Raw genomic sequence first — 288,358 nt, 5'->3', positions numbered from 1 at the left:
ATACACAACACTCTTCTTTCCCTTCCAAAACCCAGCTCTGGATCTATAAAAGTCAAAGAATTTAGTGTGTAGGTAAATGGCACAGGTTAGTCAGTTTTTCCAACTGAGAAACACTTCACTGAGATGGCAGCAAAATGCAACTTAAAGCCTGAAGCATGTTAGGTAGTACACAATATGCTCTTTTAGACTCTGTGAGCAAATCTAGTCCTAGGGTACAATATATAAATGTGCCTCACACACAAGCACTATTCTTTCTAATGAAAAAACAGTGATAATAAAAAAACCTTTCCTCTAATAAAATTACTAGTAAAAATTATCATTAATGGCAGGCTTTATAACAAATTCTGTTGCCCTCCTGCTGTCCTCTGCACCTGCTGACTGTCTGGCATAGCCTGCCTCCTACCTTGTCCAGCTTTTTTAAATGATACTTCACTTGGCAATGCTTTTTAATGACAAGAGTTCTGGGAGGCTGATTCTCCATGAAGTATGCTCAGTGTGAAACTGCCTGTCTTTGTCCTTATGACACATAAAGGAAGCCTGACTCACCTGTTCTCCTCCTGTTGGCCCAAACTTCTAGTTTATTGGTAGCTCTCTGCAGCACCACATCAACCCAAATTGGTAGTAAACACAGTGGAGTCCATCACAGAAGAATCCTGCCAAAATAACTTTGGATCAAATTATTCCAGCACTTCCCACCCCGTCCTCAGTACCACAATGAATGTAATTGAAGAAAGAAAAACATAACTTGGTTTCTCAGGCTTTGTTGCTCCCCAGGTATCACAAAAATTAATTGGCCAGGCAGTGTTCACAGCCCAAGTTTTGCCAAGTGAACAGGAAACCTCCTCACAGTGGATTTAACACAGAGCATGTACCAACAAAGAGGGTGAAGGGAATAGTGAGATTCACCTTGTTGAAGACAGCAAGTCTATTTAAAAGTAGCATAAGAGCAGACTCAGAACTCAGCAGATGAGTCAGAAAAATGGTTTCCATAAATGTTAAAGTTACCCATTGAATGCAGTCACTGGACATTTGTGCCATTTCCATGCTGACTGCAGACAGCAGATAGCATGCTCTCAATTCAACAGGGAGACGATCTGCCTTCTGCACAGCACTGCTTTTATTTGAACCAAAGCCAGTGAGCCACTGGGCTCCCTGCCACCTAACAACGAGAAACACAAATTACAGCAGCAAATGGTCTTTTTAGCATAAACAATGTTTCCAACCTTCTCTGATTCTGCTCTTCCCTAATCCATATTTACCAGTTTGGGAGACTAATTCCTCCCGTTTTCCTGCCACTATTTGCATGATTGCAGCTACCTTCACTGATATGCGATGAATTACATGAAAATAAAGAATGAGTGTATGAAAAGGATATGAAAACTACAACTGAACAAGACCCACATTACAGCTGTGTCTTCCCCATTCCTGAGTACCAGACACAGACTGGCTTTGTTTCCCACACTCAGCTGATATGGTACAATCCCAAACTCATTTTAGGCAACAGGAAACCTTCTATTAGCTTCAACACGTTTCAGAGCAGAGGTAAGGAAGGAAAAGTTGTCACAGTTACCTTTTTACTATTCAACAAGGAATCACTCAAAAACCAGTTTTAGCCAACTTTTAGCAGAACTCTAAAGGAGGAGCAAGCTGTGCTGTACAGCCCTATCCTCCTGAGGCCAATTATTTATTTTCTAAGCTCCTAATCTTCATTATCTTTGTTGCTGACCACTCGAGAAAAGAACCTTTTGATCTTAGAACTTGTTTAGCCTAGGAAGAGGCAGGAAATATAACAGAACAGCATGTTCCTATATTAAAATGTTAGTTTGGGCTCCTTGCTCCACTAAGTTTCAAAGCTTTCCTTCTGAAGTTTCTACTAAATTTCCCTCTTAAAAAGGCTGCTACTGACAATCAAGGGAAGCAAGCAATTACACACTGTTATAATACTCAAAAGATGTGAAGCTAACCAAACATCTTCGGACTAGTTTCATGAAAGATCATCTGACTTTACATATGCATATGCAGGTTCTGCAATCCGAGTGCCCTAGGAAGTTATACCATACTTCTTAGGGCTTCAATAAAGATTCAGCTGCAGAACAGCCTGAATTTCTCTGTGTTACAATAGAGTGGTCCGATATTGTTTTGGAAGTTTAAAGTCCCTGATGCACTTTTTGATCAGATGTCAGCCAATTTTATGGCAATGGCCAGCTAATACTAAAGATAGCTGATTAATGACCCATGGACCAGAAGTCACCTGGAAGTCCATTTCCCAAGACATCCTTGGGATCATTTTCCATATCCACATACCAATAAGGAATTTTCACACTACCGTGACCAAAGCCTGTTCCCTTTTGCCTTCTTTACCAACAGTCCAAACACCTTTCTTCTTCATATGCCAAAATATGCATGCACTAAGTGACTAAGACAAAGGTGTAAATCCAATTAGGTCACAGCGCTACATTCACCTTAGGCATGTGTCAGTTGTACATCCATGCACATGACATGTATGTTAGATCATAAGGTAAGTACACTAACATACAAATGACCTATCTAGTAATATAGTGGAGGAGTATCACAATAAACAGCTCTTGAACACTTCTGCCTTTTCTTCCTTTTCTGTAACTTCTGCCTTTTTTCCCAGTGTTATTTGGTTTGCAGAAAGGAGTTTCTCCTTTATTTGAAGCACAGAACCAAGCCACAGATTCATAGCCAGATTCCTATTTTTAAAGTTCCAGTGGTCAGGAATGTTTGGATTTGGGATTTTGGGTTGACTTGTCACACAGCCAGAGTTACCCGACCACAGCTTACTGAAGCTCAGGTTTTTTTACAGTGCCCCAACTTTCAGAACTTCAGCATATGTTGGTTTCATTTGTCTCTGATTTTGAAGAGTTATAGCTGACATGACAGCACACAATCCTGTTCCATATTATTTCCTTTAAAAGTTGGGAACATCTTTAATCAGAAATAATGAATAAAAAAAAAACCAACATGGCAAATTATACATTGATGGTGTTGCATTTCCCAGTGCTACTTCAGTTCTTACATGTTGTAGTATTTCTTTTTTGTGAAACTAATGTGTATCTGTTACTTCTAGCAGTTAGTAGGTGTAATTTCAACATAATTTAAATATGCATATCAAAATATTACTTGTGGGAAGAATGATCAGTTTCTTTATAGGGTTTTATTCCTCCCAGAAATGTGGCTATAAAAAAATTAATATTGTCTTGAATGTATCCCTTTTATAAACACAGCAGGACTGGGAAAGCATTCCAGGACATGTATCTGTCACTGTAGCTAGTATCACCCTATAACTCTGCTTAGCTAAAATCATTCTCTAATCAGAAAGAGTAATGGATTTGTTCTGATGGCACTGGAAGTGATCGTGCAAGTGACAGATGTCAAAAACAACATTCTTACTGAACTCTCTCTTCACAGCTGAGATTAAATAGAATAGCATAATTGCACCTTGTGTTCATTTAGTGTCTTTGGAAGTAAGAAGGTATGATTTTAACATCTATTCTACATTCTTGTAGTCTTAAGTTTGAGCTTTGATAGCCAGAGAGAGACAAAATGCAGCTTCATTTTCTATCTTCTAGGCAGATTAAAAAAATCCCATTAATTTAACTATCAGACTCTGCACATGGGGAAAAAAAGATGGCTTGAATAAAGATCAGGCAGAAACATGACCAAACATTAAGGCTCTCCAAGCTCAGAAGCCACCTGAAGCATACACTCTAAGGCTGTATATGAGGGCTCACACTGAACAGAGGCAAGAACAAAAGGTTGGCTCTGCACATCACCCTGCATTAGGGAGAGGCTCCCAGGCAGCTGCCTTTCTCCTGTTTGTACACAGCAGGCTAAGGCCTGTGAGGGAAAGAAAATGAAGGTCTATAAAGTTAGTTCCAAGGCAGTCACAGCAGACAAAAGATCAGTTTAGTGTCTTTGTTCTTAGCTGCAGTTCTGCGTGGTATCTGGGAAATTCCTATTGACATCCCAGTCACACAGAAAGGCACTTCAGGTACATATGGCACAAGTGCAATGTTCCCTTTTTATGGGTAACATTTACCTGCAGGGTTTGGCTATCCTATAAAGTGGCATTTAAGAATATTCTCAAGGGCTATCTCATCATCAAAGAGAAAAAATATACTTGTAGCTTGCTTGGCTTCTACTTTCTATATTAAAGAAAACAACCTGCTCCAGTCACACAACAGATAAATAGATATTTCACCATCATCTCACTGTTAGCTGGCACTGAGTTTTTAAAATTCAACAGCATGACCATAGTGAAAGGAAAACAAAAGAAAAGACAAGAAGAACCCATGTTGTCTGAACCAACAAGTCTTGAATTGCTACAGAAGAATGGAAGAAAAGGATTTGAATTAAGTCTTTCACCCAGAATCTGTAATATTCAGGCTTTGAGATAACAAAAGAAAAAACATTTCTGCAGATGTGTTGGGGTAAGGGGAGGAGAAAATGTGAGAAGTCTGCACAAGAAAACAAATACCCCGTACTCAGTCATCAAACTTATATTAGGTTTGTAGCTAAATAGCTTTATTTTATTTTTCAATTAACCGACAAGCTCATTTATGAAATAGCATGAGCCTTGCTTTCCTACAGTTTTTAGCATAATAGAAAACTAACTAGAGAAAACTGGCAGATGCAGTTTTATCAATAAAGCTGTGCTTAGAGGAGTTGAAAATCTTTTCCTTTCATGCTTTCAAGTTCTTATTGTATACAATTGTTTTCCTCAGGGGATTATACCTGATCCCATGAAGCTTTCCCTGCCAAGACAGTCCAGCCTCATTGTGGAATAAGAGCAGACATTGATAGGCAGGGACCACAAGGGAGACTGTGGCGGCTCTGGGCCCCTCTCTCCCAGCAGGGTTTTGCTGCTCAGCCTGTAAGGGTCACCTGAGCATGGCTTAAAGGGTCTGGAAAGGAGAGGATATCTGAAGGCCAAATATTTTAAAAATGCAAGCCCTTTGCCATTTCTTTATGAACCTCTCCCATCAAATAAAATAGATTCAACATTGTTTGGTTCCCAATGTGCTGGAAATGAAAATAACTGCAGTTATTGAAGCTGTGGGAGGTACAAGGGATATTTCAGCTGCAACGGGATGAGAATGCCCGTTCAAAGGTTCCCTTCAAGCTCTTTATAGCAGACAAATCCTCAAAAGAAAACATACTTTGTTAACTGTCATTTGAATACATCCTGCTCCAGCCACACAGCCCACTTAAAATGACACAGAAGTAGTAAATTGTTCTACTGATTGGTTAGCTGGAGTTTAACAGCTTGAGCTTATCAGGAAAACGATAGGAACAAAAGTGTCGGGCATATCATCATTCAGACAAGACCTCCTTCCACTCTCCCTGAACCTCTGAGGTGAAGGCCTTTAATTCCTCTTTGCAGTAAAAGATGTGTCATGAAAACACTGCGAGATGGACAAAGGCCACCCAGAAGGGATCTTATTCAACAAGCCTTGCATACAGCATCCCACAAGAAACCTTCTTAATGAGAAGTATTTCAATAGCTGTATTTGTGTATGCATCCATGTTTTTCCAAGAAAGTGATTGCTTCAGAAAGTCTCTTATGAGGTAGAAACAACAGGAGATCTTGTCCTCAAGATACTTGTGATATCTAGCAACTGAAAGATGATGAGAAGCACAGACTTCCTGTTATTTTGTTCTAAAAAATGGCACCCCAAGGCACTAAAATACCCATGAAAATATGGAGGGCTATATTTTCACAGGCAGTCACAGCACACACTGTTGAATGGAGATTCAAAATGCTCAGTTCCCATTTTCTGGCCAATCCATTTAGGCTGCCGACTTCTGGCTCTGAATCCCCTCCAGAGCTCAATGGCTTGTGCCCAATAACATGCACATGCCACTAAGCCCAGCATTGTCAAACAGCTACAAGCTGATCAGAAGCATTTGTAGGTTTGGTTATTTCTATTTGATGTTAAAGTCAACCTTTGAATAATTGCCTCTGAAGAAATAGGAGTAAATAACACATTCAGTCTGGCCAAAAGCATTTTATCAATGCCAAAATCTCCTCAATGTACAAGACTGTACAACAGACAAGGACAACCCCTCAAAGGCAACTATGATTGCTGCATGAAAGAGTAACAAAGCTCAATTAACCAATTAAATTGTCTGCCAAGAGACTAAGGAATTCACTGTTCAAACATATACAAAATTAGGTTAAATAGAAAGCGTAGAGGTCTAGTAAGAGCGAATGGCCTTACAAGAAGGCAAATACGATAGGTATCAGTTGGTAAGGCAGTCCCAAAACTCAAGGGGCAAAGGAGACCATAGGTCATGAAAGGGGTGGAGAGGCAGACATTTAGTACATCTCAGTGGTGATATTCATTTAACACCCTGAAATAAAACACAACATGGAAATCTACCAGTCAGGTATGAGCTCTCAGTTGTGTTGGGTATGAAGTCAAAGATACTCGTATATTAGATGCTCTTAGGATGTTGTTGTAGGAGGTTCTGTGTGTGACACCACTAATTTGAGCTTCAGATAGAGCATCCATATGCCAGAATTTAAAATTAGGTATAAGCTTCCTGATTTAACCCCATGTCCTATGTTTCTCTGGTTTGTTTTGCAGCAATATTCAAAATTTAACTATAGCCCCTAGTGAAATCAGATGGATTTATGAAAGGGAAATCATGCCTGACCAACCTGACAGCATTCTATGATGACATGAGAGGATGAAGGGAGGGCAGTAGATGTTGGCTCTCTTGACTTCAGCAAAGCTTTTGACACTGTCTCCCATAATATCCTTACAGACAAACAATGAAGTATGGGCTAGATAAATGGACAGTGAGATTGACTGAAAATGAGCCACACTGCCTGGGTCAGAGTGTGATCAGTGGCACAAAGTCAAGCTGGAGGCCAGTGACTAGTGGTGCATGCCATGGCTGGGGTCAGTGCTGAGGCCCACACTGTTTAACATCTTCATAAATGACCTGTATGGGGGGACAGAGCACAGCCTCTGCAAATCTGCGGATGATACACAACTAGAAAGAGTGGCTAATGCACCAGCTGGTTGTGCTGCCATAAAGAGGCACTGGGACTGGCTGGAGAAATGGGCCAACAGGAATCTCATGAAGTTCAACAAAGGGAAGGTGCAAAGTCCTGCCCCTGGGGAGCAATAACCCCCTGAACCAGAACAGGCTCAGTACTGACTGGCTGGAAAGCAGATTTGCAGAAAAAGACCTGGGGCTCCTAGTGGACACCAAGCTGACCAGAAGCCAGCAGTGCATCTTTATGGCAAAGAAGGCAACAGCCTCCTAGGCTGCATTAGGATAAGCAGCTGCCAGCACAAATCTGGAACACTGTACCCAATGCTGAGCTCCCCGGGACAGGACAGGGACACACAAGAGCAGGTCCAGCAAAGGGCCACAAAGATGATTATAAGGGCTTGCAGCATCTGACAGATGAGAAGCTGAGAGGTTTGGGGTTGTTCAGTCTGGAGAAGACAAGGCTTGGGGGGATCTTATCAATGTGCATAAATACTTGATGGGAGAGATTAAGAAGATAGAGCCAAGCTCTTCTCGGTAATATTCAGTGACAGGTGACAGGACAGGAGGCAATGGGCACAAACTGAAATACAGGAAATCCCATTCAAACATAGGAGAACACTTTTTCTGTGAGGGTGGCCAAACAGTGGAACAGGCTGTCCAGAGAGGTTGTGGAGCCTCAATCCTTGGAGATAATCAAAACCCTGACTGGGTATGGGCAACCTGCTGTAGCTGACCCTGCTTCGAGCAGGGGCGTTGGACTAGACAATCTCTGGACATCCCTTCCAACCTCAACTGTTCTGTGAAAACATGCCAATCACAGTTAGTATCTATGAAAAATAAAGGCATCTGTAAAGTGTCAAGTTTCTGTGTACATTTACTAAGAATGTATTTACTACAGGTTTCACATTTAGGTTGAGGCTCTCTTCAACTCGCCAAAGTAAATGTAACTTATGTGCATATATAAAAAGAGAAGCAAATCTCATGACTGATGACTGTAACATTAAACTAACTTTAACATCCATGATGCAGGAGGTGGTGGTGTTAGGCAGAAAAGTTTCAATGCAGCTTTTCACTCCAATGTACTTCTAGTGTCTCAAGCTTCACCAAATGTATGTAATGTATGTTTGTATATATTCGCATACAGATCTTTTTGTACTTTAAAGAGACTATCCTCCTCTGTTTTTAGATCATTTGCTTGATATTTTTGGCAGAATCTAGGAGGTATTTGATACTTTTCATTTCTACCAATGTTCTCACAGCTCACCTCTCCTTGTATAATACCTCTTCTTTGTTTCTGATTTTTCTCTTTCACCTTTTATTCTTCCCAGTGTGTGATTCCCAGTCAGGTGACATCTCATGATAGCCATAACACATCTGAAAACAATCCAAAAGTCACAGGCCTATCAGTTCAGTGCCAAAGACAGCCACTCTGTGTACAGTTTGGCAGAGGCTAATCTAACTTTTTCCATCTGTTTTCTTTTTTTTTTTTTTTTTTTTGAGGGAGGGCAGGGGGATAGGGGATTTGGAATGGGTAAGGATGAATTGAAACTTTGGGAAAAAGAAACCAGAGCCTCTTAAACTTATTTATTGAGGTCCAGAAATGCAGAATTGCCTGTTGCTGCTCTTCTAATTCCAGACTTAGTCAACAGTGCTGCAAATCAAACCATAGTACCTCAAAGAGATACAGATAGACTCCAAAGAGCCATTAAACCCCCAAAGCCAGCTGCAGGTCTGTAGGTCTGTAAACACTGTTCCTCTTAGAGGGAAACTTATCCCTAATCTCCAAAGTATCATTTAGAATTAAACTGATAGGAAGAATATGAGTTTAGAGGAAAAATCTACTGGAGTCTGACCATTCTAGTACATGCAATGTTTGTAATAATCCTCCAGTAGTTTGTACTCTTCATTGCAGATGTCCATAAGCTATTTGCTTATTTTCCCAAACTATTCAAGCATTCACACTTTTCTTTTTTTTTTTTTCTTTTTTTTTCCCCTTCCGGAAATGCTGATATGAATCGTATGGACAAAGTAAACAGAGTACTCTGTTAGAGTTTCCCTTTTTACAAATGAGCCATAAAATTGTCCATTAATCAGCCTTGCTTCCCCAGGGGCTGGGCTGCATTGTTGAGGTTTCCTTTTCCATTTCTGATCCCTGTTTTGTTGAGGAGATTACAAAAAAAAAAAAAGTCACAATGCAGTAAACCAAAAAGAATAGGCTTTTGAAAACTCCCTCCTCTCCACAGCCCTTGGGTGGAGCTGGAGTTTTGATCAGTGGTGGAGAATTCTAAATTTAAACACTCCCTATTGTACATCCTTTACCTTCTAGTAAAATAGTAACCCTATCATGGCTCCTTCACCTCCCATCCAGAGGACATGGTGTTCCTATCTGTTTAAATTACTCCAGCAAGTTCCTTAGAGCAATAAAAAGACCCCTTAAGGTCTCCTGGGGTAAGAATCTACAACCAGAGAAATAATGAAAAGCTGAGAGAATTTACTGTGACTCTGGCATTTCAGAGCTTTGCCTCCTGTTAATTCCTGAGAAAGGTGTCAGTTCTGACAGTGTTTGAATTTATCTGGAGGGCATATCCTTTTAAAACAGGGCAGGAAGAAATATAATTCTATTGTACTTGTCACTCCACAACGCGTGCCGTCTGTGGGCACAGGGTCGTCCAGCAACTCTACTGCACATCGGATCTTTGAAGATCCAACTCTTTACCCAGGACAGCCAAGTCTGCACCTGTGTTTGAAGGTGCACAGCGGGAGTGGGGTGAAGAAGTCAACCTCAGTTGCAGTAGGTTTTCTAGCTGACTTTGTTGTGGTTTTTAGAATAAGTAGAAAGGTCATGAGGCTTGCACAGGAGCACTGGAAGCTGGTGTAAAATAGCACAGAATGAACAAAGTCCACCGACCAGTGCATGATTATGCTACCTGTAGATCTGGCCTTTAGCTGTCATAGATTTGCTATCATCTAAAAGCTAATGCTTTTGTCTTCTAGGTGTTAGATAATTTAATATGAACTTTCCAATTCATCCTGTCCCTAATTAAAACTTGGGTTCTATATTGCCTCTTCTGCCTTCCCTGTCTTTCACTATCTGTCACATATTTGGGGGGAGATGACATAAGCTTCTTGCAGGGGTATAATTTTAGCAGAGCAGCTTATTTAACATGCAAGCCAAATACATAATCAAAGTGGGTTTTTTTAAAGGGAAAGTCATCTCAAGGTTGACTTAAAAGCCAAACAGCTTTATCTCACCAAAGTCTCAGTTAAGTGCTGCAGTGTGGAGCCCTATGTGGAAGACAAGACTGCTCTTTCCAGTGAGGCTCTGTTGATCTATGATCTAATCTAGGCTCTTTAAATAAGCTTTTAAGTGTGTAACTAAGAACCCCTTTATCTGTTATTAATGTCTCATTCTGTTATCACTGCAAGCAATTTAAATACACTAGTCATATTTGATGAATTCCTCTACAGATTTCCTTCCCTCCCCAAAATATGTGAAGCTTGGTAAGGAATTATTTTTTTTCTCCTCTCTGTATTCTTTATGAGCTCAGTGGCACTCTAACAACGTTAGCCTCATGCACATAAACCACTGAAATGTCTGGACATGCATGCAATGTGACTCACTCACACCTAGTGAACAAGTTCTCTCATTCAAAGACTGCAGAAGTGTGAGTTTCTTGAATCACTGATTTTATTAGTACAAACATGTTGAACTTTACTAACATACCTTTTGACTTTATTGGCGTACTTTATTTTATGTCTTAAAGACCTTGGCAGTTTTTCCACAGTTAATTTAATCGAGGTAGCATTCAGGGGAGAAAAAAGAATACCTAACTAAATCATAAAAGGAATTTCTCCTAATCTCTCTCATATTAGTGGTGGCTGACCTAAGAAGGTACCTGCCACATAACCTGGCTTTTTCTCATGGGGGTCCTTTTATTCTTATCTAAAGCCAAATCTTACCACAGCTGTGATTGCAGTTCAATCTGAGCTGTGGGAAACATCTTGAATTTCCACATACTGTTAGGGAAGCCCTGTGTCCTGCATGAAACCTAAAGCAATACTCATTATGCATATTTGCATTGACTTCTCTGTCACCCAGGAAAACTGTTCTTAAAAAAGAGGAAATAAAAGAAAAGCTGCTGAGAAAAAATTAGCTGCCTTGGGAACAGTACCTGGCAAGTCAGCTCTTAACTTGTGCATCCAGTTGCCAGAGAATTTGATCAGCTCCATAGCACATTGCATCTGACTTATCCTGTTGCATCCCAGAACTGCTGACCCTTTTTCTGTGGACAGAAAGAAAGATATTGCAAAGGTCACATCTACCCTTTCTAAATCTTCCAGACCTAGGAAAGAAATGTGTTCCTTTTCTTACTGCTGCAATGACAGATGTATAGCTCAGTGGTGAGGTAAATGAATGAATATGCGAAAGTTAAAATCAGGATCACAGTTCTGTTCTTGCTTAAATAAAAATACCTGATGAAATATTTTATTCTGACCTTCAGCTGTCTTATCCATAATTGACTTAGACTTACAATCCTTCAGAAGATTTTGCATTGATGAGAAATTTCTGTGCTAGCTAGGAAGCCTTAAGCAAGTTTTGACTTCTCTGTTAACAAGGAAGTGCCTCTAGACAATTTCAGTCCAAGCCCCCATTCCTCCCTCCAGCAAACTATTGCAAAACTGGCCGAGTAGTATGATCCTGATGCCTTATCCCACGTCAGTGACCAAGAGCAGCTCTAAAGCCAGTTAAACTAAAAGAAGAGGTGTACAGCATGCAGAATGAACCAGAGAATCTCATCCTACTATGTTTTTATATGGAGATAGAAATCCAGTAAGAAATTGTCTAAATGCTGTAATTCAGCGATATCTGGTTTTCTTTTGCTTACAGATTAAGGAAGAGAACAGCCACTGCTTTTCATCTTGTTCACCCTGACAAACATATGTATACACACATCCTTATATGTGCATGCACGCACACAGATAACAGAGAAAACAAGAAAACATGGATTCAAAAAGAACCTAAGTATGACATCAACAAAGCAGAAAGTGCAGAGCTTTGAAATGTTAAACTCCATGCTAACAGAGTGTTTGTACCCATCCCTTTGTGAATACAGATCCGCAGATAATGTACAACATATTTAAGACACATTCTTAGCTCCTACATCATAACCCTGAGTGTTAAAATTGTAGCATGAAGGTCCCTATCACATTTTAATGTACCACCAAATTGTGATACGTCAAAATCCAGACAAGAAACCATTGAAACCATAAATTCCTTCAATGAATGTTACCAAGTCTGATGTTTCAGAAAGACAGTTCAGCTAATTCCGTCTCAATACATAAACTCTAACTAGTAAAGAATATAATGTGGGTTACAGCATGCACTCCTGAAGCAAGCCTTAGTAAAAGACCCAAGGATATAGCTAATTCCTTATGATAGTCACCAGGAAAGAGTGAATTCTGTACCAACATGTCTTCCCTCCTCTTTCTAAACCCATTTTATAACTGTAAGAGGTGTCCTTCATTGTCCTCTTGCTTCCAGTAATGACTTGATTTTTTTGTTTTTTTTTCTTTTTTATTCCTTGCTCTGTTAACAACCTTTGCAATGCAGAGGGTCTTGCTGGAAAAAATATGCCTGGAGCTTTCATATCATTTGCATATCATTTTAAATACATTTACATGGCATTTTAATCAAGGAAAATGCAAACACACAGTTATAACTTTTTATTTATAGAGTTCTTATAAGGCACTCAGCAAAACATACAGACAAAATATGACCTCAGGGCTGAAGAGGAAAAAGTATCAGTGAGAAGACTGCTAGCATGTCTTAAAAATCCATCTGATTAATGTCCTGCTTTACATATAGCTATTATTGTTTGAGGCTATTTAGGAACTTGTAATGTTTTGATTTAATCAGTTTTGTGATAGAAAAAAAAATCTGTCTAGAAGTACCCACAAAGTAGCTCACACATAGAGCACACATGATTCTCTTATTCAGTTCTGGATGTCATATGGCAGGTGTCTGCTGGGACGGAGATGCTCTAACCCATGGATGCTTGCAATGGACAGATTCTTGACAGATCTCACACAATCCTCACCCTCAGATTTCAAAGTTCTGCTGAAAAATAACACGGAAGATAACCTGACATCTATTGCATCTCCTCAAATTGCCATGATCTGCTCAGCCTATCTACATCTCACAGTTCCTTGAAATATGCTGCTGAAGTTGACCAGGAAACTCTGCTCTGCCTCACACCAGCTAGCTTGTCACCCACTCACAAGTCTTCCCACCCAACCCTTCCCAACAGCAGCAGCAGACAGAAGCTCCATTCCCCCCACTGAAAATACAATTATGCCAGTGTCTGACTCACCTTTGCCTCCCAACTTAAGAAGTGGTGCATCTTCTGAGAGAGAAGTTATATGGGAGCTCTGCAAGGAACAGCAAGCTCTGGAGAAGTGGAAGTGGTGTATGAATTCCAGAAACCAAGGATTTCCTCAAACATAATCAACCTCTCTCTATAATTACAGATAAAGCAACAATACTGGAGGAATTTTGTAAGATTGTGCTTTAAAAAGTCAAACAATACCAGAATTAAGGCTATCAGAAGAATCTTAACCCCTTTAGACACGTACATTTTGATGATTCTCACAATCATCATACCAAAAGCCTCCATAAGGACCTGCAACAGAAGACCTAACTGGACACCAGTTTTAACTCCATGAAAACTGTTCATAAGCCTCATCCAAAAAGTTAAAGCTGGAAATTTCTGTACAATTAAAATCCTGAGACAACTTTCTTCAAGATATTTTCCAAAATGTGACATTCCCCAAATGAAATACCTTCATCTGATTTCCTCCTGGGCCTCTGGAAGCCAGAGAAGCAGCTGACTGAAATTGAGAAGATTCTTCTCAGCTTAAAAATTACTCACAAATAAAACTGAGGAAAGTCTCATCTTCAATAGGTTTGTCCATCTTGAACAATGAATGAAGTATCTGCCCTGCTTGGAAGGAAACAACCATGTATAAAATAATGTAATTATTGATGGCATGCTAGGTACAAAATTGATGCTTTTAATATGCAAGCTCCATATATATCTGCCTGAATCTGACAAGAAATACTATGAGATTTAATGGGTATTTGTAAAATGTTTAGTGATTCCTAGGTTAAACGTCCTTTTGAAGTACTATTGTTGTAGAAAATAGAAAAGGCCACAGTCTTACTAAAGTGATGGAATAGAAACTACAGGAAATATGTAAGAAAAAGAATGAAAACCACTGTGATACTTCAAAAAATAGTGTTTCTGAAGCCATCACTTACTGTTTCATAGATGTTCTACATTTTTTTCCAATCTTCACAAAACATCAGCATTTCAGACACGTCTTATTCATATGACAGAGATACTGTATAATCAAAATCTCCTTCAGGGAAATAAAGTAAACAAAACTGCTAGTGCACTATATAAATTTTGCTTAAGGGCTTTAAGCACAGCAATGACATAGGGTAAAAATCCGTTCAGGCCTACACTGATCTGCCAAGAAGGGAATCAAGACCTTCCTTCCATCTTCTGGGAAATACAGGGCTTCTCAGGTGAACTAAGGCAGCCCTGGTGTCACTGAGGCACATGATTATCAACCGAGGGAGTCTGTGGACTGCACTTTTTGTCTGCCTGCCCTTCAAAGCCCATTAGTGTGGGGGGACAGAGAACTTGTGAGGGAGGGAGGTGCAAGGTAGAGCCAGAGCACAGTTTTTAGGTAATAGTGAAAGTTAAAACTGGCTCCTCTGTGGGTTTGGGTTTTTTGTTTTGCTTTGTTGTTGTTGGTTTGGTTTATGGTTAGGGATTTGGGGTTGTTTTATTATTTTAAAGTATAAAAAACCCCATAACAAATACTTGCCACCACTGGAAAAGTAGAGCTCTTAAAAATGAAATGTTATGAATGATAGTTCATAACTCATCCCCTGTGTCAATACCACATTATCCACCTTTCCTGCTGGTTTTTTTTTCCCCCTCAAGGACCAATTCAGCAATAAATATGTTCAGAGTTCAGCTATACTTGATGATCTCTAGAATGTCACTGTGCTTAAACATCTTATTAGCAGCTAATAGGATGTTATTCTTTTCACAGCTGCATTATTCATTCCCAGGTAAGGTACATGAGTGACCTCCACACAGATATGTGAAGAGTTCTTCTGTCTGCTGAGGGGATGCCTTCATCCAGTTATCATACAACAGCAACTGATGGTAGGGATGGTGAAAAGACCCATGACAAGGAAAATACGTCAATATTTGCTTGAATTACCCCCTACTTTCTACAAGTTACAAACCACTTCCAGGTTATAAAAACCTGGAATATGCCACGTACTTCATTTTTTTAAAAAATCATGTCATTATCTGGGAATTTTGCAGAAAATCATACCACTGACTCAGTGAAATAGTTTGCAAAAAAGGACATATCTGGCATTCCATTTTTTTTGAGTGGAATAAAAATTCATGAGATGTGATTCAGTTCATCTCCAAGTCAGTGTTTCAAACCCAGTTAAGGCCCATAATTATCACTGAGCTTTGTAATCTCATATGGAACAACTAAATAGTCTCTGTCCCTTTCAAAATGGCTATTTGTATCAAGTGTCTAAGCACTACTGCCATACAAAACTTCCATATTATTATCAGCTAGCATATTAAAAAAATACATGGACTGGTCAGACAGTATAACATTGTCAACATCTAAAATTTTAACAAAATATTCACTGCATTGGGTGTTTTTCTTCAAAAGCCCAGCTGCAAGGGTCAGGTGACTGTATCTGAAGGTGAGATTTCAAAATAATTTCTTACCTCTTCTTTTAAGTGAAGCTTGATAGCATAAGGCAGCTGAACCCTATCAAGAGCACAGAAGCCACCACATAAGATGCTATAAAAACATATTGGTTTAAAACCTCTCTTGAAGGGAAATACAATCTCATTATTAATAACACTATATCAGTGTAGATCAAACTTAAGGACAAAACTGCATTTTAAGCTGTGAAAGGTCATCACACTGGTCTTGGTACCTGTACTTGCCCGAGTTATTTATATTCAATGCCAGCCTTACTGTAACTTATAAAGAGCATCTACATTTTTCCCAAATAAAAACATGAATGTAACTTTAAGATTTCTATAGAACAGAAAAAAAAAACCTAGAAAGAATGTGTAAATCTTTGTGATTTGTAAGAATTTGTTTATATTTTAAAATTACTTCCATAAGATGTAGTCAAAAAAAAGCTACACTGAAATCCAGGATAAAATGAACTTTATATCAATATTTTTGTGTGATTAGTCCAAAAATAAGAAACAACAGAGCTAGAGCTTGCTATATTATTAGTGTTTGATAAACAATGGGTGGTATGGGGTTTGTTATGAAAGGCTAGTGTCTGAGCAAAAAGGTTAGCTTCTCAAGGCTTATAATAAAAATGTGAAAGATCATGAAATGGGCGGAGAAAGGATTTGCAACACCACAAGATTAACCCTCATTCTGTAAAGGTAGAAGTAAGCAAATAGAAGAAACATGTCTGCAATCAATAGTACCATGATGACATGAGGAAGGTCTTGTTTGCCAGAATTTTCTTCCCCTAGGGAACATGAAACATATCAAGTACATGATCATGTACCTGGAGGAGCAGTAATACTGCTTGTGATCAATCATCCTTTCTGCCTCCTGAGGGCAAAGCTAAACTTTCAGGATTAAACAAAATAAAAAATTAATTAATGCATGTACAGCTCAAGAACTGGGACCGTTATCACTATAAGTGAAGTGTGAGGAACTATACAAAAGCCATTGAACAGTCGCCTGTCCCAAAACATGGCAATAACTCTGAATGTCTCACCAAACAATGTTTTCAATAACAACCAAGTAGAACACAAACACTTGATCTTTTTCTTGTCTTTTACCCATTCAACTGTTAAGTTACAATTTGTGAAGTGATGTTTCTGAACAAATATTGGTTTTATTCTGCAGTTTTTCTGTATTTCTGTTAATAATCATTAGGGGATTTTTCCTGAAATTTCCCTTGTTTCAAGGGCTGGGGTTTTTTGACAAGTATTCTGATATAGATGTGCACTCCTCATCCCTTAAGGTTGCTCTGATCTAAGAATTACCCCAGAGAAATGTTACAAAAATTCATTTTCTTTTGTTTCTGTAACATGGTCCAGTTCTTTTCAAGATCTCCAAACCTCAACGATGGGCTATGCCACAGGTTAGAATACAGCTCAAGTCAAGCATTGTGAAGTAAGAGGAATAAAAGTGAAGTATGTCAACTAAAAAGCCTAAAATACTTTTCTCTATCTTGTTATCTATATTTGGTTGAAATATACAATTTTCTTAATATTTCAGTGTGATCAAATTGGCATGTTTTCCTTCACTTGCTTAAAGAATAATATTAGACTATTCACCATAGAGACTGTTAAACTGAAGAAGTTTATGCTGTCAAATATAATGAAAAAAACATATATACACATATCTATAAAGCTCCGATTTCAATTCCACTTTAAGAAAAAGCCAAGCACATCTAAAGCCCATTTTAATTATTTTTGACCTTCATATTTGCTTCCTGAGTTATGTTGAGAAAGAGAAAATGTGTCACCAACAATATTTTAAAGCCATCACTTAAAGTTCTATCATACATCACCACACATTTCAGTTTCCAGACCTTTCAGCAGTTATACAGCTGTTATTTATGGCACTAGCTACTAGTTTTATAGGCTGATTATCAGAAAGGGAATAGGAGTTGGGCTTTTTTTTCTGGCTTCTGTCTCTTCAAAAATGAAAGCAAAACAAAACCTGCACAAATAAGAAGAAAAGCGTTCCTCTGCCTTTACTTATTTTGGGTCATTTTCCTTTCAGGTTCTCTTCTATGGACTCCCACTGAAAACACGTCTCTAAGGAGCATTTGTTAAGGCTAATCTGACAGGTTACTGGTGGCTTTTGTCTTCCTGTTCTCAACTATTTTAATTCTTCCATTATGTCAACCACCAAAATATTCTTTCCATATTTATATACTGGCGTCAGGTCTCATAAAGCTATACAACACTGAAGTAGCATTCAATTATCTCTTGCTTAACAGCTCTCCAGTATCAAGCACCTAAGTCAGGACAGCTCCAAAGACAACATAGTACAACATTAAGTGAATTTTAATAGTAGATAAAATATGGCAAGTCTTCTCCCCCTCCATCTGTCAAACAAAAATACATCATATCTATTACATAAAACACTAACAGAAAAGTATAATTATTCCAATTTAAAAAAACATTACAAGTGACCCTACATTTCAACATCAGCAGGCAATCACTGGCATGTAGGTCAAGTTATCATAGGAGAAAGGAAAACAGATAAGTTGTTTAAAAGAAATGGTCTGTTACTAGAAACACAAGCTCATATGTGCCAACAAACTATATCACAAGGAACGTCAAATTGCTGTGCTCGCAAGCACAGGTTATAGAAGCAAAATGCAAGAGATATGCTCTTACTAATAATTAAGAACTGAAACAATCATATTATAAATATTCATTATAGAAAGATAGCTTCACTCCTTAGAAATATTTCCAGGTTGCAAATGTGTAATTGACTTTTTTTTCTTCCTTGTTATGAAGGATGAAAGACCATAGCATCTGTTGTACTACACAATTGGTCTGTTCATGACACTGTTGGGCTTTTATAGGTAAAAGTATGCAAGAGACTTTTCTCTCATTACTTATTTCTGCAGGTTTGTAAAACTGAAAGGATTAAAACTTTAGATCTATACAAGCCTAGGGAAAAGACTGGAATGGTGCAGTTAATACCCAGCTTCTTTTTAAAGGGAAAGTCACAATGACTTATTCTGCCTACAGAAATAAGAAATAAGAGGATCTGGCTGGAAGAAGATCTCCAAGACGTGGAGGGCAAATCTTAACACAATCAACTTTTTGGAGGATTTCTATTCCCATGGTGAGAAAACAGCAGAGGTGTTAATTGTAAACTACAGTTCAATATAAAGGCCCCACAGAGCACTTAGTACTCAATTTTTTGTTTCTCATGAAAGGCCCTTTTTTTTTTTTTCAGCTAAAAATTCAATCTCCAACCCCTCTGTTCCACTCAGAATTCATAGTTATGCCTAATCTGCTGCTTTTCTGGCTCACTTACAGGCCCTGTTGGCAGGTAGTGAATGCAAAATCGTTTTAATGGGGGAACCCCTGGGAACGGGAGCAAAAGTTTTGAGCATTTACAATTTTACAATGACGTACGGCCAGCTGTTAGAGGAAATAGGCTTCTATCACTGGAGCTCACTGGAATGAAACCATTTGTGTGGATATTTTCAACTCAGCAGCCTGCTAAAGAAGGAAACTAGATCATCCAAACAACAAAATAACAGGATTGGTCTGGACAGGGAAACATCATTAGGACATATGGTACTTATTAAACTCATTGCACAATGAGAACTCCATCCCTAATTTGAAGGCTGCAAACTGTTGAGGCCACAAGCAAAGGGAGGGCCAATAGAGCTTGAAGGCCCAGATGGGAAGGTAAAGCAAATAAAACGGTTCAGAATGGTAGCAAGCAAAGAGAAGAAACTGCTGGGCAAGGACAATTTGATATGTTGGACAGTTGATACAAACATGAATTTAATTTGGATCTAGCCCAGAGCACATTTGGGCAACACGATCAGACACTAATTCCCACCTTTTCTATGACTTACCATCTCCTGAACAATAGCTCTAAGTGACGAAAACTGGTGCCAAGTTTAAAGAAAATGGACTTAATTAATTTCCCGCTGAAATCAATAGGAATTTCTCCTTGTCTTCAGAGGAAGCTAGATTAAGCCATTTATTAGCAAGAGTATCTGCTCATAAAAATCCTATTCTAGAACGATCAGAAAAATTATGAGAAACTGGAGAAAAAACTGAACAATAAGCACTGGGGTTAAGAAATAATAAGAGAACTATTTTTAAATATGCATCATTCTCCCTTTGATACAAAAGTCAGCCATGATGTCCTATTTCACATTCATTTCTTCCCACTCCTTCAACTGATCAATAGTTCCCAAGATACCTCTTTGTCTTGTTTTCCTCTACTTTGATCTTCTCCATGGAATTGCTCTCTCAACTGTTTCATGTAACACAAGCATTATTTTCAATCCAGTGTCTCCTAAAACATCCACAAGAAAGACATTAAAAGTAAAACTTCTGTCTTAAAAATCTTGTATTCATTTGGGTGTGGGGTTTTCTAAAGGCAGGCAGTGGTTTATAGAGCTGAACTCTCCTGAATTCCTTTGAAAAATCCCACCTCTAAGTCAAGGATGGTGTCTCTGTGGGGACATTAGCTGTGTCACTAGCAGTCAATGCACAGAGGTGTCTGCTCAGTTTCATGGTACAAGGTACCTGTATGGCTATTCTGAGCAAGGACTGAAGCCTCTTTCACACTCAGGAGTTAGAAAGGGAAATCAAGGAGACAGGGGGTTCAGTTGTACCAGGCCACGGAAGAGGATGAACATTCACCAGGTGGGCATCAGCTGGGAGAAGGAGGCACTCTCAGGCCAGTGGTAAAAGCAGCTAGTTGCGTGTCTTCATCCTTGGGGGTTTTCAAGACCCAAATGGATAAAGCGCTGAGTAACCACGCCTGATCTCATAGCTAACCCTGCTTTGAACAGGGTTGGTCAAGAGACCTCGAGTTCCCTTCCCACCTGAATTATCTTGTGATCCTATGCTTCTTGCTGCTCCCACTTCTTAATCTCTGTCTCCCAGCTGAGAGAAAAAATAAAATTAAAAAATCACACACAGTTACCTAAGTTAAAAAAAAAAAAAACTGTCTCTCTAGTGGACTTGAGAAATCCTTTAGTCCATACCCTTTCCACAGGGGAGAACCATGATAGCTATACCATTCCTGACAGATCTATAGTTTGCATTCCTTAAGATTTCCTCTATGGAGTAATGGACACTCAACAGCCTCTGCTAGTAATTTATCCTGGTACATCACTATCCTTCTCAGGAAGGTTTATCCTGACTCAGTATCTAAATCTGTCTTGCTGCAGTGTAATTCCATAATTTCTTGTCTCAGCTGTTAGACATGGAGGACAGATTATTCCCTCCCTCTTTGCAGCAACTTGTTCTGCATTTTTAAATGAATCTCAATCTTTTATCTAGCCTGAGTGACCCCAGTTTATTTAAACTTTCCCTGTGTTTCAAGTCACTGACCATTCTCCTTGCCCTCTGCTGTGCTGTCTCCAATTGGCCAACATCCTTCAGTGCCCAGAACTGGACAGCCTACTCCAGCTGAGACTGCTGCGGGGAACAGAGTAGAAAATTGACTCCACATATCTTGCAGGCTATGCTCCACACACAGTCTTGTTTATCTTATTCACAGCATCATGAGGCTCTTGGCTTGAACCCAGCTCATAATCAGCTATAACTCTAAGCTAGATGTTTTCCTTCAGAATTGGTATTAGCCTGTATTCCTACACCCAATACTGCAGCAGTTGATTAGTTCTGCCTAAGTGTTGAACCTCCACTTCCCCTTTCTGGACAATATCCTGACTTTTCCAAGTCACATCTTCAACTCTCCAGATAATTTTGACTTCTAATTAAAATCTAACAAACTTGCAAGTCCTTCATAAGTCTAGAAATCTTTCTAATCCACCACTTGAGTCATTAATGAAAATATTTACCAGAACTACAGAGTTGTGTAAGTAGGAGGAAGCTGTTATTTCCTGAACCTCTCTCCTAACCTCCTTCCTCCTCATTTCAAATCCATTTCCTTCCTCCCTCCCTAGGGCATTTGCAGAGAGCAGGCAAAGAACAAGAGGAGAAGGCAGGCTTCAGCCAGCCCAGCAATCACACATGTAATTTAGTAGTGGTAAAGGCCAAAAGCAGCAAGAAAAAGATATTAGGATAGAGAACTGTGATTCAAAAGTTGGACTCTGTATAAGGCAGCTGATATCACACCTCATTTGCCCTTTTCCTGGAGTTTCAAAAGTGTGACATTTACATGTCTAAATGGTCCAGCACACAAAGCAAGCTACACCTGTGATCATGACATATTATACTGTCTCTTGCAGGTCACAATAAGACAGTAGAAATAGCAGTATCTGATATTCCTTTGTCCCCTGCAAAAGCCTTCTGGCTGAGCTCAGCCTATTCTGATGGCACCTATCAGGCAGTCTACCGTGTCTTAGCACTATACAATCCTTCTAACTCTTTTCAAATGTTCTCCATGTATGCTCAAACCCGGGAACTTTCAGCTTAATGGCTTAATTACGCACTCAGATAATGTAAATACAATACTTTGGCTGCTGTAAAAAAAATCCAATTTTGTCTGCTGGCAGAGTGTCTAAGTGTGAACCAATTTGCAGTGAGGAAAATTCTTCCTTATTCTGAATGGAGCTGGAAATCTTGATAATGTTGAGTTGTATTTGAATGCTTTCAATTTTGTGGTATTGTCAAACACAGATGCCCCCTTTCTAACTGTGTAATGTCCCTTTTAAGACAATGCCAGAATCAAGGCCAAAGCCAGTAGTCTTTATGGAAGGGTTTAAAATATATATATATATATCTATGGGAATTACTATGACTATCAAAAATGAAAACACTGGTCTATTGCTAATATAAATCAAAATGGGAACTCTGCACTTTGGAATAGAGATTGAGTACACAACTGGAAATCACTCACAGCTCAAACTGTAGATAGATGCATTTGACTTTGGCTCTGGTCAGCAGCACACAGTAAAAAAGAATCTCAAAAAAAACAAAAAAAAACCCAAACAAACCAAACCAAGAAACACAGAGTGCTCCTTCTCCATTAGGTATTCCAATTTTATGTTAATGTAGTTGCATTAATCAGCAGTTCAACTACCCTAGCCTAACACTGGAGAAGAAGATTATCATACAGGTATAGGCCTCCAGAAACCTTTAAATATAGTTTTAACTACATTTCCTGTCAATATCTATCAAGGATAGCAAAACATCTTTGCTATTTTCCACCCTATTCAGCACTGAAAAGGACATAGGATTCTTTTTTCCCTCACCAGAAACTGAGTTTGTTCTTGCCACCCCAGTCAGGATTGACCTACTTAGACAGTCCATGAAATACATTATTGCCAGGTGCATTGTTTTCCTCTACAACAAAGAATCTCTTCATGTTCCCTGAATGTATGATATGCTAAGAGGCATCTGCAAAATCTCAGAGAAGGTAAACACAGAAATCCAGAGGAAAAAAACATTTAGGGTATAATTACAAAAGTGTTCAACATTAGGCAAAAATTAATTGTATTGTTTTGTTTTGTTTTGTTTTTAAATAATTTCAAAACCAGGAAGGAGGAAGATTTCTGAGATTTCCAGACCAGGGGAGTATTTTCCACTTAGTTTAAAGAATTGCAGGCTTGTCCTGGCAGCTAGTAGTAGCAATTCAGCCAAAACATCTCAAGGCATCTCTTCCCTTTTCACAAGAACTTTTTCACAGTAGCGCTAGGGTAAAATAATGACAATCACATCCCTGCTGCCAGTTCTTACCCATTGTACCAGAGCATTATAAGCATTTGGCAGTCATCCAACAAGCCAGAAATGAAAATTATTTAGCTGAAAAATAAAGTAGGGGTGTTTGCCAGTTTCTTTTTAAGCCAAATCAATTCTGCAATCAGGTTCGCCACTTTCTTGTGCAAGAGCTTGTGCTAGAATAGCAGTTGGTAACACAAGGTTGAAGACTACATGGGTTGTTTTATTAGCCAACCTCTAGCTGCAGTCTCAGAATCCCAAAAGACACATTGGCATGTTCAGAGCAGTAGGTTGGCAGGCAGGAGGATTCTGTCATTGAATTCAAACCTGCGCTCCCTCACACTAGCTGCACACCAATATGCTGCTCTCAATTTTCATCCCTGTAAGGGAAAAATCAAGACGAATGAGTTAATGAAATGTCAGGTGAAGAATCAGATAAACATGTCAAAATGCCACAAAAAATATTGCTCCCAGAAGAGAAAGAATCAAGAGTTCACCAGAAATGGCATATTGCTGGTGATCATTATTAACAACCAAAAAAGAAAAAAAAAAGAAAAAAAAAGGAAAAAAAAAAGATAAAAAGAAAGGTGTTCACCTACCCCACAATTCAATCAGATCCTTTCCTGGCTACCACTCTAAAATGATAAATTATATACATTACAAAAGATTCCAAAATGCATATGGCAGTCCCTCTAGTTCAGGTTTATTTACAGCATTTTCAAAGATGCAGACTACTGAGGAACCTCCCATATAGTTGAACCTCAGTATTATTGAATCATAAAAAGTAACAGCAACCGACTCTTAACCACAAAGATCAAATCCAAATCCCACCTCTTCTTAAATGTCATTCTGCTATCATCCTTCTCTTCATTAACTTTTCTTTCCATGTCATGTTTTTCATTATCAACTCAATTCAGTGAGCATAGTTCTGCAATTAATTTTGCAGTAGTTTTGTTCATTTTCTTCCCTCAGCCCATAATCAAATACAGTGTGTCTTTCTGTAAGAAACAAGCTTAACAGGGTTAACAGATGCCAGTGTTATACGGCACAGATCATGGAATCCAAATACCTAACAGACTGTTATATGATTACAAAAAAAAAAAAAAAGACGACTAGCTTTCTCTCTGTATAAACTTATTACAAGATAGAATAGCTATAGAATGAAGCAAGATTAATTTTAATCTGCAGTAGACATGCTTTCTTGATTATAGTCCTTGTATTAAGAAACCAAAATAGATTCCAAGTGAATAATCAAACTCTGAAGTTTTGTCTTCTTCCTATAAAAGGTCAGTTCCCTATTGATGTAAATCAGTTGAATTGTATTTCATACCATAACATTTATCTGCATCAGTGAAGGGTCTGTAAACACAGGGAGAATAATCTTGCGGTTAAGACTCTAGTCTAGGAATGAGGAGCTCAGAGTTTAGTTTCTAGCTGTGCCACCACTTTTCTGCAGGAACTTTAAATGCAAATCCCCTCATTCTGAACATCTCTTCCTGCTCTTCAAAATCAAAACAAAACTTTTCAGGATAGTGTATTTAAATTGTAAGGCACTTGAGGCAAGATAAACAGTCATTGTTATCAAAATAGTAGAAACATAGTACTCGTCTATTTTTGCTCTAACTACTGATCTGGTCTCTGTGGGCTATTACAAAAAGATTCTATGATTCACACTGGGATTCTGTCCACACAAAAAGAGATCCCTAGTAAAACTGTCCAAAAAACTTTCCCCAAGTTATTTTCCAACCTATGAACCTCTGAACCACAAAAAAACTTCAGAATCACAGCATGGAAATGGTGACATTTGTGTTTTCCCCAGTGTTTCCTTGTCAGGTAGCACCTTGAGCAGTTACTAACACGACCGTAGAACATGTTGAACATCCATTCAATAAATACAACCCACTGCCTTTTGATGCCTGCTAAATCTCCTTCACCACTGTCCTAAGCCATTCCACCTAACATCTAAGCTCCTTCCAAGACGCTTGACAACTTAGTTACTTCTTTCCTCTGTTCATACTCTTCAGCTTACTTATTCGACTAATTGTTTTCTTCTTAGCTCCAAGATTTCAACTAACAGAAGATATAGCCCTCAGGCATAATTTAAACTTCAGATTCTCTCAAAATTCCTTAGCCAAATTAATACTGTTACTCACTCTGAACCTCATGATTTTATTGCCATTATCTCCCTTTAGTGCTAGTAATTTTTAACTTTCATAAGAACTGTCCTCACAAAAAAAGGAGAGTGCAAATATTCTCATAAGAATTGAAGAAGGAACTACTATGCCAAATACAAGCACTACAGCACAGCCTACAAGTAGGAAGGTCAGTGAATTCATTTCAGCTTGTTCATAGGCCCAAGAAAGCAGTTTTATTCAGTCAGAGATGGGAAAAAGACACTTAAAAATATGTAGTTATTCTCAAGAAGGCACCATTCAAAAAGGCATTTATATGAAATAGCTTGTGCTGCTGATCTGGGACTACAGAGATTAACAAAATTATACCCATGTGCAAAGCTTAGGCACCCAGGGGAATTAAATAAACCAGGCAAAGATCTTCCAAATAGGATCACATGAATGAATGCACATGCAATCAGATGGCATAAATATGATAGCAGAGAGGAGGATCTCAAGTTTCCTGAAAGCTAGTAAGCCTAAATTATATCTTCCTCCATGGGTCAGAAAAGGATCAAGGAATTTTGAACACTAGGTCCCTATGTCCAAGGCTTTTTCTTATGACAGGGCCAGGGAGAAATCTTTATGTCAAACTTCCAAGATGAACTCATCTTCTACCTTATATTTCTGTCATTCTTTCTCCCTTAGCCTGAGAGAACAAAGCCCCTGTACTAAAGCATTTACAGCACTGCATTAGAATTAGAAAAGAGCAGATTGCCAGACGGTCTTGGTAAAAAAAACAATATGAAAGTGATCTACATGGAGCAGATTGTTAAAAATCAGCTGGCCTGTACTTGTTCACACAGAAATAACTACATAATATGAAAAAGTAGGCAAGCAAATTGCAGAAAAATATGTTTAAAATATTTGCACAGAGAAAGGGGTGAAAATCTATTAAATTATCTGCTGTGAATTGCTCCCCAATTTCAGCACTGCAGTACGTTCTACTATTTGAGCAGGAAAAATAATGAGGCTTCCAAAGTAATTCATACATACCTCAGTAACCTTGTACTAATCTGCAAGGTCTGGAAATCAAGCTGAGATCTCACAACAGGACTAGTATAAATAAGGAAAATATTTAGTGACTATAATGATAAGCTATGCCGTTAGGGATAAATGGACAGTGAAAATTCATGAATTTGCTTCCAGTTGTGCAACAACTTATATAATACACCAAATACCTATAGGACAATAGAACAAACATGCGTTTCTCTCATTCTTTTTAACAGAGTTAAACTGAAATCAATTTCCCAAAAATCTTGGCTTAGGTTATCCACAAAGCATTATTCACAACTCTGTTTTTGAAAAATGATTCAAGATTCCAAGGAGGTGAAGAAGTATCAGCCCAGCTGCAGTGAAGTGTCAGAGCTGGCTCATCACTCCTGATGTGCCCAGAAGCAACAGTGACTTATAATTTGCAGAATAACCTGGCCCAATGAGGTGACATAAGCCAAAAATTTTATTGCGTTTTTTTAAGAAATAATAACAGAAACAACTCACTGCACCTTGACATATACTCCTAAGGATAATGCAACTAGGTGAAGCTGTAAGGAAATCCAGTGTTTTCATAGAGGAAAATATGTATGAATAAAGCTTAGGAGCAAACCTATGTAAACAATTTTTTTAAGCAAAGAAACTGAAAATTGCATTCAGTTAACAAAATTAATGTCATTTTTTGGTGAGCCAAAAAGCTGGTTCTTTTTCTCCTCTGCTTGATAGAGTTTAAACACTTCTCTCCAGCTTTCTAATGCTTATTCTTACTACTTCATTAGGGATATTTCAAAGCCAGCCTATTCAGACCTAAAGTCTTTTTGGTAAATGAAAGCAGCAAAGGACTAAACCAAAAAAATCTGTTGTTGTACTTTCCCGTAATAGTACAAGAGTGGAAGAGCAAGATTCATTTGTGCTACCTGCCTAAGAGGCCAGGAACCCTGATGGCAGCCCTGCAGGCGTGCCCTTCTCCCGCCCTGCAGCATACTGCACACTAGGTTCCACAGCCCTCCTTCCCTCCTGCTTACATGAAGAGGAGGGAGAGGCCTTACCTCTTCCATGGTGGGCAAGCTGAAAAATAATTCTAAATAAAACAGTGAAAATGTTCGTTTCAGCAGTTAGGAATAAAGACGATCTTTTTTATCAACTTTTAGATAACTCTTGCATAAATTCTAGTCAAACTCACAAATCATTTCTGAATGATTGAAATTACACTGCTTGGGGAGTTATTTGCTGGGGAAAAAATAAAATAAAAAATTAACAATTCTCTTCTGGAAAGAACAGCTCTGTATTCTTTTCCTGGCTATGCCACAAGCTTGTTTGTCTGTTTAGTTGTTATTAAAATTCTCTTTGCCTGACTTCTCTTATTGTTCAGACACTGATCACGATGCTCCCTGTCTCTAAGGGTGCTGCAAAGTTGCATCTCTAACATCAAAGGTCTTTGAGATTCTTGTATGGAAGACATCACAGAAATGCAAAAAACAAGATTTTGCACTAAGCAGCAAAAATGTCTTTTACTCCTTTGAATGTGAGACAGAGGGAAGACTCAAATACACAGAGCCATCTAACTCCAGAAAATAGAAATTGAGAAAATCTGCAGTCTAGAGAGTGTAATATTGTAAGGAGTATTGCTGGATTTAATAAACATTCATTAATTCAATGATTAAATTTTGCTGCTGTCCAAAACCATCATACCATCAAATATTTAACTCCTTGCTGTAGAAATTTAAAATATATATTTTATGATATCTTAACATTTGGTTGCAAAAAGATGCAATCTCATTTTAAATTGTTTCAAATGAAAATTTAATTAAATTTAATTAGAAATATGCATGACAAGTGATTTCTGTAAGTGTATTGACAGAGGCCCCATCCAGCAGCTCTACTGTCAGAGCATGCAAAAACCTACAGTACAAGGGGAACCATGATGTTGTGCAGAGCTCTCTGAATAGCCTGTAAGAAGTGATTCAGACTACAAACATTGATGCTTCTTTTTTTAAAATTAATCACCAACAGATCACATTTTTTCCCCAAAGGTTAACCCACCCATTCTGCTGGGGTGAATGGTGCCCTTGATTAACCACGTTTCTCATGGAAGGTCATGAGTAACAGCCTGACTTCAATCTCTAAAGGCACTACACCCCCTCCATAAATGATAATCTGGGAAGGCAGCAGGAATGGAGGAGGGCTCCCACATTAGCAGCATGGTTGAGCTGATGCAGGTGGTCATAACTTATTGCAGATGGAGGTATAAATTTCTAGCATCTCTCACAGGACCATAGCATTAAAGTATGTATGTACAATACCATATGTAAGAGTTTGAAGCCACAATGACTTCCTCAGAAGAAGCATCATTTAGGAAACTGAATGGCAAATTTTTTTCTTTCATATGGAGGAAAAGGTCCCAAAGGAAAACAGTGACGAGATGTTTGTTTATCATTTTTAAATGAGCTGCTAGAAAAGAAACATTGAAACATTTTCATCCTGGAAAGAGGAGGGACATTGTGGTCTTCTATTTTTATCACTTAACATGCCAATGGCATGAAAACAGTAAGGCATCTTCAGCATACACCAAGACAATGTATGTGTTGCAGGAGAAGGAAATGGCTCTCTAGCTCACAGTTTAAAAGAGGGAGAGAGTTGGTGGGTCCTCCAAGGCTCTAAGTTAAAAGGCCGCCTATTCAAATTGCAACTGTGCACTTCTAGTTTGAAATGTAACAAACTTCATAAGCTTCATACCTTAAACTCAGAAAAAGAAACCACCCATGCCTTCAATCTATGATTTCAGGGAAGAAATAGGGGTAGATTGTGAACATATGTACATCCTAGTGTGGCTGTGGGAATCTCTACAGATGCCTTTAACCCTCCAAATGCTAAACAGTGAAGGAGATGCTCCGCTAGGCTGCAAGCAGAGAGATTTCACCCAGTTGTTTCTGATTTAGGGATGTAGCGGTCCTACAAGAAAGATTACCAAATTGTCCATTCAGATTCTCCTTGTACCCTCTGACTGTAACCTGCTTCCCAAATAATGCTGAGTTCACCAAACATTGTCCCAAATGCACAAATGTTAAATCTGTTTTTCTAGGCTAGGGAGCCTCTGTAGCATCACAGGGGTGAGGCTTGGATTTGATGCAATAGCAATGCAAGTTGTTCTACACTTAATAAATATATTGGTATTTAATCTACCAAACATCGTAAACGCTCGTGCAAACATTTTAATAAGCTACTGTGTAGTCATTAAATATTGAAATCTGCTTTTAATTAAGTGCTTTGTTTGACATTAAAAAAAATCCTCATTCTCAATGCAAGATTTAGCCCTGTTCCAACACAAGGGCAGCAGCATGACATGATGTGTTAGACCATCTGTGTTTACAGTCACTGGCTTTCCTAATGTATGTATGAAAGTGAGGTCAAGCCTGAAACAGGTTGCTTTATTTAGTTAGAAGATAACTCAGGCTGTTACTAGACATCAAAATCCATGACTTGTCATAGGTCTGCCCAATTACAGAAATGAACGGCTCCACTGAAATAGCACTTCTGAAAGTTTTTTACATTTCTTTGAAAAAAGATGCAGTGCTGTAGAATTACATACATTTATCCAATTTTTTTGCTGCTACAAGTACCTGTGACAATGTATATACTGAAAATTAGAGGAAAACACAACAGTCATGTTTTTCAAGATTTTATAAAATCTAAACCAAGTCCCCCATTGACTTTTTTTTCCTTTGCTCTGTGGAGCTTGTACCTTCATACAGAATTTAGGTGATGTACAAATTCACTTTAAAATTACATCTTCGAGGCCAACATTTAAATATCCTTTTACTATTATTGTTTCTAAACACAAGGATAATTACTGGCAGATTAATGGAAGATGACATTCAGCTATGCAGTCATTACCAAAAAGAATTATAGCATCAAAAGTCTTGCTTACATTGCATTAGTAAGGATATCGCTGTTGAAAGAGGCCAAACCTGTGGACGAGGGAGAGGCTTGGCATGGGAAGAGAAGGAAGACAAAGACATCACAGCACCATGGAGAAATTCATACTAATACCTACAACATAACAAAGCCACTCCTTATGAGAACTGCAGCCGCAGCTACCAGCAGGCTGTGGAAATTCATATAGAAGGCAGGAGCTCTCTCAGTTTCCCTTAAAGTTAACGTACCCTGGCAAAAATTGTATAATATGGGAGATCATTTCCTGCAAATATACATATGTTGCCTACCTCTACAACTCCATACCTAAGGGCAATACACTTTTCCCAAGAATAGCGAATGAAATTCAGAGGGTAGTTTTAAGTGCTTACAAGATACAAATCCCCGCACTGCCCAGGAGTTACATTTCATCCTGGGCAGAGCCACGAAGCACTAGGCTTCTGAAACTCAACATATGAATATATGGAAGTGGTCTACTATTTCCTCACAATGTTTGATGGTTTTCTAAAGTCATCAGTGCCTGTAGTTGTGTGATAATTTGGCATTCTTTTAGAAAAACAGTGATTCTTCTAGTTTTCAAAGTTTCAAAAGAAAATTAAAAAAAAAAAGTAAGCTATACTAGCTCATATAGCCAGATGGCAAATAAAATCTAAAGAAAGCAACTGAAATTTAGAATTATATCACTAGGGCTGGCAAAACAGTAACTTCTATAAATGTATGAAAGGTTGGGATACCCAGGATGGTGAAGAATTATCTACAGTGACTACTAGAATTCTAATGAGCAAAAGCTGCATTAAATAAAGGTAAGAATATTTAGAAAAATAATGCTAAATGTGGAAGATTGCAGACATCATTCTTGGTCACCATTTTTCCTTTCTTCTTCCTACGCTTTTGATCTAGAGAGAGGCAATAAAAGTAATATAAGCTACGAAAGGAAAATCACATAAAAGGGAGGCATTGGAGTCCCATTAAACACAATCAGTTACAGTTACAGGGAATGAAGGACAATACATGAGCAAAGAAAAAAAAAGTTCAATTTTAGATTTTTAATTATGAGGTGTAGTTTTGTTTTTTTTTTTAATAATTTCAGGCTAGTTTCTTTAGAACAGCTGTGCTTCTCTGGAACCTTTTTGACCATTTATAGACCTTGCTATACATTCTTTCTCTAATATGCTTTAATACTGCACAAAGACTTCTACCAAGCAGTTTCTAGCCCATCAACTACTTGTTCTAAGCTAGTCATTACAAAAATTCTTTTTGCATTGCTTTGTGTTTAACTCCTGATAGCGAAAGATAAATAAGTACTTGACTGCAGATACTCAAAGTATTGTTTGAGAGTGATCAGGCAGGCATGAATTTGCTTAACTGACAGCACAAATGATCAAAATAATAATTTATAGGAAAGAAGCACTACAGATGGCAACCAGCACCTTATCTCCCCCAAACTCCTTCTCTACTGTACTCCCACTCTGGTCTGGAGGAAGTACTATGAGAGATGAGACAAACAAAGCAAAGTATAGGCTTTTGGATGAAAGAGCTAGAAAATATGCAAAGTTCACCTCCCCTCAGAAGGGACAAATGCCATTTCTGTCACTGTCAAGCTGAGGTAGCAACAGGCCAAAAAGGAAGATTTAAAACCACCCAGGAATATTGTGTTTGCTCACATCATAAGAAATTCTTGTTTCAAACACTTTTTCTGTTTCAAAAAAGGAAAGTCCTGTTTTACAATTTACAGCAAAGTTTCAAAATATTGAAGCCACCTGTTTCAACATCTTCCTCTGCATTTTGACTTGCTCTGGTTTTTTCACTTTGTATGTTTTCTAAAGTTTGAAGTAAAAAGGCAGTTTAAAACAAAATTTTAAGAACGATTCCAAGCAAGTTTACATTGTTTTGATTGCATCTTCGTACATTTTTATACAATTTTCCTATCAGGACAGAATTTTGGCAAGCATCAGTATCTTTTTGACAAGTGGGTGTCTTTAAAAAAAAAGAAACAACAGAAAATATCCCACTGGAAAAAAAGCAAGTATGTTCCAGTAAAAAATAGAAGAAAATATAGTTTACTGAGAAGGATTTTTATCCAGCAACCTTAGCTACACTCACTAGACAAGGCACCTTACAGTATTTAGAGCAACGAAAGCAATCATTTATATGCAATACTCCTAGCTTTATGGAATTACATAACCTGCAAAAATAGACAGATCTTCCTAATACCAGTATGTATTCAAGGGGCAAATTAAACTGGTTGGAAAAAAACCCTGTCTTTAGCTATGCTTTCACATCACCATCATTCCTTCCTATCAAGGCTAAGTAATGTCATATGTATTATTGAATTTGGTTTCTGAAATCCCAGCACCTATGTTGTAAGAAGAGGTCTGAAAGAGCCATCTGTGTCCACATCTACGACATCTGCATGCGAGTGTGAGAAATCAAGCATGGTTACAAGAGAATTTTGAAACTTACATACCTGAGAGGAATTAAGGGAGGAGGAAAACAGGTATGGAGAATCTGATGTGGAACTGACCATGTAGATCTGAAACAAGCAAAAAAAGGTCGGTGAGATTCATCTTTCTCATCTATAAATGTTTTATCCATTTAAAAAAAAAATGCAGGCATGCAGACTGGTAATAAACTGACCACCATAAACACTTATCTGTAGGACAGGATGTAAACATACCTTCCTAAGAATTTCACAGCTTCTCCTTAAAGAAAAAAAATATGGAACATGGAGCCACCACTACAATATTAATTTTCTTAAACAGCAAAAGCACTAAACTTTTACGCATTCATTTGTTCATTTTCATATGCTACTTTTAATTACAATGGAACTTGGACTACTAATTGGTTTCTGTTGGATATGACTAGTCTGGGAATTCCCAAGAATTGCCTGAATAAAAATATTCAATTTAATATTCAAGTTATGTTCAGCAGAGTGTAAAGCACATCTGCACATAGCTTTTATTTCTTTCTGAACTATCATAACCACAACAGAAGGATCAGTGGGAACACATCATTCATACACTAATAAATAGAAATCAAAGTGGGAACTGCTGAAATGAAATCAGGAGTTAAAAGCCACTTGTTGTTATTCCCTGCACTCTACAGCGTGACACAATTATATAATAGACACAGTTAATTTCAGACATCCCAGGTACAAGGTGGCTATCAAATTGTGTTCACACCAAGTACTAAATTATACTATGAGATGCCTCAATACTTTCAATAGCACCATTAGCTGAATAAATGCTGCATAATACAAGCATTAGTATTCAAATCTGCCCATAATTTCTAAAATGAAATGTGATCACTTTGGGTACTTACTTGAAGCAAAAGGTATTATGGTTAGCTGTTAGTATTACTAACACAATCACTGAATGTATACATACCATACAACCTCATAAAAAAAAAAAAGTGTATGTACAGTATGAATCTTTCATTTATTTGTTCTAAACTCTCTTTAAAATTCTCATTCAAAAGCCAACTTCCAAATACTCAGGGAAAGACACTTGGAGCTACCTTTGTGATAAATAGTTTGAAAAGTGGAGATCCGCATCTAGAGTCTGAACTTTTATTTAGTGACGCTAATGAGAGTGTTTTCACAAATTTTAATGGCAGAAGAATCTACTTCTTATAATGCATTGTCACACAAGCATTCTTAAGGAAGGATTGTGTTCTTAGGGACTGAACCTTCAGCTGCAGCAGCATGCTGCTCATGTCTGAGCTCTGAGATTGCTTTGTTATTCCTCCCCTGAGAGTTCAATGGATTTGGTTCAAGCACCATTGAATGTGATGCTGTATTAATTGCCCTGGAGGGTAGCAAGGCCTTTGAACTGTGGTTGTGAGTGATATTTTGCTATAAGACATGTGTCAGCACTTGGCTGGTTAACTCTAGGGCTGGGTTGTACAGCATGCTGGGACCAAGTATCTGGAAAACTACTTTGCATCCTAATCTTACATCTGTTTTCTATCATGCTGTGAGATTGACTGGCCATTCTATCAGAGAAGCATCATTCTGGAATAGACAGTCTAAGTAAAAATATTGTACTGTCAAGGAATATTAAGGATATGCCATCATCTCTCATAGTTCATAAAACCAGCTGGCAGACAAAGACACCAAAGTAATATAGTGGCTGATGCATGATCCTTTCCCCTGTAGAGGAACAGTCTGTGCCCAGCTTGGTACAGTAGAAACTAAAGTTAAAACAGTTCCACAGTCCCACTTGTTTCTGTGTTTGTGGGTATAAATTTTCTCTAGATATAACTGCAGGCAAAGTCCCTATCACCCAATCGTCTATCACATAATCCACTATCATCAGTATTAGAATAGCACCAAGAGCTTTAGGAGTTATAGCACTCACATGAACTTTACAGACTCCAGTTCAGTTCTGTCCTTCCAAAAGAGCTCGAATCTCTATCTCCTTTTCCTTTGAAGGGGAGTAAGCCAGAACACCATACTGTATCCTGTCTCTACACTCCTTTCTAAAGTCACACCGCTTTGCATTATAAAGCACAAAGAGCATTGCTTCTGCAGCTGAGACCATAATGGCATTCACCTAGTATTGAAAAACCTGGGTTCTGATTCTTAGTCTGAAAACAGTTTCTGGTTTATGTATAAGTACCTATATATGTTACATGTATTTTAGGTGAAATACCTAAAAGTTACATCTAACTCATGATCTGGCAATATCTTTGTATGGAAAGGATCATTGTCACCATCTTTTGTGTGGTCCCCAGCCCTGCACTATTTGTTACATATTGCAAACACAACAAGCTCCTTAGGGGACGCAGGTAGATAAATGCTTAGAACAAAGTTCCTATTCTGCCTTAAGTACAGGAGGTTTCCAACATGCTAATTGCTGGCAAGAGCAAGGCAGTCATGGTCATACATAAAAGCAGGAGTTGTAGGATCCTGTGGGATTTCAGTGAAGCAGAATCATTTTCGTGGCTAGAGACATATATAAAATCATAGAATCATAGAATCATTTAGGTTGGAAAAGACCTTCAAGGTCATTGAGTCCAACCATCAACCATGCCCACTAAACCATGTCCTGAAGTGCCTTGTCTACGCCTTTTTGAACACTGCCAGGGATGGTGACTCCACCACTTCCCTGGGCAGCCTGTTCCAATGTCTGACAACCCTCTCAGTAAAGAAATTTTTCCTAATATCGAATCTAAACCTCCCCCAGCACAACTTGAGGCCGTCTCCTCTCATCCTATCACTAGTTTCTTGGTAGAAGAGACCAGCACCCACTTCACCACAACCCCCCTTCAGGTAGTTGTAGAGAGCGATAAGGTCTCTCCTCAGCCTCCTCTTCTCCAGACTAAACAGCCCCAGCTCCCTCAGCTGCTCCTCACAAGACTTGTGCTCCAAGCCCCTCACCAGCTTTGTTGCCCTTCTCTGGACATGCTCCAGCACCTCCATGTCTTTCCTGTAGTGAGGGGCCCAAAACTGAACACAGTACTCGAGGTGCGGCCTACGGAAGATAGGGGGACTTTAACTTGTGGACTTAGTCCAGATTAAGACATCAAGATCCACTTTCAGTGCCTAGTTAATTTTTCATATTTTCTCTCCTTTTTTCCTTCCTTTTTGCTTGCTTTCTGCTTTTCCTTTTCTTTCCTTTCCCTTCACTTCCTTATCTGATTTAGTCTATCAGGAATTCTCTGACAAAGCAGGGAACCGAACTTGCCACTGTTATCAAATAAAACCTACCTCTCTTCCAAAAGAACATGATCTACACCTTCTCCTTTCATCCCTGCTAATAATAATGTTTGGTAGTAACAATTAATCTCTTTACTTTAGAATGTGTATGTGTGTTCAAGTGGATGCATGAAAAAAGCAACCAGCCATAAATTCACAAGATATGTTAACAATGGTGCCATGTATGCATCTACATATTGACATGTAAAGCAGAAATTTATTATATAAGCTCCTGCACAAAATAATAAGCCTTCCCTAGTCATTTATTTGATATTCTAAAATATCAGTCAAAAATTAAAAAAAAAAAAAGACTAAGAATCCATACTAAACATGAAACGATTGGCTCTCTGGCTCTTCTTTTTTTTTTTTTTTACCTCTTTAACCCATCACAGCAGAAATAGTTAGGAGAAAGAGGTGTTGATAGTTAAAGTTGAATATTTAACAAGAATGTCACCTTAAGATTAAAAAGAGAATAATTTTGTAAATGCAAGATGCAGTATTTCAGATTTTACTGTCTGACAGAGCCACACTGTATGACATAAAAGAAATACAAAGTATAGTCATAGTCTTTTGCTAGTAATATGAACTAAATAATAGAAAAACATTACTAATGCACCTACAGCTTCAAACAATGGAGGCACATATCTAACTCCTCTTGGGATCTTATTTCGTATGACAACAGCAATTTTGCTTCTATGCAACAGCACAAGAATTTGGATAGAATCTTCTCTGCAAAGAGAAAATACCCCATAGACATTATATTTGATGATTAAAAAGTTAAATAATAGTCTCTTGCTAAGTAAAATGTCTTAAAAACCACACTCGTCTACTTTGCTAGGGCCCAATGCAATTATTGAAGCTGATGGAAAAAACTCCCATTAAAGCCAATGCATGCAACAAAAGAGATAATACTCTCCTTAACAGTGTTGCAGGGTTCATACCACAGGATACTCAATGCCATTGCACTTCGTCCCTTGGCCCAGACCCCTGACTGGTGCACTATTATCATATATTGCAATACAGCTGTTGACTGCCAGAGTCCACCTGTAAGTGTAAGGAGTACTTTTTCATGTCCTAAGATGTTACCTTGCATTTAGTTTCAAAGGAAAAAGAGCTATCTAGAAGTCTCTAAATCTGAACTGTCAAACAGGAAAGTTTTTGCACTAAGTAGCAGTGTAGTTTGTAGGCATTTATCAAGATAGCCCATCAGGTTGACACTTGACATGTAAATTGTATAGTAAATCTGACAGCTCAAATATTAATGCATCCACCTAGTTCTATCTTACACAGTTACTACAGCAATAGACTTTTTGAAAACATCCCTGATATCCATTTCAAATCTGGTTGATTTTTCAAGCTGATATCATACCAACCCAGTTTATTTAGAACTAGCTATTTGAAGACAGCTCAGTCTGTGTTTGTTAAATTAATTACTGATACAAGTCACAAGTAATGTTTTGTATTCATATTCCCTGTTAGTTTTTAATTAGCTAAAAAAATCCTTTTTATTTGATCATTTCAATTGAAAGCATTGCCATGCCTGTAGCCCAAGGGAGTACACTGAACTATCCTGTAGGGTCTAGCGTTTGGAAGATCTCGCGATGTCACGGAAAGTTAGAGGGTTAGTCGCAGCCTTGTGATGTACCTGTAATCCCGCCTCCCCTTGTTAGTATAAAAGCAATTAACTGCGCAATAAAAGGCGGAAGTTGGCGCTCACACTGTGTGTGTTATCTGTCTCTTTCCCTGGTCCGGGCCGACCAGTGATCTAAGCGTGGCACCTTGATATGTAGCGAACGCTACACTATCCCTCTCTTGTAGTTGCTTGCTCTGCAGAATATGTTTTCTCCCCATAATAACCTGATATCCAAACAGGCAATAAGTTAAGACTTCCAGGGCCAAGTCAAATACTCGTAGCCATCCAAAAGAAATAACTCTGCTGTACTGCAAACAATGGAATGGGCAATTTCAAAGCACTGGCACTATTTACAGCTTCGTGTGCTGTAAGCTGGGGACTGCAACAACAGAGATCTCAGCATCATTCTGGGTGCTGAGCAACTTCACTTCCTAATGACATCTGCAAGAGCTTCTTGCAGGACCATCTCTGCATTTTGCAACACTGGTCTGCAGAGTAGATAGAAGCTGTTTTGTAGGATGGGACTTCTGGGCTGCACAGGGTCTAGAAAAAGTTAGTGTCTCTGAATTCCTTTTATACTAGCAAGAGTCCTTTGTAGCAGGCATATTTAATGTTCCCTAGGAAGAATGGAAACAACACTACTCTTAAATATGCCTTGTAAATAGCAAATTGTAGGTTGAGGGAAGATACAAAATTGAAAACATTGCTGTTCTGCTGAATAGGAATGACTCCAGCATTCTTTAAGACTAGTATTTGTATTTATCATCAGACTGGACAAAAAAAAAACCTACCACCTTCTTTCCCCACAATAGATCTTAAGTGCTGTTTTTAAAAACATTTTAACACCTACTTTGGATTCATTCTTTCATTTTTTAATAACAGTTTATAAGAATCATTATTCAGTAGTCATTTGAGAGATGCAATGATAAATAAAAATAACTCCCAATTTTTTTATCTCACTAATTGAATGTGACCTTTATTTTCAAGTTTCCTTTTTATTAATTTCAGGTATCTGACTCATTTTATATCCAGGCCAGCCTTTATTATATAACAAAATAAAAAAATAAAAATAAAATTGCCTTTGGTTTTAGAAATAATCTCCTTTCTCAATCCTCCATGTTATTTACCAAATGACGCCATCTGTTCCTTAAAAGAACCTATCCAAAACAGAAAAAATTTAGAAGTAGAAACAAGAAAAACAATTTCTTGCCAATCCCATTTTATTTTATCTTAAAAATAACTGGAAAACAGATAAAGAGAGAATGTACATGTAGAAGACTATATTTTATGGAATCATTATATGTTGGAGGACATGTTCTAATGCCAGGACACTGAAAAACAGCAGACATAGACTTTAGGAATGCTGAACTGCAAACGGGCAACTGAAAACATGCAACCATGGACCAAGGTCTGGCAGATTAGCATGATCTGGCTCAGGACAAGCACGTGTCTTGATAAACAGTACTAGTGAGACATTAAATTTACTAAATTATATGGGCCCAAAAAATTGAAGTCAATGGTATTATAATTATAGCCATGAGATCATTTGTTTCATATATAAGAACCTCACTGGTTCAAATAAAAAAGATATATTGGAACTATCAGATACAGCTTTTATCAGGGATAGGGATATAATTTTTTTTTTTCCATTTTAAAACCTATTCTGGAACTAAATATTTGTTGTTCTAACAAATACAATAAATATATTCACAAAACAAACGTAATTCTGATTTTGATCTGCAGTAAGTATAACAAGCTCCCAGTTACACTAAATTTGTTAGCTCCTGACTTTTAGAACAAAAGCTTCTGATATGCCTAGGCTAAGATTTCAGTGTAGGTAGACTCCAAATATTATTTCATGTCTGCTGCTTACCTTCTTTTACACCTTAACCCTGTTTCCATCCAGTCTGCTTACTGGCCTATTTTTGCAGAAGTTTTTTTTTTGCTACTTGAGTAAATACAGGTATTTATCTGGCAGGACCAAACTGGCTGTGAATTTTCATTCTAGTTGATTCAGACAGTTTAATCTCTCTTAAAGGAAGAGAGGTTGGTGTCAAAGTTTCTCTTTTCCCCTAGTACCACTAAGGAAAACAGGGAAAAGAAATCTTTCTGCCTCTTCACAGTTATGGATAATTGACTTCCCCCTTCCCACTGTGGGCATAGGGAAAGGCACTGCCTTCCTGTGTCTCCAGACCATATGGCTGAAAGGAGGGGAGGTAACTACTAACTGCAGAGAAACAGCAGGCTGTGCCTAGAAGACAGAGAAAGGAGGAGGTAACAGCAGCAAAGCCAAATATCAGCCAAGAAAACAAAATACTGCCATACTTGTATTGATAAAAAATGGCAACCAGGATAAAGGCCCCAGGGATCTTTATTTAGAAGAATACAATTCCTAAGGTAGGTAAAAATATAAAATAATTAGCATGTAATAAAAACTGTTGGCAAGAATGGTATAATACACCTTAAATTATTTGGCTGGATTAGCAGATATCAGTAGAATTGCTCCTAATAATAAATATTGCACTGTTTTTCTGCTGACATGGTAAAATCTGATGACAATGGCCTAATCCTTGAGAAATTACTCCTTTAGTTTCAACATCAGTATTTGGAAAAGGTGATCTGTGTGTTACTACCTCATACCAGATGGTCAAGCAATGACCAGGGAAACATTTTAACTCTACTGCAAAGGTCAGATTATTCCTTTTTTTAAAGGGGTAAAATACATCCCAAATTTCAGGTTTTATGCTATTTTGTGCATGTACTTTCAGCTTATTGAGAAGTAGCACCAGATTTTGGACTAAAGGTTCCCAACTGCCTTCAGAAAGTGTCCTGATGAGAATATTTGAAGCCCATCCTGCCCTACACCTTGCCATCTCTGAGTGTCGCAGATAATTGATCCCATACTCATTTCTCTGCATTTTGAAAATAAACACATTAGGTAATTGGAACACTGAAGCAAATATAACTCTTCAGACATTTCTCATGCTTTATCCTGATTTTGCAGGGCCTATGACTTATTAGTAATAAAAAACTGTTTTTCCTATCCAATCAAGCACCATATCTTTTCCTGCCTGAGATGGTACACGAGTATTTTGAAACATTTCACAGGCAGTTACTACCATTTTCATCTCAACCCCTACGTATTCTGGTAGAAAGACAAGTACTTATTCTTTCCACAGTACTTTCTGCTTTTGCTTTTTAACAGTCCATTTAAAACAAGCTACTTACTTAGTGATTTTGGGAAGAACCTGCAACTTTCAGATCACCCTAAGCTAGCTCAGCAAAATGCTCAAGCATGTAACTTAGAAGTCAGTCACAAGAGCTTCTGTATTTCTCTTTGGGTACCAGAGCACAGCAGAAAGCAATGATGGATCTCATATGCCACAGTGGCAAACCATGTATTGGCCCTACAGGACTTGAGAAGTGACCAAAGGAAACACTCACCCACTTCACGAATGGATGATCTCTTAAAGGTGCAGAGATGCTGTAGATGATTTTGAAATTCGCAGGGGTTTTTAGTAACTACATAAACACGAGAATTTATAAAGTCTAGCTCCTTTGTTGCTTGTTATTCTAATTTTCAAAGGCTCAGTATACGCATGCATTCACCTTATACAGCACACCTAAAAAATTAACACAATAAAATGAACAATATCCTTTTATATTTGAAAATAATACAACTCTATCTTTCTGTTCTTGTTAGTTTCAGCCTGAAGCAAATATGAGAAAAGGGACCATTTTTCCCAAATAGAAGCAGAAACCTCACAGGGGACTTAATTTCACAGTGCTTGTAGACTGTGTCTGAGTGCTATTCAAAATCTCAAGATTTATGCGTATAAATTGTTTTAAAAGCCGATCAAGTCATTGTCATTGAAGAAAGAATGTTAGCTAATGGATTGGTCTTACCAGAAGATACCTGTACATTTTATTTATAATTTACAAAATCATGTAGATACTCTTTGTGTTCAAGGTATATTAATAAATGAGCTCATTATAAATACCCATGGATGCAGCATATATAAACTGGCCCCTAGTTAGAGGGCAGGGGGTCATGTTTTGTGACAAAATACTACCTTTTCAGTAGAAATCTCTATGAAATAAGAAATTACACAGAATTCATGTGCAGTGATGCACATTAATTAAAGTAGGTCTACAACCTACACTGTGGGCAAATGCAAGCTTGCCTCACCTATCCTGCAAGCCAACCAAAAGCCAGAAGTCATAAATTAGCCGCTGATTAGGTACAATTAGTAGAGCCCAACTGTTTTGCGTGATATATTAACTTACATCTCATCTATGCCGGTATACAAGTACTTGGTCTGGAGCTGACTCATGTCCCATAGGTTATAAGTAGGGACATAAAAAGCGATAAGCTGTATATTTCACATAGATAACACCCTTACAAGGAAAATTGTCTAGCAAGCTGGAGGGAGTACCAGGTTAGGAAACTTGTTCACTCATTTATCTATCAACATGTATTGATATCAGACATGAAAGTTTTAACTAGTGATGATGAGACACTCAAAGACAAGTATTCCTTCAAAAGAATTAAATTGCAGTTCACCAAGATAATGAATTAGTAAAAGTTTTGCAGTCAGCTCAACAGCTTAGATACAACATTCTTTACAGCAATGTCCTGAAAAAAACCTAAACTTCTCTTGTGCTGTATATTCCTGAGCTAACAGATACAGAGTCATATGTCTGGATCTATGAAAGAGATTGAGGCAAGTAAAAAATTCCTTTTATGAGGATCTAAGAGTAGGAGTGGTACTTGAAATGGGAAGAGAAAATATTTTAAAAATACCATCTTTTTGAGTTTGGAACACTGCATATGAAAGTTGTGTTGTCCTTCACTTTGACTTTCTCTCTTACCAAAAGTACATTACTTATGATCAAATGTCAGATTGACATGACTGAGTTGCGCTGATCTGCCAATATTAACAGCTTTTCTGATCTGATAAGATGTTCATTTCAAAAATACTTTACTTTATCAAAGAAAGATGAAGGTCTCAACGTCCTTCTAACTATGTTATTTAACACTGAACATGCCCATGAATTGTTCAACATTGTTTCACTCTAATGACTGCATTGCTCACAAGATACAAAGCAGATACCACATTTTAAAAATAGACATGTTACTTATTTGGTGATTTTTATTTATTTTTATTCATTTCATTTTGGTTTCAAAATGAGAATGAAAATTTACAACCTTCACACTAGTTCACTTTGTTGTTCCTTAAAATAATTTCACATCATTAGTTGGCTTGCAAATATATATGCTAATACTGATGAAGGAATTTGATATTTCAAATTATCAGCCTACCTGCTAATACACTAGAATGAAATTTCAACTAGGTTCAAGTCACTGGTAAAAGGGGAACTCTGCTTCCTTAGCCAAGGGGAGAACTAGAGTGACCCTCACTCATCTTTCCATCCAGTTTTAGTGTACAGAAGTGCATACTTGTCCCCAGTGGGGGATGTGATAAAGCAGCACGTCATGGAGAAAAGAGCCTAAAAGTTTTAGAAAAAAATTATACATCCTTGAAAAACATGAAATAAAACCACTGGGAAATCTAGGTGCCTACACAGTGTATGGTTTTGTTGTTCATAACTCAGAAATAAAAGCCAGAGACAACAGGAAGATAAGTAATCTTAATAAAGACAGCTTTAGAAAGCTACCAGCTTTCTCAGCCACATTTCCAGCTGGTGCACATCAGCAGAGCTCCACTGAAGTCAAAGGCAACAAGTGTGCCAGCAGAAACCTACTACTAAGCTCAAGAGAGATGAGCTAAATGTGGATGAACTTGAGATGTGTAACACTGAGCTGGGTTTGTTTTAAATGACCCCACCTATCTTTCCTACCAGCTCTCTGTTCATCAAAAATGTTTGTGTAAAACTAAATTGCAGATCTCTACCCAAGAAACTAAACCAGGTTTGATTAAAACCAAACAGGAAGTCTAGAGTTATTTCAGGGGTTTGTTTACTTAACTTTGCTTCAGTCCATGCTTTGTTACAAGCAATCATGCAGCCTTCCTAGTGAATTCAAAATGTGAGCTATTCATGGCAAGCACAGGGTGAAACCTGATGACAACTTACTTGTATACCATTGCATTTTGAATGCAAAGTTGAATTTATAAGAGGTACATGTACAAGACAGACAAGAGCTGTAAATCAACTGTTCTCTGCAAGCAATTTCCACATCTCTAAGGTATGAACAGCATCACAGTTCCTCTCTTAGCAGGAAGCAATCAACAGCTGGAGAGAAAAGCCATGAAACATTTTAATCAATAGCATCAGGGCTAATAATTACTGTTTACTGCTATTTCTAAGTTTGTAAAGACAGGTGATATAATTTTCTGTGTCTTATAAAAAGCTGAATGTGCAGGTGTTTAGCAAATATGAATACATTTTGTAAATGTATTAAAAATATTTTAAAATTTTAAATACGTAAATGCAGTCCAACAACATTACACTTCCATGATATAATTTATATAATAAAATACAACAAATATTTACAGTGAAAACTGCTTCAATTAAAATATACATTTTTAGCATCATCTGTATTTTCTGTAAGAGCATATTGATCCTGAATTAACTTCCTTCCAACCATACAAAGTATTTTCAGCTTTCCTTTCAACATGGCTTTCCAATGACTATTTCAGCTGATCCAAGAAAATTTTTTAGGTATGTATTTTGGGGAAATATTTTCATGTCTGGATTTTCATTAAGAATGAAGACAAATTCCCAAATATCAGGATTTTCAAAAAAACACAAATTCCATCTTTTGCTGGCTCCACTACTAAGAATTATTTATTACTGTAACATATAAAGCAGCACCTTAAAAAAAAAAAGTAAAGCTTTTCTTCATATCATAGACAAAAGCAGATTACTCCTTACTATGAAATTACGCTTCCTTTTTTCAAATTTGACTGTTGCATTAAAAAAATTTAAAAGTGCTAAACTCTGCTAGCAGAAATCTGATTATATTCTTCTCACATATAAGGACTCATAACAAAAAGAGTGCCGCTTCGCATAAAGCAACACACTTTCAAGGACTTAATTCTAATATTAATCTGCCAGTGTATCAGAAATTAATTACTATGTAATTAGAATTACATAAAATGCAAATGGAATTTCTTAATGCTATGAACAGCTGTTTGTAATGACATTTATCTGAAAACACTGGAAAAACAGAAATGCTCCTTTAAAAAGTGTGTGGCACTGAATTTGCCAGCTACCTAGCAAAGTTTAGTGAAATCTCTGTTTCTTACATAAGGTGCCCTATATAACAGATAAGATCATGAATATGCAGCATGACTAATACAGCTTTTCCCCCCAACTCCTGCTAGGTAAGCAAGAACATGTAAGAGAAGCATGTCTGAGAGAATGCCAGGACTCATGGCCCCCTCAGTGTGAAAGAAATTATCAGAAATATCTACCACAGGGAACTACCCAACCAATGAAAACAAAAATTATCTGAACCTCAAGGATAATGATAGCTCCATGTCTAATTATCCAAGATGAATTTTTGATGACACCTCCTCCAGCCAATTAGTTTGCTAGTCACCAAAGATTGCTTTTGGTAAGGAGGGTTAAGGAGAAGGCTAGAAAAATAACAAGAGAAAATAGGACTGAAAATGCCGGAGCCAGAAGGGTCCCAATTCTTCAGCCGCTTCTGTTGGCAGCAGAAGTAGGCTCTGTGGAAGCCAAGAGAGTTAAGATAGGGTTAAACCAGAGTGAGAGAGAAGAGAATCAGCAGACTTGGGAAGACTCCCACAGCATCCAGGGTGAGCACTACCAACCCAACGAAACCCAGTCTAAGCTGAGTCCTGCAACCTCTCCCCATGGCCCACAACATTGGTATCACACACAGCTGCTCAGCCTGCTCATCACCCTGATAGACACGCTCTCTGAGCAAGAGCTGCCCAGAGAGCCCACCACTCTTTTTGTATACCTTTACTAGAAATTGCACATGGCCCTGCCATGGCCTTCAGGGCTTTGTTCATCGTGTGGTAGCGTGCACGTTCCTCTCCCACAACCTGTGGCACTGGTCTCAGCCTTTGGCCAGAAAAAGATGAAAGGAAATCACTTCGGTTGCCGGTCAGCAATAAAATAAAAAGTAGCTATAAAACAGTAGAAACTAGGCATATGAAAGGCCCTGTACTCCACATATATAAATCAGCATAGCTCCATTAAACTCCTCTTTAACAATCCCAAATGCCAGCACTAACATTAGTCAGAATGTCAGTTACACTTATCTTCCACAGGCTACTTGGGCATTCAGGACATCATGTGGCAATAGCATAAGTTCACTCTCAGTAGGCTTCTCCAGCTATTTCTCCAGTAAAAGGAGAAAAGTGACATGGCAACTGCTGGAAAAGACTGATGAAAATTTCACTTACTCAGATTTAGAAACTTCATTGGTGTAAAACAGTTGTTCTGCTCTAAAGAACAGATCTCTGCAAACCATTATGTTTGCGTGGGAAGCTGGAAGAGTGGGGGAAGACAGGCAAACAGAATAAACAGACATAATTTTTTCTTGATTTTTCTTCTTTGTCTTTGAATTTTACAAATTTGCAACCAGCAAAGCTGAGGTTTTTGATCTAGAGCCAGATAGACAATCTTTTTAACCAGAGCCAGCATTTACCATAGTGAAAAAATATCCAGCAGAACCTTGTATGTTGTAGTTTTCAATAATCCTACTATATCCCACCAGGATTATTTTTTCCTAGGCCATAAATTTGTTCTCACCTAGTAATCTACCACCCGCTGATCCCCATTATTTCTGAAGCTTGTTACAGATAGATTTAGTTACAATTCTTTTTTTTTCTGTTCCATGAAGCAGAAGTACTATGTCATACCTGCATAATGCATTGCTCATTCTCTCTGAGAAGCTACTGACACAGCTCGTATCTTACTGAGAAGTTTATTTTAGACTTTTCTCTAGCAGATAAGAGCAGTGCAGCCAAGGAGGCACATACAGGAGATAAAGCAAAGATCTCACTAAAACATGTCTAGAGCAGGTCTGAGGTATAACATGGTCCTCAGTGCTGGAGAATATGAACAAATCAGTTGTGTTAGATTTACACTTGCTTGAGACTTAAAATTAATTTCTGCAATACCATCAGGCATTAATATTGACATTTCATGGTATTTGAGATGCTATTTACACTCTGTACACTAGACATACATCAGACAGTTTACCTTCCAATACAAGCAACTGGTTACTCATTTGGGAAGCCAAAGTGGGATGGTGTGGCCACTATCACCTTACGACCTTGAAGATTACTGAACAAGGACTGCAATGCCAAAATAGCTCCAGAGACTGCTTCCTCTATTTGGAATTGACTGCAGTCACCACCAGTACAGAGAAGAAATCAGTGCTGCTCTGTATTATGTCTTTTCATCAACCATACTAAGTGACCCTGGTAGGCTGGCCATGTACATTAGCCCTGTAATACAGAATAATAAAACAATTTAAGTTGGAAGGGCCCCTGAAGTCCAACATCTTCCTCAAAGCAGAACTACAAAGTTAGATTGCTCAGGCCCTTGTCCAGGTGAGTTCTGAATGGCTTCAAGGATGGTGATTCAACAGCCTCTTAGGGCCCTATTCCACTGTTTGACCACCGTTATTGTGAAAAAAAAACCCCAAACATTTCTTATGGCCATTCTTAAGAAATATCCTAGTGACAACAAGACCTAAGAGAGAGAGAGAAACAAACCATGTTAAAAAGTTTGAATAATTTCATGATGTACGCTAAAGACTCTGCTTGTAAGTGGTGGCAGTAGTATGACTTCAGGGTTACTTTATATTTGCCCTGCTGTAACCGAACACAAACGTGGTAGTTGTGGCAATCCCACACTGAAACATACATTGCTACAGCACCAATGTGGTGTCACCATTCTCCCATTCTCAGCCAGACCATCCCACACCTCTCTTCAATGTAGATGCAACTCAAAATATTGTTGCTATAGTTTCACCATCAAGCTTTTACAGTTCAGTTTTAGAAATTATTTTCCCTCTTCAAGACACAGGCATATGCTAACTTCCCTTAGACAAAAACATGATATCATTGATGTGTTTATAATCTAACCTTCCACCAACAAGAAAAAGCAAATTAACGATTTGGAAAAACAGTTATTTGATACAACTTAATTCAGTTATGTTTATTTCCAAAGAACGCCTTGAGTAGGGTTGATCTAAACCAGTGACAAGCACTGCTTTCTGCTGTACACCTAAACTAAGACTAAATTAACAAACTCTTTCAGTTTGTAATCAGGTTATAAAAATAAAGTGCAGCAAACAGAAACTAACCTGTTTGTTTTGTAAGTAATGTATGTGCTGTATCCAGACCTTAATTAGACCACATAGTAAGAGACTTTTATAGACGGATTTTTATAGACACTTTTCCAGACATGCTGTGCTCCTGATATTCTTCCCCCAAGCCCCAATCCACACCTTGCTAAATAACTTTTATAGGCCTAATTAAACAGGCTGGTGATTCAGTAGTAATCCTATTAAAACAACAGTACTTGAGAACTGGCATTCTTACTATAACATCCTCCTTTCTTTCCAGTAGGATTCCATAAAGAGAGCTACTGGTAAGATCTCAGGACATTTCTGTATTGCACAATCTAATCTCATCCTAGAAATGCCTCACCTAGTTCTGTGTGAGCTGGATTGTCTACACAGTTCAACTCAGCACCAAAAAAAGACATACTAACTCTACTGCCAGAAGCAGTATGGCAGCAGTAGTGTGGCACTGCACCCAAGCTAATTACATGCTTTTCTGCTATATTCCTCCTTCTTAGGGAACTGGGAGAATGCAAGCATTATTCATCAGAGACAACCCTGCGATCTTTTATCTAATATTATTGAAAGACAAGATAAACCTCCATCATTGAAATGTTGCCTAGAATTTGATAGGGATTTACAAAAATTACCCTCCAAAATAGAAGAATTCAATTGAGAATGATTTCTTTCATTTTATTCTAATAGTATTAAATTTAAGGAACTATTCTACAGAAGACATGCAGGCCCACTAAAGTTGATAACAAAGCTCCTGTTATTGGAATTGAAGCCACAATTCCTTAAGATGACTCAGAAATCTGAGAGACTGGTTATGATACTCTATTCAATTCCACAAGCATTTTCTGTGAAGAATAAAATGTTGGAAAGCCCTCAGAAATTATTACAAAAAGCTGTTCATGCTCCAGGATTACCACTTTCCTAAGAACTCCCTTCAGTCGCAAATATGCCTCTCTCACATAAGAATTTGTGTCTGTTGAATACTCCACCAGTATTATCCAGGTAATACTGGGACTCATGAAAGAATAGAGGCAGTTGCTGTCAGTCAATCCTGTTCTAGCCATCCAGCATCAACATGACATGTTTTGTGAATGCATAAGTTTGATTGTATTTAGGCAAGCTGTTGCTGCACTTTCCACAAGTAAAAAGATTTTTCTGAACTCTGTAAGAAATAGAAAGTCATGTGCCAAATTTTATTCTCAGTTATATAAGTAGTTTTAATGCTCATATGAGGTATTTTTTTACTTCTCTGAAGGAACAATTTCTATACTATTAGAGGCTGAAAAAGGCTTCCTATCATGCTTCCAGTGACATCTTTAAGCATGTTGAAGTTATCCTCATACTTCAGACTCCTTATCACAGTAAGAAGTCTTTTCCTGCATCAGCTTTATCAGTCATTTTTATGGCAGAAGGTGAAACAGTTTGAATAAAATAAGATACTGTCACCCAACCTAATTCCATATTTTTAAAGGAAATTTTGCAATTCTAACATTTTAAAAAATACTTGGTTTACTATGGCTGAAACAACAATGCATTTCTTCACTACCTTTCTGGCTATGGCTAATAGATGCTGCAGTCTAGAAATGCTTTTGTACTAAGAAAACAAAGTTGAATAGATAGTTTGTGGCCTTAGTCACCCCAAAATGCACTATTCTCTAATCTTGAGCCAAGAAACTAAAAAATGTATAGAAATATACACATTTCCTGCAAAATCCAATCCTAACCCAAACTTTTAGTTAGCAACTAACATTACAGGGTGGTCTGCAACTACCCCTAAAATCATGAAACACAAGTTCTACCTTACGTAGTTTTCTGAGAAAGCTCCAGCCAATGAAGAGTTGAGCACTGTGGCAGCAAAACACTTCCTATCTGGGCAATCCATGCCACTAAAATAACAATTCCTCTTATTCCACCTTGCTCATAGGGAACCAGCAGACCTTTTACTCATTATTATTTATTTCTTTGATCTTCTCTCCCCTTGAACCTTACTGCACTTCCTTTTACAAGTTTTCCAGTTCTTTGGCAAAGGTGTACATATCAACACCATCTGGCTGCACGCAAAGAAATGTTACTACATGCTTCCCTGAAGACAAGCCTGCTGTGCTAGCCATAAGCCACTGACATGATTTCCAGCTCAGCACTTCAGAAGAGTTCTACTCAAACAGCACTGCTTGCATTTCCTCACAAAAGAGGAGAGGGAGAAAACCTAAACCCTCCACTGGATCTATAATGGTAGGCAATGTGTGTCTCATGTTTTATGAAAACAAAAATTCCAGGCTCAATTATGTGTTACTACTATGTGCTCTGCCTGCCAAGCCACTGCTCTGTTTCTGATAAGTATGCAGCAATATAATGAAAGGACAAACTACAGATCTTATAAGCTGCTTTTAAGTACTGCTTTTTTGCACATTAAAACCATCATGGGAGAGGCTTTGCGTTTCAGGAAGCATGTTGGCAAACCTTGTCAATCGTTACTATGTTTTACCAAAATATTTAACCAACTGAGTAATAATAACCCCTATGTATCATACTCACAAGTGGTGAGCAATTCCTGCTTTCCAGCTATGGATTTATGACAAAGTAACATTAGAAGCAGCATTCTTAAACCAAAGCCTGTCATTTGTTAGTTAATTTCCACAAGCACATATTTGTATGTCTAAATATCGTAGGCAGGACTCCCATGACAAATTAAAGTTAATGGAAATTGTATGCATCTCTTAATTCTTGGAATTGAGATAACATTAGCACTGCATGCAACACTAAATGAAAGCTCGCTATGAGCCTTTTAAGCACAGCACTTTCTTCAGCTCGCTACCTTTGGCTAGGTAGTTCCAGTTTATATTCAGAAACTACCCATAGTTAAGCTGCTTTGACTAATTAACCAAACTGAGTATTACATTGGTTGAAGTATCATAATCTGTTCACGTCAAGCTTAGCTCCATCTAGTGATATCAAAACTGCAAATACAGACAGAGGCAAATATTACAATTTGCTACTTTGGACCCCCAGAATGTCCAAAGCTGAAGCCTAGACAACATATTGTCGGCAGAGGCCCTCTTTCTGCAGCGTGCTTCATCTTGACCACATGCCAAAGCCAGGTTTGTTGCCATTCTAGCTATTGCACAGAGCACATTAAGGTATTCAGGCCTTAGCTTGAAGACTACTGATGACAATCTTTGGTTCAAAGCTCTGAATTAAATACATTTACATATGGAGAAGTGATTTGTTAAGAAAACAAACAAATAATATATTATGGAGGCAATCTGCAATTAATGGCTGGATGTGTATTTTGAGGCCTGCATCTTTTAAAGTAAAACAATAAATTTGGAGTTTTACTCCTCTATACCAAATTGTCTATAACACAGGAGCATGCTGTACTTGAGCACTATCTTGGCATATTTCCAGTCAATAAATTTTGCAGAGCAAAGGTCAGCACAGGACTCAAAAATAATCTCCTGCTTCACTCATTCAAATATATCCATATATACTCCTCTGCCTGTGCACATGTAATAGTAAGCCAAGAAGGATGGAAATTTTCAAACCACTGCAAAACCTAGCTATATAAGTTGGGCTCCTGAAATCTGATAACTACTAGAAATGCAAATAAACTCCTACAACCTTAGAATTTTCAAATAAACTGTTTTTAAGTTTGTCATTTGTATTCTTCTAAAATTACAAACATGATACCATAGATGCTTTATAATCATCCTGAAGAAAATGTAGATCTGTTCTTTCTCTTAGGATGCAGAGAATGTGCAATTCAAATACACCTTAAATTTAAAAAAAAAAAAAAAAAAGGGACATAAAAAAGGCTACACATTAACAACCTTAAAGACAGATATTACCTTATTACATTGGACATTATCAAGCACAACAGACTCCTATAAAAATGAGAATAATATATCATACAATTTTTATTGCAAGACTATATCATTGACAGTGAATTTGGAAGCCAGCTATGCATAGGTCATATCAATAATCTTTAATGTCTTGTTTTATGCTAGATATCTGTGAAGTTTCAGGTTTCTTATTCACTAATTCTTTAAGCATAAAAACACCAGCAGGCACCAAATGAAATTATCAGGCAGCAGGTTTAAAATAAACAAAAGGAAGTACTTTTTCACACAATGCATAATTTAATTGTTGAATTCCTTGCCACAGGATGTTTTGTGTGCCAAAGTCACAGGCCAGTTAAAGAAAAAAAAGCGTAGTTTAGAGAACAGAGTTTCACCAAGGCCTATTATATAAATAGGACAAATGTAATCTGCAGCTCTGGAATTCCCAAAACCACAGAATACTGGAATTTGGCAGAGTAAATAGGGAGAAGTGTCATTCCACTCTCGACTTACCCCCACCCCACCCCCAAAAAAATAAATTCTCCTAGAGGGTACCATTGGAGGAAGACATTATTGGCCTAGCTGACCTTCAGCTAAGCCTGTCTGGCAAAGTTCTTTTTCCTATTCACTAACTCTAGCAAAAATGCAAAAAAGTCCACCTGTAAATTCTTTATGTAAGCCTTTTGACAATGTATAGCAAAAGTTTTTAAGTTGTTTTTCTAGCTGCTTTTTTGTGTCATTATCAAGGCAAATGCATCCCAACTTGCAACTGTATAGTCTCTTCTTTTCAGGTCAGACGTTTGGATAATCATAGGTTATTGAAAATATCTGTTTAACATTTCTATCTCAATTTAACTGTAAACAGGCTATGTATGTACTCTGACCTCAAGAAAAAAAATGCTTGTCCCCTGCAGTTAGTTATTACTTTGATATTGAGTTATGAGATACATGCTGATATAATGTCAGGGGTGGATCTCTACTGCTTCTAACTCTTGCATATGAATGAGCACCATTATGTGACGCAGGCAAGACAATAACCATTACCACTAACGATGAGATTCACTCCTATTCAGAGGAATGATCCTTTAATATAAGAAAAAAATGTTGATCAAGGATAGCATATGAATAATGTGTACCAACACAATATACCAGTTTTCCATATGTTACCATGTAGATTATTTTCCTCCTCCAAACCAGCTATCTATATGCCTACACATTGGTGCCATATTTACTATCCAAAATGATAGCTCAGGCGATGCTTGGCTCTCTGCTCACTCTTCTAATTTTTGCAGTAGCAGTTGTTGTCATAATTCTTTTTCATAGCATCACCTTTTCGGTTTTATCTGCAAAGAGGGCTGTCAAATTTATCTTCTGTTCAGATCATCAGCAACAAAAATCAGATGCTTTTTGAAAAAAAGCCAACTTTTTGAGCTAGATGAAGCATGAATGTTGTTCAACCTTGCTTGTTCTATTTTTCTAGCAGACAACTGAAGGTACGCACATGTGCTTTGTTAAATCCTGAAGTACTCCAAATTCTTTGGATTTTGTCATGTTTCCATTTTTGAAAGAATTTTCAAAATTAGTTAGGTTAAACTACTATGTAGAAGCTCTCCTTTAGAACTGATATAAACTAAACCAAATCTATTTTAATTTACTTCCATGACTAAGTAAAAATTAAGTCATTTTAATTTTGAATGAGGGTTGGGAGAAGGAACTGATGTCATTTAAGCAATCCACATTAAATTCCAATGGCTTAAGTTTCAGTTGAACTTTTCTAATACACACATATCAAGAGGTCATAGATGCTTTTGAAAAAGTAACATATGTTTCAGATAGATACTCCTTAAATAGGTACATTGGGTAACATAGTAGATTTCTCTCCACATTATTTCTGAAAAACCAATCTATGTTACACAAAATGCATTTAATTTGCTACTGAAACAGAAGACCTGAATATTAGTTTATAGCCTTCTTGTCATAGACAGGTACTTCAAAATCATGTAACAGCTTATCAAAATGCATCATTTAATTTTTAACTAACAAAATGTTGCTGGAAAATATGTGGGAATAAGCTAATCAGAACCAGAAAGGTTTGAATGCAAGAAACTGTTCATAAAAGCGTTGAATAAAAGCCAGAGAAGTTTTTGAAAAAACTCCTGCTAACTCTACTGCCTTTATCAGCACTATGTATAGTATGATTCACAGTCATGAAGAACTTGCAGTTGGGGAAAAAAGTTGAACAAGTTATTTGTTCTGAACTAGTTTCCAGATCATGTTACAGTAGGAAAATATATTTATTCTATAAGGCCAAGTAAAGTGTTTTCATTTGTTTTAACATTTAACCAAGGCTTCTAATAATGTTCTGAAACGCCCTAAAATATTGATAGTTACAAGGCTGATATTGTTACTAGGTGTTCCTGTTTGCAGATGAGAATGAATTCCACTTGTAAGAGAATCCCTACACGCTTGTGATACACTATAGAAAGGGGATTAAAAAAAAAAAAAAAATCATTAATAAATATATAATATTTCACATGTCTGAAAGCTAACTTGAGACAAACCTAGCTTAGTGAAAGCATGTTATCTGGAAAAATGAACTGCAATATTTTGATCAACAGGCCAATGAGATTGTTTTAGATGGCCTATCTCCACTCTGCTACTTCTTTCAGACCTTTAGCATATGGGATTGCAAACTGAAATGACCAAGTTAGCTATAATTCAGTTCTGATTAACTTGCCCAAGCCATGACAACTTTCCAGTGGAAAATTTTGTCTACAGTTAAAATACTGGTATGTGATTGACTCAAATACTTCACTGATTTTTCTTGTGTGAAGTGCTTAAGGTCAAATGCAGCTTGCTGACTGATACAATGGGAATTTAGATAGTTTTCAGTCCAACCAAGAAAGCAATATGAATACAGCTTTAACTACAACATGTTTCTGTCCACAGTGAATAAATGGATTCTTCATTCTTTTGCTTCTCCACACAGCTAAACAGAGAATGAGGATATTAGTGGCAAATTTAAGAAACATGCACCCCAAAGAGTGATGGTGTCTACATTCTCAGAGGAAAATCATTATCTAGTCCACATGTTGCAAACCATATGGACATTTCTGAGGCCACCTGGACTTCCTGTGATTTAAAAAAGAGGTCATCTCTCAAGGAGGGGCTATAACTCATTCAAAGGCACACTCATGGTATGATTTGAACATTTCTAAAACTGTATGTAGGAAAATTAATGGAGAGCTTAAGTAAAAAACAAAGCCCAAACTTGAAAGAAGTGCACTGTATCAAAACATTCAAAGAAACACATTAGCAGGTTGATGAGATTCTGATTAGTAGTCAGAGATGAGCCAGCAACACACAAATCTAATGGAAGTTCCCAGACTGGCAATAATATCATCAATACATGACCTCAGAAAGAAACTGTCCAACCTATCAGCTGCTACAGAGCTATATCTATAGAACCTAAACAACAACCTCAGGTTGTCTCTCCTGGAGTTGTCTATGTCAGTGGTGAAACACCTGGAAGACCAGAGATCAGTCATTTGACTGCTGGTGGCATACAGTAGAGATATTATAACTCATCGGGGTCAGTAGGAAAACCCAATATTAAATAGTGAATCCTGAAAGAAGTTTGGTTAAAAAAAAAAGTACGAAAAAGAAAACTTTCCTATTCTTCTTAATTTGTTCAATTTTTTGCCTTCCCCAATGGTATTACTACCTCATTTCTGCCAGTCTGCTGATCTAGCTAAAGTCTATATTATCAACACTATACTATTTAAGCAGTAGCAACAGCAAGAGTAACAACCTGAATCCCTTTCCTTTAATTGCTTCTTGGAGTAACACTTGTGTAACAAATGAGTTTGTGTTTCTGTATGTGTGCACGTGACCAAGCACCTAAGGATAGACAAAGGTTTTTTTACTTGGTTTTCTTTCTTAATAAGAGCAAAAGCTGAAGAGACGAGTTTTTCCACTTACCTGAAATCTGCAGGGTCTGTAATCGCTTGTCAGCTCTTGCAGATGTGACCTCCTTAGTGAGGTTTTGGCTCGCCAAAATCATAGAACCATAGAATGGTCTGGGTTGGAAAGGACCTTAAAGATCATCTAGTTCCAAGCCCCCTGCCATAGGCAGGGACACCTTCCACTAGACCAGGTTGCTCAAAGCGCCATCCAACCTGGCCTTGGACACTTCCAGGAATGGGACATCCACAGCCTCCCTGGGCAACCTGTTCCAGTGTCTCACCACCCTCACAGTGAAGAATTTCTTCCCAATATCTAATGTAAACATACCCTCTTTCAGTTTAAAACGGTTATCCCTTGTCTTATTACTACACTCCCTGTTAAAGATTCCCTCCCCATCTTTCCTGTAGCCCTCCTTTAAGTACTGAAGGCCACTATAAGGTCTCCCTGAAGCCTTCTCTTCTCCAGGCTGAACAACCTCAACCCTCTTAGACTATCCTCACAGGGAAGGTGTTCCAGCATCTCCAGAGTGTCCTGATAATAGCAGTGGCAGACATACGAGCTGATTTTTACAGGTCCTATGGACGTCAGCCTCTCAGGGGAAGACCTGAGAGGAAGAAAAATCTCTCACATACTTATAGGCCAATCCTACATAAAGTCCTCCATATTAGGGTAAAATACTTAAACCATATTCTATATTTTAGTGGACAGCTACAGCACAGCTTGTTCACATTGTTAAATGTAGAGTCTGCAACATTTTACAGTGTACACATCTTTTAGTAATGCTTTATATGAACATAATTATTATAGTTTTAACACTACATAAATGTATGTGAATTTGGTGGTCATGAAAATGAACAGACTATTAAAAAGGCTAGAAGCCACTAGTCTTTGGGAAAGGGTGTCTTTATGACACTTCTCTGCAAATGGCCAACTATTGCATTGTGGAGGCTTTCTTGAATTCCTGCCAACGACGCTGGATCCTGTAATGGTTTTGTAATGAGGCTAAAATCAACACCTCTAAACTAAATGGGAAGAAGACAAAGAAAAGGGAACTGGAACATGCTGAGAGGAATTACAGTGAGGGCAAAGTAATTTCGAAGGTCAGAAGAGAAAAAAGGAAAGAGAAATAGAAGGAAAAATGAGAGAACTGTATGGTATAAACAGAGTAAAGTAGATGGGGGAGTTTTTTCCTCCTTTCCCTCCCTGGCATTCAGTGCCATGTCAAGTGCACACTTGTCACTTTTGTGACAACTCACAATCAGCAGCTAGAAGAGAAATGGTCTGATGGCACTGTCCTGCTCTGCAGCTTGCACAAATCAACAGTAGCATGAAACATTCTTTTTGGTTTAAAAAAAAGCACTTAGCTTCAGTGTGTCCAAATGTCTAAACTGGGGAAGAATACAAACACCTGAACAGTTCTATTCTATTGCACACTATTAGAAGCTGAAGTTTCAGTCACTGAATGCTATGTTCTCAGCACACTGCACAACCTCATTTATCTATCATCACATAGCCAAAATATTTTGTGAGAGACCATGTTGTCACAGTGAATAGCAAAAAAACCTATGTTAAACTACTGAGAAGGGCCTTGGGAAGGAGCAGAATTACAGCATCAGGAGTCCAGAGTAAACATAAAGTCTGCCCTCCCATTCAGAGCTTACTTACCAAAAACATAATTCTCAGAACAGGTTAAGTAAAGAAAAATGTTTTACATCATCATTATTATTATTATTATTATTATTATTATTATTATTATGGTTCACTTATTTCATTATCACACTCTTTAAATAAGAAAAGAGAACTTCTAAGAAGAATGTCTTTTTCAGGAAATCTAAGCTCAAGGATTGTTGTCAAACATACTCTTCAGATGTCGTTTTGTTGCTATAAGGCAAGTTTTCAGTTTATATCGTATCAGTCTTTTTCACAATTTGCACAAAACCAAGTCTTTCTTTGTTAGGGATCATCTTCTCCAGCTGCTTTTTATTGCACCTGAGGTTATGATCTTCTGTTCACATATTATGCTCAGGAGACTGTATAGAGGAGAGGGTAAAGTTTTCATGCAGCAAGAGAGTTCCAATCTCTTCTCACAGAAAATACCTATTTTTTTTCCAAGAGCTATAAACTAGAACTAGATTAAAAAGTAGGATTAAGACATTTATCACAGACATGAACAATGGTGGTTAAAGCCACTGGAGACAAAGCCATGAAGAAATAGTAACAGAAAAAAATATAATGTACTGACAAAATCACCGTACTGAAATGTAGGGAGGAGGGGGACAGAAATAAAGAGAGAATTTGCCTTTGAACAAAGTTTTAAAGTGTTGTTTCCACTTGTGCCACTGATTTCCTGGGTAGTTGTGTGCAAGTTCTTTCACCCCTTTCCATTTCTCTACTCCTTGGTTTGTGCACAGGGGAGACAATACTAAATGCCCTTGCGAATTGCATTTAGATCTGTGAAGAGCAAAGTATGATTAATAGATAACTAGCAATATCACATTTAAGCACATCCTTCTAATTCCAGCTCTTCTCATGCCATCACTCTCTACAAAAAGTCACCTCAAACAGCTTTTTTGCAAAAAAAGCAATAGTTTCAAGTGATTACATTTATAATTTTAATAATGTAGGAGTTTTACAGTAAGATACCATGCAACCAAGAATTCATTACTTTTCCTTTCAGATTTTAATAAAAGTACACTATGAATTATTTAAATTAAATGAAACTTGTCAAGATAAATTAACTTAGTACATGTTGTGATGCAGTATATTCTGGCTTTAATTGTGTTTGCTGCTTACTGAGTATAGCAATTCGCAAAGTCCAGTAATCCATTTTCCCAGCCATAGAAACAAGAACCATGGGAGTGTTGTATCATTTTCATTACTCAGAGATTTTTTACTTATTTTTTGATAAAAAGTTGAAGTTATGTTATTACACTAAAAAAACCAAACAAACAAGTAGTGAAAATACTGAAAGGTTCAGGGGATTTCTCATATACCTCCTCTAATTCAACTCTAGTCAGCAGTACCTAGGAATAATCCCAGGATAATAAGTTTTCAGAACTTGTGCAAAAATGGTGAAGTTTAATTTGGTACTATTTAATTCTCATTATAAAGTAAAAACAGGGTCCCAGGAAAGTCAGTAAAAAATTTGCCTCTGACATGAGTGAAATAGAAGACTCAATCCACTGCCTAAACATAGCTGTTTACGCCATGTGAGATGCCCTGGGGAGCTCCACCTGGCTCCAGCTGACAGTCTAGCAGCGCTTGAGTTTCCTGTAGGTCCTGTTACTGTACCTGCCAGCTTTATGGGGAATCCTTGGATGACGAGGACACCTCAAATAGCACTAAGCACTACTTTTAGATCACTGAACTGAGCCCAAGATGTCTCCCATTGGACATCCCAGAAGGATGGTGCCTTACACAGACAATGTTGTACATGTCTGCTGACAGCCCCAGCCTAACAGATCTGATGGCATTCCTAACAGAAAAAATGCATTAAGATATTGATATACAACTTATATAACTTTATATACAAATATTTTTAATAAAGATGCACATTTAAAAGGAATTATCTTTTCCATTCAGCTATGCTGTCAAGTCTTACAAAGACTATGTACCAAAGGTCACATCCCATACTGTACAGGTAAAAATTGTACAAATGTCTCTTCCAAAGCATTTTGCAGGGTAAATTTCTTGAAGGATCAGGCTGCAGAAAGCAGGATTCTCTGTTGGAAGTTCTGTACCTTCCCAAGAATAACATTTGCTTCCAAATGAAGTACAGAGCAGAAATTCTTATAAAGTCTTATGTCATTGTTAGCTTGTGAAAGAGATGTGGCTGTTCACTTTTACCAGAATGGGATACTTCTCCAGATTTCTCACATTTTAATGGCAGCTGTGAGTTCTCTGCATGTTTAGAAACCAGACTGAATATATTTTTTTCGTTTGTGCTAGAAATGGTGGCTGTATTGAGTTTTCGGGGGAAATTCATCAAGAAAATAATCTCGCTATCAGGGAGGAAGCTCAGTTTAGAAAGAATGATGCAACAGTCTTCCAGAGTCAATTAATGCTCACTATCCAGGACGATGACATTTGAAACTGCAAAAGTGTTAAAAAAGCTGTAATCATACAAAAATAAAGCAAGCTCAAGTTTGTTTGAATGAAATCAAAATCAGATTTTTTCCAAGAGTAATTCTTATAGCACATATAATCTTAATTTAAAAATTAAATTTAAAAACTACTTTTTGTAACAAGTCTATAAAGAGAATAGTCATACAGTACTTTCTGAACAGTTCATAACGCATTAACTTGTGTTTACTTAGATGTCATTCAGTTCAGGAAGACTGATTTAGATCTCGGTACAAATAGAAACTTCACCACTTTGGCAGAAAAAAACAGCATTTAAGTTTCTGAAAGCAGGACACAAGTCTTCTTGAGATTAGGTGTATTTAAAGATACTGAACCAGGTTCTCTGTTCACTACAGTTGTCTTTATGCTGCACCATCTTTCCTCCTCTTATCCGCAAACTGAAGAGGCCACTCCATCATTATTGGACATAAGAGAGTGCACCATCTTGTCCCTATATTTCTCACCAAATTCAACCGCAGACATCCTCACCCAAAGCAAATGTCATGTGCACACACAGTGTGCCTAAATGTCAGAGCTGAGTTACATGGTGGGTCAAACCTATGGAGAGCAACCTGACAGTTATTCTAGGTTGCCCTCTGCAATGTAGGCATTCCCACAGAGAGTTATTGACACTATTGTAGAGCTGTTTGCTCCTATTCTCAACTTTCCATTTTCTTTCTCTTTCCAATTTCATGTTTTCCTTGAAAGATTTCTCCTGCTCTCTCCCCCCTCACAGCACTTGCTGATGGCTGATAGAAAAGTGACTGTCCTGATACAAACAGAGAAAACTTGCCATGCATCTCAAGACATGAGATAGACCCTAAAATTATACACACTAATCTCCAGCTTTAAAAGAGAGGTCCAGGGATTTTCATCAATAATGAATATCTGTACAACAAGAAAGGAGGGAGGAATATCACCACACACAAATGGGGTATTTTATGCTGAATTAAAGGATGGTCATAAAAGTTCGTAAGTCTAGCTGCCACGAAAGGGAAGGAGGAAAAAACAAAAGAGTGTGATTCAGAACAAAGCAACCTTCTCCAGTATATTGAGAATATATGGGATGAGCTCTGAAGTGATTATATTTCCTCACATACATGTGAGGAAAAGGTATGTTGTGAAGGGCTGAACTGACCTCATTCTTCTCTGAAAAAAAATTTAACTTGCATTATAATAACAATAACAACTTTTAACATTTATATAACGGGTTTTCTTATGGAGAATCCCCAAGTTCTGCTCCTGACCTGGGAAGCAGTAGCCTCAGTACATGTTGGTTTATGAGAGGAAATAGAGAAGACAATACCATATCCAATTGATACTTCAGGGAGATTTGAAGGAGAATAAATGCCTATTTGGAATTAGGCCAGGACACTGAAGCTACTATGCCCTATGCTACAAAAAGAGCCATTGGACTGTTAATAACCATAAGCAATCAGGCCCTTGGTTGTACATCTCATCAGCAAGGCTACACTACATATTCATTTAACTCACATTTGCTTTTAAGTTCTCTCATTGCTGGTGGGTTTAATTCTTTGTCTTATCAATAAAGTGCATTCCTCTACTTTTTATTAATTGGAAATCTGTAGCTGACTCATCTAGCACTGCAGTGACCAAATCATAAAAGAAGAAATCCCGCATCAACAGAAAAAACAGATTGAGAAGCTCAATGTGTTCTTAAGATTTCTAATGTCTATGTACCATTCCTCATGCCACAGGCTTGAGGGGGTTTTTCACATAAGATCACTCTGAAATCATGAGATTCTTTAAAAAATTTTTTTTTAAATGGTGGTAGACAGTAAAACTTGCTGATGAAGAAAAGAAAATGCATAGACACTAAAAAAAAAAAAGAAAGTTATTTACTTCAGTGACTTTATAAGCTGTGACAAACTTTTCCAGTTTTTGAGGTGTTGCTAATCTTCTGTCTCTATTATTAAATCACTAATAGAAATGGTATTAAACTAAACAGTATTAAACTAACCCTGAGGGGGTGGGGGAAAACCACCATTTAATTAAGTGCTTCAGGAGAGAATGTTCTTCTAATCTAACAAGTTAAAAACAAAGTGTAAGTATTTTTAACAGAAAATATAAGTTAGGAAGTAGCCTGGAGAAAGAAGCCCAGTTGTGGGTGCCTTAAGCTTCAAAATTTTTTATTTGTTCTATATTCCATATTTTACAGAACAGAGCTGCATTGTAAATGCAGATCTTCAGAAGTGCCTGAAGATTAATTCTGTGGAGCTCAGAAACCTTCCTGTTTTGACCTTTCTTCAGAAACACATACATTACATTGTCCAACTCCTACAAAGCAATATTTTCCAAGAGGACACCAATAAGCTGTCTTGCCACGTATGCTTCAACAATTCTGGGAAAGAAACCTGCATTTTCCAGTATTCAGCTTGAATCACAACCTTCAGAGATCATTCTACAAACCATCTGAAAAGCTGCATCTTTCAAGACATCTCTAGTTAGGTACTCTAAAATTTCTTGTGCTTTTTTGCAAAGAGCATGCACATAGTTATTGCAGTGTAGCTGGCAGACAGAAACACATGAAGCCACACAATTTGATCAAAGCACCAGCAAATCATAAGCTTGTTTTAAAAGTCTCGGCATCAACCAAGTAAGACCTAGGCTCCTTAATCACATAACATTAAACACACAAAAAAATCAGTCAAATGAACACTCACTTTGAAATAAGCTTCCTCAGTGTCCTGGTTTCAGCTGGGATAGAGTTAACTGTCTTCCTAGTAGCTGATACGGTGCTATGTTCTGGATTTAGTATGAGAAGAATGTTGATAACACACTGATGTTTTCAGTTGTTGCTAAGTAGTGTTTAGTCTCAAGTCAAGGATTTCTCAGCTTCTCATGCCCAGCCAGCGAGAAAGCTGGAGGGGCACAAGAAGTTGGCACAGGACACAGCCAGGGCACCTGACCCAAACTGGCCAACGGTGTATTCCATACCATGGGACGTCACATCTAGTATAGGAACTGGGGAGTGGGGGTGGGGGGGACTAACTGGGTGTCGGTTGGCGGGTGGTGAGCAATTGCACTGCACATCATTTGTACATTCCAATCCTTTCATTATTGCTGTTGTCATTTTATTAGTGTTATCATTATCATTATTAGTTTCTTCTTTTCTGTTCTATTAAACCGTTCTTATCTCAACCCATGGGTTTTGCTTCTTTTCCCGATTTTCTCCCCCATCCCACTGGGTGGTGGGGAGTGAGTGAGTGGCTGTGTGGTGCTTAGTTGCTGGCTGGGGTTAAACCACGACACTCAGTTAAGAAAAAGAATGACGTTTACAGTCCTGCACATTCCTTAACTGGTGCATGTGTGTTCATCCTACTTGGATGATACAGTGAGTTTCCAGACCGTGCTATACTTTTCAAAGTTTTGGTCTGTCTCCTTCCTCATTAGCTCTATAGTAGGAATGAAGCATGTGGTAACCAGTAAGACTAGATTGCTGAACAGTGCTATTTTAAAAGCTGTATCTATAAAGCTAATATCAGAAGGTAGAATTTGGTTTTCTCAATTAAAAAAAAAATAATCAAGGTGTATCAAATTTCTAATTATATATTTATTTACATGCAGTTGAGTAATATTAGTAGCCACACATCCATACTGCCCATAAGGCTTGTAATCAAATCAGTAGGTTTATAATAAGGTTAGAGTGATATTACTATACTGTTTTTACAGCTGAAGAACCCATCAGTTAGACCCTTCTGCAGGAGACACGGATTGAATTCACACAACCACCGTTTCCTGTGCTGTTATGGGGTTTGTCTATATGTGAGTCTCCAAGAAACCCATAATCCTGTAAAGCAAGGTGTATGAGCAGCAGCAGGACAGATCAAGAACAACTGTCTCTTTTCTACTCATATGAAAATTAAGTGGGAAAGTCCATTTCAGGCAACACATTACATCAGTTCAGCAAATGACACAATTAAAAGGAGTCTCAAAAGGAAAGTCGAAGCTCAGGAAACACCCTGTCAGTGTAGCACCACTGAAAGTACAAAGCCTTGGGGAAAATAACAGTAGGAGGATATTCTTATACATTTCTTTTCACATAGTTACCTTCCTCTTAGTATAAATTGTACTATGTTGAACAGATCAAGATTTTACATGATCTTGAAAGTTAAACAATCCTAGGTGGATGCAGTACAGGATACAAACCACCCGGAAGTGGTAGGTATTGCAAGTACAAACCAAGCTGCCACAGTTGAGCACTAGACTACTGAAACTGAATACACTGAAAGAGTCCCTTTGGTCTTACCTATACTAATTAACAGGAGAGTAAGAGGAGATACTTTCTGCTTATGGTCTCTAGATTCAGAAGAAGCTTTTATTTACATCAGCATGATTTCCAGGACCATCTACAGAGGACAGTTATCTGCGCAAGGAACTGATGCATTAAAGAAACCGAGCTCACACTGCAGGACATTCCTTATCTACACAAACATGCACTCTCTAGATTTCTATAGACACAGGTACTTCTAGCACACCCCAAGCAAAAGAAAAGTAGCGGGTATCCAAAGCAGCTTCACAACTGATATATAATGTACTGTAACAAAAACTTTCTGATTGCATCTATGTAAGTGGGCAAGCATTGCAAATTATCTGAAGCAACAACTTCACTCTTGTTATCAACATTCTAAGCTATTTATACTTACACTGATTGTTATCCTCTACTCTTTGCCAAGAAGCATTTTGAGAGCCCTTTAGCCACCATTCCTCAGCTCTTCAAGAGCTAGGTCAGATTATGAATATATATAAACAGCCCTTTTGTGCTTGAACTTGAAAGAGAAATCAGTCATCTGTGTATGATCTGTGTTACAACAAAATGTAATTTTTTCCTCTGACAATGTGTTTATGGTTGTTAGGTTATCTTGATTGCCAAGAGAAATTTGTTTTCTGCATGGGCTTCTATAGCTTAAAATGTCACCTGTTTTACCCATTCCCCTCCTTCTTTCTTCCTTTTTCAACTGATTCATAAATTAAGTTGACCCTCTGCTAGGTTGAGAAAAAAAAAAAAAAAGACTCCTGAAAATTAAAAGTCTGGCACAATCCTATGTTAAGGGTCCATTTATCTTGTCTTTTCTATAAAGATAGTTTGCAGATTCTAACAAAGATCCCATTTCCAGTAATAAAAGCCCCCAAGGACTTCTGGTACCTAAGACCTCCTCTTCCTGGATCCTGACCACATTACTGTGATTAAACTGCCTATTACAGAAAATATTGTTATTATTCGTGTTTATTATTGTAAGAGGAAAAGAACACAAAAACATTTGTATATTAAATGCTGGATAATATTGTCACTGACATGTCTAAAGTGACTCTACAAGTTGTAGTTTAAGTTCAAAGGCATTTATCGTCTCTACATGTTGCTTTGTTGCCCTGATCTTAGAGGGGTACTCATATACTATATGCAGTACAGGCTTTGACTGCCCAGCATATAAGGCAAACTATACAGAGCACAGAAATGAGTCAGATTCTATAATCATCCATAAGTAGGTGCTGTCGGATACAATCCTTGCTCTGTGCAAACTACCTGAAACTCAGCATCGTTTGTTACACGTAAGTGTAAAGTCTATAACCTTACCTTGCTTAATCTACCCCTCACAGTGAATAAATTCTTACTTACATTCTCCACATCCAGTTCCCAACCAGTACTATTGTACGTGTGCACTTCTCCCTGCCTCTGGCAGAATGAGGCTTTCCTGGTGATCTCAAGCTTTTGCATTCCAAACATGAAGACTGCTGACTTTCCTGTGGCTTCAACTCACTCTAGTAAAATCTTTATACCAAACTGCCTCATATTTACAGTGTTGGAGCATAAAGTGTGTGTGAAAAATTGCAAGTTTAGGACCATTTCTGAGCACTGAGCAGTTTTGCAGATGGGGCTAGCAGGCTGTTCAAAGTCCTTGTGACATTTCCCTTTCTTTTAACCACACCTCTACTCACTAAACAATATAATCTTCCTTTTACCATGGGGTATGCTAATATAAAGGCAACTTTGTCAGTATGCTGGTGACACCACAACTGAAGTATATATCAGTTCAATCATTCATAAATCAATGTGTATATTCTTCCTAAGCTCTAATGTCATTTCATCAATGCACTCTTTATTTTGCAGTTATTGATACTAAATTCCAACATGATTACAAAATCACATTTTTCACTTCATTACATTTTGAATATTGAAGGGGTTTTCCCTTTATTAAATTACACTATATTAGAAGAGTCTGAAAATCCTCTGGTGCATGACCAAGGACATAGGTCCATCTGTTTTGTTTTTCTCATTCATGACATAGATGATTTTGTTTTAACCAGTACATGTATTTCACTTTAATTCCACTTTATGTCTGTCAGGTTACATCATTTCTGATGTGTGTATACTCTGCTACAGAGCTTTGCAAAACGATTTAAGTTTAAAGTAAAACCAGCTTTTTGCATAGCTCAGGTGTTCAGAAATGAGATACGGGTACTTAAGTTACCAGTCTAAATTGAACACATGGCACAAAGCCATATCAAAACCTGGCAAGACCAGTCTGGCTAAAAATAATTCCTATTTGAAGGTTGCTTGGTAGCCTATATAAAATGAATGAATTTCCTAACAGTTACTTAGAAATGCAGGTGTTTACACAACCAGAGCTGCTAGTACAACTGATAGATTGTCAGCAGCCTTAGCCCAAATTCCAGGTGTTTGATTTTGAACTCAAATACTGTACAGTAGACCAGGAAAAACTCTGCTCTATGTCTTAGAGCTACACCATACAAGTTTATTGATTGTATTACAGAAGAACTCATAAGACTGTGATAATGAGAGCAAGACTCCATAACATTAGGTGCTATACAAACACATAGGTGCCTAAAACAAGGGATGAATCCAAAACTAACTGAAACTTAATTTAGGAGTCTAATCATCTTCAGCACTTTCAGGAGACATCTATGGAAGAGGAATCAGATTGCAGTAGGCTGAATCACCTGCTAGAAGTGCCCATCTCTCTCTATGAAGCACACAGTAAGTTAGCATACATATGGGTCACAATAAAGGGACAGGCCCTGAGCCTACCTATTTAACAAACAAGTCTTTAACAAAGACAAGTCTTGTCTTTAAAACAATTTAAAATTTCAAAGCTGTGGAGATTCGTTGACCCAGACTGCTATACTGTCTCTGGTGAGACACCTCATTGGTGTGACAATACTTTGATTCAAAAGTTGCCACATAGCAAAAGAAGAATAAAAATGCAGAAATCCAGGAGGACTTACTACAAATATCGTGTGAATATATATATTTTAAAAGATGTTCACTTATTTCCTTGTGGACATTCCACTGTATTAATGACTGTCCATTGGGTGCTGAAAATAAAAAATAATCATGCCTATGTTGATCAGGGTATTCTACCATTTCCTGTACTACCTGCACCTCCAGAAGCATGCTAGATGGGGAGCTAAACAACCATTACTATCTGAGGACACTGGGGAGAAGAGCTTTCATTAGTCACTGACCCTACCTCACCACAGAACAGCAGGTAATCCAAGGGCTTTTTTTAATGGCTTATCATTTACAACATGCAAGCTCAACATACAGGCTAAGAATTATTATACTTCGGGGGTTTTTTTCAGAAAAACAAGCAAATAAACAAACAAACAAAAAAACCCTGCCAGGTCTTAGTTTTAATGTTTAAAAGTACATCATTGTAACAAAGAGACAGGCTCGTTTCTTGCCTGCAACAAGGGGTGTTTGGGTAGGAAAGCAGACAGGAATAAATCGCCTCCATGCAAAAAAAATAACTTCAGTTATTTGCAGGATCTAAGCTGAAGCAGTGGCATTCTCATTTCTTCTCCTTTCTTGCCCAGGTGAATGTTTATACCCCCTTGGCACTTTGAGGAATTCCCTTTCAACAGCAGATATCTTCCATTTGTAATGCTGCAGCTACACATATGCATGTGCTTATGAGTGTACATGCAAATTTTTTTTTTTTTCAATAATGCCAGAAATAGAAATTGATAGACTCATTCTCCTTTCCCCCTAGAGCAGTGATATTAGCAGGCAACATACATTTACACCTTTCCAGAGGTGGCGATTTTGCAGTTGAATGGCAATAAGGATATCCCACAACAACAGAGGAAAGCCTGGGCAATGGCAGAGGCTGAATTCACGTGCTCCTCTATTTCAGAGAAAAAATTATAAGTCCATAAGTATCTGAGCTCTTAAGTTTAGAGCTCATTACCCTTTCTCCCAGTTTAAACTACATTTAGATTAAAGCAATTTAGCTCAAGATAGGATTTCTCACTAAGACAGGAACAAAAATTAAATATATCTATGGCCCTTATTCCCTCACTGCTTCTTTCAACACTTTTGTGCTCCTGAATAGAAGAGAAATTGCTATCTCTATAGCACAGCAATTCTTCACATTCTCGGTTCAGTTGGGCACAGCCATGTAAGAATCGAGTATTAAAAAGAAATATTTATGAGAATACAGGCTATATATAGCAATATCCAAGGGTCTTAATGCTTTTTAACTTTTTAATACATGCTACCCACGCCCAAAGAATAACAACATTGTTTAAAGCCCTGCACAAAGATAGGCATTGCACTGAGATCTGTTTGGGCTTGTTGTTGTTTTTATTTTTTCACTACCAGCATAACAGAGGGTAGAATTTGTTCCATTAGCCCTGATATTTAAGGTAATTTTTACAAGTATTTGCTCAGAGATTGTGCTTCCCAGCTGTCCTTACTGCGATTTGCTTTGCTAATGTTATCAGAGGTTGTTGAAACTTGAATATGGGGTGAAAAAACAGCAAAAAAAACAATTTACTTTAAAGGTAGTTCTCTGACAGAAGCATAATTTTTTGTTTGGGGGTTTCAGTATTCTATGCAACTCTGTTTAATATTTCTGAACTCACACATGTATGAGCAACATAAAATCAGCATTAGGGTTATTACCTAGGAGACACAGGTGGGTTGCTTTCATAAAGCAAGTACCATTTACCAATCCACTAGTCCTTCCTGTAACTCCATAAATAATTAAGAGAATATGCCTGTTTCAGGGGAACGACTCTTATCAAGTGCCAGCTAGAAAGGCTTCCACAGCTTACTGCACACCAGAGTGTGTGCTACAAACCATATTGCTTTGATTTTCTATGTGTGTGTGTGGAAATGTTTGGCTCAAACATAAAAACATAAAGTGGCATGCACTAAAACTGTAAGTCTTCAGTACCTCCACTTGTAAACTGGTTTTACAGCTGTAAATTAAAGGGATTTAAAGGCTTTGTGCAGATGTTAATAAATTCCATTCACAAAATCATTTTTCCTCTCACTTACAGAACTTTCCCATGTGCTTTCACACGATACACCTGTTCTCATTATGTGGGCATATACCTTTGCCCTGTGATAAAGCATTCCTTCATCATAGAATAATTAAATGTCACATTTCTTTCATTCCTCTTCATTACTCAGTAAATCCCTTGTAGCAACAAAACAAATTCCAGCAAATGGATTGCACACAGTAAGACACACTTCAATATTCTGGACAATATCTGACCACAACAAATCAAGAAATTTCCATTCAGTATGAATACACATATGCATAAGTAAGAAACATTATATCTGTAGCAAAAATAAGTTTACACATTTCCTAATTTTGTGTAACATGTATGGTATATGATGTGCAATAAAATAGTTAAAAACACATACATTTGGAGCACTGAATGTGCTTGTGGGTTTGTGACTGACGTACAGCCTTAGAAACAGCAAATCATGAAAACTTCATCAGTTAAGATGTTGGCTTTTGTTCCATTGCATACGGCTAATATAGCAGGATGTATTCCTGTATAAGTAAATGGCAAATGCTTGAAGGTTATTGACAGAATGAAGTAAACACTTTGTCTTCTAAAACAATAGCCCCTCATTCTCTATTGTTATATTTTCCTATGCATAGCTCAAGGCAGCAGCAGGCTCTCTTCCTCCCTTTTAGAAAAAGATTATTCAGGTTTTAGGATGATCTCTTAATCCACCAATGCTGTGGGTTTAACTGGGAAAATGGTGACTGCAGTCTGGTCCATGGCTGTGAGGCGAGGAGGGTACCACCACAGCACAGAGCTGTCTCCAGGAGTTCTGTGCTGTGAATACCTCTGCATACATCCTTGGAGGGATTTCATTAGACTATTTTAACACACAGGCTAAGGTTTGCAGTCTGTCATTGGTAGTTGTAAGAAGGATTACCAGAGGTTTGTCTGAGTGGACCCATGTGAGTCTATAGAAGCAGAAGACATGTCCCAAAGAATAGGCAGATAGATACAGAGTGGATCATATTGATTAGCTTCAGGTATTTATATTACCTACACTAGATCTGAATCACATTCCCATTCACTGTGAGGAGTGTAGGAAGATCAGTCAACCCCTAAACTAGGCACTAACAAGGTTAGGTATTGCAAATATACTGTTCTTCTCCCATGTTCACCTGGACTCCATTCTTCTTCTCTGTGTCTGGTTAGGATGCTGTGCTGAACATATGCAACATCATAGTGCTGTATAAAAAAATAAATATCAAAGCTATGGAGAGGAAATTAACCTTTAAGCAGCCTGCCCAGTTAATAGGGCTCTTAGGTCATTGTATGCACCAGAAATTTCTGCCAGTGCATCCCAATTGGTACAGAAGACATCTCTGCAGCCAGCTGAGTTCCCTAGGCCACACAATTATGCTCCATATCAGGATCTGGGAGCATGGGGATTTTTGCCTTGCTGCTGGCCCTAACTTAGCCAAGCCAGCCGCCCATGTTCCCTGCTGTAATCAGCGATTGCTAAGGGCACACGCAATATTTGCACAAAGGAAAAGCAGGCTGTCTTTGAAGACGCAACCCCATTAACAACAGGAGACAAAAGGACAAGTGATAAATCTGGATATTATTTTTTGAAATAGAGTAATGCATTCACACTTGAGCAAGCACATGAAAGACATCATCAGTGAACAGACATTGTACAGGTCCTCTGCACAGAAGTGAGTTTACCCAGAAAAGAGCAATGTGTTTCCATAAGCAGTTTTAATTTGTGGTGTTTTAATTGTTGGATGCACTATTTTAGAGGTATAGATATTGTTTCAGTTTCAGAAGTTCTAAGCACATAACACCCCCACACCCTCCACACCCCTTGTAATCATTAGTGGGGTTACAGTGGCGTAGGAGAGATCAAAAATATGGACAGAACATGATTTTTTCAGTCTCATTAAGTGAGGAAAAATTCTGAAGGCAGGAGAGAACAGTCTTTTGCAAAAATGCAAGAGAAAAGGAAGAAATTGATGCAGTTTAAATCACGCTTTTATAAATGCTAACATCCTCACGTTATCTTTATATCCAACTAAATGACATGTGTTACACAGTAATAAGACCTATATTTTCTGGAACAGGAAGTCAGTAAAACATCTGCTAGTGCCTCAGGACACTCAGGCTGACTAATACCAGTAAGGTTGATGCATGACAATCATAGGCAAATTACATTTTTTCTGGTTGGTTTATTTTGTTTAAATTGTGTTAAGTGTGTAAATAAATAGCTTAAATGTATTCTACCCAAACAAAAAGAGAAGTTCTCCTACAAAACCAAAAAGACTGACAGTCATGGAGTCCTCTAAGTGGTGGGTGTACCTCCATGGAAGCTTGCAAGTTAAGCCATTTTGATTGTCACTGAGCAGTACAATTATGTCACTTGGCTCCATATATTTATATATCTACCTCTGAAAACTACTGAGAAATTTGAGCAAACCTCCTTTAACTGAATAATCTGAAAACCCCAAGAAGAAATATAATTGCTTTGGGAAATTATTCCTAACCCTTAAAATTGTAGCCATTCTCATTAATTAAGTGTGGTTTGGGAGAGTAAATGGCTCAAGAGATTGGTAATCAGCCATTGGTTTACCTCTAGTCCAGGTCAAGGACTCAACAAGTGGGATGCTGAGTTATTGCCTCTCACTAAAATGTGATTCCCTAATCCAATTTCTGGCCTAAGTGCTTGGATTCTGAAGAATCTTAGTGATACCAGTCTTATAGCAAGCCCGAGCAAGAAATCAGACAACTGCTCAGCTCCCAGACCACCTTTAAGCTCAAATTAAGTTCATGTCATCCACTGTACTGTGGGAAGCAGAGACCACAGATATCTTCACTCCAGCCTACAATCACTCTGGATCCACTGCCTTGTCTTTTGGACGAACAAGATTTCAGCCCCCATGAAATAAGTACAAAAAAGACAGATAGATTTAGATTAGAGACAGATCTGCTGTTAGGTGGAAGCTTGACTTAGTTTCATTTATCTTTTATCCATGTCATTAAATCAGCAAGCCACCAGGTACAGTTTATCCAAGTACTTAAAATATTTTCACTTTACAAGCAACCAACAAGGTCCTGTGCATTTCATAAATACTAACGTCATAATCCCTTCTTAATCTGGCAAGGGGTGGAAGTTTTCATCCTTTGGCATACTGAAAGGCAATTTGTTGGAGAGTTATTCGCCCATTCCCTGGTGATTGAGTCTGCAGCATTCAGAATTTAACTATGGAAGTGGAATTCTTGCCTTTCAGGGTTTATTTACAGATTTTGCCAGATGAATGTATAACCTGTGAACTATAATTAGGGATTTCCAGCTGTTACCAGAAAGCCTGGAATGCACAGCTTGCAAGCTTTGAACATATTTAAAAATCACTACTAGTAATCCTAAAATATTACTAAACTACCGGGGATGGAATAGCATATGTTTAAAGGTGTCGTAACCCTTTACTACAATTATAGTATAATATAGAATATATATGCAGACCTCTGAGTGTCTGTGATGCATTTAAGCACAGTCTACTTCAAGTGCCACTAGCTCAGTATTGTATTTTCCTGGTTTGACCACTGGGCAAAACTGGAAATCCCTGATTTTTGACTGATTGAAAATAATTTTGTGGAGCCTGGAGAGACAGCCTTGGTCCTTTATTTAGGTACGTAGCTAGAAGAACTATTGCATAGAAGAGGAAAGAATAATCTCCATCCATTCCTCCATGTACTGCATTTATTATCTACTTTCTAGAAAACTTTAATTCAGAATGTTTATCCTGTTTCCTACAGTACCTATTATAAGAGTTATTCCTCAATAGGTTTTGTTTTAAAAACAATTTAGACAGTTCAACATTCTCCAAAATCAAATCTTTGTTGAGTACCCTGACATTTAGCTTGTTTGAAGACAAATTTCCTCTGAAAAACAAACAAAAAAAAAACAACAAAAGAAATGTTTAGGTCTACTGGAAAAGCCAATTCTGAATTATGAAACTTTTTAAGAAAAGACAAATTTTAGCATATGGAACATTGTTCTAATATTTTTGTTCATAACCAGCTCAAGCACTGGTTCACATAAAACTCATCAGTTACACCTTTACCACTCCACACAAAGAACTAGTGAAGGACCTATTTTTTACCATGTACAAAATTCTAAGTTCAGAGAGATTTGAGTTCTACACCTCAGTATTAGTTAATGGGGGTTTGTGTCTACAATTTCACAGAGAGATCACATAGCTTTTCAAAACTCTGTCCTAAGTGAACTTTTCAGTTAGGGAGAAGTATATCTTCAGAATAAATAAGAGAAAAATGTAAACAGCTTCATAATAAATGAGAGAAAAACCTAAACATCATTCTTATTAAGAGGCAGGTCTGAATGGTTTCCAACACGTGCAACCATGATTGATAGCTTCATTCCAAAATCCAGCCACAGTCCTGGTTAACATATATTCTGGGACCATACACATATGTTCCCAGTGTTGGCCACTTGAGTTTGAATCATCTAGTTTATTATTATTTCTCAGCTGATTTCTAGTCAATATTTCAAAAAAGACATAAAACAAAAGCAATCAAGACCTCTTTTTAAAAAATACAGACATGTGTAAGCTTCTATAATTTTTTTTTTTTTCCTCAAGTTACTAAGTACAGTAATTCAAGCTTTGGCTGTCTGCCTAAAAATACAGTGTCCTTAAGTTTTAATTCAAACTTTCATCTATAAAATTGATTGTGCCATTAAAATAAAAGTGACATAGTTACCAACTATTCTCTATAATTAGATACTGTTAGGTGCTTCCTGTTACTTGAAAAACATTCTTCTTTTAATATACAGAGAGAGGTAGTGTTGACTAATAAGCTGCTCCATTACTAACTTTTACCAGTTAGTAGTAATAGTTTTATCAGAGCTGCAAACACTTTTAAATAGCCAGATCTTTGTTTTGAGAGCTGAGCTGAAATGTTCCAAATACAGTAAAGCTCTGGAGCCCGCGCGCAATATGGATTCTTTGTTCACCTCCTATACAGGCTAAAAGAGACAACCTAGACGTAAATGGCTATTTGTTCTCATTACTGATCCCAAGGAATATTGTGAAAGAATACAGAAATTAATCTAAGTATCCTGGCTATGTTCCAGCTTGGGTAACTACATCCTCTCTACACTAAACACCCTCTATTTCTCTCCACTCTTTAATTTCATTTTAATAAATTACTCATTTCTCCAGTTATAAAACATTGCCTGGTGCTGATGATAAAGAATGACTACCATGTTCCTCTCTGAGGATGGCTCCAGAACAAGCCTTACCTCCCCAGGGTCAGGCTGGCTGGGGAGACAGCATCCCGCTCACTTGAGTTGCTCCTCGATTAAAAGTGCTGAGTAAACATAAGAGATGAGCCAAAGCTGGGAAGAGCAAATTTGAAACACTACATTGCACCTCTCTAAGTAGGAGAATGTTCCAACCTGGGAGGGGAAAGAGTTCACTGCCATGTCAAAATATAGATTGTGTTTGCAGTTATAGAGCCATATTCTCATCAGACTTTAAATATCTTTAACTTGGGGCTGTGGCTACAAGTTCTTTCTCAAATCCAGCTGCATCAGCAGAAGTCCCATCTGCCTATGTCCCCATCACAACTTCCCTCCACTCTCTGGCTACTGGTCTCTCAGATCTCCCAGCTAAGCTACTTCTCTGAGTGCTTGTTTCAGCCAAAGTAAATCTGATTAGCATAAACAGCTTAATAACAGGTCTTTGCTAACACTAATCCAGTCCATGTTGACTGGAACAGGGTTAAGGAAAATGTCACAAGCAGCTCAGCTGCTAGATACCAGAGGACAGTGTATTTTTTCAGGTTGACAAAGACAGCCACCTGGAGACTGGTGTCTTCTTCCAGCTTATCTGCAGCCAGAGAATGTAGCTATGTACTGTAGCTATGTCTACAGTAATGCTTGTCTTTAGCCAAAAACATATAAAGCAGGATGATCTGGCATTAAACTGGAAAGTTCCAATCTCTTGTCATAAAGCAGAGTTCATATGATGGAATTTACACAGAGATAACCTAGCCACACATAAGAGCACAGAAATACTGAAACATAAGTCTATAAATTCAAAGTACTGTTTGAAGAGATCTGACTGTTATATCAAACAGAGGCCTTTCAAAAACCTTCTATACCCCTACTGTATTTTGTTGGTTGAACTGGTTTTCCACTGTTGCCATATCCTATTAATAATAGAAAAAAAAATTAGTAAGGAGGAAAGCGATTGTCAAAGGTGAGAAGCAGCAAGAAAAAAAAACAACCGAACAAACAAAAAAAAACCCCCAAACTCCACCAAGATCCAAACATACAAAGTCCAGTATATGGTAGGGATGCAGTGCAAGTAGCTACCCTGTTTTCTAACATCTAGTCCACATTTTCAAAAGGTGACGTATGCACCCAACTCCTAATCGGTTTTCTGGACTATACAAACTGAATAATGCTGGCTACAGGATCTTAGAAGAGACTGTGCTCCTGAGTGGGATTGAGAGGTACAAGTATTAATGGGGTGTGACAAACCAGAGAGGAAAAGAGTTGTCACTTCACTGCTTTTCCTCGCAGTAGGGTTGATCTTTCCCTGCCTCTCTAGAATTTAGCATCCAACACCAGGCTTCATAGAAATTTAGAGTTACACTTTCAGCTTATCAAGTGGTCAGTGTCAGATCCACTCAAGTTTTCCAAAAGGTCATAATACCCGCAATGTTATTACTCCAAACAAGATGGCACCCTAGGTTTTTCAGCACTAAACATTCATTTAAAAATCAGTTCAAGGCTGGAAATATTAGAAGCTTATCCTAGCAAAAGCAGGTTGAATACTGAAGATTGATTGCAAAATTAGAAACAAGACTATAAAATAAAACGCCAAGCAGACAATTTAAGAGGACTCACTCCTGAGTCCCTTCCCATTGTCGTGGTTTAACCCCAGCCAGCAACTAAGCACCACACAGCCCCTCACTCACTCCCCCCCACCCAGTGGGAAGTGGGAGAAAATTGGGAAAAAGAAGTAAAACTCAGGGGTTGAGATAAGAACGGTTTAATAGAACAGAAAAAAAAGAAACTAATAATGATAATGATAACACTAATAAAATGACAAGAGCAATAATAAAAGGATTGGATTGTACAAATGATGCCCAGTGCAATTGCTCACCACCCGCCAACTGACACCCAGCTAGCCCCTGAGTGGCGATTCCCTGCCCCAACTTCCCCAGTTCCTATACTAGATGGGACATCTCATGGTATGGAATACCCCTTTGGCCAGTTTCTGTCAGGTGCCCTGGCTGTGTCCTGTGCCAACTTCTTGTGCCCCTCCAGCTTTCTCGCCGGCTGGGCATGAGAAGCTGAAAAATCCTTGACTTTAGACTATACACTACTTAGCAACAACTGAAAACATCAGTGTTATCAACATTCTTCACATACTGAACTCAAAACATAGCACCCTATCAGCTACTAGGAAGACAGTTAACTCTATCCCAGCTGAAACCAGGACACCAATTAAGCCTAGATTTTCCCCTTCTTTCTTCAAAACAAACTCCCAAACTATTCACATATCTTTAGCCAGCAATAGCTCTGATAATTCACATTTGCCTCTACCTTTTCCTCATGAGCCTGGCTTTTCTCTTTCTTCTTTCAGTACAAGTAAAACATTCAGTGACTGGTGCTGGAACCAATTCAAGGCAAATCAAACATTTGGGGTATCTCTGGAAGGGAAGACAGATAAAGGGGAGAGGGGAGTTAACTTTCAAGACTATTAAAAAAACTTTATGAATCCAGCATCATAGGAAATGTTCACTGGATGCACATCCTGTCTCTGGCTCAGTTTAAGCTCTCCACAGGGACCAAACACAGAACATTAATAATATAGATGACAGAACTGGCATGTATAGTCTTTGTCTGAACTATATTCCCTACTCTCTTTTTGTCAGCTTGGAGGCTTGCAACAAGTGTGTTGCTTCATCCATCACTCTCTTTTATATATCTACAAGGCTAGATCCAGCAAACAAAGAACTACTTCTGATATTTCTCTTAAGCATGACAGTAGTATCACAGTTTAAATAAAGATGTTTCTAGTTTTCTTCTCTTTCTGATTTATATACTTTATCTTTGCACCAAGTTTCTATTGTTTTAGTCAGAAAGACATGACATTGATTTTTTCCTTATTTCTCTGTATAGCTTTATCCAGGGCACCCAGTCTTTGATTTGCAGTGTCAGTGATCATGACTAAATGGATAGTTAATCCAGTCTGTAAACTATGATGGCAGTCCAGTTTCTTTACCCTCTGTTACAGAAGCCACTATCCAAGCATATCATAGAAAGAAAATTCTCCTATGAAACCATAAAAGCATGAAAAGTGCTTCCTAACTTTCATGCCTCACTTTCCCTAAGAGCAGCTGAGAGGTTCTACCTATTTGAGCTATTAATTATCTCTTTCTATCAGAACAGCTGAGCACCCAGCAACCCTTAATTGCAGTTACCCTCACCACAGTCCTGAGGTAAAACAGTGGCATAATCTAGAGATTAGATATCCTGTACAGATATCCTGTACTAACAGGAGACACAAAGAGTCTGTATAACTTTCTCAAAGCATTCATGAGGTCTGTGCTGGAGGCAAGATTTCAGTGCTCCCTTTGCAAGCCGGGGCCCTTACCTCTTCCAAAACCAGGCAGCACAGAAGCAGGGGAACTTATTTGCTCCCTCCCCATCATCCTCCTGCTTTTCCAGTTTTGATATATAGGAGGGTCACATATTGGGCACTTGTCTAGAAACACCTTATTTTGTGGGCAGGGGGAATAAATGGTTCTGTGTCACTGAAGCAGATGTTACTACCAGTTCAGCAGGTCTGCGAATATAATAACTTCCTGTAACATGCATCCCTCAACCCAGTTAAAGATTCCCCCAGTCACAGAAAGCCTGGGAACAGAGATGAATACCACTTCAGCCTCTCTGGCCATCTGTCTTCTTTGCCATCAGTTTATCATTTCACAAAGAACTAGATCAAACATGTGAGAACCTGGGTTTGTATAAAATTTGCCAGTCTCAATACAGACTTATAAGGAAACTTATGGGTTTCTAGGCATTCTGTAGTTATGGCAACTTAGCTTTAAAAAGTAAGTGTCCTGTCACAACTGAGACCATTCACCACTGTACTGAAAAGTGTTCTGTTGTACACTTGCATTTGTAGCAGACTAAGTACATCCATCAATAGCCCCATAAGCAGTTTTCACACTTGTACTATCCAATTTAGGAGGAAATGTTGGTTTCATCTCAATTATATACTGTAATCCTCTATTTAATCCCTCCTTTCAGGTTTTACTGCAATGTATTCTATTCAAACTGTGCCCTTGCTATTGAAGATGTTACTATCCAGTATGGACATTTGCAGTGCATGACTTTGTTTTTAGATCGCACCAGATCCTTTCTAGGTTATAATAATTCCTTAGGTATTTTTTCCACATTTTTTTAACAAAGGAAAGCAAAAAAGCTAAGCAAATTGTCCTGTGGGTACTACAACTAAGCAAAGCAAGTTTCCTACCCATTTGTGTCCTCCATCCTTTAATAGCTCCTCCTCTCCTCCACACCATTTCTGTATCACTCCTGCCTTCTCTCTTAGTTCCCAGAGAACTTTTTAAATCAGAGTGATTAGTGGTTGCTGCTGTCAAACTTAAGTTACATGTGTGATAACTGTCCAGCTGGCTGCTGCTTTCTGGAATGGCCAGGATGCCAAGTTATAATTGTTCCACTTCACTGGGGGTCATGCACTCTAGCTTCTTCTGAGCCACCAATACGCACTGCATAACACCTTTGAAACTAAATATCCCTCTATCAAATTTGGCTGAAGATGTCCAGTGAGTTCCAAAGCTACTGAGAACTGAAAGATGGACAGATTGATGCATGCATGGTTGCATGTATTTGTCTTGAAAGCATATTGCATCCCCACATAAGAATTCAGCCATTAGCTGTCTCTAGATTCAAGACAATGAGACCGGTTTAATGACATTCCAATACAGTCAAAAGACATGAATTTTAAAAGCATATGGTCAATCAACAATGATTATCCAGACTACAGTAAAAATCAGTAGATCTCGTAACTACTCTGCCTGGGGGGTACCCTTCACTTCTGTTAGAAGCACAAAGAACCAGTGTCATATGGAAGCTCCACATTTAGCTTGTTTTGAAGTTTATAAAGTTGTCTCATCTCCCACCATATATATGAGATTGCAGTGTTTTCCCACAAGCACACAAGCCATATCTTTACCTTTGCCATCCCCCACTAACTATACTGACAAATACATTCCAGTTGACATTATAATCCTAATGGGGGCAGGGGGGGTGTGGATTTTTAAAGTAAATCCCTCTTTAAGCTTTACTTAAAAGGTTCAAAATTAGTTCTGAGTTAGCATTTCACATGCCTTTTAATTTCTTTCATCTTCTGAAAGAATTGCTTGTAATTAACAGAGAGAAGCAAGCACTCTAAAGAAGGTAACTCTAGCTGTCTTCAGAACTAGCTACTAGAAGCATTCCTAAAGCCGCAGTTATTTATTATGTAAATAATAATGAATAAAAGTCAACCTTATCAAATCAAGGTCATTGTGGTAATGATGCATCCACTCCATCTAGATATTGACAGCCTCTACAGTGAAGTCTAGGCTGTTAAAGTAGGATATGATCTGATTGTAATCAAAAGTAGGTAACCTTCTAACCTTTGTACACATTAACTTTGTCTTCTTTAGCAATATATCTTCCAATCACATGTATCTCAATAAGGTTTTCCAGGAATTATGGGATAGGTATGCAGGAAGCAGTGCAATCATAGATTCAATATATATTTTGATTCAGTTCCCAGTGCTTCATTACTGCATGGTAAGCAGAGCCATGAGGGACAACACAGTACTCAACTGCTTTTTTGTAAAAGACCTTAGAACTTCAATAATTTTCTTAGAAGCATGGGAGTTTACAGTATCCAGGTGATAGCCGAAGGACAACTTATACTTATTTTTACTTTTTATTGAGTTTTGAAAATAAAGTTTTGAAAACCAATCTAAAGGGTCTTTAAAAATAAAATAAAGTAAAAAAGTAGCAGCAGTAGTAAATAGGGCTACTTATGCTGATAATAACATATTTTTCCATAAGGGTATGTGTTAGCACAGATATTGGCATGTACCAGTTTCTGACTGTGGCAATACAAAGCTTAACCTCTTCCTGTGTATCTTAAACAAAGTGAATTTACATTTTTTGCAATTTATCACAGCACCATCAAAAACTTGGAGTATTGAACTTATGGGTAGAGGTCAGCTCTAAGGCAGAAATCGCAGTATGGTAGCAAACTGCAGAGCAGTTTTCATGAAAAGCAGCAGTGTTGCCAGGACTGAGAGGCATCTTCTTGGAGAAAAGGCAAACAAGACAGTACAGCAGTGGGAAGAGGACAAAAATGAGCCTTTCACTCCTAAAAAAAGAAGAAAGAAAAAAAAAAGTCTAGAACTGAAGAAACAAGAACTCTATGATTTTTTTCTTCCCCCAGAAAGAAAAGAGGAAGATGGAAGGGGAAAGAGGTTGGGACACTAATAGGTCTGGTGAAGTTTTCTGAGATTTCCTTCTCTCATCATTTCTGAACAGTGCCTGGAAAAATTTTGCATTTAAAACTTTTCCTTTGTAAAACTACAACAGAGAGTGAGGCATTCCCCTAGACCAATGGGGATGTAAACTTCTCTGAGGTATCCAAGATTTTGTTGAGGCTTTCAATGCTGCCAAATATGGAAGACTTAAGAAAGTGTAAGCTGTCTCTTTGTGTAATTCCCCTGTTAAGCAGAACCTTAACACTGTTGCCATGCACAACCAGAGACAGGTACCTCTGTGCTTAATCCATTGGTTTTATTCTCCCAAAAAGAATTCTCTGCTCCTTGATAGAACACTAATCTTCTGTAATCTTACAAGATCAGGTTACCTGTTTATGCCCAGAAACTGTCTCTATCCTTATCCTAGCTTTCTTTCATGTCTTCTCCCTTTCTAAACAAATGCATTGTCTTGTGTCTGAGCGGGGGCTTACAATGTATTTTCTCTTTTGAGTGGTATTGACCCAAAGGCATGTAGTACACCCTTCACTCAAAGTCTGAGCAACATTTAGCATCACTTAAAAAAGGATGGCAATAAAATGTCACCCACAGGAAAAGAAAAGGGGGGGGGGGGGCAAAAAATAAGATAAACTCCAAATAAAACAAAGTTATGAAGAGGCAAGGATCAGTACATCTCCTTATATTTACCTGGAGGGGAATGTAAAACTACAGCAAGTTTGGGAATGAGTGAAAGGAACAGAACAGAAAATGCAAAGAAAAGTTCCTTGTAGTGTTAATTTCCCTGACTGCTTTGCACATGCTTTGAGGAAGATGCAGGGCAAAATCATTTCAAGATCACAGCATTTTGAGGCAATAATGTAGCTCATTTTGTCACCACTACAGATGGCAGGCTGTAATGAGCCCACGTTAATGACTACTATAGATATTCTATACACAGATATGTAATGGTGCGCTGCGAGATGTCGGCAATGAAAACAAATGCTGAGAGCCTTGGCCTCATTTCAGGTTTTGTTACAAGCATGAAGCTTAGACCTCGTTTGCTCAAAGGTGGACTTAAGATTAGTGCATTCAAGAGAATTTTGTTCAATTATTACATAAACCAAAGGTTGATTAATGGTTTTGTACTGAATCATTTTCTCCCAGATAAAACCAGGTGAAACTCACAGGTTTTTCCTGAACTGTCACATTCATTTTTGGAAATGATCTGACTGAAAGTAAAAGGCAAAACTGGACACCACAAAAACTGAAACTCAGAAACACACCTCAGATTGCCTTTCCAGCTGACAGAGATGTCCTTTTAGCATATAAATTCCTACAGAAACTCGCATGATCATGCATTTTAACTACCTACAGTCAGGTCCCAGAGTGCACTAATAGATCCTACCTGCCCCACCCAGCCTTGCCCAGGACCTGCACCCACACCTTCTGCCCATACATCCAGGAATAGAATTTAAACTCAGGCCTAAGCCAGCAGTCCTGGCCTGAGCTATGCTGCAGGTGTACCTGTTCCCATTCCTGCACCTGAGTTGCTGCTGTTTAGATTTCCCACAATGACCACAGACCAGACCGGACCTGTTGCATTACTTTCACCTAATGATGGCTGGACTGCTGCTGTCACCACTCTGCTCTTCCAGCTCAGACCAGGACTGAAGGCCCAGGTTTGAGCTTAAATAAGGCTCCTGGATGCACAAGTGAGGAGTGGAGGTCTCAAGTGAGGCTGGACAGGACAATTAAGGCTTATTGGTGCACTCAAGGCCCTGACCTATACAAAACCTGTGAAAGTTTGAAAAAAAAAACCAAACCAACAGATATTGCTTATAGTCTTTCCAAAGAATTTATTTCAAATTGCAACCTCTAGCCCGAGGAAGATGGAAAACAGCAGACAGACACTGTATGGGGACCAGGAATTTACTTTTCTCTTTGAAAGAAGGTGGTCATTTCTAACAACAGTTAGACGAGATGTGCTATAGAAATGCCTCTGACTCAAAAACAGGCAGGCAACCCGATACATACAAAGGATGTGCAATTATGCATTTCCATGCAAAGCTGAAGTTATCATATTTTCAGCCCATAGGTCACTTCAGAGCAAACACTACTTCTGCTTCTTCCTGAAGTAGGAGGTGAGTGAAGACCGTACCACATTAGCTGGATACAGCATCTCCAAGAGATCTATCACATGGAATAATTGAATGAAGTTTAGGTTGACAGCTATCCTTTGTGGGATGGAAGTCATTCTGAAGGACAAGAATTTGTCATATCAAGAACTGGCATTTGGGATTAGTAAATTAAGAGAGATCATTTGAATAAACTACCAGATGGAAAACACACTTGTCATGAAGGTCCCCTTAATTGGCTCCAGCTTGAGGCTAATCTGAAAAAATGGGTTTGGACCCAGCAACAAACTAACCAATAAGAATCAATAGCAGTGACTCAGATAACAGCCCAGGAAACAGCTAAATGAATGTGATGCAAGGATTATAAAGGTGTCTGATGTCATAAAGTTATAATGGGGAAATTATTGACCTTGTATAATTTCTGCCTGAAGTGGTGATAAACTTCTAATCATTCATCACAGCCACAGGAGCAAAATTAAAACAATGTCTGAGAAGCTTGGTACAGCTATGAAAATGCATTGCCTTGATATTAAAGATATTTTCCACCAGTCACGGTAAATAGTTTCACAGAATCATGTTAACCTTTATTGAGATACCAGCTGGGAGTGATTCTTATCTCCTTTCCAGTATCCTTACACTGATGTCAACCTTTTAATGTCAGTGGAAATAGTTCTAATTTACTGCTTAACCAGAAGAAAAACAGATGCATTAACCTTCCAGGAATGATATCTAAACATTTCTAACAGGGACAAACAGATGAGGGTTTTTTCCATCATTTTGTGAACAACTTAACAAATCTATATTCTTCAAGCTGCCACAACTTATTCCCGAAGGATATAAGACTAAGGGACAAACTTCTTATACACTACCTGAAATCCTCTTGGGGTAACTTCTTTTTCAATCCCAGCATCACATCACTGTGTTTCAGTAAGTACATTGTTCATAAAGCACTCTTTGCTGCTGCAAAAAAGCTCAAGACCCTTAAGCCCTGGCTTCTACCTGAAATATCCCCCAAATATTTGTAGTCCCTCCTGTATAATAGGTTTTCTATATGAGACCCATGTTATACACAAAAACCCTACACTAATTGGGTTTTATTATCTTAAAAATCTTAACATTTCCTCATCTAATAATGGTTAATTTAATGTGGTCCTGTAATGCACTCCTAAATTACTAGTTTATTAAAAAAAACCCCACCACCAGTGCTGATTTCAGGTTTCCACACATTGCATTAATTATCTGAAAATGTCTCTGAGACTTCCTAGAGCAGATTTTCACAATCTCCTTATTATCCCTGTACAGACATTTTAAACATACTGTAGCTACTCCAAGTTCATCATACTTATAATTTACACAAACCTTGTAATTGATATTTGTAAGCACAGAAAATCTGGAAGTGAAAAGAAACATTAGATGGCCTCCTGCTTTTAGCTCACAGATCTTCCACTTGAACAGATGTACTGAGAACTAGTGCTAGAAAGAGATGCAGACCCCCTCTCCACTGAATCCAGGCAAAGTGAGTGAGGGTGCACACAGACTAGTCCTATTCTTCCTTGCACGCAGATTACTTTCAGGTGCTTATTTGCTATTTAGGGATTTTACTTGTGAGCCCAGCAATAAACAGAAATGAAGGGGGGGGGGGGGGGGGGTGTGTCAGGAAAATAATGCCAAAACTTACCTTCCTAAGAGAACATGCAAATACACAGTAAGCCACAAACTGAAAGGTATAACTATATAATTCAAGTATTAAAATGAGTTCTTTCCTTTCTCTCGCACCATCAGTGTGAGAGCCAGAAGCCTAAATCCTGAATTTGCTAAATAAAACCACACACACACAAAATCACACAGCTCAATGTAATCTGCACACAGGTAACACCTGTTAGCAAGTATAATACAACAGGCAGGATAGTTATTGTATGCCACAGTGTAGCGTAGAGTCTGAGGGTCTCTTCCACATCCCATTTCTCTGATGGTACCAGAGTCCAATGTTCTCTGACCAGGTTCTTTTAGATATTCCATACTTGGAGAGTGTAAGGTTTAATATCAAATTTACTTATTTAAAGATAGCTGATATTAGAGAGGATTTCTGATTTAGCAGAGCGCTGAAAAATACATTGAATAACACAATGCAAAAATAAGTTACACTTAGAAAAATATAAAGCAATTGCAATACACAGTTCAATCACAATCCTAGTGTGATTCTGTCCTGTCACAACCCAGCCTGGACAGACCAGGGAGTCATGTTTAATTCAAAATTCCCTCTGGCTAAATTAAGGTGAAATGACACCAAATGATCAGTTAAAGATTTTATTCATGACAGAAGCAAACTGAACTGGGGAGGCGTGGTAGTAGGTGGCAGGGTTTCTCACAACAAGAATTGGCATAAGACTACTTCTGTAAACCAGGTAACCCAGGGTAACCGTATACATCAATTCAAGGAATAAGGAGATCCCTCTTGTTGAGTCGCAAGGTTCAGAGCAGACCCCCTTGCTTTCTAGACTCCTCCTCAGAGAAGGGCCTAGGGGTGGCTGGATCCACTCTTAGTCTCAGACTTGGTCGATGGTTTATGTCTTGAAATGGATGAGGTGTAGGGATTGTGGAAAAGAAAAAGGAAAGAGAGAGGAATACAGAGATAAAAAAAGGAAGAGAGAAAGATTTCACCGGTCCTGGGTCCAGCATTGGTTCAGTGAGCTGAGAGGTCTGGTGGGATTGCGCACCCGGGGTTTCAGTTTGTGTCCTTTTTTCATCCTTGCCCCTCCTTTGGGCGGGCACCTGAACTCATCAGGTTAATGAGCAGTTTGTGAGCCTTTGGGCTTGGGGGTCCTTTGTGGAGTAACTTCTCCTTCCCTGCAGATATGGCCATTGTTTGATCTTTGCATCAGAGCAGCTTATCAGAACAGGGAGCTGCACACACTCCAGCATGCCCTCCCTCTCCTGTTGCTGATGTCTGAGCTGATGGGCTTTTCACCTTGGTTCCTTGCTGTGCAGGGTTTGTCTTTAAGCAGAACTTGCCCCACCACAATGTTTGAGACATTAACTCTTTCAGCCTCTCACAGATTCCCATTACCAGTCTCCAGAATATGCTCACTATCACAATGCTGGGCATCCCCAATTGCCAATAGTGAATACATGGGTTGAAGCCAGCTCAAACATGTTGCTTTCTTCAGTTTTTATACTATATGTTGAGCTGAGCAACATATTCACTCCCCCCATTCTGGTCTGGCTAAGTCAAGGAGACATTCACACTCTTAATGAACTCAGGGAGTTTATCTAAAACAAAGGCCACCCTCCAGACCCCTTTGTGCTGAGATAAAGTCAGCTCGTTGCAGCAGCTGTGGTCAGTCATATCCTGCATTACTCCCTGAGCTTCACAGGCACATCTCCCTGGCCCATCTCCTCTGAGCTTCCTTCCATTTTAGGGTTGTACTGGTCAGTCACATGGCTCACAATTGCTGCTTCTCAAGGTACACAGTACCAGTGTTCTGGGAAAGTTGAAACAGGGGAGGGAGACTGGGCTTCCTCTCTCAAGGAAGGAATGACATTATCTTGAGTGAAAGACCACTTGTATCTGCTTCACCAAAGAAAGAGGACGCAGCAGATCCACAATTTACAACGCTTTAGAGAGTTTATCACCTGTTGCAGTGAATGGTTCATGCAACCAAAACTTGGTTTGTGCCAGCTGCAGACCCAGAAAGATGTTGCTGGACACCAGGTACCCTTCAGTCACATTGTGACTTGGGTCAGAAATATTTTTTCACAACCATGAAGAATCATTCTTGGTAAAATAAGGTTGGTAGAGCCATGACTTTCAGACTTTTTAGGGCTATGCCTAATACATTTGAGTCTTAATCTAGCTGCATTAGGTACAAAGAGCATGGATTTGAGGACAGCAGTAAAAGCAATTGCTGAATGACCAAGTTACACACCAACAGAAAATATGACCATGTAGTGGCAAAAGCTTTTGTACACTACTCACTGTCACTAGCAAACACACATTCCAGCATAAAACACTTTTGTGCAATAGCAGAAGAAAACTATAGGCTCTTTCACCCCAACTTTTCCAGTGTTTTTCCTCTGTTTGCCTCCAGCTGCCTCCAAAGGTTGCTGACAGCCTCTCACTCTGTCTCGAAGTGAAAGCACGTCGATGAAGGCAAACAAGACAACCAGATACCTCTGGCATTCTCACCGGCAAATGTAATTCACAGAGCATGACCATGAGAGTATGAATGCAGGTGCTTTTGTGATTAGTTGCACTGCAGACAAGGTGTCTACTCAAAAGAGTTACTTAGTTGCAAAATTTGACAAATATCTATTTACACTTGGAAGTCAGTAACAGAACACTTAGGAGAAAGGTCTGCAATCAATTCATTTTGTATCATTCCAGAACTCAAGCTAAAGCACTCAGCAGTTTGGGTTTACCAGTGTCAGAAGCAGGGTCTGCCCTTTAGCGGCTCCAGGTCAGGTGGGAATGCTGTAATTGTCCTCACTCAGGCCCTGAGCAGCGCCAGGCATGGCTAAGGAAGGCTCCTCTTTGTCAGCAGCAGTCCCTTGGACTTTACCCCCAGAAAAATCCTGACAAAGCTTGAATTGTACCATTTACAAGGTATAATGCAAGATGCAGCTCCTTGTTTCTCCTCATTTTATTAGCTAGGACAATGGCATATTCTCTTGGTCGATGACCTCTCAGTACTAGCCTGCTTTAGGAAATTGTACTGGTCTGTGTGAAGGAAGAGAGATTATATGTGTTCTTCCTGGAATCCACACATGGATCACAGCGGGGGGGGGGAAAGGGGGGGGGGGGAGAAGAAAAAAATTCTTAAGGCAAGCAAGATTAATTTAGAGCAGAACAAATGATGTGTATACACATTAACAAACATGGCCTGAACAGAAACATTCTTGATCAGCAGCATATAAACACTTGGGCAGAAGGATGCTATGTTGATAAAAATAAATAATGAAATATAGTTCTTGGCTCATTTCTACATATAGTATATTCTAATTCCCTTTGATCAGCTATACTGTTCAAGGTGCAGTTGTGATGGTTTGAGGCTTTTCCCCCCCCCCAAACCCAAGAAAAAGTGAACAAGTTACTGAATCACAGGAGCCTAGGAAACTAGCAACTCCATACTTGTAAGTTTGTGCCAGCAAAGCACGTAAATCATAACAATTGCTCTTTCCCCAACCACTGGATGTTTTCCACATTCCAGGTTTCCTTCTCATTTCCACCCTCCTTTGTATTTCTTTATGCTATTGCTACTATTCCCTTAACTATTGAGGACTTTGTCCAACTTCTTTGAAAAAGTGACCTTCTGTATCTCCTCCCTTTGTTTTGATCTTATTTTAATTGTCAACTCTTCCAACCTTTGTCACTTTCACATACATGAATTTTTTCCTCCTCTTTTTCAGAAAACTGTTGTTTCTGCAATCACCCTTTTGTTGGAAAAGCTTCCTAGAGTTTATCAGCCATGACATTGTACCAAACCAGTTATTTGTTAGACCACAGAATTGAATAGGAGAAACTGAGCTCTGCTTTTTATATGGTTGGATTGTTTGGGTATGGTCCTGTTGCTTTGTTGGGGTTTTTTAATTGTAGACTCACAAGGACATAGTAGCCTATTAAATGCTACAGAATTACCTGGAAAGCCTATTAAAACATTCACAATGTCTACTATATCATATAAAGTAGTTTGTATCACCTTCCTTCCTACAATACCTGAGCATCTTATAATCAGTATTACAGCTGTACTTGTAGCATGCAACATGGCATATAGCAAGCACATAGCCCTGTTTTACAGCTAAGAGAGATATAGCTCTATATGCATAGAAGAGGATGCAGCAGCTGTTAGGAATGCAGGGCAGGCTATTTGTCACTCTGGGTTTTGCAGCAGTGGGTCAGTGACCCTATCTGCCAGGCCTATATCCCCACTGGCAGACAGCCTCTATTCTGACAGGGCTCCTAAGACACCTGCATCTCCCCATAGACTTTGATGGACCACTGGAGAGCAGTGTATAGGGAATGCTAACCAGTGAATTTGAGTCAATGACCACCCTTTATCTGGTCTGCTCTGGGAGAAAGGGCTACAGGAACATGCTGTGTCTGCTCTGTTCCCTACTGTAGCTTTTATAACAGTTACCTCATTTCAACTGAATTTGTCATAGCAGAAAGATATCTCAAAAGAGCATTTCCTGCAGATTTCAGTCAAGTTGAGAAAAGAAGGGTGTCATGAGACCTGATTCTGAGAAGGGTTACATCATGGGATCTCCTTATTAGACACCAGGGAATGCACAGAAACTTTATAAATGCCCAGCCATAGGAAAGATTCATGCTTCTCAGACACCAAAAGAAGAGCAAAATAAGATACTTGTGCGGGAAACTGTAGGTTCATACTCCGCAAGGAATGAGGCTTTACTATTGTCAGTACTCAAATAATTGCATGATTGCAATTGGTGTCTGAACAAGTAAAATTTTAAAACAAATTTAATTCAGAATGACTAAAAATTAAAATTGTAGCTTATAAGGTTCTCACCAAAAAAATAAAAAATTCAGTTTAATATCAAAGTATTTTGTGTCAAGCTGAAAATAAAATTTTGATTTTAAGACATTTAGGAGAACACACCTTCTTATTCACATCTAAATTCACAACAAAAGTGGCATTTTGAAATTGTACTTTCTTTTGTCTGAAACCATTTGCCTATTTTGACTCCAACTCAGTAACTATTTTTGTTCTCCTTGACCTCCCTTCTTCAGCAAAATCCCACTGGTCTTGATTTTTTTATACGGCTCTATTTCACAGCATTTGAAAAAACTCAGTTCTGAAAAGAACTGAAAATGTTCTCAGTACATTCACTAGTGCCTCACTGGCCATTTTGTCTTACAGGTTGAGACAAAAAATATGCACAGAACAACTTCTGTGGGTGAAAAAAATTGCCAAGTTCAACCTTTGCAACTAGCAGACAGGAAAATAGAATGAGATTGTAGGATGAGCTTTTCAGTGTGCATTCTTCATCCAGTGCTACCAGTTTTGCTTTAGATCACACAGAGGCAAACATTAAAGCTAGTAAAATCTCTCATCTTTATCTCCTGCCTTGTTTTTCTTTCCTCTGTTCACAGCAGTATCCTCCCCAGTGTGGGATAATTCCCTATAAAGATCTGTCTTGCTATCTGTGTCCTGTGTTGTTTTTTCCTCTCTTTTCACACCATAAGCATCCCTTGAGTCGAATCATGCCCTGTAAAAGCTTAATAGTACATGTGCTACATGTTGTCTATTTGTGTTTTAAATGCTTTCCCTAGTGTGGTATAATACCTAGTAAAAATCTGTCCTATCTTTATGTTCTGCATTGTTGTTTTCTGATACCAGTGAATTCTGCATCTGAGCAGTGTCAGATCCTTGTAAATCACAATGTTGTATAAAAAGGTACTAACACCATGAAAACAAATGATATTCTGAAATGTTTCCCCTTAATATCTAGAACAAACTGTGCCAATAAGAATAGGCAGTATTCTGCATAAACCACCACTAGTGGTATGTACTTGAACTGTAGAAGGCTGAGAGATAGGTGTAGTAAGAATTTGGGGACAGACATTCAAATAGTGTAGGTATACAAAGCTGACACCTACTCTTATCCCAGTTTCTGCAAGTAATAAGAAGCAAATATTAAACACGCAGTTGTGCTTACTCCACCCAGAGTGCAGGGGAGAAAAGAAGTGGGTTTGATCTGGAATGGCTATTTCTCTCTGCTATCTTCTCCAGGGAACAGAAAAATTAAGTGGTAGGGCTGTACACAGACAGCACTCCATAATCCAGAATAGCAAGAAGCCTGGATACAGTAGATAATGTAAAAGCACGAACAATATAGGTGCTATGTTCTGAAGAACATGGTGCTGAGACCCCAGACAAGCTCAGGCCCACCAAAGCTGCTTACTCCTGCTCATAGTTCTCATATCGTGTTCATTCCACTTTGCTTTTTCCCATTCTCTCTATCAGCACTATGTATGCTCATTTTCTTTTTTAGCTAAAAACTCTTCATCACCCACAAGTGTAAAAAAGTCCCAGAAATGCTGGAGTTTGATGATCATTTTCAGTTACACGTTACTGCTTTATATATTTTCTGTGGCAAATCAGCATTTATTCAGAAGTAATTTTCTGGTCTAAACTAATGAGCAATGAGTGTGACAAATACTGCTGTTAGTGATTGTGCATTTTAAGGCAATTTTAGAGTGCATGATCTCTGTGGGAATAGCCAAGCACATTTTGCTTCTCATATATATAACTTCAACTCTCAGTGATAAAGTCCCATTAAAGATATCCTACCCTCTTGACTGGGGTTTTTATCTTTGCTAATGTAATGCTAGTGGCTCTGATGCAATGTAGATGTCCTTGGACTGATTTAATTGGGCAGAAACCTTTGAAATATGCTGCAGGCTAATTCACTTTGAGGGTTAAAACAATGAATCCCTGTAGAAAATAATATATTAGTGGGTAAAAAGATGAATTAATGGCAGTACTTGAATACCATCTCTACAGCAACCAGAACAGCTGAATTAATAACATACCAGGGTTTTATTATGGCTTGAGAATTACAGCTATGATGACACTATGAGTAGCTCAGCCTTCCCCTTTATTGGACCTTTGTAGACATGGTAATCCTTTCACCCCTGGAGAATTTGTTCTCATGATGATCAAGCAAGGTTACTCCATTTACATGATCATCTCCTCCCTTAACTATCTCTCTCATGTGCATTTCTCCCCCTCCTCCCTTTCTCTCCTTCAAGTTCACACACAGGTCACATACCAAATTATCGATGTTATACCTGGACTTATGCAAATCAGTAGCTTGGAATTTGATTGCCCTAAATTCAAACCATAGTTTTCAAGGGAATAAATGAGCTCCCATAAAAGTTTCTTGCAATAAATATAGAGGCATAAAAAAAAAAAATCCTTTCTAAGTAATACTGAGAGATCAGGGGGCAAACTCTCCTGTCATGTGCCTTGGTAAAAAGCTGGAATGGTTCTCTGTACAACCAGGTGAAGGATACCAGATTTACACTGGAGTAACAGTGGGCAGACTGCACTGTGTTTTTCTATTTTTTTAATCAAATGACTTTGTTCGACAAAGAGGCCTCCTTGTGTACATCTGACACTAGAATATTTATCTTAATGTACTTTTTTCTGCAGCAAGAATTTCAGGGGGAAAGTCCTTCAGTTATAGCATTATCTTCAGTTGGCTAAGTGCTTCCCTGATTGACAAAAGTGCCATCTTGTATCACAGAACCAGGGAGACATTTTTACCAATGTGTCTAGTTCTTGAAAGTACAAGATGAGGCTGTTGAATACTACAAACATCTGCTAATGTTATCTGTTGCTATGGCCAAGAACTCTAGATAGTTTGCTCTATAAAAATTGGTTCAAATGCCCCAAAACCGAAACAAACCTCAAGAATCTTAAAAAGATTTTACTAACTTGAGGGACCAAAGGGGTCAAAGGTCACTTACCATACTTTTTAAATCTCTTTCTTTAAGTCTGTTGGAGAAGACAAGGGCTTTGGGTGGGACTTAGGGGACCTAAGATTCTTGGCTAGTTTGGTTTTGGGGGTATTTTTCTAATTAGAAGAGGAAATGCTTAGTGTATTTAGGATACAGAATTGCAATCTGAGCTGGACAGAGCTGCAGGCAGAATCACCATTCAGCTTCCAAGTTCCTGGAAGAACCTGACCAGAAAAGGAGGAAAAAGACCTGTAAAAAGCAGCAGAGGCAATGGTGGAAGGAAATGAAAAGGAGAGGCAAGGAATAGTGTGGTAACTATACCTTTAAAGCTAAAATCACTTTCCACCACATTTGAACCCTTTTTACCACTCACACTATAATCACTTGGCCACATCTCTGGATATTTCTATTCTATTTCATTTCATACACACATCCTGAAAATGAGGATTAGGCCATTTCAGTCATGATCCGCTCACATAACAATTACTCAGGCAAAAGAGCTATTAAAGTCAATAGGAAAGTTTGGCCCATTTAGAGAATGCGGAATAAAATCTATTACTGCTGGCATTTTCCTAAACCTATGTTGTTGTGGGTACTGAAAGGAGTCTTTTACTGTGCAGGGTTTCACAGAGGATAATCTCATCTGTAAAAGACTGCTATGTTATGAACAGATCAAAATGACTTTGGCAAAAGCAATGCCTAGAGCTCTCAGGGAGGGCATGGAGCTTGGTTTGGCTCCAGGCTTTTTCAGATATACCTGTGCTGTCACTAATATCTCTGCACCTGGGTCACCACCTGCCTTATACTGGGTTTACTTACTGAGTTTGGTACTTCTTCAGAGAGGAAAAAGTGTTTGTCTACACTACAAACAGGTATGAGCTTGAAGCATGCATGGACATACCTGAGCTAGCACCTACAGGAAGAAAGATCTAGTAGTAATAACAGTAGGAAAAAAAGCCACAGAGAAATGCAACAGCTAGAAATTAGTAATTCAGTTAATTCAGACTAGAACTAAAATGCATATTTTTAAATAGAGAAGCTAATTAAGTCATTAGAAGACATTACCAGAGGAAGGGTTTATTTCTCAGTCACTTAAGTCTTTGAACTCTTTACATTTGAATATGTTTCCAGTACATTTCCCCCTGTACAAATTTTTTCAGATGCAGCATCACTCAAACTGAAGTGGTAATCTTGATGCCAAAATTGCTAGTTCAGGTGTTCTGACCTACATCAGCATGATGCTAGGCACACCTTAAAGAAGGTCTCCTCTTACTTCAGAAATTAGGAATTTCCTAATTTATTCCTGGCTGAAGTTCCAGAGACCAAGTAGGAAAACATGCTATCAAAAAATCTTGGTCAGCTTTGTAGATTGACAGTGCCTCACATTTTGTATAACTATCTGAATTCAGTGTGTTTATGCTGAACACCACCTTAGTAAAACTCATCCTCAGTTACCTACATCCATACAAGGAAATATCTCATTTAACTTTGCAAATAGATATATGCGAGACTGAAAATCACATTAGCATTGTTAACAATGGGCCCGAGAGAGAGAGAGAGAGAATACGAGAATTTTCACTCATTTAAGATAGGGCAAAAACGTCATCCTTTGCTATTATAAATACTGCCTGTGTCAAAGCAATGAAATTATATACCTTGAGCAGAAATGCGAGTTGTTATGAATCTGCCCCAGGCCAGTACGCTATGAACAGCACATTGTCAGTGTTGTGAGTGTAGTAGGAGCCAGTAATCTTCACAGATTACAGGTGAGGGGGCAGGCCTGCCATTTTAAAGTAACAAAATGGGTGTTGTCTTTAGTTTAGACTTCTTCACAAACACTACCCTACATTCATTTTCAAGTCATCATAAATTGAACCCTCAAAAACAGGTTTTCTCTGAGGTCTAAAAGTTGAGTTATTGGCACTCCTCAGGGGAACAGGCTACTAAACTTTTGCATCAGACTAATCTGGAGTGTTTTGCATGCTGTTTTCAGATCAGCTAGTTTGTCTAATGAATGAGATGTGAAATGAGTTTCTAGGGCTCAGGAGAAAGCTGAAGGAGGATTTCTCAGTCTCTCTGAAACTCATAGCATTAACCCTGCATATGCTATTGCATGTCAGTGTGTTACAAACACCTAGACGAACCAATCCATCACCAAACCTTCTGCAAAGCATTAGGAGCCAAAAGCAAAGGAAAGGGCAGGATGACTGTTTTTTGAATTCCAAGAATTTTTAAAGAAAATAAAGGCTGACACATGAAACTTTTGTCAGCATAACAGTGTCTGCTGGGGTTCTAAGTTTCTGTGCTTAGAAAAGCCCCATATAAACACAATGTAAGATATCCCTAGGGCTATAGGTTGTTTCAATCCCAGAATCATATACAAGATAAACTGGCAAATGCACTTTTTTGATGGTATAAAGAAAGTCCAGACTATGTCTGTCTGCCTGTGCTGGCATGTCAGTATTGCTAAAAAACATCGAAGGCACTTGAAACTGTTTTCAAATACCACAGTCTGAACCTTTGCCACAGCTAGATCACTGCAGGAACTGAACAAGGACTCAGATTAAAGAAAAGGAATGTTTCTCAGTTGCAAACTGCAAATGCTTTGTCACTTATTTACATACATAAGTGTAGAGCAGAGCATGTGGGTGCCACCCTAATATAAATGTTTCTTATAAGCTATAATAACATCGTGATTTCCATATATAATGTCCCATATATAAGCACTGAAGAGTTTCTCCACAAATTCCCAGGCCTGCCCCTACCAGCCAAGCTGGGCTCTTTCTTACTTATGCAAATACTGTACAAAAAGGGTGTGAGCAGAGCAGGGAGCTGCAGTAGAAAGATCCCCCAGGCCAAACTGGAACTTCACTAACATCTGTGACAACCCCTGGCTTTATGCCTGTAAAGCCACCCTCCTTGCTATTTAGCTGAAGACACACGCCGTGTAAGACAACGCAGGACCTGCTCTTGGTTCTCTCTCTAGAGCTAATACAATTGACAAGGATGAAGAGTTCAGAGAATTCACGGACAACTCGAAGGAAGTCATCAACTGTGGGAAAAGGCTTATTTTTGTAGTAGTACAGGAAGAAAGCAAGCTGTCAAAAATCAGAATGATGTAAGCTTTTGGAGAAAAGGGAGGGAACCAAAGCTGGCATTACTGCTGCCTCAGGCATTACGTGTCTCTCCCGTTATCGGAGAAATTTTTATCATCAAATGCCATCAGTCATATTTATGCATTGATATTTCTAGATGAGTGAGATGCCCCCCTTTCTGGACAGTACAAAAATCAGATTGTATCTTCATGATAATATCAATGTCTAAGAAGATGTTTCCCAAACAGCAGATGGATGGCTAAAACCTAACAAAATCCGTTATTAAAACGGATTATTAAAAAAGCTTCACCAAAAGCATAGCATTTAGAGCCAACAGTGATCAGCACTTTAAAAAAGCATAAGCGACAATAACTACATCTGCTCAGTAGGTTCGCAGTAGCTCAGATTTACTCAAGGTTCATATTAGAGATTCTCCTGTGGCTAACACAGTTTTAGGATTTGGTGAGCTGCATTCTGATACAGAGCTCAAGAAGAAACAAATCACACCGCTTTGTGAGCAACTCTGAAACCAAATCCTTTGAGTACTGCCCATCGTTTAAACTCTCTCACCACATAGTTCTTCAGCAAATAGCCTTTGTTACTAAAGTCACAGTTAGATAGCGTTCCTATTTGTCATTTACACTTCATAGATATAAAGGAGTATAGATAAAAATCTGTTAGTACTGTATGGCACCCAACTACCATTCACTGGCAGTAATTAAATCCTGCTGTAAAAGTGCTACAAATATTTCTCAAAAGCAGGAACAGATGTTTTTCTGGACCGAGCAATGACAAAAAATCTGACAAGCTCCATAAACCAAAGACATGGGCACTTCAGAGAAAACTTCCTCTATGATTTTGCTACTGTGCTGTCAAAATTTGCCAGCAATATTACAGAGATAAAACATGACCATTTTCTGGTATTATTATTCTTGTCTTTAGTAACACAATAAGTGCCAGGGGAACTGTGGAGTAAAAAAATAGTAATCGTAATAATGAGGCACAAGGCTTACAAATTTACATTTCTATTTCCAAACCATAATAAATTAGCACAATCACTCAGACTTCATTATGATTCAAAAATCATATCCTCATGTGGCTTTTATAAACTATGGTTGTCTAATTAATATTGGTACTTATAAAAATCTCCTGGTTATTCAGTACTAATTTTTTTTTTTTTTTTTTTGGTAGGTACTCAGCTTCAATTACAGAACATGAGTTGTTCTAAACAGTGCCCAAGCTGTGAGATAGTTAAATGTATTCAAGGGGGGGGGGGGCATGTACATTTTGCATTTTCCTGGCTTAGGCCTGCTGCAAAGAGAACCTTAGTCTTTCCTTCAAAATGTGTCACTAAGCCACTCTGAAGAATTGCTTTACAATAAAGCAAACCTCCCCTCCAGTTCCAGAGTATGTATGTTCACCATGGAGTTGTCATGATAGCTTGTCAGTAAGGTGAGATGAAGAGAGCCGTTTGATCTGCAGGGACGTAAATTGATAGCAGAGATACCATGTTCAATTAAGAACACAGTAGCGACTGGAAAGAAAAATTCTCAATCAAGCTGGCTTTAATCCAGTGAAATAAAGTTTAAACAAGAAGGAGAAGACAGAGACCAGATTTCCAAGAATGCTCAGCACCCCCAACTAGGGTAATATTTTTAAAGAAATGGCTCAGATCCAAGATAGGCACCTGTAAAAACAAAGGGTTCTGCTCGGTGTCAAGAATTTATGAAAACTGGGCCACTTGGACTAAATGTCTTAACAGCAGCTGAGCTGCCTAGAAAACGTGATACATAAATTACCCAGAAAATATAGTGCCTGCATAGGTTCCTTACTGAAAAGCATGATGACACCAGCTACCACTTATTTAAACCAGTGCATTTCATTATATCAGGGCAATTGCTACCCTGGTACCTATCTTATTAGCGCTTATTTATTATCAATGTTAAGGAGGTTAACTGCACTGTTATTTCCTCTGCTACTGGGCTTTATTGCATGTCTGAGGCACAGAGTTCTGACTAAGCTCAAGCAGCAAAGGAAATAACAGAGGCCGGGGCTTAACAATAAATATCCTCTAAAGGAATATAGCAATTGGGTAGGGAAAAACAAAGCAAATTTCTTCTGAGGAATATCAAAAGCACTCACTCTGATGAGAGCTAGATGAATAACCCACAAAGGTCATTTTTCTGAGAAACTGAATATTTTTTTCTGTTGCAAAGTATCTGTAGAGAGTGTGATCTTCACTTGCTTGGCAAATTCCCAGTATTCCTTGATTTAACATTATGGGTTGATTCCTATCAGTTGCTGTGGAAAGTCATTTCTCACTGTACAAGTAACATTAATTAGTTGCTGCCTGGTCAGAAAAGTTACCTTGTACTACTGCTGATCTATCATTGCATGACCTCAAAAGCACTTCCACTACTGACACTCATAGTCAATTGGAGCATTCACACATTTAAAAGCTTTCCAATCACACCTTCGAACACTTGCCAATGTGATTACAAGGGAAAGTGATATCAATAGGATTTGATCTCTCAGAAGAAAATTGTGCAGGAAAAAAAAAAAGTGTTGTATTAGTAGAAGGATTTTTGTATTATTCGTCCACTTAACAGGAGCTCTGGTATAAGTATACCACTTAAGTTACCTGCTCACAAGTAAAGATACATTAAATAGACCACAAAAAAAAATTGAAAAAATTAAGAATAGCTACAATGTTAATCAAGCAGTAAACCAACAGCTACAATTTTATGTGCATTTCCAAACAGCTAATGGTGAGTACTACAGTTTAAATTCCTTTAGATATTGTTAAAATTAGATTAAATCACATAGACTTTTGAAAAAAACACAGTCTTGAACAGGTGGGAAAGCACAGACTCATCATTTCACCAAATAAACCACTTGTTTATTATACAAAATGATGTTTATCCTCTTGCAGTCTCAAGCAATTTACATGAGCAGGCTCAACTGCATGCACGAACAGACAGCAATCCTTTCCCCAGTCACTGGAGTTCCTGCAATATACAAGCCAGGAGTTGGACCTGGTGTTTCTTAAGGGAGAGAAAAATCCCAGTTCTAAACAGGAAAACTATTTACTGCATGTTATGAGACAGTCATCTTGCAGCTTTCTGTGTTTTCTGAGACAGAAGTGAACATGCGACCACAGGCAGGGAATCAAAGCAGCCACCTTAGTTGCTGCATGCAGTTTCTGGCTAAATGGACATTTTCCTTTACCATGATATTGAGAACACTGAAGCCCAAAGTGCATATCAACCAGCAGTTGATACAATGTCTACTTTAGCTGTTGCTTTTTACCTAACATAATATTTGGGAATATGTTTGTTGAATTTACTGTTACACACTCAGAAAACACATTTATCTTCACTCCTCTCAGCTTGACTCCCTCAAATACATGCACATGTATATCCATGGATAACATTTTTGTATACATGTCTGTAAAATAGCTCTTCACTTTCAACACTGCTCTCAACAAATCCTAGGAAGAATATAAACAGGAGCAAGTCCCCTTAACCTGAGGAGAGGCACCCACTGCTGGGAAAGACCCAGCACAGGCAGACAGGCAGCCCCAGAGGGCTATGGGGGTCGAGTGCTCCTCCACACCAGCCCACGCACCCACTCAGCAAAAATAGCTGAAATAGGAAAAGGAAAGCATCCCCTTCACTTTCAGTTAGTACCCAAGCACTTTGCTGAAAGCCATTCGCTCCCAAGCACTGTGGTTTCTTTTGCTATGGGGCTGCTGTGAGATTTCCATGAGTTGGGTCAGTTTTGTGGCACTAATACATCCTCCCAAATAGCCGTTGTTGTTTAAAAAAAAAAAAAAAAAGTTACTAGGCTTGGGGGGGAAAAGGATGCTTTGTGCAAATGAAATCACCACTTACCTTTCCTTTGTGTTTCTCACCCTGTCAGCATCGTGGACAGACCCTTCTGACAGGGCAGGCAGTAGCATTTGGAGGGAAGCACCCTCCTGCTCCCAACAGCTTTTTGACAAAAGCACTCACTGAGCTTGTTAACCCCAAACCAAAGAAATTCACCCACTGACAGTTAAAATACAGCTCACAAAAGAACACAGCACTGCAGGAGCCACTGCGTCCCCTCACCGCTGGCCTGGGCCCACAGCGGGCTGCTGCACCTCAGGCGTGGGCCAGCAGCCGTGGCCGGCCTGGGCAGCCCTGCCTGGGGCACCCACCATCGCCTTTCTGACTGAAAAGTTTCCACCTTCAGCTTTGTCTATTGGGGGTAGAAAAAATTTCTCTCCATTCCACCAAACCCTCCTGCTTTTTCCTGTCAGATCGGTCTTTCTGTCGCTGCCTGCCGCGGCCCAGGCAGCGCTGCCCCGGCAGGGTGAGGCTGCTGTGGGCCACCGGGCTTGCAGGGCAGCAGCTGCCAGGCTTGGGTGAGCACCTGGCTCCTGCGGCGGGGCCCCGGCCTGGCTCCCGGGACAGCACACCCTGGGCAGCCTGGCCCCATGGCCCCAGCCCTCTGGAAACCTCCCTGGCAATGCATTCCCTGGGAGCAAGCTCGTCAGCAGCAGCACGGCTAAGAGTAAAAAAAGGTCCCCTAGATCGGATTCACTGCTGCTCGAAGGGATGGATGGGTTAAGCCAGGGAGCGGACAGGAGCAGCAGCCGTGGGGCGTGTGAGGAGGGAGGGTCTGTCACCAGAGCTCGGTGCCCTACGCCCGATCCCCAGGGGCTTCCAGGCAGTGTCGGTGGGGACAGCTACGGGTGCACACATTTTACTCCTAGGCAGGTTTCCATCACTCTTCCTCTCATTACTCCTTCCCTTGTAAAAGCCTCTGCTCCACTTCACTCTCTTTCCTTGATGCACCTCTCAGAAGAGCAATCTGTTTGTACCTTCCACTCTTCTTCCCTCCAGATGCCTGTTTTCTTTGCCCTTTTCCATTTGGCACCTGCAGGGCTGGCTGACTCAGTGTTTCACTGAAGGCCAGGTTACCACCTGCGTTGGAGACGTTGCTACTGCTTTTGCTCTTTGGTCTGCATAAGCCATAGATGGTAGCATCAAAAAATATTGCACAGATCATCTGGGCAGTCCCTCCAGGAGAGATAAGATTGCTGTCTATTGCAGATTTATTGGTTCTTTAATTAATACCTATAGGATCAATTTTCAAGAATCTCCTACAACCTCACTTGGGCTGTTATTTGAAAGGCTAAAGGCAATCCAAATAATTTCCCTAATATTCAAATTAGGTTTTTGCTTTTTGTGTTCATTCTACTGCCCCTAATTATATCATAGTTTCTATGGTGTAACTGAATCGTTGTTTTTCTTCTATATACATCAATTACATTATTTTGCATTATTTTGCTCCTTAGCTGGTATCCTGCTAAGCATGTAATATTTACTGGAACACCTTACGTTTACCTCTACACAGCAGCCCTTCCAGTCCACTTTATTTCTCTGTTATCAACATTTTTCAGGTCACTGATATCTTTACAAGATATCCCAAACACAAGTACATGAGGATGCATGTGGAGATATCAAGGCCCCAGGACACCACTATGAAAGACTGAGGGCAGATAATCTGGGGGGGAAATAGATGGCATTAAAACCCCAAGGAGTTAAAGCAAGACCAAATTTATGGTTTATTTGCTCCAGAACACGTTCCAATGTATGCAGCCCCAAAATGTGCTAGCCTTTCTTCCTGTTATATCACATAGCAGATCAAAGCTAATTTTATTAAAACAATCAATCCCAAGTCTTTTTACTACATCATTTCTTGCTATATCCCTCCCACTTTGGAGCATGCTGTAGATAGGTTTTGTTCTCGTATATATTAGTTTCCATTTTTCCACAGTATATTTCATTTTATTTTCAGCTAAGGAGTCAAATCTACCTGTGGAATTAATAGGTTTCACTAGATAAATCAGATTTTGTCCATAGGCAAAAGTGGAATGGGGTGGATAATGCAAAAACACTCAAGAAATGAAGAAATCTCATAAGAATATTCATTCAAATTTAAACACAAAGATGCTCCAGTTATATTAGCATCCATGATACCTTTGCTTTCTACAAATACCATTGAAATTGAGTTTTATAAGATTTTCTCTGAACAATTGGGAAAGCTAATCTTAACTTTCTATACATGATCATTCACACAGGAATCTGATTAGGAGGGTTATGTCCATCTAGTTAAGAAGTAAAAATAACACCATACACTTTGTGACAATCTGTGCCATAGACCCATACAGAGCAGTATGGAAGTCAATTCCTTTGACTGCAGGACTGAGTACAAAGTGAACAAACAGCCTGATAGGACTGCTAAGTAAGGAAATAGTTAACTAAAGTGCAGGCAAAATTCATAAAATATTTAATCAAATAATTTTAAAATATAAATGAGCTTTAAAAATAATCAGAGACTGTAACCAAACACTGTGAAAAGAAAAAAAAAAAGGCATTGGAAAGGTACTATTCCTAGAGATTTACATACTTTCTTCTGTGGGAGGTTGAGCTGGGCTACACAGTGTAAGACAGCAATCAGATGAGAAGACTTTTAAGGTATGAAAGGATAAGACAGGGGAATAATAATGTGATCTACTTGATTTGGATGAGAAGCATGAGGAGAAATAGGTGAAAGGAAAATCTACTGGATGCCTGGACAAGCAGTGCCACAGGGAGCTTTCTAACCATAGCAGATGCCCAGCCAAGTGCCATCATGCCAAGGAGTACAGAGATGCCCAGCAGCCAGTTTGACCTCGCTGGCATTGCAGGGATCGTGCAGCTCCCTCCCTTTGACCTTGCTTCCTGCCTGGGACGTAGGAGCAGGGGTCAACCCTGCTCTGGATGAAGGCAGCTCAAACTTATTTCTAGGTGCAGGGCCCAGATCTCCAGATTTCTTCTCTTCAGGAAGCCTGTGCTCTGCTTACCTCAACAAGCTGGTGGACTTCATAGCTTGCTTGCTGCAGACAGCTGCTATGCAGCAGTTGAAATCCTGGTTTAAAGCAATGATTTTTTCTGGAATAATGCAATAGAAAAACAAATTTGGAAGCAAATTGTTCTGTCGGATTCAAGGGTTTTCTTTCAACAGAAGCAGCCCAGCTGTATCCTGAGTCTCAGCGTATGGATAGCGTGCTCACGTTACCATTGTTCTTCTTCCCTGTTTAAAATGGACACTGGATACAGAGAATCTCTCAAGCCATTATGGATACTATATGCTGTAACAGAATACTATTCCTGTAACATCTGAAAGGGGACATGAGATATCACTTCCTTGCCATTCTTAGATGACCATTGTTAAATAATGTATGGGCAAATGTGTGGATTGCCATACAAGAGAGAAAACATATCTTTTTCTGTTACTTCCAGGGTTACCTCAGTGAAACACTCAAAGACCTTATTTTTTTAAATGCTTTTAGAAAGTGCCTGACACCCCACCCCACCCCAGCTGAAAAAGAATGAACCAGCATCCTCTGGAAAAGCAGCTCCTGAACTTGGGTAATATTGGCTTTAATGGAGTTGTGCCTAAGCTCAAGATGTGTCCCGCAATTTTCTGCCCTGCCAGCCTAGCGGGACTGCTTTGCATTGCCATACAGGTGATTCCAGGTTTGATTTTCATTTCCACTTCCCCATGTCAGACGAAGGAGCCAAATCTGCTTCAAGATAGTAATCAAAACCACATTCTCAGTCCCAACCACATTCTCAGCTCATTCAGCCTTCAAAGACCAGTGTACCCCACTATGAGGTCAAATTGGCAGGGGCTCTAGGAAAAGGCCTGGCAGGATGAGAAACACCCTGCTCATAATAATCCAGAATCTGCCAGTTACTGTAGCAAAAAGAAAAGCCCAGGGAAACTGAAGCAGCCCTCAACTTGTTTTGGGACCTGCCTTGCCCTGTGCGATACAGAGCTGAGGAAATCCTTCCTTGGAAGCCCAGCTGATAGCACATAGATTAATCACATGGGTGTGCAAAAAAATAAGTAGGTGCATGAATTCTTTAGCTATGCTATGCATTTCCCAATGCAGACTTCCTTCACTTTGATGCTAACAAGCTGTTGAGTTTTTTATTTTTAATTATGAACTGAAATCCCTTTTGCTATCAGTTATAAATATAACAGACAGTCTGCCATTTAACTTCAAATTCCTTATCACTCATGCAAGTTGTAAGTTTAGTCAGCTTAGTATCTCTGAAATAAAATATTTGCCAGCAGGAAAATGAAAGGTTATCTCATATTAAATAAATACGTAGTGATATGACTAGCTAGTGAAAATTCCAGCCAGATGACTAGTGTTAATCTTGTAATACTATTAAACAAATCCACACTCGTAAAAGGTTTCTCAGCCCATTTCAAACAGTAAAAATGCAGGAGTAAAGATATCCTTGTGATTAAGGAACAGGTTTGTGATCCTAAAGATCTGACTTTGTCACATACTGTCTGGGTGACCTTTAATAAAATAACTACTCCTCAGTGTGCCTCAATTCCTACTTTGTAAGCTGGGGATAATGAAACATTCCAATTTTTATAAATAGATGAGAGTAACTTTGGTAGAGGAACTGTAAGTGGCATGTTTAGATAACAGAAGGGGAGCCTCAAAGAAAGACTGAGATCTTCTGACATCTTAATAGAACTAACTTATAAAAATAGTAAGAAAATTATCACTGTTTTCATCTGGGGCGGAGGGGTTGCTGACTGTGGAAGTTAGTAAGCTGCTAACTTTTTTTATTTGCTACATTCCCAAGTGTCAGTGTCTCAGGCAGACTGATCCATTCTGCAGCTGAGGTGTTCTCTTCTGCCCTGCTCTGAGAACTAGCCTTCCTCCTCCTCCTCCTCCTTTCCCTGCCCTCCCCTCAGGTCCTTTACCTCTGTCTCCTTCACTTTATTTTCAAGACTGTCAAGGCTACAAGAGGTTCACATTTGAGAACCTCTAACACACTCAGAAGTCATAAAAAGAGGATGTCTGCCTTCTGCAGAGCAGCAGATAATCTTTCATTTTTCTTAGGACAGCAGTTTTGTAAGAGCTTGCTTTAACACACCTTGTCAGCTACTGGGATCAACAAATCTGTGAGAGGGAAACACTGTTACCAAAAATATCTTTGAAAATCTGACTGGCCTCTTTTTTATTTTTATTTAAGGAGGAGGAACAGAAAACCTAGCCAAACCCTTTGCTTACTTGACAGACATACTGTAGGAAAGAAAAAATGTCTCCAAAAATGAAGCTCTGTTGAAAGGCAGTGCAACACCTCACAGCTACAGCAAGTGGCAATAGGCAGCATGCAGGAAAACAAGCTTGTCTTGAATTCATGAATCGACAAACTGGTTTCTTATAATAATTATGAATCATCATAAACTTCAAACTTCTAACTCATTATATATTATTAACTGCTCATTCAGCGCTTTTCTTTCTTGTCTTTGTCTCTTGGGAGAACTGGGAAGGCATTTCGGAGCTTCCTTGGAACCTATGCCTTATGGTTGATTACTTCAGTGCTATCCCCAGAAGCGTCTAGTTACTATCTCAAACAGGGTTATTACTCCAGTTTAGAATGGTATTAACAATTCTGTTAATCCATCTATGCTGAAAAAAAAAAAATGTGTCCAGATAGCAACTGCACACACTGATAAGGAAGTTTTTATAGCAGAAATATGCTTTCATATCTAAAATTCTACTCTGAGCTTTTGAGGGTGGGGTAAAAGTGTGGCTTTGTTACAGCCTTGAAATAGGAAATAAAATATTTACTAAGTAAAGGTAAGCCTTCCTGGGAATACACATTATTAATCATCGAACCTCACCCTTACTCCAGAGAATCAATGTCACAGAGCAGTTGAAGTTCTGTTTCAGTGAAAGCAAGGCACTATCACATTCATGAGGCCTCTTATAGCCTCAGCAATGTCTACAATCTATAGCATCATCTAAGTAAAATGTCCAAACACAAGTAAACAAAAGCTGCTATTTTTACTACAAGTGAATGTATTTTCTTTAGAGAATAACTACATATACGCTGAAGGTAGAGTCTGTAATTCTGCATTTTAAAAAACTTGTCACAACAGGTATGCTCACAAAAGACCATTTCCTGCCAGTGAAGTCAAGCAAGTAAAGAATATTTTCCAGTAATTTCAGAGAAGGGGAAGCAAGACCTAAGACCCAGATCTTACAGGAATTTAAGCATCTAACCCCAAAAAGACTGAAATTCAAGTGAGGTTCCTAAAAAACATAAAGGCACCCAACCTGAAGTGTTCTTAGATCTAAAAAGACATGATGTTTCTGATGAGGGAAACCATCTAGGTTCTTTCACCACCCATATTGCTCTGTAATGCTTTGATAGCATTAATTGTTCTTGGTGCAGACCTGATTGGAGATCCCTTGAAGGACCTGGAAGGAATCTCAGGGACTTGATTTTTCTGGATCTTGAGTGAAGGAATACAACTCTTGCAAACAGCCTATTTAGAAAAAGTTATTAAACTTAATTACAAGCGCTTATCCTGTCCTTTTAAAAAGAGTAGCGGCATAAAGTACTCAACCCTCCAACCAAAAAGCAAAAATCAAAAAACCCACAAAACCTCTTCAGTTCCAAAAGGTAATTTTGCAAAGTAACACACGAAAATACAAAGAATTATTTGGAGTAGGGAATACAAACTTTTAAATTACAACTAGGGCGATGTTGTTTGGGCCAATGGCATGCGCATGGCCATCTATCTACAGATCAAGGAATGGAAAGCTGTTTTACAGGCTACTGGACAGATAATTTCTGTTACATCAAGGCAAAGATCAACATTTATTCTTCATATGGTATTTATTAGTCTGTTCATATAGTCCATAATACAGTCCAAACAGCAAAAAGATTAGCTGCAAGAAAGCATTACGTTTGAAAGTGTTAACACAATTAGTCAAACTTCTTCATTTCAAACCCTGTATGTATTTATCTGAATCTAAATATATCCCTGAGACAAAGTAGCTCTAATGGTATGCAACAAAATGCTATGCTTCTATTAAAGCTAGGTGAAAACAGAGCGGAAATGAAGCTAGTTAATCTCATTATCAGTCTGTGCTTCAGCTCTATCAGGTCACAGCCTTGCCCACCTGTACCAACACTTCTGTAATTGATTCCTACAAGTCCTCATATGCTATGGCTTCCCGTTCCATTTAAATGCAGATGTGGACTAATGGAAGGGCTGCGCATTTCTGAACAGAAACTCGGGGAACATATTACTTGCCTATTCACTGATCTGAATGCTTTTATTCTTTTCCTTAACAGCCTTTATTTTGTTGTGTGTATTTTCTTTTTTAATTTAAACAACATGGGGGTTTTTTTCCACGCTCTGTTAAAAGAGGAAGGGGGAAAAGAGCTAATTATATCTGAACTGAAGTGTAACCATGGCCCTATTAAATAGGTAGCAGTTATGGGCTATTGATCGCAGTTCACAGGAAAAGCTTGTCATGTAGTGTCAAGAGGTTAATGTAATTACAAGAGCGGGCAGCAGGATCAGCTGTGTCCTCGAATAGGCGAATAACTAAAAGCTGCTTTAGAGACACATAATGTTGTCAAAGCATAAATAATTCATCCCAGCATTTGAGAAGAAATTACTGCTCCGTTCCAGCGTATTATTCAGCCATTAAAATCCTGCCCTTGTAAAGTCTTTTGATGTAGTCATATTTTCAGTTCTAAGAGCAGTTTTGGAGCATTCAGCTTTTATTAAGCCTTATATTGTGCAGTTTTCAAAGTATTAAAAAGGATATGAAATAGACTTACAATTTGTTTAATAACTGCATTGCAATTCAGATAAGAGGGAGAGAGCTGTGTGGATTTATGGAGTGCCTGTGCAGCACGAAGAGGAAGCCATGGTGGGATGTGATGGAATTTTTAAGTCCCCTAAGCTGGTCAGAATTAAATGGGCTTCAGCTATTTGCTAGTGTGGATAGCTGCAGCAGTCTTCACAGCATTTGGTGGCCCATTTCTCGAGAGCCAGTGAAGTAGGAGAGCCATGAGAAGTGCCAGTGTGCCCAGCTATTCTCCTGTTACAACCTCTTGAGTCCAGCTCTTCGCCTGTCCTTATTAAAGTCTGTGGCAATCTGATATCGAATGTCTTCCACTCTTTGCATTTGTAGCCTGAACTGTGTCTTGCTGTTGGTTGCAATGTCTACTACAGTTGCCCGTGTTTACTGTCAGGGTGTATGGTGCTAATTTATGTTAAATTACAAGAAAAAGACCCTAAGTAATTGCTTCTCTACCAGAATGCATCTAGCCCCACGCAGATGGGTAGATTGGTGGAACGATGTAAAAGAGCGAGGAAGGAGAAGGTGTTACAAGGAACTGCTCACTCCTCAACCCTCCTGTCCCCGTACCAAGTTAATCTGATGCTCAGACACTTCTGTTACACAGCCGAAGCCTCCAAACTGCCCTTCTCTAATAACTCCTAAATGAAATTCCCAGTTAAAATTTGCAAATAAGAGACCTTTGGGGTCTCAGCCCATCTATTCACAAACTTAGGGTTGCTGTGACTTTGACCACACATGTAAAGGAAAAAAATGTGGAGTCTGAATATATAATTTTGATGTCTCTGTTTTTTATGTTAATTTTCAAACAGAAAAACAATCGTTTGTTTGAGAACAGACTAAGCAGTTAAGAGCTTTAAGGAGAAGGGGTGTGGCTTGACAGAGAAAACAGACTTTCATTTCAAGCTGACTAAAAGGAAAGTCACCCTCCACACACATCCCCACCATTATTATTCATCTTGATCTCCTGCTAGAGCCTAGTCTCTGTCCTTCCTCTGCCCACAAACGTGGCTAGACCTGGAAAGCTACAGCTGGGGATGTGAGCCTTACCCCCCCCCCCCCCCCCCGCCGCTAACAGCACTTCTCATAACGATGACTATGGAGCACTGTTCATTTCTCATAAAATAAAACAGCAGCCTGTATTTGATATACAATTACAGAAAACAATCATAGAATGAAATATTACAGCTCCCAGATACTACAGTGATTGGCAGCAATGTGAGGAAGAAAGTAACAAAAATTTAGTTGTAAAGTCAGTACAGGAAAAAAAGGCAAAAAACCAGAAACTAAAAGTGAAGCTGAGAAGACCACAATGGCATGAAGTAGAAGCTTAGAAACAATTTGAGGGGAACAGTTCACCAGCAGAGGAAAAAATGCAGAGAAAACATGAAGCAAGCAAAAAAACAAACAAACAAACCCACCCCCCCCCAGATTCTCCATTATCCTTTGCCTTATGAAAACCCTTAAAACACCACTACTCCGGCATACCAGTTACTCTTCTGGCTTATTTTCAATAAGCATAAGTGAAGTTCTGCCAAAACCTGCTATTCTAATTTTAAATCAACTTTTTGAAGAGGACATCTCCAACAGTCAGAAATTTTGACAACAGCACCTAATGAGACCACATTTCTGTGACAAAAAAAGAGCTAGTTTTTATTCAGTCATTTCTTTTCAACAACAAAAACCAAAAAAATTTTCAGGAAAAAAGACTCAGAGCAAGCAAGTTGGTCCTCACATGAATATCCTCATCTTTGAGCTGTGTATATACTGCTTTTCTGTGTCTACTTCCTGTGCACTAGTGTACAGATGTTTGCTGTGCTGTGAGGGGAGTTTGTCTTGGCTTCGTATATATCTGCATGGTGTTGACAGTGGGATTTTGATGTTTCTTACACTATTTCACTCAGAGCCTGAGAAACAGAGTCCAGTTTATTCTAAGGGAAGTTGAATTGAGTATCTTAAATAAGATAATTAGGAACGTGTCGATATTCTGTATACACAACTTGCATCTTCACATATTTAAATAAAAGAGCAGGCAATGTTTGAAACTGCAATAACAAGCCTGAATAGCAACCTAAACACAGCTTTCTGATGGTTCAAAAGTTACAAACCATAAGCATAAAAGTTGCAAAACCAGGAGCTTTATGTTGTTTTCCTGTCCCTTAGAGTTTGTGTGGTCTGCGGTAACTCTGAAATCACATCAGTGTGCACAGGGACAGCTAAAGGCCAATCCCACATTGACTCCATCAGGTGGAGATTTTGTCTAGCTGAGGATTGTACTTTTTGTCATTCCTATCATTAAATCTCATCACCCCTGATCAGGTGGCCTGGTTCACACCTCACAGTAATGTTTGGCTTCCTTGAACTTACCCTGTGATAAGCAAGGATCAACATTTGTTTCCTATGCATGCCACATAGTAAAAATGAGATCTGTGCATGTGCTCCTGTGTTTCGTTAACAGTAGCTCAGTTGTCTGCCATGACTACATGAAAACACATAATTCGTTGCCATAGGTTGGACCCAAACCCAAAGTCTTCTTAGGAAACAAGTCAAAACCTGAAGTTTTCACCTGGTTTGGATTTGAAAATTTGGCAATTCAGCAGTTTTTAATAATATCTGTGAAAAAAAAACCCAAAACCTACTACAATTAGACAAAGCCTTGTTCAGAAGGTTTTTGACATTTTTTTCTAGAAAGCTGGTTCCACATTTCCAGTTCATAAAGCAGTCTGAACCCCATCCCTCCTGCAGGGGAGGGCTGGCTGAGCAGAGGTCTTTTGCTGTTAAGAGATTCACTAGGTGACTGACACACAGGTTAAAATCTTTCTTCTTTTGAAGACAATGATAAAACTCCCAGTGGGGCTGGGATTTAACTTGAGGATTACAGCTGCTGTGAATCAATCCTCTACCAAGTTTAGAGGAGTTAGGCCAATTAACACCAACCAAGGGCACAGCCCTTTTATTCTACCCAGAAGGCAATAATATCCATTATTGTTTTTCCTAGTCAGCATTCTGCCATTCTTCTTCACCACAATTTCCCCACTACCTCCCACTTGTTCTCATTTCCCAGTTCTGACACTTGACTTGCAGAGCCCTCTGAACCCTTAAAAATATTTGCTTTCTAAAAAGCAATAGAAAGAAAAATGTTTGGATTTTTTGCTTTGTCAGGAATCTGCTTTACTCATGGCCAATTAAAAAAGACAAAAAGTAATCGCCTCACCTTCAGCAAGGAAGGAGCTGGGGCTTTTAAAATATACAAACCTAGTGAAATAACAGCACAGACTGTCAGCCCCAAATCAGATGTGCATGGAGGGATGTATGCAATGCATTACAAACATCCACTCCACATCTCAGCCCACATCCAGGGACGACTCGGGTCCATTGTCCATGTTCTGAGCTCTTTAACACACAACAGATTTTGCATTCTTAGATTATCTGTTGTTTCCATAATTAGTAAATATAGTTATGAGTTTTTAATTCATCAGAACACAGTGAACATTGCTAATTTGTGACTTCACTTTTCGTTCTGACTTTGTAACGTGCTCTTTTCCACATTTTTGTGTTATAAGTTGTTCCTCTGCTCCTTTTCCCCTCCTCCTTCTTGCTTCTCAGCCTGGCTGCAGTTCTGCCCCAGCTGCCTCCTCCTACTTTCAGACAAACTTTTCACAGCCCGGAGCCCAGACGGAAGCAAAGACAACCTCCTAACTCATCAGGGCTGCACAGATTTATACCTGCTTACAATACTTGGTCTGAACTAAAGTGCTGTAAGACAAACTGCACTAGCTCTGTGCTATTTCATGCCAGGAAAACCACAGCTGACTTCTTAAGCCATCTTTAAGGCTGCTTCACACTTCTAGAAATCTGGGCCTTAGAGTATGAACAGGGTTTTTCAGGTTTTTATGTTTTTCTTTTAAATTACAGTTTCTCGCTGAGAAAGTTTGATTGACTCAGGCAACATGAAAAAATCCCATGCAACTCAGTTGCCCAGTCACACACACTGAATTTCAACTAGCGATGAATCAAAGAGGACAGTTCATGAGCTGAATGCTTGGCTGTGCTCTTCAGCAAATCCTTTAAGACAATCCGGTCTGGTTTACAAAATGATATATAAGCAAAAAGAGCAACACCATATATATCAAATATCACCTACAAATGAGCACACAGCTGAAATGCAGCTGCCTGAAGTGGGTTTCACTTGAACCAAAGCCCCAGAATGCAACACTGAGGCTGAAGAAAAAAGAACAAGCTGCAAGATGAAACAAATGAAGCAACGCAGCTCCAATCCCACCAGTCCAATACTGCTCTAGGTAAATACCCCGCTGCAAGTCACCTCATCTACAGGGATAAATGCTAGTTCATGCAGTTACATATGGAAGAGGCATGCTTTTTTTCACAGACTCAGACTTTACAAGGAACACAATTTGTTCACAAATAAGGCCTCCAGTTGCTCAATTTAAGATTTCATATGTTGTTCCTGTTAATAATGAGATATTCAAGATTACAAGATAAACCAACATGTCATTCTGATTCAAAAAGGTAAGCTTGTAAATCCATAGAAATCCCTTTTTAATACAAGCAGAAAGGGCTTAGCATCAGTGTAAGTCTGTTCAACAGTCAATAAAAATTAGAACCAGCAAGGAAAAGGGTGGATGAACAAAAGATTTATATTCCAACAACGAAATAAGACTTAGTGTTACAAAAATCATCTGACGACTTGTCCTGTGCTAGGAAGCTCTTTGGGTGACATGAACACTTGGAATTGCCTGAGCAGTCCTGTGTCTGTTGACAATACCACATATAGCTTCTCAGTCACACACGAGGGGCAAATTCACCCTCAGAACACGAAGCACATATATAGGAACGTGCGTGATGTTTAACAACTGTGCTCTTTGTGAGCAAAAGGAGGACGCGTTCCAGTACCCAACAGCACATTGCCTTTATTTCCTCAATAATTTAAGTAGAGCTGCTTTTCATTTATTCCTGAAATATGTTTGTATCTGCATTAGATACTGTAGTGATCCTCTCTGGATGCGTGTCATTATGACAAGCATGAGCCTCTCCAGTCCTGTAATGAGAGCAGGGCTGCCGGGAAATCACAGTGCATTCAGGACTTGGGAAAAAGGGAAGTCCTCACCAGTGGCAATTTAAGAGTGAGAGATGAGGAACATTTAATGATGGAAAAGAAAAAATCTGACATAAATGAGAGCTGAAGAGTAGGAAATATGAATAACTTGGGGTTAGCATAGGAAGGAAGCAATCAAGAAAACAATAAACCAGGACTTTATCAGACAAACTTTGACTTGAGGTTATCTGCATCAAGAATGAGTGTGCTGAGGGACGGAAGACCCAAGCACAGGTGAAGAAAACCAGTACCGGCACTGCTGATAACAGTGTGTGGAGTAATTACCAGTTAATATAATTTTTGAAATGAAAACATGCAGGTTTCTTGAGAGACAAGGAGAACTGCAGATAAAACCTACCAAGTATGCCTACTGATTCTGCTGACAGTCCAGACTAGGCTCTTGCTTTATTTATTGCTCTGTCTGGTTTCTGTGACCAACACAATACAAATCTGAGCTCAAGCCCAGAACTGGCTGTATGTGCTTCTGGAACACAAACCGAATCTGTTCGGCTTTTCATCCTCCACTGTGAATAACAAAAGCTTATTTCAGTTGGCTGAGTGTTCGATAACAATTAACTTTGGGAGAAGGGAATGGAGACCACATCATTTTTCAACAAACTGCAAAATTATAACCTAAAAAAAAACCCCAAACCACCCTGTTTTCAGTTAAAATACACACACACACAAACTTAGCATGATTTTGCAGGTGTTTCTGATTTAAGCCACACTTGTCTGTTGTTTGCTGCTTTCCCCCACCCTTTTAGTAAGCAAATGACAAGCTAAAGGCTTGCTATGATACAAAACATACCCACCACAAAAGCACCAGGCAAGGCATCAGATCTGTTGCTCCCCAGCTTCTGAGCCCAGAAACACCTCATGGGATACCTGAAGATGCACAGGGCTCAGGTGCATCCCTGGCTGAACCTGGAAGCATACTTTGGTCCAGAAGAGCTTGCACTGCTTCCACAGTTAATTCACATAGAGACAGCATTTGCATCTCCTGATACTGTAACAACTCCCAGACCTGCTACCCAGCCCAAAGACGAAAAAATGACGTGTATCCTCAGGGAACTGGCTCCTTGTGAGTTCCTTCTCCCCTTCCAAGCAGCTGCTGGCTAGCTAGGGAGCCAAGAGCATGGGAGTACTGTAATTGTGGCTTGCAATTAAAAGAGATGCCCAGCAGCTGGGATACACCTTGGATAATTTCCACAGCTGGCAAAGGCTAGATACACATTGACCACTTGTGGTTTTATACACCTTGCAAAGGTCATGCTGAAGACAACCAGTTGCATTTACCTCAGATAAAAACAAAAACAATGTAGCTGAGTCAGGGTAGCAAAAAGATGCAATGTCAGCAGTGTATTTGTCTTTTCTCCTTAACCAAACTATCCCTATGCACAGGTAAAAAGTGGCCCCAGAGAAAGAATTTTACCAATCAAGTCTCTATCATTTGAATCATTAGTCCCACCCAAACTCTTCAACTCAAGCTCAGGGACAGATTGGTGTGCATTACTTATGTTCTTTTATAAGAATGAAGAGTTGGGTTTGGTTTTTTTTTTTCATTAAAATGTTCCTAAGATATTGTTACTAGAGAAAAGAGGCTGAACCATGAAGAAGTCTGCACTTTATGGGAAAGGTGATTGCTCCCAGGGATTTTGACTGCTTGTGGCAAAAATTCCCATGGGTTCAGAAGCATTTTTTAAAACATTCTCCATCAATCCCATGAAAGCCATGGTCCCAGCCCATCACCAGACACATCTGAAAGCTAAGAGTGATGAGTGAGTCCTGCTGAATGAGGGCTTGTACCCTTGTTTGGATCTGACTCACCTTCTGACAGGTGTAACATGCACATTCACTGCCAGCTGGAGTTGTCTTATTGTGTTGAAAATAAACAATAATGACATTAATGATTTGACCTAGAACACACACTGGCAGCAGCACTGCTGTGGAAATTGTACTTCAGCACTTGACAGGTTCATTTTCAGTTGTGCAAGTAAAAGTAGTTGCCAGTAAAGTAAAAATGCCAGTAAAAACCTGACACTGGTGTTACAAAGCCTATCTGAATTGTCTCCTACACGTGGTCCTGGGACAGGTAAGCCTAGGCACACAGTGAGTTTATGGTCATATCCTCCAGAGCAAGCTCTTGCACACCGGCACACTTGGCATGTCAGTGCAATGTCAAACATCACTCCAGCAGCTGTCTTCAGCAGTAGTTCTGCCAGAGAGACACAGGTGGATCAGAGGTGAGAGTAGAGGTGTGGTCTCAGCACTGCACCATGACAGTCAGCCAGAACAAAGCTCTTTTGATGCACGTGTGTGTAGACAAGGCAATTTCACATACACATAGGTAGATACAGATAGATTTTGTACTACCATGTTGGAATGAAAGGAGCCCCTTTTGGAAAACTCCATTGCCGGATGCTACCAGGCAGTATTACAGGAACTTTTTACTGGGAGCAACTCCTCAAACTCTTTTCAAAGGATCCATAAACTTATGCCTCCCACCATTTAACTTGTTACTAAGCAAGCAAAAAAACCCACCCACTCTAATCCAGCACAGCTCTTGCACACCCATCTGTGTATTTTGCTTATAATACTCAGTACTGTTGAATTCAAACACAGGTTTAACACAACTTACAAGTTATTCCCAGAATTGAAACAGTTGTGTGGACTTCCTTGGGCTTCATAATAGCTCCTTCATAGAAATGCCACAGTCAAGCAATTAAGAAAGCTAAAAGTAATCAGTCACCTAGGATTGATTTGATTTAGCAGTTGGTGAATGCTTTTTGTTCTTGGATCAACTACACCCACTTTCAAAGCTGATTAAAAATTTTTGATGATCTCTTCCACCCATTCAGGGTGATAAACTGGCTCCAAAACTAATCACCTCCAAACCCCTGGGTAAGTCAAAAGTAGTTCTTAGCAGGCTGCAGCCTCGTGTGAAAACAAAAGCAGGTGAAAAGTGGAGCAACACCTGTGTACGAAAAGTTTCTAGACATCGGTTTTTGAAGCCAGTAACACTTAGGAAAGCAGTAGCCTTGGGAAGAGCGGAGACACTGCCTGCAAATACTCAGTAACTGCCACTGGCTTGGGCTCTCCTTACCTCACCCAGTACAGTAGGAAGCCACCACACAAGTGCACACGGCATGGAACAGCATCATCGTGGGTGAATCTTCAAAACTTGAAACAACAGAACCTGCACTGCTGGTACTTCTGGAAAAATAACAGCCAGCTTATTAGGTTGCCTCCCCTCTGTAAGGGATCAGCAAAGTCAGCAAAAGACCCTGAATCCTGGCTCTGCCATTCCCATCGCTCCTGCAGGCAAAGCTGAGCCACTGCTGCCCGTTTGGACTGTTGGATGATTGGGAGGATGTCATGTCCGTGCGCGCCTGCCCAAGCCTGAAACTCATTTAATGTTATGAGGGGGCTGTTCGGTTTTCCATTTCTTTCCTCCATCTGTGGATACTAGAGACCAAAAGTTGGTGAATGATACATAAATGTCCTGCCTCTTCAACAACCATAGTGGAGCACTCAGAGAGACTGCAAAAATAACAAAAAAGGTCTCTGAGGACACCGTGTTGCAATCCTAACCATTTGGCCAAACAAAACCCATCTGCCATCATAAAATGAACCTGAAAACAAAGCTGACAGAGACAGGAGTTGTAGGACTACACAGAAACCTTCCTGTTTGTTACTAGATACCATTATTTTGTATTGTTAAACATGTACTTCAAATATCTGCATGAGTAGTGGCCACATAAAAAAATACAATAGTCAAGAAGACCAACCTGAATGTGCTATCACTACTTGAGTCATTACCAAAATACACTTTAAAATACATTTTCGGGTAAAAAATATAAATGAAAATTACCTAAAGTTTCATGTAGCTAAGGACGAGATCTTTAAGCTGATGCAAGTCACAACTGTCCCAGTGAAATCAGTTCATACCACCTGTGGGACCAGATCAACTCATTTACCCTTACTTTCTTATTATTGTCAGTGTTACCCTTCCTAGGCCTTTCACATCATGCTGCTTCAATCAACCCAGCAGCCTTTAAGTGCAGAAGAACATCATCATTTGATTTTACTTCACATTTTTTTCCAGAAGCATTTTTTTCCAAGGAAGTTTTAACCAATTTTTCAAAAAGGTAGAAGTAAATGCTCTGTAATACTTGTCACATATGCAAATCTGCTGGCTGGGAAGTCCCAGATAAGCTCTCAGAAACAGATTAATAGGGTAAGCAGATGAACCGGGCACCCCCTTGCTTCCCTGGGGATTCTCGTGCTGAATTTTTGAGTTTCCAGGTGATCCCATTGGCACGTGGCAATGAGATGGCACCGAGCTCCATAGCACTTCTGAAAATTTGAGGCCAGAGGTTTTAAGGGACTTCTGGATTTACACCTACTTAAAACTCTCTCTCTGATGCCCGCTCACCTCCCAGATGTTTGCATTTTCAAAGCATGCATGGCTTGGCCAGCCGCAGTTGCTGAACAGCCTAAATGCTGATGCTGCCCCAGAGCTAATGACCTTCCCCCAGCCTTCAAATGAGCAGGAGCTCAGAAAGCATCTCCCAGGACAAGGGACACTCACCCATCCCCTCACTCACTGAAAGACCCTCCTGCACCTTTGGCCCTGCTCAGGCCAGGTGAGACAGGAGACCCAGGTCAGACCGACATTGCTGGAGAGGAGAAGGCAAGACAACACCTTTTGTGAAAGCCACCATCCCAGTGACTTTTGTATTGTGAGAGAAGGACTGATTGTGAAGGCCACGAGAGGCAGGAAGGAAGAAGGGCCTGCAAGGGCAGGACCTGCTTTGGGCAGCTGTCACTGAGACTGGCTCAGGGCAGGGTTTGCAGCAGGCTCCAAGGCATGAGAGGCACCGGAGCAGCACAGCAGGGCCCTCCATAGCTTTCCAGCCTCTCTGAGCTTACGTGGCTTCTTGCTGTGATGGTCAGCTTCTGAAAAATCCCTCCCCCAGGTGATGACGATGGAGACATTTTGGGAGCTTCATCAGCAAGACACTTAATGCAAGGCTGAAAATCCAACTGGGAAACCAGAGCTCATTACGTGAGCTGCTGCACCCCTCAGCTAAGCAGCTCCAAAGCATCATTAAAAAGTTGGCAGTAGGCACCTGCCTGCACCCGTAATTGCCTAACAGCCCCAGACTGCCCAGCCCTGAGATTTTAGTTATTGACCTCAGGGGAGGCAGGCTACCTTGGTAAAAATGGGAGAAGAGCAAGGTTCCTGATGGTGGTTTTGTTCTGCTGACCAGAGCTTTTTTTTATTTTAAAAACAGTCTTTGAAAAATGAATGCCAAAATGCCTCAGTCCGTTTAATTCGCTACAAGTTTTTATAGAACAGAATCATGAGTAAGTTCAAGAGAAAACAAGGATTTCATTATCTTTTGTTGGTCTGGTTACAGGCTAGTAATCCACAGCAGATTACTGTGGAATTGTCCTATATGTATATGTATAAAAGTAAGTTAGTGTAGCATATTCCTGTGGGTACTCTCTCCATCCACTCATGCAGAACACATTTTACTAAGCTGATTGGAATGGAATGCTTTAGGTTTTAATTTTATTTTTTAAAGAAAATGTCTACATATTCATGTAACTTTCTTAGAGGCTCCTGTAAACAAAGGATTATGTTCAGGGCCACTGCCAGAAATAAGATATGTCAGAGGTCTGTAACCCATTCAATAGAGAATCAGTCAATGGCCCAAGGGTACTTCCTGGCAAGGCAAAGGGTAAAATAACTGAGGTCAAAGCCTCAAACGCAGATCTAGTTTTAATCATGTTGTTGATTTAGAGCATAAGGTGCTTTTTTTTTTTCCCCTTCTCAATTGTCAAAAACCACTGTGTTTTTCTTGACATGTCTAGAACGGCCCCAAAGTCTCTAGATAAAGCATGTCTGTTCTTCACACTACTCCATACTCAGCCCATGGGCAGCTATGTACATTGCCACTGAGATGCAAATATATAGGCTTTATATGTAAATAGACTCGCTTTCCTCATGCTAGTGTATAAGTATGTGGAAAGAGTGAGGGGCAGAGACAGAACAAATGTCTTTTTGGTAAGGAAATATTTCAGTAAAATCCATACACTTGGAAGAAAGTTAAACCATTGGGGTAAAAAGTTTTGATAGGATGATTTATTAGATTTGAGAGCTAAAAGGGAAAAAGAGCAGAGAATCAGAAACAGAAGGGAGAGTACCCGAGTGTTCACTCCTCACTGGACATTTTGAAACAGTTGTTTCTTAAAAAGATGTAAAGGGTTTGCTTTCATTTCACAATAAAACTAAATAATTTGTAAAACTTCGTGCGTGTGAAATGGAATCTGTTTTTCCAGCCATAACACATTCTCTCTTAATACACCAACAGGCTGAATAAAGGCACCAGAGAAACACCCAGCTGGCTGGCTTGCTCTGTCAAGTACAAAAAGACACAATGAACTTGCTTTTGAAATACAATAACCCAGTGCCATCGGCAGCACTTTCTTGGGACCAATGCTGTACAATTCTGCTAGCGTCACTGGAATCTTTTCCCAAGATGAATTTGGCTCAAAATACTTTTCAAACAGACAAGTCAAAAGCTTAAGAAAATTCCTACAAGAGCCACCATCCTTTCTGCAGTACCTGTGAACTGTGTACACATATAATTCAGATAGTTAAAGTGCCAGAAAGCCTGTATATCCTGAACTAAGCAGCAGCACTGTCAAGAAGCAACATTACACCCCTGGCACTCCGACTATGCGGCACGTGCCCGTACATGTGTTACCATTACACAGCAATATCCTTTACACAATATCCACTCTCTCGGTCTCTGGCTTGGAGCCCTCATCACAGAAACCGTCCCTCTCCATTTTCTGCTGCTCCCGACACTCTCGCGCCTCTGGTTTGCATTTTGTCCCTCAGCTTCTCCCTCCCCTCCCTCCTGCTCCTTTCACCTTCTGCCTCTCTGGCCACGAGTCTCCAACACGAGCCCACCAACCCACGCAAACAGAGCCCACAAGCAGAGCAGCAAGTGCAGTAACTCAGCAGCAAGGTCACAGTTTCCACATTAGAGGCGAAACCCTAGCCCAAAGGAAGCTGCGAAAACTGTAGGATTTCTGCCAAGGTGACGTCTGGCCCCAGGCAAGGTCCAGACAGCGGGAGACAGGGGAGGGAGACTACTCCCAGCCGATCCCAGGCGTGCAAATGAAACAACATTATGAGCCGGCAGGTTTTTCTCAGGCATGACACCCATGGATACTACCTGGTCTCCGAGGAAAAATCATTGAGATCGTTAACAAGGTCAGCCTGATGGCAGCATCCTTCCCACGTTACAAATATTCAGCACACCACGCAATCCAGGATGGTAACAAGAAAAAGTAACGTGCTTTAAGGTACACATGGGAGTTATGCAGTTTAAATGAACTTCAGGACTGCGTTCCTGTGAAATCTACTGAAAGGACTGTCCCTTTGGGGCAAACGCCAGGATTATTACTCTGAGTTCTGTATTTGTACCTGTTGTGGATAAATACTAAATTAAAAAAAAACCATGCAATAATTAGAAATAGTCCATTTCATGTTTGTACAGCAACTACTTTATTGTTTTCAAATGCAAATGTTTGCATTGTTTGCTATTTTACAATTTTACAAACTAGGTATAAAAGACCATAAATAAATGACATAAGTTATGTGTACCTAAAATTCATGGAGGGGGGGGAAAATTACAAATTAAAACAAAATAGAAAAATCTATATATCTAACCCAGAGATCGTTCAAATGCACGAACCAAGAAATGCTGTTAGATTTTTTCAGTATGAACTAAATTATAATATGCCTTATACATTCTAATTTTAACCACAGTCCTTGCATATTCCAACATACTTGCAGTGATACAAAAAAATAAATGCACTCTCTTTTTATTTGTCTGATTAGTATTTCAGATTTTTTTTCTTCTGGTTATGAAAATGTCACGTAAAAGAAAAATACTGCTTTTTAAGTCCTGTTTACTGGTTACTTACCAGCCTTTTGTATTTTATACATATATATTTTTAATACATAAGATCCATCACAAAATTAGTACAGCAAGAAACCCGGACAAACATCAACCAGTGGTGTGTGAGCAGGACAATTTCTTAACAGAGGCTGATCATGCGAGACAGTCCTGGTGATGACCTCTTTGAAACGAGCGGCAGTGCCACAGCACTTGCTTTTCTTTCGCCCCCAGCACCATCTGGAGCAGCCACCTCAGTTGGCACCTCCCAGCGCCCTGACCATGCCCGGCCTCTGCCGACGGCGCGGATGCCCTCGCTTCCCTTCCACAGACCTGCCGCTCCTCCTCCGCCAGAGCCAGAGCAGGCAGAATTACGGATAGACTCAAAGGGTGAGTGAGGAAGGAAAAGAGGAGGAAGCAGGAGCAACTTTGGGACACCACTTTACGGCTCTGGTCAAGGCTGTGCTCTCTTTTAACGCAGCGCATCCAGCCTCCCCCACGACTGCTGGAGTGATGCCCTGTCCTGTGGCAGTTTGCTGTGCTTCAGTGGGTACCGCGGCAGACGCCAGCCCCTCGCGGCCAGGAAGCAAGCGGGGAGCGTGACCTGCCCCGCTCCAAATACCCAGCAGCCGTACGTTCCCTGGGCTCTAGCACACAGCTCCACTCAGACTAGCTTATACTACGTTAACAGTGAATTCTCCAAACACAAAAAGCTTCTCTAGGTAGTACCAGTAAGTTGCAGCACTGTTCCTCGGGCCACGGAAGAAAGAGTGCCTTCTACTGCACTTCACCAGCTCCTCATTGCCTGCACAAGGAACAGGACACATTTCACAACTCTCTTGTTAGCTACTGTAACCTTACAGGTCTTGTTGCATTTTTGTTCCTTAGCTGTGCTGGGAGCAAATGAAGTGTTTTGATTATTATGTTACAAATTTTCACAGCTTGCACACAGAGCAAGGTGCTTCTGTGAATGAAGAATTGCATATATTTGTTCGCATTCAACAAGTCTTTAAAATCCTACTTTTGCAGATAAAAAAGGCTACTTAAGAATTCAGTTCAGGGTTACCAGTGGATGGATATGCAGCTGTTGCCTTCCATCACCTTGCTGTTGAGAAACTGGTCGGTCTTGATCATGAACGGGGCATTAGTACAAATAAATGACATTTATGAAAATCTTTAGCACCCTTATGGATCCCGCAATCCACAACTCCAAAACTAACTCAAAATTGCCCATTTCAGGCTGCAGAACAACTCATTAAGGTTAGTGTGGCAGCTAAAAAATACACTTATAGATACAGAAATTTAAACATTTTTTAATGTGTGTGTTCTTCCTACCATTGCAGACACAAGCTATTGGCCTGCTCTCATACGACAGGGGACTCCTGCACTTCCAGAGATGTTTTCGGCACATTCACAGGCAGTTCTACACACAAGGTGACTCGCACGCAAACACATGCACACAAGCACACATACGCACCCTTTCAGATGAGATAATAATTCATTATCCATTCAAGAAAAAAAATATATCACTGCAATGGCACGTTTTGTGTAAAATGTCACTTCAGCAATGTATATAGGCAGCTCACAGGAACGGAGTTCTTTGCTGCGGCACCTGGCCTGGCGTCCATGGTAAGATGTGTAGTGCTCCGTCACTGGCATTTGTCCAAGATGCAGCAGTGACAGCCAGGGGGATGAGGAGACAAAATAACAAAATATATAAATAAAACCGAAGGTAGGAAGAGAAAGCAGAAGGGGAGAAAAAAAAATATCCAGAAGTCTGCAGGGCTCTGACACAGTACATTCCTGAAGTGACAACTGGGTGCTGAGTTTCAATGAGTTAGTTATCTCTCAGTGAAGAAAAAAACCAGAGTGGGTGGCATGAAAAAAAAAGAGAAAGTAGAAGTCACACTCTCTTCAGGGACTGATGACTGTTCAGCATGTGTTTTCCAGAATCAGTGCTATGGAAGACGCAACTGTGGATCCAGAAGGCTTCATGTCTAGTCTATGTTCCTCCATGGTCAATATGATCAATAGGATGGGCTATGAGGCCATGAAAGCAAAATCTAATTTCCCTGTACAAAAAGAAAACACATTAAACAACATGCAATGAGACAGAAAAGCACACCTGCCCAAATGCCTCCTCTTAGATTTCCCAGCAGAAGTACTGCTGTATGTAGCCAGCCCCTCCTTGGCTGCTGCAATTGCTGATTCACATGAACGGAAAAGACCTGAACTCATCTCTGCCCTGGTGAAGAGGTGACATGGCAGCAGGTTCATGGAATGAAGCTTCTCCCCAGAGAGGGGAGAAGGATTTCCTACAGGACAGAGGAGAAAGTAGGAAGAGATGCAATTCCCCCAGAAAAGAGTGGCTGTACAGCAAATGCAGGAGGCTGCAGCGCGTTGACATGCTCTCACTAGCTGGTTCAGCCATCTTGGGCCAGTGAGACAAATACAACCAGCAGTTCTCAAAGGGTGAGAACCCTTTGTCTTCCTTGTCCCTTTTCTTTCTTTTCTTTCCCTCACACTATTTCAAAGTCTTGCTTCCATTCTTATAAACAGATATGTAATCTCTCTCTATATATTTATATGTGCCACCAATTTTTTTTAATCTGCTCTCCTCCAGCTAAAATCACATTCAAGTGGATGCCCCCTCACTGGCCATATTTTATCACAGAGAACACAATCATCAATGGCAGTTCTGAAAACCTGGCATCTGAGCTGCCTTCACAGTTTTTGTTCTATAGGGACACCATTTTTCATTTTGTGTGGAAAATATTGGAGTGTTTTGAATTACTGTTACTAGACTCCAAGAAAGCAATTTTACAAACTGGCCAGAAAATTGGGTGTATTTTGCTTTTTATGTAAAAAGACAATCTCAACAGAATGCAATAGATTTACAGCATGAGGAAACTTAAAAGTATCTCTACACTTAAGAAGCAAAAGAATTTTTGCTGCTGAAAGTACAAGTGTCAGGTCTTTAAAATGAGTAACCACTTCTTACGTTGCCTGGCAAAATGACATTAAAACATGCTGGTTTAAATAGTTTTTTAAAAGAAATCTTAAATTTCTTGAAATGGAAAAGCTTTTATAAGTAATACTGCAGAACAGTTTTTACTAAGCTGTCATGACTTGACAGGATCCAAATTTAGCATTGCATATTCTGAACAAGTTGTTTTCCGAGAAAGTTGGGGGTGAGGGAGAGTTAGTGGTTAAAATCAGCAAGTTATTGTTAAAAGTGACAAAAAGTGATATGAGTGACAATACAGTAAGTGTGACTTGTCCAACTGAGTGAGCTGGTTTGGATTTAGAATAAATGTAATTATTGAAAAAATCTGACATGTAAAGCCACTAAATCGTTTCTGAATTTGCTGTCAGGTACAGAGTGGGACCAAAATATTACAGACCAAAGAACCAGTCTTAGCGCCATCAAATATAAATCTCATCTTTCTGACACTGTGCCTGGCACAGCTGAAACACAATCTCTGTTCTAGAGGATGTGTCATGAAAATCGCCCTCCCACCAAGCACAGTGTAAGTGGGCCTGATCCTGTCTCTTTTCTAAGGTCATCTCATCACTTTGGTCCTCGAAAGGACTTTAAAAGGAATCTAATTTATAAACTCTATTCAAAAAGAGCACTAAAAGCTTTAATATAAACAAAATTCAAGACTAAATGTGTTCAGAGCTTTACCGGATAAAGCTTTATCCTATGTGACCTAATGAGGACAACCACATTCCTATAGCAGTCACCTCCACCTAGCAACCCAGAGGATGCTTCCACTCACTCAACCTTCCATCTATTTCTTAGAGAAGTTGGAAGGCAGCTTTTCAAGCAGGTCATGCTCCATCTTGTTTGCCATACTTGCAGAGGGGCACTTAGACCTTAGCCATGCAGCCTACACCTGGCACTCAAACCCACAGTTGCCTTGATAATCCCGCCTATGGGGCTGGTTTCAAAAGTGAAATTTGGTTCCCACAGCTGATGAGACTGGATCGCCATGTCTGAAGTGTAATGCTGCTGCTTAACATAGAGCTATCACCATGCCTGACACCCAAACTGTGCAAAACCAAGAAGGCTGCATGCACAACCCCATTTCCTTCTGCTCCCCCTCCCATAAAACCACTGACACAGCAACTGAGACTGATCATTCTAAAACACAAATATTGGTTCTACTGTAGTTCATGAGAGAGCAGAAAAAGTCCTTGGTTCTTCTTGGTGCATTCATGAGTATCTGTACTTTACAAGGTTATTCTTACTTTCTATGGGATCAGTATGTGTGGGTTTTTCCACCCCAAAAATAAGGGCATCCCTACTGGTCTCAATGCAAAACGGGGTCAAGCTCTTAGCACTGAACTGAGTGAGCCCCAAGATGTACTCCTGCACCTTGTCTGCACATCCTAACACGCAACAGCTTGAGAGCAAGACCAGGTTTTGAAACAGTGCAATTTTCACTGTCATCAAATAGAGTAAACAATGGGAAACACTAAGCAATTAGTCTGGGAAACCAGCACAGGTTCACACAAACCAGTTGGGAACCCCAGATAATACATACCACAGCACTTTTTTTTTCTTTCCCCAACAGTGATGAAATCCTAGCACAGTTTAAGAAACAAAGCACCATGAACATGCTGGACACTGTACTTCCACTGACCTTCTCCATGTGGCAAAAGGAATCACTTCTTGAAAGAGAAAAGAAGTCTGAAAGCTCCACAGCCACGATTGTCACAGCTGACTACTGGCAAGATGTTCACAAAATGTCTTTAAGTGGTAGGCTTCAGCATGGCACAACAGCAGCCAATAATCGCCCCAGAAGTCCAGTTTCGCCCAGTAATCCATAAGGTGGGTCATTTCATGTCTCAAGCCCGTAAATGAGTAGATCACTAATCAGCAGGCACTGATTAGCCAAATGATATTCTCACTGATGTTTTTGCAAGGTATTAGTGATGCTTCAAGTCTGCAAAAAATATCCTAGGGCAGATTCTTCATTCCAGTGAAAGATGCACAACGGTGGCTTCACCCACAAATAAAACACTATGGTTGTAATCCTACAGGTCATAGGGAGAAGGAAAGTAATTTTGTTTTTTTTTTTAAGCACAGTATCTGGCAGCAAACATAGCATCAAAACTTGAATGTGACTTTATATTTATATAGATACATGTATTTTACATATCATTGATCAACAGAGAAGTATGTTCCAAGAAACAATTTGTTCCAGGTCTGGTTTAAAATGACGACTTGTCATTTCTGGAGGCCCCCCTCCCAACACACACGCTCAGTTTCCGCAATCTGTACATCAAGCAATGCTGCAGATCTTTATTTCGACGGGCGAGGAGACGAAGTAAAAAAAGTGCAGTTCTTCAATTAAAGTGCATGGATGAGGTAAACTAATTTCAAGAGTTTTGAGTTTATTCAGTACTGGCTCAGACGGGAACCATCCTGCCATGCATCTGTTGCATTTGGGTGCGCATTGCTTGAACGCTGCTCAAGATCTTGTTCTGGTGTGCGATGGCAGTGATCCCGATCCTTGCCAGGTCACTGTGAAAAGCAAGAGAAGAAGCAGGGGGCTGAGAACTGTGGATCAGATGCTGGTGCAGTGAAAAATACTAAGAGTCAACCGCAAGCAACATAGCAAAAGCAAGGCAGATGTACAGAAATGTTTAATTAAATAAGTGAAGGCATTGTGGAGGCATTTTAAAGTTATCCTCCATCCAAATGAAAGGCATTCCATTCCTTTAATGAGGGTAAAGATATGCAGCACAAAGCAAAAGAAGCCGATTAAATCCAGATTTACCAGGTTTTTTGTTATATCGCTGAGTACTTACTCCTGGTTCATGTGCACCACAGCCTCTAGGGTGGTATAGCCAGCAGCTGTGAAGTTATCCTTGTATCGCTCCATTTTAATGGCTTGGAGCCAGTCACCGACAGAAACAACCGCCGAGAACTCAGGGGAGCTGGGATCCAGCAGGGCTGTGCTAGGTCTGGATGCCAAACAGTGAAGGGAAAGAGAAATGGTGTCAGCTGGATCACAAATCGCAAACCAAAGTTTGGTCTCCGCAACAATTATCCTCAATGATTAGGGAAAGTAGGAGCAGGATGTCGCGCCCAGCAAAACTGGTGGCTCTCTGCACAGCAGAATAGATCAATGCAAGAAACTTAACAAAATGCAAAGTAATAGGCCAATTTTTGCTAAGAATGAATTTGACCTTAGGTTTCTATTTTTGCTTTCAGATCTAATTTGAACCACAATGCTGCTTACAATTTCCACCTCAGATGCAACCAATTTCATAGAAAATGCTTTTACTTCAAAAACCAAAGAAGATGGCAATGCTGGAAGGCATTCAGCCTACTGGGTCTGTATCTCACAGGCAGCAATGCAAGACCTTGCCAGTCCTGCATGTGTCAGACCTCAGCTCAGCAACTATAGAAACACTACTGAAGTATGCACAAAGGAACTGGGAGCTCACAACCTGCCAGACTGGTTTGGAGGGCGGGTTCAGATAAATTCTGTTTCTAGCCAGGTTTGCAGGCAAGCTCAGTGCATTCAATCAAACTGAGGACAGCAGGGAGTTAATCCCCTCTTTAATCAATCCATTCCTGACCAACGTGTGTGCCAGGAATGGTGGGAATCATGCAAGCTTTGATCTTTGTTTGCACTGTGGAATGTGCTTCTCATTCTCCCTTGCACAGTTTTGCGAATAATTATTCTTACAAAATTTGCTTCTCTTATTAATAAATCTCATTTATTATTTTGTGTCTATTGTAAATCACAGTTTCATTAAACCATTATAAATTACTACTCTCTATCTAAACAAACCAATTATCATTTAGCAATTTAACTGAAAATGCACATCACCAAAGATTAGGCGTGCAATAGCAGTTATGTCTTGCCTAAAGCACCGAGTACACGCTGGTAATACTTGGTACAACTCTTCTGCTGTATTATCTAACACAAGACCAATGATGGCAACCTAATTATACACAATTATGCTTCACATATAAAGTCATATAATATATTAATGTTATATGCATATTTGAAATTCATATTCTAAAGAGAAGAAAAATAGAGATCTATAAATATCCATGAACATGAAATGACCTTGACAAGGCTATTAACTTACAAACACACACACACGCGCACACAAAATGACCTTGAACAGGCTATTAACTTCTGTAAAATCTAGCTATTTTCAAAAAGCACCTGTAAATTGGAAAGAAAGCAAAATGGAGGAGTTCATGCTGTGATTCTCAAATCAAATTATTACAGCAGATCATACTGTGATCCTCACCATGTAAATTATTTAAGCCTCAAGGGTGGATACATTTTTGCCAGGCTACCAATGCGATTAGGGCAATCTGGAGGATACGTGGTGATAGTGGCCTCACAGGGTTAATAATCCCTCTTCTGATAATGTACATTGTAAGTAAGAGTCACAAAGGGACCTACAAGTTTTAAAACAAAAATAGCTTTTTCCAGGATGTTGCTCTGTTGGAGGCCAAAACAGAACCTCTGTTACTCCTCCGCTGATTCAAGAAACTTAATTTTGTATTGCCCAATGGATATTTTTGTACCTTCCCTTCTACTTAAAAATATTTTCCCATTATCTTCCTCGTTTTGTTTCTTTTAAGCTTCTTTTCCATATTTGCTGTAAGCAAATTTACCTGACAAAGTGAAGACATTTGAAAAAAACAGAACAACCCTGGTGTAAATTAGTAAAGTTCCTATTACTTCAGCAGTGTTTCACCAGCTTAAACAAACTGCTGATCTGTCCCAACAAAGATATTTTGGTTTTACCCTACAACTCTGGGAGTTTCCTTCCTACTGCGCTTCTTTTGCACGTACCAGCTATACCATGCTTAGCAAACAAAACAAAACACAAATGTAATGCGGGATCGGTGGAGACATGAAACTGGCTTTCCACAAAATTAAATTCAAATTCACATAAAAATTAATCCACACCTTCCCAATGCCCGCAAGGCGTTGGCTGTAATGCCGTAACGCTCATTTGCAAATCCTACACAAATCTAGGGTTTATAAAACTTGATGAGGTACTTTTCCTGCAGAAAACCACATCACTCCTGTTAGCTACACTGCATTAAGGCTACCCGTTCAAGTCCTTTCACTAGGGGGGAGAGGGAAAAGATGCAGAAAACTTTGTCTTCAAACAGAGCTTGCCTGCATCAGAACTTTTTCAGGATGTGCTTAAGACTGTGCTATAAAACTGGTCAGTGTTGGTGTGATACAGCAACAGCTCTGCTCATTTGGTTTTCCTTCTCACAGAGCTAGGAGAGTCTGGGGGTGCCCAGCAGGGTTCAACAGCGTGCCAGCACAACCCCTTGACTCTCATGCACGGTGCAATGTCTGCCGTACAGTCTGGCTCTGCAGAGCTACAGAGCACGCTTTAATCCCAGCGCAGAGGTTTAGGTGACTTGCAGTTTTGCCTGTCATCTCCACTGTGCTCCCTCATACATCACCATTACAAAAGCACAGCTGACCTGGAGCTCTCGCTGCCTGTCCTCTTCAGGCTGTTGGGGTTGCGGATGAGTTTGTCCAGCATGTTGACAATCTGTCCAAATTTAGGCCTGTCACTGCGTTCCTTCTGCCAGCAATCTAACATCAGCTGATGGAGAGCAATGGGGCAGTCCATTGGGGGTGGCAGCCGATACCCTTCTTCAATGGCTTTAATAACCTATAAATGGCACAATTAGGAAGACATTTGAGAACATCAGACGCTACTCACATCTACCAGCTGAGTATCATTTATCCTAGGGCGATCCGAAGTATGGAAACAAATCCACAGTTAAGTGAAACAACATGGAAAATTGCACTCAGACTCAGGCAGTTGGTGGTCTCAGAACTGTCATTTCTCCTCAGCAATTCAAAACTAAAAGGCTACGGCATACAAGGCAGACATTAGATACAGAAAGGCAACTTATCACAAAAGAGCACATGGAATACAGGGATGACAAAATAGCCCAGGTTAGAATTAAGCAACTATCCTCGTTGGACAAAGGGTTGGAGAAGCAACAGTTCTACAGCAAATCTTTAATATCTGTCAGTTTTGGGTGCAATATGTTGAAGACGAAATTTTCCCCATCATTTTTAGGGTACAGCAGATCACCCCCTCCTCCCTCTCCTCCTGGGCTAAATCATCTCTGTCAGTCATACAGACCTTGTAGAGAACTTGTTCTCTCACCACTGTATGCTCTGAACTAAGAAATGCAGAGATGGGAACCCTTTTGTGCAGCTTAATCAAGAAGGTTACAGAAGTCCAATGCAGCAGCTTAAGTACGTATTTCATATTTAATAGAAACCAGAAAAACTCACAAGCTTAAGTAGTTTCAAACCCTCCAAAAAGAGCTCCAGAATGCTCAGTACTCTGATGGCTTCTTAGCTCTCTCAGGAGAACGGGATGTGACCAAGACTCAATTCCAATACGACAGGGACGTGACCCAAGACTTCAGATCTTAATTAATTGATATGACTTTGCTGGCAGGATTCACCATGAGACTAGAGACCAGGAGTGCACAGAGACTGAATTGCACTAGATTCCCTCATTCTGGTCTTGTCCAGTTAGTGGCTAAAATCCACTGGGAGGACAAGGTGAGGGATATGCTTGCGCTATTAGCAGCTATTCAGTGACCACAAACAAACTGGCTCTCACTACTCCAGAGTGTAGGAAGATTCTTTTGATTTCTCTTGATTCAACAGACACTGAGAATAATTTGAAATCCAATTCTGCTTTTTTGTGAAAAACACTGCTCTCATGTTCGTTAAGGAGAAAAAAATGGTATGTCTACACCATGTAATAAAAAGAGGATGCAAAGACAGTAATATTGGCTTTCACTGTCATGTTCAAGACAGCTTTTCAACATGGTCTAGCACCGCACATTAGCAGTGTATACCAGCCTAATATGCTAGCTCTGCGTTTGTTGCATTGAGCTCCACTGTGCTGTGTAGACATGCCTGATATAACTAAGACACATCTGGTGTTTTATTTTCTTGCTAAGTCTTGATGACTTCCTGTTAGCAAAGGAAGGCAAGATTGGGTGCCAGAAGAGACATTTCACATCAGAAGGAAATTAAAATTATATCCCGTTTAGATTAAATGCCATCCGCATCTAGATAGTCTTTGAAAATATTCAGCTCTACATAAGAAAGCAGATAACTTGTAAAATGACTTAACCACTCCCATGACCATATATTCACATTAACATTTTCTTCTTCCTTTACATGTTTGTAAATCCCCTGGGAAAAGAATTATGGATAATCTATGCCTCATTTTCACTGGGATTTTTTTTTTTTCATTTAATAAAAATTCTATTAGCAAAAGCTCTTATTAGCATCATTATTAAATACTCTTCTGGCCTAGCAGCCATTGTGCATGCTCCCTCTTGGAATACACTGAAGTAGTCCAGATGGTACGGTTAAACAGGACATGCATAATTTAAGAATGGTCATTTAGGAAGCGGCTTTTTAATGTCCTCGGGGGGCAGCTATGCAATTGTCACAAGGATGCTCTGACTGATAATCAGAATTGGATTTCATTATGTGTTGTTTTAGATACCCTACAAGAAATAAAATGCTCTGGAAGAATTACAAGCATACTGGGGCTTGAAGAATTAACTCCTAATAGGAAGCCCCATTAAATTCAAGTGTTTTTTCTTAAAGACTTTCAATAAAGTTGAGATTTAATATCAACATTCAAATCTTCCCTCTCTTGATGGTATTACAGTCTGACAGTTTAACTATATTCGCTTCCCTTTCCTCCATTCTTCTTTCTTACATTAATTGCTTATAATATTTTTCCTAAAATTAAAAAAAAAACACAAAAACATGCACAAGTTACACAAGTTATAGACCCTAACTTGAGAATCCCCTATTCCCTGAGCAGAGACCAGGCTTGAAGTATTTAAGGAAGTCTTAGTTCCAGAGATGGTCCCTGAGAAAACAGGAATCTACCACCCATGATATCCTTTTAAAAACCTGGAGTAAATGTCTTGTAACCATATAGTAATTGACACAGAAACACATCAGCAGACATCTAAGGACAAAGACAAAGGCGTGGGGGGGAAGGGAGAGAAAAGGAAGAGGAAGCTCAGAAGGAGACTCACATCTTGATTGGACATATCCCAGTAAGGTCTTTCTCCATAGGACATCACTTCCCACATGACGATGCCATAGCTCCACACATCACTAGCTGATGTAAATTTACGGTAGGCAATTGCCTCTGGTGCAGTCCACCTGATGGGGATCTTGCCACCCTGTCACAAATAAAAGAAATCACAGGCTAGTGAGTCACTGACCCAATAATGTGCATGGCTGACACTGTTCTACACTGCCATTAAAAATACAAAATGGTTATCTGTATGCAATTCCAGAATCCTTCTTAAAAAGGCTTCCACCTTCTCTTTTTCTTGCCATAAAACTGTCAGATCCAACCAGGAGGCAATGCTGCCCATCTGTTTTCTTTAGTCACAAGGAGGCGAACCAGTAAATTGTTAAATGTATTTTCATCAGCCCTCTGAGAGATCTCTGCTCAGGGCTATGCTGAAGCATGAGAACAAGCCAGGGGTTTTACAAAGTATATATTAGAGATTTAGTTGACAAAACAAATAAGTACATGCTGTTAATTACTATTTCCTTGCTTGCCTGTCTGACCTGTTTGGCCTGTTTCAGAAAAATGGGATTATAAATGTTTTGCTTTTCAAAAAGGTAAAATAAAGAGTGGATAAACTGTGAAGATTTATGAATACTGTGGTGTTTCCCATGGGCAATATCCCAACTCCTACCAGAGATGTGAGACGGCAAGCAAGCCTCTGGGCTCTCCCAGTCCCTGTGGGAGGAGTTCAACCCCAGACCACGGTATAAGGCTGCTTTTGATGCCTGTTGAAGAGAGTTGTCTCTTGTTACAATATTTCTTTTTAAACAAATAAAAACACTTGGGCATCTGATTTGGGCCACTGAGGTCCTGCACTGTTTTAAGAAGAACTCACTCCATCCTGTTTATCTGATTTTGCCTCAGCTGAGTGATCCCAGGCCAGAGATTTCTCCTTTTGTTTATGCTATTATGCAAGGTGTTTTTAATTGAGCTTTTGCTTTCCTGCAGTTCCATCTGGGGAACGACTTAAGCTGAACAAAGGTTTTAGGGTTTTTTTTCATTTCTTTTATGCTTTTTTGATTAAGTTTATTTTGGTAGTTTTTTTCTCAGCCATCTTCTAGATAGTTTTTACCCATAACTGAGTGCAGCATGTGCATACTGAATGGTTTATTGTTCTAATATCTCTCTCAAGTGTTTAATATGGACTTGTTCCAAAGCCAAGTGAAATCAAATGGGGTCCTTCTCCTGGCTTCTTTGGCCTTTGCATCAGGCCCTTTGTGAATCAGGTTGTAGCAGTATGTGCCTTGTGTGGCTAGAGGATGCTCTCACTTCAATGAGTTATACCATAGCAGGGAGCAGAACACACCATTCTCTTAAAAAAGGCTGCTTTAAAAATTGAATTTTATTGCATCATCTCTGGTTATAAAAAAAGCTCTATTCCTCCTTTCAGACACAGATGCATGGACATTGTTTATACATGGTTGTCATTCTAAAAATTGTCAATAAGCTCTTTTTATTTAGCTGCTTGAGTACAGTGGAGTTCATCCAAATTTTCCTGATCCTTCATTACTGATACCATATAAAGACAATGCACTGTAAAGCAAATGTCATTGATTCCCTGTAGTTTACTCCTGAGAGCAAACATAATACTATATCTCCTCTCACTAAATTCAAAGGGAAACTTTTCAATCACTTCTGTCTTACCCTTGTGTGTTTGTCTAAACTTTGATTTCCCTGAATACAGCTTTTCAGACCTCTGCTTCTGCTTCTTCCACTTGCCACCCTTATGAGCAAGAAATACCAAGGCTGGCCAGCATTTAATACTACATGAGTCTATCCTTCCCTATAATGAACTGTGAATCCATTAAAGGATGAGTGTTGGGATTAAACTGCAAAATCTGAGTGCTGCAAACAAACTCTGCACTAGGGAGAACAGATGGAGAATGGCAGATATTTAAAAACAAAGAAAATAAGCAATTAAAAAAGGAGACTTTATAAACTCTGACTTTTATTTCTTCACACACATGTTAATTACAGAGGTATTGGTACAAAGGCTGGTAATGGTCAGGATGTTGTTTTGTGGCCAGAAGTACTTGCGTTAGTACTATTCCACAAGCAGCATATTAAAATGGCTTTAACAAAATTAGTTAACAGTGGGATGCTGAAATACAGATAAAATGGGCAAGAAACAAAAAATGGGAATGCAGGTCTCGCTCTTTTCCCGGTCCAAGTTATTTAGGTCAAACTTATGACTCGCTTTGCGATGGGCAAAAGTGGATTTTTTTTTAATTTTTTTTTGGTGGCGTATCTACACTTGCTGTATCAAACCTCAGTGGGACTAGCCACTTGGAAATCATTATGCATGTCTGTAGACATCAGAAGGAATAGAAGCCCAAGCTCTCTTTTCTGGCATCAGATTCCTGTCACGCACTCTAGCACACTGAAGGAACTAGAGGAATACATGGGTCACACCCTCAGAGAAGAAATACTGATGTAGCTGCTGATGTAGCAATACACTACATCAACTTACACTAGCTATGGAGTCTGGGCCAATGTTTATTTTTAGATTGTGATATAGGTTTTCACTTATGACTGAGATTATTTTAAAACAAATCATTGTCACCTCCCACACAGTCAGACAAAACCAGTATGTAGGCATGAAAACTCACTGGACATTTTCTTTCCCTCCTTACCCGTGTGGTATAAGCTGCTTCAGGGTCGTCTTCCAGGACTCGGGACATGCCGAAGTCAGACACTTTGCAGACCAAGTTGCTGTTGACTAGTATGTTTCGAGCAGCTAGATCCCGATGCACATAGCTCATGTCAGACAGATACTTCATTCCTGAGCCAATGCCACGAAGCATCCCCACCAACTGGATGACTGTAAATCTGCCATCGTTCTTCTGCATATGGGGAAAGGAAGAAAATCACAGAGCGTTAAGCTAAAAGCTACATTATTACCATTGGTGAAATTGGCAAAGAGCATATCTCTGGATTCCCATCTTCTCTCAAATAGAATGCAATGTTATTTCCTCACTCTCCTGACTAGTGTCTATAATTCACCAGTAAAGTAAGAACCCAGAGGTTCTGTCACAGCTTCCAGTGATGCAGTATCCAGTTTGCAATAAATCTGGTTTTAATGAGTCTATACCACTGCGATGCTTTCAAAAATAGAGCAAATCAGAACTGTTCCCATTAAACATGGATTATTTAAGACCCTGCTATTTTAAACATTACATTTATTCTATATTCTTCTACTTTACATTTATGCTGGTTTTCAATAGGAGCAACACCAGAAAACAGAATTTCCCAAGCACAAACATAATTTCTCTAAAAATGCTGAATTTTCAGTATCTTTCTGCAAAAAAAGAACCAGAATGAAAACCAGAAAATGTTTCCCAGTATAAAATCTCCTTAGCTTATTATGAAGAAATCACCTACCCTGAGGAAGGCATCCAAGGAGCCATTCTCCATGTACTCAGTTATGATCATTACCGGTTTACCTAGAGTTCACATAAAGAAAAACACAATTCCTTGATGAACACCGATGTTAATGGGATAAAAATGGGTTGCACATGATTTTACTGCCAAGACACCTGGCTTACACAATCTAATTTCATTTGAAAAGCACCAAGCTTATGCCTCAGCTGTGGGGAGCAAGAGAAGGAATATTATAGGACAGAAACATTTAAAGGGCCCCATCTGGAAGGTTAACCCTTTGGTTGACTCATTGACAAGGTCTTTAACTAAAGTGGCTCCTGTTCTCTAAGGAATATATGAATTGGCAATTTAGAGCTAAGAAACAAAGATCTGTTCAAACTTGACAAAAATCTTTAGTGCAATTAAATTGCTTGCAGACTAGAAAGCTTTCCTCTTTCAAAATGGAATTTGTGAATGCTTTGGTCTCTCTGCCTCTTTCGAAAGATCAACGCTTTAGGCAAGTTAGAAGCTGTCAGCAGCTACAAGGTATTCCAAGACAACTGGATTCAAGAATGCAAAATACAAGCTGTTCCTCTCAACTTTCTCTGTCCCAAATTTGTATCCTGTGTCTCTTGTTATTTATAAATGAGCCAAAGCCATTTGCCTCATGAAATCAACCACAGGATAAATGATTCAATGAATTGTGTCACGTGTGGGGCATAGTGCTTCAGCAGCACTCAGCTTCCCATGATGCAATACAGAAAGCCAAGCTGGGCAATCTGAAGAGAAATGTAATGTAATGTTTCTGACACAGGGATGCTTTCTAGGCACTCTCCTGCCTAAACATCAGCAAATACATAAATAATGCTTGATGATATCTTTAAGAGCTTTACAAAGTCATACGATGCTGAAACTGAAAACATTTAGATACATACAAGTAACACTAATTATTTCATGGGGTTAAATCATGCTGGATATTCAGCACCTAGATATTTGCAGAAATATGTTCAATATCATCTCCATTCTAAAAGTGAGCAATGGGAGATGTAGAGAAGTGACTTATCAAAGGTCGAATGGCAAAAGCCCGGTCCCAAGATAAGCACTGTTAAGCCCACCTGAAGTTAAGGAAGCACCTGATGATCAGCACCACGCTGGCATGGCAACCCTTCCTCCCAGTTATGCTTTAGCTACAGGAACTACAGAGTTTCTTCCTGAATAAAAGACAGTGTCCCAGAGAAACTCTGCTTCTGTACTTACTGGAGCAGCTCTGAATAAGGGAACATTATGGGTAAAGAATGATTCAATAGACATGTCACCTAGGCTGTAGATAGCTCAATTCTGTCTTGACATCAGATGTATTGGAACTACTCAACTTTTCCTTGCTTCTGTCACCAGCAAATATCTGCTCCAGAACAACCAGCTATGAAACTACCCTACCATGAAATGTTGCAGCATTGAAAGTTCCCCTAATCATTTCTACCTCTGTGCATTTTTCACCAAGATGCTTATCTCTTCGTTTGTCAGGGATTTCCACTTTTGAAGTAAACTTTTTTTTTTTATTAGAAAACAATATGCTATAAGGACTGACTGTACCGAAAATTTCACTTAGGCCAACATCTATGTGCGAAACATCACTTACTTCACTCATCGTTACTTATTTCACCTTTTCAGTCCCAACCTATCCTTTGCAGGACTTTTACTGTTCCTGCTTCTCCTTCCCTTCCCTACTGTTATCAAAACTCTTACTGTTTTGGTCCCATGCAAACTGGCATGCCTGTGAAATGCCAGTCTGGCAGCTGAACCCTTTACCATTTGCATGAATGCAGCAGAGAAGCAATGGTATTGCATACAGCGAACTGCTCTGGGTGAAGAGCTTAGTGACCTTGGCTGAGTACTTGCACCCTTAAGGAAAGCGATGTGATAAAAAATCATCCTCCCTCTAATTCACCTTTACAAGCATTCTTTGGCAGAAAGAGAAAAAGTCTAACCAGATCTGCATATGTCACTGTTTCATTTATCCTTTGCAACTGTGACCGGAACACTTCCACTGAACAAATACAGCTAAATGAGTTTTAATTAACCTTCCTCAATCAAAAGATACTATGTCAACGCAGAAAGGAAGAAAGGGAGACTCTTTCAGTGCATTAACATGTAATTTCATTACTCAGGCACTTCTTTAGCAGGGGAGGGGGATAGAGAGAGAAGAAGTTACCATCAGTGAGTCAATTATTAAAGTACTTGACTAGCAGCCAATAATGTATTCATGGTTTTTTGCTGCCTCTCTCAACCCCCCATCTACACCACTATTTATCTCACATTTTAATTTTCAGTTTATTAAATGCATTCATTTATCACAGCATTCAGAAAACCTATGGAGAAATTGAGACAAATGTCGTCTTAAGCAGCCCTGTTTACCAAACACACCAGCTCTGAGGTAACCAAGCTGGCTTGCTGTGGAAGCATCACTTACTGTGAGCCAGGCAATGAAACATTCTCGGGTCAGGCTACCACCTCCTCAATGAAAATTTCAAATAATTTTAATTCAGTGACAACTGCATTATGCAAATGCATACAGTCATTTATAACAGCTAGAGCTCTAATTGCTATGGGGTTTCCAGCTTCGGTGGGATTTCAACACAAAGATTCCCCTGTTGCCTTTCTTTTACAGAGGTGCTAGAAAAATCACTGTCTGTAACAAACACTGTGGCCTGACCACAACCCCCCCTTCTCTTTGTTACAACAACAACAAAAAGAGAAAGAGAGACTTAGACCTGCAAAATTTAAACAGAGTATTATCTTTTAATTTCAGTTTTGAGGGAGGCCCTCAGTAAACGATGGTCAAAATTAGTCCAAACCCCGATTTTCCCTAGTGGAATTTGTCTTGAAAAGCAAACAGCGACACACTGTATGAGCCATTTTCAACAACTGTGACAGAAGGCAGACTAGGAGAGGGAAACGCAAATGAGCAAGGGTAAGATTTCCAGAAACACAAGCGGCAGAGTAAGCATCCAGCTCCCACCGACATTCAAGGACAGGGCTTTTCAGTGGTATTGATGGCTTTGACAACCCTCTATGAGAGATACTTCGTTCTAGTAATATTTTACTTTTTAACTTTGCAACCATACCTAATTTTAATCCCTTACGCTATTAATACCCTGCATTCATGTTCACCATGCACACCATCAGCTGCAGAAGGTAAGCTCACAAATTGGACCCTTTAACAGCAGCTCACAAGATCACTGCTTTCTTTGCTACCCTGAGCATGAGCCCCTACATCCAAAGGGTCTTTTAGGATTAGCGATCAGTGCCAGGCTTTGCCAACATGCTACCTAGGGCAGTCAGAGCAGGGAAAATAACTACATCATCACAGCATCACCTTATCAAGTCAGACCCAAGCACGTCTGTCTTACAGGTGTCTTTTCAGTTCTAGCCTACAAACAGCATCCAGTGAGTGCTGTCATTCTCTTTCTAAGGCAGGGTTCATGGCACAGTGAACACTAACAGAGTTAAAAAAAACCCCAAACCAACCAAACAAAAAGATCAGCCAGGTAAATTCTGCAGAGTGAAATTATCACACCTGTAAATCAGAGAAAACAAATAAGCAAGTTTCACAATAAAATAGCCTACTTCTTTTCAAAGGCTTGCTCCTTACATCTGTGCTTTGTACCTTAAACATATGACTGTAGTTTTGTTTTGTGTTTTTTTCTCCCAACCATTTTAAATTCTTTGCTCACCATCTGCTTTTGCCTATCCTGTAACAATCAGCTCAGTCTAGCAAAGATGTGAAAGATGCCTGCTTGGCATAGCAAGAAGGGGGAAAAAAAAAAGCCAACGCCTGCAGTATTAATTCCCCCTACAAAATCTTGTACAAGCTGCCTACAGATAGAGTATCAGTTGAAACCATAAACCCATTTATAGCTGACAACAAGATTAATGACTTGTCCTGCACTGATTTCCTCCTATTAGCTATCAGTGAATCTGTTCCATCTGTCATTTCACAGGAAAGAGGGTAAAAAGAAAAGAAAAAAAAAACACAGCACACACCACCACAGACTTAATTTCTCAGTGACTTCCAAATTGGCCTTGTCATGAAAATGACCTACTTACATTTAGTAACGACACCTTCCAAGTGGATGATATTGGGGTGGTCAAATTGTCCCATAATGCTGGCCTCACTCAGGAAGTCTCTCCTTTGTTTATCAGTGTAACCAGCTTTTAGAGTCTTGATAGCAACACAGATCTCTCTTTTTCCTGGTACTTTGAGACGGCCGCTGCATACTTCACCAAATTCCCCTTAAGGAGAAAGGCACAAGAATCCATGGTCATGAACATGAAGCATGCACTAGTGCTGTCAAACCGTTATGTCAGTTCATTTGGGGGAACTGTCATACAAAAATCATAGGATCCCATGTTTCCTAAAAGCAAATTTAAAACTATATTTACAGAAAAAAATGCAAAAGTCCTGGCACTTACCCACACCAATAACTTTTTCAATCTTTATGCAGGAGGCATCAATTTCTTTGGCAAATTCCCTCACAGCTTGGTTTGGATCCTCATATGTAAAAGGATCCACATATGTTCTAACACCTGCAAGGCAGAAATGTTTTATTTGAAGTCACTGATCTACATGCTGTTGAACACGGAACATATGAGACCGAACCCTTAATGATATACAACAGCAAAGAGAGCGTACAATAAAAATGTACTGTAAGCCAGGAATGACTGATGAAGGAAGGAAGGACTTAATGTATTTTTCCCCCAATGCAATTTCTTTTTAATGTAAACATTTAATATTTCCCAATATTGATGTAAGGAATCAGGCTTTTGCCAATAAATGAGCTTTACAAATCACTGCCATCACTAACAGGCCAATAGCCTCTCTGTGGACCTGTGAGATTAAAACACATCCCATTTCCCTTTTGTGAGCCAAGAAATTCTGAGCCTAGGTCCTAGGTTTGGTACCTGGATGACTGAGATGGAAGTAATGATAGGATTCAGTCCTGGAAAAAACGCAGCAAAGTTCATATACCCTTTCCTGCAGGATTGCCTCCGGCCCATCCAGAAACTGCTTTAGCAGAGTATTGTGGGGAAAAAGTCATGCCTAGATATCACTGGCCAAGAACAGATGTCTTTCAGGGGAAAGCAACAGTGGAAAAATTTGATGAACCTTTCTCCTGTCTGCTCCCTCAAAACTTTTTACCCAGATATTTCTGCTTTTCCTGTTACTAAAGTACATAGTTTTGAAGAAGGATGTTTGCAAGACAGGAAAACAGAAACATATTCATCTCAAGAGCAATGTCATCCCTTACTCCCCAAGCATCAGAACATGAGACATCTTTTACGAACCAAATCAAAAAACCCAAGCACCACTGCCTTTTACCTTGGTTCAAATGCTTCTCCTCATCTGCCTCTTGCTTAGCCTTACTGTACTTACTGCGCCTGTCAGAACAAAGAAAGAACATTACAGTTCAAAATAAGTATCTTACTTTGAGACAAGCTCAGTCTTCTTGACCTGCTGAGACTTGAGCTGTTTGCACCTGCCACAACCTGTGTTCGGCAGCTCCCCTACAATAGCCCATGACACAACGTACACCTACCAGCGGGGTAGGAGACTCCTCTCAAACTGCTCTAAGTCTTATTGGCATCAACAAAGCATCAAGGGAAACACAAATCCATCTGTATCTCGGCATTTAAAGAAAGAAAAGAAAGCTTGCATTTTGGCCACTTTTTTTTCAAACGTTTATTTGCAAATCTGTGCAAAAAGGCACCAAACTGCTTTTTAGCCCTATCATGTATGGATTTAAATGCTACAACAGAGGTGTTTTGGTAGATTGATTTTCAAACATAATTAGGCAAATGCCAATACCAACACACTTATTTAACTGCAAATTTAAAACTGGAAACAAGTCTGTTAACACAGAAATCGGGATGGCAGCAAAAAAACCCCCGACCATCAAAAATGCAGATCCCAAGGATGTTGTTTATTCTTTTAATCACTGCACAATTGAAGGGAGCAAAGAACTCCTCCTGGCAGAGCTCCTCTACTAACCCTCTGAGTTGGAGACAATAATGTAGTATAGTATGTTAATTCTATAGATTACTTTTCTACACCTACGCACATGATATTGTATCCAGTTATGTATTTAATCAGTTCAGCTTTACACTTCAATGGGTAAGTGGTATCAAGAAAAGTTAATCTAAGAGGTTAGTCTGTTAGGGAAGATATTGAGGAGTCAGCTCAGCCAAATGTGTACTGGGATTTGAGGTTCCCCAGCATCTAATGGTACGTAGATGTAGAGATTTGATTTGGGCTTTTACCCACCATTCACAGGAAGTTCAGAACCAGGCATAAGAACAGACACTGCCGAAGAGAAGGGCTTATTGTTGCTTACTCCTTAGTTTGCCTGTTCCTATGGAAGTCTAAGTCTCCCAGCGTGTCAGACTCAAGTTAGCTAACTGGCAAGAGTCTGGGCTGGAGTGAAGGGGGAAGGCAGAAGGAGAAACCAGGCCCAGAGAACAGGAGGCAAACTGGCACTGCCTGCAACATGCAACCCGCTGCCTGGAGTGGGGCAGGAGATGACCAGGTCTGCCAGGGACACTGGTGTGAGACTGGGTTAAAAGTCTGAAAATGGTGAATGGGTACAGGAGGAAAATGGGAGTGGCTGAGAGAAAGACCTATCAGGAGATGTGAGTTAAAAGGGGTCCAAAACTTGCAGGGAACAGGAAGAAAACACATGACTGAGAGCCTCACTTGCAGCAAATCTTCCTGAGTCTCACCATTCCCCTCCCGTCAGCAAAACCCTTCTGCCCATTAGCGAAAAGCATCTCACTTCCCACTCTGCACCTGGCCTGCGGGGAATGGCAGCTTCCCATCGCTGTCAGCTGAAAGGCCATTTCCCAGCCTTTGTCTTTGCAGTCTTTTAGTGCTGGGTGTTAAACACACTATGCCAATAATAAAAGCTATAAATTAACCATGAGACAGAAGGAAAAAAAAATCCTGTTTGACATGTGAAGCTACCTGATCTTTGAACCAAACCTCACAGCTCCCAAGAACATCAACAGGACTTGTGTTGAGACATAAAAAGCAGGTACACATCCAACCATAAACGGTTGGGAGCTTCTTTTCTTGATGAAAGTCAATTAAACGCAAATGGCTCCAAATCACAAGAAGAGCATTATTAAAAACCACACTGGGTCCAAACATCAATTGAAACCATTTATCTGCCCGAGGACTTACAGCACTGGTATAACAGAGTTGAGTTAAATAAAACGACTATGTTCTGCTCCCAGTTGCTGAACTGAGTAAGAAGGAAGAGGCAACACAAATCTCACGCAGTGCTGTACAGGACCAAGTCACCTAAGGAGATTGCAGAGATGGTTTCAGGTATTATACAATTTCTCTCAGGGGAAAGAAAAAAAGGAAGAAAAAAAAAAGATTCTGCATTTTAAGCAGGACCCCTTCAAATTCATTTTATTAAAGTTTAGGCACAGATGGGAAATATGAAACACAAACAGGCTTTGCATGAAAGCATTTTAAGTATGAAAAATGCTCTTTATCTTATTTTTAAAAGTACAAGCACCTGAACAACAGATAAAAAAAAATAACCTTCCCCTACTAAAACCCAGAGACATGCAAAAAGCAAAGGGAAACAAAGGGATTGCTGTTCAAGCAATATAATGGTAGCTTATTAAGTTTAAATAATACCTTCCGAACTAACTACCTACTTCCACTTCTCCCTGTGTCACCTGTTGACCTCTCCTGCTTGGCTGGGGGCAGGACACTCCTGCCTGCCATTGTCCCCCAGAGCAGCCCCGGAGCCCCGCACCATGGGGCATGCGGGGCTGGAGCTGCCTTTAGGGGCAGCTCACCTGAGTGGCAGAAGGGAGCCTTTGTCGCAGATTTGAACCCTGTAATTACAGGGATTTGGGTGGTGGTGATTAAATAGCCGGCATTCAGGAAAAGAACACAGAAGCTTTCAGAAACTGCGGTAGTCAGAGACACAGGCTGACCTACAGGTGGGGGCTGGCCGCGAAGAGGAGGTAACAACAGAAGGTAATTAGCACGCACTGACGTGAAACAGCAAGGACCCGGTGCCGCACCGCTGCTCCCACCTCCTCCTCTCCAAACCAAAGAGGGGCTGGGGGTGCTGCAGTGGCCAGGCACCAGGCCGGCGGAGCATCTCATCCAACACTGTCCGCAGAAGGTGGGCAAATGCGTTCAGCTGTTGACGGAGCAGAAGATAAATCAAGCTACCAACTGGAAGAATTACTGAGAGAAACTTTCAGATGACTAGAGGATTCTGTAGGGCCATCTTACTCCACGCAAGCCCTTTTAGAAAGTGGCTCTTTCTGTTTTGGACTTTCCCAAATCCTTTAGAACTCTATTTGAGATACTGTAATTTCACTCAGTGGTCCTGCAGCAGGGGGTTTAGAAACACTCATGCTACCTCCTGCACTCTGCTCTGTGGATACACTCATCTTAACCTCAGTAAGTTTAAACTAACATTTAGGCAGATTAGGTCTCATGTTACACAAACGACATGGTCGCAGGACAGAACCAAACAGCTTGAGCTGCCTGAAGGCAAAGTCCTTTGACAAATTCTGTTGTAAACATGAATTCTGGGATTTGAGCAGTGACTTGAAAAAATGTAACGCTAAATTAGTAGTAATAACCCAGGGTTCAAAAGTGGGCACCTACAGCATATGCCCAGTTCGCACGTTTGGCTCACGGATGCAGAAAGGCCATGTCTGCAGGCCAAAGCATGGGTTTGATTGTACAAATACGACTTTTAGGTCACAGCTAGACTACAATACCTCCTCATGGGGACTGTATGGACAGAAAAGCTTTTTTTCTCATCTGAAGTCATTTTGGAACAAAGTATAATTATTTTGCTATTAACTTCTGCTGGCGTAGGAACATCATGAAATATCCCCAAAGCCCACACCTCTAAATGACATTGGTAAAGTGGTTAAAATCGTTAGAGTAACAGTGACTATTAGGTTCTGTTTATTGAGAGCTACTTCCAGCTACTGGAGAGCTGTGTATTGAGGAAGGCTATTAATTAGCAAGGCACCATGCATTAGTATGCACAGAGCAGTTTCACTGTCCTAGTATTTCATTCATCTTGCTATGTCTTTCCCCTTCCACAGCCTCTCTGAGACCTACCAGTGCAGAGCTACGGGACATCTCTGAACCCATGGCCACCAGCATACTTTTATCTCCATTCCCACCAGTGCTTGGACCAGCCTTTTGTCCCTACTGCCCACCTGCTCTTTGTCTTGTCTTTGTCCAAGTTGAACACTTGTGGGCAGAGATAACTGAACAGACAGCCTGAGCGGTGAGAAGACCTGGCTGAGTGCTCACCCGCATCAGCGAGTCTGTCAGCTACCTGGCTCCAGGCAGCCTTTCCTTTGACAGCTTTATGGCTGATACTAAAGAGAATCAATATGAGGGCAAGGGGTTGACATTTCATTTTCTAAAAAGTGATCCATTGAGGGCCAATCACCAAGCAGTGTTTATCAGCCTTGGGAAGTGACATTTTTTTGTAGGGGGAGGAGGGGAAGGAATCATCTCAAAGCAGCTCGACAGGCTCAATTCTCCAAGGTGGCGACTCATAATTAGAAATCCAATGTATCCTGCTATCAATCCTGCCTTAAATAATAAAGTGATCAATAAAAGCGGAGAGGAGATTAAGTCATCAAGCTCAGTGATGCTATTTTCTGTTGCAATGGCTTTTAATAAACCTGTCTCTCCACATTACATTTTCATATGTTCTGCTCTTCTTTCTTCTTGTCAGCATGGAGGCTTTGAGTTGAACACCCACAGAAAGCTATAACAATGCATGTCTACTTTCCAGATATTACAGTTGTAGTGACTTAACTGCTCTTTAAGACAATTTAAAGTAAGAGAGCAAATCAAAAGGAATTTGTGCACATTTATGGCTGATGCCATTAAACTGATCAACAGAGACTGAGAAAACGTGCATCCCTCAGATCCCAGGCTTCAGAAGCAGCAATGACACATCCAGTTTTATCTCAGAATTACACTGAAGCAAAATCATGCTGATCTTTTTAAATGAGACTGAACGCAAAGATGAAGACAGAAACACTTACACTGTGTTTCTGCTACACTGTCCTCCCATTCACAGGGTTGTTCCTGATGCCTGGGTTGAATCTGGGAGAATGAACAACTACTTGGTAGAAGATTATGGTCCTGCTCTGACGAAATAACCATCGATCCAGTCTGCTGTGTTACTGCATATGATGCTGAATGACTATGGCTTCTATTTTACAGTCATATCCACTCACGCTGGAAGGACTAACCCAAAAGACTAATGCAGACTCATACAGACTAACACAAAAATCACAAGCGTAGCAGTCTAATGGCTTAGTTCACAACAGTGCAGTTGTTTATTCCCTGTCTATCAGGAGTCAGTCCAAGAAAATCTACTGTACCCATACCCATTAAACTTAACTTCAAATTACACTAACCACAAATCTCTAGCTGGCTTGCTTCTCAATGCCAGTTATTGGAATCAGCTTTGCATTTGAAGGGCAAATAGAGCTGGAACTATTGCCATTACATCACATGCTGGTTGGTACTAATGTTGAGAAGATCAAAGCTACATGGGAGAAAGCTTGTAATGCAAATGCACTGTTTATGATGCTAATCAAAGAATTTAGCTTTGTTTGGAGAAGACAAAAAGCTCCCTCATGAAAGAGAGAGGGGGAGAGAGAAGCTTAAGTTCTTACCTCCTGCTGATGACAAAGGCTGCAATGAGAATGACCACAAGAACAACACTGCCAGCCACTGAAACAAGAAGCACTGTGGGATTGGTACCATCGCCAATGATGGGGGAAGGAACTGGAAACAGAAAAGGGAGCATTAGTGTCAGACACCCTCAAAAAATCAACTAAGGTAGCACTCAATGAGGCTTTCTGGCTTGTGAAGGCAGTTTAGAGTAGCACTCAAATCTGCTTTTAGGCCTTTATTATATAGTCATTTGACACAATTTTCCAACAAGGCCCTAATTAGCTGAAGACATGATGTTTGATAATGATTTGGGGAACTTCAGTTCACTGGGAACAAGGACTCCCTCTCCTTCTCCCCTTCAGTGTTGCTCAGAGGGTATAAAGGCTATTTTTTTTGCGTTTCTAATTGCTTTCCACTCTTCTTTCCTCCTCTCAGTGGGGCCAGATGATCACTCCCCAGCTGACACAAAAAGAGTAAGTTCTTTTACCCTTTTCCTGCTGCATTGATTATTTTCAGCCGTTAACTTCCTAAAGGATGTTGCCACTAACTGGTATGACCTTAAATTGATTTAAGCAGACCTGTATGTCCCAAATAAAATAGGCTTGTCACATTGCCTTCCTGCCACCAAAAAGCAAACACTCTGGGGGCTAAATTTGCATGTTTCCTTGAGCAAAGTGAAAAGCTCTACTGGCAATTCTGTCTTTATATGACTGTCTAAGGAAAAGTGCAAATATGTGAGCTGATATAGGATACCTAACCAACGTATGTCAATAGCTTGCAAAGGGGAGTAAGAGAGTTCTATTCTCCTGCAAATGAGATATTCCAAAACCACGTGCAAACATCTACATTTACAGTAAACAAAATAGGTACACAAATCTCTCAAGCATCAATGGCTTCCAAGTGTTTATACGGTGTGTGTCTCCTTATGCCACACTGAAGTATTTTCATTGCTAGAATCTAGAATATAGCATATCCAAATAGATGTCTCGGGGTCAGATTCATGGCATCACTAACAACCACGCAGTCATGGAAGAACATTTTCCCAGAACAGACACACCACAGTTCAAGCAACCATTGGGAAACTCCCAACACACAGCTCAGTTACATTTGCACTCTTCGGTTAAGGAAAAAAAAAAGAAATCAGTGGGCATGTCATTACCTGTGTTAGTTGTGAACTCAAATGGTCCACTGAAGTCTCCATACCCTGCTGCTGTCCTGGCCCGCACATGAAACACATATGAAGTCAGGGGATTCAAGCCTTTAATGTCAGTATTCCTGGAGGCTGTCTTCACAATGCGATAGCTGCGCTCATTTTGGTCCTAACAACAAAAGAACACAGTGGTGACCAAGTAAAAATATCTCACTGCACTGTGAACCATGGAACCCCACTTCCTTGCCAAAACTGTCATGATGAAACAAGATGAGTAACAACGATGGAATTCTCAAAATATGTCCCAAGGGCTCCTGCTGTCGGCCTTGCTCAATACCCCTCGCACTGTGTGCTGCATGGAGTTCTGAGCAAGCCACAAAAGGATGATGAGGCAGTAGGTATGATGCTCGTATATCACTGATTATTTAAGAAATCACACAATGAAATCCTTTGGAAAATAGCCAAGCCTTCAAATATGATCCTCTTGATGAACAAGCAACATTTTACTCACACATGCTGGCACTTTCTTTTTCTTCCTACCAGCCAGGAGCCATATAAAAAAATGATAAAAATATTTTAAGAAAGAAAATATTTAGAAAATGTCTTCTAGAAAGTCCAATCTTAAAAACTGTTCTATTTTTGGCTGGAAAATCCATCAGAAAATGTAATAGTCTAGCTTCCCTACAAATCAGATAACTTTTTCTGTATGTGTTAGGGAAGCAAGTAAGTTATTATCTTTATAAAAAGATTCAGAAGTATGCATGTGCATGTGAGAGAGAGCACACACAAGCAAGAGCACGTAATTGTTCATTTTTGCAGAGAACCTTCAAAGAAAATAGCTCTTTTCAGAGTTGCATACTTGAGAAGTTATTTGTAGGAATAACATCTCCCTCTAACTTGGAAAGTATGAAGAATGTAATTTTCTTTCCTTATTCTCTATTAAAAACCATCCAGCCCACACTATCACTTAAGCAGAAGCTATCGGCAAACACATATTACTATTATTATTACTGTGTTATATACTTCATTATTATACTTCTGACTATGAAGTAAAGCTAATGTCTCACTTCTGCCCAACATTATTGATTCTCATTATAAATATGCTTGCTATAAAAGCTCAGGTCCTAGGTAGGAAAGAATAACAAAATAAGCTCGTACCATACAGTTGGAACAGCCTATGAGTCTTATTCTTTCAAGCAACCATTCAAGTGCATGAAATCCTTAACTGGATTTTATTAAACTGAATCTATTTGGTTTCAAATGATGGAATCCTATCTGGAAATAAATTGTAATGGATTGAAGTAAAAAGCTTTCCCCAAAACCAAACAAAACTCCTTGCTTGTCCGTTTTTGAACAGTACCTTTTCATAGTATTTGACTTCATACTCCAGGATGACTCCATTTGGCCTGTCAGGTTCCAGCCAAGCCAAGGCAACGCTGTGCCTTGTTATCTCTTTAGCCTGGATCAAAGCAATTGGGGACGGAGCTACCAGGAAAAAAAAAAAAAGAATTTATAAGCAGTAATTTAGTTTTAATGAGGAAGATATATTTTTAATCATAGCTTTCACAACATGAGCACTTTCAGAAATTTGTGTTTTTCTTGCAGGGTGGGGGAGGATTAGAAGCATTAAGTATTTTTCCTGTTTTCTGTAACAAAATTGCATTTAATCCTCTCTAATAAAGATTGTTCTTGGATTCGGGGCAATATTAGACAGGCAGGGGTTGAAGTAACAGTACAGTTGCCTAAACACTGCAATGTTCATGATGCCCAGGTACAAACCTCCATAAGAGGCTACAGTACTAAAAGATTCTGCCTTATTTTTGTCCTTTGTTAGGCACAGTGCATAGACTTGTACTTTTGTTTTGGTCCACAGTGATTATCTTCTTCCACCTCTGAAAATTAACTGATGTTACTTCATTAGTTATTTGCTTTACAGGAACTATGAAATTCCTGAGGGACCAATCTGGTTTTCTCTAAAGCCGAGAAAATATTGCCACTGAATTAAGTAAGACCAGAATAAAGCGGAATACATATGAATTGGGACCCTCCCATGAAAACCAGGAAACTTGTATTTCAAGAGCCTGAGCCAATTTGTGCTTCCTAACTTGCCCTGCTTATGCCCGAGTCTCTGAGCAGTCCCTGGAGAATGCGGAAGCTCAGCGCCCAAAGGCCAGATTCTGGCTTTGATAGCCGCTTCCCAGGCAGAAGATTTCAGAGATTGGTCCATTGTGTACCAAACTGGCATTATCTGACCCTGTCCCATGTGGCACTATATTGATGCGATGAATAGAAAAAGCAGGATTACACTGGGTCAGGGCTGCGTGATTTTTGGAAAAACTCTACCTAGCAACAAAAGAAACTCAAAGATCCTTTAAACTGTATCTCTGTGCAGTAATAAGGGCTGCAATGAAGAAGATAATGGAAAACATCTCATTGTGCACCCTATACTTTCAAGAGGGCCCCTGCTAATGCTGAAGTTCAGGTTTTTGACTGGCTGGAGGACAATGCATTCTCCCTTTGACTGTGATAGCAGCAGATTCATGGCTGCGCTGGGGGAATGGGTTTTCTGAAGATTTATGAACCCGGCTGCCCCTTTCTTGCTGTTGTGTTGCTGTGTGGTCACGTCTCTAGCCAGCTGTTATCAAGCTCTTTTGATGCTGACAATAGCTGGTATAAATGGTGCAGTCTCCAGGGATAAAAAGGGACATTCATGAAATTTTTAATCTTATCTAACAAAGCTGTCCTGTATAACCAGAGATTAGAGGTCTTCCTAAATTGAATACATTTCTTCTTTTGTCCCCTGAAGCTGTAGCCATGTTGCTCTTTTTTTCCCCCTTTCCCTTTCTGTTTCTTTTTTTACCCTTAACTTTGGGATGACGATCCATGAAAATGTTAGAGAGTAAAAAGTATCCTTGAAACACATATCCTTGAAAACTACCGAGAAAGACAAATAAATAAAACAGTCACAATAAATGAAAGGAAAATTGAGTGTTGAAAGCCTCAAACCTACTTGACCATATCAGACAGTTCTGATGGAAGTGAAAATAGCCAGTAGATGCCGCACAGTCACAAAAGGGTGTCTCCTCTTGATGTGAAACCATTAGGGAGCTTCCTGATTTACTATTTGACAGTTTGGCATCTCTGTTAGAAATGCCTCCAGAACCTTCCTCTCTTTCTCCTTGTCTGTCTCTCACTTGCAAAGGCAAATACTGGATGACAGAGGAGACTATAAACACAGCCAACAGGGAGGATCCAGGTATGCTCCATCAAGTTATATCTGTGGCATGACTGAGAACATACTTAATAACCTCCCAGTTCCTCAACAGACTTCTTTTTTTTTTTCCCCCTTTGCAGTAAGAATAACTGCTTAGCTAATAAATTAGAAATCAGATTTGTTACCCTAAAACACACGCACACACGCACGTGCGACATTATTGATAAACCAGCTGGAGAGAAATCTGCTTAGGTAATCGGTGCCTCATGCAGGGCAAACAATTCTTTTTACTGAGAATCTGTCACTTATGCTGGTCTGACCTCAAGAACTGTAGAGAGAACGTTCACTTTCTTTCCTTTATCCTGTTTTTAACCTCCTTGGTTTCCCATTTCATTTCTGCAGGCATTTATATTGAAATTTAGTGAGTCCTTCAATATTGGGCTGATAAGTGCTGTATGAAAATGTATTTTTTCTCTGTTGCAAAATGGCTATTTGCAGCAGAAGAATATATATTAACTACCCCTTCTTGTGAAAGATGCTTAGCTTTATACAGTTTAACAAGTGCTTTCTCATGTCTCTCAAAAATGGACAGCTGATCTTAGTCACTACACCATACTGGAATAAGCAACCTGCTCCTGGCCTCCAAGACACATAGAGGACTTGTACATCAATTCCTTTGTTATTCCTTATGATTACAATTGTAAGGATGGCCCTATTTTTTCCTTCCTGTCCTTCATACACAAATTCATCCCACTTAACTTTTAATCTCTTCTTTTGTCCTGTATTCTGCAGACGAGCAATTCTTTCCGAGTTTTTTGTTTTAACTGTACATTCTGCCTCACCATATACCATACAGAAATCCTAAGAGTGCTGAAGTCCAAGTATAGGATGAGGTACCAGAATTGCAAGAGGCTGTCCTGGAGCTCTTTGACATCTCTGCAGCACAGACCTAAAACGGTCTATGCAATAGGATGGTGATCTGCAACTCTGTGGACCTTGAGGAAGTGGGCTCAGTAACCACAGGGAGTACTACAGTTATCCAACTGCATGGATAAAATCCTCCATTACCAATTCTCTCTTATTTCTGCAAATAGCCCTACAAATCAGGTTTATTTGTTTCCTTGTTTTCCAGGATCCACCAGCTGACCTGAGTAGTTGAAAGACGGCACTTCTGGAAGAACAACAGGTCTGGGTCTCCTTGGACATATATTACCAAAAGAGCGTAAGAGCCTGGTCAGTGGAGTCCAGGACAAAAAGGTCATCACCGCTGCCTGCTCACCATGGGAATCCAGGCAGCAGTCATAGCATTCTGGGTGAGCTGCTGCAAAATATTTATATTCTTTGTTCTTCTCCCTTTTGCCTTTAAATTGCCTCTTGGGGATGATGTGAAGATAAACATGTAACAGGTTGTAAAATGATGCTTTGATCACGAACAGAATAAAAGACAGAATCTTCTCTTATATGTGCATGGGCCAACTGTTCATTACATACACACGTTCCTACACAAAACATACTGAGGACAGCTTGACCAAAAAGAATACTGTACACAATGAAGATGGTCGCAATAAGATCACATAATACTCTTGGAAAAGAGTGTGAGATCACTTTTTCTTTCACTTTTTGCACTTTCCTCCTCCCTACTCCCTGATATTTGGAAAGGAACACTAAGCAAAAACTTGTTTCTCAATCGTCATTACTTACAACAGCAAGTTTTTGTGCCACGCGTGCACAGACTGTACATACCAAGCACCAATTCTACCAGAACAGCCCACTTCACAGGGAAGAATGAAGAGGTATTTTGGTTTCTAAAAAAGGGTCCCCTTGAACAAAAGCACCAAGTGTAACTTTCCCTAGTTCAAAGCTCAGCAGTTCCTCTCCCTTAAAAAACCCACTCCCTACTGATGTGAATGTTGCAATTTTCTTTTATCTACTTCCTCAATAACCTGCCATTAAACACCTACTAGTAGTTTTATTACTGCAGTTCTGAGCTTGTGGCCTACAGAGAGAGAAAGAGCACAGATGTACTACAAAAACTTCACCCAAATGCCATAAAGCCATATCCCAAGGCTAATAAGTGCTGAATTGTAACAGTTTTGAGGCACTTTAAAGGATGGCAGAAGCAGAGTGTCAGTTTTTCATTACTGGTTCAAATTAGGAGAGGGGAGGAGAGGAAAAAAAACAGGAAATAAATAGATGCAATAAAGTCCCTGGCATGTAGGCATCCATGAGTGAAAACAGCCCTTTTTAAAACTACAACACATGAGTACTCAGATATCAAAGATACACAATGCCCAGTGTTTTAGTGAAGATGCCTTCTTAACCACAGCAGGGTTTACTTTCCACTCCCCATGATTTGAATTTAAATGGATCATGTTTACTCAAGGGGTCTTTCACTGATTGAAAAATATACCTACAGTTTGTACATTATCTCAGCTAAATTCAAATAACATATTTAAATTTAATTACTTGAAGCTTAGGGGTTTTCATGCTTTTCTTTTTTTCCCTCAATTGCACACAACAACACTTCGTTGTTCTTATCAATGGCTATGCGCTTTGTCAAGCATCAAAATTAAATGCTTGAAAGCACTAATGATGTTACTGTGATTAAGGGTTTTTACCTTCCAGGGTAGATACTAAAAGCCTGCTCCACTATTAACTAATTAAATAAATAAATAAATTAAAAATAATTCTGACAATGTAACACCGAAGAAAAGTCCTCTTGGAAATCAAAACAAGACAATAAAAGATAAGAGATCTTCTCTTAATTGGGACAAAACCCACTTAAGGGAACATGGCACATTTCAGGTTTCCTCTTTGAATATTTACCTTGTAATATCATGGGGTTTTACATGGGATTTTGTAAATTATATTATCAAATAATCTCACAGCAGTAAAAGGATATACAACACAGAGAATCAAATACGTTTGTAATAATTTCTAAAGGCAACATTCTCCAGGCCAGATTCTGGTAATTTTCTTCATGCAAAAGAGCAACCTACTCTACTAGCTGTCGCACTGACTTCAAATCAAGTGAAGAGAGAAGTATCTAGCCCTACTTAGTTACATGTACCAGAATAAATTAAAAAGAAAGCAGTTCTCTTCTTTCCTAAAATCTTGGTGTTCAGTTCTGCTTCCTGTTGGTCCCCTGGGCCTTTCACCCACTCCCCTCTCTTGTCCAGGCATAAATGCTCATGTTTCGGAGTAACACCACCCCCGTGCTCTGAATACTCCTAACAAATGGCTTTGCTAACAAAGGAGAATGCATTTTAGTATGACTAAATTTCCAAACATATGCATAGCATATGTATAAGCCATGTACGTACATAAGGATAAGCACATGAAAGGTTCTTGCACATGTGAACCTATGTGCACACCTGAAGAACTGAGCTAGAGTTTGGCATTCCCATTCTTCACTGCCTGTATGACAGCTATGCCTTTCTCCTAGGGACCAGCAAGAGCCTGCGGGCTGGATGTGCACTTTAAAAACTAACCACATGCTTTTTTTTTTTTTTTCATTATTCCTTCTGTATAAGTGGAGCAAACATTTGTACTAGTGATGACTGGGCCAGGTTAGGACTTGGACAAGGATCTAGAGGCTTGATTGCTCAACTGAGCCACTGGAAGCCTCCCAAGACATTCCCGAGTCCTCTGTCTTCCCACCGTCTGCCTCTCCCTCCCCCAGGAATGACAACTGGCGAGGAACACCTCCCAGCTTGGTAACTGAGACATGCCGAGATTCAGGCCAGCATTTTCAAGTGTTAGCATTAAAAGCAAAGACTTTAAATCTATGCCACTAGAGTAAAGGGCCCAAGGTTATCCACGCACACTTGAAAATCCTGGCCGACATAATGTGAAGCAGTGTGACAGCTGAGCTTGGCCTCTTTCTTTCAATCCCTTCAATCAGCCATAATACTTCTGAACTAAACTTTCCCTCGTTACTAGAAATTAAGCTGCTCAGGAGAAGCACCAACTTGGCCACAGGATACTCTTGTCAGACACCTTCATCCCAAAATGACAGGCACAAGTGATCTTCCCTTTCTTTCCAGGCTTTGCAACCCAGTCACTGCCGAAGAGCCCCGAGAAAAACAAGTTACAAGTTCTCAAACCTAGGGACCAGCTCACATCAGCTATGTTTGTAATGATGTGTTCATAAAGAAAGGGGCTAGAAAACGAGATTTTAAAGACTGGTAACAACATTATTATGTTTTAAACATTTCCTCTGTTTTAAAGTTTTTATTTCTTGCCTCCCTCAAAAGAACCTGTGCTGCAAATCTTGCCAAACCACAAAAGCTGGCTCTGACTTGCATCAAATCAAAAGCTTGAAGGAAAACCCGGGCTGTTAGCAGCAACAAATAGTAGTAGTTGAGGATTATTAGAGTGCTGTATTTTTACCACCCTACTCCAGCTCCAGTTCTTGGAGACATGCAGGAGCTTCTGAGGATCCACAAAGAGCCTGTGTATTTTCTGCGTTGCATGTCTAGTTCTGTGTCAGTTTTAGCACAGACCACTTCAGCATACCAGAAGTGCTCTAATTTAGATCAAAACAATTATAGGAGCTGAGGTCTGACCACAGTTCCCTGTGGTTTACATTCAGAACTGCAATGAGACAAGGGTGATGAAGAAGATTTTGCACACCCAGGAGACTGCTCGTTCTGGCTATTAATTTCTGAGGACCAGCTCTTGACAGCAATACATTATTTTCAGGTACTGGCCCTCCAATTCTGAAGGCCAAATAATGATGTCAGCTAATGCAATGCAGGTCTAGAGTAACTCCAAAGATCTGAATCTACAACCTGCAATCCCAAAGATTGCCTGAAACCAAAAGACTATAGAATCTACATGGCATTTAGCAAGAGATCCGTATTACAACTCAAGCATGGAGTCTGTTTAGTCTGAGAACTGCTTGTTTTCTTTCTGCTAGCTTGCTAAGAAAGCCTGTTGGCATGTTCTGACAAGGATAACTTAATAGTTGCCAACAGAATCATGGCAGAATACTGTGTATTTCCTGTATATATGAATGCCAGTTTAAAACAAACAGGAAAACAAGTCTTTTAGTTGGAAGGTAATTTATAAAAATCTGTCTGAACATTACAACCACTTAAAAAAACCAGCACCAAAACATTTCTAAATGCTTAAACTAGAATGATTTAACACAAGAAGGGTGAACATACTTAGTGCTGTGAATTGCTCTAAGAAACTGTAGAGCTATAAGCAATTTGTTAAGATGGGGAATTAGTCAGCAGCTGTCTGACCCGAGCAGCTTTGGAGCCGCTGGTCACAAAGCAGGTCATGCTGCAGTTACTCTTCCTTCTAGTTGAGGTTAGAATCTGACCCAAGATAAACAACAATAAATTTTGTAGCCTAAAGAAGCCAATACTGATGCTCCACTGCATTATATTGGATTGAGAGAAGCAGAGAAAATGGGCCATGCAGTCCAAAGAGAGACTGCTGTAACTCTCAGAGTCCTCCTTTAGGGCCCCAACCAGTCACGCTTAGAGGTAGGATCCCACAACCCGAATTTGGGCTGAACGCTTCTGGGAAGCACGTCCTGTAATCACCCTCTTACTTCCCAGACGCCAGTCCAGCAAGCACAGACCGCCAGAAACCACTGATGCCAGGACACAATGTATAGCACCCCAGGGTAAAGTGGCTCTGGGGCAGCCAGAATGAGAAATTAGAGACCATAACCTCTAGTTATTAAAAAAGATAATAATGTTGGAAACAGGGCATTCCCCGACTGCTCAAAATAAGCAGTCTGGAGCAATCTGACCCACTTACCACCAGCCCCTCAGGGCAACTCTACCTCACCCACACACCCTGCTGTTCCTACCGGGAAGCCAGAGGTAGCCACCAGAGCTAATTCCTCCCCAGAAATAGCCTATCCTTAACCTTTGTATTGCTGCACAGGAGGGGGATCTGCAGAGCGGCCTTTTCAAAACAAACTCCTCCACTCCCCCTCCAGCCCCTTCCAAAAGGAAATCAAAGCTACCCTCAAAGACACATCAGATGCCCCCAAATGAGACCCCTGTCCCATTCTCTAAGCCCTTCCTCAAGTCAAGCAACCATCCAGCTACTCCTCCTCCCATTTTCCCATCCTCCTGCCCACAGCCAGAGGAGTTAAGACATGTCTGCATACACTTCATGAGTCAACAGACGAGGGGGGTAGAGCTGTTCTTAAATTGTACAGGACCAGTGAAATAACTTACTGTATCTGTGCCCTGCAAATAACTTCTTGGGGGCAGCTTTTGAACTTACAATAGCATATCAACAATCCATAAAACAATACCAAAAATACTGACCCTGCTCTATTAATATCCCAAAGGGGCAACCCTTTATCTCACACTGCAAAGGACAGCTCTCACCTAATACTTTTTGTCTACATCTATTAACAGAAAGCCTCATCTCTGCTCCTTGGTCCTTTCTTATACTTACCACCAAGGAACATGTGGTTACTTCAACAGTTATGGTGTAAAGCATAACCCACTATGGGGCAAATGTGTGATTTGGTACCCAAGGCAACATATCTCCTAACTCTGTTCTCCTTGGTTCTCACAGTTACTTTTTATTTACTTGAAACATGGATGTCTAGATGATATATATGTATGTGCTGCATAACTTCCTTTGCCATTTACTTTCAGCATTAAGAATATTAGATTTTGTAAAAAGGGCTGCTTAAAAGCCTTTTTGAAATCCAGACGAATAAAAGCCTCTGCCCTATATGCCACTTAAATGCTTTGGAAATACTGAAGTATCTTCTAAACAAAATAAATAAATAAATAAATAAATAAATGTTATGACTCATTTTGCTATAGCAGCATTCACTATTTTAATAAATAGTTTTGGCCACATTGTCTCATCCTGGTTCTGAAGTGCTACGGTAATAGCAGAGAGTTAGACTTTGCCATTTGGGTTTCTCAGATCAATCACCCAAAGTCAGAAATGACAAGAATCTTGGAGGAAGAAAAGATAATAAAATTATAAACATTTTACTTCAACTGTGATACACAGGTCCAACAGCAACTGCAGGCTGGGTTTCAAACATGCCCTCCTGAGCCTGCGGCACCCAAAAGAAGAAAAACCCAGGACTCACCTGACAATAAAAATCACAATTCCCATCTTAACACTTGAAAGTAATAAATTGGTTCAAAGTCACCAAAGTTAAGGAACTTCGCCTTTATTTACTTTAAGCTCCATCACACAGAAGAGGCTGGTGCAGAAGGTTTGCATTTACGTATTTACATTTCAGCTGAAGGATCTATAAATTGTAATTATAGTTGATATTCAGAGCATTCAGCTAGAACTCCAGTGAAGTAGCTTCTGTACAAAGGTTAGATGGATTCAACATGAGACAATCTCTGCCTCTGGGCTGTTGACAAACTCTTGAGATTGAATCAAGGTTTAGGTTTTCTGGGCTCATGTTAGTAGGACTTTGTGAAGGACACTGGTCTGACAGCACATGGAGATCCTCAGTTCTTCCAGGATGCTGCAAGACACCCTACCATACTCCCCATCAAAGTTGCTCTTCTTCAGGGGAAAAAGATACTCTGTGCTTTTGGAAAAGTATCACAGAGAATTAGACTGCAGCACACCTAACCTTCACACTCAGAGGTCTTCTACCAGGTCCTCTCACTGGGACTGAATTAAGCCCTCTTTCCTTCCTCCGCAACAGGCAGGGAAATTAAAAATCATTAATAGACCCGATGAGAAAGAAAACTATATTCTGCATGCAGTGTTGCTGCAAAAAGCAAAGTTACCTGAAGTTTGCTGTTGGGTTAAAAAAAAAAAAAAAAAAGAGAGAAAAAAAAAAAAAGAAAGAAAAAGTGATGAGGGACAAACTGGGGAAGAGTCTTAAGTTTCCTGAAACACATAAACCTTTAAATTGAAATCGTAGTTCATGATGTCAGTAAGCAATTACATCATAGGTGGCACATAATTAAAGTTATAAAGGGGTTTCGTTATTTTGGTTTTACGCCGGATACTAAAAACTAGTGCATTATTCATTTAAAAATTGTGTCAATTAGAAAAACCCCAAATGGAATAAGCAATTAAATATTAAAGGTGGCTGCCTCAGTGGAAAACAGTCAGAAAGATAATTGGTAAAGTTTCCTGTGCACTGCAAGTGCCATTACAAAGTCTGAACCATTTCAATCGTAAAAAAAATAAATTTAAAAAAAAAAATCAACCTCATGAGGTTATGAAGATTTGGGGTTGTACAAAGAAACCAGCCATATTTATTTCCTGGAGGAGTACTGAGCTACAGTCTGGGCAAACAAAAGCCCATGAAAACAATAATCCCAAATTAGCTCAGCAATTGCATAGACAGGTCTGTATTCTGAGTCTGGACCTTCATTTTCAGTCCCAGAATCGCAGCAGATAGGAGGACACTGAAAGCCCACCCCAATTCCTGATGAGAAGATCTCTGCAGCAGGTCTCTCCACCCCTCCAAGGCTGGGGCCCCCAAGGGTACTGTCAGGGTGGAACCTAGAAGCACACAGGACAGGGACTGCAAGGAAAAATATAATCTTCATTCAAAATCTCCAATTCAAAAATCATTTCTTCTTCCAACAGCATGGAAAACACTTTCAGTGTTATGTCTCTCTTCCCTGTAAGGTTCATGGGTTTGTTTTTAGTTCACTTTTGTCATCAACAGGTCCAAAAATTTTATTATCTTCTCATTTGGTCCAGATGAAGCTGGTACCTTCCCTTTAAGGATCAGTCAGACTGAAAATAAGCTAGGCAACTCCTGTGCTACAGAGCCCCTCTAACCTGTGATGTTCATAGCTTGTCAGCGTAACAAATATAAATAAAAAAATTCTCTGGTTAAAGAAAAACGCCACATCTGCAAGCAGTACTAAAGAAGTCTCCCTTTGAGCCTAGTCCACTCTCTTCAAATCACTTCTTCCCAGCACTTGTATAATTGCAGTTTTAACCTTCAGCACAGGGCAGCAGTGAAAGCAAATGGCTGAAACACTCTTGGAAAGGCACCACTGGGTCTCCACATCGTGTCTGAACTACGATGGAGAGTCCACAAATCTCTGTAGCTCCTTACAAGAGTCCTCTTGGCCATCCTGTCCCAGAGTGCCTGAGGAGCTTGAAAAACATGAGATTTAACACTCAGCCACTTACATATTCCAGTCACTTTCTGTCTTATTTATGTGCACGCACAATATCCTGATAAACTAGAAGGAAGGCTACAGCCATTCCATCTGCATTCCCTTTTATGCTAAGAAAGATAAATTGAGGCCGATTCAGAGGACGGATTTAAAGAACGCAGTATGTTATCGAGACAAGCGCAATCTTCCCAGGGAGCTGTTGTAGTGGGTTGTCTTGAGATCATGCCTTTGTTTGCTAAAATAAATGGACACCACACAAAACTCAATTCATGTATGAGACATCTCTTCCAGCCCACTATACCTTCCTTTTTGCTTAGCCCAAACTGTCTTATTCTATTATTTATTGATGGGACCATTTATCGGCACATAGAAAATTAAAAATAATAAAAAGCTAATTAAAAACTTCAGTGCTTTCCTTTTAGTCTTCACTAATCTATGGAACTGAAAACATTTATATCCAAAGCACATTACAGTTTAAGGGTTTTTCTGCCTGTAATAATCCATTGATACTTTCAATGGATTTTACTACAGACAAAACCAAAGAGATTTTATAGAACAGTAGAAGTATTTAATAAAAAATCAGAATCAGTCAATCGTCATTTTAAGACTAGGTGATAGAATTCAATAGCAGGGATAAAAATTCTAATAAATTCTGCAGGAACAGTTCAGAAGGCTGAGACAAAAGTTATCATTTCCTTTTTAATTAACAGTAGGACTTTTCCATAAGGGATGTTTTGAAATACAAATGACTAGAGGAATAAAACACAAATGCTTGAACTTCCTACATCTCTCTAAGACTGTATTTAAAAAAATAAATCCAAAACCACAGCCAACTTTTGTTATTATCAGTTTACAAATCACAACTTCAGGAGACCCCAGATCCGTTCTTGGAGTGTACTACTAAGAGTTCTGGGACTCTGGTTCTTGAATTTAGTAATGAAGGCAGATTACCTTAATCTAAGGAGACGCCATGAAATCCTTCAAGTAGGTGCAGAGAAAGGCTATGCATTTGCCTGCTTTGTTTGGGAGGGGAAGCCCACTGGAGCCCAGCCGTAATAACAAAGAGCTCCCTGCACACCAGTTCACATGTGGGGCTAAATCTGAAGTGACATTTCTCAATGAAAGGAGCAGCATTCACTCGTGTGCTCAGCATTTTGATGTCCACCAAAATCTGGCAAACATGATTACAGAGATCCAGCAAGCATGCCACAGCTCTATTTGGTCCTCATGGCTTAACGCAATGCTATGCAAAAAATAAATAAATAACAGGCTGCCTTGAGATAGAATTCTGGGAGTATGATTTCATGCATATGGGTGGACTTGACACACGTTTTGCAACTCCTCATACAAGGACAGAGTATCTGAACCAAAGGGGCTACTTTACCCACCCTTACAAGGTCAGTTCAGCACCCTGCCCTCCAAACTATGAGCCAGTGCAGAAACTTTGGGCTTCAGGGACTAGCGATGTTTATTTGTGCTACTCTGCATGGCATTTTAATTAGTAACTGTGCGGATTTAAAACCTTTGAATGGACACACAGGGGCAGTTGTGCAGCCCAGCTTTTGTGTTTCCACTCTCTCAAAAAAAATCCTGTTTGAGGACATCAGCAGGGGGTTAATGGAAGCTTTGATAAAGTTCTCCAAAGCCTTTTATTGTTGCTCAACTACAGACCGGACTCCACTGTCTCTCTGGCTGCTTTCCAATTAATTTAGTCAGCTGCAAAAACAACCAGAAAATTTAGAAGCCCATCTAAACATTTGGTAGCCACAAACATTCTTGGGCAAATTCTCCTTCCACATAAAAATATTTCCTTGCCAACTGTTTAAGGGAAGTGCTCAGGCTGGGCGGTAAGCTTCATGGACGTGAAATGTCAGCACACTGCCAGCAAAAGGAAATGTGCAGTTAAATAGTCCAGAGCAAATAAAAGCTGCAGGACCGTATCTTCATCTCTGTCAGTTTGGTAACTATTCGTCTGTACCAACAGCACTGACACCAGAATGTGATGCGATTTGATGCCTCCTAAAAGTAAATTTATATAATTTAAATATGGTCAATGCTACCCAGTCCTGAAATTAAATGCCTTTTTTCCCAGGAGGATATGTAACTAACCTCCATTTTCCATAGCAAACCATGAGATCTTTTTAAAAATGTGACCAAACTTTTATTTAAATGCTGCAATTACTTCTTGGCTCTATCTGACATGCAACTTGTCTAAGCTGTTCGCTGAACCCTGAAGCTGGTTATTTACTAAGGATCTTTAGCGAGCACTTTTTTTTTTTCCTTCCAACCAAGACTTGCATCCCCCACCTTGAATATAAATTCATGGAAATGGGTGGTGCAGATGGCTTTGCCAGCAAGCAGTCAGTCGTTATTTTAATTATTATTTCTTTGTGGAAAGCTGTAGTTACCTTAAAATAATTTAATCCCTCCCAACAATAGTTTTCCCGGTTTTGTTTTTAAGACAGGAGCACGTATACTTATAACTACGCATTTATTACAGACCATCAGTTAAAGCCTGTGCAAGAACACAGAATTGTTAATAAGAAGCTCTCACTTGCATCTGCCAGCTTGGAGAAGCTCTTTACTCGGACACATTATCTTACACACGTAACTAAACGTGCAGTAGAAGAAATCTGAAGTGGTCAATACACGACATCTCTCAGGCTCTGAGAAGGCTCATGCTCAACACTGAAATTTGCCCATTCAAAAGTATTCCTAACTGTTTACTTCCATGCAATTCCCAAATTTCTTGCGCTGGGATCATTTATCTTCTTTCTGGATCTCCCACCACATTTATATTTGAAAGGTCTGTGGTTTCCCAAAATACATAATTTGGTTTGCTTCAGAAATCCTCACAGTAACTCCCTTCGATGTAAAACTGCAGACAGCAAAAGCCAAAACACAATTCCTTCAGAGAAATAAAGCCAGGGAAGAACAAGGCAGGTCATTGTCCTGCACAACCTGGTAGGTCACCTCACTGATTATGGCAGGTGAAACCCTACAACAGCTGACAACATCTCCCAACCCTTCTGCTTGAAAATATGTGTACGGTGGGGGATTGCTGCTTCTGTCTAGCAGGTAAATGTGAAGCCTTAAAAACCACACTGGGTTAGATTCAAAATGAGGAAGTTGCATACAATTAGCCTGGAATTCTGCAAGATGCTGCAACAAATCACTCAGAGTGTCACGCTCACGGATCACCCCTTTTTCAAGTCCCTGCTTACTAGTTTTGAATCTCTTTCCCTATTGAATTCATGCTTGACACAGCTCCATTTGAGGAACAAGGAGACTGCTGATCCATCATCCTTAGTACAAACACCTTTAAGGCAAAATAAAACCACCCCTTTGCAATTGCCCTTTTCCATTACCCTGACATTTTGCAGAAAAAAGAATGCAGCAGCTAGAAGTATCACACACACATCCCATGCTCTGGACATCTGGCATGTATCCAGATGTTTGCCAAGAGATTATTTTAAATCAGGCTTGTGGGAAACTGGGTGTCCAGGGTGCTGTGACTGCTTATACACACCCAGCTACATGCAGAAGTTTCCTCCTGGGTTTGTGTGACTGTAAAAGAGCTCCTGGAACAGGCTATTTGTATCCTGCAGGGAACAAGTAACTGGAAAGGGTGGGACCATGCTGGTAGCAAGTACTTTGAAAAAAATAAAAATAAAAAATTGAATTGACTCCTGGATGTCTGGGAAGGCTACAGCCAGATACCGCTGTGCCCAGCACCTGGAGTGCCACTTGCTCCTCTGCTTGGGCAGAGACACGAACTCACCCACCTTCACAGCTTCCACGCTGGGCCATCCAACTTGCTGCAAACCTCAACGCTTTCCAACTGGTCCAAAACACTCACCCAGTAACAGCCTCTCCCAGCACCTTAATCCTGCCCTCCACAATGCCCTAAACCTCACCAGCACTATCCCATTCTCACACCACCCAAGGGAGCCAGATGGGGAGCTGGACTGGAAAACCCACCAGCCGTGAAAGGGGAGCTGACCTGCATGAACCTCCCGATATCCTCAGCAGGCCCTAGGGAAGGGTGACGTCAGAACAGAAAATGACTTATTTTGCCAGCTTACACTATTTTAGAAGGTCTGTGAATCTGTGACACAACCATATGATGAATCCTGTCTTCAAGTTCACAGAGCTCCTTCCCGGCTATTTAGAGATGACGTCTTCCTTGGGGTTATACAGCCCTTCAAAATCACATTTCAACACAATAATAAACAGCTCATCACCAGGACTGCATTAAAAAAAGGAAAATTTTTGCAAGAACTGAGCATAAAACTATAGCAGTCTGAACAACTACAGACCTTGCTATTCTTGAAAGCAAAATTAACTTCTTTTACCACCTTCCCCATCGATAAGATTCTCAATACACACATAAATATCACCACATACAAAATCAAAAAATGTTATGTTCACTCTCAGCAAACAGAAATGATTTACTGTTATTTATACTGGAACCAGGACTATACTCAAAGAACATGGAGTTTAGTGAATCAGATAGATCAATCGATCTTCAGAGTATCTGTTAATTTTATTTTCCAGCAGTAGTTTAAGGGTATTCATGCAGTCGCCTAAAGAAAGCTCTGCGACTGAAATCTACTTAACAATGTCTTTTGATGTTTCACTACAGAGCAGTTCTTTACAGATAAGCTATAAATATCCAGGAAAGCAGCACATTAAAAAGAAAATACTGAAAACCTTAGGTTTCCTGGCCTTGGCACGTGTTGCTTTTGATCTGCCTGAGCAACTATTACTTTGTCGATATGAGAAGTGCACACTGACCAAGGGCAATGTATGTCCATGAATTTTTACTGACTGCAAATTTAGCTCTGCACAGGCTAAACCACACTGGCAGAATGTAAGACCTTATAGCATTTTCTGTGCTGTTCTGTACAACATGTGAGGAATGCTAATCAGCATTTGAAAGGAAATGTGGGCTTTCATTGAAGACCCACAGAAATGCAAAATGGAAATATATATTCCCTACCAAAAAGTCCAGTAGAACTTGTGAGTCATCTGGAAGCAAATAACTCCCACTTCTTTCCCTCCCTGCCATTTCTAACTTAAAAGACAATCATCCTCAAAGGATCAGGATCTTTCAGATTTTTTTTTTTTTGCTTTTAGTAATGGAATTAAGAACATAAACAACAAAGAAACCCAAAGGCTAAATAAAATTGAGTAACAGTTGAAGTTTTCCTTCCTTGCACTGAATGTCAACATTTGGGGTTCATCACAACTGCAGCCTGTCCCAGAAGAATACTCAATTCACGTGGGTCTTCTCAGCACTGCTCAAGTCCTGGTGGCACCATAACCTATTTTCGTTCCTGCCTGGGAGTGGATACTGAACAACCACAGGGCTCTGAGTGACGGTGAGGGACCGGGGAGCATACAAAAGAGGGGGGGAAGCACTGCAGCACAGCCAGCCACACCGCTCTGCCTCTGAGATGAAGCAGCTTTGAGACAGGCAAACAGACAGCTAGACAGGCAAGGTGTGGGGGATTGCAGAGACAAAGGAGCCGGGCAGAAGAGCGAGAACAGAAGGAGGAAAAAATGGGACAGAGAGCCTGACACATTCATAAGAAAGATCAGTTCTTGATCCTGAGCTGAGCACAGGCAGCTTGAAAACATCCAGTCTGATGCAATGGGAGAAAGAGTAAGTTTATTTATTTATACTGTATTTTCATCCTAATTGGCACATTCTGCCTCCATCTAGCTGCGCTGGTCCACTTAAGGAAACACTGAGCCCAAGGTAACCTAACAAGGTAACAAATCACCAGGCAGTCTGTTTATTCAGAAATATCACCATTTGAACTCCAACAAGCAAAGGAACAAGGACACCCATCCCTCATAAAATGCAAACAAAAAGAAGGGAGCAAAGCAAGCAGTAGAATGAGTTTGGAATTTAAATCTCATTTAGAGTTTGCGTAGGCTCTCTCCCCTCACTGGCTTACGAACGCCTTTAGCAGCTCTGCAAAACCCTGTCCTTGCAGTGCTGCCCCCTCGGACGTGCACACAGACAAACTTAGCAGTGAACCTGGTTGTCAGGCTGGAGACCTAAACAGCTCGGCTGTAGTCTTTAATAAAAATATAAACTGTTCAGAACCTCTTCAAAAAAACCAAAAGCTTCCTGCTTGCTGGGAACAAGGTCTCTTTATTGAGAGATTTACTTTTAATTTTGAACAGCTTCACAGCATTATCCTTAGCAGAAAAAAAAAAAAAGAGCCCGGAGATTTTTGAGCTATTCAGTCAACTGCCTGGTAGACTTTCTCACTGAAATTAGCTTCTCCTAGCAGCATCGCATGAGAATCGCTGGTTTGCATCTCATGCACAAGTCATTTCACATTTTTAGAGGATGGACAAAGCCACAAAAGTCACCACTGCTGGTGGAGACCCTTAATATCAGCATTTCCCAGTACTAATTGTGCTAAGGGTGCTGGCTCCAGGTTTCAACAGCTCAGTGTTCCACCCTTTGCTTTTTTAATTTCTTTTTAATCTTTTGTGGGAAAATAGTGGCAGTTCCCATCTCAAAAAAACTCAGAAAAAAATATTATACTGAACATGTAGAACAGCAGGCTGAATTCACCATTCAAAATTCTTAAAACATCACAACATTGAAGTATTTCGCTAGGAGATAGAAATTTTTACTTGGTTCAAAGCCTGAAATTTAGCTTCTCTTTTTGAAAAAACAAAAGCAAGCTATAAAAATCAGGACCTTTTCAAAGGAAGCAAGAAAAATAATTTTTCAAATGCTTTTTGATCCTACTTTGAATGGCAAAAGCTTATTTTCATTTAAACATTTTTCTACAGTATTGGAAACTGAAGAGTTTCTAAACAAAGGGGGAAAGTAAACTGCCTCATTTCATTATCTTCAGGAGTAAAATGGCAAAAGCAAACAAAAAAACACCTGTGCCTTTCAACTGCACCTTTTATGTCACTGCAACACATTTCTTCAATTTTGTGCTGAATATACCAGTAACTGATTTCTCATTGCTTTCTGTCCATCTCCAAATGCATACATACCTTCTATAGGGGCTGGCACCAATGCAAACAAACATACAAATATTCAGATTTCTGGTTCTAACATCAAAAACTGCATTCTAAAATTTCTCTATATTTTCTTCAGATTATATGGTTAGATATTTGGAAGGTCAATTTGAGACTGCTGTTAAGAGGAATGATTTCCTGGTCCCTTACATACTTATCATCCCTACTGAATTACCTAAAAGATGCACCTCTTACAAACAATTCCAGCAAATTCTCCAGAATACAACCCAAAAGTTTTGCTCGTATCTAAAGCACTGAAGAACCACATTAACAACATTTTTTTTTCTATCAAATGTTAGAAAGCACCATCATAGATAGCAAAAACAGTAAAGTCGTTTACAGATTTTCAGTGTTGGTAGTTTCATTTTTATTAGCAAAACAGGGAAAGAGTGTTATTAAAGGAGGAGCTTGGCTCTAATCTGAATTTAGGAATTGCTGCAAAGAAACCAAGGTAGCTTTACATTAGTGCAAGAAAGATGCAAGGCCAAAACCAAGTCTGTGGCAGTGCTCTATCGTGACATGATTTCTTTATTATGAAATATAGTGAAAGAAAATGAGTGGCACAAAAATTTTAATGTACCCCAGACACACATTTACAATGATTAAACAGATCAGTACTTGTAAAACCCAAGGGTCCAACTTTATAAACCTTTACTCAAGCAAGCAGTTTCACTGAAATCAATGGCATTATTTGCATATGTAAGGACTATTTATCTCAGTTGAGATCTGTAGGTTTAGGCCACACATTTCTGTTTAGATCTTCTATGCAGCAGAATACACAAAGTCGTAGGAAGAACGCCAGCACCTTGGAGTTAATTTTCATTTGTACCAGCACAGTTTTCTCCAGCCCTCTGAAGCATTTGATAGACTGGGCATGTTTCAAAATTGGAAATGTTGGCACAAATACAAATTTCCTGATGTGAAGAACTGCTACTCATGGATAATAAACAAAATCAATTTTTATTTGCATATTCAATCAGATTTCGGTTTGCATATTAAAGCATAAGATGGTAGAATTTTCACACGGTAGATGGATCCCACTCACTTGTTCATGCATATATGCATCCACTAATCCTTACACATGCCAAAATAAGTCAGAAATACTCTCTTTGCTAGGCATTCATAGCACAAAAACACTGTCCCTGCTGCTGTTGTCAACCTTCTCTTTTCGTATAGCATATGACAGCATTCTCCCGCGATTCTGTAGTAGCCCCTGTTCTCTATTAGTCATCTTTTCACTAGGCAAAGCAATAGTTTGAATTTTTTAATCATAATTTACAAGGGATGCTGTCAACTGTATGCGTAAAGAACAAATAACACTGGACCGGGTTTTCAAAGAAGCTTCAGTGTGGACCTGACAATTTTGCTTGTAACTGTCACTGCAAAATTGAACATATCTCTCACTGTTAATATTTAAGTGTTCTGGACTACTGCTAAAATTTGTAGATTTAGACTATGTGTACCTGTTTTTCATGCGCATCCACTAGGAAACAGAATTATATATATATAGTCCAGTACTATCAAAATACACAATATTAATATTGTCCCATATACCATAAATCTAACAATAAATGATAAACCCGTAAGCTACACTCTAAGGTGCTGAATGCCTGCAGTGTCTGTGGGACTTGAAGGCAATCAGCGCTGTGTGCAATTAGATAACAGGTTTGACGGTCCTATAGCCAGTCTGACAGTCTGGATATCTAATTTGCATATAGAAGAGTATCATATTCAAATGTATGTAATTTTGTGCATTAAATTAAAAATTCAACTGCAACCATGTGCTTGCAACCCTAGCTAGCTGCAAACAAGAAATGTTTTTGTGTAAGTAAAGAAAAAAATCATACATATGATCATCAAAACTAAACTTCAATCTGTGGCAGCAGCCTTTACTAGGTCGAGCACAGGGGACTAAAGAAAAGTAGAACTGCCTGGAGTATCTGAAATAATCAGGTATAAACAGAAATAGGATTTCGCTCTCCTAGATGACTGAAATGCAAAAAATCAGCCAGCATGAAGATGAAAGCTCATATAGGATTTCTAAAGTAATGTCAGCTCTGATCAATTGAAACATTGTTAGCAGAAGGTTAAGGAGGTATTTATTTAACAATGGGACAGAATCTAATTAACTTTGCAGGAGAGGAGAAGTAGCAGGCAGGCAAGTGAGCACCAACTCATTCCTCATTTTGAATCTAATGCAGCCCGTTTTGGAAGGGGGCAGAAGCACAATCCCATGCTCCCCGAGTGCATATTTTGCCCTTGGTGAACACCAAGGGCATATTCGTGTCCATGGGCAGGGTTTCCCCCACGGAGGGCCGAGGCCCTGGTGGTCCTGGCTCCTTCCCCTCGCATCGCCCAGGGCAGCTGTGCTGTTCTACTTCTGCAGAATGCCTCCCAGCGTCCCTGCAGCATGCTGCAGCAGAGCTCTGCTCCCGGCTGCAGGAGTCAAACCCTCCTCTGTTTTTCTAGCTCTCAAGAATTTAAGCTATCCATATAAATAACCAGAAAATAAGGGTTTGACCCAGTTCCACATCTTAGGGCTCCTTGAATTCATTTGCTAATGCTAAATGTAATGGAAATCACAGCTTTCCTAAAAATCAGACAGAAGAGAGAGGAAGAGAATTTGTGTTTAGGTTCCTACCTGCTTGGTTAGTTGTCACAGTGACTGACACTGCTTGGTCCTGGCTGGGATTTTGCTTGGACACTCCATTCACCGCCCAGACTTCAAAGGTGTAGTTAGTGTGTGCCAGGAGGTCAGTAATGGAGACTTTGGTGGTTTTCAAGCCATTCTGCTGGGGGCTGAAGTGCACACCGCTGCCGCAGGACCGGCAGCGACTGAGGTCGCTGGCACCGCACCTCTTGCACACCACACTGTAGGAGACGTCTTCCCGACCACCTTTGTTCTGCGGGGGGCTCCACTCCAAGTTCACAGATGTCTCATTGACATTGGAAATCAGGTTCTGGGGAGCAGATGGAGGTCCTAGAAAGAGAAAGTCCACATGTTTTTAGTAACTGGGAAAACCTTACACAGTATCTTCAGACTTAGGGTCCTGGGTGATACGGAGCATGTGCAACTCTCAGTTAAGTCAAGAACAACAGAGACCACACAGAATTTTACTTCTCTGTGTTCTTAATAAAGGTGAAAAATTGACTGGTGAGTCAAACTCTGATCTCTTTATTTGATGAATTAACAGTATTTTCCAGCTTTAAATAAGCCTGAAAGCCCAGCATTGCAATTAAATGAGTGGGTTTTTTTTTACTTTCACTATTTATACTTGTTATGAAAAACTTAAAATTTACATATTTTACGTTCATTTTTCCATGATCTCCCAAGCAAAGCATAAAATGCACAAAATCCTGATTCACCTGAGACTTTTAAGGTCCCCTTGTTACCTACAGGCAGACTCTCATTGAAATTGTTGATCTCCCGATATTTTTTTCTTAAGAATGGAAGTGCAATATTTACCGGACAAGTTTATGTCAGATCGCATTCAGTGAACACTGAAGCCCATCAAGCAGGGAGCTAGACATGACACTTTGGGATGCAGGAAGGAGATTAGAGTAGAAAGCCGGACACAGAACTAAGGCTCTGAAGGTGGGAGAGTAAAGGTTACAATAGAAGAGTGCTGGAGAATGTGAATGAACTGGGGAGGAAAATATGTGGAGCGGCTGAAAGATGAGCCAATACAAGAAAACTGGTCAGGAACAAGAGAACATACAAAAAGCTTGGAAATAAGACTGAATCAGAGACGCAAGGTCAGCTCTTGCACCACAGGGACAGGAGACTTTAAGATTCGTAAACATGCTGCCAAACAGCTCCCAGCTTGTTCCAGCACAGAGACTATAGGATTTGGGGACAGAGCCGAAAGCAGGCTGGGGAGGACCTCCCTGGGCAGGAGAGGGGTGGCAGGAGCAGAGTAGAGCCCACAGGAGGCAGCTCCTCCCCGCACCTCCAGCAACCCACTGGGACTGTAATGGTCAGTTCTGCCCGACTGGGCAAACTGCCTCCAGCAGCGCCCTGCCTCACTCTGTAACCAACACACAGGCAGAAATCTTATTTATATGCTTAAATCCCCACAGGCCCAAAACCAATAAACACACTGAAAATGCAGAAGAGCTAATCCTGTGACTCTTAATCTAATTTCAATGCAGACGAGGTGAGACGCGCTTTTTGTATCCTTAAATTTCACAAGAATGATTTGGAGCAACCCCATGAAACAGATGGGTATTTTATACATCACAGAAAGCTTCCTTGATCATCAAAAGACAGTCTATTCTGGGGTAGACCACAAGGGCACTCCGACTACTCATGCAATACTTTGGTACAGGACATAAGGTATATATACATATGTATTGAGTAGAAATGAAACAGATTGAGAATGAAGCTTGCAAAATGTAATGATCCAAACAGGAATACAGTAAAAATAGCAGCTCTTCATAATTACTCATAGTTAGAACTTTAAATACAAATATTATTACCAGAAAAATACTGGAAATAATTTTGTAGAAAGTCACAAATACAATTTTTATTCAAGACACAGGAAAGCTTGTGAAAGCTTCTTAAATTTTATCAAAATACATTTGATGGTTGGAATTCAAAAAAAGTTCAGCCAGATCTCCTGGCAGAAAAGGAAGGGAAAGAGAAAGTCCTGGCAAGTTTCATTCCAGGTTTTCCATTCCTGTAACTTGTCAAGTGTTATGAAACTGGAAAAAAATTCAGCCAGTACCAATAGTTGCATTAAGTGTATAAACAAATCAATCATAATCTCTAATATGTCAAAGGCTAAAATGGGAACCAAATACATTACGGTGAAATTATGCTGAAATTACAAAGTGACTCAAGTGTAGCAGCAAAGAGGTTAAGCCATTGAGAGATGACTATGGTGAAGATTAATTCTGGCTCCCTCGATTCATCAGGTGCATCTAGAAGGGAGCTTGAGACCTGAGCACACTGTGGAAGACAAGGTTTTGAGGGCTGCATCACGTCCTTGGGTCCGTGCTTGAAGCCGCCAGGATGTAACATGTGTTTAACAGGACACAGTACTTTTATTTTAGGAGATGCAGGTAGGTTAAGAAAAGAGTCTTAAATTACACAGAGGTCAAATGTGTCTACTTTTCTTTAGTACCTAAATGAAAGGCCTCTGCTGCAAGAGTAGCTGAGCAAGGACTGTTTCTCTGTGCTCACTTGAGAAACACGAAATTAATATATTCATTTTTAAAAGAGGGAAATCCTCCCTTCCTGCCAAACCTTTGAAACAGTCTCTGAGTTAAATCGGGACTGACAGGTAGAATTACTGTGAGGAGAAGAGAGAGCCCAGGCCAGCCCCTGTGACGAGGAGCCCTCCTGCCTGCTGCACCGCTGGGCTGCCACTCATGACTTTCATTTATACACTAGCAACGTTTAGGACTCCTAAGGACAGAACCTTTTTACTCAGAGATCAGTCATCAAACACAGTAAGAGAGATTTCCTGGTCAAAAAATGCTTAGAAACTGGGTTTAGTCTCTGTTCATCATATGGAAACTTAGGTAGAGAGAGATGTGGTGAGACAAGGGCACACAAGACATGCCTTGCATATCTGGGCATCGGTCACAACGCTCCCAAGTCTCAGCCCAGTGCCTCTGCCCCATAACCAGCTCTCCTTCCCCCAAAAGCTGGGTTTGCCAGCTCCCCTGGGCAGGAGAAAGCAGTCTCTGCTTAGCCTGCAAATACAAGAGCCTCCTTTTCAAAAATGCACTCCGAGTGCAATGAGGTGGAAGACACTCCTGAAATCATGAACTCAAGCAGCAGCACAGGAACTGCTGAGCAGCAACTGATCTAAACCCCACCTACCCCAAAATTCCCCAAACTGCCTCACACCGGGGCTCTCCAGGGCAGGCAGGTGCACAAGGTGACAACATTTGTCCCTCCACACTGTCAAGGAGGGAGAAGAACAAATAAAAACCTCTGGAGGAAACCAGCAGCCTCAACAGACTGCAAGCCTAAGCCCACGCTGTGCAGCGAAGGTCTGACCTCGCCAGAGCGGCTGCCAGAGCCGATGGGAGCTGAGGATGTCCGTCCTCCCAGAGGCCGTTCAGTACCTGGCAGCAGCAAGCACTGTACAGAAACTGCTCCTGTGGGAGGCGGCAAGAGCTTTACAGCAAGAAAAAGAAAAAGGCATTTTCTTACAGAGAGTTCACTTGCTGCAATCACACGAGCAAGAGCATCGACTCGGAGCACAGCCAGGAGAGCTGAGATAAGGTGGTGCCAGTGCAAACACCTCCCCTCCCTGAACAACGGCCAGCTCTGCCAGGGCTGCCCTCATTTCAGGGGGATATTTGTGAGGCAAAGTACTCCACGTGAGGAAGGTTCGTACTGCCACAGTTACGGTCTGAAAGAGGTGCCTTTTAGCTCAGATACAGCAGCCAGTTTGGGGTTAAACTCAGACTTACTCTGATGTCCATTAAGATATTTTCCAAGGCTCTAGGTCCAGTTTCACATGGGAAAATGTGCCAGAATGAATCAAGCTCCTCAGAAGCAAAAAGTCAGTAATTAGTATGTGGGACAGGGCATTGCAGTGTCTAAACAGAGACGCAATGAAGCGGAAAACCAGGGAAGCAGATGCTTGCAGGTCACAGAGATGAGTGCACCACCTCCAGCATGAAAAGGAAGATGCGGGGGAGTCTCCAAATGGTGGGCTGACATTACAGTGAGGGAAAAGCAATTTCTTTTCTTTCTGGAGCATAGTCATCAATGGAGCTGTTGGCACAGGGAGTGGGGAATAGTTTCAGATTGATGGGCCTGGTTTCAGATGTTGAAACACAGGGCGTATCTGCTCCTTCAATAGTGATCAGGATTTGCTTTGTTTCTGACAACAGAGCCGCTGCCGATAGATGAGATGAAAACCCTTTCAGGGCCGTGGCAGGCTAGAAACGTCAGCGCTGTTTCAAGATGAACCCCAGCCAGCAGAATCCCGCAGGGACAGTGTCCTGCTGGCCCGACCACCACCCTCACGCAAACCCTCTGTCCTCCAGCAGAAAAATCTAGCTACGGGGAAGATGAGAGGGGAAACAAGGAGCTGTGCCACTGAAACTGCTGCCAATGTCTGTGATTTTGCCCTGAACCCCAGGATTTACAGCATTTTTCTTATAACTCCTACTGATGAAAGCATACTATTGCACAAGCCATTCAGCACTCTGGAAGCATAGAGCTAATGCTGCCACACAGCCCAGAAGAGCTTAAAAATATCACAGTCCCTACAGAAGAAAAAAAAAATCTATACATTTTTATTTTGTAAAACAATTTTAAAGTTCATTTCATGATGTTAGGAAGTCAAGTGCTCTCACTTTCCTTGCCCAAAACAACAGAACTTGAGAGATGGATCTGCAGAGCCGCTCCCATGTCTCCCATTGGGGGACTGCAAAGAGGACATGGTTTGATCTTGGGGCCTGAAAGTTGGATCCCTCACCCAGCCCATTTACCAGCACCATGAGGGGACACGGGGGACTCCTCTGTGGGAACATAGGGAACGGAAGTTTTTAATTTTATTCCTTCCTGGGGCTCCATAAATCTTGCTTCACAATAAACCCATCAAAATCAACTGAGCCATGAAGCAAATGGAAAGGCCCTGGGTGGAGCAGTTCATTGTGTGTGTCAGGGCTGAGGGAAACACTGAAGAGTCTGTTTAGCAATAAATAATCTTTGTCAAGCTAATCTTGCTATCTTCCTCAACCCTCCTGTTAGATTTACTTAAATGTATTGGGCAATGCAGATTGTTTGGCTTTCTCTTGCTGCAATAAGCTATAGCCATTATATCTCTCTGTCTCTTTCACCCACATATAGACAGATCTGTCTGTCTTAAGGACAATGTTGTATCCTATGCCAAATGAATATTCAGGAAAACTAGAGCTTTTAAGGGGTTAATAGCATGCGCATTACTTATACTAAAAGGACTGATGTATTTTAGCACTCTTACCACAATCTCAGGCTGCATTTTAACTTTTCATCCATCAATATTTCTCTCCTTCCCTTCCTACAAAATACTCAAGTTCCTCTCCACTCAGAAGCCTCCAGCACGCCACTGCAAGTCCGGTAAGAGGCTTGATGAAAACCATGACAAGGGCACATATCACAACACCTGACAGGCTCCCTCCTGTCTTCCAGACCACAGGACGTCTCCGTGTGCCAGCTCTCTGTGGATTATAGGTCTCTGTAGGCATAGTTAAGGAGCCTCTGTGATTCACACCAGGGATCCAGTCCGGTCTGAGGACTGAAATGACTCACATACAGGTTCCGCAGTGAAGACCCTGTAATGAACTCACTATCCAGGACTGAACTAGCACCTGTGGGGTGCAGATGGCAAGGGGCCATGGCTGTGAAGTGAAGGCTGCAGACTAACACAGCGCATAATGACATTTCATCAGTAAACTGTTTATTTGCAAGGAAAATAATATTTTGCATTTAAATCAGCTGCCCTACACACTGAGGGACAATCAGAGGTTGTTGGCTCAAAGTTTGCCTGTTGTTCGGATGCAATCCTGCTGAGGAAGTTATCCCAAAGCCCCTTTCTTCCCACCACCACAGGATAATAGTACAACTGTAGGAGGTTAAACCTAGCGGAAGTGGCAAAATTGTTCTGCCAAGAAAAAAGAAAATCTATCCTGAATGCAATGAACAATTTCAAAGGCAAATAGCACAAAGATGATTAGCTGCAACTGAGTGAATATTCCTGCTGCCCTCAGGGATCGGTCACGCCCAGTCCTTCATGCATGCCAAAGGGAAAGGACAGACACCAGGACCCTTGGCAAGCCCAAGGACGGGGTCTAACCAGGCTGCACCAGGACTGCAAGTTCAGCACTGCCGCCAAGCCACGAGCCCAAAGGAGAGCATCTCTCCGTTGACAAACTCCATATACCACAAACCCATGTCAAAGGGCATACTGCAGTGGGTTCCCAGACATGGAGGGACTCCAGAGAGACAGGCAGACAGGCACAATTTGTCGGGCATGCAGATAGATTCCAACCAAGTCAGCCCACCCTTTCTCCCTACAGCTGTAAACCCAACCAATCTACACAACTGAAAAATACCTCTGGAAACTAACCCTGGGATCTGAGGGCAGAACTGCAAGTGCACTGTGCTGGGGAACTGTATTTAATGGTTATGACAAATGTTTTAATATCCCTGGTTTTACATCTTCCTTTTTTGTTACTGATCTGCCCAGCAAGGTGCTTCTCTGAAAGTCTCTGTGGGTGTATGCAGTAAATTCAATTACAGTTTTCTACAACTGGACCAGACAGACTTGTTTGACATAAAGAATACTGTCTTCACTAAACCAGTTAATTTAGTTCAGCAACAGTGTATGGTTAGGAGGCGTGGATTAAAGGACAATGAAAGGAGAAGAGAAAGAAATGATTCCTAGCAAAACAGCTCCTGAATAACTTTGTTGTCCCATAAAATGACAAGAAATAGAGGACCTTGCAGCTTGGTTCTCTGCTGCCCCAGGTTGACTTGAATTGAATCCCACTTTTAGACAACTAGCAGCTCCAAATCTTGGGCAAACACCTTTTGTTCACCAAAGCTATAGGCAAGTAAAAAAAAAAAAAAAAATTCTTTTTCCCTTTCTCAGCGGTCCTGTGGACAAAGCACTGAAGATAAAGTTCTGGGCTTTGGTTTGGTCAATTTTATCAGACCTGAGTAGCAATTATACACTATTTTCTTAGCTTGAAAAACAAAAACATCACAAAACAAAACAGAAAGCACCTCAGCACAGGGTTCTGACAATTACTGCCTTTAAAGTGAATTTAACACTTAGGAGAAACCCACTCTGATGGCACCCAAAATAAAGCTCTCTCTAGCCACACAGAGCCACCTGCCTGCACTCCCCTATCTCAGCGTGTCCCCTGGCAGTGGGCTCCTTACCAGGAGCTTCTTTTTTTGTGCCAGCTTAGTTCTCAGCCATTAACAGTGGTAGTGAATTATTTTGGCAGCAACATTACCCATTAAGGACTAAACTGATAGTATCAGTATTTGGACTTTAACCACACCTGTTTACTACTAACCTATGGTATGGTTAATACTTATTACTTTGAAAGATGTACCTGTGGGAGGACATCTATTAAAAACGCAAGCTGAAACCCACACTATCCCTGGAAGTGCTAATGGAGATATTTCAAATATATACCCTCCAGAAGGCAAGCCTTCATTATGAGCATCCTGTCAGTCACCAGACCAGTGCATTTAAAATGTACCCTCCTTTGAAAAGAAAGATGCTTTCAAAAGATATGCATGTGACTAAGTACCAAGCAGGATGAAGCTTTTGAGCCCTGGAAGGAGAGAATGATTAAAAACAAAATTTACTCAGTCTGTGTGTGCACGTGTGTAAAACCACATTTCTCTATCAGATAACGGATGTCTCTGCAGCCAGGGCAATGGATAATTATTTTCAAGTGGGCTGTCACCCTGCATTCGGTCTCCGTTCGCCTGACAGTATGAAATCAGAAGGAAGCTTCATTGGCAATTCCCACCAGACACCAGAAAACCTCAAGCATGTAGAAAAGACTTTTATCTTCTTTAACCATTCCCACACTCTCCTTGAGGAAAATACCACCTCCTTTTTGAGGCAGAAAAAGTAGACCTTAGCTTGATAAGGATTAAAAATTATTCTAACAAACAGTAAAAATAAAATAACCTGCTGCTGTTCAAACCTTTCTAACTTCACCCTCAAACTGAGAAAACCCTATAAACATACTGTTAAATGCAGCAGAGTGCCAACTATGGGTGTTTGTTAAACAAAGTCAATCAGGCAGACCAGCAGGCTTCAATGGGCTTTGGACTGGGACTGACAAAAGGATCCTCTTCATGAGCCTGCTCCAGAGATGCTGACCCTCTTCATCTCTGGTGATTTCCAAAGGAACTCAGGGTATTCAAAAATCTTGAGCTAATTTGCTACATAATAAACAAGATTCATACAACAGGGAAGGTTGCTATGACTCACTGTCGTTTAAAAGGAGCCTAGTATGAACTGGCCTGTTTTGAATCAGCAACTTGGCCTTGGCTATACTACAGAGGAGCAGTTAAGTCTTTGATAAGTTGCAGGAGCAGCAGGCACCTGGGAGTAAGCATCCAACTGTCTAATAGCAAGAAAACCTAACTAGAAATGCACTATCAGAAGCGGTGAAAAGTTTAGCACATCTTCTGCTATACAAGCGCTGAAAGGCAGCTTTTGTGTACGACACAGCAAGAATAAAGAGAACAAATAAAAAGGTGTAAAATAGAAAAGATCCGTACAATGAACAACTCCAAAGATCTTTGGAGCATATCTACAGAGAGCAATGAAATGTCACTGGAAGTACATCAAGTACCTTTGAAGGGGCTAGCTCAGGCCCTAAGAGGCAGTACGACTCTGCTACGGCTTTTAGTTGTGTTGCCAGCCTCACCAATGTGATCATACTGCTACTCTCTCAATAAGGCCTCACGATGCCGTCACAGTACGGACAGCCTTTAACAGTTCTAATCAATACTCTTTAACTTGATCATGATCCTAAAATTCATCTCCCTGGAGGCAGAGCTGAGTGTGAAAGCACAGAGTTTACTATTTCCAGACTGGATGCAAAGAAAGTAATTATTAAATAATCAATGTCTTTAAACTCTTTAAATTCCCTCACTAAAAGCGGTGCCAGGCACAGCCTTCAAGAAAAAGCACTTTGGCCTCCTCTTTCTGTCTCATAAAGCTTCATTAAACCTGTACAACTGTGGAGCTGTCAATAATGTTTCAGCATGTGAGCCGTGAAGCCCTTCAGATAAGCCTTTGTTGTTGATCTTTAACCATCTGAAAGACAAGTTATAACAGAGTAAACACCTGGGCTGTGTAAGTTTAGGCTTAGAAATAAAGCCCACACTTTCCTGTGACAGCTGTGTATGTTGCTGCCACTAATTGCTTCTTTCGGCAGTTGTAGACAGGTCTCCTGCTGCTGTGCGCTAATTTACACAAGCACTGATAGTTCGGACAACCCTCACTTCTTGTCTGCCTGGCTATTCCTGACCATTTATCATTATAGATTATGTGTTTTTACAACTGGTGAGACCAAAGTCAACAGTCTGTAGGATGCAGCAGCCACTTGAAATATCAGTCATCTGCTCTATTTCCACCTTCCTTGTCCTTTCTGTGCACAGTTAGCATTACAAGTGGGTTTTAATAAGGCAACTGATTTGGTAAACAATTCTTAATTTATTTACTTGGGCAAGACTCCTTTGACTTTAGCGGGAGTTCTGCCAAGCTAGGGATCTTGGACCAGCGCCAATGATAAAAATGCTCATTTTACTGGCACGTACGATTTCCTATTTACTTGCCAAAAGAACCCTGGTTACCAGCTTCACAAAAGGCTTTGTTCCTTTCACCTGGAGAACAACCCAATCGATATTTCCTCTTCTCTCCAGGCTAAGGCAGTTAAGAGAAGGGGTCCAGTTACCACTGGCAGAGGTGTGGGAAAACTGATGCTTGCAGGTGCCACGCCTGTGGGCTCTGGGTTTCTCTTCCAAAAACCGTCATATAAGAACATTTCACATTGCCATGTACGCTGAGACACGTTACTGCAGCTACTCTAATATGCTGTGCTGCAGACAATATCACCTGTGTTCACTCACTCTTTCGAGATAAAAAGAATTATTCCACCGTGGATACCAGAAAGTTATCTGACAGTCTGACAGGAAAGAAATCCAACCAGAAAAATAAGTTGTTCTGTCATTGGCCCAACTGCTGAATTTCTTATTCTGTTAGCCCTCTAATTTACTTCAACAACTCTACAGAACTGGGTCCTGACTAACCAAATCAAAGCCCCCACTTAATTGAGTAAATGTCTCTGTTAATTTAAGGCTCTGGCCAGAAAATCAGAAGACAGCTAATAAACAGTTGCTGTATTTAAAGGAGCCATGTTTTTAAGTCTACTGATTATGAACACACGTTGTCAAATTACTCCCGTCTCTTCTCTTCAAGCCATAACCACTCCCCTTCTTATTCAACATTTTCTCAATTCCTTCAGCCTGTCACCATAGACGAGGGGAGACAGCCTTCTCCTTTGAGATTCTCATCACTCACAATCCCTTTCTCTCGGTCTGGCAGCGATGGATGGTCTATTTTCCCAGCCTATGAGGAGAAGAAAAATCATTCTCTCCATACTGCCTACCCACTGTTCCCTCTGCTCTTGCAACTGCCATACTGCACCTTAAAAGGATTCTGATGTACTGTTTACATAATGAACAACCTTATATGATGTTTTCAGAACAAAATAATTTATTTAAAGTATGGACACATATAAAGAAGTGGAAGAATTATTATGTCATAAATTTAACTTCTGAAGATCAGAGGCTGTATTGACATATACTTCATATTATAGAGAACGGGCTCCAACAGCAGAGGTTAGACTGAAGTAGTGCCAGAACAAGTGTGCAAACCCTGGGAAGGAAGCATGGCAAAGCCAGTGCAAAGTTACCTACAACATACTAGCCAGTTTGACCGCACGTTGTACCCTACTTTCTTATTCTTCTAAAAGCTAGAAAAGTGATAATCAGCGTCTGTCTGGAAATTTAGAAGAGCACAAGTTAAGCTGAAGGAAAAAAAGAGCACATTTGTTTATTTAGAAGTCTAAGCAATCATAATAAACATTTGCTCAAATAATCAGCTCCTGTGTAATTACTCATTTGCAAGCACAGTTATTAGGTAGGTAAATTCACTCTTTGTTAAAAATGCAGGTCAAATATTTATCTCTGAGATATATTAAATGCAACACAAGATTGCACTAAGGGCATATATTAGACTGCAACATTTACAAAATTGAAGTGTTTGGACCTTTCAGACCTTTTTAAAAGCCTTGACCTTGGAAACAAATAAGGACAGTGTTTTTTAATGTGCCTTCAAATTTTAACACCACAGTCACACAGCTCTAGTGGAATCCACATTGAGTTTCCACTGTAGATTGCTCATCATTTCATTATGGTTCATTATGCTGATAACTGTCAGAAAGCATTAGAAGCGGGAGCCTTGAGTAATAGCACTGAAATGGTAATTTAAAAACAATATACTTTCTGGAGGAAATACAGCAGTGCACTAAATTCAATTAGAAGAGGCGAATGTAAAGACAAGTAAGTGATGTTTGCTGTTTGAAGTTAGGCTTTTCGATTTCTTGATAACCTAAACTGGAGAAAGCCCTTTTAAAGCAGGCACTCTTCTCTTGTATCTCACTAAATTTGCTCTCATTATCTCTAAGCTTCTCCGGTATAAACTGTCCTAAATGCAACCGTTTTAGAAATATTTCAGGCCACGCCAAAATATCAATCAATCATTTACTGTTTGGGTGGCACAACGGACTAAATTATTCAGGGTCATTTACTGAGACAGATTTCAAGCTGGACAGTCTATGCTGGTAATCTCTCTTTTGTAAAGGGCTCCCAATTAAAAATCATTAATAATCTGAATTGAACAGACAATATAAACAATACAAAACCATCCCATTCTCACTCATAATGTGAGCGTTGTTTGTTAAGAAACAGTTAGAGAACCTGACTCATTAACGGTGGGGACGCAGGACCAACGCCCATTAACTTGGGTGGGAACTGCACCTGCCTGTACCAGGCTGCATTTCACAGAATATCTCCATAAGGAGAAGGAAATTCAGAGATGAGGACCATGACTGAGACATTGTTTTCCAGCCTCATGGATTTGTGTGTTGGTAAGGCAACTTATTCTCCATTAGATTGCTAACCTTAGGAAAGGCCCATCCTCTCAGCAAGTACTGAAATATAACAAAGGTCTGACTAGTTGCCTTAACGTTATTTTTGCAATGCTTCCAAAAGGGAAAGGCATCCACGTTTTCCACAGTTTGTGGTCAAGTGTATTACAGGTCAATCATACCATCTCCATGCCCAAGCACACAGCTGACAAGGCCACTGTGCTTCAGAGTTGAAAGTCTAAATTCCTGTTAGGTCAAAGCGGCAGATCCAGGGCGGCTCTGTTCCTCAGTGGCAACAAGACACATGGATGATTATCCCCCATGAGGCAAGCATCAGTAAGCACGTGTATGTCACCGTGTCTTTGCCTGGCCTTCCAACACAGCCCACTCCACCATCTCCTACGCTCATGTCCCACCACATTCTGCTCTTACTTGCACAAGCTTTAAGCCAGACATAACAACTCACTCTAGCAGAGCTAAAACAGAGCAGAACACTAAAACCAGAGTTTGAGTTATTTGTTTAGACTGGATGCCTGGCTTACCTGAAGGTTAGGCGCAGTTTTTACAACTCAACAGTGGATGGAGATGTCAGAAAGTGCTGTTATAGAACGAGAAAATTCTGGAGCACCTCTCCTGACCAGTGCATCAGGAAGTAGGTGTTGCTTTTATTACTTACCATGGGAACTGCGAGAAAGGAAAGGGAAGGGAAATTCTCTGATTCCCTTTCATCCACTAGCACAATCAGGCTAATAGAAAGTCATAACGGTCTTCCTCCCCCAACCTAGAAGGTGAGATAAGTGATGAGGCCAGCCAGTTTATTACTAAAGGAAATCAATAGCCAAGGGTCAAAGCTTTACAAAAACACATCCTAAGAAGGCTGAAGTTCTTCATCTTAAAGAGTGTTTAGAAATAATAAAGAAAGGATCAATCTGCAGTCCATTCCAGGTGTTCTCTCCATATTACCCAATGTTACTTTTATTCACCTGGTCTAATAGTTTTCCAAGTGAACAGAAACCTGATTTTACAAGCCAGTGGAGCAGAGTCTATCTTTTTGCTAGAAGAATGGATCTCAGATACTGTGTTTTACTTCTTCATTAGTGCACCGTCACACTGAGCGATTACTAAATGCAGGGCTGAATGAGAATACCAGGGTTAAAGAGAGCATAATGAACAAAGAAGGTGACTGATTATTATGGCTGTCAGCACAGGGGAATTGGGTTTGTCACCTGGTTTAACCAACTGGTAAGAACTGATTAGAGTCTGAATCTGTCCGAAAGAACCTTTGATGTTTACGCTCCCTTCTGTCTCCACGTCTTGTCAGGAAAGGCAGACAAATGGGGTGCTTCTTCCGGAGTGGCTTCCTTCACCAGAGGCCCTCTAAATACCTTCTGTCACTTGCCTCAAGTGCATGGGCAGAAGGCTACTCAGTATGAGGAACACGGCAAACGAACAGCCCCCCAGAAGACCCTTGCACCCCACTCCTTGCGCAACGCAGAGGCGCACCACGCGCACTGGGCTGCATTTTGTGCCTGTGCAGGTACCACCATTGTACCAACGTTCAAACACTGCTAAGGCAGACCTCAAAGAGGGGATATTAGCGAGCACAGCAGTGAGTGGGGGAGCAAAGCTGCCCCACAAGCCAGATCAAAATAACCTCTGTGTCTTCCTTCACCATGGATCACAGAAAAAGAACCCCTCAAGCTACAGGAAAATTCAGAGCTATGAAATGGGACCTCCAGAGACAGGCCTGTTTTCCAAGACCAGGTGTCTGTGGGATTGTGGTGTTGGCTTGCCTCTGCATGGCAAGTCCTCCCGGAATGCTGCAGAGATGAAGACTGAGGCCAACACCATGGCCCTTGCCTTTTCTTCTTCTCTCTTCATATTTTCAGGGTAAAAGACCAAGATCAGGGACTTCAACTTTGACTGACCTCCGAAGACAGGAATGGGGAAGGGTGCCAGAAATAGGCCCAAGACTTGACAAAAAAGGGCTAAGCTTGCAGGGGTATATTTTGCAATACAAGCAAACACACATATCATTTGCTCACAATTCCCCCATCTGGAAGTGTTTTGCTCTCTCCTCATACTTCACTCACTGCACATGCCTATATAAATTCAACCAGTTGACTACTAATTTGATTTCAATTTGGTCAGGATATCACTCACCAGGACCAGGGCTTTGTGAGAAACTTTTGCTGGTATAATGTTATTTAGGGTGTACCTTCTAAATGATAGTTTTATTGCTGTAAAAAGACATTTTTCCTATCAAAATAGTCAAGCTTTATATCTCCTAGTGTAAACTATATTATAAAAAGTATGTTTCTACCCACTTCAGCAGGTTTCACAATACAGTTAGATCTCCATCCCCAGTCAGTGTTTGGCAAGGGATATATGGACCTCACTGCTTTCCTACTAAGCAAAAGCAGCTGCTCCTGGCTATGCCCAGACCTCCTTAACCACCACCCAGCAAAAACTCACAGCTGAAAAGGAGGAGATCACTGAAGAAGAGCTGGAATCAAGGGGGTGTGGGTAAGGGATGAGTGCTGGCTTAGTTATGGACATACTTTGGTTTTGCCTTGTAAGGGAGAAATTAAGATTTAAATAAATGTGAGTCATCTCTCCAAAATTAATTTGGAATATATTAAAATGTTACAAAAGAAATATCCTAGCCTTCTGCCACTCACAGACACACACACACACACACATGCTCTCCACATAAATATACAGCTGAACTCCAAAAATCTGGAAGCGTTTCCAACAGCTTTCATGAAAAGCCACACATGGATATCCCCTGGTAAAATACAGCTCTTTCACTTACTGTTTTAAACTGCTCTGCTCCTATAGAAGTGAAAACCGAAGAACTAGATGATCATGATTTAACACCAGGGCATGCCTGGAATCCCAGGTCTTCAGCTGGGTGAGGCGTTAACCAGCACATAAGACAAGGAGTTGTTCCAGTAACCCCGTGGGTGTGCTCAGTGCACTATGCCTCTTGTTCTGCCTGCTGAGGGCATTTTGGTGGAACTAAAGCAAATTCCATTTACTGTACGTGATGTCATTATCTACAAAGGATAAAATAAACCATACTTTGGGTGTTTGTCTCATTAAGGCTTAAGATTTATTATTACCACACCTTTCAGAGGAACACTTTCATGTTCCTAAGGGTCACCAGCTATATTTTGAGCAAATTAGATATATAATGAGATTATAAATATGACCTATTTACCCTAGGTCATACAATTATGAGAAAAGCTTTCACAATTTCTACAAATATATTTAAAGAGGTGAAAGAAGTTGTGATCTACTGGACAGGTCCTCACACTGGAATTTAGACCGCTATTTTATTTCCAACTCTGTCACTGAGGAGTGTGAGTGACTCCTCTTTTGCAGCTTTCTCTCCTCCCAGTCTCCTGACTTGTTTAGACTGTAGGCTCTCAAGGGTCAGCGCAACCATGCTGCTGTTAGGAATTTAGGGCTGAGAACTAATGATTTCTCTCCCAGAAGTGTGAGCCAAAATACAAACTGTGTCTGCAGAGGGCTGCAAGAGCTACTGAATGCTGCTCTCAGAAGCGGGACACTTCTTAGAGACACAGATCTCTGGTCAGTATTTCCTACATGCCCAGTGAAAGAAAGACAGGAGAAGACATGGATGATAAAAGAGGAAGAGACTGTTCAAAGACCAACTTACGAGTGCAGGGCATGGAGGCGGCATCATTTTCAGCTCGGAAAAAGCCCCGATCGCAGGTGCAGGAGGTAGAGCCTTCCCAGATGGAGTAGCTGTGAGGCGGGCATTTGGCACAAGCAACATCTGTCGAGAGAGCCTTGTAGTATCCGATTTTGCAAGCTAGATAGAGGAACAGGAAGGGAGAATGTTACTTGCCCAGGCTGTGATCATAAATTGCTAGCTTACTTATTCAAAATCAAGGCAGGAGACATTTCAAAGACATCTAATGATGTCCTCTTAGCCCCAGGTGAAGAATTAACAATCATCACACTCTTAATGAGTAATCCTATGTCAGGGGACACTGATTTCTCATTCCAACAAGAGCCATTTTAAAAGCTGGATTGGAGATGGTAAAAAAAATTATACTCTTCTATTGACACCGCCAGAAAATCAGCTGCCTCTTTGTGCTTACTGGGGAGTTGCATGTCGCTTAACCCATGTCCACCTGCATTCACACACACACAGCATGACAAAAGGGGTGCAATTGGTTTATTCTATGACCACTTAAGGAATGGCAGCTGACAGTCAGACACTGCCAATTTTTAAGAGGGAGTGGGACAGGAACCCGCTGGGATTGGCAGCGAGGCCCCCAGCCTAACATGCCCGGAAATGGCACAACTCCCTACTGGCAAGGCAGGATTCATTTGGCTCTTTCTCCCCAAGGGAGGAAACCAGCAACGCTCTCCCCTCCTCGAAGCCAGGGCATAGCAGTAACTGCACCACTGCCACCAGGTCCCACATGCAGTTGGCAAGCTTTTGGTGACATCATATTCATAAATGCAATGCTTACACAAATGGCTACTTTTACATTACTTGGAAAAAAATCACTAGCATCATGAATAACACATTTTAATAGTGGCTAACAGGTATGTCATCCCAGAAATTTCTCCCTTGGCTAGAGATAAAAGCCCACCATCACCACTGGCTTTCAGCACTACGGAAAACAGAGAATGTACCCAGGCACACAAACATGTAAAAAGGAAAGGTTGTTCCTAGTATTTACTGTGTGACTCACTCTCCCGTCTCGTCATTTATCACCTATGCTACCTTTAGGGTTCCCCTGCTATGCACAGGCTCCAGTATGTGGGGCACAAGCGTCAGCACAGCCAGGGTTTGCTCTTTCTGTTTTACCCTTCCCTTAGTCCCCCTCATTCTTTCCCTCCTTCTTGTATGAAGCCCTCCAATGGGAAACGGAGAGGGATTTTAGTAACACATTTATAAAACAGCAAGTTACTTCACTCTTATTAACCAAAGCCATTTATGGGATTTCCTTAACGAGTCCTAACTTTACAACGTGCCGTGCACCATCTGTAAGAGCGCTGGGAGATCAGTCTGCGCTTTCGCTCGCTCTGGCTGTCACTGGACCAGAGGATCTTATAAAAACACATTGCTAAAGTGACTAAGATTTATGCTTCCAGAGTTTACATGCATCACATTATTAGATAAGGTTCAACTTCCAAGGTGCTTTTTAGCCATACTTCAAATGGCCTTGGGGTTTCAATTAAAATCAGAAACCACAGCTTTGGCAGGAAGAATCACGGGGGTCAAACCCAGCCTCCCCACGTCAGAGACAATTAGTCCCTGAACACAAATACAAACCCACTGGGTATGACCTATCAACCAGGCAGTCACAGTACACAAGGCAACTCGTATAAAATAGCTTATTCTGCTTGTGATGTGAATTGCCCAGGGGAAGAAAAAAAAAAAAAAACACCCAAAACCACCACACACATGGAAAATTACCTTTCATTTTTTGATATGATTTTCAGTATCTGGTGAGTTATACTATCACTACATGTCCTCTTGTGCCTGGTTTAACAGTAGCGGCAGTCGAGTGGCAGATGCTGATCTGAGATATTATTCCCAGTTTTCACTGGCACAGCTCAGATCAGAAATACACCTAAGCCTGTATATGACCAGGACAGACACCAATAGGCAGAATCTTGCTGTCATATATAAAGACAAGGCATGGAAAAACAGAATACAAGAGGAGACCAGGCTGATTGCTCTTATCCACAAAATTCTTTCTATTATTCAAAGTTTTGGGTTTTTTTTTTTAAAAAAGAGTAACCTCTAACATTACTGCTAATATGAACTTCATAGTTCACAGAAATTATTAAGTGAAGAGCTGTCCTTAGCATCTTCCTAGTATTAAAATACTTATATGATAAACAATCTAGTACAAGGCTGAAGATCCTGCTTGGGCTATAACGTGCTGTTGGAAAGGTAGTAAAATGTCACAGGTAAAGATTTTGTGACCATTGCTCCTCCTCATTTTCTTTTCATACTCAGCGGTTTAAAATGGAATAGATGGATTCAGTGGGCAGTGCAAGGTCAACAGTCTGTAATTCAAGGATTATTTTTTTTCCTCCTTGTTTCATGCACTGTATTTTGTTTTCTGCTATATTAAGCCAAGATCATTAATATTTCAAGACCTGAAAAAAGCTCTCCAAATGCAGTGGCTGCTCCTAAAGCACACACAGCCATTTTGCTTCAAAAATCACTTGCTCCTGAACACTCAGTTTTCTTCATTTTAGTGTGCTCAGAGATTCACCACATTTCAGCACATGGCATAAAAGGACATTAGAGAATGTGTTGCATTAAACCAGTAGTTCTTTGCCCCCAAGAGCTCCATGGTACCGTCACTTAAAAATTCTAATCTAATCCTGTAAAAACTGTTCTTAGCATGAAGTACTGCTGACACACCTATTATAACCAGCACCTGTTAAGGCTACAGATGGGCTTTTTTTGAAGATTAATGATTTAGTAGGCAAACAAGAAGCCTGTACAGAACCTGTTCCCTGAAAGTCTTTATTGCTTGCTCACGACAAATCTTCACGCGGCTGCTTTTCTAGGAAGGATTTGCTGGTGAGACCCAGCACGAATAGGGTTTTACACAGTTTTTGAAAGATACCATTGTAAAAAGATGAGTTCACGTGTGCAATGCAAACTTTGAATTCAGTTCCTTAGCTTTTCCTTAATTAGTGCTTTCTGATGGTTTGATTTTTTTTTTTTTTTAAAGAGAGAAAAAAAGTCTTTTCTCACATTCAGATCACCCACAAGCATGACAATTGTGGTTACAATCATCTGCACGAGATCCAAGGAAAATTCTCAAACAAAAATATTTTCAGCATGAAAAAATTTACAGTTTTTCCTCAGAACAAATATAGTTGATTTTAAATGGATATCAGTTTGAAATAATTATGCTGATATCTTTTGAGTTCTAATGTTAAAATCTATTTGATTTCTATTTCTCTTAAAGTGAGACAGGATTTGTCAAATATTGATGGTCATTATAGAATCATTTAGGTTGGAAAAGACCTTTAAGATCGAGTCCAACCATCAACCATGCTCACTAAACCACGTCCTGAAGTGCCTTGTCTATGCGCTTTTTGAATATCTCCAGGGATGGTGACTCCACCACCTCCCTGGGCAGCCTGTTCCAATGCCTGACAACCCTTTCAGTAAAGAAATTTTTCCTAATATCCAACCTAAACCTCCTTTGCTGCAACTTGCGGCCATTTCCTCTCATCCTATCACTGGTTTCTTCATAGAAGACACCAGCACCCACCTCACTACAACCCCCCTTCAGGTAGTTGTAGAGAGCAATAAGGTCTCCCCTCAGCCTCCTCTTCTCCAGACTAAACAGCCCCAGTTCCCTCAGCTGCTCCTCATAAGACTTGTGCTCCAGGCTCCTCACCAGCTTTGTTGCCCTTATTATTATAGGCCTTTTTTTTTTTCTTTTTTTTTAATTTACCAGAATGATATATGTTAAAACTGCAAAGCTGCTCTGAAGAATTATGGAACTTCAGTCAAATCTGGATGTAGATTTTCTCAAGCTGTTTTTCAAACTCCATTTTCTCATTAAAACCTGATTTTCAGACTCATTGCTTTCTCAAAAAAAAAAAAAAAAAAAAAAAGGCAAAAAAGCATGTGTGGGCTGGAAAGTCTGCTTGCTTGGTCTCTCCGAATGCTGAATTTTCTATTAGAAAATTTCAGCCAGTAATTTCAGAATTTAAAAACTCATCTCATAGTGGATGGGGTTCTAGTCACATTCTTTTTAGTCACAGCTACAACAAAATATATGCATTAAATTGTTTTTAACTGTTTTTAAATAAGCTACATTTTTTTCTGATTTGGGGGGGGATATTTTGAAAAAAATTACTCTTGCAAATTTAAAGGTGTTAAAAAAAAAAACAAAAAAACAGTGCTTGCTCTTAAGTTGTTTCTTTGTCCTTGTTGAAATGGCGATGAATCTTTCCATAATAGTTTGGTAAAGGCTTGACATGTTTAATAGTTCGTTAAAAAAAGAAAATAAAAAGAGTGTAATGTCTTGCAAAGGCTTGGATAAAGAGACCATCCCAATCTCTTTGCTGACAAGTTCCTAAATCATAAAAAATGCAATGCATATCTTAAAAAAAAATCTCAGCGAGCTCCAAGTAGAGACTTTAGTAGTGCCACAGAGGCCGCACTCCGCTCTTCACCCACAAGAAGGCTAAGCAGGACTTTGAACTGGGGAGGGAAGGGACTCTGTAGCCCGGTGAGGCTGCCTGGGCTCTGAGCACAAGATGGGACACGAAAGGTCCAGGTGAGCCAGCCCTGAGCTGACAGCCGCTGGGCAGAAGCTCCTGCAGCAGCACTGGCAACCAGGGACCAGGGCCCTAAGAAACAGTTTCTACCTGCTGCCTCAGCCTCTGCTGAAGAAGAGAACTCACAACTGAGAAAAATACTTTTTTCCAGATTAGGAGTTAATAAAAAGAATGGGGTGAATAAGCACAGAAACATCATTTTGCTCACGTAAATCTAGTTAAGTCAGTGAACTTATATTAGAAGAAAATTTGACATAGATGTTCTAAAGAGCTTCTTTGCAGCAGCAGCAAAAAAGACTAGTGGAATGGCAGTTCTTTACAGGGGGAGGTAGGGAAAAGGCACAGGAACGCTGGACTGCGGAGCCATCACCCTATAGATCACTGCTGAAGGCTGCGATCTCCAAATGAGTTCTGCGAGGAAAGGGCCCTCAACCAGGACAGGATCAGCAACTGAACACAAACTATGCTCCCGCTGCACCCCTCCTTCCCAAAAGGGACCAGCGCACCACTGAGAACATTTATTATCACAGGCAAGTGAATAATGCAGCTAAAAATCTGTGGAGTTAGCAGAAATTTCAGAAATTATGCATTTAATAGTGTCCATTTTTTTAAGCAGAAAAATATATCAGTTACATACTCATGAAAATTTCAGAATTCCCTGAGATGCAATTTTGAATCAAATATCCCTCCACACACAACAGAAGAGGGGAAACTTTTTTTAAGGCAATGATTGAAGCCAACTTCAATGAAAAACCCTAAAATAGTATTCTTGGTGAAATGAAGGACAAAGCAAATAATTTAAGAAAAGATATTTCAGTGTCAGGTTTATAAATTTCCATGAGAAAAGAAATTTGTGTTTAAAGGCTTGAAAAAATACTTTGATAACATATTTCATGCCTTTCATCACTGGTTACTTTTTTCTATAGCTCTTCCCTGTCTGGAAATATTTTAAGCTCATGTTTTAACTACACCCCTAGGAACAAAAAGTTACTTTTATTTCTTCCCTCTAATGTTGTTCTTATTCAAGAGGATGGATTTTCTCTCTCAGATTGTAACAAAACCACATCTGCCACATAAGTAGGCAGCATCTTCTCAGCTCTCTTTTACTGTTATTACCATTTCTGAACAGATTTTTGTGTGTTAATTATAGAACTCAATTGTTTGGATAGTCTCTTTTGATGAGCTTTCTGCCCCGCACCATGAACCCCTCTGTTATTGTACAGCTGTTTTACTTCCAAATGCTCATCAGGGTTTTCTAATTGTCAAGCTGTCCCAGCGACTAGTTCTTTTGACCTAAAAGTCAAAGAAAGGGAGTCACCCTTGTCTCCCCGACATGAATACCACGGGAGTCCCAGTGGCCCCCCCAATACCTACAAGACAATGCCTTTCCAGATCATTGCCACTACAAGCATAATTGGGTTTTGGGTGAAATGAGAAGATTTTAAATAGGATGAATTAATGAGTTTCTTGTAAAATTAAGTTGTTCTCCTGGTCCAATCTAATTACTCACTGTAATACCCCTGAGAGTGATAAATAAAGGAGAGGGGGGGAGGGGGGGGGAGAGGGGGGGAGCTTTCTTTTGAGCCTTTCTTAAAAGTCAAGTTGTAGAATTTAATGTGATGCACCAAATGCTGTTTCCAAATAGCGCCAGATTCCTTTGATGTTCACGTTGTAAGATCTTTGCTTCCTGTTAATAACGACTGTATGACTGCTGCAAATTAAAAGGAGTTCCCCATCTTTAACTTTTATCTCTGATGAGAAAACCAGTATTTCTACACACTAAGCATATATTTCTGTTGCATGAATGACACGAGGAAACACAAATACAATCCCACTAGGCAAAGAGCCTAGACTCACTTCAGAGCACTTTTACTCCATGATTGGGTACAAACCTGGGAAGTTCAAAACAGAAATAATGGGACCTTGGAGCACAAATGTACTATGACGTGAAATCCAAACTCTGCTTAAGCCACTGTAACTGTGCATGCAGGTACAGTTGCAGGTATGCACGCAGACCTCCTGTGCAAAGCTACAACATAAAACTGAGTGCAGGAGCTTTTCACGCAGCCAATCTGAACAACCTTAAAAAACCCCCACCTTTAGTTATTTTTTCCCCAGTGTAGCAACCTTGGCTACAAGTCTGTAGCTTGTGCTGTCCTCTCAGGTTTTTTTGTTCTGGTTTTTTTTTTTTGTTTTTCTTGTGTGTTTTTTTTTTTTTTTTTTAAAACCCTGAGGACTGACCCCATGATGACAGGAGAGCTGCAGCCCTGGCAGAAGCGGAGGAAAGCACAGCCCCCCGGACAGCCCACAAGCGTGGTCCTCCGACGGTTCCTACAGCGGGGACCAGAGATCTGGCAGCCAGTCACTGCGGGCAACGTGACCCTGCTGCTGCTGCTGCTCACCTCGCACCTACACCCCTCCCAGAGCCGGCCGCAAGCAGAGTGCAGCCCCTCTCCCCACTGCCCTGGACGAGGCCAGCCTGCGCATGAGGCAGCTTCCACTCAGTTGCTGAGAGGTTCACCTTCCTGTGTCCCCCAGGCACCCAACACAGGGCGAGGAGCGGGGGGCAGGCACCTAACCCTGGGAGAGTGCAGCAGGATCCCCTGGGGGCTGCCCAGAGGCAAGGCCACCCCAGGCTGGGCTAGCATCGCGGAGGTGGCATCTATGCCATCATGCACCAGGCTGTTCCCTTCCAACCTGTGCTGAGCGTGACCCTTCCAAGGCCAAAGTCCACATCCTCCAAGGGAGATTTTATCTGGCTGGAGTTTTCCCAATGCAGTAATTCTAAATGTTAGAAGACAGACACCAGGCACGTGGTCTCCAGCTGCACAGCACCGCTGAGACAACTCTCCATCAGCCGCCTGCACCACACAAGCACTTACAGCAGCCACTGCGAGAGGACTCAGCCATGCTGCACCAAACAATGGTGGCTACGCCGTGGATGACTGCTGCAGCCCTTCTGGCCATCACAAAAGGCTTAGCTGCAGACAGCAGGACGAGGAAGAGGAGGGCAGCATCCCAAGGCAGTGGCTAGAGGTAGTCATAGCAGTACCCAGAAACCTTCAGCAACCCAACGGTGCGCTGCCTGGTAAACATCCATGGTGAGGTGATGACCACCTCATTGACAGGTGGCCAGATTTTTATTTTTATTTTGTTGGCTCCTAGGAGACAAGAAATTCAACTGCCTACTTCAGTTTCAGAAGTTAAAAGAAGTGAGGAACAAGGAGCTAGAGAGATCTTTGGTGTGGAAATGAATCATGATCACCATCCAAGGTCTCTTCTTGAATCCTCGGGAGGGAAAGGGATGAGGCACTTGTTGCTAACTGCAAGGCACCAACTGCCACGGCCTGTCAAAGATGGCAAGGAGTGGCTGTGCACTGACGTCAGCCAAATCCCTCTGCACCCTCAGACACATCCCATCAGGTCACGTGGACTCATATACGTCCATTTCACTTAAGTGCCCCTTAACTCGGTTCTCTCCTGTAACGCTTCACTTCCACAGACTCTGCTGGACCTGGAAGGCCAAGCAGTCAACATTGCCAGTGAAAACCAAGGCAAAAAAGCATTCAGTACCTCAGCCTTCTCCATGTCCTTGGTCACTAGGTCTCCTCCTTCATTGAGTGGTGGAACCGTATTTTCCTCAGCCTTCCTTTTGGTGCCTGCAGGAGCAGGTGTCCTTAGTGTCCTTCATATCCCTCACTATGTCCAACCCCAGCCAAGCTTTGGCTTTCCTAACTCCTCCCCTGCATCCTCAGGCAATAGCTAGATTATACAGTCCTCCACGGCACTTCTCGTGTGTGTCTGAGCTGTGCCAGGGGCTCCCTGCCCATACACCCTGGCCTTCTGCTACACCTGCCTTGCCTTCTGCAGCTGCAATGGGCTGTTGGTGTGCTTTCAGCAGTTTGTCCTTTACAACCCACCAGCTCATGTGGGCTTCTCCACGTCCCTCCTGACAAGCAAATTCCTGACAAGCAAATTCCTGAACAAGCCAAAATCTGCTCTCCTGAAGTCCAGAGCTTTAATTTTTATTTTTTTAATATATGTGAAGTCCAGTGAAATAAAACAGGAGAAATTAAGAAGTTGCTAGCTCAGCAAAGGGCACAAGCACAACAGGACAGGACATCTGATACAGCAATCTGTTTAAAAGAGAGCTACAGGCACAAACAAAACTGCCAGGTGTAGGATACAAGAACTAGAATGGTCTAGGAATCCCAGCCAAGGAGGTCTTGTTTGCCCGGGTATAATTTTCTTGATACAGCCTTCAGAGTCATTGCCAGACATTCTTACTGCACAGCCCTGCACTTGGACACCGCATACTGCAGGCACAGACCCATGGTACCACTGACATCATCACACTTCCAAATCCTCTCTATAGGGACAGAGTTTGTGTTTTTGGAGTGCCAGTCCTAAGCAGTATCAGTTCTCCTGGGTTTCACACAGAGAAATGCTATGCTTGTCTTCCACAGAAACTTTTCAAACCAACTTGTATCTCATACAGAAGAAATAAAATTGTGTCAATAACCCAATCATTTTAAAAGCTGAAATCTACTTTATCAGTCACCCTTTTCTAAGGAAACTAGACAGTCAAAAGCATAAAAGAAAAAATTAAATACATATACAATTCATATGTTAAATAAGTTCATCAGGCACATACATGGAAAAGCCCAAAAATGAAAAGTTAGCTTTTATCCTTAAAAACTATTAAGAATTATTCTGAACTTTGCTACACAGCTGATAGATCATAACTGCTAAAAAAAACTCTCAAAAGATATACAAACTTGAAAATCTCGTATTTCTATGAATTAACAATAATAGCTTATATATGCAACACCCATCTTTGCTATAGCTGTGGTATTGGGGGGGGAAATAGTTGGAGGTAAGTTTGCATTTTCCACATCATGATTGCTACTGATCTTTGACAGTGCCCCGATCTTGCATTAGCACTGTCAACACCGCCTGCATATGCTGCTTCCAGCCCCATGCTAGGAGGGTCAGCTGAAAAGTCTCATCCAGACATTTTAAGAGGAAAACCAGCCCCTGGACAGAATATTTGTTGCATTGGGTATTTGTCTGAAATCAAAACAAAAATTAGAAAGCTAAAAATTCAGGGTCTGGGTAAAACAATTCCTGACGGGGGGGGGGGGGAACCAACCAAAACCCCTTTCTCAATGAGAAGTCAGCACTTTCCACAAGGAATGAAAATCCCAACCTGCTCTGCTCTCTACAGGAAGATATTTGCTAGGACTGGCAATCACAAGTGAAGTGGCCAGCACTCCACCAGCGGGAAACAGAAAGGACTGTTTGTCCTTGCAATGTCTCCAGGAGGTGTCCATTCCTTTCCAGGCAGCTCTAGGATCCAATGCAGCAGAGTATTAAAAGCACACATAACTTCACATTTAAGTGCTTTAATGAAGAGGGATGTACTGGTGAACTGGGGACCTGGCACCTCAGTGGTTCGCATTTTTATTTTTTTAAATATTTAAACAATAAACAGATGCCCTGGTATGATAAAAACCCCTCTTCTCAGAAACAGCAATTGAGCTGCTCCATGCTTTTTCAGTGCAGAGAGTATTAACATGGCTAGCACACTCGAGCAAGTGCTAAGAGGATCTTTAAAATATTACTGCTTGAGTCAAGTGTTCGGATGTTCTCCATTTCAGAGTCCTCAGGCTGTCACTGTGCTCTATCACAGACTTCATCTACCTTTGAAAGTTTAAACACCTTTATACAAGCTGTGAGATTTAAGAGATGAGTCAACTAATCAGTTTCAAATAATTAGTCAATTAGAAAAACAAGTTGATGGGTTCCCTTGAACAGAAGCAGCACAAGGAGAATCACAAAACTAAGATTTCTAAGCAAATGTAAAAAGTTAAGGGGTTTTTAAAATAAAATAAAAACCAAAACAAAGCATAGAAAAGCGTGATTTTTGTTCTTTAAGCAACGACAGTTTGCAGAAGAAAAAAATCACCACTAAAGTTTTACAATATAGTCCAGTGAAAGCTGATTAATTAGCCTGAATCTCCACATTAACAAGTCCCCTAATCCTCTTGTCAGGAGACTGCTTATAAGCTTCTCTTCCCCAGTCGTGTAAAAGCCCTGATGGGAACAGAAATCTCTATCTCAAAGCACTGTCCAGCCAGCCTGGGATTCTCTCTCATCTCCTAAATCTCAACAGCTCTGTAGAAAGGCGATTAAACTTCCCAAGTTAGATGGAGTCTGTGATAGAGCACAGTAGCAGCTTGAGCAGTCTGACATGGAAAGGCCAAACCCGTAGCTCTGACATTACTGTTTAAAATGTCTATTTGCTCCTAACACAAGCATCAGCTGGCATTAGCTGAGGGTCTTGGACTTAGGAAAAAGAGTGTACTCATAAGGTATTAAAGAGCATCTAATACGTTATTTTCAGTTATTTTAGAACTGCTTGTATTTTATACATGCTAACGAAACATTGCAAGTTAGCCAAAATAATTATTACGTTAATACCCTTTAACGAATTGTCTATTGTCAAGAATTTGTGGATTGATCCTGCACGTAAATCCTTTAATGCTGCCTCCTTTGTGCAAGTGGAATTTCACTCCGCAGCAGAACTCAGCATAGCTGTAATGTTTTCTGCTACTGTTTGAACTTGTATCATGACTGTGATGGAGCCACGTCATGCCAGCAAACTAAAAACTACAGTTGTTTTTCTGGACTTTTTTATTCTTGCATTAACTGTGAACAGCCCAGAGCAGAGTTCAAGCTTATATCTCCAGAGCTATATAGCAAGATGCCTTAATATGGTTTAATCATCACATCCTCTCTAACTGGCTGTATGACATTATTTAAAAAAAAAAAAGCCATTCTGGTCTCCCCAGAGAATTGCTTGACACAGAGGTTTTGGAAGATGCCTAAATATAGACAGTTCTGGTGAGATCCGGGTCTATACAAGATAACAACTCTGCACTATTTTTGACCATTTAACAAAGATGCTGGGAAGACAACGGCTTCAAACAAACGCTGCTTTGGGTCTCCCCAGCACTGGAGAAAATAGATGGAGGTGCTTCTGAGAGACTGCCATCAACATAACTGTAAAAAACTATCAATCCTTTACTAAGTAGTACATCAATCAAAACAGTGGCGTGCAAATCATGATCCATTAAGTACTTCACACTTGATTACTCATGACATTTTAGAGAGGGTCATACATTGATGAGTTGCTTCTCTCTGTCCTTTGCTATTTGGAGTGCATGACCACTTTTAGTTCATTACCAATGCAAAGTTTAGCCCAAAGCTTAATTTCAACAAGAGGAAAACAGCAGCTCAATTGTTTGTCCTTTTCTCTGTAAATTTGCTCAAGCTGTATGTTTCTTTATTCTACACAGATCGCACCTTTTCAGAAGTGTCAGACATGGGGTATGTGCAGGTGCACCCTTGTTTAAACATGGCATTCACTACCAAAGACATTCTGAAAGCGGAAGAGGAAGACTCAAACCCAGGATTTCTCTAGATACCCTTTTTTTTTTCCTGATTCTATCCTAGATATGAAAATCAGGCTGAAGATTTGCTCCTCATTGGGCTAACTTACAATACCCCAAACATGCAGAGAGGCATCTGGAAGCCATCCTTCTACATTTGTTCTCACATCCTCTTGCCTCCCAACAAGGTGCGATCTCACAGCTACAGGGGAGACCAAGACAGTCACCCAAGTCTAATTCCTGGCTCTGTCACAGAGGCTGAGGACAGCTTGCCTGACCTTCCTCTGGCATTCACAGACACAGTGTGTATCACAGTATTAAAAGGAAAAATAATTAATTTCCTTCCCAGCTGGTCTGGCCTCACCTTCTACTCAGTAACTTCTAGCTCATCTCCCTCCAGATCACAGGAGGTTCCCAAGCATGGATAACCCTTTCTCACAGGAGTTAAAGGCAAGAAAGAAGCAGGCAGCAGTGGAAGAGAGAGCAGGGCTGTTCCTTTGGGCCCCTTAATTTGAAGGGCATAACTACACAGACACCCAGAGCGTAAACTTCAATATCCCTGCCTCAGTTTATCCACTTACGAAGTGGCAATAAAATTCACAATAGATACATCTAAAAGCTGTTGTGAGGTTTAATTAAGCAATAAGTGCATATAGAGCACTTGGAGATCTCCAGATAACAAGGTGCCCATACAAAGAGAGGTGATTACTTCTGATGAAACAAAATCTCATGGTAACAACCTGGCATACTCAGCAGGGAATATCCAGGGCTGTCTCAACTCTCCTTTTACAGCCTCAGTAGAGGAAGCTTGTGGAGATTGTTTACCTGCTCTTTTGTATCACAGGTTTTGGCAGGATGTTGGAGAGGATGCAGAGAAATGCCTGCATGGGCTGAGCACTCAGAGCTGTGAAATACAGTCCCTATTTAAAAATCAAAGCACTGGGAATCTGCTCCTGTCAACAAGCCTTTCGATAGAGAAGAATAATTTAGCAAAAATAGATGAAATCTCCCACCTCAGGGTGATCTGGGTGGCTATAAGGAAAAACACATTTTGGCAGTTCCCACATTCTTTTGTCAAACTTCTGTTGTCTGGGAAAGAGTGGAGTGCCAGAAGCCCTTGCAGGTAAATACTTTGGCTGTTTCAAGCTCACTTGATTCAGAGCGATAGCATGTTTATCTAGATGTCTGAAAAGTTATTAATGAGATCAGCAAATCCTTTCCATGTATAAATTACAAATCACCTTCAGCAATGCCATGTAAATTATCAAGTCAAGTGAGAACATGCTTATTTATCTGTGACAGTCTTTTCTAACCAATAAATAAAAGCAAGAGAGGGAATTATCTGGGAAGAAGGGGAGAAGTGTATCGCTCATAGCACTGAAGCACGATCTGTTAGGTCACAAGCAGAAATACCAGCACAGCAGAACCCCTGTTAAGTTGCTTATCACGACAACCTGAAGGAGATGCCAGCAGTGGCAGTGTGCCAATCTAGAATGAGTAGGAAAGCCGCATGCTTGCTGTCCAGGCTGCACTGCTGACCCTCTTCAGGTGCACTCAGCATGGTCTCCACCACACTGGTGCATCAGTGCTTGCACTGCGGAGAGCAGATGTCTCCCTCAAATCTGCACTCAGTGCCTCTTTGCATCAACACACCTCCCTGCAGAGTGAAGGAAAGGCACTGGATGTACAGAAGCTGTTTTGGGGGACCTGTTTTAGCAGCCCCAGCAAGCAAAAGGCTCAGAAAAAGAATAGCCAGAGAGATACCGGTTTCGTAAGTGGCTGCTGCAAGTTCTGGATAAGAAGTATTACAAGTTCAGCCAGACTTACCTTTTAAATCCTCTCCTAGCCTGAACTCACAAGACACATCATGCACTAATTCCTTTTAGCTGACGTATGGTATCTTTGTATCACAGCTCTGTCCATCCATATTCAAGGTCCAGATAACCCACAGATTTACAACACAGGTGCTGCTCTACGAGTACAGGATTTGGCCCGGTTGTACAATGGGCATATCACATGGTAAATTTTGAAAGTAGGTTTGTTTATGGAGGCACCCATTTGATGAATGTTTTAAGCCAAGCTTTTCTTCAAGAGTTCTGCAGAAAGTCTGCTTTTGTGTGAGAAGATACATTAAAAAAAATATGAAATTAAATAAAATCCTGGGGAAAAGAATTGCAGAAACTGATGTTAGGCATGAACAAAAATAGCTGTGATAAGTCTCTTCTCCCCCAGCTCTGCCTTTGCCAGGCAACTCCAGGGAGGCTCTCAGCAGACACACCAGTGAGCCAGTGGAAATGATGAATTAGGAGAGTGGTGGCACAGGCCCTCTGGCTTACTCCAGGAGAAGCATCCAGAGTATGAATCCATCCACACCAGAGCAAAAGCACACTAGCTGAAAGCTTACACAGTGGAGGTGCCTATTGCTCCTGTGGAAGACAGAGCTCACACTCTGGGTGCTGCAGGAAGCACACAAACCAAGGCATGATAATGCAGTTTCAAGGTAAGACTAGCTCCAGCACAAGGAACAAGCCCACAGCTGACCCAATCACTAAAGCAAATTAAGACTTCTCAGGTGGCTGGGTTAATGCTAGCCATCACTGACAAACAAATGTCAGGTTTCTTCCCTCTCTCCATGCAGATCACTGGAGGCCAGTCCCATCCCCAGCAGGGGCAGCTGATGAGCCATCCCCAGTGGGGATTTGCCACATCATCCTGAGCCTCCTGCGATCCTGGCCACCAGAGCAAGTACCAAGAGGGTACACCCCACGGGCTGGGATACAGGTCAGGACACAGCCCAGCCTGCGGAGCCTTTACCCCAGCAATGGTGTCGCACAAGAAGAAAAGCTTCCTTTCAAATTCCTGCTGGACATCACACAGCTGCTAATTAGGAGAAAGTGACAAAACAAACACAATTTTGCTTCTAATCTGGAAAAGCATCTGTCTCTGACAAAACTATCAGCAAATAAACCTAACAATAACATCCCATCTTGGCTCATGGGCCCTCATGAGTGGCATGATAGAGCTATTTATTCAAATATCCATGATACGTAAATTAGTGCAAGATAATAAACAAAGAAATTACTTGGGGTAACCATGGAGCTATTTAGAAATGGCCAAAAGCACCACTGACTTCAGTCGAGGCCACCAAGATTTACTCTACCAAAGAATTCCGGTGTATGTCTCACCGAGGTTTCACACACCCTGGAGCTGGCGTGTGACTCGCATCCGCCCTGATCGTCCCACGCTCTTCCTGATACAATATGTTATCAGTTCATAGTTCTGAGCACTACTTTTATCTGCTCTCACTAAACCATATCAAGACTTAATTTTGCCTCAACAGTTAACAGAATGCCACCAGCAGCATCCAAATTGCATCTAAGATAGCTCAGGAGATTGAGGTTTTAGAATATTGTCAACAAGGTGATCTTAAACCAGTTAAACAAATCTACTTGGGTATCCATGACCATCTATTTTCAGTACTTATCTTTCACTTTTCAAGAGATCCCAAATTCACACAGAGTAACCTCCACTTCCAAACTTCAGCCAAACAGACCCGAGGCAGAAGTGTTCCCCTTTTTCCCTCTGCCTTTGTCAACAGTCAGTGGATTCACCCCAAATTAGAGAAAACCACTGTGCAAAACTGCACTGCCTTCCTGGTGTTCCCATGACTGTCAAGTTTCATACAGTAAGGCACCATACAACTACAGATGGATGATCCTCAAGAGCAGCCCCAGCAGCCATCTACAGCCAGCAGAGACTTCTCCCCTGTGCCCACGCCACAGAAGGGTTACTTGCACTCTGCCTTTGACCACCAAAACTGAGTTCACTGTGAATTTGCTGGGTTCCCCCAGCCAGAAGTCCTTCAAGGACCACCGATTGCTTGAATTTTCAAGCACTTCATCACTCGATTACCAAAATCTTTATTAGCCTACCAAAAAGAAATAGGACAATCTGTTCTTTTGAGAACTAATGCTCAGATCAGCATATTAGTTTTCCTTGTTCCTTACCTGCAATTACGTAATGCTTTTTCTTGCCTGCATGCGTTCGTTAAGAAACATACACTCACATAAATAAACCCAGAATTTTCTAACAGAACCAAACCATGAAATTTGTACATAATCAAAACTTCAGGCAGTTAAGCAGAGCAGGAGGAAAAGTGCTGGCTGCAATTAATTAGTTATGGTGCATCTGATGTGTCAAGTTTATTTTCTAGACATTTTTCCTTTGTGAAGGTGCAGCCAAACAGCAGCCACTAATGGGTCAGTAAATTCACACTGTGCCAGGCAGAGCCCCGAATACATGAGATCAGCAACCAACTGGGGTAAGAGGGGAGATGGTTATTTCACTATATTTTATTCTTATGCATTTGCTTATATTTGGTGCATGTGCCATTTAGAGCTATTTTTTTAGGTTGTGCCCAACTCATCATGGGATGTAAGCAATCTTTTGAAAAACCCATATGAACCACTTTTGTCAATATTAAGTGGGTTTTGACATTGCAAATGGTTAGTGACTTTATTCTGAAATACACAAACAGAACTGTTCATCTGCTCAGTAATTCCAGGGCTCCAGAAGAATACGAGGTTTGAATGTTTAACTGAAGAAGAGCAAATTCTAGGCCTAAATTAGATGTTCCCTACCCAGATTGCCTTAAAGCAACAAGGAAAGAAAGGCAAGTCGCTCCCACATGGGAAGAGTTACACCGGACTCATCCATAGCCTTAAAAACTAGCTCACCAAGAACCCTAGCTGAAGGCTTCCCGGGTCCATGGAGGGGAAACAGAAGCCTCCCTGCCTGGGCTGAGCCCCACTCTGGGCTGCCACTGCAGCATGCCCTGGCGAGAGGCCATGGGCAAGAGGCACCCAGCAGAGCTCCTTCCCCGCTTTGCACAGGACCCTTGGACAGGGACCAAAGAAGCTGAGTCCAGAAGACAGAGCAGCTGCCCTGGTATATTAAAAAGTTTCCCAGAACTGCTGCTAAGGAGCAGCCTCAGCATCCAAATACTTTAATAGTTACCTGAACACTTGCAGAGCTGCCACTTACTCATAAACCAACTGCACTCGAAATTCTGCAACTGGGGATTAAATGCACTGCCTCAGAGCTCATCCGCCTTGTTAGGCACACAGAGCCCATGACAAAAAGCATTTGCAAGTCAAAGCACTCATGGATTCAAGGTCAGAGTTTTCCAGTTTCAAGAATTCTTCATATGCGCAAAGACTAAAGCACCGATACCAACAGATTGATTTTTTAGCATCTACCTCAAGACAGCAAAGATGAAGGCAATCATTATTTCAGCTTCTTGAGGGGGACTTCCCTGTCACTGTGTGTTAGTGACTTGTTAAACAAAATATTTTGCAGTAAATCACATGGAAATGTGAACTCAGCAAATGCCAGAGGCAATGACAGGCGGATATAAATGACAATTAGAAAGGTGTGTCCGGATGCTTGAGGTATGAGCCATGATAAAGTGCTTGTGAAATTTCACCTGCCCGGATTAGGACAGAGGTTGTGGCCTTCAGAAAAAGAAAAAAAAAATTTGATGTGCTAATTAAAAAGAAAACTATATGTCTGAACAGACATCCAAATATTCCAGCCTCAGCAGGGAATAAAACCTACAGATTGTGGGAATTAGCCTGAATCAGACCTCATTAAATGGTCACAGCAAGGTTGGAGAAAGACAGTACAAGGCAATGGTTACTGCAAGCAACTCTTTAGCCAGTGAGAAGACTCAATTCTTTTCACATAATCATTCATTTATACCCACAGGCTTCTAAAATGGATTTAGCAGGTGTCTGTTCACCTTCTCTGAGTTGCTTTTGACTTTTTAGAAAATACATGGAACTGATAACAATCCTTGCAAATTTTGAGAAAGAAAAGCAGACAGACATATACTTTAGCTGATTAAATGTTTAACATTAACAGCATCCATTACCATTACCAGCAGCTAGAGACGACTAACAAAGAAGAACATAAAATCACATTACTGCATTCAGCAAACCTTCAGAAAATGCTACTTTTTGCAGTCAAAAATAGCATACCTTACCAGCCCAGATTTCATCAGCCCATTCTGTCAGCACTAAAAGCTGTTTTCTAGGCCACAGCATTTTCCATTAATGCAATCTGATTTGCCACTGCATTTTTAGAAAGTTAAGGTGAATGCGTGATACTGAGAGAGGGCAGTTGGTAATCCAAAAATGAAAGTCTGAAGCTCCTCATGTAGGGCAAGGTCAAAGAACAGCTGCCTATGGAAAACCCCATACAGAGGGACTTGTGTACCACATTCTAGTGGTGTATTCCTAGGAGCTTTATACTAAGGATATTTTAAATAAATAGTAATATACTTCTCAACAAATGATTTAAAAATGTGGAGATAATGACTTCTCATATGACTTTATTACTGCTTGCACTTATAAATACGTCACCTGGGTAGTTTTATCTCCTGCATTAGCTGACATTTAAGAAGTTCTGATTATTGCCCACATTGTTCCAAGCATTATAGCTCTTCCTAGTAACAGAGAAGAAAACAAGCCAAAACAAAACATAATGATATTTCTGAAGGTACAATGTAATAGTTACCTACGATAAAATCCTGCTTGCATGTTTCTAAGATCTGTGGTACTATATAGAAGCAACAAGAGAGCTGGTGGTGGTTTTTGCTAGAGACAACTATCATTCATAAGCTACCAGTGAACTAAACAAAAATTAACAAGCTCCATAAAGCAATTAAAATCCAAAGTGTAAAGCAGATGTAATGACTCAACAGCCTAATCACTACTCTCATAAAACGAGCCTAATAACACATGGTCTGAGTCTCCTCACATTGACATCAACATAAATTTAAGTAGCAAATTGAAATTCTCATCATTAGTGGAGTTTCACTGATATAAGAGTTGTAAGGCAGACGAAGGAGACCCAAAGGCTGTGCACCGAGAAGACTCACAAGAAACCAGATTTATGCACTGCACTCAATTTCAGCATGGTTACGTTAGGTGTCACTTTATGGGCCAGAGGCCAGCTATCAGCAGTTTGCTGCACAATCTGCACAGTATGTGTTGTTTTATCAAAATCTCACTTCTAAACACAATTAAGTGGGCACTGTCACTCTCATCTTAGAGTTAAAGCACATCCTTCCTGGCAGTGAGAAAAGCCTGGAATGATGGCCTAAATATTCTCCAGTGGGTTTAAAAAACAAACAAACAAACATCTCCACTCATCCCCCCCCCCGAACCACAGAAGGGAAAGAACAGCATGTAAACTCCCAATTTCTGCATTTTAAACCTGTCTCATTACTGGGAGGACAGCCCTCCTCCCTCCATCCCCCCTCCTGCATTGGCAATAGTAATACTGCTTCCAACTTGTGATTCAGACTTAGAAGATCATTCTCATTCTACAATTGTACCCAGCTGAAAAGTTTTAAAGATGTTGTAAGACTCAATACAATAAAACAACTGTCCTTGGTTTCCCAGATAACAAGCAAGGCTTTTTTAGCATTTAAAATAATCAATATGCATTCCATGCATATTTAAAGCCACCTTTGTATCATTTCTTTATAAAGACAACTTTGGCCCTCACAAAAGATGCTGTTCATGGTCTTACGTAATGCAGAGTATATTAACTGGGCAATACCTCACTCTTATTTTGGAATGCTAATTCAGACAGACCCCAGCTCTCACTGCACTAACTGGTCACTTGCTGACTCTCCAGAGGGGTGGCAGTGAATTAGGAACACAACAGCATGTCTGCAAGGTGAATTTCAAGTGTGCTTGGGTGTCGCAGTATGGCTTGAGTGGCGTCCCCAAACCACAAAATCTGACAGGGTGAGATTTAACAACCAAGTTTACGTGCCAGATATCATCAGTAGTTTAGGATCAGCTTTTAACTTTGGGTAGAGGAAGAGAGTTCAAGAATTAGCTAGATGCTCCCTGACAATATCCATCACTAAGCCTCTGCCAGGAATGAAGCAGCTATTATTCATTACTTATGCAGCTTATATCAAAGTTAGCCCTCGAACTCATGATATTAAAGAGTCCATGCTACATAGTAATTTGGGACACCACCTGCCTTCAGAAAAAGCAAGCAGGATGCTTAAGCAAATGGAAGAGCCCATGAATCATAAACCTCCACAGCTTGGGTTTGAACAGAGGAGCTCAAAGCAGCCGAGGATTTGCATGAATGCCACTGCACCCTTCCCTCCCCCTCACCTGAGGCCTTCCCTGAGGCTGTGCCCTGAGCAACGCCCGGAGGAAGGCTTAGGAGGAAAAGTCAAGCATGGCTTAAGCACCACCCTGCAGTACAAGCAACTGAAGGAAGCAGAGCCGTACCCCTCTGAAGTCAGAGGTTGCTTAAGAAGCCCATGGCTCCAGGACTAAACGAGGCAGCCTCAGGCTTCTTCTGATGCGTGCTCATCGGCACCAGCGGCTTCTCAGGACCACAAAACCTACCGAGGGCCCCTGCCTCCTTCTTTACTCCTGGGAGCGCAGGTGTTGACTCAGCAAGGCTCGGGGCGCTTCAGGCTGAGGACAGCCTCGTGGGAAGAGGCAGGTTTCTACGGCACTTCCAAATCACTTTTTAGCAATGCCTCGTCCATAGCCCCACTCCTTTCCTTCCCTTCAGTATCTTCCAGACTAGGCCCAGTGTTAGTCAAATACCTTTGCTATCCTTAACAGTTTAAGTACCTCAACTTGCCCACCTTATTTTGTCCCAGTGCAGCCAGCAGCTACGTAATAGCGCTTACAACATTATGTCCCCTCGTACATTCACCCTTACTTTGTCTTCCCTCTTTCTCAAAAAGAAACTTCGTTAAATCGCCACAAAACAAACGGAGAGAACCAGAAAGACACTTCTTTCCTTTAAACGCTTTCCACTGACAGCAGACAAATATTTTTGGTGACTTAACATTTCTAAGAGTTGAGCCATCGCATGTCAGTCTACAAAAGACTGCATTCAGTTTTTGATTATTTATGCGCTTCTTTCTTACACACGCAAACAGATGCACAGGAATTCAGACAGAAGCTCCCACTCGACCAAAGCCGGGACCTTGTTGGACAGCAAGCTTCCCGCTCGCCTGGCACTCGCCCAGCCGGGGAGCACTGCTGCCGCGGCTCAGGTGAGGGCTTTCGGCACTGGCACCTCCACTCCGCCAACACATCCTTTCTCAACGCTTGGTACTGCTGCTGTTGACCCCAGCCCTTATTCCCTGCTACTCCCTCCCTGTTGCAATGACATTCCAGGCAAGAGCTTTAAGTAACAGCCTAGGGTATGAAAAAAGAGTGACTAATGCTTTACATTTCCAGTCATACGCGGTGATCTCCTCACAGGCAACAGCACTGAGGAGCCCTTCCTACAACACTCTATTTAGCTGACTTTTTCTGTGGAAAGGTGTTCCTAATCATATCTTAGGGCAATTGGAAACCCAAATTGTTTTTCCCTTTCTCCTCCCAGTCACCAGGTGGCTGTGCCCTTGAAGTAAAGCCGACCCAGCCACCATGCAGCAGGACAGGTAGGGCCACCTGCCCCAGGGAGCGAGGAAGCAGAAAGGGCTGAAGGACCTCAGCACGAACCCCCAGGGGATGCAACGTCAGCTGAACCTGCTGGGATTCGGCAGGATTGCCCTGCAAATGAGAGCTCAGGCAGAAACGGCTGGGTCAGAAAAGGTTGAAACTAAAGAGGTAAGCAAGAAAGACTGACTTTTAAATGGGGAAGAGCATCACAGTGGTCAGGGCAGGTGACAACTTGAGATGTCAATATGCTGCCCCTGTAAGCATTTGGTGTTTTTCAGACAGGGTTAACTGGACTGATACTAGGGGAGAAAGCACCTTCGCACCCCTCACATGATAAGAGTGAGGTCCTAATATCAGGTAAACAGGGTGACTGTAAACTTGCCATATTTTATTGCTCTGGTATTGCAGAATAACACTTTCAGACTCCTATGAGAACACTACAATAGTCTTTGAGTTAAGAAACTTTAAAATGGTAGTACTAAAAACTGTAGGATCTCTCAGCTAAAAAATACACTTCCAGTTTATTAAAAACTGAAACCCTGTGATTTGCTAGCACTCACATAACTCTAAAGAGTAATCCTTCTCTAGCACTTCACTAAGCTCACAAGTTTACACGAGCAAACAAAATGAGTGTTGTAGGCTGAAGTTACTCTTTGATCTGGTAAATAATCCATACTGAATTCAGGTTCAATTACAGTATTTAAATTTATGACATCTACAGTGCTGTAACAAGTTAGTGACAAATGCCAGTTTCGTATAGAAAACATGCATTAACATGCAACAAGCTACAAAAAAGAAAAATCAATTGGCTCTATCCAGATGTATCAAAATGTACTTTGGCAGTTTTATAGTCTTTTCATTTATTGACAAATACATTTGATTGCAGTTCTAGTTTCTATGAACAACCCACTATTACAAAGAAATTTCTAGTTTGGTATACTGAAAAGTAAAATTCGCTTTACTGATATTTGTATGCGCACACTTCCATGCATATTCACAAACGCAGTCATCGTCACTGCCGAAATTTCATTTGCATGCAAAATACCTCTGGTGCAAATTACCAATAACATAAGGGAGCCCATGAAATGTTAAAGACTTCAAAGGATGAGAGAGAAACTATTTGCATTTTGGGCCCAATCCAAAGCACATTAAAGTCAAGGGGAGTCTTTCCATTGGCCACAACAGATGTTCTGACTCAAGGAAGTTTTGATGCAACTTACTGACATAACACTAGACCAGCAAGACCACAAAATCCACTTTCTGAAGGAACCAAAAGTTAACTTTGCTAAATACTGATTTACTGCTTTTCATCATGGCAGTTGTCAGCTTCTCCTGGGACAGTCTTTGCTGCCTCTCCTGCCATCTGCTGCGCATCTTTCTGTTACAATACCCCACATTCACTCCAGTTTTTACACCTACACATTCTTCTCTCGTTGATAGCTTTTAAATTCTTTCTCACTCTGCAAATACTTAACTTTGTTACAGTGTTATTTAATTCCACTAAAGTGACTTATGAGACAAGTACCTATAAAGGACAATATAAGAACTGCCAAAATATTTTTTATCGATTGCTACCTATAGAGCATACAGATATCAACTGCTTCCAGTCTTTGAAAAACTGCTAGTGGTTCTCACAACAGAAGTAAACTGCTAGCTGTTCTTGTCAATTTGAGAATAATTAGCTTAATCAATATTGCTTCAGCAATCTCTGTTCTATTCCATCAATGTTTCAGCGCAACTTTTCATTCAGCCTTAACATAATAATGCCTTCTACACCAGAGCAGAAAAAAAACCTGTTCATGTAAAGGATGGGAAGCACGATAGGTAAAAGGAAACAAGTGACTGGACTTGCAACAGTGCAGGTACCAGGTAGAGAAATAATAGCAAGTTTATTTAAATAAGCTTGAATAATTTATCCCATTTAGAAAGGAACATTTTTCCTGGCATGACCCAAAAAGAAAGGAACTAGTAAAAGGAGCCTTTCTCTAGCACAAACATTATTAACAAATGCCATATCTATTCTATGCCACATTCTATGTGTCACCAGAAAGCAAAATCAAACTCACTGCAATAGAACAAAAAAATGTACTAGGACATAGTGTACATTTTTCTTCCTTTCTATACTTCAAAGTCATAAGCACTCCTCATATTTCATGGTAAAAGGTTTTATTTCTTGGTTCCTGCAGCTCAGGTAATGATATCGTAACTCAAAGGTGGTGCAAGGCTCGCTATAGCTCTGACCTCGTAAACAATTTTAACATCCCTTCTCCGCATCCCAACAGATATAGGACTGCACCTGAGCAGCCAATATCTCCTCAGTAGGTACCTGTTTATTCAACTTGTAAGTGAGCACACGTGCTGCATATTAAAACCAACCTGGATGCAAAGTGAAGGTTTCTGTCTGTGTGAGGGAGGCCATCTTTCAATAAGCCAAGATAAATTTGCCAAATATCTGAGGTGCGTGGGAGGGAATGCGAAATTAAGCCAAAACACAGCACAGACTCACAAAGCAAGGCACACAGCACCACATCTGCTACACACATCTACTCTGAGCTTCTTGAAGTGTTACAGACAGTGCGTTGTTTCAGAGCGATGAAAGCAGTACCGCTGCAAACGGGGGCGGAAGAAGGACCCAGACGGAAGCAGCACTTCTGTTTGCCTTTCTGGGCGAGCCAGTAACAGGCAGAGCTCCTCGTGGTTGCTCCACAGCATCCTTGCCATACCACATCGTTACCACGGGCTCAGATAAGGAGGGAACACTAAGGCCAGTAAAATGGAGCTACGAACCTCAAACCTCGTATGTGGAACCACGATACTTTGGAAAAGCCAGGGCCTGTTCAGCATCACTCTGGCTCTGCAGGGGACTAGAACAAACTGATAGAGAGGCATCCAAGATGCCTAAAGAGGGTTCTGGTTAGCTGAAATTAATTGGTTAGCCAACTGGAAAACTGAAATGCAGGGAAAGAGCTCTAGCAGCCAAGAGACCTCTTGGGGAGAAAGAGGTCAGGAAACTGCACAATCAAGTCTCTATTTCTAGGTCAGACCTCAAGAGCTACCTTACAGATGTAAGACAATGGTGATCCCATGGCAACTGTGAAAAAGCGTTTACCACAAGAGATGAGGCTGGAGACGACCCCAGTTAGTCTACTCCCCTGCCCCACAGGAGGATAACCTGTACTTAAACCATGCTACTAGATGTCTAACTAACTTATTCTGAAAATCCTCCAGTGCAGAGATTCCCCCACATCCCCAGGCAATCTGCACTGGCACTACAGATCTGTGATTATGAATTTTTTTTTTCCCCTTGGGTCTACCCTAACCTTGTCTTTTTTGCAATTTAAGCCCATTATTTCCTGCCCTGTTACCAGGTCCATCTTTACAGTCAACTTGTACACACACCTCTGGTTAAAGAAGAAAGGTGAAAGACATTTCAAGGTATCTTCAACTCTAAGCAAGTCCAAACTTTGAACTCCTTAAAGTGAGCTGGACAGTAAATGCTAACATAGGCAGCAGGTATGCCTTAGTCTCTTAAGCCTACATGAGGACTATGAATCCATTAATCAAGGTCTGGACTAGTTAAAAAGACACCCCCTAGTATTTCAATTATTTCCTTCTGGAATAAGGCCAAAATACACTAGTTGATGTGAATAGGTAAAACAGAATCCACTACTTTCTGAAAAACCTCTTTGAGGAACAAATTGAAAAGTACTCTCTTAAAGGAAATTTATTTCCCCTTATCACATGTACTTATTTGTAATCAAAGGTCTGCTTGCAAGATTCATGATGCTGAGCTCAGGGCAATAAACAATTTATTTTGCAAAATCACATACAGACTGAATGAAGATAGAGGAATTACAAGCTAATACAGAAAGAAGAGGCAGGTCAAATCAGCACTGAGCTATCTTGGTAGTATCTCTATAGAGCATCGGTAATGCTTAATAAAATTAATTTTATACCGGGCTTCTTGTTCTTCAGAAGGTTTTTAGTAAAAAAACAACAAAGTATCTGGAAGAGGACAGGGTTTATTCTCCAAAACCAGTTGTGAGGTCCGATTTCCTATTTCTTTGGCACAACTCACCCATAGCCTCACCACCGTGGCTGGCAACTTCCCTGTACAGAATCAATCGGGGCAGAGGCACCAACGAGATCCAAGCCTCCAAACTGTGGAAAAACTCCTGGTAAACATTAAAAGCCTTTTTCTGATACCTGCCAACACTATGGCTGGGGAGAGGAGAAGCTTTCATCTTTTTCATCATAAAAAGCACTAGGTAAATTGCCAGAGTATCACATTTCCATATTTGCTTTAGATTATTTTATAATGGGCAAATTCAGCCCTCCGCTATACTTCGACAACCCCTACCAACTCTGTCCAAGTGACCTAAGTATAATATGTGACCCAATTGCATTTTGAAGCCCAAATAAGGTTCTTGCACTCTAAGCTGAGGCAGGCAACTTTTTTCTTTGCCCTACCCACAAGTCCCTGTGACACAATACTTCTGACATATTGCAAATTTCTGAAGAGTTATTCCTTCCAAACAAGTATCTTCCTTGTTATTTAGCTGGGCTGAAGGGCAGTTCACCATCATTTATGACAGAGGCACAGAGACAAGTGAAGAGCAATTACTCAGCATTTGTTAAAACAAAGGCCTCGCCTTTAATAATTGCACAGTCACATTTCTTTGCGCAGGGTCAACCAGAACTCCAGAAGGGAGACTTGCTGATTGACACAAATATGTTTGTATTTCGAAGGGCAAACTACAAAGTCAAATAAAAGGCAGTGTTTGCACAAGAGTTAACTTAGCTAGTTGGCATTCTCAAAGAGCTCAACAATCCCATGGAAAATTGTCTCTCCTTTGCTCTGCTACAGTACATTTTTAACTCGAACTTTAATACAGGTGTATGAAGAGGTCACATTACCATGATCCCTGCAGAAGGCTAGCTAAATGCACAACCACAAGAAAGAGGAGTTAATAGTGACCTTTAAAGAAGCAAAGCAATACGGTGGGCAGAGTTCCTCCCCCCTAGTATCCCCACAGTAGGCTGGCAGCTGCTAAAAACTCAGCACAAGTTAGAGCTACAGGGGTCCTCTGACTGCATGGAAGGGCAAACCAATGTCCAACCAAATAGGAAAGACAGAGAGGAGACCTCCTTTCCCATACTTTCATACCCCAATAGCAGTTCATCTTGAACTAAAAGGACCAGCTCTGCACAGTGACTGTTCCAGTTCAGCCTAGCGGGAAGGAGATGTGATACTTAATAAGGCCACATACTGCTCTTGGGACTGCACCATTCCTGTTAAGACAAGGGCAGCTCCCTGCAGTGCTGGATCAGACCCATGGTGCATCTCCTTCAGCCTCCATCAGAGCCAGTGCTGCTCCTCCACAGTGGACAATGTCTCCTGCCCCTTTCTGCAGCCAGCCAGCTGCCCTCCTTGGCAATGCCGTGGCCATGCTCCTTTCCCTTCTGCTGCCGCTCCACACTCTACTGCAAGTGACTTGTAGGTGGATTTTGTTCTCCTTTCTCTCACAAATCAAAGTGCTCTATCTATCCTAAAGCTATAAATGGGTGCTTTCACAGTGCCCACAACCCTTTGAGCTCACTTTCCCAAGCTATTGGGTGTGTTGAATTCAAGGTTACCAAGTACATTAATTCTGGGTACATTAAAACTGGGTACACGTTGCATGTCTTCAAAGAGCCACCGCGAACTTTAAGGTGAATCAACTAAATGGATAAAGGATCTGTACATGGGTAGATTCAGCCAAAAATAATGGAAATAGTCTTGTGGGTGATTAGCAATGCACCTTAAGTTATACACACTGACTTCACCTCTTTAGCTGACTCCTTTCAACTTTCCTCCCCACATAGACAGGCCTTTGAACCTCAAAGCATTACAAAACAGTGTACATTATCAGCCACATCTATATGTATGCATGCATACCCAGCACCCACTGAAGTGTCATGTCCAAGTATTGGATCCAGTATTTTAATCTTGTATGGATTTTCAGAAGCAGTCCAAATTTGCGTAAGCCTGACAGAACTGCGTCTGGGATTAGCACAGGCGGACAGTTCCTAATGTGCCATGGAAATGACATCAGCAACAAACTGCAAAAAAAGTTCTTTCTCATTAAAGTGTAACTATTGCTACTCTGAGATTAAATATTACCTAGAAAGTACTCTCATTAACTGCACAGTCCTTGATTAATGAGCAGGTGGCGTGCACATAGGGACCTGGTCCTGATGTCAGCTGTCTTATTAGCTCTACCCTGCACACTTATGATCACCACAAAAATAAATGAGGAAATCCAAGAACTAATTATCAGTGGACAAAACATGTCAACCTAATAACTGTGTTACAGTACTTCAGAGATTAAGAGGAGGTTGGCAGATGCACAAGATGCAAACACTGAAGCCACTAAAAAGAAACAGCAACAGATTTCAGCTATCTTCTAGCATCTCTGGTGCATGAGACCACAGGAAGCCTCTCAAGAAATAGTCTCTATTTCAGAATGGCTCCAATGCAATTTTGACTACTGCAATTGTTTGTTCATTGTTTTAACACTGATGGACGCAGGAGGAACGTTCAATGTTAACCCCACTCCCAAGGAGGGGCAGGGGGGCTCCCTCTCCCACCAGGGCACAGACATTGAACACTGCCCAAAGGCCCCAGGGAAGCCTTCAACAGAGAGCACGAGTTTGGCAACAAGAAAGCCAGGGGCAGGGGAGAGCAGCCCAGCCAGAGCTCCTGCAGGGTGCCGCTGCAGGTTTGAAGGCGCATAGGCTGGGGCTGCAGACCACGCATTGGGGAAGCCAGAACCATCTTCTTCAGTTTGTCAGCAAACACAGTTCTATCTAAGCATCTCCTGCTATACTTATCCAGCAGCCACTGCCCCCAAGCATTTCTGTGAAACAGTAGGGACTACCCACACACCCTCTTTTTAATTTGTGTTTACTTGTCTCTTGAAAAAGCCCAAAGAAATCTTTTACACACACCAGCTAAGTACAACAAAACTGAATACTCCAGCATCTGAAGAGTTCAGGCAACTCGTGCTTTACTATTGATCTCCTATTTCTCCCTACACTTTGGTTCTAATCTTCTCCATAATTACACAAGCTGCCTGACCTTTCCAAAGCTATCAATTCCCCCAAATCCATTTTCAAAGTGCAATCCTTGAAAGACCCTGGGCACTGGATCAAGCTGTCTCAGCTTGGTGCAACCCCCGCCACTACTGATGGCTTTCCCGAAACACACGGGTACAGCTGGCCAGACCCCGAGCAAGGTTTCCCTGGACCCAGCTCCGGAGGAGAGCAGGCAAGGGGAAGGTATTGATCCGGTCCTTTTAACATGCTAATTTGCCCAGTGGCTCCTTCAGTCATTGCCAGGCTGGACACTTCAAAAGGAAACTGTTTTCAAAGCACCGATGTCTTTTTCAACTGCAGAAAACACTTAAAACTGAAAACAAATGAATTCAAGCACCAAGTTCACAGAAGCCTGGTCGGTATTCGTCAGCTCCCCAGAGAGAGATGTTTGATGTATGGAAAGACAGACTTGTTAATTAATGCTATTAAAATGTGGCCTGGCAAAAAGCCTCTGGGATTTAAAATGAGAAAATCCACACCCTTTAAGTGCACACTTTAATATAAAGATAGCCTGTATTAATATCAAAAAAATTCAGCCATAACCTCTTGAAGTGTTCCACTGATTTTCCCCACCGCCAATTCTCAGAAGTAAAATGTAGTTAAAATTAAATTTCTGTAATTCGATTTCTATAATTCAGCACCAACACTGGAGAACATTTGCACCTTTCTTAGCTTTGATAATGGGGAAAATAAAGCCAATTGTTCAATCCCTTCAGACCCCTGAGAACGCACAGCAAAGGCCAGACAAAACCCTTGGTGTGACAGAGGCATTATTAAAATATTTCAGAAGGCAGCAGCGTTACTGACCAACGCATTTGCTACCAACACACGGCCTTCAAATCACTGATACAACGCGAGGAATGAATACAATGACAGGATTTAATTAACAGTCTGTGGAAGTACTGAAATATGTTACATATGCAAGATTTGCAAACAGAACAGAAATCAACTGAGTGTTTTGCATCCATGTTTGTGGCTCACATCAGGCTTCTAGTAAAACTGGAGACGAGCTGTGAAAACCAGGGGTGCTCTCCAAGCTAAGGGAGATAATGAGTTGTAGCTCTGACCCACAGCATCTTACCCTGCTTTCAACGATTAAAGAGCAAAAAACCTGAATTTCCCTTCAAGCACGTCTCTATTTCCAAGGCTAAAGTCAGCCTTGGTCAGCAAGCAAGAAGAACTGAACCCAGAGGAAGGAAGAGCCTCAGCCACCAAGCTCAGCCTGATCCTCTGGGCCCTGGCCCAGGGCAGTTGCGACCCACCCAGCCAAGCCCCGGCTGCACCTGCAGCACCAGCCAGCCCCTCCACACTCACCTGCCCCCACAGCAGGAGGGAATCCGGGATGCCGCTGACCTCTAACCCATGGCCCTGGGGACAAAAAGCCCATCAGAATCCACAGGAGAGCGTAGGCAAACAGCAGGGAGCCGACTGTCAACCTGACATTGGCTCTGGAGCGGGCAGCATCATCAGAGCAAACTTATTCACAGAAACAAGGCATGAAGAGATAACACCAGAAAACATGAACAAAATGGAACTTGCCGCTAAATTGTTAGCTTTATGGGACTTCATGCTGAACAGTATGAAAAAAATCCAATTTGCTTTGAAGCGCATTAGTCTAACATCCTAATTATTGTTTACATTGCCATTTGCCTTCTATTAAGAATTGAATAATTACCCAGCGCTCCATAGTTTAAAAATACAAGCAAACAGGATTATCTGGGTAATTAAGACACTGTACTGCAGCTTCATACTGTGGCTGTACAAAGTATTCACATATACCAGCAGAAGCAATAGTTATCGATTGCCTTAGTTCAAGTGGTGTTTTAAGGAGTTCCAGCGTGCAAGATGGGTAACTCATTAGAGAAAGGTGACCAATGCCTTTTGACAAGCGTGGAGGGGAAGAAGCTATCTTACAGCCAGGACACTAGACCAAGTTTTCCCTCTGGTCTCATCTCAGTCACAGACATCCTGTATGCCTCTAGGAAAGTTACCTAGTCTTCCTCCCTCCGCCCTCCAGCCACTGCAGCACAAGAGCATCCCTCCTCCTCCTGCCCAGGAGCCACCGCTTTGCCCAGCCTGCTCAAACCGCAGCCCCTCTGCAGCTTGTGCATGCTGCACCAGGCCCCCAGTAAATACGAGGCCAGTTTCCAAGCACATCTCTTTCAGTGTTTGTAGAGATGAACTTAGGTTTACAGATTCCTTCAGCGAGATTTAAACCCACTCATCTAAAAAACAAAAACAAAAGTAGACCAGCAAACTGAGTTTCCTCTAGGCATCCATGACTAAATGAGCCAAAGCAAATATCAACTGTACAGTATAGCTTTTTTTTTTTTTTTTTTTTAAACCTTAATAGCCCATCCACATTGTACTTTAAACAGCATGACCTCCCCTTCTGGGGGACTATTAGGACAAAAGCAAAGTTTTTGCATGTTCCTTTGTTGTTTTAAAGGGCCTTTCCTCCATTTAATTACACCACCAGGTTTCACACTGCGCAGTTTACTACCTCTGTGAAATTACCTTCGAGTTAAACACTAATTGGACATCCAACAAAAACGAACCCCCCCACAACCTTGTTTTTCCTTCTGGTTTCTTATAGGATATGCCCCAACACAATCAGGGTCCCAATTTCATACTACTGATTTATAAAGACACAAAATGAAAAACAGTACTTTAAAGAAATACAGTAAATTTGTGCAGCATGTGTTCTAACTTATATCAATAAACCTTTCAACAAATCCATTTTGAACAAGCCTGTGTTTGGGGAGCATTTAACGAGACTCAGCTTTATTTCAAGCCAAAGGCAATTTTAAGTAAAGTTGAAATACAGAAAAGTTAAAAAGAAAACAAAGCCACTAAAACCTAAAATAAAATAAAATATGGGTTCTTGTGTAATCATGAGGCTGAAGAAAGCAGAACTTTTCTCACGGATTATTTTCTTTTGATAAATACAGCAGTTCATTTGTGCATGTTCACCCAAGTGCTACCAGCCCCTTTTCCCCTTTGCACCAAACTATAACTGTAGGCCAAGCTCATTTCTGCTGCTAGGCCTGCAAAGTGAGGGGCACTACACCAGGGCTAAGCAGATCAGCTCAACACATAGAAAATGTCATAAAATGTAGTGCTTTTTGATGCACATGCATGTGCGCACACTTATAGCACAGGGGGATCCCACCTCCCAAAACAGTCATTCCCCTAGTTGAGGTTGTAGCTACAGAAGGGCTTCATCATCACCGGTGAACACCTAGAGAAGATGATGCCCAAGGGCCTGCAGCCCCACCAGGCATGAGAAATGGCACTCCCTGCATCTCCAACCATCGTTTTACAAACAAGGCCAGGATTTCAGAGCATAGCACTTTCCCACACGCCCACTTGAAGCAAGCAAGTGGGCTGCAGAGACTGGGGAAGGAGTGACAATCAGTCATAGTCAAGAGGAGACCTCAAGACACAAGGAGCACACTGTGCAAATATTACACTATCTCTTAAAGAGATCAAAAAAAATCTAAACAGGAACCATGTGCATAAAATCCAAATCTTTGAGCCCTGCATAAACAGGAGATTTTGGCTGGCGTTTCCAAAGGAAGCTCTTATCTCCTTTGTGAAATGGGGAAATGGGTGTGCTACTTTGCATGAGGGTGTATACAAAAAAGATGTAAATGAGGAATTTGCTGCATGCAAAAGGCAAAGCGGCCAACAGCTGCCAAGCCCCATTCACAAGGAGAGCTTCCTTAGTCTCCAGCAGGAGGAAAGAGTAGGGAACCAACATGTTTGCTTCCCAGGGAGGTGAAGCAGGCTCTGAATATTCATAAAATGGCCATTTAGTCATGGGAGTGTTAATTGTCTCTGATTCACAAAACTGTGTGACCTCACCTGCTCCCCACAACATGTCAAAAGGATGTGGCATAATGGGACGAAACCAGATAAGATATTTATCTCACAAGTTTGGGGGGCTTTTTGATGCAGTCTCAAAAGACTGAAGTGTACTGCTGGGCATTTCTTTAATCACTTCTCACAAGCACAACAGAGAGCAAGCGCAGCAGAGCATATTATTATACAGATAATAACCCTTACCCAGCCAAGATCTAACTACTGAAGTCATCACACACAAGATGAGTTGTCTGGAAAGTTTTGGGTTGTTTTTTTTTGGTTGGTTTTTTTTTTTTTTTAAAAAAAAAAAAAGACACACACTTTTGTTTTTAAAGAACACACAAAAAACAGAAGACAGTCTATATACCCCACAAAGGACTACCCAGACCTGCCATGAAATTCATACCACCACAACATCTCATCTGGCTTTGATTCTGAGGACCATGCTTTTTACTGGTAACACACAGAATAAGGGCCAGATATTGCTCTCCTGTGTACCAGCACAAATTTTGTCAGGAATTCAGAAGGAAGCAATCCCAGCCTTTCTCCAAGTGATATACGAAGGGACAATTGCTTGACAACCGCAGCTTGACTTCTGAGGGGGCCAGAGAGGAGAAGAGCAATACAGAGCCTGAAAGGACATTTAAATGGAGATTTTTAAATGCACCAGGTGGTACAAAAAACACAGAGGGAGCAACCCTTGGAAGATCTATTGAGCTACATGAGAATGTAACATAATCAAATCACTCCTTCAACCAACTAAATTTGGTTCAGACAGACTGTGTTTCAGTACTGCTCCCATGCCCCTCCTGGTAGCTTCCTTCTTCTCAGCTCCTTTTAAAACGTAACATGTTGAGTCTGTGCATTTTTTCCCCCCTGCCAAAAATAATCAACATGAAAAAAATCCTTCTGAAATCTCAAATCAGTGCAGTCTTAGTCACCCTTCTGACTACCCTTTTGTGCAGCCAGACCGTTCATCGGTGTTATTCTGACAAAAAAGGTTGTCTGACTAAAATGGGAAAGTACACACAAACTACTTCACCTCCCCACCCCTACAGAACCCACCATCCAAAAATGTTATCACAGGAAAAAAAAAAATATATATAATTAGACTGTACCCTTCTGATGTAAACTGAACTGCTCTCTCAATGATCACAGCCACTCTTCAAAGCCTCCGAGATAAAAAGAATCTTATCATTCAAATTACTACTTCTTAGGGATGCTCTTATCAAAGTTTGAAGGAAAATTCTAAAGCCAGCAGTGATATGAAACCAGGACTGAGCCATATTTTAAATGACATTGGATTTTCTGCCAATTGGCCAATTCACAACTCAAAAAAGCAAGTGTAGATGAAGACAAAGCTGTTGGCTCTCATAACCTTTACAATATCACAGTAAAAATCTCAACTGTCTCACATATTTATACTAAATGGCAGGTCTAAAATTGAAATTTGTAATTTCACAGCATCAAAATCATCACAGATGGCTACAGTCTATTGCTTCTTTAATCTGTCTTTTCTCCCTTCCTGCTTGTTTTCCCTCCTCCTGAGTCAAAAAAATACGCGATTTATCATAAGGAAATCATAACTAAATCCAAACCACACAATATTAATGTGTAACAAAACAATTTACATAACAATGACGCATACAAGTGAATTTTAAAGTTACCTTATGTCTCAACTTTGCCCTAAAGCACTAATTACCTTAACCTTGAGATGTGCCACTACTTGGGATACTCATGTTCTATCAACAATATTCCATGTTTATGCTCTCCTAAATGCATAGCCATTAACACGGGAAGTTTGGGTGAGAATAAACAGTAATAACAAAAACAGCAGCAAGTTGGGATTTTTTTAGCATCCAGTTCACACGTATAAATTCAGCTGTAAACAAAGAATCAGTGCTTACCTAATATTTCTACTGATCAGGACCAATTTTGTGGAACCACTCCTGTGACACACCTGTGACACTTCCCAAATAAATACGGATTAAATACTTGGCTTCCTTCCCTTCCTACCCTGGGTTTTTGCATATATACATATACATACGCACACACACGGATGTTCAGTAAGACAATTATTATCAATAAAGTCAGCTTGGAAAAAAAAATAGCAGTCAGAGGAAGGACAGGTTTTTGTCATCATATTCAAACACCTCCATGCCACCGACACATTTTTTTAAAAAAAAAAACCTGTTCAAGGTCAGAGAGTCATTAACTCCCACTACAGGAACCACTTCAGATGTGAAGTGGCTTCCCATTACGCTTCACACACACACACACACACACACACACACACATCGGAAATTAAGCAAAAGCAGCTCAAAGAAAATATATTCTTTAAAAAATCAGAAGGTTGAGTGAACTTGAAGCAGCTTTTAGGGCAACCCAAGCCCCAACTGGTCTATCCCCGCACTGTGCGGCAGGGGACAGGTCCCAGGAGAGGACAGGGAGCTCTGACATCTCCCATGGATCTCCCAACAAGTGCAAAGCCCCAATCCACCGGCCTAAACTATTTCTGCCCACCAAGCTCTTGTCAAACATTTAAGATCTTAATCAATCCTAACTCTGACCCTAGGATCACAGAGGAAGATGGATGAGGAAAGGGACAACCTCTGACCTTTCCTTGTATTTGTCCTGCCACAGTCAACCTATTGAAAAACAATTGAGGTGGAACCTGCTCACCAGCTCCAGTCCCAGCCCTGCACTCTTTCACAGCCTTTCCCAAACTCAAAGTCTCTCCCCGCACCCCCAATCCTCTGTACCAAAACCACAGGAATCCTCCTCACTTCATCCTCCTCCCCTCCAAAAACCTGCTGGAGCAGAACATTTGCTGAACTATGAAGTTAAGTGGGCTAAGAAAGGGGGAAGCCTCATTCAGCAGTGTCAAAGGCCAAACTGCTTTAACAGCCTCGCTGGAAACCAGAGAGCAAGCTGCATAGTTCTGGTAAACTTCATGAATTCATGAAGAGGAGGTTCCCGGTAAACTGTTCTGGCTGGAAAATGGCAAATGTGAGAAAAGGAAACCACAAATAACTGCTGATGAATTGGGTTTAGCGCTTTCAAATTACATGCTGGCTCAAATCCTCTCAAAATGACTACTACAGGCCAACTTCACCCTGGAGAGCCCAAGAGACAGTACACTTCTATCTCCTTTGTAAATACGGCATCACCTGATCTTCCTTTTACTTGGGAAACAGAGAATTGGGTTTCCTGAGCCAAGGCTTCCCTGGGTGCAGCTGAGAGCTGGTATGTAAGCTGACATTCATCCTCAAGGCCTGGTCCAACACCACAAAAATAAATTTAAAAAGCATCCAACTATCACCACTGCCCACCAGCAAAACCTCAAGAGATTTCCCTCGACCAACACAGGATTTGTTAGGCAATTAGCTAATCACATCTGGGCCACTGGCAACAAAAAATGGTAGATGTGTGTCAGAGTGACCCAGTACTGACCTAATAGGCCTTAGGAGAAGGCGGAGTAATCTCTGTGCAATAAACCCAAGATGTTTCCCCCCCCTTCACTTCCTCCTCTCACAAGCCAGGCTGTGAAGGTGTCAAGAAGCTTTGCCCAGAAGTTAGAGCTATTAGAAAGTAACAGCATCTCCCCAGCCACCAATGGCTCTCCCAAGCAGCACCCAGTCAGTACCACAGCCACAGGTTCACATGTTTAATGATACACAGGTTTTCAAGGTTTCATCTCACAGGATTTTAAAAAAAAAAAAAAAAAAAAAAGAAAAAGAAAAAGAAAGAGGAATTTACCCCAGGCAGGATGCCCCATCATCATGCCGCTCATCTTTCAGGTCTCTCTACAGCCCATGGTAATTTTGTTGCCCATATGGCACACTTAGGCTTTTTCCACATAGCAAAACCACTAGAAATTAAGGCTGAAGTTTATACTTAGCGCTTCTTTCCTGCCAAAGCTTATTTCAATGCATAATAATGAACTTCATGTTGACTGTAAATTATCATTTAAAAGAAATCAAGTAGGACATTCAAAAGACACTGTTCTCTTAGGAGTCTAGCACAAAAGCAGTCAGTTACTTGCTCTGCTATCTTGTTCTTAGTCTCAAAATGAAAAAAAAAAAAAAAAAAAAAAGAAGTTACCTAGTGAAAAACACAGCAAAAAGATGTGAAGCAAAGACATCTGGCTCCAAAGAACCTTTTCCAAAAACATGGCTCCAAATCCACTAAGGAGTTGAGCACCTTCAATTCAGCACCCAGCAAAATTAAGCCCACTGACCTGTGCAAGAATCCATTTAAGTTTGATCTTAATTTATGCTTACATGAACAAGAGTTTAGAAGAAGCTGAGGCTAAAGATATTTTATTTATAAACTCCCTTCTCTCCTTCCCTAACCTTTTACAACTTCTTTTTCCAGAGAGGGGAGGTGAAGAGAACATAGGTATTGAGGTTTTTTCTTTTTAGGATAATCTGGTTTTTATACAAACTTTAATCCCTAATTCTGCAGCACACAGGATGGTGTGTGTGGGAGGGTAGGGTGGAGACTTTTAGCATTTCTAAGAGTATCCTAGCACCTCTATTATTAAGCTAACAATGGAGATCCTCTGAGAAATGAAAATATTTAACAAAGGCAGCAGTGTCAAATATCAAAGGGTATTTAGTGCTAAAAATTTGCAACAAGTAAAACACCAAAGACCTCCCCTTCCCAAAGTGGGAAAGTAATCCAGCTAAAACTCCTGTTCCCCAACTCCTGGAGTGGTTCTTACCCCACTGCATTATCCAAAGGAGACTTTGCCAGAATTTCCTGTGCTTAACAAAGTTCACTTCAGAAAAAACTTGAAAGATTTGTCTCTTTAAACAATGGTAGCTCAACTGCACTGTTTTCCAGTCATTCACATTTTGGTGACTATCGTGAGCCAATTCAAATTTAGGCGCCTGCTAGAAAATGTGTTTTGCCTTCTGCCTATTGTGGCAGTATCATTTGTTTTGTATTATATAATTCTTAGCCTTGCCACCTGGAGATACTGGACTTCTTCATTAAACCCCTCTGTCACACCGCATCCCACAGGGGCTGCTAATTACTGGCTTTACTCCATTTACTCTCATCTCCGATTCAATTATGCATTCAACTAAGCCCTAATGAAGAGTACAATACAGCTCATCCTACCTTGGCATTCACCATTACGTTCTTCATAGCCAGCATTGCACAGACAGTTGCCAATGGGCACCAGCCATTCGCCATCTGCCCCACAGTACATTTTTGGCACATCCTTCTCTTCTGAGTTGTTGACACAGGAGCCACGAACCTCCACCAGAGAGGATGTATCAGCTCCAGTAATGGTGTCTGGAAACTGTGCCAGGTTTCGAACTGTCAGCGGGCACTTCTTATAGAAGACACGAACAGACACCAAAGCAATGCAGGCACCGACATCCTGAAAAGCCAAGTAAAATCCTTTCTTGCTGAGTGGTCCCACATCCCGTATCTCTGTATTCAGCTTCATGATCCTGTCACCAATGTCTACCTGGGTGAAGCTCTCATCCGCAGCAATGGTGTCAATCTTGGCAAACTGGCTTTCTCGAATAAAACGCTCCTTATCATTGTTTGATTCATAGTAATAAAGGTTGAAAGTCTCTTTGCAAGTTCCCATGACACCTGGCAGGCTGTTGCAGTCTCTTAGCGTGAACTTGATTTCAATATATACCCTTTGAGCCCCCTCACGGGGAATCCAATCAGTTCGTAACCAATTATTCTGACTGGGCTCCATCACGTTGCAGACTTGATAAGTGCGGATCGGAGTGTTCTTCTCATCCATAATGCTTACTTCCTCCCACTGCAAAGAGGGAAAGGGGAAGAAAAATATATGAATGTTAAAAGGAACAACAGAGCTTCACAGCAAGCATAATCTGCACTTTCACAACTAATGTGGTGATTGTATTTTTTCCATTACAGGAAAACAAACAACAAAAATTCCGAGCAGACCAAGCCACAATGAGGACCTCAACTACTTGGACATTAAAAGAAGAATCTGTTCAGGAGAAACAAGCTCCAAATCAAGTAACACCTTGAGGAGCAAGCATGTGTTTTAAAGGCCCTCTGAACCAATCCAGGAATGCTCTATCAACTGACTATGTTTATTTGCACTACAGTTCAGTCCGCAGGGCCCTGCCTAGATCAGGGCTACACACAGCACTTCAGACTCATAGTATAGCACTGACACTACAGAGTTTCCTCTGTGGCAGAGGAGGCAGGTAATGCATGGACCCCACCTTGTATGTGGGAATATCAAACAGTGAGATCGCATGACTTAGTCACACAAAAAGCATGGTGCAGAGCGAGTAACATCCATGTTCCTGGCATCACTACACGTATTTTAAACTCTTAAGCTACCCCTTATTATTTCTCTCAGCTACCAACTACTTTCCTGGGCTAGCAATATCCCAGACACACTCAAATAGTCTTTACCTTGGAGCTGGGCAGAAATAGCTGTCTACAGAGAACTGGATCCTTGACTTGGGTGGCACTTAGAAATAGGACAACAGGTGAGGAGACAACATCATCAGTCTACCAGCAACACTGCCATAACTTTGCTATCCAAACAAAGTTTATTAGCAGGAAGGTGGGAAAAGAAGGAATATTACACATCTTGTCCTAGAGGAAATGTCAGGAAATAGCTAAATTCATATTCTCAAAACCCCAAAAACGTTAGCAGAGAGGGTAAGTGCTGAAAGATCAGGGTAGCAGCATGCTTCAAAACTCAAACCCTCAACTTCATCCCTCAAATCGAGTTCAGGCATCTTCAGAAGTGCGAAACTAACCAGAAACATAATTATAAAACAACAATACATGCAATCCAAGGAAAGAAGAGATCTGGCCCTGATCCAGTAGTTCAGCATGAGGAACTTAGAAAAGGAAAGCACGCATAATCAACAGTTTCAAAAAAATTGTTTTAAGGATTATCATAGACAGAATAAAGTTTATCACAGTGCACTCCTGGTAGGGAGAGAAGGGGAAGTAGAGGCACTAGGGAGAGATATCTTTCCAGCAAAAAACCCATAGCGCTTCAGTATCAGAAAAATCCTTCTTAAAAAAATAATGTATTAGATAATGATATATTGTCTGGGTTTGCAGGCAATACAGTGAAAAAAATAGACAATATAAAATAAAAATAAAAAAATAAAATATAAAATTATAAAAATAAAATTATCCTTGGAAAACAGTAGTAACTTTGAAGAGACTTCCCAGAAGTGCTTTTCAGAACTCCTGAAGCCGTGGCTTTGATAAACAGAAGCCGCCTTAACATTAAGGGGCTTCTTGTATAATATCCTGCATTCTTCTCACAAGGGTTGCTCTTATGCAAGTGATTTTTACTTTAAAAGATTCCAGCTTAGCTGAATCCATTTATAGAATGACAGTAGTTAGCACCATGAGTCACTAGGAGCAGAAAGAATAATATTTTATTTGCTGCCTAGAGATAACTGCAAATTAAGATGAAGGAGAGGGGGAAATCAATACTCAGCATGTCACTCCTTTTCACAGAAAAGGAAAAAATAAATCTTAAAAAGTCATCTATCAATGTAAAGCATAGCATGGTGTTAGTAAGAAGACAGAGTTGTTTAATTTACAGCTGCCACAGAGCTAGTTTACTGTTACAATATTGTCTTTATAATCCATCACTTTCCATTCTGCTTATCTTCAAACCGTCTACCCTACCTATATTGTGTGTAGTACAAGAGAGAGGAAGCATAGGGAAATAATACTTGTTGATGGGATTTCCTTTACTGCATTTACACAATGGAGGATGCTGCTAGAGGATTCAATAAAGAGACCGCTGAGATCAACAGACAGACTGCAACTAAATCCAGCAAGTTTCAGATCAGGTTCTCAATATGCACCATCTCCTGACAAACACACAAATATATAGAGCTGGGTTTCTTATTTCATAGAGACATGTACACAGAACACACCTAAGTGCATCTTACTGCCAGAGCTGAAAATAACTACAGCCCCAAATTTCCAGCCACTGTAAATGATTTGTAACTCTAAGTATGGTGGTCAAAGCTGTAACTTTTTGCTATCAAGCTGAAATTGGCTTTTATAATTCAACTCCTCCCAGAGTTTAATGATGCAGAGTAAAACATTCGGGGGCACAAAACCTGCTTTTCAACTGTGAAATGCAAGAGTAAATCATTAATTACATTTATAATGCAATTCATTAATTCCTCCAGGGCTACTATATATTTGATTACTGCTAGTCACTGCTAAATGACTGTGTTTATTTCCAGCCCTTCTTATCCACACAACACTCACACATCACGAACTCTGTGGTATAGATGTAGAAAAATACCTTTTTTAATAGACAATAAGGCACACACAGTTAAAGAAAAACTAGCACTGAAGGACAGAATCTTTTCAGAAAGATAAAGGAGTTCCTTTCTGCTGCTTGAAATAAATCTACAGCATATGAAGTTAAAATAAATGCTTTCCAAGCACTGTATCTCAGAGACAGACCATGTACTCTTAAATTTTTCACTACTGGCTTAAAAATAGAACACACGTATGTAGGTTTAGTGAACCAAGTCACGTCTACAATAACAGCGCACACCTTCTCAAGCTTGCATGGTGCTTTCAGAGAAAGCATGAGGGAAGAAGGGAAATCCGACAGCCATTAATAACATACAGCTGTCCTCTGATCATCAATTCTACTACCAACTTATTAAAACTTGTATTTTAGGTCCTGTTTCAATATACAGCATAGATATCCCTTGGAGAGCTGTATGAGAGACCCCATCTCATTAACTAACCTTTCCAGGGTACAGGATTAACAAAGGAAGCCCAACTCTCACCGAGATAGAGCTGTACCTTTCCACACGTCAAAAGATAAGGGCAATTGCCTGCAATCAGCAGTGAATGTGCACCATTGGTGCCGCCAGAGGCCTGCCAATCACTTCCCCATCCTTTGAAAAATCGAGTTTCAGGGACAGCACAGTGTGCTCAGGCAGAGCACAAGCCAGGACTGTAGTCAAGTTCACCCAGAACAACAATGGGGAGCAAAACAATCCCCCATTCTCCCATGTTATGGTTATTCAGAGCTTATGCATAATGCATCACTAGCCAACGCAACCTCAGATTCCTTCCACTCACTGCTGTTTCCTTAGCTCTGCTTCTTCTAATTACAAGCGGGAATGCACACAAAAAAGTAAATTTGTAGGTTTCCTCAAGAATCCAGGGCTTTGTTGTGCACGGGTCCTGATCTTTCAGCACTCTTACTTTTCAATCAGTTTGACTTAGTTACTTCTGGTTGAGCATACTAAGCTGCTTTACTCATTTTATAATGTTAAAAGCATTTGAGATTTTTTTATATATTAAAGTTCAGTGTGCGCTGCTGGCATTTTTCTTAAAATTGTTCACTTTAAGAAAGAAAAAAACCTTCCTAATTGCTTATTTAAAAAAAAAATCCCAAGAGATCCCATGAAGTACAGTCTCACCAGATCCCACCAACTCCAAAGTCCAGTGTTCTCATGAGTTCCCCACAGAGGCCCTGGGCACCCTGCAGGATGGGGCAGCACAGATGAGGGAGCAGCAAGGTGCCCACCCACTAATATAAAGCTAAATTAGTAGATAACTTGCCTGCAGCTCACTAAGCAAAGGGGCTCTAAGCCCTGGTGATGAATGTGTGAATCTCTTAATGTCATCACATCACCATCGGGCAGTGAATTCAAGCAATCCCCTCTTACAATTGCCTCTTTGAAAAGTACATAAAAAGAAACTCCAAGGCATCACCATCAAGTACGCGGTGCTTCAGTTTATCTGTTCAGAGACCAAAACATACGATGTTTACACCCCGAAATAGGACAACCGTCCTGTCACACCAAAAAGTCTATCTTGTCTATTGATCCCTGCTCCTTCATCCAGAAATAGAACAGCAATTCTCCCAGCTGAGATGACCCGCAGATATAATAATTACAGTCAAGAATGCCAGTTCAGTCACCAGATCGCATTTCTTGGTAGTATTTCAGTTTTAAATAGGCATCTAAGCCCATGCCTCAACCAATCTCCTAAGTCCGAAACCTCTTTTCTGCCCTTTTGGTTTCCACTTCTTCAGTGACAGAACTATCCAAAGGGAGTATAAAGTTTCTCCAACAAAGAGTAATTCACTTGGTAAGCCAAGGAAGAAATCTGACCTCCTCACCACAATCAACAATAATCGAGCCATTAGGAGACTCTGAAAGTTACTAATCACCCCCTTTACCCTTTTGATCAGATAGCGGTTTAAAACTTACCCCTCCTTCCAGAGGACTTGCTATCCACCCCAGTTCTCCCTGAACTGATCTGGAATCCAGCAAGGTAACTGCAGAAAGGTACAAATAAAATAGATTAAATTCCAGCTGCCAAAAGGCAATATTAAAATAAATCGTTTACCTGAGCGTTTCCATATGTGCGGAGCACGATCACATCCACCTTCAACTTGAAGCGAAACGTTATTTCCGACTGCGCCAATACCTTAAATAACTTGTAACTCTGCCTGGCTCAGATCTGAGGAATCGCACGCTCGTTCCTCCGCGCGTTAAAGCCGCTCACAGGGCGCGGAGAGAACAGCGAATTCCCCCGACACCGCCGGCAGAAGGCACACAACGGTGCTCCTACTTCAAGGGAAAAAGCGGCAGCCTGCGCGCCGGCCGGCCCGGACCGGTGCGCTCCCGCGGCGCCCGGCACGCCGCGTTTTCCGCCGGCTGGCAGCGGCGCAACCGCACGTTAGCGAGGAGTGGAAAACTGTTACCCGCCGGGACCTCGGCAGCGTGGCCGGGCACCGGGAGACCTGGCGGGGGGCCTCCCCGACGGGGCCGGCGGGCCGCGGGCTGCCCGCGCGGAGCCGCCGCCGATCCGTCCCGCAGGACGGGCTGCGGCACGGCTCCGGGGAAGCGGCGCGGAGCCGCCGAGCGCTCCCGGGAGAACCGGTTTAATGAGCCGCCCTCCCGGCTCGGGGCCACCCCGGCGCGGCGGCGCCGCTCGCGGGAGCGCTGCGCCCCTGCGGGCCGGGCCGGGCCGGCCGAGGGGACCGGCGGCGGCGGCGGGCGCGGGGGGACGCGCGGGGAAGGCGGGGACCGCTCCGCCCCGCGACACCTGTGCGGCCGCCGCGGGCGGCCCCCCGGAGCGCCGCTCGGGCAGGTCGGCGGGGCTGCCGGAGGCCCAGCCACCGGCCGGGGCGGCGCGGTCCCGGCGGCGAGGGCAGAGGCGAGGCGGCGAGGGGACCGTCGCCCGCCCGCCGCCCGGGCGGCGAGGGCGGGGGCACCGAACTTTCCCCCGGCGCCCCGCCGAGGGAACGCGGAGCCCGGCCACGGGACGCCCGCGGCGCAGCGCGGCGCGGCACCTCACCTTCGTTGGCGGGGTAGACCCGGGAGCCGGTGACGGCCCCGCAGACGCCGACGAGGAGCGGGAGGAGGGCGCAGAACGGGACCCCGGCCATGCCGCCGCCGCTCCGGCCGCTCTATCCCAGTGGAATAACTGCCTACATGGGGCGCGCGGCGGGCGATAGACATTGCCAAGGGGGCGGGGCGCCGCCTGCCCGTCAGACCCCGCCGCCAATCGCCGCCCGCCCCGCGCCGCGCGACCCGCCCCGCCCCCGCCGCTCGGCGGCGCGGAGCTGGGCGCGGGGCCGACCTCTGCGCCCGCGGGGGTCTGCGAGGTGGGCTGTCTCCAGCTGGTGGAGCGCGGCGAGCGGCCGCGGTCCCGCCGGGAGGAGGGCGCTCCACGAGGGCCTTTAGCATTAACAGTGTCTGAGCACAAAAGAATGACAGAAAAGGGGAAAAAAAAAAAAAGGAGAAGAAAAGTTGGGAGCAGCCCTCACGCTCTCCGCCGGTGCCGCGGAGCGGCGCGAGGAGCCGCAGGCGCGCCGCGCAGACGGACCTTCCCCGCGCGCAGCCCGGGGCAGCCCCGGCTCCAGGGAGCCTCCCGCCGCCCCGCCCCGCCGCGGCGCCACCGTTGAGCAACAGCGCCACCTGGCGGGGGCGGCGCGGCCGGCGCGCCCCTCGGCGCCCGGTGCCCCGGGGGGAGGGGAGGGCGCTGGGCTCGGCGGGCGGCGGCGGTTCCCGCCGGGAAACGGTTTTCCCAGCAACGTCGGGGGAGAAGCGGGCGGCTCAGGCGGACCGGCAGCAGCCCCCGGCGGAGCTTCCCCGGCCGCAGCGGCAGAGGACGAGCCTCCCGGTTTACCGCGAACGTGCAAATCGTTAACGCTTTCATGCCCCGGGGCAGCAGCCGGGGGCGGGGGCGCCCAGGAAAAAGCCCGGGCTCGCAGCGGCTCCCTCTGAACGGCGGGGCCCGTGAGGACGCAGACGCTCACGCGTACGCCCCGACTTCGCACCTGTATAGGGGTTCTATAGGTAGAACCGTCCCCACGGTTCAAGGCAACTCCCTACCAAGTAACGCCTGTGCTGGCCGGTGTCTTTAGGGCAATGCAGAGGATATGCCTTTTAACACGAGGTGCGTAGCTAGGTCCCTGCTTTGGTTTGGACGCTTCGACCCTGAGACTTTTAAAAAAATACTCCCTAAATGCGCATTTGCAATAAAGCCATAGTTTTTAAAAGTCCGCTCAGTCCTCGGCGTATCAAGCAGCGTCCTTAAACGGTCGGTACTCGCAAAGGGGCCCCGAGGTCGGTCGGTCGGTCGGTCTGTCTGTCTGTCTGTCAGCGGCCGCCTCCCCCAGCGGCACCGAAGGAACCGGGCGGTGACCTAGCTCCGGCGGGCCGGGCTGCAGCCGCCCCCGGCTCCCGACCGCCCGAAGCTCCTCCTGACGGCGGCTTGCCGGCTCCGGTAGGGCACTACCGTTATCGGGGACGCTACTAGCAGCCGCCGGCGCCGCCGTGGCTTCGAAAAGCTTCACGAGCGGCAGCCGGTGAAGCGCGTTCCGCCCCCGGGCACTAAAACCACCCTCGGTTTTCACCTGAGGTATTGGGCGGTGACGCTGCCTCAGTTTCCCCCCAGATTAGCAAGGCGGGAATGAGCGGCGTCACCCGTGGGTGCGGTCGCCCTGCGCCTGGGCACCCTGTCCCCGCGGCTGGGGACGAAACCCTGCCGGTCAGGCCGGGAGCAGTGCGTGTGCGCGGGCAGCCGCGGCATCGCCCCCTCGGCACACGCACACACCCCACAGGCCCCCCCGGTAAGGCGGGAGTGCCCCGCCGCCGGAGCGGGGTCCCTCCGCCCCGCGCAGGACGCCGACCCTTCCCGCCGGCATCCCTGCGCCCCGGCTTCAGGGAACAACAGCACCCAGGCTCTCTAAAGATTTTTCTTCTGTCTGGGGTGAAACGGATTACTGCCGCCATTAACTTCGGTTTAAGCACAGAACCCCTGGAGAAGCTCGATTAGTTAAAAAATTTTTTTGAATCCTAACGATTCTGTGCAACAGGAAGCGCGCCTGTGGCGAATCAGCTGTTTTCTCTTTAAACCACTCTGCTTTTTCCCAAATTCAACTGTCTGTAAAACATAATGCTTATAAACACACTTTTTGCTTCAAAATACATAGTATCTTTCACCTGTTTTAACTTTAGGTCAAGATCTAGGTAGGATGCATTTTTTGGTTTTTAAAACAGCTTTAAGAAGGTTTATTAACACAGTATTTACAATGAGATTTCTGTAGTCTGAGGCTGAGATTGTTCTCCTTTGCCTTGAACGTTTATTTTGCAGCACCCACTGGCAGAACCTTAAAGATAACTCTGCAAGGATAGCTGGTGTATTTTTCTCTTTCCATAGAAAATAAATCTTTTAAGCGGCTGCTTGGATAATGGGAGTTAGAAAACAGTGCAGCACAGTCAATCCAACTGTTAAAACTTGTACTTCCTGACTTTATCTACAGGAATTCTTGGCCTAATGAGGAGGAAGAAAAGGATTCGTTCCTTTTCTACTATTTACACAAAAATATAGACAGTCCTCAGTTAAAGCTATCTGAGTGTTCTTGTTTTCACATCTTTGATGCATCTGACACATCTACTATAACTCAGGATAAACTTTATGGGAATGGTGGAGCATCAAAACGTCATCTTTTTTAAATTGAAGTTATTTTTGTTGCAATGCCAGAAAAGTCAGTTGTCATAAAAAAAATTAAATACTTTGAAACCTTAAAAATATTTCTATTATATTAATGCAATTTTATTTTGTTAAAAAATTTCACATAAAATAAACACAGACAATGTAAAAAGGGCCTCCAAATGTCATAAACTAAAATGTTTTCAATTCTACCAAATATACACTACATTTTGGCTCCAATAAAAGGGTTTTTTTTAAGAAGCCTTGCCAAAATAATCACAAGTTCCTTACTTTGTATCATTTCAGCGGATCGTAAAAGCCCAGCTTGGTTTTAACAGATGTCATCGATACTTGGACCAAATTCTGTTCTCAGCTTCAGCAAGTAACTCCACCTTACAACGAAGTACCTGACATCAAAATTTATTCCTTAAAATTTTGTTACAGCTGTTGGATCCGTTACATTTTTCTTAACTGCCTATTAACTGAGCAGCCTGCACTGCTGCCAACCTGCCGGCTTATATTATTGTAACTCACTACCAGGAGTGATTCGGCTTTGACGGGAACTAATCATGTTTGCACCATAATCAAGTTTACACCATTTAAATGGTCAATTTAATGCAGCTCAAAAAAAGCACAGCCAGCGTCTCTGATATTTGTCTCAGATCTTGTATTTGTCTCAGCTCCTTAGTGAAACTATATTCACTTGCAGCACACACTGTAATAATTATGACAATGTGTTAAATGTTTGATCCTGTCTGCTTCATAGAGGTCAACCCCAGCTGAATTATTTAGGGAACTGTTTATAGGACTCGAATGGTATAGACAAACAGGCACATCAACACACAAACACAGAGTTTTTGAGAAACTGTAAATCGTCGTGAAACGTAAGGACTGAAAGATTGTCGTATTTCCTATTAATTCAAAATTTGTTTTCCTCTTATTTTAAAACACCAAGGGAATATATTAGTATACAAATAGTTGGGCGTTGGCACATGTGGTTTGTCTTGGATGTATTTCTCTAGTTAGTATGATTCCTAATGGAGCATTCTGAATAGCCATTAAGTGTCTCTCACATACAGATACACTTATATACATGTAGTTGTTTTACATTTTGCCCAATCACAAACACAATATTCATTAAATACATTACAGACCCTGAAAGGGTTGTGATTTGGGGTGAACATTCTGTTCTATTTTTACTTTATCTTTTCATTCTCCATTTCTCTATGTCCACCTACTCATGCTCGTCCATCTCCCCAGAAGCTTTTTGCTGTCAGTCAAGTGACAACCTCAGTAGGAAGCTCTATGTGTTCATGGGCCTCCTGAGGCCCAGCACTACATTTAGATTGGGGCGGGGGGCGGGGAGGAGGAAAAGGAAGAAAGCAGGGGGGGAGGAAGCACAAGCTCTTCCTTTAATATGCAATTCCACAGCCTGCAGGAAAAAATTCACCCAGCTCCTCTGAAAAGCCTTTTCCCACAAAAATGCAATCCCAGTTACTCCACTCCCACACAACTTCCACACTACTTGGCTATTTGCAAAAGACTGTAGAATAACGCCAGGAAGTTTAACACATACACACACAGAGTCTCATTGTCAAAGGGAATAATGCCACAAAGGTGCACCTTTATCAGGCTTGGCACCAGAGAGTAACTGCTGGCTCCTTCCCAGTGCAAGTGCTCCGATGTGCCTAGCCTTTCCCTCCCTGGATTTACTGATTCTTAATGGACCTGTGAGTATTAAACATTTGCCAATAAATTACTTGACAAGATTTATTGTTAGCTATTTAAGAATAACAGCTTTTTATTTGATACGAGTAAGATTTCATTCCTCAGGTCATGTTCATGTTAGCTGAAGTTGCAGTGTGTATTACAAAAAGCTGTAGCAGGAAACATCTACGTGAAGGTAATATGCATTTCTATAAACATTAGGCTGGCAGAATGATTTTGTTTCAGCTGGGATTAGCAGGAGTTTTGCTGCTGACCTCAATAAGAAAAGGATCAGGATTATAGCTCATTTGCAAATCCACTCTGCAAAAAAGTGAGCTTTAGGCACTGCAGATTATTTATACTTTCTTTTCTTAACTGTGATCATCATCACAAGAGTTTCCTATTTATTACTGCCTTGATGCTGATTACAGGACCTGTGACAGTGTATTTATTTGGACTAGGAACATGTGGCAACTTGACAATATACAGACAGACAGACGCATAGATTTTTTGCCTTTTCTAACCAACAGCGCTAAGGAAAACTAGATATTCGCAAGTGAAAGGTAACAGGATTTTAATCACAATTGAAGTAGTAGGTCTCATTACATTGCTCCTGACAACACAACTTAAATCTCACAGTTAGTTAGTCTAAAATTTATAATACGCCTTTATCAGGTCCCTGAAAGGAAATCCTATCACCAAAACTATTTACAAAGCCAGGAGTGTTTACGATGCAGTTTATGCTTCCTAAAATAAGCAAACATTAAAGGGCACTGGCAAAAGGTAAAATCTGAAAAGCAGCAGAGACGGAGCAATGAAAAGCGAAATAAATGCACCAGGATGTCAGACCAGGTATTACCTACCGTTTTTCACCTAACATGCACATCAAATGTAATAAATACAAGTGCCCACCTCTGCAATGTAGGTGTCAGCTTAGCTCACTGCGGCTCTCACCCTCATTAAGACCAGGGGCAAGCAGCAACCTGCAGGTTTTTTCCTGTGAAAGTGTGACCGATAAACCAGCGCAAATAACCGTATAAGGCTGCAGGTTGTTTGCAGTGCTAGCACAGCTGCTTGGCAACCCGAAGAGGAATGTGCCTGCCTATGTTTCATTGAAAGGTTATTTAAAGCTGTGGAGGTTAACAGACACCTTAATTATTACAAACTGCTTTTGAATATCGCTGGCTTTGTACTGCCGGTCCTTAGCAGCTGTGCTTCTTGCTCATTCACGATCACTTGTGAGGGGCATCAGCCTCCAGACAGTAGGAGTTCCTGGGATGAAGCTGTAGGACTGGCGCACGCTGGCCTTGTGCGCTGGCAGGCAGCGTTGGCGGGAGGAGAGCCGCTGGCAGGAGCCGGGGCCACCAGCCAGTGCGGGGGCTGCCCAGACGGGCTTCTCCGCAGCACTCCCTGGAGCGGCTGCGGGAGAGCGTCCTCCATCTATACGAAACGAATGCGAGTAAGGGAAACAGCCTCTGCCAAAAATTGCAGGGAATCTGTTTGTAGCAATTTCGGAGGAGCCGTAGTTGAATTTGAAGGGTCAAGCTAAAATCGAAGCACAGAGAATTGCAAACTACATCCAGACTTCTTTAAAAGCACACACCCGTTTTTCTGCAGTGGGGAAATACGTTTACTCAGACAGACTTAGTTCTTCCCTTTCAAGAATAGGGTCACAGTTTAAGATTTCTGAACTAGACACTGGCCTGTGCTAAGGCAAAGCTGAATTTCAGTAGCAGCTTAGCTACTAAGCTTTAATAGGTAGGCAGAATGGGGCCCTTCATGTGAAACAGAATAAATCTAGAATTAATATAAATTTAAAAAAAAATGTTTCCCAGATTTGTTTTCATACTGGAATTTTAGGTTTTCTGCCATAATTTACTGCAGGTATTATTTAAAAAAAAAGGGGGGGGGGCGATACAGGATTACTTTTATTGCACCACTAAATGTTCTGTATAAATAAAGATAATTTATGTATAAAGTCTCTGAATTGTCTTTTTGGTAAAATAATCAAAAGAACAGAGTGTCAGAGCTCTAATTCATTTTTATTCTATGTGTTCAGAGACAGTGATCTTTTCAGAGATTATTTATGCAATGATGGTACCAATCAAACTGCACCAGAGACAGGTTCCCTACAGAGCACTGAAGACTTCTGGCACTTCTAATAGAGTGTAAATCCTAATTAACTCAGATTAAACCATGCTACCTGAGATAGTCCACCCATTATTATGAACAAAATATTTGCAACCATATAGAAGAAAACTGTTTGTGTTTAAAGTAAGAAACAAAACCTACCCCTCCTTCTTTTTTAACGTGTGTTATTTTTTTTAAGAGTAGGGCAGAGAAAGACTTTTTGTCTTTCTTTAGAATTAAATATAAAATCCTTGCTTTTTGTTCTACAAAGTGGAAAGCATTTGTGCATTTCTTCCGTGCATGCAGGCATCATATACATTCACAGGACAGGAGAAAGATTAAGATTGGCAATTCGCATCTGGAAGAAAAGCCCTGCTGCGAGTTTTGCACAGACTTCCTTGAACAGCCACTGCAGCAAAATTTTGAAGTTGGAAGTAAGCGATTACCTCAAATGCTCACCTTAAAACAGCAATGCTAAATAAATATCAAGTCAGAGAGATCTGTAGGCCTGTTGCTCCATGCCTGCAAAAAATATGGAGACACACAGTTTCATTTGGTAACATCTATAAGGCAGTGTGGGACTTGTGGTCTATAGGTTGCCCAGCCTTAAAGTAATAATGATGAGCTTACCTCAGAATCGGAAGCATTGCCTGTGTTTCTCTGTCCTGATTTCAGAGAAGCTACAGATACCAAAGAATGGTTGTTTATTATCTAAGAAATTATTTGTCCTATTTTAGAGAAACAACTAACTGGGGACAGTGAGTATATGTATATGCACATGCTCTAGCTCAGTATTTGCACTGACTTTATAGCAGAATATTGCAAATTCTGGATTAACTTCATATAAGCAAAATAGTAGGCACAGAAATTAAAACCTGCAAGGACAATGGAAAAAACCCACCCCCCCTTGCTTTTATGTTAGAAAAGTGGCAGCCATTATTTTCCTCAGTACTGTCACTGATCTTGGAAGAGTTCAGACAATAAGGTAGTTTGTTGCGCTGGGCAACACTGCCACTGTATTTCCATGTTCTCTTTTTACTTACACCCATCTGCTGGGTCTTGACATATACTGAGATGTTCTTGTATAACTTCTAGCACAGCCAGATCTCAAATACACTCTTAGAGATCTGAGCATCACTGTAGCACTAGAACAAAAGATGTGCGCAGGTCTGTACCTGCATCCTGCGTTACATGGGCATAAACCTCATTTTAAGAATTTTTTTAATTTATGACCTACAAATTAGTTCCTTTTATTTCATACACTAATGGCACCAACAAACATTTTTTCTTTGGTTGCAACCATACTTTGTCAAGTCCAAGTCCCCTCTAAGTTTTCCTTCAGCAGTAACCATCTCATTCCTTTAATGGAAGTCAGCCCCAAACCCTGACTCTATTTTCTTGTACACAGGTCCATAGACAGTAAAGAGCAGGAACGCATCTCTCTGAATTCTACCTTAAGGCAAGGTTTCCATTAGAAATGACTCATTGGTATTGCTTTACTGAGACAGTCAATTGTAAGACTTTCCGAACGCGTATGCAGCTGATATTTCCAACAATATTTTTTTCCCAAACATTTCATCTTGCAGTATCCTGAGGTAAACAGCAAAAATATTATGTTCAGGGAGAAATGTGCAATGACTAGAGCTTTTACAGGCACAAAAATGCCACCCTTCCCCTCAGCTTTCTCCCTTGCCCATTCACCATTACTAATCCTTACTCGCATTACCACACTGGCCACAGTTTCTAATGCAGACTAAAATTAGTAGTGTAAAATTTGCTTACCCTACTTGAACAATGGGTTCAATTCTAAGGAAGAGTGTGACTAACTATTTGCCCTGACCCATTGCGATCCCTTGTCCCCCATTTTAAAGGCTTGCACAGCACCACAAAAACAGAAAACAACCATTTGTAGTGTGTTGGAAACAAAAGGAAAGGATTACTGGTCATTTTTTTGTCCACTCCCTTCTGCACAAAAGGAAGACACATACTAAAATTTATGGGTTTTCTTTCCTTGATTACTATCTGAAATTTTCATCAAAATATATCTTTGGGAGAGATCAAAGTAAAAGACAATGTAGATTTGTTTGAGTTTCCCCCACCATTCCAAAATACCCCCAAATGCCAGCAAGATACTCAAATAAAGAGTTGTAAAAGTAAAACAGGTTCCCAGTGGTGACAGCTGTTAGTATAAGGATTATTCAAACATCTCTAGAGTTTTCCAAAGAAATGCCAGGATGGCTTCCTACCAAAAAGCAGCTCAGTCTAATATCCTCCTTGGCTAAACCTACGTACAAACCATGTTTCTGTATTTTGTTGGCACTAAGAAACCCACGTGCTTGTCTTGACATGGAAATAAAAAAGAGATTCTAAGGGAATCTGAAAATGTGTATGCTGGGGAACCAGTTTAAACTGACCATGGGATTAGAGAAATACCTTTTGTGAAGATGAACACAATTGTCAATGCATGGTTCAGTAAAAATTACATTTCTACTGAAAGCAACTTTATCATTGAGTGCAAGACAGTTTCAATTTAAGTGGATACCAGCATGATCAGGTGGTCTATAAAGGAATAATTTCTGTTTTGGATAAAATGACTTGTTTTACCTATGAACATGAACACACATGCAAACGTGTACAAAACCTGAATAAACATGCTGCCAGATACATGAATGGAAGAAAAAATGAGGACGCATTAGAAACCGTGCTATAAACAGAAACAGAGGCCATAAAGCTACTTCAAAGTTGTTCCCAGCCACATTATTCTCCATTCTCTTCATACCTCTCAGGTGGCATATGCAGACCACCTACAAACTCAGTCTTGCAGTGAGCTCTATATAGAAGACATGGGTACTATTCCATTTGTATTAGTTTAAGAAGCCAGCTCACAACAGTGGCATGGCACTAGTAATGATGTGAGGTTTAACACCAGCAGCTCCACACCCCACATGGAAATACCATGGTTTCATTACATTGGGAATTTCCTAGAGCCCATAAACTGATGAATAAACTTTACCTGAGGATTGCAACAATATTTACAGCATTGAGAATGATTCCATTAGAACTTGATGTTTCCAAAGCCTAAGCATAGTTACTAAAGAAAGTTAATTTGGGAGACATTTACCAATACATCAATGAAATTAAATAGAAAACAGTATTTACTCTGATTCCAACGCATGATGTTTGTAAGTGATAGTGATTTTTTTCTCCTTTAATTAAAATTCACTTTAAAGTGTTGTCTAAATAAAACATTGCTTAAAATGTAGCGTCTCCTTAAGAGTCTATCACTCACACCAAGCTTTCAGAAACAGTCATTGCAACTTAAAAGGCACTGTAGGATATTTAGACTAGAGTTATCTCACAATGTATTAGCTGGCTGCTTTGTTATTTGAACTCTAAATGTTAAACACGTGGAAGCAACATAAAAGGATCTTCCCTGTAAAGCGCATTTTCCAAATTCTCTCTATCTGTTATTTAGAACCCCATAAAGATCTGTCTGTGTCTACCCATCTGCAGCCACATTTATTTTTACATGTTTTTGAGTGCATATCTCTCAGTGTCATAAGGTCTTCATAAATAAATCAACCTACTTAGATCTGCATGCTTTGAATAACAAGTCAGCCACCAAACCAGCAGATGGATACATTTTTAATTAGGTAAGCAGTCAATGCCTTTTGGTTTGAAACCTCTCTTTTTTCTCTTAAAAAGACGGGAAGTAACCGAATTAAATCCAAAATTGCAGTGGGATAGCATTGTGGTTTTAATCTGCATGTAGCTGCAAATCAGCTTAGAGCCCAGTCTGTGTGACAGCTTGAACAAATGCAATATTTTATATCAAGCAAACCTCAAAGTGAAATATTTAAGGATCTTGCAAGAATACATTGTAAACAATATGTATTTTTCAATAACACATGCGGTTACTTATGCAATCTTCTCACTTGAGCAAGACTCTCTGAACTTAATTCATTTACTGTGTTGCCTTTGCAATCTTTCAAGCAAAATATTTTTAAGCAGCAACTTTTAATTTACATAATCAGACATACTTTCCTGAATAACATGGAAGAAACTCAGAATTAACAACATCTTGTACTGCTTAAATAATCCATGAAAAGAAATTTCAGCAGTTCCAGTTAACTTCTTCCCACAAAAAGGTTTTCAGTTTTGGACTTGGAACAAAATTTAGCATGACGGATACACATCTTATCCATACCAAGCTTTCCACACTCCTCTGAACTTTCCCAGCTCCAGAAAGCCCAAGTAAATATTCCAGAGCACACCAGCCCAGGGGTGAGGGCTGGCCCATACTGGAGAGCCCCAGAGAAGACTTCCATGTGGCAAGGACTTCCAGGGCACCTTGCTGCCCACAGGGAATGGGTCAGCCTGGAGCCATCTCTCCCACTGTCCCCACCACACCTCTCCCTGATATGTGTTCCCTATCAGCTCCCGTTAACCAAAACAAGGCCTTTTGTGTCTGTTTAATTCTTTTTCCCATAAGAGTTTGCCTGTGGTTTCCCAAGTGGTCTTCTCTCGCTTTTCTGAACTAGTGAAATTAATCAAATGAAACAACTAGCAGCCCAGAGAAGGCAGCAGCCCTGGCCATCACGCCTCTTCCCCAGCCAGCGCAACAGGCTGCGGCTTCAGGGGTAAGAGGAGACGCGACAGCAACTCTGACTGCTGGACAACACTGACACTCCCACTCCTGCTTTCAGGAAGGAGGAATGACCAAGAGGTAGTGTTATCTAATGCAAAATCAAGATTGTCTCACTGTGACCAAGTAGTCCAGAAGATTGTCCTTTGAATAAAAAGTCTTCTCTGGCAGTAGGCCAGCCATGGCTTCTCCATGGGCAAATGACTGCCTTCTGCTTGGCTAAAACCACCAGTGCACCACATTGGTGTGTACATTGACCCCAGTTTGGAGCTTTCCCATGCAGAACACCCAAAACTGTCAAAAGAATTTGAGCACCCAAGATGAGGGTCTTATGTCAGTACTAAGATGATAAAATATGGTTTTTTGATCCTTATTCAATTTTATGCTTACAAAAAAAAAAAAAAAAAAGATTTTAAAATTCACAGAGTAGAGAAAAACCCAGGCATAAAATCTGATACTTAAACAAAATAGCTTAAAAATAAATGGACCAGCTTTAATCTTTGATGTCACTTCCTTGGATTTCATGATACACCACCTGAGGTGAATTTTTTCCATTTTACTTCAGCAGGCTCTTTTTCCTGCATATGCTTATGGTAAAATAATAACCAAGTTTCCCATATGTTTAATAATAAAATTTAGTTTCTATCATTTCTTTCTATCCCTTTACAATTCTTTTCAGTTGACTAAATGGAAAATACTATATCTCTAAAGCTGACTGGAAAAGAAATAAAGGTCTGACTCTCATCTCACTTTCATGAGGTTTGTGCTGATGTAATTGTGCTGATTTCAAGGAAATTGCTTCAAATTTGTGCCATTAGTAAGATCAGAATCTAGATTTCAGTGCACCCTGAAAATACCCAGCTCTGCTAAAAGATTCAGGATTACGCTTAGAGTTTTACATCCTGAAGTCTAATTGCACTGTGCAAAATAACATTTATTAAAGATCAGATATGAAGCATAAAGATGGCAATTATTTGAAACTTTAGGATATAATATTTGCCCACTGGTCTATATAGGCCATTATGCTTAAAAACTGTAGTAGTACTGGAAATAAAATTTCTCTTATATGTGGTAAGACTTTACATTCTTATTTGAAATGAAAATACTGTAAGATGGAGAATATTAGTAGGGCACGCTGAAGCCAACTTGTATTGTTTAGAAATTCTTTCTAGCTGATAGTTAGTGTCCTGTGCTACAATTTTCCTTGTGCCTAGTTTGAGATATGAATTGTAGCTCACAATCAAGAGGGAAGGAAAATGCTGTAATTTCTCAGTTGCTGCTGATGAGAACTCACCCACATTTTTTTAAAAAAGCAGAAAATTACAGTGGGCTACGCAATGCCCTAGTGCACCCTGAACCTCTGCTCCCACGTATACCACCAGGGCTGAAGACTTGAGCGCAGGTCTTGGATCTCTGTAGACTGGAAGGCAGGTGAAGGAGAGAGGGGCATTATGGCCACTGGCAATCTGGGGGGTGTGAGGGCTGAAAAAAATGGGATGAAAATGTCCTTGCTATATTTCAGCTCTAGGTTAGCAAATTACAGCTCAATATGACAAGATGAAGGATAACTTAGCTTGAGTCATTTGCACTGAGGTATTTTTGTACTGGGATTTGGAGCCTTGTGCTCAGACTGCCCTATAGACCATCCATATGGCATTGCTATAACTCAGAGGAATAGACCCCGTTAGACAACCACCACAGTCATTGCTTTACTACTTTGTACAGTTTCTTGGTAGGAGCTATGCAGCCAGTAGTTCATGTTTCATTTTATAGGCAACAGCAGAAAGATGGAGCCTTTCCATTGAAATGAAGGGATTTATGATCTATATTGATCTGATGATCAATATTGGAATAAGTTAAAGGAGGATTATGCTTGGTCCACTTAACAGGACTTCCAGACCACTGTTCTGAACCACAAGAAGAATCAGAGTAAATTTCAAAACAATGTTTTTGTGCTTATCCTCCAAACCATGTTCTGATCTCCTCTACTAGATCCTCTTTTAAGTAAAAGTGTGTAAGAGCCTGAGGAACACAATACTATTGCTTAATTTTGTCTGCCTTTCATTAACATTTATATGAGTTTATGCTATGCCTTTTACTGTTTTCCAGCTGATAAATGTTTTTTTAATATTGTGCACAGATCATTTTGCTTATAATCAAGGAAGGGAAATTAAGTTTAACATCTGAGAGCTTTAGGCAAAAATGTCAGGCGTGGACCAGATGACCACATGAGAGCTGCAGAATCTCTTTGTGCCCCAGATTGGCTGGTATTGTTTTGATGCTGTTGCGCTGGAGCAATAGCACTAACGTAATTATGAGATCAAGCAACATCTGGCGGATTTGGCACCCAGCTCACAAGCGATTGTTAGTTCAGGTCAAAGGATGAATGCGCCTTAAGTGCACGTTAGGGTGGGCAATCATAAAGCTTGCATTAGCGAGGAAGGAGGAATAGAGGCATTCTTGAGTTTCATTGCCCAACAAAATTGATGGCCCGCAAAAGAGCAGTGGCACAGCACACAAAAGTGATGATGCCAGAGAGACTGACGCGCTGCGGGCGGTATTTGACATCTTCTGGCTGTGGGCTGTTGTGTGTTGTGATTTATGTCACTGTAATGATTGATTACTTTCAGATCATTCCCATTCTACCATATCTCTGAGAATTTCCCCCTTCTTCAGACATCTTTTTGTTCCACCAGCCTTAGGCTGCAGATGGCATCAACCCACGCATCTCCATTGTTTGAAGCCTATAAGAACTCCACCATTCTTCGGGGGAATGCTCATAGTGGAGTAGCTAGTGTCCAATTAAGTCCTGAAACTGTGGCTGCAGGCACTTTAACCTTTTTATCCCCTCGCTCTTTTAGGAATTTCGTTGCGTGCAACAGTTGCAACTCAAGGATGCCTAAAAAAGTAATCAAGAAAGAAAATCAGGAGATACATTTTTCAAGTTATGGGAAAGTGCTGCAAGTGATGGCTACAGCTGCATCTCTTGCACCTCCATAAAGGTTCTTCTGATCATGTTTCACAAAATAAATTATCACCTCTGGCATGCAGCATCACAGCAGACTCGGCATAAAGGCAATCGGCTAAAGCTTCTGCATGCTGGAAAGCCAAAAATGCCTCTGGGATGCTTATGCAAATCACCAGTTTTCTCTGATATCTCAATCATTCTGTGTGACACATAAAATATCAATGACTCAATATTCATATGATGGGAAGAACAAGAATTCAGGGCTCATATCAAGAAAACACTTAATTTTTAATATATTTTTTATTTTGTTGGATCTAGCATGGCACAGTATCAAGGAAATTAGTATGGTGGATAGTGAATGTCTTAACTTCTTCAAATCACAACAAGCAACTACAACAGACTTTATTCGTTTCTATTTTCTTCTTCATTAGGAAGCAATGACACCAAGAAATGCATATTGGGTACTACTTTAGTCACTGACAACAAGATACCCGAAAGGACTCCAAGTGCACAAGTTTTACCACACCTATCCCTTTGACTCTCTAAGTTTCCACAAAAGGCTTTTTCTGTCACTAGGTACACTCAGTACTGCTGTCCAGTGCACTCTGGAGCTCCGTGCACTCTCTCCTTCCCTTCTGGAAGCCCTGGGAAGTGCAAAGCCCCAAGAAATACTGCCAGTTGCATGTTCCTCAAGCAGCGTCAAACACCATTGCTCAGATACAATATTAAGAAGTATAAGAAAAAGCTTTGTTTATCTTCCCTCAAACCACATACTGATTTGTTTTTTAAGTATGATATAACAGTCTATAACACTTTTCATTCATCAGCAATATCCATTCTGAGTCAAATAGGTAAAGGGATCAGCTCCTATGTAAATCTAGTAAGGATTCGAGATGTAGGGCAGGCTGGGGCCCATCAGTGCTGTTCACCTGCCCCACAAAGAAGTTTCAAAGTTATTGGGATTCTGTCTGATTAGGGTCCAGTAAGCACCACTTTCACCGTACGTGCACTGTGGCTGTGTCTACAGCATGGGCATCAAAGGCCAGAGAAAGCACTGCTTCCAGCTGGACTCCAGGAGGTCTGGTAATATCAGACAAAATACCCAAAGTACTCACATTGTGCCAAAAAAAAATAAATAAATTGACTGGAGAAAGAGGAAAATAGGTCAGCTTGTGCCAGCTGAAGTTACAATTGATTGTCCTATTTCTTAAAAAGAAAATGATCTTAAACTATGCTATTTAATATTTACATGGACAGAGTTAGTTTCTCAGTTCCAGTGCTGCTCATTTCTTCGTTTAATTTTCATACAGGTATAGGGATGCAAGATATCTATCAATGGCTCCAAGCCTGGATGTCCTCAGACTGAAGATTAGAAGCACTGACCTGTGTTTTTCTCCCCGCTCCCCCCTGCCACCCCCCCCCCCCCGCTTTGGGTTTTTTTTAACAAGTATCTGAGGAGTTCCTGTGAAAGCATTTAATGCAAGTGGGTCACAAAGAATGAAAGCTGTCCTTGGGCAGCCTTTGAACAGGCACAAATATGTTTTCCTCTTTACTTCTTTTTTCAGCAGAATAGAAAACATAAGGCCCTTTCCATAAGCAGTATTTCATTTTTAACAGGCTCTACAACTCCTCAGAAACCATAAGCAGTGCTGAATGTAATTCAAATAGTCCTTGATACACACACTCTGGGCCTGATTCCCACTTAAACTAAGGTTTCCATTATCTTTACACTGTTTTCACTGCTGGGATCACAAGGAAGGCTTTAGTCTTAGGGAGAAGGCAGACAAAAGTATTTTGAGAGGGGAGGAACATATTTGCCATTGCCAATTCAAATGGGAGGGACCATGCTGCATAGACGGCGCTGCCACCCACGAAATGAAAGGCTCGACCCCATCTTGTATCGAAGCCCTGCATTGACCCTACTGTACTGAAACCCAGCTCTTATTGGATTACTTTACTTAAATGCTCTGGATATGTAGAACTTCTCAGATGCAAGTAAAGACAGAGAAAGTGTTTCCAAAAGAAAACAGATCAGCCTGTGTACCCTGCCATGGTGAGCAGTTGTGGTCCTGGTCACCCTTTTGCAGGGGAGGAACAAGCCCTCAGTGTTCCACAACATGCTGTAGTGACTCAGCTCTTTGGCATAATAATCTTATTCTTACAATTTAGATAAATTCAACGTAACCTACATTAAATGAGTCAAGAAAAAATGAGATATATTTAGAGAATGTATCTATGGCTTTCTTTTGCCTTATTGCCTTTTAGCTGCCTTCTGACAGTTGTCATGAGGTACAGCAACTCTCAGGTAATAATAAATTATTTGAACTGACTGAATACTTGCATAGCTGGATGAGGTGATGGGGAGGAGAGCCTCGCAGTTGCTATTGGCCCAGAAAATCAGTTTGATGGCTCACTATTACCAGCAAAAAGACCAAATAACCATTTGGTTATTGGGCAAGGTGATTGCCCAAAATCCAGTTTACTTCGTTGCTAAGTAATGGTGAATTGTGTTTTCAGAGACAACTCTGCATCTTTCACCAACACTAAGCATCAAAATTTCAAAGACAATGTAAAAGGTAAAGACTTGCTTGCAATGAGTGCCCTTTTTCTCTCTGCTGCACAAACTACGTGCTTTTCTCAGTACTGTTTTAATGAAAATCATGAGTATGGCTCTCATTCAGCCGAGCACTTAAGCTCAAGTATTCACTATAAAAGCACATCTTTTGACTTACTCAGGATTATTCTTGTGCCTACCTTTGGCATTTAAGCAGTTAGTTGAACCAAAGCCCATAGCATTATTTAATGAAAATAACTAAATATATTAAACTCATACAAAACTTGTGATCACCATTCCTGTGGAGCCCATTTTGTAGGATGGATCCCATTTATAGAATAAAATGGGACAGAGGTTTCTATTGTTATATCATCTGAATCAAAATGAAGAGACTGAGGAATTACAAATATAGAGTCACAGACTGGCTGAGGTTGGCAGGGACCTCTGAAGGTCATCTTATCCAACCCCCCTACTCAAGCAGAGTCACCTACAGCAGGCTGCCCAGGACCATGGGCATACTTGTTATTTTAAAAGCATCTGTGAATACTAGCAACACCTTCAAGCTAAAAAAAAAAAGATACTATTCATTTTATGAGTGAGTTTACAGATTCCCGATAGCACTGAAGTCCAAACAAAGGCTCACAGGAGAACAGAAACAGTAGCGGGCATCACAGAATAAACTCTCCCCAGCCTCTAATCTGACAGCATCTGATGATTTTAAGATGATAAATCATAAATCACCTTGGGCTAAAGACTTTTTCTGAAGTAATATCTCTGGCAAAAGGACAAAATCTCTCAATTTAATCTGTATACCTCTATTTCAGAAAGATTGTGGGGACATGATGGACGATAGAATTGGGTCTACTCTTCTGAAGAGAATAGCATAAGCTGTGCAACATTTTTTTCTAAGTAAACTATTTTTTTGCCTGCTTAAAATTATACATTTTTAAATTTATTATTATACCATAAAAATTCCACAGTACCTGCAAAGTGCTTGTATGCAGCAGAATCAGTCTATAACTTTATCACGGAATGAAGAAATGTGCTTTATGCAGAAATGACCCTTTGAAGGTATTATCCAGCATAGTACTGCACCGTGACTGTTGATAGGGATTTTGCAATGGAGACGGTCTATTGTCGTGGAAAGCAGGATTGCCACCGCAGATCAATATGAGATCTGACACAGACAGCGCTTGTACTTTCAGTGTTTGACTCAGAGTCATGGTCAGCAGAACCCATGGGCAGGGGTGGGCTCTTCCCTAAAACAAAGCAGTCAGAAGAATCAAGGAAGTGGAAATACTCATTTCTAGATTACACATGCTTTCCAGGTTCCCTACAGCAGCTGTTTCTATAAAAAGATAGAGTAAGCTTCTGTTAAAAAAAAAAAAAAAAAAGGAAAAAATCATCTACATGCTAAACACAGTTCCAGTAATATTTCTATGAAAATAAGCCTTGACAGTAGGCGTAGCATACATGCTTCCCTTTTTGTCCCTTCTTCCAAGTGGAAATAAGCCTGACGTGGACCTCTGTCTGAATTTCTGGCTCATGCCAACAGAAAGAGAGAAGCATTAAAATAAAAATCACTCCTAAAACTTCCTGGGTTTCCATACTCCCACCATGTTTGAGATATTCATGGAAAAGGCACATCTTATCTGGAAGCACAGCAAGGATTGATCAGTGTCCAGAGTGTGTTCTCAGGAAAAAAAGAATAAATCTGGAGTAACTCCACTAAAAATCAAACATTATTCTGGTATATATGACCAGCATATAGCTCATAAAATCTTTCCCTGGGAAGAATCAGCATTTTGCAATTTCAGCTCAGTCACTGTAACTTTCTTTACATACTCTTCCAGACAACTTACTTATTTATTCCATTTATAAGGATGTTCTGTTGGGGCCTGCAGACACGTGTATATAACAGCCATAAAAATCACAAACACATTCGCAATCCCTTACTGAACAGAGTTAGTGAAAAGAGATTCTTCATGCTCTGTACAATTCCTCTATGCGTTAAGCTACTTTAACAGAAGCAATTGTTTTTCTTCAAACTGCACCTGTAACACAATCACTGCATTTACCCTGGAAAATGTCTGCCTGAAAACTACACATGTCCCAGGTTAAAGAGCTGGGGTTTGGGTTTTTCCCCCCCGGATCAGAATCTTTTTAACATAAAAGGTTCGGAGATTTTCTTTGAGCTACTTCGATGGCTGCAGCCCTGCACAGGGTCAGCCAGCAATAAGCAACCCTGCCGTAATGGTGGGCTTTCTGCTATTCTCCCTCCAATGCAGAATAAATGTCCTTTCCTTACTCTGTGGAGCACTTGATTTCCCACAGAATGGTTTATTTCTGCAGAATTTCTGCAGGCGCACAAACCATTCTGTTCTGGTGAGCTCTGCACATCTTATTCATGGTAATTACGCTCACATCTTTGATCTCAGATGAGATCTCTCGTGCATATTTTGTTCTATTTATGTCTTTGATCTTGTTACTTGTTTCCCCCCCTTTTTTCGAGTCGCCTGTCTTTTCATTTGAAAGACATTCATCCTACATCACTTTAAGGACAAAAGGTGAAACACTGGTGCGTGTATCCTGAGTAACCTTGCAGAATATACAGTAGTACTGAGAAATTTTCTGAGCAACGCACATCTGGGTTTTGTCTTCCAGTTTAAACGAGCAGTAGCACATGATGCTGCTGGTGCCAAGAATGCACCTAGGCAGCTGAAAGCGATATGTGGCACTGAGAAGAGTATATTTAAAAAAAAAAAGCCTGGTTATTGTGATGACCGCAGTGACAGCAGATTACCCTGGCAGAGAGGAGACACGTGGGACCCACTAGAGTGCATGACAAAATCTGCTCTCCATGGCAACAGGCAAGTGGCAGGGGGAGAGCGCGGCAGGAGCCCTGCGCCGAGCAGGGGCACGCTGTCCCGCAGCTGCCCCGGCCAGACTTCGCAGCTGTGTCAGTGGTGGAAAGCTTCAGTCTCCAAAGCACCTTTACAGCAGACTTGCCCCACAACAGGCATTTACAAATAAATCAAAGGAAGCAATAAATATTTGCGATTTCTCAGGTGCTTGTATTGTTAGTAAAATACTAAAAGCGTCACAGCTGCCCCGCTGGCATCCCGTGCGGTGCTGGCTCTGCTGCTTAGCAAGGAGCTCCTCAGTGGGTCCATAAGCATGTGCCAGCTCTAGCACTTGAAGTCAACTGGATTTGGATTTATGGTTGAGAGTAAAAATGCAATACTGTTTTGCTAAAGCTTGTTCTTCACAAGGTATCAAAGCAGAACAGAGGAGTAAAATTTCCACAATTCCAGGGCTCAGAATCACTATAGTATGATGACCTAAATTTACTACAGTGTTTCACAGGGATTAAGCTGAAAGACTAGCTGGATCTCCAATTATGAGAGAAAAAGCATGGCGAGGTAAGAGCTACATAAAGCAACTGTCTCAAACCCCAAATTCAGTCAAAACTCACAAATGCTTCTTTACTGCAAAACAATTGGTATTTACCATTCCCCTCCACTGTGCTGGCTTGGCTAAAACTGCAGAGGATTGACAGCAGATCTATGCAACACAACCATGACAAGTACCCTCGCTCTCCTTTATTGCCTCACAGACAAAATCTTTTATCAATAATAAATACAGAGTTGTCACAGGAGTCTACAGGGCTGGTTAAGGATGAATGACAGTTTCCATCTGAGAATTCATATAGATTAATCAACACTTCTGTGCTAGAATTTCTCAAGCTATGGAAAACATGTGGATGAGGGGCAGAAGACTTCATCGGGAAAGTTGTTTCTAAATGCCAAAGTTTATTTGCCGAATCTCAGTGCAATTCTCAAGCAGCCACACATGTTCATACTATGTTCTAGCACTGAAAAGCTCATAAATCCCTGTTTGGCTTCCTCTGAAGCACATGGAAGTTACGGTAATGCTACTATGTTATGGTAACATAAAGCTACTAGTGCCATAGTCTCTGCTTGCAATGTACATGTAATTAATTTCTCTGAGATCTCAATTATCTCTCTACTCATCCTGTCGTGAAAGTGGAGTTATTATCTCAGCAGGGAATATAGTGTCACATTGCTTACTTTGCACGGGTTCCTCTCCATGTGACTAATCCTTCACCCATGGATATAAAGGTGCAGCTTTTGGTTGCTAAAAGCCCTGTGAAAACAGCAGGCAGAAACTGTAACTCCCAGGTCATCCCTAATCCTATAGAAGTGTCACAAAAAGTATGAGTAAAATCTGTTCTTCGGGGTTTTTTAATTATGCATAAACAGGAATTCATTAGAAGATTAAGATGGTGGACAAAAATTTCGTAAGGATGCAGCTAAGAAGATACAATGTTATTAGAATATTACTATTTTGAAAAAGGGAAGACAGAAGCTTCAAGTAATTTCAGTCTCTATTCAATTGCCTTAATTCCAGCAACACAGAGCAAGTGCTTGTTTGCTTTGTGCTGGAATTCATCCTGCCCTCCTCAGAAGAAGTGCACATATTTTTCCCTGCCTTCCAAAAGCGTATCAGAAATCTCACTTTCTTATTGTGGATGAGCATTTTCCAGGCTACTCTCATCTTTTTTTAAAGCAGAACCAGTGAATACTTTGCACCTTTCTGCTGGCAGGATCCCTCCCCCTGCAATTGATGTGCCTTCTCAACCTGAGCTGCAAATTGTGCAGCAATTATATCATTCGCTGCCTTTGATGATGTGCAGACATCCCAGGTCTTTTGCAACCCAACACAATACTCTATGGGAAAATCCTTTCTGTTTAAATTTAAGATAAATGGCAAGAAACCTCCATGTGTGTAATCCCATTTAAAAAAATAATTCTATAGCATGGGAGCCTGTAAATCCTTGTTTGATTTGAAATTAAAAAACAAACAGAACAAAGATGTTTTAAATCCTCCCATACATGTTCTTCCATGATCCCAGTAACATGGGTTACACTACCGCATTTCAGAAACTATTTCATATTCTCAGTCACTGGTTGGTGGGACACGTTTCCCTAAATCCATCCCTCTTGCCCCATTTTAATCCCTGAATGGTTAAAAATAAATAGGACAAATGGGATCTCAAGAGGTCTAAATGAGACCCCTGCCCCAAAGCAGGATACCATTCCAGACAGGCATTTGCCAACATTTTCTCAAGAAGATTTGCATCACCCCAGTGAAGTGCTATTTTAATACCATTGCCATGGCCTCTCTCCTCAGTACTGACACCTGCCCATCGCATGTGGGTTCGTGTCCTCCACCTGGCCTCTGTCCCACAGCTCCTCTCCTGAGCAGCTGGGGCAAAACACCTCCCACCTCCATACAAGCTTTCCTGGCGTTTCTGCAGACCCCGCTCGTTTACCGGGGCTTTGATGGTAACTGGAGATGACCCGAGCAGCAGCATCCCCACGCAGGGTGCCCAGTCCCCAGGGTGCAGCCATGCAGGGTGCTCCTGGCTCCCTGCAGGCTGAGGGGGGCAGGGGGCTGCCAGCACCAGGGACCCCGTTTAGCCTGGGGTGCTGAGCCTAAACCCCTCTTTTAATCTGCCTTTGGCAGCTTCAGTAATTGCAGTCAGAGAGAGGGCTTAGACAATACAATCAGGCCATAAAACTCCCAGCTATAACATTTCCTGCAGTCAGTAGCATTCAATGTGAAAAACGAGGCATTTTGCATCTAGTAGTGGAAATAACGCACCACTGCATCTGTGCCTGGGTTGCACCGCGGGAGAAGTGATGCCGATGGGAATTCCTGGCACTGGGGGCAGGGAACGGTGGGCGGCTTCGGAAGAGTACAGGGGTCAGAGCGTGGCAGCAGAGATAAGAGCTGCTGGGAATGTGGAAAACTGCCAGGATCTCTCTTGACTTCATACCATTTCTGCCGTTTGGGGAAATTACATAAACCACAACTTTTATTTTTACTTTTTTTTGTATGTGAAGAGCAACATGCTCTTCCAGTCGAACGTATTTTAACTTTTAACCACTGTTTGCCTGTGCTCAGGGAATATATAGATACTCTTATATATTGAAATATGTATTTGTCTGCATAATATAGATGAATCTATCTTCTATATTCATCTATATATTCTATATTCACCTATAAAATTTAGGTTAATAGACTGCCATAACTTGCAAGTATTTCAACATAATTTTAGACTTTTGCCATAATAGGATATTACCAAGAAACTCAACTCATTCAAATGAGAGTGAAAATTTAAGTGAAGCAGCTATATTTGTTTTTTCTCTCCAGGAAGAGTTGTGGTCATTTTAGACAAGATTAAAAAGTTCAGTCTTCTCAATACCAATTTTGTGATTTTTTTTTTTCTTTTGCAGAAATATTCAGTCAAAACATTTTGGCTGCAACAAAAGGGGTTAACAACTGTTAATGCCTTTTAACTGCAAAGATTTACATCATGATCATTTCTTCACTATGCGAATTTCATGTCTTAGAAAAGTATCTTAATTTCAGATTGAATACAATGGTTCAGCACTATAATTACCCCCCCCTTTCCTTCTCTCATGGAAATAAAATTCATAATTCTTCCTGTCATTTTTACATATTATATTCATGTCACCAGGAGTTTTAAAGTTTCTTTTTTTAAGGTAGTTACTGGTGGTATAATAAAAGAGAGAAAATTAATTTCCTGTAGTTTGAATCAAAGTGCCCCAGTGTCTGAAGCTGCAATGTTATAGTAAAACTGTAAAGTTAATGGAATATTAAAATCTGTCAGTTGAGCTTCTCAGGGAAAAATAGTTCATCGTCTGAGGATTGAGAGCGTGATGGTAAAAGGGGCTATGTAAATCACCAATTAACTGCTCAAAATTAAAATGTGAGAGGACCTGTCCTTTCTGTTTACAGAAATGAGAGCTGTATTGCAACAATCAAAAGCTCCTTCTAATGTTTAGGTAAATAACAATTACCGGTTCCTTTTAAATATCATATGGCAATAAGAGTGCTCCAAACACAAACAGTTTTTCCATGCCTTTGCTGGAGCGATTAAAATGTTAAAGGCATCACAGCAAGTCCCCAAGCTCCTTGACAGCTGTCATTGCTATTGAACACAACTATAACAGGCAGAGAGTGCTTTATTGGTAAACTGTTCTGTGTTGCCACAAAGGCAATCTCACCATTTCACACAGGCATCTGTTGCCATATTTTGGAGCTTTATTCCTTCTCTCTCGGATGGAGCCGGTGATTTGGTGCCATGTGCAGTTTCTCCCTCTTCATCAATACCATTTGGTGAGGTTTGTGCCACCAGGGTTCGGAAGGTTTTGTTTCCAGGAAAATGAGCAAGGAAAATACATTTTTGCTGAGTATAATGGCCGCTTTCTGTGCTAGTCATGTGCAACAATAGAGCCAAGGGCTTTTCAATAGGGAGTGGTGTGACTCCAGTGTTTAAATATAAATGCACAGTTTTTATGAGAAGTGCTGTACCCTTCCAATTTACATCTTTTTTTATGGTAGGAAGAGGAGAAAGCTTCACCACAATGAGCTGTAGCTTCAATAAAGACAGCTCAGACAGCCCCCACGTCTGGCTGCGCACTGCCACACAGTTGCAGCCACCATGGCAGCACCAGAGCCCTCTGCCAAAGGCAGCCCCTTCTTCTTTCCTTGCCTCCTCGAGCTGTGCTGCCCATCACGCCACTGCACCCCTACAGCTTTTATCCTCACAAACACCCTCGGGCAGAGGGAAGCACGTTTGCTCTACTTTCTGTATTTTACAGACAGCAACCTGAGGCAGAGTGAAATAAGATTACCTGCTCAATCCCCCAGGCAGTCTACGACAGGGCTGGGAACTGAACCTCAGTTTCCCAAATCCCTTGTTTAAGGGGGGGGGGGGGGGGCATCCCTGGCCTCTCTGCCAGCCTGCCCCAGCATCTCACCTGTGCCCTGGGCAGGCTGAATGTTGGAAATCCCCCAGCGGTGGGTAATGCTGTCCTACATGCTGTACCCAGCTCAGCCACCTTCTGCAGGTCCCCACATCCCCCAGGTCCCTTACCAGCACATCCCCAGTATGCAGCAGCAGCTCCCCAGACTTTTCCAGCACCTATCCCAGGTACATTTAACACCTCTTCCTTCCTTCCTTCCTTCCTTCCTTCCTTCCTTTCTTCCTTCCTCACAACTCCTCCACATTTGGAGAGTAGTGTAGCTGCAGGGATGTACCCGCAGAAGGTAGCTTTGGGTAGCAGGAGGGACACAGTGTCCCAGGGAGCAGAGGGAGGGAGGCTGGGACAAGACCTGGGGTTAAGCTGAATATTCTGGCCAGGGAAGAAGTGATGGAGCCTAGATGTGTCAAAAACTTTTGGAAGTTTGTGCTGGATGCTCCTAGAATGATATCCAGGTTGTAGGGTATAGGTTTCATCTGCTAACAGCTGAACTACTTCTTGGCTTCCCTCCCCTCAGTGGAAAATGGGAAATCAGGAAAGAGTGATGTCAGTCATGAAGACAAGGACTACTGCAATATCTAAAATATATATACATCTTTGGATGCCGAAAGCAGTTAATAGCAACCTGTATTTATACAGCTCTAATAACCCCAAAAGAAATCTTAAGAACAGCATCATTCAAACAGACGTAAAAGTCATTTTTATTCTCTCAGTCCAGATAATGCACTCCTTCAAATCTCTTTGCACAAAGCAATAAGCAATTTGCTTTTCTGAAGAAATCATTGCCTGAACAACATTTTTAAATTAGAGAATTATGATGTCTTTTCTATGTCCTGCACCTTTAAATCTGTCAGACTACTGCTATCCATTTTAGACTTACTGTGTTCATTCATGTGTGCAGACAAACACATTGTGTCATGGAGACTGCAGCATGTTCTTTCCTGTTCAGTGTTTTTAAATATAAGATAAAAGTTATTTGGACTGCAATGATCTATTTATTCTTTATTGAAATGTTTAAAGCTTTATCCAGCACCAAAACGCATTCGTGTTTGAAGTGCAGCGTGAGAGCTGCTCGGCGGCACAAAGGAACACCAGAACTAGAGCTGGTTAGAAAACAGATTTTCTGTCCTGCAAAACCATCCAAGATTTCTTTTTCTTTGTTGTTGTTGCTGTTCTGAATCAGGGCAAAAAGCTACATTTCTAAATGTTTTCACATGGTGGAATTCTACAGGAGGGAAATTATTTTTTGTTTGATATATCAGTCCTCTTCATTTTTATGTAAAATGCACATTTTGAAACTGAAAGCATTTTATAGCTACATATTTGTACTGGCAAAACCCACTACACTTGGGTTCCCACTAAGTCCCCACTCCCTTTTTCTTTGTCCAGTCCCCATTTTGTGAAGAAGGGCGATTTTGGCAAAGTACTATTTTCTAGACAGGAGCTGTTTTTTCAAAAGAGAAAAAGAGAGACCAGATTCAGGTAAACAGAATAGTCTCTGAACAGTTAAAATTGTCTGCTTGCACAATTAAAATGCAAGCACAGGGCCTTAACATTCACTCTTTCCTAATTGCCAAGTATGGCCAGTAACTTCTTACAACCTGCAAGAGGTTATCTCCACGTCTTTAGGTGCTCCCAAGAGATCCCCTTTCCCCGACTTTCAGATCTGCTCATTTCACTGTTATGAAGCATCGTCTTAAATTTCAGACTATCTCAAAAAGCTCTAGGAAATTCAACACCAGAAGAATCAGCCCCACATTGGGTTAAAAAAAAAGTGAACAGAAGTACTGTTGCATTAAAATAAATGGCTAGCAAGTGGTCTAAATAAAGCATTGCTATCTGATGCCTGAAAACAGATTTGACTGAAAAGGTATGCTTTCAGACTAAGAAAGCAGAAAAAACTAATTAGACAAGAAGCAACCGTGAACAAACATGTTAGCAGAATCAATAACTGGAACTGATCAGCTATTTCTTTAATTGTGCCAGCTGGGCTCTAGTGATGTGCTTAGAGGAGCATAATTACCCGTTTCGGTTGTACGGCAGAGTTCTTTTTCTTTTCCTATCCTTTTATTCACCCTTCTTTCTTCTCTTTTATGTTAGGAGCTGGTCATATGCCATTAGAGAAAGAAAAACAGGGTTGAGAAATTAGTGGAAAATGGGCCATCCTCATACATAAGATAATATTATATGAATAATTAGAAGTAGTCCTGAACAGTTATGCCAAATGTGACCTAATAAGAAAAGTGAGCCATCAAGGAAATGTAACTTACTTCTTAATGTAAAAGGACATTGTGTGTGCTGTGTGCAAAGCAGCAGTGTAAAACAAAGTAAAATAAAATGAAATAGGGACCATTCTATTTCATATTTTGACATGCGTACCAGGGATTGCTCTAATTTGTAAGGCTGTGACTGATCCAGGCACGGAGTTCTGCTACTAAAGCACTGAAGTCCACGCTGTACAGCTGCCTGCTACTGTTAGAAAGAAACCAGGACAGACATAAAATAAGGCACAGAAAGGAGAGGGAAAGCAGAGAGGAAAGAGAGAAGGGGCTCACTGATTAATTACCAGGCCAAAAAAACCAACCCACCCTTCCTTGACTGATGTTTACACGTCTTTAATTGACAGCAAAACAAAAGGATTTAATAACTTCAAGGCTCTTATGGGCAGCTCCATGGAAAATCCATAGCGGTGCAGAGGAAGCTTGGCTTTTTTGATCTATAGCAATGGCTAAATGGGTCTCCATTAGAGCAATGGCTACCCCAAAAAGTGAAAATTAAAAAGTGAAATATACTTTTAATCAGCAACAGGCTAATATATCAAAAGAGTCGGTCTTTCCCAACAAGGGGCCTTATCCAAAACACATTGACGTGAGTAGAAAAAAGATTCATGCCCCACAAAAGCTTAAGCTCAGAAACTTGTCCAAAGCTGATCTAAACCCTTTATACAGCTGAAAGCCTCAGAAAACCAAGACTGGTCCTATTTTCTGGTTTGGGGCAGGTCACCTCCCCATCACAGGAGCAGTCCTATTGGTGACATGACCTAGAGAAGCCCAGCACTGTGCTGCGGGGGGACTGGGTGGCTGAGCTACACCCTGGCACCTGGCAGGACTCCGCAGGCAGCTTGCTCCCGCGCCCAGCCACCTCTGACTGTGGCATTGCCTCTTGACACCGACCGCTTCTGCTTCTTCCTCCCATTTGCGTGCACCTTCTCTGAAGCTATAAACTGCACACCTAAAGGGAAAACCCTTTCAGGAGTGCGGTAGGAAGCTGAAGGGAAGTAGAAGAAAGTAGAAAAGAAGTGAGACGCTTTGGGATTGAGAAGTAAGAATAGGCACCAGTAGCAGCCAGCAGCATTAACCCACAATCTCCGTAGGCCAGAGAACAAATCAGGGCTATTTTCCCAGCAAAGCTGTGGAGGGACGCTGCACACCAGGGACTCTACAGCTGGGGTTCATCCTCAAAAGCCAGCAGAATGCATTCAAGTGCCAGCAGTCCAGGGCTGGCTTGTGTATGCCAAGGAGGCTTGCATAGGTTGGCATTTTATCTGAGGCAATATTTCTATGCGTAATTTCATTTTTCTAGCTGAAGCAATTTAGCTTTATTGTGCGGTGCATATGTCTTTTGATATGGAAAAGAAACTTTTGTGAGACAATAGTCAAAGGGGCCTGCATTTATGTGGGCAGTTACTTCTGGCAGACGTCAGTTCTTTACAGAGAGGAGTAGCAGGATTTAGAGCTAATTAGGGAAATTATAAAACAAAAAGGTATTCTCTAACAGTGAAAGATTCTTCAATAAAGATCAGTCAATCATCCTGACAAGGAAAATAATTTAAGATTACTTGGTGAGAGAATGAAAATGCATTGCATAGGGTTAGGTCCCAACAACGTTTGTGTCACCTTTTAATATATGTGCCTGTATAGGCACTTAGCATTATATAATACACATAGAATATCATAAAAGAAGAGCTCAGTTTCATCTTTCAGTCTTTCAAAAAGTACATAAGTCCCTGCTCACTTAAATCTTCCCTGATTATTCATCACTACATTTCCAGATAGGAGATGCTAAATTAGCTACTTACTATGCATGATATTCACCATGCTGCTAAGCGCAGTCACAGAGCAAGCCTCACAGAAGCAGTGGATTATAATGCTTTCTGTGCTCATCCTAGGTACGCAGAGCTCCATTTCAGCACCAAACAGGCTGGCACAAAGGGTGGTCATGGGGCTGGGCTGAGGAAGAATGACAGTATTGGTCATTACCAACAGCTATCAGCCCTAATGCAGGTGATACAGAGCAATGTTCCAAGGACGCCACCTTCAAAAAGCCTGATTATGCCAAAACAAACTCAGAAGGGAGAAATTTGCCCAAAATTAAATCAAGGCATTGATTAGATTTCACTGGAACCCATTTTTTACACTAACAGCAGTGCTGGTTTGACTGTCCATCCCTAGCCCCAGTTAAGGCTCATTTCCACTAAAGTTTTGAGAGATGCAAAGACAGCAGAGCTCTGCCCAGGATTGCCCTAGCTCCAGGAAGCCACATGCTCTCACTGACAGACCACACCTGTGCCCTGGTGAGGTGTCCCAGGCAAAAGAGGACTTTGACAAACTCAGAGCAGCCTGGAGGAGGATGCCTAGGCACACAGGAGGAAGGGAGATAAAAGATTTCTTGCTCCTCCCTTGCAGCGAAGACTCCCCTTCACTCTCGCCCTGTGGAGGCTGACTTCATCGCAGGGAGGAGATGCCTTAAAGGCTCAGGGAGAAGAGGAGTCCCTTGGAAGCCTCATGCGAGGCGACAGGCAGGTAGGACATCGGGCCCTGGGTCCATGGCTCAGGAGAGCAGGTTGGGTGTCCACTGTCACCACACTTCTGGTGAAAAGCAAAGCTGAAGGCTCCAGATCATACAGTATCCCTTTAAGTTTGTACAAGTCGAAAATTCCTCTTTGACTTCATATTATTGCTGTTTGTATTGCCATGGTCCTCAGAGGCTTCAGCTGAAGTTGGGTCCCCACTGTGCCAGGCACTGCACAAGCATATGGTTAGAGACAGCCCCTCTCCCCGCGGGTTCACAGCCTAACTAGACTAGACAGACCAAATTAACATCATCCCTACTTTCCAAGTAGGAAGCTCTGACATATAAGGATTTCAATAGGAGTTGGGAACCTAATGTTTCTAAAATACGGCTTTCAAGCTTTCTGGGTCTCAGAAGCAGAATAAAACTCTACCTTCTCCTACTATGAAAATACAGTCTGACTTTGGAGTGACCTTCAGAGCCCAAGATACAAAGGGAGCATTTGGCCTCATTCAGAGCATGAAACCCAGCCCCGGTCACACAGTCTGCTGTAACAACCTGACAGGCTTTTACATCTCTAAATGCCAAGGTGAGCATTTACTTTGAAAGGGAAAATGTTTTAAAAACCAAAACAGCTCTGAGAACTGTTAAGCAAAGCTGTCATCGGTAAATTATTCCTTTCTGCTGGTGTATTTTTTTTCCCTCCTGTAGTATGATCTGAGAGCTAAGTACAGCAGTCAATATGTAGTAATCAGGCTAATGATTGTCTAATAGCTAAATTATAAGAGTGACTCTTAATCATGCAATTGATGCCAATAGTCTAGCACCAAAATCCAGACATGAAGCAAAACTCTTTGATTACACTTCACGTTTTTAAAGACCTAATTAACTCTTATAAGACTTCTTGATTTTTAAAATATCTTAAGTGAACAGAGTGTAACATCAAAACTCGATGGAAAGCAGCAAATGTTTTGACATATCACTTGCTAGATCTACAAAGATGGTAGACCTCCATACAAGACTGTTAAAATTATGGAACCCAGAAACATATATAATGTTACAAATCTTTTGATATTTGTATTAATTTTCTATAAACCTAAACTCCCTAATACATATAATTTAAATGGTCTTGCAGAAATACAATCCATTAAGCACTATGTAATCTACTCCAGGACCATCTTACAATGAACCCTAAGTGAATTTGTCCAGTTGAAGCTCAGAGAAAAGGTAAAGGGAAAATGGAAAAAAAAAAAAAGTAAAATATAGACAATATAAAACACAGACAAAAAGACAAATGAGCCTATGCAATCTCCATTCCGTGCACTAATATATTTGATTAGTCATATACCAGTTCTATCATTCATGTTAGGAAAGAGCTTCCATTAAATTAGAGTGATTTCAAATCCTTTATTACAAATCTGTTGAACTTCTTCTAATGCAACAGGAATACAGAGATTCTAATTTTACAACATCAAAATCTCAAAATCTCCTTTGCTGAAATTACTGATGATGGAACAGGGGAACCATCTGGCCTCAAATAAGATTATAGTTCCTGATGCCACAAAAAAAAAAAAAGATATAAATATCCTACCAGAGAGTTACTTGCAGTCTGGATGATCTTGCAGACTTCCTGCCAGAAAAGCATCTCAGAAGGAGATGGAATTTACCACAGTAAAAAAGAAATAAGCTATAAAACCTACATCTAATGCTCACTGAAATCAGCAGACTGTCTTTTGGATGAATACAGAAAAAATGGCTGCAATTAATGCAGCTAAAGACCATTCTTCTTACTTAGAAAAATAATTCTGTTGGCTTCAAGCAAACTAACTGCATGGCTACAGCAAGCGGGATTTGGGCTATCGCTGCTGGAGAGACCTAGGGAACACCACTGCAACTAAGAAAATTGGTTCAAGGGAAGGGGCAGGGAAGAGATTTAACACGCTTTTCCCTCACCTACATATTGAACTTGCTGAAGTTTAGACACTCACTTCAGTCATGTCCAGTACTCTTTCCATCGTGGGGAAGCTACAATGCACCCTCTCATTTTAAAGGAACTTCAGATTACTCTCCATCCACCTAGGTAATGAAAACAAGATCCTCAGGTACTACAACATTTCAGCAATCAGATAATGAACTGAAATCATATGTTTCATGGATTAGGCTCTCTCTGAATCAATTTATATTGCGTATTTTGCTGGGAGACTGACCCAGATTCCATACATTTTTTTAATTATTGGAAAATCACTTCAGCCAATTCTCCCATTATGGATGACATATTTCATCATTGTTCAATATTAAATCATAAAGGGAATAAAAAATTAATAGTGAGGTGTAGGAGTTAGCATTTCACTACCCCGCATTAACTGCAGAATTTTACTGAATGCTTATGCCTAGTCTTTATATGTGATTAGTCTGATGGGTCACTGAATTGCCTTCAGATTACTAGGTCCCAAAATCAAAAGCATTTGTTCTATTATTATTACTTTAAAATTCAGTCTCCTATTTTTTTAACAAAGGTGCAAGTCAAAATAGAGTTTTATAATATGTTATAATATGTTTTCCCTGGCCCCTTGCCTGCAGTTGTTTGGATAGCTGGCAGAGCATGGTATCTGACAGTACAGGAACAGTGTGGATAGTTTGCCATTCCTATGGGGATCTACATTTGGCAATAAATTTGGACTGCATGTCTGTTAGCAGACTGTGTCCAAACTGTGCCAAAAGCACTTTTGGATGTATAATAATAATAAATGAGTGTTGCACAGCATTAGTAGAGGAATTCTAATGCAAGTTGTCCATCATTTCACAGTAAGTTCTTTACCATGTTGCTGAATTTATGTCTCATAATAAATTAACCGTATCAAGTACTTCATCCCACAGGTTCAGTAAAATAAACATACATAAGTCTAGGTAACTTCCATGCCAGCAGAACAATGCCCATATCCCTGCACATTCCTTTAGCGTACAACTCAAACAAACACAAGTCTAAAAAGCCAAATTCATGGCTGGAGCAGGACAGCACATTAGAGCACAATCCTCAGAGGTGGGCATGCTCGCATCAGCCGTCAACCGCCTGCTAGCCTGAAGTTCTGCAGAAATCCTCAATTAATGCCGTATATAAAAGTTTGGTCCACATTCCACTATACTGAGTCTGTACCAGCCAATCCAAAAGGACTTATCTTTATATAGTTTTTCCAGTCTGATGCAGAAATGTAGACAATAAATCTCAGTAGGAAAAATATGACTTAACTGCTATGTGAATCATGCCAAACCTTTACAGTATAGCAGTCGGTGTTTATAAAACAATAGCTACTGTTCAAAGCAAACAAGCACATAAGAAATGTTGTGTGGTTAGTGAAAAGCTTCATAAATATAAGAATAGGTAAATACCCAAAAGGATTTTGGCATCTCCAAATTCTGAGAGCATTTGTGAGAACAGGTGTGTTGGTGTGGTAGGAACCTCTGAAGATCCTGAGGTTTGGTACACATGATGGTACCACCAAATGATCATTACATGCAAGGAGGCACACATGGGAGCCCAAACAATCATTATGCTCAAGGAAAATTTACACTGTAATCTGCAGGTGGAAGAGTCAAAAAGGACTTAATTTGGAAAACAGCAAGTCACCAAAATCCAAACTTTGCAAACAAAAATACACATTATTTTTAGCTGCTTTTTTAAGAATACTTAAAGAATTTGCTCTTTTGGAAGGGAGGACAGTTGCAAACAGGCTCAGTTATATCCATGATTAAAGCAAGATGTGGTTAGAAATCTATGATTCAGCTTTCACCTGATAGCTTTCCTACTATATGGTCTACAGACATGAGAAACATTTCATGACATTAGGTTTGAAAATGCTGACCAAGGCTCGGGAGTCAAGAAATAGTCCAACTTTAAGGAACATCAAGTCCTCATCCTTTCAAAGCCAACAGAAGTTACAGGTGAGCTTACTTGCCAAAAAAACCTATTTTTAAAGCTGCTTAAATATGGGTTGGAAAATGCTCGTGTTTGAGCAGTGACTTGCAGGCATTGACTCCCCAGGGATGGCCTGAGGGGTGCATGCAGGAATGCAAATCAGCTGAATCAGAAATGCAGCACATGCTGTCTTCTGCCAAGGTATTCTGGAGGTATAATATGGAAAAGAACAGCACAGGATGGTAGGTTTAAGATGCTATAATTAGCAATGCAGACCTCACAGCAACATGGCCTCGGGTCAGCAAAGTTATCTGGAATTTCTGCTGTGCTGTGTACAGCAACAGATTTTTCCCAACCTGAAGCACCCAAGGAGAGAATTCCTTTCCACTTCATTCCCAGTGTTTCAAAGACACTCTACATGGCCTCTCAGGAGGACTCACTGCCAACAGCTCCACATGGTGTATAAGACAGGCTGTAACTCTCCTCCACCCAGATAAGAGCAGATACCTTCTGAGAGAGACTGCACACTGCAGCTCTCTGAATGGAGCAGCAGGTAGGCATCGAGCCAGGGTGCAGCTGTGATTGATGTATACTTTGTGTGCTTTGCGGCTCACTCTATGATAGTTCTAAAGGAAAAACTTTGGTGGAGTGACCGCCACATCAGTTGTGCAGTTTCCATCACCAGCAACGGGAGCTGCACAGCTCAGCTCTTTCAGACCCACTGAAAAGGCACACCATGGAGTACAGTGACCCCAGCCACATGTCTCCGTCTAGTTGGTGCCAGCCTGTGGGCTTGGGTTAGCAAACAATATCCTCAGGAATAACAGCTCAGCACCACATAATTTTTATTTGTATACATGTTTTTCTTTATTAATTTATTGTACCAAGGAGATGATAGTGAGGGTTGCATTGCGGCAAATGGCACCAACCTCAGTGAGAAAGGCGGAGCTGGGACATCCTTCTACAGCTTATGCAGCAAAGGGTCATGCACAGCAAGTCCAAAGGGCCTGACACAGAGCAGAGGGAAAGTACATCTGCCATTAATAGCTATCCAGTAGCAACCAGCAGCAGGGACCCACCTGTTAAAACACCACTGCCACTCAGTGATGAAAATGGTCACAACTTTCACATCACCCTGATTTTACTCTAGGAGTATGCATCTCTCGGGTCTGCTCTTGGGGCAGCATAGCTGTGTGCTACCTCCTACTAAAGGGAAATGGGAAGAACATAGTTTAACTCTATGCTGGCAATTCTTTTATTTTTTAAGGCTAGAAAACACCCTTCCTCTTGTAGTAGGCATAAATGTACTTCAGCAGTTAAGATACTGGTTCAGCCGACTGAGATGGAGTAATTTTATTTCAATAAATGGTATTTTTCAACAGTACCAGATGAATATTTGTATTTCTCATAATGGCTTAGGAAAGAAAAGTCAAAATGTTATACTGTGAAAGTGCTCTCATTGCCTTTTCTTTGTAAATACTGTCATTTTAATTGAGATACAACTTCCACACTTTCCTGCAGAAAAAGCTACATGTTTCTGAAATATATTTTTTTTAGTGTTGAAGAACAAACAGCAGACATCTGAGTGAAAGTCATATTATTTCCACTTTTTCAACTGAACAAATATACCGGCTTATTGTGCCTTGAGGAAAGGTATGAAGGATTGACTACTGCAGGCTCAGATGTTCCTGAGGACTCTTCTGGACATCTGTTATAAAAGCTGTTGGTGATAGTGGAGGATTGGTCTCAGAGTAGTCCACCTCAGTTTCAAGGTTAATAACTATTTTTCCATGATCACTATGTGACCAGTTCTTTTCTCTAACATTTGTATTGTGACACTGATTTAAAGGGCCTCTGGTCATACCAACATCCACAGCAAGAGCAGATTCTGGGGAAACCTGTCACCCTGCAATAGGAATACAGGTATCGGCAAAGTAAGATGCCCCCAGCAAACACTGTACAAGCTACTTCAGGAAAGCACAGTTTGGACAAAATGCCCACCTCTACGCTAGGGCTTTTGCTAGGGGGTTTCTGAGCTCTTCACACTCCTGACCCCTCCAGCTATATTAACAGAGGTCAACAGCAGAGACCCAGCCTAGCCTCTACCTTTTCTCCCTCCAAAACAGCCGGGGGAAAATAAATCTCCAAAAATGCAAATACATCAAAACAGCCAAGCATCTTCTAGAGAAAGAGAAGGTTAGAGGATTCTCTACGGCCCCTCCAGAGCTGATTCAGCACAAGCCCTCCTGTTGTTGCCAGCACTCGATCTCCCACTCGGCTCCGCTGAGATCAAGGTCAAATTTACCCTCACAACCAACTGCTTGCTTTGGGTGCAGAACCGCCCCCTGAACAGGACAGCTGGAGATCTAAACACCTATATGGTTGGTGCCTATAATTAATTCTGGATACACAAGCATGAGCACTCTTTCATTCAATCCCCTGAGTAGTTCATTTTTCTAGTCGCATGCTGAATTATGTTCTTGGGCTCATGTACATTTTGGTGTCTAGCTCTCTCCAGTTTCAGCTCTCAATGCACAGGCATGCTCACTGACCATGGGAAAACCTAAGCCCTGCTTCATAAATTTAAAGCTTGTAAAGGCCACCTAATAGCATTACAAATTTCTTAACATAATTTAATTTGCGTACATGCAACTCCTAAAAGCTTTGATTTTCCTGACAACCAGAGTTGATGCGTTTTGATTCTGCTTTTATTGTGTATACTAGCTTCTATTAGTACCATCATAATAATATATACAGAGCGATTAATTCATGAAGTAAAAGCTTTTCTTCCTTTCTAAAAGCCACTTAATGTAAACTGTAAACATCACAAACACTCTTATTCAGACCGATTCAAAGTTCTTAGCTGGGGTGAAGGGGCACAAGATGAAATGTCTGCAAACAATGATGGATGGCTTTAGGCAGGGGTTGCTCAAATTTGCACTGGACCCACTCCTAGCACCTTACTAGAGTACAGCAAACCGAAAATCATCAGCAGTCATTCCAGATAGATTATAATGCCTTGAAAGATCATGAGTTTTTCTTATGTGCAGCATTTGGTGTTGACAGGAATATTAAAAACCACCTCTTCCCAAAGTCACTAGTCCTTTGCATCATTTATACATTCAGAATAACCCTTAAGCAAATCTTGGTATTGCTCATCAAGTGTCACAGCATCTAGTTTCACAATGCTCATGGTCAAACTTGCTGTATTTTAAGGAGTATTCAATGTAACAAATATTGTGAACATAACAGCGTTTTTGTCTACATGTAATCAGAAATATGTTTTCCAGAGACACTCAATAAGCTTGACCACTTTAGCCAGAGATCAGCAAGGTTCATAAGAACATGTATAACTTCAAGCATATGTGCTTTACCCCTGATTACAGCTGGGCAAGTCATATATTTAAGTTAAGTACATACTTAAAGGCTTTATGGAAACATGAATTTAATGCATGAGAGTTTGAAGCTGGGGTTTGTTTAGGTTTTTTTACTCCTCCTGTTTGGACTGATTTCTTCAGCACTTCTGTCATTTTTGACTGATTATTACCCAATTTATTTTTAATTTTACTTCATACATGCCATATTTCCTTTCAGACAGAACACTTACTTTCTCTTTGATAGATTTCTGTCTTGAAATACTGACCTATTTACCACTGGAAAGAAGTAAAATATAGGCTCTGGTATAATGCCTACTGAAATCGGTCTTGAACAGGTGCAGGATTTGACACACATAGAAGCCAGTAAAATGCAAATGGTATTTAGTTATTGAGGCAAATGGCAAACTTTAAAGCACCACCTGTGTATATTTTGCAACATATCATGAAAGTGGTGAGAACCGTCCTCATTTATTCATGCATTAACTTGTGACATTTGGCTCAGAACAAAAAGCTGTAGAAAAGGGTAAGTTATGAGATGTCAAGGAAAAATGATATGTCACACTGTAAGATGGTGCACTTTATATTTTACTGTTCACTTCAGTGTTATTCTCAGCCCTGTAGCAAGGAAAGAGTCTGCTTGGGGGGGATGGAGGACGGGTCTTTTTCCTTATGCACTGAAAGAGAGCCCGGAGTTATGTTCATCAAAGTACCTTGCTAGCCTGACATTGCCCTCCTCTTTGTTAGAAAAACACAAAACCAACTGCCTTTTGTTCTCTCATTTCTGCAATACAAGCTTTTCTATCTTCCATCTCCCCCAAGAAACTCAGCAAGAGAGAAATCTACCCCCTTCAAGAGGCCAGTGTAAGGCAAATTGCACCCAAAATACTGTGTGAGGTCTGTGAGCCAGCGAGGCAGATCCCCTGCCGGTGCACAACATGCCAGAGGACAACTAATCCCGTAACCACCAGTGGAGTGTCCTGACCTCACACTTCCATTAATGCCACAACTGCTGTAGAGGCAAACAAATCATCTCCCACATCTGCATTTTATATAAAGTTGAGTTTTATTTACTTGTTATGCATTTAGACTGTTTTAATAACTACAGAACCATATAAACATAAGAAATTGCAATGCTGCTTCGCTATTTACTTCAATGTATTTACCAGTAAAATCTGACAGCTGACAGCTTGTGAATGTGATGATTACACCAGATAGAATGCAACTTTCTGAAATTATGTAATAATATTTTCAGACTTAAGTGATGGTTTAGGAATAAAAACATAAGTATTTGTTTATGAGTAATCTGTCTTGAATATGTTCATTAGTAATATTCCTGAAGGCTTCCAATAAAAGTTATTTGAGATTAATTAGAACAGAAACAGCTAATTTGTCTGCCCGAGTGGTTATCACATAAACCCTGACTTGAAATTGCACCTAAATAAAACAAATATAAACCTACCACAAAGACGTGAACATGCTGTCCCAAAAGGCACAACCACTTAACTTGTGTAATTGTCAGTACAGTCAAGAGAAGCTGTTCTAAGATTTGGTTTTCAACACCGGATTATACAGCATGTCCAAACAGAGCAAATTAAATTAGGCTGTGTCTAATTTAGACTTCTTCCAATGGCAAGATTACTTTACATCAACAGAAACATTGATCTGCATTAGCAGCATCTACTAAAGATGACAGCAGAGCTAAGAGGAGAATTTAGTTCCGATCCAATTTCCCCCATCCTTAAAATAAGACCACACGCAGCTCACTCTCATTGAGTTCAAAGGATACTGACAAACCCCATTGTTCTTGTAATACTCCAATGTTTTCGTGAAAAATTTGCCTATTAGTCTATTCTGTTCAGCTCATCTCTTCTTGACATAAGCCAAATCTCTCTATTACTGCATTTATTTACGGAGCACTTGAGCAGAACTTTATTACCTAAAAACATCTCTAGCGTCTCAGCGTAATAAACCCTAACATGAAGAGATCAATGTCAGTTTATACACTTCCCATTAAAGTATTCTAACAAAAAGAAAAGCCTTTAAAGGTCTCTGCCACTGAGCTTATTTTAGGATATAAAAAGATGACCCAGAAGGCTTAAGTTTGAAGATTTCCCTGCTCCATCTTTTCAAGATTTCTTTGTACATCACATAGAAGTAGTAGGGGGCTGGGAAGGAAGGGGGGGAAGCACTTTTCCCTGAGGGACCCTCCAAGTCTCTTTTAAGCATGTGCTTCTGAAAGTTGCATCTGCAGCTACCATTGAATTCAGCTGGAATTTGAGGCTGACAGCCAAGAAGAGGGCCTGAGATGGATCTTTTATGGAAACCAAGGTATGACTGGGGGAAGGTGGAGCTTTTCTGGGATTAATTTTTTTCACTCTGTGAATGTCAGAATTTACTTCTCTAAAATTTGCAGTATATGCTAAAATCCAGGCTGCCAATTATTCATCAGTTCTGATCAATGACTCTGCAATCAATAGTATTACAGAGAAAACCAAATTGTTAAAATGAGGGCAGAGTAAAGGACTTGGGCAGGCTTGGGGGATGCAAATAATCCTGACCAGGTAATTCCCTGTTTTCAGTTGCTGCCAAAGGTGTTACGTGCACACAGCAGGCAGATGGCTGTGACCTGCTCTGCTGTATCTAGTTAACACATCCATGGCAAATATCCCTGAGCTCCTGAGTGATACACTTTTTCATTTCTTTTCAATTTTGAAGAATTAAGGAGAGGGAGGATTGCATGTTTTTGTTAAAGTATGGAGTCTATATGCTCTATTTGGGGAGGGGGGAGATGATCATTATTGCTGCCTATTCAGAAATAATGTCATGGAATAGAACCACAATAACCATTTCTTCGATCTCCACATTATCAAAATAGATTCAACTTTTCGTCACAAATCCACATTTTACAGTTGCAGAAAAACCTGACAGAAATGATACCAAGCATGGCAACAGACTGGGACTGAAACATATTTCCAAAATTTGCTGTATTCTGCAGGAAATCACTATATGCTAAGTAGTAGTCTATGAATGTCATGAAACTATTTTTACTTTATTTATTTTATTTTAAAAAGGGAAGAGACTGAGGTAAGAATAAGATCCAAGATGGTCAGCCACAGCTTTTAATGAAACTGGTAGCTAGGTCCAGAGGATGACTGACACAAGACTACTAACTCTCTATACTAATTTTAATTGAGGATCGTTACCTTGTTGGGGGGAAATGCTCCTGAACTTGCTTGTGTTTTGAATAACTAACCACCCCACCATCATTCCGGTAAGTCACTGAGACATTAGCTGCTGCACTTGGACAGATTTAATCTTGATCTGTCTTTTTCCTCTGTCTGCACTGTCCCTCCTGACAGCACAAACCTCCGCATGGGGTATTTATAGGTGCTTTCTCAAGGATGACCATACTATGCCTTAACTCAGTAAGCAAGCCACAATCAATGAAAGTACATTTTTTCCCTGGGTTAATGGATGTTGTACACATAACAAGTTTTATTCTGATTTTCTGGTAAGGTGCTGGAGGTGAACTGCGTTGCATGGACTTAAGTCTCATCAGGCGTGATACAAAAGCAAGACAGAACTGGTAAATGCATCATAGGAATCATGCCCTGTTTTCTTTAAAATTAATACAGGTTTTTGTTGATGAAAGCTTCATCTGCCTAATATCCTCTTTCTTGTGTCCATCTTCTATAAAGAATACAGGTAAGAGGAGGTCAGCTGCTCACAGTTAATTAAACATCTAGCTGACTGCTAAGTATTATTTAAACTGTGCTAATGCCTAAACTACCTTGTAATGCTGTTCTTGACACCATCAAGCCCCTAGAAAAGGTAGATTCCTCCCCAACAGACACACCACAGGTAAGTATAACAAACAGTCTGGGAGCTAGATGGCAAAGCATTCAAAAGAGCATGTTTTACATAGATGAGAAAGGCATAAATGTATTGTGTACTGAATATTACAGAATATCCACCAGGGATCAGCAGATTGGTGTAAGCTGAAAAAATAATGAAAAATGAGTTTGGAGTAAATGGTTTGCTTCTCTCCCACTAGCAAAAAATCTGCTTTTTATTAAGTACAGAGCTTCATTACACATCTAGGTAATTGCCTGGATAAATCTGGGACAGACAGAAAAGTTAAGAACCATCGGAAAGTTAATTTGAACATTCAGTGATGGCTTAGAAATATTTTCTCCAGTTTTGAAACAGAGGCCTTTCCTAGTAGACAAAAATCCCTCTTCATCCAAAAATAGGTTAGAAATCATCCAGGAGAAGTGCAGCTGGACAAAAGGTCAATCTTACCTCAGTTCTGTCACCCCTGTTTTGTATCATAAAGAAAGAGGCGACACAATATGTGAAAAGAGAAAAGGCATCAGAAATCCTGGCAGGAAACTGCAGCCAGCCTGCTCTAAGGGAAGAGGGAGAGTACGGAGGGGGCTTTTGCCAGAAGAGCAGCCCAGAAAAGCACGGTCCCCACTCAGCAGAAGTCAAGCATTGCTGCACTGGGGACCCACTCCAGATTGCAAACATAACCATCAAATACATACATGTGTTCTCTCTCCAAATTTGCATATTGCCAGTGACAAATAACAATCATTTGCCAGTGTCTAAATCAACCATTATGGGAAAATAACGCTGTATAACTCTGAGATTTATGTACAAAAAAATTTAAACTATTTATTATTATATTCTGTAATAAAGTTGTTCATTACGTTATTAATGAGACAATGGCTGAACTGCTTAACATAGAAAGGTGACAATCTGGTGAAAGGGGCGGCTGTTATCAGTAATTACTCATACATATTTGGGGGTTGATTATGAAAAAATCAAGGGGAGAGGAAGAAAATAAATTACATAATCGTGATCAGAAAGTGAAAACAGTGCTGACTTGTAAATAAAACAAGAAAAATCAAACATTCTTCTGTGCTATGGAAAAGATATATAAAAAGAACAAAAATATATATGGTCTCAAGAACTAACTGAAACCGAGTGAATTCTCAGCAGATTTCTTCTAAGAGAAAATACAGTACTTCCTGACTTAGTGGACAGTATTTGAAAGGATAATTAAAGTAGCTCATGATAAGAAGCACTGTATAAATACAAAGACATGGGACTGATAAATAATGTGCTTATGAAACTGTTTTTTATTTTCTGTGGAACATATAAAATTTCCACTCTTTTGTCATCTCATTTTGTTTCAAGGAGTTACATTTGTAATAATAATTTTACTAAGTACATTCAGAAAAAAACTCTCTGCAACAAGAACAATGCATCATACTGCATCTCACAGGCTACAGGAAAATTATTTTCAGGTACAAAAATATATCCTGTGACACATTTTCCCAGCAGGGTATTAGCGTAAGTACATTGGAAAGGGGAAGAAAATGCTGAGTTGGGACATGGATCAGAAAAGAATTTAAGTACTGCCTTAACTGTATTTCTGATTTGGGACCTTAAGCTTAACTTTTTTTGTTGAAGGAGTTGCATGTTGTTATGGGACCTATGTAAAGCATGACAAGATTCATTCTGGATTTAAGATAACTTTAGCTTCTGCAGACCTAAACACAGGGTCTTACTGGTGATAAATCTCTCGATGATTTAAGTTAGCTCTTCTGTAACCATGCAACACCTCTTACTCCAAAGAGATATAGGAGGTCCTTGGGCCAGGGTTACTACTGGTCAGAGCAGGTTTTAGCAGAGCAATGCTAGGTCCTGATTCAGAAATTCTGGCAAATGATGCTAAAGCGAGCCAATCAGTAAGAGAGCATGAGAGAGAACAGGTTTTCCCCCATTCTAACAGCTGTAGAAACCAGCACAGGAGTCAGAGTACCCAAATGCTTCCTTCTGCAAAGGCAGGATTTGCAAAAGCCCATTAAGGAAGGCAGCCTGGGAAATTGCAAAGGAAGAAAGTGAGTGCATAAAAGATGAAGAAATTGGCCCAGAGCTCTTTGACAGAAAAGATGCCATTTTCTCCAGCCCTGCTGGAAGGAATATTTTCCCTTTGGTTTAAAATTAGGCTTCAAAGCTTTGATATTTGTAATGCATAGCCTCATTAAGATCGCTTAACTGTCACTCACAGAGATCCATCCTCCTGTAATCTCTGCATATTCGCATGGGCTTTTTGACATCTTTCCCAAAAGGGCTGAGTACCAGATGCACAGACTGGCAGGCAGAGGCCTGCTCCAGCAAGGATTACCCCCTGGATCACAGCTGTGCTCCTTGAAGGCAGAGCTTTAGCTGCTAACCTGCACTGTGGCATATGCTGGACAATTTCCCAGAGGAACTTTACTAAGCACCCTGTCGTTAGCCTGGGTATCCATTTCAGTGGTGACTATTCTTCTGGCCACCCAAGTGTCTAATGGAGCTTCATCAAGCTGTAGCTGAAATCTGAAAATACACATATGTTTTTTAAACACAACTGTGCTTTAATTCTTTTTAACTCTACAGACAGCACACAGCTGTTTTGAGCTAATGGATGTTACTTCTATTGTAAGATTGCTTGAAAATATAACAGATCATATAATGGCAAATGAACGAATACATTTTTATCAACTTCTGAAATGAGTAATTTATCTTCTGAGCTATATACTGAATCATGACACCACATGATAAGTTTTACCTCTTTTACTGTCAAACTCAATCTCTATCAAGCCCCAAATTGCTGAGAATACAAGTGAAGAGTGAGCTTTACTCCTGAATGAAAATATAAGAAATGCTGGCTAGCTGGCCTTTCCCTAAGTGGCTTTAACGTTTGTGAGGTTTGGCTTGAATGAAAACGTATGGCAGTGTCATCCTCCAACAGTCAAGCACAAGACCCTGGCACAATTCCACTGGCTGGGAAGGTTATCAGTGAGCAGAGTGCCTGTCTCCCCTCTCTGCCCTCACCTCCTTAGTTTTCCTCAAAAAAACATTAAGCGTTCTCTAGTCATCCTATCCCACTCTGCTATTCAGTTAAACACATAAATTTCCTTTTATTACCTCTTTTAAACAAATCCAACTTTCCATCATACTGTACAATTAAAACTTTATTTTGTGTTAATCCTTGATAAATGATACCTAATATAAAGGCTGACCCCTTGGAACAGGCTAACATTTAAGGCTTTGATGAAAACCAAGCACTTATGACCTATAAAGCAACAACTGCAATATCTTCACTTAACTCATGGATAGCTGGCTCATTTAAAAGATGTCCTATTACAAAACTCAATCATTTCCTTCTGAGTTACTTCAGAAAGATCATGAAAATTTAATAGTGACAAAGGTACCCCTTACGGATGTCCTAAAAACAACTATTCACACCAAAATAGATGCAACACGTCAAAAATACTTTTTAGGTGTGGGGTGCAACTCCTGGTGCTAGCTAGCCCAGAAAAGATTCTTCAGTAATGTAAAGTTGAATTTACACTCTTGTGGTGATCAGCTTAAGATCTACAAAAATTCCCCTAAGTCTTTCTTAAAATAAATATATTTTAAAAAATCGAAGACCACTGATCTGGAAGTAAGAGCCTGTGGCAGAAAAGGAAGTGAAAGAAGATTTATGGTAGGCTAATTTCATTTGAAATAACCTGTTTTCAGCCAGCTGAAGAAAACAGAACCCAAAGGAAATTTAGAGGAAGTAACCTTTAGGTCAATTTGATATCCGTTTCACTACGTGTGAAGAAACATCCTTCACAAAACCTGGACCCTCTAGTCATAGGAGAACTGATAAAAGTAATGTAGAGGAGAAATTGTGGATTGTCATCCTCAAAAACAACAGACTGTCATGGCTATCATATAAAACCTGCAGGGATGGCACTCCCCAACCAGCCACTGCAGACCGTCTTCAGGGAAAGCGTGAGGGCGAGAAGGTGGGAAGTGCTCTGGGGCTGCGGAGCTCAGGGAGATCACCGTGCAGATACCACTCCTCCCAGCAGCACCGCTCTCCCCCACCAGCTCTGCACCCCAACTCACCTCCTCACCTGGGGATTGCTTTCCCTTTCTTCACTCTCTTTTCCCAGTCAAGAAAGGCATGTACCAATCCCTCGCCCCAGTGAAAGTGATGCTGTAACACCAGCCTGGCATGTAGCTGATGCTAAGCACAGACAGACCCAAACTGCTTATTTGTAAGTATCTACAGTTTTTTTACTGGATGACGCTGACTGGCGGATGGGCTGGGAGGATTAGCTTTTAAGGGACAGAATCTCTGACTTTTTCGTCTTTGATCAGCACTACACTCCACATATAGACTTGGGTTTGGAGGGATGAGGGCTCCTTAAAGATTCTCCTCAGCACAAGAAGCATGGAAGAATCCAGGCATGAACGTTTTATTTTAGTAAGTCACAATTTTAAATTGAGAATATTGCTGCTTGTTTTCCTCCTAAAGATTATAGAAGTGCTTGGACGGGATCTAGAGTCCAAAATATTTTCTGACATTTTCTCTGTGTGTTCCTTTATTTGTAAAATAACAAGTAAACAACTTATCTGATCCTTCTGCCAGCACCACCAGAAGAGAAACATTCTCCTGCTAATTTATTTGTTTTTATCTGCCTGTAGTTTCTACAGAAACCAGTGTCACCTGTGATCTATCTCTGCTATAACTTCTTGTGGCAGCCTGTTTTGCATTTTTTGCCATAAAGTTCCACACAAAATTGATCCGTCATGAATAATAGAAGTGCCACCACATTATATATCTCCATTTCATAACATGATTCAATATCAGGAATGTTGTTTTTTTAAAAAATCCATACCATCTTAAAATGGCAAAACCTTGAACATATTTTCAACATAGATTTTGAGTGCTGCATAAGTCATTGCAAAAATTCTGATTAACTAAATGGACAAGAAATGTGGATCCACATCAGTGGGGAAATGGCAGAATATAGAAAAAATTATTTCAACAAGTCTGTGCAGGAAACACCAAGAAACAGGTAACATAAAGCAGAAGAAAGCAAGAACATTCCACAAACTTCTAATGAGAAACACCCAACAGTCATGCACTTAGTCTGAGATTATGTAAAGTAGCTCTAATTATTGATCTCAGTTACATACCATGTAATTTTCAATTTTACCTACTTTGTAAGTACTGCTTCATAAAGAGGAAGTGGAGTGCAAGCTATTTTAACTCTAACTATTTTTGTGGAGGAAAGAGGGAGAGAGTGAACATCTGAAATAAGGTACCAGGTTCTGCATGCTTAAAAATAACTGTGGGCCAAATTCTCCACTCAGGACTTGTGGCAGAACTTCATTCTTTCTAAAGGTCCAACTTCAGTTGTAAGACACTGCACTGATCACAAGCCATCTATTGAATAAAGGACTTTGTGCTCAAGCACAAAAATTCCATTTCAGGTAATGCCAAAATTTCTATCCTGAAAGCCTTTGTTCAAATAGAATTTAATCTTGATGGTGGTTTCTTTGAGGACAGATGTGGATAGGAAGCGCCTCTTCCACAGCCTTGCCTCAACTGTGTATCTTATTTTGCATGAGGGGATTCCAAGCCATACCTGCCTTCTGCTGGGAAATTCCTAACCCTGTGTAAATGTCCTTCTCCCAGGGCCAGGGTTATACTTCTGGAAGTATGACAAACACATATGATTGGGATGGGATGAGGGAAATGGGACTGCTCACACTTCCCTGTAAAAATAAATTCAAGAGCAAAAAACTGTGTGTGTGTGTGTGTGTGACTGAATCATAGTCACGAGAAAATCCAGAGAGCAGGGATCCCACTCTGCATAATCTACACCAGATCACAGCTACAGTCCCTTGTCTAGCCTGTCTCCCTGATCCCAGCAACCTCGGTATCTTTTCTTCGTGATATCATACCTTCCTCCACAACTGTCTACACAGCATCCTTCCAGAAGATGTGCAGCTGAATTTATTCTGGCAGAAGAAGGAATTGATCATGGTTAGTCTGTTAAACTAATAAAGAGTGAGCAGCATCACACTTCCTTTTCCTCTTTTGATTGCTTTTTTAGAAGACAAAGAGAGAGAGAGCCCTGCTTGGCTATCTGAGACGAGGCCCTACTTTCAGCAGAGTATTCCAAGCCCTGGATAATACATTGCACAGAGCCTCTCTCCAACTGAAGAAAATGACTGAAGACTCACCTCTCTCCCATTTTCCTGCTGGCTGGTTTAAACAACTGTAGTCAACTTATTGCATCCTTTAGAGCCCATTCTGAAGCAGCACCATACTTTCCCCATGAACTGCCAGGGAGCCTGAGGCATTGTAGCCACTCTGAAGCATTTTCATAGATCTATTCCCAAGCTGAGCAAAGCTAAACCAGTGTCTGTGAGAATCAAACTGACTGCTGCAAACATATACTATAAACACTTGATTCTGCAGATCCTAGTTAGCATAGATGTGATAGGAAGAGTTCTAAGTAACATGGTAGGAGGTGAATGCTCAGTTTAAAATGAAAATATTTTCTTTCAGTGTTTCTTTGTAATTTTCTTTTGTAGCATCAACAAATCCTACTCCTAATCAAGCATAAGTTTTACTTTTCCTGTCTGATGCAGAAGCAGCTGGACCATGTTTCTTTGATGAGCTCTCACCACCCCTAGACCTCTAACCCTTTCTGCCTATTTCCTTTCTCCTGCAACAAATAAAGGAAAATGGATTTTAGCAGCCTTCTTACTCAGCCCCAGAGCTAGCCTCCTGACTTCTCACTGCATGGGCAATATCTACCATCTGAATATTTCCACGTACAATTGTGAACGTGATTTCACCACACATTTACCACATCTGTTCTTTCAGGTTCAGGCATAGAAAAACTACCAACCTCTCTCCCCATGGCAGACTTCCAGTCAGTACTGTGTTCAGTCCTAGGAATTGCACGTGTGAATTATGAATACCAATGGGCATATATTTTGGCACACCAGTTTAAAAAGTCAAAGAAAGCATGTAGAGCCTAAGGTCATAGCTGTTGTAAAGCAAGCTTCAAAGATACCCATCACAAGTCACCGAATAAACAGCAATGGAACTTGTCCTGCCTAAAGAAAAATGAAAGAACAATGATTAATATGTTGTAATGGACCTTTTCATCCTTATCGCTTCCAGACTGTGGAATGTTATTTCTGGCACAGAGATTCTTGGTCAAGTATGAAGAGTCATCGATTGGATAAAGTGCTTGATTTAGCCCATTTTTATTCTATTACAGAGTGACAGAAAGAGGTTTTAGACAGGAATAAAATCAATAGGGGGAAAAAGCAGAACTTGGCAAAATAGCTATAGCTTGAAATGAAAATGATATATTTGTAATGTTGAATTTTAGGGTAAGGATTAATTAAAAAAAGAACTAGAAATCTACTGTCAGGCATCAAATAAGTATGAAAAATAATATATTATTTTTAAAAAGTGTCCTTTATCCTTATCCTCTCCCCTAAAAAAAAGCTTTGCAAACTGGTGCAAGAAGCTTCTTTGACATGAGTTGTCATACAAGGGTTCCTCCACAGAAGTACCAAAGCAGCAAGGCAGCATGTTTGCTGGTCACCCCATTCCCCTTCTCGTTATGAGACTTGGGTCCTATGTGACCCAGGAGACTGGCAGATCTGCACTGCACTCCTTCCTTCCCAAACAACAGGACATGGTACATGCCCCTCCACAGATGATCCATGGAGAGGAATTATCTTGACCACAGAACTAGTACAGAAGAGGGGCCGGGGCGGGCACAGTTTCCCTTTATGTGTGCAAAATCACAGCAACACCTGACAGGCTGAGGCCACATTTCTGGTCATACATCTGAGGTCGAGAGTGTTCTCTTCCCCTCCAAAGGTTGTTAATTGTTATTTATGTGAAATAACATTACAAGGTCCAGGTCAAAATTAGGGCCCCATAATGCTATACACTCCACATACCTGCAATCAGGCACTTTCAGTGCCTTGAAATGTTCAAAATGTATTTTTTTAAGGAAATTAAATTAAATTAGAGCAGTGGTAGAGGCAGTGCAACATTAGCAGTTGCAATACTCTAGGACACTTCTCACTATCATTTACTAAACAAAATTCTCTATGAAACATGTTCTATCCCAAGTGCCATTAATCTACAGAGTTAAATAGCTGACCTTTTGTGCACAGCACATTACAGATGTTTCTTGAGGCAGGATTTAAAGATGGAGATGATTCTGACTTTTCAGATCACCCAAGGAAGAGCATTCCTTTTGGTATGGGCAGATTGGCAAGAACCAAGCTAACTGGATATTCCTCACACTGAAATACATGGTGGGAGGATATGATCTCACCTGGAGCACCAGAAAGCAGTCTGTCTTTAAAGAAAAACAAGAGCAGTAAAAGTAACATATTTCTATTAATGAAAAAATCACAGCCTGGTTATGGCGAGTAAGTTGGCATGGTCCCTGTGGCAGCCAGGGTCCACTGTCTTCCGGACAACCCTACTTCGCCCACACAACTTCTCCCTACTAAATGTGGGTAGCAAAACTGCACTATGACCTCTGCAGGTTTTTCTCCCAGCACTCCCTAATGGGGGCTTTCTCCTACTTGTCTTCACCCTCCCTTGCACACCCAACCAGAACCGTAATGCTTTGGCACAGGACCAGCAAGGTAAACACTCTGCCAAATGTCAAGATCCTCAGGAAGAGTCAACACAGGGTTATTCTTCCTTCAGTTCTGTGATCAAAACTTCCACAGGGAGACTGATAAGGCAAGCAGACTGTTATTGTTAACTACAGCAAGTAACACATGGGGTAGATTAATCTCCACTTTACTCCAGGGTAACTGATAGCCTGAGTCAAGTTGGAAAGATAGGAAAATTAGTTTCTTTCTTTGCTTAATATTACATTAAGTTTCTTGTTCATCAGAACAGGAATGCAGCTCATAGAGGGGAAAAAACTACTTACTCATGACTTAAGGAAGGGGATATATGACAAGTGGTAAAGTCACAGGAAAGGGTGGAGAGCACAAATATCCCATCAGTTGAAGAGAGGAAGGTTTCTAGTGAATGCACAGAAAATTGCTCAAAAATGGAACCACTTGGAAGCAGAGACATATTTGAATGACTGCTTTTGCCCTTTCTTCTAAACTGCACCTCGAAGCACTGAGAACATTTCATTTTCCTCCACCTAGTTGTCTTCATTAACTGAATTTCCCCATACGCACAGTCCTCTGTCCTGAGAGCTCACTGTACAATCTTGTACCCTTCAGACACAGACTCTTCCCTGGGTGAAAGAGGACAGCTCAGAGGAGCAGTGCAGTTCCTCACACTCGAAGGTGAGCGGAGCCCAGCCCCAGCTCTTTGCATGACAAAGCCTTTGTGCTGACATGCCATGGCTTGGTCTCTTTATAATACATTTGCTAGCGATTTTCTGCCATCCTCCTCCTCCCTACACTTCTCCTTCCACCTTTTCCAGCCCCTGTCCTCCAGCTATCCTTTACTGGAGGCCAGGGAGACTTTAAGCGGTGACACTTTGTCCTGCCCCAGCAACTGCATAAGTAAATATCACCAGTCTTTCCTCAGAGCACATAAGAGTCCATATCACAGGCTCATTTCATTGTGCACCAAGGCCAGGGCCAAGGACAAACTGCTTCTTTGTAAAATAAAGACCCAGGGGAGAGGGGGGAGAGGGTAAGTCAAGCTCTTATTGAAGTCAATGAGCAGGATCAAACCACTAATCTGGGTAAACAAAATACAGAAAATGACACTGATTGCAGATTGGCTTTAACAATGAATAATTGTGCTTTGATGTGCACATAAATGTGATAAAAAACAAGGCAATATATTCAAAACAAAATAAAGGAAAAAATAAAGGGATATTTTACAACTATGCTCCATTACCATCTATCCTAATGAGATAAAGTAGTAATTGCTGTGTCAAGAAAAAATATAGTAGGCTTAGTGAATGAAAGATCATGATAGGATCCCATTGTATTATAGGCTCAGGTCTAGCTGGAGAGCAGTGATGGGATTTTTCCAGCATTGCACAACCATTTTTTTTTTTATTTTATTTTATTTTATTTTATTAGTATCAAAGGCCTTTCCCTGGAAATGCAATTCTTAACAATAAAAGCATTCCTCTTTAAACATATCTGTAAGCCCTGCTGAAGCTAGCTGCAGGCTTTTCATTCTTTCGCTTTAGTACAAAAGGATCTTGAAATCAGTACTGTTTTAAGCAAGCTTTTCTGTCCTGTTTTCTTATTGAGGATGCAAGGTTTCTAGTAGTGGGTTTTTTTTGGGGTATTGCACTTGATCATCTCAAAGTGAAAACTTCAATACCACCTAACATTAATGAAAAATGCATAAAAATAGTAGTTTGCTAAAGTTATTTGAACTTGCATTGCTCTGACTGTAATACCAGTTTGTTTAGGCTCATAGGCTTCATAGAGCCTTTAAGAACCAGACAACAATATCACACTAGAATTCAACAAAAATTAAGCAATTACACTTTCAAGGTACCTTTGAAAGTTTCTGCCTTAATACTTTCTTGGACCTATAAACTGGGTTTAAGGTGAACAAAGGACAACAGCTGAATTGATACATTTTCTATAGCAAGAGAATACTGGATTTCTTTGTCATAACATTAAATTGCATTAAGACAAAAATAGAAAGTGTAGAATTAAATAGCAGGTAGAAAAAAATTCACATTTCCTCCTTGATCTCTTTGTTACTGAAATCCTTTAGGCAGGTGAGAAAATAAATTGGAACTTTCTGAGACACTTCCATGTAGAATAATCTATTCCTCAGAAGGCTTGGTGATCATATTAATGAGTGGTGATGTTACTTACATCAGTAAAGTAAATGCATTTTGACAGTAATGGAACAATCTCTCTGGAATGTGGTGATGGACACTAGTTGTAAAGTTCACCTTAAGACATATCCTAACAGCCCATTTGTTCGAATCCTGCATGTTGATACAGTGTCAGTGCAATGTAAATGTGGAACATGTTTCTACCAGTAGCTAGCTTCAGGCAGCAGGAACAGTTTGGAACAGAAAGGCCTGAGGAAAACAAAGAGAGTTGAGCTGGTGCAAAAGATGAAAATGGAATTTAGGTTTGGTCTTCCTTATTTAAGGGACCAAAGCAAATGAGCTTCAGTGACAAAAGAAAATAGAAGAGGAAGAAGCGGAGACTGCTTCTTTTGTTCCATTAACTCAGCTGGCACTGATGAACTCACCCCTCTCCCATTTTCCTGCTGGCTGCCTCTAAACAACTGTACTTGACAAATTATGTCAGCAAGTCAAATCTCATGCCTCCTGCATGAGGCTCCATCATTTGATCCAGTACAGCTGCTGCAGGTTTTGTTGCCATCTGCTCCTTGCTAAGGGTCCATGAGACAACAACCTCTTCACTGGCATAAACAGTGGTCTGCCAAGAGCCATCATGCTGCATGGTGGTGAAACCCAGCACTTCTGGGCTATGAAATACCATATGAAAGAAAACCAGTCTCCTTATTTCTCATTGTGGTCCCTTCCTCCTCATGCAACCATGTCTGCTCTGTTGTGGGAACCCACCTGTGGAATATCACCTCTGGGAAAAGTAAGCAGGAGTGTCCTCTTGGGGACCTGCCTCACTGTACCGACATCCCTTTCAGGAGGTGCTGCATTAGCTGTCCTCACTCTCATACCTTCAAAAGGCAAGACTTACAAACTGCTGAAGTCACTCATCACAGACTGTAGGGGAACAGCAACAGGCAAGCTGAACACTCAGACTATAAAGGTGCCCTAAGTGCAATTTAAAACACAACAAATTAAAACACCTGCTCACTTATTTGTTTTAAGGTAGGTATTTCATGATCAAAATATCACAGACAGACTAAAGAGCCAATGCACCTTCAGTCAGCAGTATGGTACAAGGTGGGTGAAGTACAGCTAACCGCCGCAGTTGACCCAACCAAGAACTGTAAAGTTGTTTGGGAAAAAACAATCAAACAAAAAAACCCTAAAGATTCAGGGTCATGACAACAACTGTAACAAAATAATATATATTTGGGGGAACGACACCTAAACATTCTTCGTTGCTTATATACCTTTCCCTAAGACACTTACATGATTTTCTATTTTTATGCACTGGTAATTGGAGTTTATGATTTACATATTACTCTGCAGTAGAATCCAATTATAGCAAATCTACAGAGAGACTGTATTTATTTCAGGAGAAGGTACTGAGGAACCATGTCAACACGTAGCAACATAATGACCTGCTCACTTTCTGGCTTTCATGCAAAACATTGTAACGATTAGGTTTCAGACACTGCACGAGGATACTTAAGGATGAGCTATAAAACCATTCCACATCTATGTTTGTTTTATTAGCAGAACCATTTCTGGGAAAAAACAGGAAAGCAAATGCTGATCCAGCTGCTAATTCTGGATAACTCTTTTATGTCACTAACTGCATTAGCAAACACTACTTCTTGTAATCCTTTCTCCATCTCCTCCTTTCTCCATTAAGTATAAATTTCTTGTCATTTCCCCCAACAGCGCTGAACCATAATTATAACTGATGTTAATTGCATAGGGTTTACATTCCATGTAAACTCAGTTATGGAGAAGATAGTTTGTTGAGGGTAGATTGACAGATGATATATAGTAAGAGAATGAATAAAAAATAGAGAGGTCATACACATTCTGGGACAGGCCAGGATGGAAGAGAGTAAAATATATTGTTTTACAGATAACCACTCGGTTTATTGATAAAATGATCACAAGTGCCAATCACCTTGATCTGAGTGGAGTTGCTCATATGCAATTGCTGCTCAAGACCACAGCTATTACTAGTGCTCATCAAATCTCAGACTCCAAAGATCTGTTTCTCACTGGATCAGCTACTGCAAGTCACCCTGCATGCATAATTTTATGGAGGTAAATTTAACAGGACTATTAAGTCTGCTCTGAATTAAGATATGCTTAGCTGATTTTCTGATGGACTTTGTGTGAGCTGAGGTTACCAAAGCTACTGAGAAAACGTAGGGATCCAACACTCCTCTTCATTTTGAAAACTTCAGGTTAATGACTTGAATATTTCAAAGCTTTCCTTCCTTGAGAATCTGCTGTCTTCAGGAAAATATTTTCACATGCTACTGTTACATTTTTTACATCTCTCTCATCTGTCTTCCACAAAAAAGGCTGGTATGATTGTTCTTCAGTCAGTCATTGTAACAAGCTTGTGCTTGATTAATTAATAACCCCAGTAAAGGGTAATCAGGGAAGTATGCTACGCCCCCTCCCCTATCTGAAAATTGCAGTTCTGCGTCGGCTGACTGCAAAGCCAGATTGAACAATGACACTTTGAAGTGGATAAACTCTCTGTGCTCTGTTCCAGAGTAGCAAAATTAATCATGTTACTCCTAAAAGCTCTGTTATATCTTTAAAGTATCAGAAAAAAATACAGTATTGTGAGAAAACTAAGTGCTGTTTCTCTGTCTCTGCCAGTAGCTTCTCTTTCAGTGTCTTGATAAAATTAAGGTCCTGTAACAAAGAAGGCAAGGGAGCATCTGTGGCAGGATTTGCTACCACTCATGAACAGCTGCATGCACTCTAACTTCATATACTTTTCCCACTAAAATTGTGCATAACTGAAAGTGATGCAAATAACAATAAAACTGCATTCAGAGAGACTGTAATATCCTTGTAGACAGATATATTTTTCTCCCTGAGACTGATGAGAAATGACTATAAAGTAAAAACCTGCTTCATTTCTATTACAAAAAATCAAAACCAATGCTGCCAGCTAACCATTAACTGAAAAATAATGAGGGCTAATGAAATAGCAAGAGTCCAGATCTTTCAGTGCTCAGACAGGTCTCTTAAGGGAACTGAAAATGAATTAGCCTGAGTTTGACAGCAGAAAAAAAGGCACCTAAGACATTGGAAGGTGAGGACGAGGCTGTCAGAGAACAGATTGACAGACAGCCTTATAAGAAAAAGAGTAGTTTAGGGGTTAGAGAATAACTCAGAAAAAAATGTTATAATAGTTAGAAATAATTTTAGAAAAGTAGTGCTAAGCAGACTCTTTTATTCCAGCATTAGAACTATTCAATGGCCCTGTATCATCATGAAGAGGCTTAGAACAGATGATCATAATGGTCCCTTCTGGCCTCAAAATCTATGACTTTATTAAAACCATCCAGACTATATTCTGCTGCAATTCTATGTTCCCATTTAACTCAGTAAGGATTCTTCCTTTTCTGTGTTACATAAAGCTCATCCTACAGAGTTGCTAATACACCACTCCATTTATTTGCTGTACATAGGTAACAAGATGGTCCCAACAGCTGGGCTTGGACCTCCCAGCTGCTTAAAATAAAGGTCCAGCAAAGACTGCGTAAACTGATACAAGGATCTGTGGGCTACTAGCACTTAACCTCAGGACCCTCTGATGTTAGCCCTGCTTTGTGCTGGGGATTGGACTAGATGAGCTCCAGAGGTCACTTCCACCTGCATTTTTCTAAATATCTCAACCAACAACTCAGTACAGGAGCAGCTAGATGAAGTATATACTTCTCTATTTCACCTGAAAGTGGTATCACTCCGCAGTTTTACTTCTGCATTTATTCAAAACTGACCCAACCTGAACAGTTAAGTACCTATCCCCAGATAAATCTGGTCAAGATCCAAAGACAGACAGAGTAGCATGCCAGTCCTCTAGACAGTTCCCCTTCCACTAGCCACATTTGGAGTAGGTCTAAGGAACGAAGCCTTCACAAAATGTATTTGTAATGCCTTTGTTTTAAAAACAAATGTGGTCAGAGGAGAGAGAGTATCACTGCCATCTGTAGTTTATACAGCAGGCGAGTAGTTAGAGGACTTGCAGGACTGGGGTGTTAAGCCAAGATCTCATGTCTCCTAGGAGAGCAGTGTAACCCCTGAACGACAGGCTGAGAAAGCTTCATTCCCACCCCAGAGGCTGTGGCACTGTGCAGGAGGTGGTGCAGTTTATGGTGTCAGAGGACATGCAGGATGGAGCAGAGTCCTGTTATCAGGGCCCTCAATTACTTGGGGCAGAATCACACGTTCTGATGCTTGGACTTGAATGGTTGGCACAAAGAGGAAACAGGAACCAGGTCCAGGACACAGGGAAAAACAACCCTGGTTGTTCTGGCTCTACAGAAGGACATCTAATAAATCTCTGTCACAGAAGTCTGTCATTTCTAACACACCTGGATCTAGGCAGGACAGCAAGAGTCCAAAAATGAGAAAAAATATGAGTCTAAGTCTACCTTACATTAAAAACACTAGGTAGCACCAGGTATTCTGATTAGACCAGGCTCTGTTTTGGATGAGGTGCATGCAAGGATGCATACACATTCAAATTAACAGATCCTCACTAGCACAGAGTAGCTGTTTGAGAACAGACTGAGGCCTTGGAAGGATCAGCTCAGCACCTTCCAAGAAAAATAAATGGAGTACCAAAAAATACAGTGCGTACAAGTCTCTTGGATGAGACCCAAGAAGACTAAGAAAGGCAGGTCCTTTCAGCTTAACCTCTTGTACTTTTGATTAGAGAAGAAGTTTCCATCAATGTCTTTGGTTAATAATATATCCTCTTTCACTAATGAGGCTCGTTGACTGCTTTTTTAGTGCCTACAAGGCACTGCTTTTCAATGTGTACAGCACGTGCTCACAAAATGCCTTACAGTCAGTTTGATTAAGAAATGACAAGATATACAAGGCTACTCCTTGTTTATGATACATGCCTCAGTCCAAGCCTATCTGCATCTCTGAATTGCTTGGAACAGTTGGGATCATTAAACAAAGCGCAGAAACCCTCTTGCAGCATACAGGGAGCAAAAAAGAAAATTGAGTAGGTATAACCTTCTTTCAGAATTACTGCCCCACTTTATGGCTATTTCAGTAACTCCTCTACCCATGGCAGTTTCATGCTTATTAGAAAGGTCACACCAATAAGTTCAGCACCTTTTATTCAGATTCATAGGTCAAGACATCTTAGTTAATTGAGAGTCTGCCTGCATAATCTGCTGGAGTACTTTCTTATTATTTTGTATAAAGCTATCAGATGTTGCTCCCGAAGAAGATTATTGCAAAAAACCCTGAAATAAAAACCTAACTATTCTCTTTAAGCATTCAGACACCTGCATGAGATTGTTATTTCCAATAGTTCTTGGAATTAGCTAATACTGCCATATCCTCTACCTGGGAGGTTCCAGCTAAGAGCTACTGGGTATCCCATCCTGGCATGCACAGTGTTTCCAAGGTCCAAATGTACAAGTGGAAAAAGTTCTTCCTGCTGTGTGTTCCAATAAAGTGGCAGGGTGATTTCAGTCTTTTTTGGTCCCTTATCAACACAAAAAACCCCAAGGATTTTTACAGAAGGAAAAGACAGAGCAGAAGACAGGACACACAGTTTGCCCTGTCTACACTGCACTTGTAAGAGAGCTGCAGAAGGAAGGTGGAAGCATTACAATGATCCACATGTGGTGCTGTTAGAACCAGCATGTTTTCTAGAAACCATTGCTTGCCAGTTGTGCAATGCACTCACTGCCTTCTCTACAAGGCTTGCAATAATTTCTGGAGCTGACATTGTTGGGATTCATGGTGTGTAAAAAAAGCAGGGGAAAAAAACTGAAGATGCAAAAGACTTAGTCTATCCTTGTTTTGCAGAAATGCTAGAAATCTCTATGATATCTTGCATTCCCAATCCCTGAAATTAAGGCCTGTCATCTTTTATTTGTCATCTTACCTGGCAAATAAAAACAGCAATTACTTTTAAGAGCATAAATGTGAATGGCAGCACCTGAGATAAAGCAACATCCTGGGGTTTCCAAAGTTCCTCTGAAGGAAGGACCTGAAATACGAGCAAATTCATGCAGATGGCGTGGACTGGCTTTCCCCAGAAGTGCTCTCTGCAGAGAATTTCTACAGAACATGTACAGAATACAGAACATGCACCCCTGAGGGATTACTTCTCCTCCTTGCTCCCCTCTTTTTGGAGCACAGCCATGCCTTGCCCTTTCTGAGAGAGTTTGCAGGATGCCAGTACAGACTCAGAACAGTATTTCAGCCAGAATAGGACGTATGGTAGATTTGATATTCACTGCCAGAAGAAGGAAAAAATTAAAAAGCCAGGATTATTCAAAGTTATTAATTTTGCCTCATGAGTACAATTACTAATCACTGGGGGAGGGGGAGAACGGAGTGAAAGAAAATCAATGATTATCAGCCTGCAACATGTGGGTAGTTTCCACTCCCACAATTAGAGTGGCTATGCCAATACCTAATCTAGCATTTGGGTCAGCTGATACATAGTTTGAGGTTAAAAAATGTCAGCATCTGTACTGGCGTAAGCAGCTTTCCTCTTCATCCTCTGCCAGCCATTCCCACCCCTGCACTATCCCCACAGCTGCTGCACTGCCACAGGTTTTGGAGCCCTTTGATATTTTTAATCCAGATCATTCCCTTATCTGGTTTACCAGGCAGCCCTGCAAACAGTTGCATCAATAGAATCAAGGGGGATAAATAAGATGATGACTAAATTATTATTTGTGGGGGAAAAACCCAAAACAAACAACAGCCAAAAAAAACCAGTTACCAGGGAACATCCCTAGATTTATGTGAGGGAATTGCTGCCCAAATTTTTCATTAAATGTTTATGTTGAAAGTTTTGAATGAATACTAAAGAAGTTTCATTTTAACAATTCCAGGTCATTACATTTGAAATTATTACTGGGGAGCACATGCAGCATGCATCCACAGCAGAAGTTCACTGAAGTTAGGGAGTAGTCCTGAGAGACTTGTTTTCCCCTTTAAAAGGACATTTGTTTTAAAAGGAAGATAAAAGATTATAAATAGTGCAGCACAAATCTTCAGTGCAGGAAAGAATCAATGCAAAATCTCAGATAAGGTCTGCAAATTGCAGTCGCATGCATCAGGGCCGAGTCCTACTTGCTTCTACACAACAGTCTTATTGAAAAAAGCAGGATTTCTCCTGTGAGAAAAGGGGATTCCAGATCTTAATTTAGAATATCTATAATTAAGTTAGCAGCAAATTATATATAATTAGAATTTTATTGTCTTTGAATGTATCTATCATTACATTTATCCCTGGTGGACTCAGAGATTCCAATTTTCAGCGATCTCAAGCCCTTTCAGTGCTCCCACTGACTCTTAACAACAGCAGGACTGGATTCATGTATAAGTAGAGATAATAACACAATGGGGCCATGCTAGAAGTGGGAGCTGCATGTTTGCTCCTAGGCCAAACTCAGCAGGGAGAACCTGACATGCACATGGACAGAAAGCTCTTTTCTTAAGTATACCAGGTGTTGCAGATAATAAAATCTCAGGCAAACAGCACAGACTGAATGCTGGCCTTCAGGTGATGGTACTATGAAACTAGTGGGCATCACATGTACACATGTGTGGACAGATTAGGGTTTTTTACAGTGCCACAATACTGAAATCATGGGAGACTTGTGAATGGACTCCCTGGAACTAAAATGAGGGTCAGATGAGGACAAAGTAGAGAGCTGTTCTTTTTTTAACAACTTGAAAGAACTACTTCTAAAAATTAAACTATATATCTATGAGAAAACCTAAATATTTCAGAGTAAAACATTTTCATACAATATTAATATTTAAAAGAATCTCCTGTGATTATTTCCACTAAATAAAAATATCAAAAAAAATGTCTCCACATGAAACAAGTTCTGAAACATCATAAATAAAAATGTGTTCATGGTGCTTAATGTTCTACCTTAATATAAAAAGAGAGGAAATGCTAATAAAGCAAGCTCTGGTCTATGGATAAAAATACAATCTTGCTTGATATTTCTATATCAAAAGTACATGTGGCTCTCTGCTAATTCCTGTTCTCTCTGTTAAAGGAACAAAAGTGTGATTATTGTTAGAATTTATTTCTAAATAAAGATGAGCTGCTAGAGATGCAGGATGTTCAGCAAACCACATTTCAGAAAAGAATTCAAATCACTGTGGTTTTATTGCCTTTTTTCCCCTCTTAAGTTAGCTTAGACTGACAAAACATTTCCCAAGACAACACTGGAATACAAGGTGATATTTAGTTAGATATAACTCCATCAGAGCTGGCATCTGCTTCCATTGACTTTAGTAAAAGTGCTAACTAATTTGTAATTTAACCTTAACATACAAAGC

At 40.6% G+C, this 288,358-nt stretch overlaps 1 protein-coding gene across 1 annotated transcript; it reads right to left on the bottom strand.

Annotated features, from left to right (window-relative positions):
• Positions 1-120,191: 120,191 nt before the first annotated feature.
• Positions 120,192-228,823, bottom strand: EPHA4 (EPH receptor A4). Its single transcript, XM_075031879.1, has 18 exons — positions 228,703-228,823; positions 227,610-227,677; positions 222,496-223,159; positions 184,789-184,944; positions 169,045-169,383; positions 148,378-148,502; positions 147,027-147,186; positions 145,867-145,978; positions 140,495-140,553; positions 139,588-139,701; positions 139,222-139,407; positions 135,136-135,197; positions 134,388-134,597; positions 131,708-131,857; positions 129,089-129,282; positions 126,418-126,573; positions 125,247-126,130; positions 120,192-122,669 (listed from the first exon to the last, which is right to left on the bottom strand). The coding sequence occupies exons 1-17, from the start codon at positions 228,791-228,793 to the stop codon at positions 126,016-126,018; spliced, it is 2,961 nt and encodes a 986-aa protein (XP_074887980.1). The 5' UTR covers positions 228,794-228,823; the 3' UTR covers positions 120,192-122,669; positions 125,247-126,015.
• Positions 228,824-288,358: the final 59,535 nt, after the last annotated feature.

This window comes from Buteo buteo, chromosome 7 (genome assembly GCF_964188355.1).
Source record: "Buteo buteo chromosome 7, bButBut1.hap1.1, whole genome shotgun sequence".
In the NCBI taxonomy this organism is placed as follows: domain Eukaryota; kingdom Metazoa; phylum Chordata; class Aves; order Accipitriformes; family Accipitridae; genus Buteo; species Buteo buteo.
This window is presented reverse-complemented; position numbering and strand designations above follow the sequence as displayed.

Coding starts and splice junctions, on each gene's coding strand:
- EPHA4 (XM_075031879.1), bottom strand. CDS start 228,793: ATGGCCGGGGTCCCGTTCTGCGCCCTCCTCCCGCTCCTCGTCGGCGTC. Junction 148,503..169,044: donor TGTGACAACTAACCAAGCAG/GTAGGAACCTAA, acceptor TTTTCCTGGTAG/CTCCGTCCCCAATTGCTTTG. Junction 131,858..134,387: donor AAGCAGCTTATACCACACGG/GTAAGGAGGGAA, acceptor TATTTGTGACAG/GGTGGCAAGATCCCCATCAG.